We start from the raw sequence: 288,358 nt of genomic DNA, 5'->3' as shown, positions 1-288,358 counted from the left end.
TAGAGTCTTATATCTTGGAGAATTAACCACAGATCTAAGGGTGTAGGCTTACGCAGTTTCTTCTGACTCTTCATGTAGTCGCAGACAGACTCAATATTACGGAGATCAGGGCTCTCTGGTGGTCATAGCATCACTTCCAGGACTCCTTGATCTTCATTATGCTGAAGATATTCTTTACAGCATTAGCTGTATGTTTGGGGTTGTTTTCTAGTTGCAGAATTAATTGGAGCCAATCAGATACATCTCTGGTGGTATTGCATGATAGATAAGTACGTATCTGCCTGTATTTCTCAGCAGTGAGGGCATGATTTATCTTGACCAAATCCTAACTACATTTGCTTAATTGAGCCCCAAATTTGCAAAGGAACCTCCACCATGCTTCACTGTTGCCTGCATACAGATGATTGTACTGCTCTCCAGCCTTTGGGCAAACACATTCCCTTCTGTTACAGTCAAATATTAAAAATATTAACTCATCAATTTAGAGCACCTACAGTGACTTGCAAAGGTATTAGGGTCCCTGGAACTTTTCAACCTTTTCCCACATATCATGCTTCAAACATAAAGATACCAAATGTAAATTTTTGGTGAAGAATCAACAACAAGTGGAACATAATTGTGAAGTTGAACGAAATTTATTGGTTATTTAAAATTTTTGTGGAAACTGAAAAGTGGGGCGTGCAATATTATTCGGCCCCTTAAATTTAATACTTTGTTGTGCCACCTTTTGCTGGTATTACAGCTGCAAGTCGCTTGGGGTATGTCTCTTTCATTTTTGTACATCGAGAGACTGAAATTCTTGCCCATTCTTCCCTGGCAAACAGCTCGAGCTCAGTGAGGTTTGATGGAGATCGTTTGTGAACAGCAGTTTTCAGCGCTTTCCACAGTTTAACGATTGGATTGAGGTCTGGACTTTGACTTGGCCTTTCTAACACCTAGATAAGTTCATTTGTGAACCATTCCATCATAGATTTTGCGTTCTGTTTTGGATCATTGTCTTGTTGGAAGACAAATCTCCGTCCCAGTCTCAGGTCTTTTGCAGACTCAAACAGGTTTTCTTCAAGAATGGTCCTGCATTTGGCTCCATCTATTTTCCCATCAATTTTAACCATCTTCCCTGTCCCTGCTGAAGAAAAGCAGGCCCAAACCATGATGCTGCCACCACCATGTTTGACAGTGGGGATGGTGTGTTCAGGGTGATGAGCTGTGTTGCCTTTACGCCAAACATATCGTTAACACTTTTTATGGATACCTTTGAGAAATGGCTTTCTTCTTGCTACTCTTCCATAAAGGCCAGATTTGTGCAGTGTACAACTGATTGTTGTCCTATGGACAGACTGTCCCACCTCAGCTTTAGATCTCTGCAGTTCATCCAGTGTGATCATGGGCCTCTTGGCTGCATCTCTGAACAGTCTTCTCCTTGTTTGAGATGAAAGTTTAGACAGCCATAGTGTTGGTAGATTTGCAGTGGTATGATACTCCTTCAATTTCAATATGATCACTTTGCACAGTGCTCCTTGGGATGTTTAAAGTTTTGGAAATAATTTTGTATCCAAATCCAGCTTTAAACTTCTCCACAACAGTATCACGGACCTGCGTGGTGTGTTCCTTGGCCTTCACGATGCTCTCTGTGCTTCAAACAGAACCCTGAGACTATCACAGAGCAGGTGCATTTATACGGAGACTTGATTACACACAGGTGGATTATATTTATCATCATTAGGCATTTAGGACAACATTGGATCATTCAGAGACCCACAATGAACTTCTGGAGTGAGTTTGCTGCACTAAAAGTAAAGGGGCAGAATTATATTGCACATCCCACTTTTCAGTTTTTGAATTTCCAATTTTTTTTTTAAATAACCAATAAATTTCGTTCAACTTCAAAATTGTGTTCCACTTGTTGTTGATTCTTCACCAAAAATTTACATTTGGTATCTTTATGTTTGAAGCATGATATGTGGGAAAAGGTTGAAAAGTTCCAGGGGGCCGAATACTTTCGCAAGGCACTGTACTGCCATTTTTCTGTGCCCAGTATCCTTTAGTGTATAGTTGAGATGTTTCATCTTATTTTTATGTTGAAGGCTTTTTGGCTGTAATTCTTCCATAAAGACTAATTTTGCCTGTGAAATGGAAGCTGAAGAACTGTTAGTTGTAATCAGGCACAGCCATACAACAGAGCTGACAGCACTGTGACAGGACAACAGCAGATGTGTTTGTAATGACACCAAGATCATCCCTGCCGAGTATGATTATAACTGTCATTCATTACATGTCTCACACTGGTAACACCCTCTGTAATTTGCAATAAGCTCTGGGGACAGATTCTCAAGGTGACCGGTGTCCAGCCAATAGTTCTTAACAGCTCATTTACATATTAAGGAAAATGTGGATTTCACCAGAATAAGGCCTGAGATAGTAGATATCATGGTATCCTTTTATTCAGCTTTCTATGACCTTCATGCTCATATAGATGGCTTAGGAGGGGTGATCAAACTGAGAGATTCCTTCTAAAGTCTTTCTGTATCAGAGCAATAGATAATTGCCTAACCCCTGTTCCAAAATATTGACCACTCTGCCCAAGTTTACTGTTGCATTTAACACAATTATTTGTTGCCATTAAGTGGCCTACTGTATTCCACAAACTTGTCGAAATACCACAGCTACTCCATAATTACCTTTTACAATTAACAAGGTTGTTTCAGAAACATGAATGAAAGAAAACATGATGCAATTAAAATTAATATTCACCGGCCCTTGGAACTTTTTTCACTCTACATTTGCATTGGTTACTAAAATATAAGCCACTGCAGGACTCAGAGTATAGAGGTATATGAGAAAACCACATATAATGCTTCAACAAATTCAATAATGAAAGAGGAGCATTGATTCTTAATAAAATGTAATAAAGTTTATTAACCACTCAAGAAAATACTGCAGCATCAACATATTCACAAAAGCCACCCTGGGGGGCACGGTAGCTATGGTAACAAAAGGTATATTGATGTAACTAATGACAATTAAAGTGACTGAACCCACCTCTAAGGCAGGAGCAAAGTAACATTTAACCAATTGTCTTGGTATTTGGATGTATCGGTAGACTTGGAACTTTATTTTAAGGTTTATGCCCATATTCTTAAGTTATCACCTAGCCACAAAAATAGATGATAACCAGCTGATCATTTGGGTTCCCACTGCAGAGACCTCCACAGATTCTGTAAACAGGATTCTGAAGTGAATTACAATTGGAATTAGGTATTTGCCATGCAAGGACCATTTATTGTTCTTGGGGCTACTGGGATAGCCGAGTATTGCTCTTGCTTAAGTCTAGAAAAGTTATAGACATTGAATATTAATTCTTAAGTCTCTTACCTTCTTCATGACATTTAGAGGGTTCAGTAGAACCCATTGACCAAAGAAAGATCAGTCCTTCATCACTTGGACCTGTTAAAAAGAAAGGGTCCACCTAGCCAACCAGGCCAGGAAACTAAAATCTTGTAATGAAGAGAACAGAATACTTATGTAATTTATTATAAAGTCTGATAATATGGTTATTTTAAGCACACTTTAGATGGCTATTGGCTAGAAGATGCCTCAGCTGATCATTCGACTAATACCTATATCACCTGTCTTACCCATACACAGGACCTCTTTTAGGGCTGATTATTCTTGTGTTCTCTATAAAAAAGCAGTCAAGAGAATTGTTTTCTGGTGGCTTCTCTCTGAGAGAACAATTTGATCGGGGTCCAAAATAGCACATGCGCAATTGACATCTACACTGACAGTAAATTGGTCGATGCCCCCATTTACATCAGAGTGTTGACCAAAACCATCTATATTGGCTGACATTAATATAATGTGTATGGGGGAATTTAGCATGTAGTCTTCTTAGGTAAAACTGATGGTCCCACCTTTAATTTTACCAATTCAGTAGTCAAAATCACTCTCATAATTTTTTTCATTCTAGTGTTTAGTCTAAGGTGCAACACGTGTAATTCATTAAATGGAGACTATTGGCAGATTGAGGCCAACCATGTGAGATACACATGTGGACAAAATTGTTGGTACTCTTCTGATAAAGTAAGAAAAATCCATATTGGTTACTGAAACAGGAAAAAGTGTCTCCGGAAGAAGCTGGCGGTGAAACGTGCGTCTGGGTGAGGGGCCGCATATTTCCAGTGGTAGCTTCACTTTCAGGTAATAATTATTGTCCACGTTTACCTCTTTCATGTTTGATGTCTGGCTGACAGGATTGCATTAGTGGCCTGTTATAATCTGGTGGCCTAGGAGCAGCATGAGACGTACTCTGGAGAAGGTGGCACCTGTACTGACCGCAGACCCTGAACTTAACACCGCAACTAGAAGTAGCCGTGGAATGTACCTAACACTCCCTAGACATCTCGACACAGCCGGAGGACTAAATACCCCTAGAGATAGAAAAGGGAAAACTATCTTGCCTCAGAGAAAATCCTCAAAGGATAGACAGCCCCCCACAAATATTGACTGTGAGAGGAGAGGGAAATAACATACGCAGACTGAAATCAGGATTGAGCAAAGGAGGCCGCTCTAGCTAAATAGAAAGGATAGGACAGAGTACTATGCGGTCAGTATTAAAACACTAGAAAATATCCACCACAGAAAATACAAAATCTCCACATCTAACTAAAGATATGGAGGGTATATCTGCATCTCCAGAGATACCAGCTTGGCTGAACAAATCCTTATACAGACCAAGCTGGACAAGACAAAACATGTAAAAGAACTGAACAATAAGGCCCACAGCATGTGGACTGCAAAAAAACAAGGCCAGAACTTATCTTTGTTGAAATGAACAGCAAAGCAGGAGAGAACAGGCAGGGATGTGAATCATCCAGGAACAATGGGCAACTGGCCCAGACTAAAGGGTCAAGCAAGACTAAATAGCCCAGTCAGAATAGCAATAAGTGGACACACCTGATGAATGCAGTGATCCAAAGACAGCAGCGCTACCACTTATAACCACCGGAGGGAGCCCAAGAGCAGAATTCACAACAGTACCCCCAACTTGAGGAGGGGTCACCGAACCCTCACCAGAGCCCCCAGGCCGATCAGGATGAGCCAAATGAAAGGCACGAACCAAATCATCAGCATGAACATCGGAGGCAACAACCCAAGAATTATCCTCCTGGCCATAACCCTTCCATTTGACAAGATACTGAAGCTTCCGCCTCGAAAAACGAGAATACAAAATCTTCTCAACCACATACTCCAACTCCCCATCAATCAACACCGGGGCAGGAGGATCAACGGAGGCAACAACGGGCACCACATATTTCCGCAACAAAGATCTATGAAAAACATTATGGAAGGAAAAAGAGGCTGGAAGGGCCAAACGAAAAGACACCGGATTGATAATCTCAGAAATCCTATAAGGACCAATAAACCGAGGCTTGAACTTAGGGGAAGAAACCTTCATAGGAACATGACGGGAAGACAACCAGACCAAATCCCCAACCCGAAGCCGGGAACCAACACACCGACGACAGTTAGCAAAACGCTGAGCCTCCTCCTGAGACAACACCAAATTGTCCACAACATGAGCCCAAATTTGCTGCAACCTGTCAACCACAGAGTCCACCCCAGGACAATCAGAAGGCTCAACCTGCCCTGAAGAAAAACGAGGATGAAAACCAGAATTACGAAAGAAGGGTGAAACCAAAGTAGCAGAACTAGCCCGATTATTAAGGGCAAACTCGGCCAATGGCAAGAAAGCCACCGAATCATCCTGATCAGCAGACACAAAGCATCTCAAATAAGTTTCCAAAGTCTGATTAGTTCGCTCGGTTTGGCCATTTGTCTGAGGATGAAATGCGGAAGAAAAAGACAAATCAATGCCCAGCCTAGCACAAAAGGCCCGCCAAAACCTAGAAACAAACTGGGAACCTCTATCGGACACAATATTCTCCGGAATGCCATGCAAACGAACCACATGTTGAAAAAACAACGGAACCAAATCAGAAGAGGAAGGCAATTTAGGCAAAGGTACCAAATGAACCATTTTAGAAAACCGGTCACAAACCACCCAGATAACCGACATCCTCTGGGAAACCGGAAGATCTGAAATAAAATCCATAGAAATATTCGTCCAAGGCCTCTCAGGGACTGGCAAAGGCAAAAGCAACCCACTAGCACGGGAACAGCAAGGCTTGGCCCGCGCACAAGTCCCACAGGACTGCACAAAAGAACACACATCACGTGACAAAGAAGGCCACCAAAAGGACCTACCAACCAAATCTCTGGTACCAAAAATCCCAGGATGGCCAGCCAACACAGAACAATGAACCTCAGAAATCACTTTACTAGTCCATCTGTCAGGAACAAACAGTTTCCCCACTGGACAGCAGTCAGGTTTATCAGCCTGAAATTCCTGAAGAACCCGTCGTAAATCAGGGGAGATGGCAGAAAGAATCACCCCTTCCTTCAAAATGCTGACCGGCTCAAGGACCCCAGGAGAATCAGGCAAAAAGCTCCTAGAGAGGGCATCAGCCTTGACATTCTTAGAACCCGGAAGATACGAGACCACAAAATCAAAACGGGAGAAAAACAGGGACCATCGGGCCTGTCTAGGATTCAGCCGTTTGGCAGACTCGAGGTAAATCAGATTCTTATGATCGGTCAAGACCACAATACGGTGCTTGGCCCCCTCAAGCCAATGTCGCCACTCCTCAAATGCCCACTTCATAGCCAACAATTCACGATTGCCGACATCATAATTGCGTTCCGCAGGCGAAAACTTTCGAGAAAAGAAGGCACACGGTTTCATCAAGGAACCATCAGAATTCCTCTGAGACAAAACGGCCCCTGCCCCAATCTCAGAAGCGTCAACCTCAACCTGAAATGGAAGAGAAACCTCCGGCTGACGCAACACAGGGGCCGAAGTAAATCGGCGCTTAAGCTCCTGAAAGGCAGAAACAGCCGCAGAGGACCAATTCGTCACATCAGCGCCTTTCTTCGTCAAATCGGTCAGGGGTTTAACCACACTGGAGAAGTTGGCAATGAAACGGCGATAAAAATTAGCAAAGCCCAAAAATTTCTGAAGGCTCTTCACAGATGTGGGCTGGATCCAATCATGAATGGCCTGAACCTTAACCGGATCTATTTCTATAGATGAGGGAGAAAAAATGAAGCCCAAAAAAGAAACCTTCTGAACTCCAAAGAGGCACTTAGACCCCTTCACAAACAAAGCATTATCACGAAGGATCTGAAATACCATCTTGACTTGTTTCACATGAGACTCCCAATCATCTGAAAAAATCAAAATATCATCCAAATATACAATCATGAATTTATCAAGATAATTCCGAAATATATCATGCATGAAGGACTGAAACACAGATGGAGCATTAGAGAGCCCGAATGGCATCACGAGGTATTCAAAATGGCCTTCGGGCGTATTAAACGCAGTTTTCCATTCGTCACCCTGCTTAATACGAACAAGATTATATGCCCCTTGAAGGTCAATCTTAGTAAACCAACTAGCCCCCTTAATCCTAGCAAACAAATCAGAAACCAAAGGCAAAGGGTATTGGAATTTGACCGTGATCTTATTCAAGAGGCGATAATCAATACAGGGTCTCAAGGAGCCATCCTTCTTGGCAACAAAAAAAAAACCTGCTCCCAATGGTGAAGAAGATGGCCGAATATGCCCCTTTTCCAAAGACTCCTTAACATAACTCCGCATGGCGGCATGTTCTGGCACAGACAGGTTGAAAAGTCGGCCCTTAGGGAACTTACAGCCTGGAATCAAGTCAATAGCACAATCACAGTCCCTATGCGGTGGAAGGGAACTGGACTTGGGCTCATCGAATACATCCTGGAAATCTGACAAAAACTCAGGAATTTCAGAAGAGGGGGAGGAGGAAATTGACATCAAAGGAACGTCACCATGAACCCCCTGACAACCCCAACTAGTCACAGACATAGATTTCCAATCTAATACCGGATTATGCACCTGTAACCATGGGAAACCCAGCACAATAGCATCATGCAAATTATGCAACACCAGAAAACGACAATCTTCCTGATGGGCTGGCGCCATGCACATGGTCAGCTGTGTCCAAAACTGAGGTTTGTTTTTAGCCAACGGTGTAGCATCAATGCCCCTCAAAGGAATAGGACTCTGCAAAGGCTGCAAGGGGAAACCACAACGTCTGGCAAATTCTAAGTCCATTAAGTTTAAAGCGGTGCCTGAATCCACAAATGCCATGACAGAAAATGACGATAATGAGCAGATCAGGGTCACAGATAACAGAAATTTAGGTTGTACAGTACTGATGGTAACGGAACTAGCGATTCTCTTGGTACGCTTAGGGCAATCAGAAATAACATGAGCAGAATCGCCGCAGTAAAAACACAACCTAGTCTGACGTCTGAATCCTTGTCGTTCAGCTCTAGACACAATCCTATCACACTGCATAGGCTCAGGACTCCGCTCGGAAGACCACGCCATAGTGTGCACAACTCTGCGCTCGCGCAAGCGCCGATCAATCTGAATGGCCAGAGACATAGAATCACTCAGACCAGCAGGCGTGGGGAACCCCACCATAACATCTTTAACAGATTCAGAAAGACCCTTTCTGAAAATTGCCGCCAAGGCATCCTCATTCCATTTAGTCAGCTGTTGTGAATTTGGATTCTGGGCTCCCCCGGTGGCTACTGGTGGAATTGAACTGGTGTCTTCATCTTCTCTGTTCACCTGTTCCCATCAAGATGTGGGAGTCGCTATATAACCTTGCTGCTCTGTTAGTTGCTTGCCGGTCAACAATGTTATCAGAAGCCTCTCTGTGCTTGTTCCTGCTCCTAGACAACTACTAGATAAGTTGGACTCTTGTCCATGTTTGTTTTTTGCATTTTGTTCCAGTTCACAGCTGTAGTTTCGTTACTGTGTCTGGAAAGCTCTTGTGAACGGGAATTGCCACTCTGGTGTTATGAGTTAATGCCAGAGTTTTAAAGTAATTTCTGGATGGTGTTTTTTGATAGGGTTTTCAGCTGACCATGAAAGTGTCCTTTCTGTCTTCTGCTATGTAGTAAGTGGACCTCAAATTTGCTAAACCTATTTTCATACTACGTTTGTTATTTCATCTCAACTCACCGCCAATACATGTGGGGGGCCTCTGTCTCCTTTCGGGGTATTTCTCTAGAGGTGAGCTAGGACTAATATTTTCCTCTGCTAGCTTTATTTAGTCCTCCGGCTGGGCTGGGCATCTAGAATCTACGTAGGCATGCTACCCGGCCACTGCTAGTTGTGCGTTAGGTTTAGTTCATGGTCAGCTCAGTTCCCATCTTCCAAGAGCTAGTTCCTATATATGCTTATGCTATGTTCTCTTGCCATTGAGATCATGACAGTTTGACCGGCCCGCAAAGTGTTAATTGTTTGGGCTGAAGCAGGAGAAAAAGAAGTGTTGAAGGGAAATTTTTTTTTTTTTTTCCCCTCAGAGTTTTGCTGCCTAGCCCTTAATTGCTGTCTAGCTGCTTCTTACCTCCTCTTAACCCTTGAATGGCTCTGTGTCCACCTGTTTGTAATGGATCTTCAGAGTGTAACTGCAGGTTTGAATAATCTCGCCACGAAGGTACAAAATTTGCAAGATTTTGTTTGTCATGCACCTGTATCTGAGCCGAGAATTCCTTGGCCGGAATTTTTCTCGGGGAATAGATCCGGGTTTCAGAATTTTCGAAATAATTGCAAATTATTTTTGTCTCTGAAATCTCGCTCTGCCGGAGACCCTGCACAGCAGGTCAGGATTGTGATTTCCTTGCTCCGGGGCGACCCTCAAGACTGGGCTTTTTCATTGACACCAGGAGATCCTGCGTTGCTCAATGTGGATGCGTTTTTTCTGGCCTTGGGGTTGCTTTATGACGAACCTCATTTGGAGCTTCAGGCAGAAAAAACTTTGATGTCCCTATCTCAGGGGCAAGATGAAGCGGAAATTTACTGCCAAAGATTCCGTAAATGGTCTGTGCTTACTCAGTGGAATGAGTGCGCCCTGGCGGCGACTTTCAGAGAGGGTCTCTCTGATGCCATTAAGGATGTTATGGTGGGGTTCCCTGTGCCTGCGGGTCTGAATGAGTCCATGACAATGGCTATTCAGATCGATAGGCGTTTGCGGGAGCGCAAACCAGTGCACCATCTGGCGGTGTCCACTGAGAAGTCGCCAGAGAGTATGCAGTGTGATAGAATTCTGTCCCGAAGCGAGCGGCAGAATTTTAGACGGAAAAATGGGTTGTGTTTCTATTGTGGTGATTCTACTCATGTTATATCAGCATGCTCTAAGCGCACTAAAAAGCTTGGTAAATCTGTTTCCATTTGCACCTTACCGTCTAAATTTATTCTATCTGTGACCCTGATTTGCTCTTTGTCATCTATTACCACGGACGCCTATGTCGACTCTGGCGCCGCTTTGAGTCTTATGGATTGGTCCTTTGCCAAACGCTGTGGGTATGATTTTGAGCCTTTGGAGACTCCTATTCCTCTGAAGGGGATTGACTCCACCCCATTGGCTAATAATAAACCACAATACTGGACACAAGTAACTATGCGTATTAATCCGGATCACCAGGAGATTATTCGCTTTCTGGTGCTGTATAGTCTACATGATGATTTGGTGCTAGGATTGCCTTGGCTGCAATCTCACAACCCAGTCCTCGACTGGAGAGCTATGTCTGTGTTGAGCTGGGGATGTAAGGGGGCTCATGGGGATGTACCTGTGGTTTCCATTTCATCATCCATTCCCTCTGAAATTCCTGAGTTCCTGTCTGACTATCGTGACGTCTTTGAAGAATCCAAGCTTGGTTCGTTACCTCCGCACCGAGAGTGCGATTGTGCCATAGATTTAATCCCGGGTAGTAAATACCCAAAGGGTCGTTTATTTAATCTGTCTGTGCCTGAACATGCTGCTATGCGAGAATATATAAAGGAGTCCTTGGAAAAGGGACATATTCGTCCATCGTCATCTCCCTTAGGAGCCGGTTTTTTCTTTGTGTCAAAAAAAGACGGCTCTTTGAGACCATGTATTGATTATCGGCTTTTGAATAAAATCACTGTTAAATATCAATACCCATTGCCGTTGCTGACTGATTTGTTTGCTCGCATAAAGGGGGCCAAGTGGTTCTCTAAGATTGACCTTCGTGGGGCGTATAATTTGGTGCGAATCAGGCAGGGGGATGAGTGGAAAACCGCATTTAATACGCCCGAGGGCCACTTTGAGTATTTAGTGATGCCTTTTGGTCTTTCTAATGCTCCGTCAGTTTTCCAGTCCTTTATGCATGATATTTTTCGCGATTATTTGGATAAATTTATGATTGTGTATCTGGATGATATTCTGATTTTTTCGGATGACTGGGACTCTCATGTCCAGCAAGTCAGGAGGGTTTTTCAGGTTTTGCGGTCTAATTCTTTGTGTGTGAAGGGTTCTAAGTGTGTTTTTGGGGTACAGAGGATTTCCTTTTTGGGATATATTTTTTCCCCCTCTTCCATTGAAATGGATCCTGTCAAGGTTCAAGCTATTTGTGATTGGACGCAGCCCTCTTCTCTTAAGAGTCTTCAGAAATTTTTGGGCTTTGCTAACTTTTATCGTCGATTTATTGCTGGTTTTTCGGATATTGCTAAGCCATTGACCGATTTGACTAAGAAGGGTGCTGATGTTGCTGATTGGTCCCCTGATGCTGTGGAGGCCTTTCGGGAGCTTAAGCGCCGTTTTTCCTCTGCCCCTGTGTTGCGTCAGCCTGATGTTGCTCTACCTTTTCAGGTTGAGGTCGACGCTTCTGAGATCGGAGCTGGGGCAGTGTTGTCGCAGAAAAGTTCTGACTGCTCCGTGATGAGGCCTTGTGCCTTCTTTTCCCGTAAATTTTCGCCCGCTGAGCGGAATTATGATGTTGGGAATCGGGAGCTTTTGGCCATGAAGTGGGCTTTTGAGGAGTGGCGCCATTGGCTTGAGGGGGCCAGACATCAGGTGGTGGTATTGACTGACCACAAAAATTTGATTTATCTTGAGACCGCCAGGCGCCTGAATCCTAGACAGGCGCGCTGGTCATTATTTTTCTCTCGGTTTAATTTTGTGGTGTCATACCTACCGGGTTCTAAGAATGTTAAGGCGGATGCCCTTTCTAGGAGTTTTGAGCCTGACTCGCCTGGTAACTCTGAGCCCACAGGTATCCTTAAGGATGGAGTGGTATTGTCAGCCGTTTCTCCAGACCTGCGGCGGGCCTTGCAGGAGTTTCAGGCGGAGAGACCTGATCGTTGCCCACCTGATAAACTGTTTGTTCCTGATGATTGGACCAGTAGAGTCATCTCTGAGGTTCATTCTTCTGCGTTGGCAGGTCATCCTGGCATTTTTGGTACCAGGGATTTGGTGGCAAGGTCCTTCTGGTGGCCTTCCCTGTCACGAGATGTGCGAGGCTTTGTGCAGTCTTGTGACGTTTGTGCTCGGGCCAAGCCTTGTTGTTCTCGGGCTAGTGGATTATTGTTGCCCTTGCCTATTCCTAAGATGCCTTGGACGCACATCTCGATGGATTTTATTTCAGATCTGCCTGTTTCTCAGAAGATGTCTGTCATCTGGGTGGTGTGTGACCGTTTTTCTAAGATGGTCCATTTGGTTCCTCTGCCCAAGTTACCTTCTTCTTCCGAGTTGGTTCCTCTGTTTTTTCAAAATGTTGTTCGTTTGCATGGTATTCCTGAGAATATCGTTTCTGACAGAGGGACCCAATTCGTGTCTAGATTTTGGCGGGCATTCTGTGCTAGGATGGGCATAGATTTATCTTTTTCGTCCGCTTTCCATCCTCAGACGAATGGCCAGACCGAGCGGATTAATCAGACCCTGGAGACATATCTGAGGTGTTTTGTGTCTGCTGACCAGGATGATTGGGTTGCTTTTTTGCCATTGGCGGAGTTCGCTCTCAATAATCGGGCCAGCTCTGCCACTTTGGTGTCCCCGTTTTTCTGTAATTCGGGGTTTCATCCTCGATTTTCCTCTGGTCAGGTGGAATCTTCGGATTGTCCTGGAGTGGATGCTGTGGTGGAGAGATTGCATCAGATCTGGGGGCAGGTGGTGGACAATTTGAGGTTGTCCCAGGAGAAGACTCAGCTTTTTGCCAACCGCCACCGTCGTGTTGGTCCTCGGCTTTCTGTTGGGGATTTGGTGTGGTTGTCTTCTCGTTTTGTCCCTATGAGGGTCTCTTCTCCTAAGTTTAAGCCTCGGTTTATCGGCCCGTATAAGATATTGGAGATTCTTAACCCTGTTTCCTTCCGTTTGGACCTCCCTGCATCCTTTTCTATTCATAACGTTTTTCATCGGTCATTATTGCGCAGGTATGAGGTACCGGTTGTGCCTTCCGTTGAGCCTCCTGCTCCGGTGTTGGTTGAGGGTGAGTTGGAGTACGTTGTGGAGAAAATCTTGGACTCTCGTGTTTCCAGACGGAGACTCCAGTATCTGGTCAAGTGGAAGGGATACGGCCAGGAGGATAATTCTTGGGTGAATGCATCTGATGTTCATGCCTCCGATCTGGTTCGTGCCTTTCATAGGGCCCATCCTGATCGCCCTGGTGGTTCTGGTGAGGGTTCGGTGCCCCCTCCTTGAGGGGGGGGTACTGTTGTGAATTTGGATTCTGGGCTCCCCCGGTGGCTACTGGTGGAATTGAACTGGTGTCTTCATCTTCTCTGTTCACCTGTTCCCATCAAGATGTGGGAGTCGCTATATAACCTTGCTGCTCTGTTAGTTGCTTGCCGGTCAACAATGTTATCAGAAGCCTCTCTGTGCTTGTTCCTGCTCCTAGACAACTACTAGATAAGTTGGACTCTTGTCCATGTTTGTTTTTTGCATTTTTTTCCAGTTCACAGCTGTAGTTTCGTTACTGTGTCTGGAAAGCTCTTGTGAACGGGAATTGCCACTCTGGTGTTATGAGTTAATGCCAGAGTTTTAAAGTAATTTCTGGATGGTGTTTTTTGATAGGGTTTTCAGCTGACCATGAAAGTGTCCTTTCTGTCTTCTGCTATGTAGTAAGTGGACCTCAAATTTGCTAAACCTATTTTCATACTACGTTTGTTATTTCATCTCAACTCACCGCCAATACATGTGGGGGGCCTCTGTCTCCTTTCGGGGTATTTCTCTAGAGGTGAGCTAGGACTAATATTTTCCTCTGCTAGCTTTATTTAGTCCTCCGGCTGGGCTGGGCATCTAGAATCTACGTAGGCATGCTACCCGGCCACTGCTAGTTGTGCGTTAGGTTTAGTTCATGGTCAGCTCAGTTCCCATCTTCCAAGAGCTAGTTCCTATATATGCTTATGCTATGTTCTCTTGCCATTGAGATCATGACAGTCAGCACAGACCATTTTCTAAATTTCTGGCAATACGATTCTGCCGCTTCTTGACCCTGACACAGGGCCAACAAGGTCTTCTCAGCATGATCCACTGAATTAGGTTCATCATACAATAACCCTAGCGCCTGAAAAAAGGTGTCTACATTAAGCAAAGCCGGATTCCCAGATTCCAGGGAAAATGCCCAATCCTGAGGATCACCACGCAGCAGAGAGATGACAATTTTACCTGCTGGATGGGATCACCAGAGGAATGGGGTTTCAGGGCAAAAAACAGTTTACAGTTATTTTTAAAGCTCAAAAATTTGGACCTGTCCCCAAAAAACAAATCAGGAGTTGGAATTCTAGGCTCTAAAACCGGAGTCTGAACGATATAATCGGAAATACCCTGTACTCTAGCAGCAAGTTGCTCCACATGAGAAGCCAATCCCTGAACATCCATGCCAGCGCTAAACTCCTGAGCCACCCAGAGGTAAAGAGGGAAAAAAAGACACAACAGACTACAGAAAAAAAAATGGCTCAGCACTTTCCTTCCCTTCTTCTGAGATGCGATTAACTCATTGTTGGCCAGTTGTACTGTTATAATCTGGTGGCCTAGGAGCAGCATGAGATGTACTCTGGAGAAGGTGGCACCTGTACTGACCGCAGACCCTGAACTTAACCCTGCTGTTTTGTTCACATTTACTATACACTTGTAGTGTTCCAGGTCACTATGACCCGGCTTATTAAACCTTGATTTTAGACACTCTAACTCCATTTTTTGTATACTTTTTGCTTACTAGACTGTTTGTGAACATGTTTGGTAGTAAAAAAAAAAGAAAAACGAACTAGAAATCTTTTTTTTTTGTTTTTATTCTGAAAAAACAGATCAATGAGCAAAACGAAAATAGAAAACTACACATATTTTGTAAAAAAAACAAAACAAAACAATCAAATCAAACATTTTGTGATAAAAAATTAAAGATAATAAACATTACAATGTGAATATATTTACATGATAAATATAACGGTAACGGTAAATATAACGGTATAAATAATGGTAACATGTCTGGGCTAGCATATGTGTACTGATAAGAGCAGAGAAGATAAGAACCCTTCTGAAAACAAGCAGATAAACCAGGAAGACAGACTTAGGGTACCGTCACACAGTGGCATTTTCATCGCTACGACGGCACGATTCGTGACGTTCTAGCGATATAGTTACGATCTCGCAGTGTCTGACACGCAGCAGCGATCAGGGACCCTGCTGAGAATCGTACGTCGTAGCAGATCGTTTGAAACTTTCTTTCGTCGCTGGATCTCCCGCTGTCATCGCTGGATCGTTGTGTGTGACAGCGATCCAGCGATGCATTCGCTTGTAACCAGGGTAAACATCGGGTTACTAAGTGCAGGGCCGCGCTTAGTAACCCGATGTTTACCGTGGTTACCAGCGTAAAAGTAAAAAAAAAAAAAACGTACATACTCACCATCTGATGTCCGTCAGATCCCTTGCAGTCTGCTTCCCGCTCTGACTGACTGCCGGCCGGAAAGTGAGAGCAGATCACAGCAGTGACGTCACCGTTGCACTCTGCTCTCACTGTACGGCGGCTCAGTCAGAGCGGGAAGCAGACGGCAAGGGACCTGACGGACATCAGATGGTGAGTATGTACTGTTTTTTTTTTTTTACTTTTACGCTGGTAACCACGGTAAACATCGGGTTACTAAGCGCGGCCCTGCGCTTAGTAACCCGATGTTTACCCTGGTTACCAGCGAACCTCGGCATCGTTGGTCGCTGGAGAGCAGTCTGTGTGACAGCTCCCCAGCGACCACACAACGACTTACCAATGATCATGGCCAGGTCGTATCGCAGGTCGTGATCGTTGGTAAATCGTATAGTGAGACGGTACCCTTACTTAGCAAAAAAAAATTATTTGCAAGACTTTACAGCTCAGCTTTACAAAAAAAAACGTCTTAGACAGCGCGTTCTGAGCAGTCCGTTCTGCGCATAATATACACGTGTAGTGCACACCTAGTGATCTCTCCGGATGCACTCTACATTTTAGAATAGACTGCGCACCAAAAATAATCAATATAAAGCCATTTTTATGGTGCGCAGAACTCAAGCGCGTGTACGACCCCATTGAAATAATTTAGGAAATAAATCAATTGATATACAATAGTAGATGCAATAAATAGACCCAACTGAGGTTATAACTCCTTTATTTCACTGAAAATATGGCCTCACAGCTGTAAAAAACGATGTCGGGTCACTATGACCCGAACACAACAAGTGTAACTTTTTATGTGTAGCAAAAAGTAAATGAAAAAAAAAAAAATACTCATAGGTAGGTCCCCCCAAATGAGGAAAAGTCAAGGAGTCTCAAGTTTTATAGACTTACAGAAAAAAATCTACAGGGCCGCAAAAAGTCTGTTCGGGTCACTATGACCCGAACAGAACAGCAGGGCACCGCAACTAGAAGTAGCCGTGGAATGTACCTAACACTCCCTAGACATCTCGACACAGCCGGAGGACTAAATACCCCTAGAGATAGAAAAGGGAAAACTATCTTGCCTCAGAGAAAATCCCCAAAGGATAGACAGCCCCCACAAATATTGACTGTGAGAGGAGAGGGAAATAACATACGCAGACTGAAATCAGGATTTAGCAAAGGAGGCCACTCTAGCTAAATAGAAAGGATAGGACAGAGTACTATGCGGTCAGTATTAAAACACTAGAAAATATCCACCACAGAAAATACAAAATCTCCACATCTAACTAAAGATATGGAGGGTATATCTGCATCTCCAGAGATACCAGCTTGGCTGAACAAATCCTTATACAGACCAAGCTGGACAAGACAAAACATGTAAAAGAACTGAACAATAAGGCCCACAGCATGTGGACTGCAAAAAAACAAGGCCAGAACTTATCTTTGTTGAAATGAACAGCAAAGCAGGAGAGAACAAGCAGGGATGTGAATCCTCCAGGAGCAATGGGCAACTGGCCCTGACTAAAGGGTCAAGCAAGACTAAATAGCCCAGTCAGAATAGCAATAAGTGGACACACCTGATGAATGCAGCGATCCAAAGACAGCAGCGCTACCACTTATAACCACCGGAGGGAGCCCAAGAGCAGAATTCACAACAGTGGCCATTGCTGCATTTACCATTGGATTGTGCCAGCGTGCACTCAGGACATTATTTAGATATACGTAGTGTTTATACCGGGGCTGCATTTTTGCCACGACAGGGAGACTATTTGGGTGGATTCAATTACATATTGGGGTTTGACATTTACGGAAGAGGAGTCACTGTACTGTTACTTATCCACTCTTTAATTTCTGTTTAGTATCCCTCCATAGAACCCCCCATTCTTTATACCCCGTTTTGCTCAGCATACCCTAATGGCATTTCTGCTTTTTTATATTGTGTGTTTTTATTATTAGAATTGAATAAAAATTGACTATTTTAATATGATCCTTGGAACTCTTCTTATTCCACCATATTTATTTATATATGGCATTGTTGTTATACTTTTTATGAAGTGCCTCCCCTATATAGGACATTGTTTTGATTCATTATCATTAGCCTATCCAGTTGTGTCAAAGATGAACTTGTGGGTAGAGATATGCCTTCTTCGCTTGATTTAATTTCCCTCACTACTCATGTGGACTTGCATTTTAAAGAATCTTTTAGGGAAAAACTCTGGATTCTAGTGTCTTTCCTCCATAGGCATCGTCATTACCTCCTCTTTGACCAGCAGTATCGAAACCGATGCAAAATCGACTTTCACAAGGTGTCATGGAGGTGGAGCGCCCCCACACCGCCGCAGGGCCGAGGGGTACCCGGAGCCGGGCCTCTGGGTCTCAGTCCTGGGGTTGTCACGGTGGCTAGACCCAGTCCGTGGCCCTGTCTGTCAGTGGGGGACGTGTTGTGAATTTGGTTTCTGGGCTCCCCCGGTGGTTACTGGTGGTACTGAACTTGTGTGCTTCATCTCCTCTGTTCACCTGTTTCCATCAGGATGTGGGAGTTTCTATTTAGCCTTGCTCCTCAGTCATTTCTATGCCGGCCAACAATGTTACCAGAAGCCTTTCTGTTGCATGTTCCTGCTCCTAGACTACTATCAGCTAAGTTGGACTTGTAGTCCTAAGATTGTTTTGCATTTTTGTTCCAGTTCTCTGTTTTTGAATATTTCTGAGGCTGGAAGCTCTTGTGAGCTGAAATTGCCACTCTGGTGTCATGAGTTGATATTAGAGTCTTAAAGTAATTTCAGGATGGTGTATTGAAAGGGTTTTCAGCTGACTGTGAAGTTCCCTTTTCTGCCTTCCTACTATCTAGTAAGCGGACCTCAATTTGCTAAACCTATCTTCATACTTCGTATGTCATTTTCCTCTAAAATCACCGACAATATATGTGGGGCCTACTGTCTGCCTTTTGGGGAAAATTTCTCTAGAGGTAAGCCAGGTCTGTATTTTCCTCTGCTAGGGTCAGTCAGTTCTCCGGCTGGCGCTGGGCGTCTAGGGATAAAACGTAGGCACGCTACCCGGCCACTGTTAGCTGTGCGGTAGGTTTAGCTCACAGTCAGCTCGAGTTCCCATCTTCCAAGAGCTAGTCCTTTTGTATGCTTACTACGGTCTCTTGCCATTGAGAACCATGACAGTTTGGCCGGCCAAGAGTTAAAATAATTGGCAGAAGAAAGAAGAGAAAAGAAGTCTGCAGAGAATTTTTTTTTTCTGAGTTTGCTCATTAGTTTATTCACTTGCATCTCTGCTTACTGCAGCCTTCGTCTCTCTCTCCTTCTAATCCTTGAATGGTTCTGATTTCACCTGATTAAAATGGATCCTCAGAGTTTAGCTACTGGTTTGGATAATCTCGCTATGAAGGTTCAAAGTTTACAGGATTTTGTAATTCATGCTCCTATATCTGAACCTAGAATTCCTTTACCTGAATTTTTCTCCGGGGATAGATCTCGCTTCCAGAATTTCAAACATAATTGTAAATTATTTTTGTCTCTGAGATCTCGCTCCGCTGGAGATCCTGCACAGCAGGTCAGGATTGTAATTTCCTTGCTCCGGGGCGACCCTCAGGATTGGGCATTTGCTTTGGCACCAGGGGATCCTGCGTTGCTCAATGTGGATGCGTTTTTCCTGGCTTTGGGGTTGCTTTATGAGGAACCTCATTTAGAGATTCAGGCTGAAAAAGCCTTGATGGCCCTGTCTCAAGGGCAAGATGAGGTTGAAATATACTGCCAAAAATTTTGTAAGTGGTCTGTGCTTACTCAGTGGAATGAGTGCGCCCTGGCGGCGAATTTCAGAGAGGGTCTCTCTGATGCCATTAAAGATGTTATGGTGGGGTTCCCTGTGCCTACAGGTCTGAATGAGTCCATGACAATGGCTATTCAGATTGATCGGCGTTTGCGGGAGCGCAAATCTGTGCACCATTTGGCGGTGTCTACTGAGAAGGCGCCAGAGATTATGCAATGTGATAGAATTCTGTCCAGAAGCGAACGACAGAATTTTAGGCGAAAAAATGGGTTATGCTTCTATTGTGGTGATTCAACTCATGTTATATCAGCATGCTCTAAACGTACTAAGAAGGTTGATAAGTCTGTTTCAATTGGCACTTTACAGTCTAAGTTTATTCTATCTGTGACCCTGATTTGTTCTTTATCGTCTATTACCGCGGACGCCTATGTCGACTCTGGCGCCGCTTTGAGTCTTATGGATTGGTCCTTTGCCAAACGCTGTGGGTTTAATTTAGAGCCTCTGGAAGTTCCTATACCTCTGAAGGGTATTGACTCCACGCCATTGGCTAGTAATAAACCACAATACTGGACACAAGTAACTATGCGTATTAATCCGGATCACCAGGAGATTATTCGCTTCCTTGTGTTGTATAATCTACATGATGTGTTGGTGCTTGGATTGCCATGGCTGCAATCTCATAACCCAATCCTCGACTGGAAAGCAATGTCTGTGTTAAGCTGGGGATGTCAGGGGACTCATGGGGACGTACCTTTGGTTTCCATTTCGTCATCTATTCCCTCTGAGATTCCGGAATTTTTATCTGATTATCGTGACGTTTTTGAGGAGCCTAAACTTGGTTCACTAACTCCGCACAGAGATTGCAATTGTACTATAGATCTGATTCCGGGCAGTAAGTTTCCAAAGGGTCGTTTATTTAATCTATCTGTGCCTGAACATGCTGCTATGCGGGAATATATTAAGGAGTCCTTGGAAAAGGGACATATTCGTCCTTCGTCATCTCCCTTAGGAGCCGGTTTTTTCTTTGTATCTAAAAAAGATGGCTCTTTGAGGCCGTGTATTGATTATCGGCTTTTGAATAAAATCACGGTTAAATATCAATATCCTTTGCCACTGCTTACTGATTTGTTTGCTCGAATAAAGGGGGCCAAGTGGTTCTCTAAGATTGATCTTCGTGGGGCGTATAATTTAGTGCGAATTAAGCAGGGGGATGAGTGGAAAACCGCATTTAATACGCCTGAGGGCCATTTTGAGTATTTTGTAATGCCTTTTGGTCTTTCAAATGCCCCTTCAGTCTTTCAGTCTTTTATGCATGACATTTTCCGTGAATATTTGGATAAATTTATGATTGTGTATCTGGATGATATTTTGATTTTTTCGGATGACTGGGACTCTCATGTCCAACAGGTCAGGAGGGTTTTTCAGGTTTTGCGCTCTAATTCCTTGTGTGTAAAGGGTTCTAAGTGTGTTTTTGGGGTTCAAAAGATTTCGTTTTTGGGGTACATTTTTTCCCCCTCTTCCATTGAGATGGATCCTGTCAAGGTTCAGGCTATTTGTGATTGGACGCAACCCTCTTCTCTTAAGAGCCTTCAGAAGTTTTTGGGCTTTGCTAATTTTTATCGTCGATTTATAACTGGTTTTTCTGATGTTGCTAAGCCGTTGACTGATTTGACTAAGAAGGGTGCTGATGTTGCTGATTGGTCCCCTGCTGCTGTGGAGGCCTTTCGGGAGCTTAAGCGCCGCTTTTCTTCCGCCCCTGTATTGCGTCAGCCTGATGTTACTCTTCCTTTTCAGGTTGAGGTCGACGCTTCAGAAATCGGAGCTGGGGCGGTTTTGTCGCAGAAAAGTTCCGACTGCTCCGTGATGAGACCTTGCGCGTTCTTTTCTCGTAAGTTTTCGCCCGCTGAGCGAAATTATGATGTTGGTAATCGGGAGCTCTTGGCTATGAAGTGGGCTTTTGAGGAGTGGCGTCATTGGCTTGAGGGGGCTAGACATCAGGTGGTGGTATTGACCGACCACAAGAATTTGATTTATCTTGAGTCTGCCAGGCGCCTGAATCCTAGACAGGCGCGCTGGTCGTTATTTTTCTCTCGGTTTAATTTTGTGGTTTCTTACCTACCGGGTTCTAAAAATGTGAAGGCGGATGCCCTTTCTAGGAGTTTTGAGCCTGATTCCCCTGGTAATTCTGAACCTACAGGTATCCTTAAGGATGGAGTGATATTGTCTGCTGTTTCCCCAGACTTGCGACGGGTCTTGCAGGAGTTTCAGGCGGATAGACCTGATCGTTGCCCGCCTGGTAGACTGTTTGTTCCGGATGATTGGACCAGTAGAGTCATCTCGGAGGTCCATTCTTCTGCGTTAGCTGGTCATCCTGGAATCTTTGGTACCAGGGATTTGGTGGCTAGGTCCTTCTGGTGGCCTTCCCTGTCGCGAGATGTGCGAGGTTTTGTGCAGTCTTGTGATGTTTGTGCTCGGGCCAAGCCTTGTTGTTCTCGGGCTAGTGGATTGTTGTTATCTTTGCCTATTCCGAAGAGGCCTTGGACTCACATCTCCATGGATTTTATTTCTGATCTCCCTGTTTCTCAGAAGATGTCTGTCATCTGGGTGGTGTGTGACCGTTTCTCTAAGATGGTCCATTTGGTCCCCTTGCCTAAATTGCCTTCCTCATCCGAGCTGGTTCCTCTGTTTTTTCAAAATGTGGTTCGCTTGCATGGTATTCCGGAGAATATCGTTTCTGACAGGGGAACCCAATTCGTGTCTAGATTTTGGCGAGCGTTCTGTGCTAGGATGGGCATTGATTTGTCTTTTTCGTCTGCTTTCCATCCTCAGACTAATGGCCAGACCGAGCGAACTAATCAGACCTTGGAGACTTATTTGAGGTGTTTTGTGTCTGCGGATCAGGATGATTGGGTTGCCTTTTTGCCCTTGGCGGAGTTTGCCCTCAATAACCGGGCTAGTTCTGCCACCTTGGTTTCTCCTTTCTTCTGTAATTCGGGGTTTCATCCTCGTTTCTCTTCCGGTCAGGTGGAGTCTTCGGATTGTCCTGGAGTGGATGCTGTGGTGGAGAGGTTGCATCAGATTTGGGGGCATGTGGTGGACAATTTGAAGTTGTCCCAGGAGAAGACTCAGCAGTTTGCCAACCGCCGTCGTCGTGCTGGTCCTCGTCTTTGTGTTGGGGACTTGGTGTGGTTGTCTTCTCGTTTTGTCCCTATGAAGGTTTCTTCTCCTAAGTTTAAGCCTCGGTTCATCGGCCCGTACAAGATATTGGAGATTCTTAACCCTGTGTCCTTTCGTTTGGACCTCCCTGCATCTTTTTCTATTCATAATGTCTTCCATCGGTCATTGTTGCGCAGGTATGAGGTACCGGTTGTGCCTTCCGTTGAGCCTCCTGCTCCGGTGTTGGTTGAGGGTGAGTTGGAGTACGTTGTCGAGAAGATCTTGGACTCCCGTGTTTCCAGACGGAGACTTCAGTATTTGGTCAAGTGGAAGGCCTACGGTCAGGAGGATAATTCTTGGGTGACAGCCTCTGATGTTCATGCCTCCGATTTGGTCCGTGCCTTTCATAGGGCTCATCCTGATCGCCCTGGTGGTTCTGGTGAGGGTTCGGTGCCCCCTCCTTGAGGGGGGGGTACTGTTGTGAATTTGGTTTCTGGGCTCCCCCGGTGGTTACTGGTGGTACTGAACTTGTGTGCTTCATCTCCTCTGTTCACCTGTTTCCATCAGGATGTGGGAGTTTCTATTTAGCCTTGCTCCTCAGTCATTTCTATGCCGGCCAACAATGTTACCAGAAGCCTTTCTGTTGCATGTTCCTGCTCCTAGACTACTATCAGCTAAGTTGGACTTGTAGTCCTAAGATTGTTTTGCATTTTTGTTCCAGTTCTCTGTTTTTGAATATTTCTGAGGCTGGAAGCTCTTGTGAGCTGAAATTGCCACTCTGGTGTCATGAGTTGATATTAGAGTCTTAAAGTAATTTCAGGATGGTGTATTGAAAGGGTTTTCAGCTGACTGTGAAGTTCCCTTTTCTGTCTTCCTACTATCTAGTAAGCGGACCTCAATTTGCTAAACCTATCTTCATACTTCGTATGTCATTTTCCTCTAAAATCACCGACAATATATGTGGGGGCTACTGTCTGCCTTTTGGGGAAAATTTCTCTAGAGGTAAGCCAGGTCTGTATTTTCCTCTGCTAGGGTCAGTCAGTTCTCCGGCTGGCGCTGGGCGTCTAGGGATAAAACGTAGGCACGCTACCCGGCCACTGTTAGCTGTGCGGTAGGTTTAGCTCACAGTCAGCTCGAGTTCCCATCTTCCAAGAGCTAGTCCTTTTGTATGCTTACTACGGTCTCTTGCCATTGAGAACCATGACAGGGACGTCCGGTGCAATAAGTGGTGTTGTAACGGTGCAGTTGTGAGGTGCAAGTCGCGGTAAATAACAAGGACACCAGGTTGCAGTCTCTTTACCTCTTTACTGAAGGTTTTTGGAGACCTCAGTCCAGAGCGCTGTTAACTGGGTTGTCAGAGACCGGCAGGTCCAAAGGCACATCAGGAGTTCTCTTTACAGGTGGGAATCAGTGTCTACCTTCTAGCGCTGAGTGTTGTAGTTCTTCCCTGCTGAGCTCCCGGGATAGACCTCACAACTGTTTCTGTCTGTCTCTATTGTTCGTTCTCTTCGTCCTCCAGGTGATATGGTAGGATGCACCCGTATGACGGGGTAGGCCTGGAGTTCTTCCGGGACCCTAGAGTCGCCCCTCTCCCACAGCTGCCTCCGTTGTCTGCTTAGGTGTTAAGTGAGACAGCCAACCTGTAATTAGCTGTCCGGCCGTGGTTTGCAGTGTACTTAAAGTCTCTTACTTGCTCGGCGTTCCGGCCACCGACTGTTTGCGCCTCAGAAGGATGTTGCCTCGGTCTAACAGCACGACTCCTTCTGGTCCCAATACTTCTTTACTGTATTCCCGTTGTGCACTGGTTAGTTCTGCTCTGAGGAGTCTGCCAGGATCCCATCCCTGACAGGTCCTCTCACTAGCTCTTCCCAGCTACTTCTCCCTGTCTTCCTGTCCAACCCCCAGTTTTACCAGAGTTGTGAGGAGTGGCCTACTAGATAGGACCACCCCCCCTGGTGGCCGGAGTGTGAAGTGTGGTGTGAGTGTACCTGGTCAGAGAAACTCCTTAGTGCAATCAGACGTACCATAGCTCCCCATAGTGGCGGAGCCACAGTACTGCAACAACCAGGACTCTGGGGTGCTGCACTCCCCCCCGGTTAAATCCAGTACTCCGGGACTGGGAAAACAAGAACAATAATACATGTTAACAGGAAACACACAAATTTTTGAAATAGCATACCAATTGAACATAACTATGCTTCCCTTTACGGGAGGTGAGGATTCTTGAACGTTGCAAAAGTTAGGTCATGCACAGTTTATGACTCTCAGTTCAGTGGTTGAAACAGCGGGGACCCCGGGTAAACAAAGGGGTCCCCCTTATGAAAGTTTTTGAGCAATTCACCGTCCATTGCTCTAGTGTCCATTTAAAAACCTGTAACAAAAAGATATGCATACAAACATTTTCAATTAAATAGCAGCCCTTATCAATACCTCCACGTTTTGTAGCGGAGGGGAGTTTGATTTTGAGTGCTGCGTGTGGACCTTCGCAGCGCAGGGGTTGCTATTGGCCTAACAGGGCCCGCTATGCTTGCTACCGCTGGTGTAGTGCACTGTCTTCTAGCTACACTTCTAGTGAGTCTGGGTAGCACTGGCAGGTTGGGGCTCTCAGAGCTGCTGCTAACAACAGTGGGTACAGCAGATTCACTGACAGCAGAGGGAGGATTTGCTGGTTCAGCGGTCGGCATGGTGTCATCAGTTAAGGCTTGTTGAGGTAGCGGGGCCGGCTGATCTGATACCACCATTGTTTCTGGTGGGTCCGGCTGTTGGAACATTAGAACAGGCACCGCGATGGCTTGGTTTATCTGAGTCCAGGATTGGGGAAAGTCACCAAGGACGGTATGGAACATTTTCTCCTTTTCCACCGGCGGGGAGATTTCTGGGGCCGTGCCCCTCTCTTTCAACTTATCGGGGCAGACCTTAAGGTGATCCCTGGATACCACTGTCGAGGTCTCCCCTCTGTCCTTGCTGATGAGACAGACCTTTGTGTTGTCGAAGTCGGATGGCAGGATGGTATACGGTTCCGCTTCCCATTGGTCATCGAGCTTATGTAATCTCCTCTTTCGTTTAAGTACTTGCTCACCAGGTGACAGGGGAATCGCAGGAGCGTGTTGATTGTAGTCCTTTTCTTGTTTCTGCCTAGCCTGGGCGAGACTTCTCTCTACACACTCCTGTACTTCGCGGTACCTTCGCTGCCTTTCTGTATCCCAATCTGCCTCCGGCGAGGTATCTTCGGGTACTAGGACCCCCATGTCCAGATCAACGGGTAACCGACTAGACCTTCCTCGCATCAGGTACGCTGGAGTACAGTTGGTGGAACTTACTGGGATGTGGTTGTACATATCCACCAGGTCAGGCAACTTTGTCGGCCACAGGTTCCGTTCCTCCACAGGCAAGGTCTTCAATAAATCGATCACTACCTGGTTCATCTTCTTGCACATCCCGTTGGTTTGAGGGTGGTACAGGGTGGTTCTGATCTTCTTACACCCGTACAGCTGGCAGAATTCTTGGAACACTTCTGCTTCAAAGGCAGGTCCCTGGTCGGTCAGTACCTTCTCTGGGTAGCCATGGGGTCTACAAAAGTGCTGCTGGAAGGCCCTGGCGGCAGTCCTGGCCGTTAGATCTTTAACAGGCACAACCACCAAAAACCTGGAGTAGTGGTCCACGATGGTAAGGGCGTAGATATAGCCCGACCGGCTAGGTGTCAGCTTCACATGATCCAGCGCGACCAGTTCAAGCGGCCGTTTGGTGATGATAGGCCGCAGGGGAGCCCGTTGACTGTCACGGTCCTTTCTGCGCAGACTACATGGACCACACTCCCGACACCACTTCTCAATGGTTCTCTTCATGCCAATCCAATAGAACCTCCCTCGGAGTAGCTTCTCCAGCTTCTTCCATCCGAAGTGTCCGGCTCCATCATGGTAGGCTCCCAGAACCATGGGTGCATCTCGCCTTGGCACCACTATCTGCCACACCAATTCATGAGTACGTGGGTCGATGCTCCTCCTGCACAGCTTGCCATCATGGATAAACAGCTTACTTCTCCCCTTCCACAGCTGTTGGGTTTCTTGTGGATCATCTGGGCCAGGGTGCAACCCAGCCTGCGTCAAGAGCTCCTTCACCTGACGGACCGCGGGGTCACTATCCTGGGTTTCTGCCCATCCGTGGTGGGGCAGGGGATTCAGCGTGGCATCCGGTTGGTTCTTGTGCCTGTTCTTCACATGGTGAGAGTTCTGAGTGGCTTTGGGGCGATGGAAGGCAGGCAGCTCCACCTCTTCAAGTGCCTCTGGGTCTTCTCCCACTTCTGGTAAATTGGGCATTCGGGACAGAGCATCGGCATTGGCATTCTGGTGTCCTGCCCGGTATTTGATGGTGAAATCATAGTTGGACAACCGGGCCATCCACCGCTGTTCCAAAGCCCCGAGTTTGGCAGTACCCAGATGCGTTAGCGGATTGTTGTCCGTGAAGACGGTGAATTTCGCGGAGGCCAGGTAGTGCTTAAACCTCTCTGTCACTGCCCAGACAAGGGCAAGGAATTCCAGTTTGAAGGAACTGTAGTTGTCAGGGTTCCTTTCCGTGGGATGGAGTTTCCTGCTGGCGTAAGCGATCACTCTTTCCTTGCCTTTCTGGACTTGAGACAGCACGGCTCCTAGTCCCACATTACTGGCATCTGTGTACAGCACAAACGGTTGGTCGTATTCGGGGTAAGCCAGTACCTCTTCTCCCGTCAGTGCCGACTTCAAACAGGTGAAGGATTCCTCCAGCTCTTCGTTCCAATCAAAGGGGGTGTTCCTCCCCTTGGTCTTCTTTGGTTGGCCCACCAACAGGTTTTGCAAGGGTGCGGCCTTCTTGGTGAAGTCCTTAATGAACCTCCGGTAATAGCCTACCAGCCCGAGGAACTGCCGGACTTCGTGGAGGTCACTGGGCTTTGGCCAGTCCTTAATCACTGTGACCTTGTCGGGGTCTGGGGCCACTCCTTCAGCGCTCACCACATGGCCCAGGTACTGCACTTTAGGTTTCAGCAGATGACACTTGGATGGTTTCACCTTTAAGCCGAAGTTGGATAGGGCTTCAAACACCTCGGCCAGGTGCTTCAGGTGGTCTTCGTAGGTCTTAGAGAAGACAATGACATCATCCAAATATAGCAGCACGGTTTCAAAGTTCAGGTGTCCCAGGCAGCACTCCATCATCCTCTGGAACGTTCCGGGAGCATTGCACAATCCGAAGGGCATGTAGTTGAACTCACAGAGACCCATTGGCGTCGTGAAGGCCGTCTTCTCTTTGTCCGCCTCCGCTACAGGAACCTGCCAGTACCCACTGGTGAGATCTAAGGTAGAGAAGTAATTAGCAGATTTTAAGGCAGCCAGAGACTCCTCTATCCTAGGCAGTGGGTATGCGTCCTTATGTGTAATGCGATTCAACTGCCTGTAATCAACGCACATCCTCATTGTACCATCTTTCTTTTTAACAAGGACTAACGGAGCTGCCCAGGGGCTACAGCTGTCTCTCACCACCCCAGCCTCCTTCATTTCCCGCAACATGTCCTTGGCACACTGGTAATGAGCTGGGGGTACAGGGCGATATCTCTCTTTTATGGGTCGGTGATCTCCCGTGGGGATGTGATGTTGGATCCCTTTCACCTGCCCAAAATCTGAGGGGTGTTTGCTGAATATCTGCTCGTACTCGTGTACCACCCTGTAGGCCCCCTGTTTTTGATGGGATGGGGTAGAGTCAGTGCCCACATGCAATTCCCGACACCAGTCCTTCGAGGGCTCTGCAGAACCTTTGTTCTCCGCCAAGTTTGACGGGACCAAGGGTTCAGGTGTCTGTATCACATTATTATTGACAGTGAACAATTTGGCGAGCGTGGTATACTTGGTGAGGTGAACCTCTTCCTCCCCACAATTGAGGACACATACGGGCACTCTCCCCTGACGGACGTCGACCACCCCCCGGGCTGTCAGAACAGTAGGCCTATGGTCTGAATATACGGGTTCTACCAAGGCCTGGTAGTCCCTACCCCTGAGGCCTATGGCTGCTCGACACCATATTAACATTTCACTCTTGGGGGGTATCGCGATGGGGTTTGAATCACTCACAGTGACACGACCAATCTCACCACCAGTCAGCTCTACCTGCTGTCTCTGCATCAGAGCTCTGATTTCCTTCTGCAGGGCACGTTGCTCACTGTGGCCAGCGGTTTCTGCCACCTGTTGCAACAAAACAATCACTTCTGCAAGACAATTTTCTATAACATTAGTACCAAGAGTCATCATGGGATTACATTCTCGACGATCAATATCAACAATCACAATCCCTTGGGCTTTCAATTCCACCCGCCCCACTTTGATGGTGACCTCCTTATACCCCACTTGTGGCAACGGCTGACCATTACTGGCGATTATGGTGAAATCATCGTCAGGGCCACGAGTAATATCAGCGTCCTCCCAATACCGTTTGTAGAGCACGTAAGGTATAGTCGTCACCTGAGAACCGGTGTCCAGCAAAGCATTCAAGGGGATTCCATCAATCACTACAGGGAGAACTGGTCGTCCTCCAATATACTTGGTTCTCCAATGCTGCGGGCCTGACCGTCCTACTCCTGGGGGTTGGCCCTTTGCCCCAGGGGTTGCTCGTTTAAAGGACAGTACCTTGCAAGATGGCCCACCTGGTGACAGCGGCGGCAGATGGGTCGTCCATCCTGGTGGAAGCGATCGTCGGGCCGGCTCCTGGTCGGCGGAGTCCTCCTCTGTCGCATCCAAGGGACATCCTCCAGGCTGGAAGCCAACTGGATCTTCTCTTTGGGGGCCTCCTGTAGGGACTGCACCGTCCGGGCCAGGGCAGCAACGCTCTTGGTTAGCTCTTGCATCTGGAGACGGAGTCCTGCAGGGGAGTCGTCCTCGAAGCTCTGGGCGTCGGCCTCCGCGGCAACTGGGGTATCCGATGCCACCTCCTGGTGGTATATGAGAGCGGGGCGCCTGGGTGGTACTGCGCGGCTGGGCTGTCGCTCCTGCAATGCCTGGATAGCTTTATCTTTAAACTGTGCAAAAGTCAAGTCTGCATTTTGCATGGCCAGGAAGTGCAATTGGCCCCGCTGGTGACTGCACAGGAGCCCCTCAATGAACCGCTCCTTCAGGATTTTATCCTCATCCTGCATGCTGCCGGGGTCACTCTGCTTAATGGCCCGCATCGCTTCCTGGAGATTAAGGGCATAGTCCCGTAAGCTATCCTGTGGCCTTTGTTTGCATCCATAAAAAGTCAGTTTAATTTCTGTAGCAGTGCGAGTATCAAAGGTGGCTTTAAGCTTGGCAAAAATCTGTTGTGCAGTTTCTTTATCCTCAGCGGGCCAGGATTTCAATTCTCTCAGAGCCGCCCCAAAGAGTTGGCCGGCTATCATATGGACCTTCTGAGGCTCGGTTAGGGGATAGAACTCGAGCAGGCTGCAGAGCCCCTCTTTAAAGTCAGTGAACGTATGCGACTCCCCAGAGTATCGCGGAAGCCAAGCCGCTCCGGGCAGGTACGGCATAGAGAAGGGCATTATGGCTTTTGTGTTAGCGGCAGCGTTCGGCTGGTTGGGAGGAACAGCGGGTTCTGCGGCTACCGGTGGTGGTATTAGGGCCGCGGCTCCGTCCGCTGCGGGGACCGGAGCTGCCCCTGCGTCCGCGGCTGCGACCGCCACCTCCTCTCCTCCCGACTCAGACATGGCTGTCCCTTCCTCCCACGAACCTGCTGGAGGTCGGAGTTCCTCTTCCGGGATTGGCGCCTTACCGCGCTTTCCGTTCCGCGCTTCTTTTGGCTGATTCCGCCCACGTAGCTAAGGCTCCTCCCTCCGTGCGCGGCAATGGCGAATTTTGGCGGTAAATGGCAATACACAGTCTTTTCAATAAAGTACAGTCCAAACACAATAAATCACAGTTCCAAGGCACACATGACCTGATTCTTCAGGCTTAAGTAGATCCTGTTCGTGACGCCAAGTTTGGAGCGCCCCCACACCGCCGCAGGGCCGAGGGGTACCCGGAGCCGGGCCTCTGGGTCTCAGTCCTGGGGTTGTCACGGTGGCTAGACCCGGTCCGTGGCCCTGTCTGTCAGTGGGGGACGTCCGGTGCAATAAGTGGTGTTGTAACGGTGCAGTTGTGAGGTACAAGTCGCGGTAAATAACAAGGACACCAGGTTGCAGTCTCTTTACCTCTTTACTGAAGGTTTTTGGAGACCTCAGTCCAGAGCGCTGTTAACTGGGTTGTCAGAGACCGGCCGGTCCAAAGGCACATCAGGAGTTCTCTTTACAGGTGGGAATCAGTGTCTACCTTCTAGCGCTGAGTGTTGTAGTTCTTCCCTGCTGAGCTCCCGGGATAGACCTCACAACTGTTTCTGTCTGTCTCTATTGTTCGTTCTCTTCATCCTCCAGGTGATATGGTAGGACGCACCCGTATGACGGGGTAGGCCTGGAGTTCTTCCGGGACCCTAGAGTCGCCCCTCTCCCACAGCTGCCTCCGTTGTCTGCTTAGGTGTTAAGTGAGACAGCCAACCTGTAACTAGCTGTCTGGCCGTGGTTTGCAGTGTACTTAAAGTCTCTTACTTGCTCGGCGTTCCGGCCACCGACTGTTTGCGCCTCAGAAGGATGTTGCCTCGGTCTAACAGCACGACTCCTTCTGGTCCCAATACTTCTTTACTGTATTCCCGTTGTGCACTGGTTAGTTCTGCTCTGAGGAGTCTGCCAGGATCCCATCCCTGACAGGTCCTCTCACTAGCTCTTCCCAGCTACTTCTCCCTGTCTTCCTGTCCAACCCCCAGTTTTACCAGAGTTGTGAGGAGTGGCCTACTAGATAGGACCACCCCCCCTGGTGGCCGGAGTGTGAAGTGTGGTGTGAGTGTACCTGGTCAGAGAAACTCCTTAGTGCAATCAGACGTACCATAGCTCCCCATAGTGGCGGAGCCACAGTACTGCAACAACCAGGACTCTGGGGTGCTGCAGAGGTAACTTGCATGCCTCCCCAGTGCTTCTGTACTGATCATGCGGTTTCTCCATTCCGCTTATCTTTAGTTGGAAAGTTATGCATTCCATTCACCCCTACACCCTGATATTTTGACTTTCCAAATAAAGTGAAGGTTTAAAGGGACTTTGTGTGTGATTTTTCCTTTTTCTTCTGGTCTTATACTAACAGTATTGTCATAAACGCAGGGTACTGGCTTTCCTGAGATCCACTATTTACAAGTGAATTGCCACTCGTGGTTGCGCTGTAGGATGCTAGCAGGTGCATAGGATGCAGTGACACACAGGAGGCAGAGCAAGGGTTAACAGGTTCTCTATATATAAACAGTAATGGTACAAGCAGCGGGGTAAATGGTACAAGCAGGGATGTGAACTTGAGGATGGGAGAAAGTCAAATGCAGAAGAAAGTAACAGGCGCAAGATGTCTCCGATCCGGTCCCACAGAAGGGCGATGCAATGTCACCAGGCGATGATGAATCCTCCGGGTCCTTCGGTACGTGATCTCCTGATCTGGGCACACGGTGGGGTAGATATGATGGTCGGCGGCACAGTGGAAGAAGCGGAGAGTTCAGTAGACAAGGCCGCAGCTGAAGCACACAGTTTGTAATTTTCTTTCTAATCTCATGATACAATTATCTTATTAGGTTTCTTTGGTCCATGTTCAGTGTGGTATACACGATGATAATAAACAGCACAGTAACTACTTTTCACACTTTAAAAAGGCAGGCTGATTACTAGCTTGTAGACACCTGTGATGCTAATTGCAGGATACACTTTTGTTTAACATGTCCCTGTGGTCAAATTAGTTTTAATTTTTTCTAAGGGTACCATCCATTATTGATGTCCATGCTATTTTCAATAGTTTATTTTTCAAATTTTTCTTCCACAATTCAAAAGCAATGTCTCATTTCCATAAATTGATATTCAGTAAATTGAAACTGAAATTTACTTATGTTAGTTTAAAATTATTTCTGTGACTAATGTGGGTTTACGTATCAGTGTATTTGAAAGTTATTTTTCAGAGTATGTCAAACTGATTCATGAATCCCATCTGGTTCTCATAGCCTCAAGTGTCCATTGAAATGTTTTGATCTCACATCTGGTATTTGTAGTGTTTACTGTACTCTTTTTTATTAGAAATACTTGACGTTAATTGAGCTAGACATGGCTATTTCCTTCATAACTACATTCATTCTTTGGCTGCTTTTTTCTTATTCTTCCTGAAAAAACTGAGGCATGGACCTATATGTTAATTTAAAGGGAATCTGTCACCTCCTGGCACAATTTTCAGCAATTACTATGGGCATACAGGTAGTAGAAAAGTTAATCTAGTCTGTGAAGTGCAGTTGTGTTCAAGAACGCTGAATACACGGACCATAGACAGAAGGAAAAGATACAGATTGTTGAGCAAGTGCAGGGCGCATGCGTGGGATTCCAGCACCACAACTGCACCTTACAGGTTATTGTGGCGTGCATGGGAGGTGGGTGATAGCATGATGAAGAGAGGAGGCAGGGATTTCTTCCAGGCACCGCACGCCCCAGAGCCTGGAAGAAATCATTAGCATAATTAAATAGAAGAATATTTCTCCACATCTAGACAGCAACTATGAGGCATACAGGTATAAGACTAGATTAACATTTCTATTACCTGTATGCCCATTGTAATAGCTGAAAAGTGTTCCAGGGGTGACAGATTCCCTTTAAGGCCATGTTCACACTTTGCGGTTTTTACCGTGGAACCGCGGCGATTTTGATGTTGCGGGTCCGCAGCAGTTTCCATAGCATTTCCATTTACATGTAAACCCTATGGAAACCGCAAACCGCTGTGCACATGCTGCGGGAAAAACCGCGCAGAAACGCAGCGGTTTAAAACCCGCAGCATGTCACTTCTTTGTGCAGAATCGCTGCGATTCTGCACCCATAGGGAAGCATTGAACCGCTTACTTCCCGCATGGGGCTGTGCCCACGTTGTGGGAAGTAAGAGGTTAATGTGCGGGTGGTACCCGGGGTGGAGGAGAGGAGACTCTCCTCCAGGCCCTGGGAACCATATTTGGGGTAAAAAAAAGAATAAAAATAAAAATCATGTTATACTCACCTCTCAGCGCTGCACGTGGCCGGCCGGTCAGAGTTGCTGTGCGAACAGGACCTGCGGTGACGTCGCGGTCACATGACCGTGATGACGTCCGGGTCACATGACCGTGACGTCACGAAGGTCCTTCTCGGCACAGCATCTTTGGAACCAGAGCGCCGCGTGCAGCGCCGAGGAGATCCGGACGTCAGAGGGTGAGTATGAGTATAACCAATTTTTATTATTTTTAACATTTCTATTGATGCTGCATATTGCTGCATATGCAGCATCAATAGTATAGGAGTAATCCCGCAGCGGAAATCGCAAAACAAACCGCGATAAATCTGCAGGGATAAACGCAGCGGTTTTGCCCTGCAGATTTATCAATTCCGCTGCGGGAGAACCCGCAGAGCACGCCGCAAAGTGTGAACATGGCCTAACAGAGTATTGTTTATCATTAGTTGGTGTATGAATTCAGTTGTTCACATGAAGTTGAAGAAATACATGCAGCTGATTAGAAATAATAGTACAATGTACAACTCCAGCTTACCCAGGTCTTTGCTTTCAGAACTGACTTAAAACACCTGAGATAGAAATGCCAACTCAACCACTGGCCATAGTGGTGCCCTGCCTCATCGCGACATAATGGGAGAAAAACTGAATCAGAGAAGGTTAGTATTAATTCACTTCTTTTTTCTTTAGACCCGTTGTAGCGCTTTTACAAAATATTTAATTGACTTGACAACCCCTTTATAGTTGGCAATAAAAAATGGAAGCAATGGGAGTGTTACACAGTGGTTTGTATTTTCTGCAGATGGGAACTGCTAAATAACAAATTCTATGAAAAATCAGTATATTGTAATATATCAACATTTATTTCTCTGCCGTTCTGCGTCCCTTTAAATGGCTTTAAAAAGGAACTATCACCAAAAATCTAGTTTTATTAAAGGATATAATTATGTGTTATTTATTTTAGATAAACACTAGTGATGAGCGAGTATACTCGTTGCTCGTGTTTTCCCGAGCACGCTCAGGTGGTCTCCGAGTATTTGTGAGTGCTCGGAGATTTAGTTCTTGTTGACACAGCTGTATGATTTGCAGCTGCTAGACAGCTTAAATACATGTGGGGATTCCCTAGCAACCAGGCAACCCCCACATGTGCTCAGGCTGGCTAGCCGCCGTAAATTATGCTTCGACAAAAACTAAATCTCCGAGCACCCACAAATACTCCGAGACCACCAGAGCGTGCTCGGGAAAACTCGAGCAACAAGTATACTCGCTCATCACTAATAAACACTGTTTTGAAAGTCAGCATTTACCTAAAAACTATAGTTTTTTGTACCTATTTTTCATTGGAAAGTTTCTGACTGATCTCTTTGCTCTTCATATGCTTCTAATGTACATGTGCAGGCAGTGAAACCAGAAGCAGGCTGTTCCTGAGTAGAGTTGAGCAAATTTTTCAATATTCAGTTCGGACTATGCTCGCCGGCGAATACTGTATTCGCAAATTTCGCCGAACATAGCCGAACGACATTGGAGACAATGGGAGTAGAAATAAGCGAATATGTTCAGAAACGATCGTCAAACATAAATTTGACACGAATAGTAGTGTACCAATATGGCACGAATATGGCAAATTCGGGTTCGGCAATCATTTCTGTACATATTTGCTCATCTCTACTTCTGAATCCATGCTACAACTTTACCAGGAGACTTTTCCCCGCCTGTGTGCAGCTTCACTATCTATCATTGTCACAATGGTCTATGCTCTGATCAGAGTGAAAATGCTCCGATCCGAGAAAAGACCGATTCGATAGTGATAGACTGAGAAGCTGGTGACAGGCAGGGACAACTGGAACATACTTATCTTTGCTGGAGCAGCGGGAACAGTCTTCTCAGAAAGTGCAATGATGTAATCGGGAGCTGAGCATCTGAGAACACTTCTTGGCTTTGCTTTCACGGATCAATATGACAATAGCACATAGAGAAGCTGCAGACAGGCAGGGGGAAAGTAGTTGTGGAGCAGCGCGTTCTTGCTCCACAACAATGAGGATGGTATCTGATCTGAGCAATGAGACCACTCAGCTCACAGCAGATAAATCACATCCACGTTGTGGAGTGATGTTAGGTTTGTAAATGGGCCGGGTGAAAGGGTTAACTGAAATTTCACCCACCCTGCAGGTACAGGAGGAGTTGTACTTGAGCCAAGGGGGGTGGCTTCGCCCCCCCCGTGACTACGATCACTCTGATTGGCTTTTGAAAGTGACTGTTTTATTTTCACTTTTAATCAGAGCAATCGCAATATTTCACCAATGAAAACTGGTGAAATATTACAATCCAGCCATGGCCGATGCTGCAATATCAGCGGCCATGGCTGGAGACCGCGATCTACCCCAGCCGCCGCCACCAATCTCCTCCCCTCCGTCCTCTGTCCTGTCCTCTGCTGTCCTCCGCTCCCCTCCATCCTCCCGTCTGCTCCAACCACGGTCTGATCTCACCCCCCCGTGGTCCGATCTCACCCCCCTTACCTACTGAGCTCCCGTGTCCCTCCCGGTGTCCATCCGTCTTCTCCACGGGTGCTGCCATCTTCCAAAATGGCGGGCGCATGCGTAGTGCGCCCGCCAAATCTGCCTGCCGATTCATTGCAGGTACATTTTGATCACTGTGATAGAACCTATCACAGTGATCAAAATAAAAAAATAGTAAATAAACCCCCTTTATCACCCCCATAGGTAGGGAAAATAATGAAATAAAGAAAATATATTTACTTTTATTTTTCCACTAGGGTTAGGGTTGCAATTAGGGTTAGGGTTGCAATTAGGGTTAGAATTATGGTTAGGGTTGCAATTAGGGTTAGGGTTAAGGTTGCAATTAGGGTTAGAATTAGGGTTAGGGTTGCAATTAGGGTTAGGGTTGCAATTAGGGTTAGGGTTAGAATTAGGGTTGCAATTAGGGTTAGGGTTGCAATTAGGGTTAGGGTTGCAATTAGGGTTAGGGTTGCAATTAGGGTTAAGGTTAGAATTAGGGTTAGAATTAGGCTATGTGCACACGGTGCGGATTGGCTGCTGCGGATTCGCGGCAGTTTTCCATCACGTTTACAGTACCATGTAAACCTATGGAAAACCAAATCCGCTGTGCCCATGGTGCGGAAAATACCGCGCGGAAATGCTGCATTGTATTTTCTGCAGCATGTCAATTCTTTGAGCAGATTCCGCAGCGTTTTACACCACAATAGGAATCCGCAGGTGAAATCCACACAAAAAACACTGGAAGTCCATGGTAAATCTGCAGGTAAAACGCAGTGCATTTTACCTGCGGATTTTTCAAAAACAGTGAGGAAAAATCCTCTCACGAATCTGCAATGTGGGCACATAGCCTTAGGGTTGGAATTAGGGTTAGGGTTGGAAATAGGGTTGGGATTAGGGTTAGGGGTGTGTTGGGGTTAGGGTTGTGGTTAGGGTTGGGATTAGGGGTGTGTTGGGGTTAAGGTTGTGGTTAGGGGTGTGTTGGGGTTAGGGTTGTGATTAGGGTTATGGCTAGAGTTGGGATTAGGGTTAGGGGTGTGTTGGAGTTAGTGTAGGAGATAGAATTGAGGAGTTTCCACTGTTTAGGCACATCAGGGGTCTCCAAACGCGACATGGCGCCACCATTGATTCCAGCCAATCTTAAGTTCAAAAAGTCAAATGGTGCTCCCTCTCTTCCTAGCCCCGACGTGCGCCCGAACAGTGGTTTACCCAAATATATGGGGCATAAGCGTACTCAGGAAAAATTGCACAACAACTTTGGTGGTCTAATTTCTCCTGTTACCCTTGGGAAAATAAAAAAAATGGGGGCTAAAAAATTATTTTTGAGAGGAAAAAAAATATTTTTTATTTTCACGGCTCTGCGTTATAAAATTCTGTGAAGCACTTGGGGGTTCAAAGTGCTCACCACACATCTAGATTAGTTCCTTGGGGGGGTCTAGTTTCCAAAATGGGTTCACTTGTGAGGGGTTTCTACTGTTTAGGCACATCAGGGGCTCTGGAAATGTAACATGACGCCCGCAGACCATTCCATCAAAGTCTGCATTCCAAAACATCACTATTTCACTTCCGAGCCCCGACGTGTGCCCAAACAGTGGTTTACTCCCACATATGGGGTATCAGCGTACTCAGGACGAACTGTGCAACAACTGTTGGGGTCCAATTTCTCCTGTTGCTCTTGTGAAAATAAAAAATTGCTTGCTTAAAAATAATTTTTGAGGAAAGAAAAATGATTTTTTATTTTCACGGCTCTGCGTTATAAACTTCTGTGAAGCACTTGGGAGTCAAAGTGCTCACCACACATCTAGATAAGTTCCTTGGGGGTCTAGTTTCCAAAATGGGGTCAACTGTCAGGGGGTTTCGACTGCTTAGGCAAATCAGGGCCTCTGCTAACGTAACGTGACGCCCGCAGACCATTCCATCAAAGCCTGCATTTCAAAATGTCACTATTTCCCTTCCGAGCCCCGACGTGTGCCCAAACAGTGGTTTACCCCCACATATGGGGTATCAGCGTACTCAGGACAAACTGGGCAACAACTATTGGGGTCCAATTTCTCCTGTTACCCTTGTGAAAATAAAAAATTGCTTGCTAAAAAATAATTTTTGAGGAAGAAAAATTGTTTTTTATTTTCACGGCTCTGCATTATAAACTTCTGTGAAGCACTTGGGGATTAAAAGTGCTTTCCGCACATCTAGATTAGTTCCTTTGGAGGTCTAGTTTCCAAAATGGGGTCACTTGTGGGGGAGCTCCATTGTTTAGGCACACAGGGGCTCTCCAAACGCGATATTGTTGTTTTATTTAATTCCTCTAAGATCGTGAGATGTCTTAAATACCTCATCTTCTGACTGAATACATTAAACTGAGTTCTCAAAGTCTTTTGAAATTCTGTTGCTTTTCTTTGACACCTTCTTCAGCTTCAGTGCATCCTCATGTGAAATTTTAGTCACATCTGAACTATGTGGCCAAACTAAGGCCTTGATAATTCCCTTTCAAGTCGATATTTCTTGAAGCAATGACCCTTATTACAATAACACATTTTCATGCACTTAAAGAGGACTTGTAACCGGATCAAAATAGACAAATTTTTTTTACTTATTTTATTTCTGCTGTTCCCCTTAGTACTCAGCTTTTTTCTTTTTGTTTTAAATTCCTCTATATGGTTACATACAGTAGATATGGGCCTTTTTCACTAGTGCTAATTGTTTTATGGTATTTACTAAGGTGGTGTGGCTCACAGGACTCTCTAAGGTTGTGGTCTTCAGGCTGCTATGCATTTTTACCCTGTGAGCCACGTCCCCTTTGTAAGGACCATAAAAAATTAGCACTAACTAAAAGCGCACATATCTCTGGAATCATATGTTGGATTTTAACCCCTTAGTGACCGGACAAATTTTTTAAATCTGACCAGTGTCACTTTATGTGGGAATAACTCTGGAACGCTTTAACCAATCCCAGTGATTCGGAGATTGTTTTTTACGTGGCACATTATACGTTATGATAACGATAAAAATTTAGGTCAATATGTTTCGTGTTTATTTACAAAAAAAATATCAGAAATTTGAGAAAAATGTTAAAAAATTAGCACTTTTGAAACTCTGAATAATTATCCCTTTAATACAGATAGTCATACCATAGAAAAACATTAATAAATAACATTTTACTCATGTCTGGTTCAAATCAACACCATTTGTAAAATGTTATTTTGTTAACATTTTAGGAGAATTAAAAATGTAGCAGCAATTTTTAATTTTTTTCAAGGAAATTTCCAAATTTACTTTTTTAGGCACCTATCTAATTTTGAAGCGACTTTAGGGGTTCTATATATTGGGAACAACCCAAAACTGATAACATTTTAAATCAGCACCCCCTGACATATTTAAAGGGAACCTGTCACCCCCAAAATGGCTGGTGAGGTAAGCTCACCGGCATCAGGGGCTTATCTACAGCATTCTGTAATGCTGTAGATAAGCCGCCGATGTTACCTGAAAGAGGAGAAAAAGACGTTAGATTATACTCACCCAGGGGCGGTCCCGCTGCGGTCCGGTCCGATGGGTGGCTCCGGTCCGCTCCGGCGCCTCCCATCTTCGTTCCATGACGTCCTCTTCGGATCTTTACGCCGCGGCTCCGGCACAGGCGTACTTTGCCCTGTTGAGGGCAGAGCAAAGTACTGCAGTGAAAGGTCAGAGAGGCCCGGCGCCTGCGCACTGCAGTACTTTGCTCTGCCCTCAACAGGGCAAAGTACGCCTGTGCCGGAGCCGCGGCGTAAAGATCCGAAGAGGACGTCATGGAACGAAGATGGGAGGCGCCGGAGCGGACCGGAGCCACCCATCGGACCGGACCACAGCGGGACCGCCCCTGGGTGAGTATAATCTAACGTCTTTTTCTCCTCTTTCAGGTAACATCGGGGGCTTATCTACAGCATTACAGAATGCTGTAGATAAGCCCCTGATGCCGGTGAGCTTACCTCACCAGCCATTTTGGGGGTGACAGGTGCCCTTTAACATATTTAAAACTGCTGTCAGGTAGTTTATCCTTCAGGTGATTTTCAGTAATTGATGCAAAGTGACATGACAGGAATAAAGAATTTTATTTTTACCACCTAAATGTCGCTAACTTCTGAACAGGCCGCCGTAGCCAGCAGACTTTAAGGCCGCTATTTGACCGTGAATTGTCATGGCAAATATCAGGAACACACATTTATGATCTCAGGGTGCCGATGGAGATAAAAAGGGCGCACCCACACTCTGTTAACCATTTATATCAATCATTAATAGTCACTATTGACAGCAGCATGTAAGGGGTTAAACAGATTTGGACGGTGCAAACACTGATTATGGCTAATGCAGCAAGTTGTCAGCTATAGTGCACAGCCGACAGCTACTGGATTATCATATAGTAAAGCACGGCACTCTGGGTATCTGGGAGGTGCTCAAGTTAGGTATCCAACCCGTAGTACATCAGCAATAATATACTTGGCACTCAGGAGAACTTTGTAGTGAAGTAAAACATCATTTATTCAGTGCATCCAGTTCAACATGAACGTTTTCGGTCCAAACATAGGACCTTCATCAGACAGGATTTTTGAATACTGTAATATACATATACAAAAAATACAAAAAGATTTTTTTTAGAGACAAAATTCATGATGCACTTTGAGGATACAATTTATTATATTCAGAGATATACAGCACAAAAAACCAAACATCACTAGTAAAGTGACCAAACAACAATAGTGACGGACTTTGGTGAATCCTGACTTGGAGCGTGAGTTGTGAGCTTCATTACGGAGAAACAGAGAGCTGTGAATGTGTCGATAAGAGGATTACGATAAGGTGACCATGCTAGGTCTGGATAAGGGCCTGCCAGAGTGGGGAGATAATGGTGAGATTGCCCCCGAATCGTGCAGGGTGAGCTGCCTAAAATATAAGAATACAGACACGTAAAATGTGTGACAACATATGAAGATACATAAAGGTATATCAAGACATCAGGCTGCCATATATAAGAGTAAGTGCTAGAGTATATAGCGTGTGTGACCACCGGAGCTGCGTCTAAACCCCTATAGATTATGTGGCTATCAAGCTTCATGGTGGCATGCTGAGGGTAGGTGTAAGCTGTCCCCCCACAAGGAGTAATACTAATATATACCTGGAATACACAGTATGTCTGTATGGGCCCACGGATGGTGCCAGAGTCAGACAGAGTCCAGGAGGTGTGGTACCGCCTAAGGAGAGGGACATCATGTGGCAAGTGTAAGTAAATGCCAATAGGCACTATAGAGGACCCATGGTAAGTATTGGACAGGAGGACACATTACCTTGTACAGTATGTAAGAATGCGCTGTAAAAGGGCGAGATGCTCGCTGGTGCAGGGAGCGCTGCAAAGAATGAAGGTAGTGCCAAATAAATGAATAGTCCGGGCATGAGGGGTGAAGACAGGGTATAGGTAAATGCCAATAGGCACTATAGAGGAACCATGGTAAATTTTGAACAGGAGGACACAATACCTTGTGCAATATATAGGAATGCGCTGCAGATAGGCGAGATATTTGCTGATGAGGAGAGCGCTGAAAGGAATAAAGGTGGTGCCAATTAGGTGAATAATCCGGGCATGAGGAGTAAGGATAGGGGGGTGACTGAATAACCTAGCGTCGCTGTACCTGGTGCTGCGGCGGAGAATGGCGCCGAACTGCAGAGAGCCCTCCCGGAGATGCTGGCACACCAGCGGTACTTCCGGGTTTATGTGTTCGCCGTCAGGGGGTCAGCTGACCCGCTGCGTCACCGGCGTCACATGACGGTGCCGGCCGCGCATGCGCAGGATAGATGGCAACTATAGGGGAGCGCTGGGCAGATATACAAGCCAAAGGGCGCCTGTATATTATATCTGTAGTGTGTCAATTTACCTGCGCAGCTAAAGTATGAGTGAAAATGCCACTTGGGGAGATTTTGTGGGCAATAAAGCGTAAAAATGAGGAATGAATACCGCAGGGTGACTTCATGTGGGAGCTATACGTACACACAAGGGGTTAAATCAGTCAAACCCTGGGAGATCCCTATTGGTGGTCACACAACTGTAATATAGAGACAATACTAATACTCTATATTAAACTGGCATGGTGTGGAAATACTATACCATGTGAAGGATAGTCGGTGCTCGGTGCATAGTAGTGCAACTAGCGATTTGGCACTACCTTCATTCTTTGCAGCGCTCCCTGCACCAGCGAGCATCTCGCCCTTTTACAGCGCATTCTTACATACTGTACAAGGTAATGTGTCCTCCTGTCCAATACTTACCATGGGTCCTCTATAGTGCCTATTGGCATTTACTTACACTTGCCACATGATGTCCCTCTCCTTAGGCGGTACCACACCTCCTGGACTCTGTCTGACTCTGGCACCATCCGTGGGCCCATACAGACATACTGTGTATTCCAGGTATATATTAGTATTACTCCTTGTGGGGGGACAGCTTACACCTACCCTCAGCATGCCACCATGAAGCTTGATAGCCACATAATCTATAGGGGTTTAGACGCAGCTCCGGTGGTCACACACGCTATATACTCTAGCACTTACTCTTATATATGGCAGCCTGATGTCTTGATATACCTTTATGTATCTTCATATGTTGTCACTAGTGTTGAGCATTCCGATACCGCAAGTATCGGGTATCGGCCGATACTTGCGGTATCGGAATTCCGATACCGGGATTCCGATACTTGCCGCGTATCGGATACCGGAATCGGAAGTTCTAAGATTCAAAAAGCAGAAATTCAGCCAATGAGATTGATTCCAAGTGTGGGCACATCCTGTTTAGCATGGAGGGCATGAAACTACTGGCAAGGCTGTGATTGGCTGGTGTAATGATGTCATGATGCAGTTTAAAAGTCGCTGGCGCCATTTTGCGATCACTCTGCTGTGAATTCAGTTAGTGACAGGACGCTGTTTGCTGACTGAGGGACAGTTTAGAGATAGCGATTTGCTTCTTTGTGCTTTCCAAAGGCTAATTTAGCAACCGCTGTGTTCACCTACTATTCACCTTGCTTTTGCCTTGTAGCGCTGTTTTCACAGCGATCTGCAGGGTCTGTGTGTGTGTGTGTGTGAGTGCAGCCCAGTCTCCAGTCTGAGTGCAGCCACATAGGCCATCCATAGTTGGTTGTATTCAGTTCAGGGAGGGTGGTTCATTGCCTCATACTGTTCCTTTTTTTTTTTTTTTTTCCCAAGTAGTGTAGTCTGCTGCTAATTTATTCAAAAAAATCCTATTAGTGTCTTTCCACCCGTCTCCAGCTAATTTGTGGAAAAACACTACATAGGATAAAGTAGAGGAGGGTTTTTGGGCCTTGCAGCGCCGTTTACGGCTGTCTGCACGGTCTCCGTGTGACTGCAGCTCGCCCTGTAATCTGTGAGCAGCTATAGCCTGGTTGTCTCCAGCTCAGGGTTTTTCACTGCGTCATACCGCCAAATCAATTTTCTTTTTTTTCAAAGTAGTGTAGTCTGCTGCTAATTTATTTTAAAAAATCCTATTAGTGTCTTTCCACCCGTCTCCAGCTAATTTGTGGAAAAACACTACATAGGATAAAGTAGAGGAGGGTTTTTGGGCCTTGCAGCGCCGTTTACGGCTGTCTGCACGGTCTCCGTGTGACTGCAGCTCGCCCTGTAATCTGTGAGCAGCTATAGCCTGGTTGTCTCCAGCTCAGGGTTTTTCACTGCGTCATACCGCCAAATCAATTTTCTTTTTTTTCAAAGTAGTGTAGTCTGCTGCTAATTTATTTTAAAAAATCCTATTAGTGTCTTTCCACCCGTCTCCAGCTAATTTGTGGAAAAACACTACATAGGATAAAGTAGAGGAGGGTTTTTGGGCCTTGCAGCGCCGTTTACGGCTGTCTGCACGGTCTCCGTGTGACTGCAGCTCGCCCTGTAATCTGTGAGCAGCTGTAGCCTGGTTGTCTCCAGCTCAGGGTTTTTCACTGCGTCATACCGCCAAATCAATTTTCTTTTTTTTCAAAGTAGTGTAGTCTGCTGCTAATTTATTTTAAAAAATCCTATTAGTGTCTTTCCACCCGTCTCCAGCTAATTTGTGGAAAAACACTACATAGGATAAAGTAGAGGAGGGTTTTTGGGCCTTGCAGCGCCGTTTACGGCTGTCTGCACGGTCTCCGTGTGACTGCAGCTCGCCCTGTAATCTGTGAGCAGCTGTAGCCTGGTTGTCTCCAGCTCAGGGTTTTTCACTGCGTCATACCGCCAAATCAATTTTCTTTTTTTTCAAAGTAGTGTAGTCTGCTGCTAATTTATTTTAAAAAATCCTATTAGTGTCTTTCCACCCGTCTCCAGCTAATTTGTGGAAAAACACTACATAGGATAAAGTAGAGGAGGGTTTTTGGGCCTTGCAGCGCCGTTTACGTCTGTCTGCACGGTCTCCGTGTGACTGCAGCTCTATCTGTTGTCAGTTCAGCCCCCAAAAAATAAATAAATAATACAGTTCACCAAACACACCAGTTACACCACTTTACATTTCTGTAGGCCACATTAGCTCATATTAAAGTCTAGTCCACACTTTAGATAATTAGTGCTTCTTATACCTGTTAGGAGGAGTTGCTCAGGAATAAGCACACAAATCCGTTAGTACTTTTCTGCTTATCTTTATCAGTCAACCAAGATGAAGAAGGCAGTGAGTAAGGCACGTGGGCGTGGGCGTGGGCGCGGAGCAGGGAGGGGACGTGGGGATTCTGTGCCTGCTGCGGGCACCGGTGACTCATCAGCACCCACATTCACCAGGCAACAGTCGTTCATGCGAAGCTTTGTGTCAGAGCGCCGTACACCGCTGCTGCGTGAAGAACAAATTGAAGCTGTTGTCGGATGGATGGCAGCTAATGCATCAACTTCCATTAGTGCCACATCCTCTCAGACACAGAGCACTGGAGAGCAGCCATCTGTCTCTTCACCACCTGCCAAATTGCCCAGGCAGACAGAGAGCCCAGGACAGGAGCCGTCTCTACTTCTGTTCTCTGAATCTCTTGGCTTGGAAACAGGGGGCCAGCCAAGCAGCATTGGAGAAATGGAAGAAGAGGCAGGGTGCAGTGATGCCCAACAGCTTTTTCTGTCTTCCTCTGAAGAGGCGGGTGGGCCAGTGGCTCCGGTCACCACATCGCAGGCCGCATCAGCTGATGATGACACTCAGGTGCCACTTACTGGTGCGTGCTCTGCTGCTGAGACTACCCAGGAGGAGCAGTTGGGGGCAGAGGGTAGTGTAGATGATGAGGTCCTCGACCCATCTTGGCGTGAGGGACAGGAAGGTGGTGGGAGCAGCTCTGAGGAAGAGATTCCCCGTACGGCCCAAAGAGGGAGAGGGAGGGGGAAGACTGCGGATCCTGCAGCCTCCGCTTTGGCACCCGTTAGGAGCATGTCTCTTCCAAAAGCCAAAAAGGGCGCTCCCAAGACTTGCAGTGCCTGGTCCTTTTTTGACACAGTTGCAGATGACATTTGCTATGTCAGATGCAACGTGTGTCATCAAAAAGTCAAAAGAGGGAAAAATGTCAGCAACCTCAATACCTCCAACATGTGGAAACATGTGCGCAACAGGCACCCGGCGGAGTTAGAAAAACACACTGAAGAGGTAGGCCAACCAACAGCGGCAGCTACCACCTCTTCAGCTCGTGTTGCCTCTTCCTCTACCTCACACGCAGCTGGTTCGGCGTCCTCCCAGGATCGCAGTGGAAGAACCTCTGCCCCTGTTGTCCAGAGACCCGCTGTAATTCCACCCGCAGCGCCACTTTCCCAGTCATCCACACACTCCCAGCCCAGTCTACAGCCATCGGTAGTACAGGCATGGGAGAAAAGGCGGCCTTTCTCGTCAAACCACCCACGAGCACAGGCTCTGACTGCAGGCATTGCCAAACTTCTGTCACTGGAAATGCTGTCATTCAGGCTGGTGGAGACTGACAGCTTCCGTGACTTCATGTCATTGGCAGTCCCACAGTACAATGTGCCCAGCCGCTTTTACTTCAGCAGGCAAGCCGTCCCTGCCCTGCAGAAGCATGTGGAGGGACACATAAAACACGCGCTACTGAACGCCGTCAGTAGCAAGGTCCACCTCACCACCGATGCGTGGACCAGTCAACATGGACAGGGGCGATACCTTTCCCTCACTGCCCATTGGGTTAATGTCGTTGAGCCGGGTACAGACCGTGCGAGTGGCGCAGGACGTGTCCTGCCCACTCCAAGGATTGCAGGAATCCATTCTGTACGCATTGACTCCTCCTCCTACACCAGTTCCTCAGAATCATCGCTGCAGGAGCCGTCACAGTCCACCTCCACATGGACCCGTGATGAACGTGTACCTGTTACGACCGACATGAGCACAGCCGTGGCCAAACGTCAACAGGCCGTCTTGAAATTAATTTTCTTGGGGAATCGTAGCCACACAGCGCAGGAGCTCTGGAATGCCATCAAGCAGGAGAGCGATGTGTGGTTTGTGCCAGCGAATCTCCAGCCAGGCATGGTAGTGTGTGATAATGGCCGAAATCTGGTGGCAGCTCTGGGCCTCGGCAACCTCACTCACATCCCATGTCTGGCACATGTGCTCAATTTGGTCGTGCAGAGCTTTTTGAGGGACTATCCGGATCTTGATGCACTGCTGCACAAGGTCCGCCTAGAGTGTGCTCACTTGCGGCGTTCCAGCACGGCAAAAGCGCGCATTGCGGCTCTGCAGCGCCGACACCGCCTGCCGGAACATCGCATCATATGTGACCTACCTACCAGGTGGAATTCCACGTTACATATGTTGGAGCGGTTGTGTGAGCAGCAGCAAGCTGTAATGGAGTACCAGCTGCTTCAGGCGCAAAAAAGTCGCAGTCAGCGCCGTACAGACTTCACAACCACAGAGTGGGCCACTATGAATGACGTCTGCCAGGTTTTGCGTCCCTTTGATTATTCCACGCGGATGGCGAGTGCAGATGATGCACTAGTCAGCATGACTGTCCCCCTTATCTGCCTGCTTGAAAAATCACTGCAAGCGCTAAGGGATGATGTTGTGGAAGAGGTGGAGGATGAGGATTCACCATTTCCATCATCTTCTGGACAGTCAGCGCCACGTGGTTCCTCACAAACGCGTAGGCAGGGGACCGTTTGTGAGGAGGATGAGGAGGAGTCAATGGAGGAGGAAGACATCCGTCCAGAGGAGGGAGTTACACAATTGTCCAGTAGTCAGTGTGTACAGCGAGGGTGGGGTGATGACGAGCGGGCAGAGATCACGCCTCCAGCAGGGGACAGCGTTTCTTGGGCAGTTGGCAGTCTGCAGCACATGGTGGATTACATGCTGCAGTGCCTGAGAAACGACCGCCGCATCGCCCACATTCTCAACATGTCTGATTATTGGGTGTTCACCCTCCTCGATCCTCGCTACCGGGACAACGTAGAAAGCCTCATCACACCGTTGAACCGGGAGCGAAAAATGCGGGAGTACCAAGACACACTGGTCAATTCCATCATCTTCTCCATTCCAACTGAGAGAAGTGCTGCTAGTGCATTCCAAAGCAGCTCAGTGCGTCCAGGCCGTGGTGGAGGCTCTGCACAAAGAGGGAGCAGAAGCAGTGCCTCTGCCCAAGGCAAGACCAGTATGGCCGAACTGTGGCACAGTTTTCTGTGCCCGCCACAAAAGTCTACACCATCACAGACGGCTCCAGTCAGCAGGAGGCAACGGTTCCGTCAGATGGTGACAGACTACATGTCTTGCCCTCTTGCTGTACTCCCAGACGGCTCTTCCCCTTTCAAGTTTTGGGTCTCAAAGCTGGATACATGGCCAGAGCTAAGCCAGTATGCATTGGAGGTGCTGTCTTGCCCTGCGGCCAGTGTATTATCGGAACGTGTCTTTAGTGCTGCAGGTGGTGTACTAACTGACCGTCGCATGCGACTATCCTCCGATAACGTTGACCGGCTTACTTTCCTGAAAATGAACAAGGCCTGGATCTCGCCGGAATTTGCCACTCCTCCTCCTGATTGAATAATTAGGTCACTGTATACGTTATCCAGGTCTCCTGTTGTGTTCATCTTTCTACCACCTGAACTTAAATTCCTGGGCTCCAACACCGCCAGTTGAGGCTCAGACGTGCCGTCTGCACAGTCAAAACATACGACCCAGTGTTATTGGGTTTCAGTAACGTCAGCTGATCCCCAGCTGTGTAGCCGGCAATGTGTCATGCGACCGCCACGCTGACACAACAACTGAAATGTAAGGGAATCTGTCCCCCCCCCCCCAAGGCGTTTGTTACTGAAAGAGCCACCTTGTGCAGCAGTAATGCTGCCCAAGGAAAAGGTAGCTATTTTTGTTTAGCTCCTTGCACACGCAGAACTTAACACTTATAAAATGTGTCCACTGATACCGTAAAACCGTCCCGGAGGTGGGACTTTCCTTCGTAATGTGACGCAGCCCAGCCGTCATTCCTACCCCCCCGGCGCCGCGCACCGGCTCCTCAGCGTTGTTTTATTCCGTCCTGGAGCCTGCGCTGTTATGTTATCCCGTGGCCAGGCACACTTAGCGCTGCCCGTCTTCTGGCATCATTTGGTGTCTGGATGGCTGCGCCTGTGCGGCCGCGCTGGCATAGAGCCCGCCTCGCAGTGTCTTCTGATTTAATCCCACTGGGGGCCTGGGATCCATGGACATGCGCAGTGCATATCTGAACCTCCACCTCTCACTCATTTCCCTATGGCTTCTTCAGACTGTTCGGTGTCAGCTGGTCCCTAACAGCATGCCACGGCCGTGACACCGCACAGTCTGAAGAAGCCATAGGGAGATGAGTGAGAGGTGGAGGTTCAGATATGCACTGCGCATGTCCATGGATCCCAGGCCCCCAGTGGGATTAAATCAGAAGACACTGTGAGGCGGGCTCTCTGCCAGCGCGGCCGCACAGGCGCAGCCATCCAGACACCAAATGATGCCAGAAGACGGGCAGCGCTAAGTGTGCCTGGCCACGGGATAACATAACAGCGCAGGCTCCTTGACGGAATAAAACAACGCTGAGGAGCCGGTGCGCGGCGCCGGGGGGGTAGGAATGACGGGTGGGCTGTGTCACATTACGAAGGAAAGTCCCACCTCCGGGACGGTTTTACGGTATCAGTGGACACATTTTATAAGTGTTTAGTTCTGTGTTTGCAAGGAGCATGATGAAAAGAGCCACCTTTTCCTTTTGCATCTTTTGTGCTGCACAAGCTGGCTCTTTCAGCTACAAACGCCTTGGGGGGGGGTTAAAGGTTCCCTTTCGACTTTCTCAGGCTTCGGCCTACATTGTGTTCCTCTGCTTTTCCACCTGTCCCTGGGCTCCAACACCGCCAGTTGCCGTCCAGAAGTGCTGTACGCACAGTCAACAGTCCCTCCTCTGTTATTGGGGTTCAGTAACGTCAGCTGTTCCCCTGCTGTGTGTGTGGCAATCCCTCCTACCTCCTCCAACCTCCTCCTCCTCCACCCGTCCCTGGGCTCCAACACCGCCAGTTGCCGTCCAGAAGTGCTGTACGCACAGTCAACAGTCCCTCCTCTGTTATTGGGGTTCAGTAACGTCAGCTGTTCCCCTGCTGTGTGTGTGGCAATCCCTCCTACCTCCTCCAACCTCCTCCTCCTCCACCTCCTCCACCTGTCCCTGGGCTCCAACACCGCCAGTTGCCGTCCAGAAGTGCTGTACGCACAGTCAACAGTCCCTCCTCTGTTATTGGGGTTCAGTAACGTCAGCTGTTCCCCTGCTGTGTGTGTGGCAATCCCTCCTACCTCCTCCAACCTCCTCCTCCTCCACCTCCTCCACCTGTCCCTGGGCTCCAACACCGCCAGTTGCCGTCCAGAAGTGCTGTACGCACAGTCAACAGTCCCTCCTCTGTTATTGGGGTTCAGTAACGTCAGCTGTTCCCCTGCTGTGTGTGTGGCAATCCCTCCTACCTCCTCCAACCTCCTCCTCCTCCACCTCCTCCACCTGTCCCTGGGCTCCAACACCGCCAGTTGCCGTCCAGAAGTGCTGTACGCACAGTCAACAGTCCCTCCTCTGTTATTGGGGTTCAGTAACGTCAGCTGTTCCCCTGCTGTGTGTGTGGCAATCCCTCCTACCTCCTCCAACCTCCTCCTCCTCCACCCGTCCCTGGGCTCCAACACCGCCAGTTGCCGTCCAGAAGTGCTGTACGCACAGTCAACAGTCCCTCCTCTGTTATTGGGGTTCAGTAACGTCAGCTGTTCCCCTGCTGTGTGTGTGGCAATCCCTCCTACCTCCTCCAACCTCCTCCTCCTCCACCTCCTCCACCTGTCCCTGGGCTCCAACACCGCCAGTTGCCGTCCAGAAGTGCTGTACGCACAGTCAACAGTCCCTCCTCTGTTATTGGGGTTCAGTAACGTCAGCTGTTCCCCTGCTGTGTGTGTGGCAATCCCTCCTACCTCCTCCAACCTCCTCCTCCTCCACCTCCTCCACCTGTCCCTGGGCTCCAACACCGCCAGTTGCCGTCCAGAAGTGCTGTACGCACAGTCAACAGTCCCTCCTCTGTTATTGGGGTTCAGTAACGTCAGCTGTTCCCCTGCTGTGTGTGTGGCAATCCCTCCTACCTCCTCCAACCTCCTCCTCCTCCACCCGTCCCTGGGCTCCAACACCGCCAGTTGCCGTCCAGAAGTGCTGTACGCACAGTCAACAGTCCCTCCTCTGTTATTGGGGTTCAGTAACGTCAGCTGTTCCCCTGCTGTGTGTGTGGCAATCCCTCCTACCTCCTCCAACCTCCTCCTCCTCCACCTCCTCCACCTGTCCCTGGGCTCCAACACCGCCAGTTGCCGTCCAGAAGTGCTGTACGCACAGTCAACAGTCCCTCCTCTGTTATTGGGGTTCAGTAACGTCAGCTGTTCCCCTGCTGTGTGTGTGGCAATCCCTCCTACCTCCTCCAACCTCCTCCTCCTCCACCTCCTCCACCTGTCCCTGGGCTCCAACACCGCCAGTTGCCGTCCAGAAGTGCTGTACGCACAGTCAACAGTCCCTCCTCTGTTATTGGGGTTCAGTAACGTCAGCTGTTCCCCTGCTGTGTGTGTGGCAATCCCTCCTACCTCCTCCAACCTCCTCCTCCTCCACCTCCTCCACCTGTCCCTGGGCTCCAACACCGCCAGTTGCCGTCCAGAAGTGCTGTACGCACAGTCAACAGTCCCTCCTCTGTTATTGGGGTTCAGTAACGTCAGCTGTTCCCCTGCTGTGTGTGTGGCAATCCCTCCTACCTCCTCCAACCTCCTCCTCCTCCACCCGTCCCTGGGCTCCAACACCGCCAGTTGCCGTCCAGAAGTGCTGTACGCACAGTCAACAGTCCCTCCTCTGTTATTGGGGTTCAGTAACGTCAGCTGTTCCCCTGCTGTGTGTGTGGCAATCCCTCCTACCTCCTCCAACCTCCTCCTCCTCCACCTCCTCCACCTGTCCCTGGGCTCCAACACCGCCAGTTGCCGTCCAGAAGTGCTGTACGCACAGTCAACAGTCCCTCCTCTGTTATTGGGGTTCAGTAACGTCAGCTGTTCCCCTGCTGTGTGTGTGGCAATCCCTCCTACCTCCTCCAACCTCCTCCTCCTCCACCCGTCCCTGGGCTCCAACACCGCCAGTTGCCGTCCAGAAGTGCTGTACGCACAGTCAACAGTCCCTCCTCTGTTATTGGGGTTCAGTAACGTCAGCTGTTCCCCTGCTGTGTGTGTGGCAATCCCTCCTATCTCCTCCACCTCCTCCTCCTCCTCCTGTCCCTGGGCTCCAACACCGCTAGTTGCTGTCCAGAAGTGCTGTACGCACAGAGCCAAACACCTCGCCAATGTGTTAGTGGGGTTCAGCACCGCCAGCTGTTCCCCTGCTGTGTATACGGCAACGTGTACTGCGACCGCCACGCAGGCACAACAAGTTAAATGTAAGGGAACCTGACCCCCCCCCCCCCCCCAGGCGTTTGTTACTGAAGGAGCCACCTTGTGCAGCAGTAATGATGCAAAGGGAAAAAGTGCCTCTTTTCGTGATGCTCCTTGCACATGCTGAACCAAACACTTATGAAATGTGTCCCCACACAGCGTTAAACCGTCCGGTAGGTGGAACTTTCCTTTGTCGTGTGACGCAGCACAGCCATCATTTTTACCCCCTTGTCGCCGTTTGCCCCCTCCTCAGCGTTGTTTGAATCTGTCCCGGAGCCTGCGCTGTTAGGTTAGCCCATGGCCATGCACACATGTTGCGCTGCCCGTCTTCTGACCTCATTTGGTGTCAGGCTGGCTGCGCCTGTGCGGGTGCGCTGGCCGAGATCCCGCCTCGCAGTGTCGTCTAATGTAATCCCACCGCGGGCCTGTGATCCGTGCCCGTGCGCAGTGCATATCCTCTCCTCTCACTCCCCTCCCTACGGCTTCTTCAGACTGTGCGATGTCAGCTGGTCCCTAATAGCATGCCACGGCCGTGACACCGCACAGTCTGAAGAAGCCGTAGGGAGGGGAGTGAGAGGAGAGGATATGCACTGCGCACGGGCACGGATCACAGGCCCGCGGTGGGATTACATTAGACGACACTGCGAGGCGTGATCTCGGCCAGCGCACCCGCACAGGCGCAGCCAGCCTGACACCAAATGAGGTCAGAAGACGGGCAGCGCAACATGTGTGCATGGCCATGGGCTAACCTAACAGCGCAGGCTCCGGGACAGATTCAAACAACGCTGAGGAGGGGGCGAACGGCGACAAGGGGGTAAAAATGATGGCTGTGCTGCGTCACACGACAAAGGAAAGTTCCACCTACCGGACGGTTTAACGCTGTGTGGGGACACATTTCATAAATGTTAGGTTCCGCATGTACAAGGACCATAATTAAAAGAGCTAAGTTTACCTTTTCCAGCATTAGTGCTGTACACAATGGCTCTTTCAGCTACAAACGCCTGGGGGGGGGGGGGTTAAAGGTTTCCTTTCAACTTGCTCGAGTGCAGGCTTCGGCCTACACTCCGCTCCCCCTGCTCCTCCTGCTGACCCTGGGCTCTAACACCGCCAGTTTTTGCCCAGATGTGCTAGCTGCACAGAGAAAAACACCAGCCAATGTGTCAGTGGGGTCCAGCACCGCCAGCTGTTCCCCTGCTGTGCAGCCGGCAACGTGTCCTGCAAAAGCCACGCAGACACAAGAACTGAAATTGAAGGGAACCTGTCCCCCCTCCCCCAGGCGTTTTTACGTTATCCAGCCACCTTGTACAGCGGTAATGCTGCATGTGTGCAAGGTGGCTCAGAAACGTATTCTCCTCGCACATGTGGAACTGAAAACACGTCTGCAATGTGTCCTCTGTGTGACCATTTAACCGTCCCGGTGGTGTGACTTTCCTTTGTAATGACACGCTGCAACCCCCTTGGTAGCGCTGCCCGTCTTCTGGCATCATTGTTTGGCTGCCTGCGCCTCTGCGGCCGCCCTGACCCACACAACGCCCCTCGGTGTCTTATTTATTGGGACTGCGAGGGTGTGATTGATGGGCAGGATCAGTGCATCAGTTCGCCTGTCCCTCCTCTCCTTCCGCCTTCTTCGGACTGTGCGGCTTCATGGCCGTGGCATGCGATAAGGGATCAGATGACGCCGCACAGTCTGAAGCGGGTGTAAGGACCCGAGTGTGAGAGGCGAACATATGTGCTGCGCCAGGCCCTGAATCCCAGCCCCGCAGTGTTTTAACAATGTTAAGACACTGCGGGGCTGGGATTCATGGGCATCGCGAACCGCACCGGCCGACATTACATGATGCCAGAAGATGGGCAGCGCTAACGGCGCTAGGCCAGGGGATAACACGACAGCGCAGACTCCTGTACAGCAAATAACAACGCTCGGGAGGCTGCACCCAGCACCAAGGTGGGATTCTTGACACCTGTGCTGCGTCTCATTACAAAGGGAACTCTCGCCTCCATTACACAGTTTGACTGTATAAAGGGCTAAATGTTATACGTGTTTCATTCAGCGTGTGCAAGGAGCGAAATTAAAAGAGCAACCTTTGACTTGTGCAGCACTACTGCTGCATAAGCTGTGGCTCTTCTACTTTCTAACCCCTGAGGGGGGGTTAAAGGTTACCTTTGAAATTGGTTCAAGTAGGCTTCGGCCTACACTCTGCTCCCCCTGCAGAGCCCGGGCTACAACACCGCTCGTTGCTGTCCGGAAGTGCTGGCTGCACAGAGCCAAACACCTCGCCAATGTGTCAGTGGGGTCCAGCACCGCCAGCTGTTCCCCTGCTGTGCAGCCGGCAACGTGTCCTGCAAAAGCCACGCAGACACAACACACCCAAAGCTGCCGCCTGTGCAGGCTTCGGCCTACACTCCCCTCCCCCTGCTCCTCCTCCTCCTGCTCCTCCTCCTGCTGTCCCTGGGCTCTAACACACCGCCAGTTTTTGCCCAGATGTGCTAGCTGCACAGAGAAAAACACCAGCCAATGTGTCAGTGGGGTCCAGCACCGCCAGCTGTTCCCCTGCTGTGCAGCCGGCAACGTGTCCTGCAAAAGCCACGCAGACACAAGAACTGAAATTGAAGGGAACCTGTCCCCCCTCCCCCAGGCGTTTTTACGTTATCCAGCCACCTTGTACAGCGGTAATGCTGCATGTGTGCAAGGTGGCTCAGAAACGTATTCTCCTCGCACATGTGGAACTGAAAACACGTCTGCAATGTGTCCTCTGTGTGACCATTTAACCGTCCCGGTGGTGTGACTTTCCTTTGTAATGACACGCTGCAACCCCCTTGGTAGCGCTGCCCGTCTTCTGGCATCATTGTTTGGCTGCCTGCGCCTCTGCGGCCGCCCTGACCCACACAACGCCCCTCGGTGTCTTATTTATTGGGACTGCGAGGGTGTGATTGATGGGCAGGATCAGTGCATCAGTTCGCCTGTCCCTCCTCTCCTTCCGCCTTCTTCGGACTGTGCGGCTTCATGGCCGTGGCATGCGATAAGGGATCAGATGACGCCGCACAGTCTGAAGCGGGTGTAAGGACCCGAGTGTGAGAGGCGAACATATGTGCTGCGCCAGGCCCTGAATCCCAGCCCCGCAGTGTTTTAACAATGTTAAGACACTGCGGGGCTGGGATTCATGGGCATCGCGAACCGCACCGGCCGACATTACATGATGCCAGAAGATGGGCAGCGCTAACGGCGCTAGGCCAGGGGATAACACGACAGCGCAGACTCCTGTACAGCAAATAACAACGCTCGGGAGGCTGCACCCAGCACCAAGGTGGGATTCTTGACACCTGTGCTGCGTCTCATTACAAAGGGAACTCTCGCCTCCATTACACAGTTTGACTGTCTAAAGGGCTAAATGTTATACGTGTTCCATTCAGCGTGTGCAAGGAGAAAAATTACAAGAGCAACCTTTGACTTGCGCAGCACTGCTGCTGCATAAGCTGTGGCTCTTCTACTTTGTAACCCCTGAGGGGGGGTTAAAGGTGACTTTTGAAATCGGTTCAATTAGGCTTCGGCCTACACTCTGCTCCACCTGCAGAGCCCGGGCTCCAACAACGCTAGTTGCTGTCCGGAAGTGCTGGCTGCACAGAGCCAAACACCTCGCCAATGTGTCAGTGGGGTCCAGCACCGCCAGCTGTTCCCCTGCTGTGTAGCCGGCAACGTGTCCTGCAAAAGCCACGCAGACACAACACACCCAAAGCTGCCGCCTGTGCAGGCTTCGGCCTACACTCCCCTCCCCCTGCTCCTCCTCCTCCTGCTCCTCCTCCTGCTGTCCCTGGGCTCTAACACACCGCCAGTTTTTGCCCAGATGTGCTAGCTGCACAGAGAAAAACACCAGCCAATGTGTCAGTGGGGTCCAGCACCGCCAGCTGTTCCCCTGCTGTGCAGCCGGCAACGTGTCCTGCAAAAGCCACGCAGACACAAGAACTGAAATTGAAGGGAACCTGTCCCCCCTCCCCCAGGCGTTTTTACGTTATCCAGCCACCTTGTACAGCGGTAATGCTGCATGTGTGCAAGGTGGCTCAGAAACGTATTCTCCTCGCACATGTGGAACTGAAAACACGTCTGCAATGTGTCCTCTGTGTGACCATTTAACCGTCCCGGTGGTGTGACTTTCCTTTGTAATGACACGCTGCAACCCCCTTGGTAGCGCTGCCCGTCTTCTGGCATCATTGTTTGGCTGCCTGCGCCTCTGCGGCCGCCCTGACCCACACAACGCCCCTCGGTGTCTTATTTATTGGGACTGCGAGGGTGTGATTGATGGGCAGGATCAGTGCATCAGTTCGCCTGTCCCTCCTCTCCTTCCGCCTTCTTCGGACTGTGCGGCTTCATGGCCGTGGCATGCGATAAGGGATCAGATGACGCCGCACAGTCTGAAGCGGGTGTAAGGACCCGAGTGTGAGAGGCGAACATATGTGCTGCGCCAGGCCCTGAATCCCAGCCCCGCAGTGTTTTAACAATGTTAAGACACTGCGGGGCTGGGATTCATGGGCATCGCGAACCGCACCGGCCGACATTACATGATGCCAGAAGATGGGCAGCGCTAACGGCGCTAGGCCAGGGGATAACACGACAGCGCAGACTCCTGTACAGCAAATAACAACGCTCGGGAGGCTGCACCCAGCACCAAGGTGGGATTCTTGACACCTGTGCTGCGTCTCATTACAAAGGGAACTCTCGCCTCCATTACACAGTTTGACTGTCTAAAGGGCTAAATGTTATACGTGTTCCATTCAGCGTGTGCAAGGAGAAAAATTACAAGAGCAACCTTTGACTTGCGCAGCACTGCTGCTGCATAAGCTGTGGCTCTTCTACTTTGTAACCCCTGAGGGGGGGTTAAAGGTGACTTTTGAAATCGGTTCAATTAGGCTTCGGCCTACACTCTGCTCCACCTGCAGAGCCCGGGCTCCAACAACGCTAGTTGCTGTCCGGAAGTGCTGGCTGCACAGAGCCAAACACCTCGCCAATGTGTCAGTGGGGTCCAGCACCGCCAGCTGTTCCCCTGCTGTGTAGCCGGCAACGTGTCCTGCAAAAGCCACGCAGACACAACACACCCAAAGCTGCCGCCTGTGCAGGCTTCGGCCTACACTCCCCTCCCCCTGCTCCTCCTCCTCCTGCTCCTCCTCCTGCTGTCCCTGGGCTCTAACACACCGCCAGTTTTTGCCCAGATGTGCTAGCTGCACAGAGAAAAACACCAGCCAATGTGTCAGTGGGGTCCAGCACCGCCAGCTGTTCCCCTGCTGTGCAGCCGGCAACGTGTCCTGCAAAAGCCACGCAGACACAAGAACTGAAATTGAAGGGAACCTGTCCCCCCTCCCCCAGGCGTTTTTACGTTATCCAGCCACCTTGTACAGCGGTAATGCTGCATGTGTGCAAGGTGGCTCAGAAACGTATTCTCCTCGCACATGTGGAACTGAAAACACGTCTGCAATGTGTCCTCTGTGTGACCATTTAACCGTCCCGGTGGTGTGACTTTCCTTTGTAATGACACGCTGCAACCCCCTTGGTAGCGCTGCCCGTCTTCTGGCATCATTGTTTGGCTGCCTGCGCCTCTGCGGCCGCCCTGACCCACACAACGCCCCTCGGTGTCTTATTTATTGGGACTGCGAGGGTGTGATTGATGGGCAGGATCAGTGCATCAGTTCGCCTGTCCCTCCTCTCCTTCCGCCTTCTTCGGACTGTGCGGCTTCATGGCCGTGGCATGCGATAAGGGATCAGATGACGCCGCACAGTCTGAAGCGGGTGTAAGGACCCGAGTGTGAGAGGCGAACATATGTGCTGCGCCAGGCCCTGAATCCCAGCCCCGCAGTGTTTTAACAATGTTAAGACACTGCGGGGCTGGGATTCATGGGCATCGCGAACCGCACCGGCCGACATTACATGATGCCAGAAGATGGGCAGCGCTAACGGCGCTAGGCCAGGGGATAACACGACAGCGCAGACTCCTGTACAGCAAATAACAACGCTCGGGAGGCTGCACCCAGCACCAAGGTGGGATTCTTGACACCTGTGCTGCGTCTCATTACAAAGGGAACTCTCGCCTCCATTACACAGTTTGACTGTATAAAGGGCTAAATGTTATACGTGTTTCATTCAGCGTGTGCAAGGAGCGAAATTAAAAGAGCAACCTTTGACTTGTGCAGCACTACTGCTGCATAAGCTGTGGCTCTTCTACTTTCTAACCCCTGAGGGGGGGTTAAAGGTTACCTTTGAAATTGGTTCAAGTAGGCTTCGGCCTACACTCTGCTCCCCCTGCAGAGCCCGGGCTACAACACCGCTCGTTGCTGTCCGGAAGTGCTGGCTGCACAGAGCCAAACACCTCGCCAATGTGTCAGTGGGGTCCAGCACCGCCAGCTGTTCCCCTGCTGTGCAGCCGGCAACGTGTCCTGCAAAAGCCACGCAGACACAACACACCCAAAGCTGCCGCCTGTGCAGGCTTCGGCCTACACTCCCCTCCCCCTGCTCCTCCTCCTCCTGCTCCTCCTCCTGCTGTCCCTGGGCTCTAACACACCGCCAGTTTTTGCCCAGATGTGCTAGCTGCACAGAGAAAAACACCAGCCAATGTGTCAGTGGGGTCCAGCACCGCCAGCTGTTCCCCTGCTGTGCAGCCGGCAACGTGTCCTGCAAAAGCCACGCAGACACAAGAACTGAAATTGAAGGGAACCTGTCCCCCCTCCCCCAGGCGTTTTTACGTTATCCAGCCACCTTGTACAGCGGTAATGCTGCATGTGTGCAAGGTGGCTCAGAAACGTATTCTCCTCGCACATGTGGAACTGAAAACACGTCTGCAATGTGTCCTCTGTGTGACCATTTAACCGTCCCGGTGGTGTGACTTTCCTTTGTAATGACACGCTGCAACCCCCTTGGTAGCGCTGCCCGTCTTCTGGCATCATTGTTTGGCTGCCTGCGCCTCTGCGGCCGCCCTGACCCACACAACGCCCCTCGGTGTCTTATTTATTGGGACTGCGAGGGTGTGATTGATGGGCAGGATCAGTGCATCAGTTCGCCTGTCCCTCCTCTCCTTCCGCCTTCTTCGGACTGTGCGGCTTCATGGCCGTGGCATGCGATAAGGGATCAGATGACGCCGCACAGTCTGAAGCGGGTGTAAGGACCCGAGTGTGAGAGGCGAACATATGTGCTGCGCCAGGCCCTGAATCCCAGCCCCGCAGTGTTTTAACAATGTTAAGACACTGCGGGGCTGGGATTCATGGGCATCGCGAACCGCACCGGCCGACATTACATGATGCCAGAAGATGGGCAGCGCTAACGGCGCTAGGCCAGGGGATAACACGACAGCGCAGACTCCTGTACAGCAAATAACAACGCTCGGGAGGCTGCACCCAGCACCAAGGTGGGATTCTTGACACCTGTGCTGCGTCTCATTACAAAGGGAACTCGCGCCTCCAACACAGTTTGACTGTATAAAGGGCTAAATGTTATACGTGTTTCATTCAGCGTGTGCAAGGAGCGAAATTAAAAGAGCAACCTTTGACTTGTGCAGCACTACTGCTGCATAAGCTGTGGCTCTTCTACTTTCTAACCCCTGAGGGGGGGTTAAAGGTTACCTTTGAAATTGGTTCAAGTAGGCTTCGGCCTACACTCTGCTCCCCCTGCAGAGCCCGGGCTACAACACCGCTCGTTGCTGTCCGGAAGTGCTGGCTGCACAGAGCCAAACACCTCGCCAATGTGTCAGTGGGGTCCAGCACCGCCAGCTGTTCCCCTGCTGTGCAGCCGGCAACGTGTCCTGCAAAAGCCACGCAGACACTTGCTCTTGTACCTTCTGCTCCACATCCTGGTTCCAGTACCGTCAGCTGGTTCCGGGCAGAGCCTTTGGCTTAGGTGCCTCCCTCTGGGTATCCGAGTTCCACCAACGTCAGGTGGTCCTTGGTAGTGCTTTCAGGCACGGGTACCTCCTGCTTAGTAACCGGGTTCCAGTAACGTCAGCTGGTCCTCGGTAGTTCCATTGGCTCTTGGACCTTCGGCTACCCATCCGGGTTCCAGCACCGTCAGCTGGTTCTCGGCAGTGTCTTTTGCTCTTGTACCTTCTGCTCCCCATCCTGGTTCCAGTACCGTCAGCTGGTTCCGGGCAGAGCCTTTGGCTTAGGTGCCTCCCTCTGGGTATCCGAGTTCCACCAACGTCAGGTGGTCCTTGGTAGTGCTTTCAGGCACGGGTACCTCCTGCTTAGTAACCGGGTTCCAGTAACGTCAGCTGGTCCTCGGTAGTTCCATTGGCTCTTGGACCTTCGGGTAGCCATCCGAGTTCCAGTTCCATCAGCTGGTTCTCGGCATTTTCTCAGCCTTCTTGTACCTTCTGCTACATTTCCAAGTTCAAGAGACTAAACACGATGACCCGGAAGAACACCCCTAAGATGACGACGACACCAGAGACGACAACCACCGTGATGACGACGACCCTGGAGACGATGACCCTGAAGACCACCCCGATGACGACGACCCCGGAGACCACCCCGATGACGACGACCCCGGAGACGACGACCCTGGAGACGACGACGACCTGGAAGACCGAGAAGCAGAAGAACAAGAGGCTGCAGAACAAAGAGCAGAAGGACATTAAGCATAACACAAAATATCAGAGCAAAAAAATATTATGTAAATTATAAGCAGAAGAAGACTAAGCAGTGTATGGGGGTGAGTCCGTTCCTCCTCGTGGTGCCCCTGGATAAAGCCTGATGCTGCAGGCCAAACTGAACGCGGACAAATGTAACTGGTTTGTGACAGGCAGAACGGAAGGTGTAATCTTCAAACTTTTATAGATAACAACTACGGGAATGCCTGTCACAAATAAGAATATGATGAAGAAGTTGAATATGATGAAGATAATAGTAAAATAAAAAGAATATGAACAATGTAACCCAAAAAATAATAGGTAGAAGATGAAGAAGAAGATGAATAAGGTGAAGAAGTTGATGTCAAAGAAGCTGATGATGAGGATAATTAAGAAGAAAGCGTGGGAGAAGTAAAAAAGAAGGTGAAGGGCGTGGAAGTAGTGAAACATCAATATCTGACATAAAAAAAAAAAAAAATAACATAGTCAAATTCTTTCTAACGCCGAACTTCATAAAAAAAAATAAAAATCCTGCTATTCTATTACATTGGGCTAAACCTCTGTCCCTTTAATATCTCCGCCACGTCCCCCAATACATCCTACATTATTCTTAGTTGTTTTCCTTCATGTAGAATGAACCTACAAGTTTATAAAGGGTTTATTTTAATTCCGATATTTTCGTCCCATTGACTTGCATTGGGATCGGGTATCGGTATCGGATTGGATCCGATATTTTGACGGTATCGGCCGATACTTTCCGATACCGATACTTTCCGATATCGGAAAGTATCGCTCAACACTAGTTGTCACACATTTTACGTGTCTGTATTCTTATATTTTAGGCAGCTCACCCTGCACGATTCGGGGGCAATCTCACCATTATCTCCCCACTCTGGCAGGCCCTTATCCAGACCTAGCATGGTCACCTTATCGTAATCCTCTTATCAACACATTCACAGCTCTCTGTTTCTCCGTAATGAAGCTCACAACTCACGCTCCAAGTCAGGATTCACCAAAGTCCGTCACTATTGTTGTTTGGTCACTTTACTAGTGATGTTTGGTTTTTTGTGCTGTATATCTCTGAATATAATACATTGTATCCTCAAAGTGCATCATGAATTTTGTCTCTAAAAAAAATCTTTTTGTATTTTTTGTATATGTATATTACAGTATTCAAAAATCCTGTCTGATGAAGGTCCTATGTTTGGACCGAAAACGTTCATGTTGAACTGGATGCACTGAATAAATGATGTTTTACTTCACTACAAAGTTCTCCTGAGTGCCAAGTATATTATTGCTGAGCTACTGGATTATCACCTGTATGGGGAGGCTAGTCTCTTATATCTCAGGTCAGTAAAAAGATGTATTGGTGGTCGCTAAGAGGTTAAAAAAAAAAAGTAGAATGCTCTGAGGAGCAACAAAAGTATAACATGGTCAAAACCTGACCACTTTTGACCTGGTTACAGGTCCACTTTCTATCACTAGTCTGTGGCTGCTGTTTTTAAGAAAACAGCGGGCAGCCGCAGTCTGTTGGGACATTTAACCTGCTTTTTAACGGCGCTGAGAAATAAAGTTTTAGCGTCCCCCAGAGTCAGAAATTCTCTGAGTTTTTGGCTACCGGGGGTTTTTACTGACCCCAGTATTGTGATCACCATTATTCACGGAATAACGGTGATGGCAAAAAAAAGTTTGATTTCCCATTTAATTTCTCTCAACTCTGATATGTTCTAGCACATTAGAGGAGAGGGAAATGGGGATCCCTAAGCCCCCCCTGGTACCTCCGGTGTCCCTGGACTCTTCTGCATCCCCCAGTCCTGTCCCTGGCCATCGGCGTCTTCTTCTGGGGCGAAAATGGTGGGCACATGCGCAGTGGACACGCCGAGATCTGATATAATGCACCCGGCAACAATAGGAAATTTTTCCTATTGGCTCATTTTGATCACTGTGATAGACCCTATCACAGTGATCAAAATAAAAAAAATAGTAAATCAAACCCCCCCTTTACCACCCTGTTAGGTAAAAATAATAAAATAAAATAAATTATTTATTTCTATTTTTTCATTAGGGTAAGGGTTGGGCTAGGGTTAGGGTTGTAGTTAGGTTTATGGTTGGGATTAGGGGTGTGTTGGGGTTAGAATTGGGGTGTTCCACTGTTTAGGTACATCAGGGGACTCCAAACGCCACATGGCACCCACCATTGATTCCAGCCAATTTTTCATTCAAAAAGTCAAACGGTGCTCCCTCCATTCTGAGCCCTGCCATGCTCCCAAACAGTGGCTTTCCCCCACATGCGGGGTATCAGCGTACTCAGGAAAAATTGGACAACAAATTTTGTGGTCCATATTCTCTGGTTACCCTTATGAAAATAAAAAAAAAATTGGTTTCAAAGTAAATTTTTGTGAAAAAAGTAAAATGTTCATTTTTTCCTTCCACATTGCTTTAGTTCTCGTGACGCACCTGAAGGGTTAATAAACTTCTTGAATGTGGTTTTGCGCACCTTGAGGGGTGCAGTTTTTAGAATGGTGTTACTTTTTTTTTTACTTTTTCTGTTATATTGACCCCCAAACTCACTTCAAATGTGAGGTGGTACCTAAAAAAAAATGGTTTGGTAAATTTTGTTGGAAACGTGAGAAATCACTGGTCAACTTTTAACCCTTATAACGTCCTAACCAGAAAAAATTAATGTTTCTAAAATTGTGCTGATGTAAAGTTGACATGTGGGATATGTTATTTATTAACTATTTTGTGTGACACTACTCTTTGATTTAAGGGTACAAAAATTAAAAGTTTGAAAATTGCTAATTTTTCAAAGTTTTTGCCAAATTTACAGTTTTTTCATAAATAAATGCAAATTATATCGAAGAAATTTTACCACTAACATGAACTGCAATATGTCATGAAAAAACATTCTCAGTATCAGTATTATTTGTTGAAGCATTCCAGAGCTATAACTTCATAAAGAGACAGTGGTCAGAACTGTAAAAATTGGCATGGTCATTAAGTATCAAATTGTCTCTCTCACTAAGGGGTTAATGAATCTTCTCAGCATTTTTGATAACTGTTGCCTAGCAAAATCATCTCTGTGGCTGCTCACTGTTTTCTTAAATGAAAGGTGCAGTAACAGACAGATGATAGGTACTCTTATACCCTTTAAAGTCCAATGACGTACATATCTGACATTGAACGCCACCCCCTATTTGGTGCAAGCTTCGGCGATAAGCCCACACCTTTTCCGGCACATGACGGCTGTTCTGATCAGCTGTCATGTGCCCCTAACAGCCGCAGGTGGAATAATATGTTATCCTTTATTGCTGTTTTTATTCTGTGCTATTGTCTGGAAAATGTACAACGATTTGATTTCTCCCAGTTCTACTATTTTCTACTTACGCCTGTCCCCTTACAGATGAGCAGTACAATTACTTCAGATCTATTACCAGTTTAATATTGTGATCCACAAATAAGCCAAGTCTGTGGTTCATTAGTGTTGATTTTCCCATGTAGTCCATCAGTCACTTGGTACAGTATATAGAGTACAGACCAAAAGTTTGGACACACCTTCTCATTTAAAGATTTTTCTGTATTTTCATGACTATGAAAATTGTACATTCACACTGAAGGCATCAAAACTATGAATTAACACATGTGGCGGTCAAATAGCCCTTACACAGCCTGGGTGTGTGTTTGGGGTCATTGTCCTGTTGAAAAATAAATGATGGCCCAACTAAACGTAAACTGGATGGAATAGCATGCCGCTGCAAGATGCTGTGGTAGCCATGCTGGTTCAGTATGCCTTCAATTTTGAATAAATCCCCAACAGTGTCACCAGTAAATCACCCCCACACCATCACACCTCCTCCTCCATGCTTCACGGTGGGAACAAGGCATGTAGAGTCCATCCATTCACCTTTTCTGCGTCGCACAAGACACGGTGGTTGGAACCAAAGATCTCAAATTTGGACTCATCAGACCAAAGCACAGATTTCCACTGGTCTAATGTCCATTCCTTGTGTTCTTTAGCCAAAACAAGTCTCTTGTGCTTGTTGCCAGTCCTTAGCAGTGGTTTCCTAGCAACTATTTTACTATGAAGGCCTGCTGCACAAAGTCTCCTCTTAACAGTTGTTGTCGAGATGTGTCTGCTGCTAGAACTCTGTGTGGCATTGACCTGGTCTCTAATCTGAGCTGCTGTTAACCAGCAATTTCTGAGGCTGGTGACTTGGATAAACTTATCCTCAGAAGCAGAGGTGACTCTTGGTCTTCCGTTCCTGGGGCTGTCCTCATGTGAGTCAATTTCTTTGTAGCGCTTGATGGTTTTTGCAACTGCACTTCGGGACACTTTCAAAGTTTGCTGAATTTACAGCCAAAGAAATAGGGCTGCAGAATACCATAGATAAGTTCCAGTACCATCTAAAAGAAAGGAAACACAGATTTTTCATTAGGGACTTACAAGAATTCCGTGACAACAAGGCATACCTGGTACCAAATTCAAAACCATTTAGGTCTCAGGAGACAGATATATCCTCGTCAGAGGCTGAGTTTTCTGACTGAGAGATAAGATTTAAAATACAAGAGGGAAGAATAGAGGAAGGGGAGAAACACGCGGAGGTAGGGGAGCCGGTAGGGGATCACCAAAGGACGAGCGTTTTTTAGATCCAGGCTACCCTCTCAGGAACAGGTTCAACTCCCGGAACCCCATGTAAAAAGCCAGGTGATTAATCTGTCATCAAAACCTCTGAGCAAGGAACAAATGGCGGTCCTGAGTAAGGGAATGTCATTTGTTCCCACTACTGATTTTGACAGCTTTGAGGCGGTCAAGGATCTTAATCTTTTTGCTCGCCTGTTGAAGTGGAAGAAACATTTCACCAACGAGGATAACAAATGCTGTACCGAGCTAGGCATTGATGAAGATCTGCTTGGCGATGTGAGATTCCTGTTTCATTTAGGGGACCTCAACCCACATAATGTGGGGAAGGGACCATTTACGGATTTAAAAAATAAAAGCAAACGGATGCCACCTATAACTAATGATTTGGGCACAGTGGATGTTTTTGTAAATTGGGTTACCAGAGAGATTATGGAGCTTGGGAAGGGTAAGAGGAGACATTTGTACAATCTGACCAAAGCAGAGATGGTGAGCCTTCAGGAACTCGAAAAAGATCAAGAGAGAATCAAAAAGCCCTCGGATAAAGGAGGGAATGTAGTGGTCATGGATGTCGCTCAATATAAGGAGGTGTGTTACTCTCTCCTGAATGTGGATATGGGCTATGAGAGACTTGAGAGTAATCCTACAGTTATGTATCATAGAGAGCTGAGGGATCTGGTGATGGAGGCCTTTCATAAAAAGGTAATAGATGCTAACGAGAGAGATTTTTTGATACCGTCCCACCCAGTGGTGGCGACCTTCTACTGTCTACCTAAAGTGCACAAGGGTATTAGTCCCTTGAAAGGGAGACCCATTGTCTCCGGGATTGGTAGTTTGACGCAAAATTTAGGCCTGTATGTTGACAGGATTTTGAGACCATTCGTCAATTCTCTTAGTTCATACATACGGGACACGACGGACCTCCTCCTCAGGCTTGATCAGATTGTATTGGATGAGAATATGAGATTATGCTCAATTGATGTTGAAGCACTGTACTCTTCAGTCCCCCACAATAAAGGTATTATGGCTGTGGACTACTACCTGGGCACACGAGGACGCCAATATGGCGAGCATAATAAATTTGTCATCCAGGCACTTGAATTATGTCTGACTAGGAATTACTTTCTCTTTGACAATAAATACTTCCACCAGCTCAGGGGCACAGCTATGGGGAGCCCTTGTGCTCCCTCATATGCTAATTTGCTCCTGGGCTGGTGGGAGGAGAATGTCATCTTTGGAGACACCCCGGATGCAGCCGAGAGCAACATTGTTCTAAGGCTGCGATTTATAGACGACGTGTTTGTCATTTGGAGGGGCGATGAGGAAAGCTTTTGCGTGTTTGTCAAGGGTCTGAATGTGAATGACCTGGGACTGCAATTTACTTTCGAATCAAGTGACCGCAGGCTGCCATTTCTAGATGTACTGATCGAAAAAGGGGAGAATGGTCAATTGGGTACAAGTACATATAGAAAACCAACAGTGTCTAACTCCCTCCTGAGATGGGAGTCAAACCATCCATTCCCTCTCAGGAGAGGTATTCCCAAGGGCCAATACTTCCGGACCCGGAGGAATTGCTCGGATCCCCTTATGTACAAGAATCAAGCGGATGATCTTCGAACGCGGTTTCACGAACGTGGGTATTCTGATAATGTATTAAGAGAAGCTTACACCTCGGCATCATCAAGGGATAGGAATGAATTTCTAATCCCATCTGAGAAACAGGAAGAGGGTAACCTGATTAGATTTATCACAAAATACACCAACGGGGCAAGGGACCTAAGAGAGATTCTGCAGCGGCATTGGTCCATCCTGCAGATGGACAATGATCTAAGGGGCATCGTGTCGACATCACCTCAAATTACTTTCAAGAGAGGACGCTGTTGTGAACTATACTTTTTGGCTCCCTCTTGTGGTCACTAGTGATTTGGCACTTGGATTGTCTTTTACCAGGTTTGTGCTCACCTGCTTCGTTAGGCCTGGGGTGTTGCTATTTAAACTTCCTGGATTCTCAGTCCAGTGCCTGGCTTCGTTGTAATCAGTTCACTTCTGTTTGCTCCTGTCTTCAGGTCCTGGTTCTTTGCAAGATAAGCTAAGTCCTGCTTTCGTACTCTTGATCATTTGCATTGTTCATATTTTTGTCCAGCTTGCACAATATGTGATTCCTGTTATTGCTGGAAGCTCTAGGGGGGCTTATATTCTCCCCCCACACCGTCAGTCGGTTTGGGGGTTCTTGGATATTCAGCGTGGATATTTTGCAGGGTTTTTTGCTGACCATATAAGTCTTCTTACTATATTCTGCTATTAGTCAGTGGGCCTCTCTTTGCTAAATCTAGTTCATTCTTACGTTTGTCTTTTCTTCTTACCTCACCGTTATTATTTGTTGGGGGCTTGTATTACTTTGGGGTCTTTTCTCTGGAGGCAAGAGAGGTCTTATTTTCCCTGATAGGGGTAGTTAGTTCTCCGGCTGGCGCGAGACGTCTAGAATCAACGTAGGCACGTTCCCCGGCTGCTGTTAGTGTTTGCGCTAGGATCAGGTATATGGTCAGCCTAGTTACCACTTCCCTATGAGCTGGTATTTATGTTTTGCAGACTTTGCTGTAATCTTTGAGGTCCCCTGCCATTGGGATCATAACAGTAAGCCAGGCCGATAAATAGTTAATGCATTGCTGAAGTGGGATTAAAAGAAAAGAAGTTCTGAGTTTTTTTTTTTTATTTTTTTTCTTCCTCCCCTTTATCTCTGAGTGGCTTGAAGCTTTGCTGCAGACATGAATGTTCAGACCTTGATTACTAGTGTGGATCAGCTTGCTGCACGTGGCAGGGCATCCGGGAATTTTTGGTACCCGAGATTTGGTGGCTAGGTCCTTTTGGTGGCCTTCCTTGTCACGGGATGTGCGGTCATTTGTGCAGTCCTGTGGGACTTGTGCTCGGGCTAAGCCTTGTTGTTCTCGTGCTAGCGGGTTGCTTTTGCCCTTGCCCGTCCCGAAGAGGCCTTGGACGCACATTTCCATGGATTTCATTTCTGATCTTCCGGTGTCTCGGGGAATGTCTGTCATCTGGGTGGTGTGTGATCGTTTTTCCAAGATGGTCCATTTGGTACCCTTGCCTAAGTTGCCTTCCTCTTCCGATCTGGTTCCTTTGTTTTTTCAGAATGTGGTTCGTTTGCACGGCATTCCGGAGAATATCGTGTCCGACAGAGGATCCCAGTTTGTGTCCAGATTCTGGCGATCTTTTTGTGCTAAGATGGGCATTGATTTGTCGTTTTCATCTGCCTTCCATCCTCAGACTAATGGTCAAACGGAGCGAACTAATCAGACACTGGAGGCTTATTTGAGATGTTTTGTTTCTGCGGACCAGGATGATTGGGTGACCTTCTTGCCATTGGCGGAGTTTGCCCTTAATAATCGGGCTAGTTCCGCTACTTTGGTTTCGCCATTCTTCTGCAACTCTGGTTTTCATCCTCGTTTCTCCTCGGGTCATGTTGAGTCTTCTGACTGTCCTGGGGTGGATTCCGTGGTGGATAGGTTGCAGCGGATTTGGAATCATGTGGTGGACAACTTGAAGTTGTCACAGGAGAAGGCTCAGCGCTTTGCCAACTGCCGCCGCGGTGTGGGCCCCCGACTTTGTGTTGGGGATTTGGTTTGGTTGTCTTCTCGGTATGTCCCTCTGAAGGTTTCCTCTCCTAAGTTTAAGCCTCGCTTTATTGGTCCTTATAAAATTTTGGAAGTTCTTAACCCGGTTTCTTTTCGTTTGGATCTTCCGGTGTCGTTTGCCATTCACAACATGTTCCATAGGTCTTTGTTACGGCGGTACGTTGTGCCTGTGGTTCCTGCTGTTGAGCCTCCTGCTCCGGTGTTGGTTGAGGGCGAGTTGGAGTACGTGGTGGAGAAGATCTTGGATTCTTGTCTCTCTAGACGGAGGCTCCAGTATTTGGTCAAATGGAAGGGCTATGGTCAGGAGGATAATTCCTGGGTGGCCGCCTCTGATGTTCATGCGGCCGATTTGGTTCGTGCCTTCCACGCTGCTCATCCTGGTCGCCCTGGTGGTCTTGGTGAGGGTTCGGTGACCCCTCCTTAAAGGGGGGGTACTGTTGTGAACTATACTTTTTGGCTCCCTCTTGTGGTCACTAGTGATTTGGCACTTGGATTGTCTTTTACCAGGTTTGTGCTCACCTGCTTCTTTAGGCCTGGGGTGTTGCTATTTAAACTTCCTGGATTCTCAGTCCAGTGCCTGGCTTCGTTGTAATCAGTTCACTTCTGTTTGCTCCTGTCTTCAGGTCCTGGTTCTTTGCAAGATAAGCTAAGTCCTGCTTTCGTACTCTTGATCATTTGCATTGTTCATATTTTTGTCCAGCTTGCACAATATGTGATTCCTGTTATTGCTGGAAGCTCTAGGGGGGCTGATATTCTCCCCCCACACCGTCAGTCGGTTTGGGGGTTCTTGGATATTCAGCGTGGATATTTTGCAGGGTTTTTTGCTGACCATATAAGTCTTCTTACTATATTCTGCTATTAGTCAGTGGGCCTCTCTTTGCTAAATCTAGTTCATTTTTACGTTTGTCTTTTCTTCTTACCTCACCGTTATTATTTGTTGGGGGCTTGTATTACTTTGGGGTCTTTTCTCTGGAGGCAAGAGAGGTCTTATTTTCCCTGATAGGGGTAGTTAGTTCTCCGGCTGGCGCGAGACGTCTAGAATCAACGTAGGCACGTTCCCCGGCTGCTGTTAGTGTTTGCGCTAAGATCAGGTATATGGTCAGCCTAGTTACCACTTCCCTATGAGCTGGTATTTATGTTTTGCAGACTTTGCTGTAATCTTTGAGGTCCCCTGCCATTGGGATCATAACAGGACGCTCGATAAAAGACAGGGTGGTCCACAGCCATTTTACCCCCCCCCTTCACAGCCCTATAACCCCACCTGGCTAGGTGGTCAAATTAAGGGCTGTAACAGATGTGGAAATTGTAAATACTGTAACTCCATCAGTCGAGGGAAAGAGTTCACAAGCAATGTCACAGGAAAGAACTATGTAATACGCCAGTTCATTAACTGTAAGACTAAAGGAGTAGTCTATAAGATGACTTATACCTGCGGTGCTGAATATGTAGGCAAGACTAGCCGAGAATTGAGAAGGGTGGGAGAGCACCACAGAGATACTATCAACAAGAGGGACACTCCTGTAGCGAACCATATAAATAGACAACATAACGGTGACTTGAGAGGAGTGAGGTTCATGGGGATTGATAAGATTGCCCTACCACAGAGAGGAGGCGACTGGGACAGGCGTATCCTGCAGCAAGAATGTATGTGGATCTTTCGGTTGCAAACTCAGAGCTCAATGGGCCTTAACGAGCAACTTAACTTTTCTTCCTTCTTGTAAGCCTAGGTGCCTAATAGGGACTCTATAACCAGGGAGAGCCGCCGTTGAGTGGGGGCGCCGCTGTGCAGGTCTTAGGGTGCCAACCTCCGTGACAGGCAGGGTTTTAACAGCTAGGGGATGATAGGGTAGGTGTGTAGTATCACCCTTTTCTATACCTTCATGGTCGGGAGGTGGTCCGTCGTGTGCCGTTTGGTCTCCTTTGCCTGATTCCCTTATTTCTCATAGCTCATCATTTTCCTCATGCTAATAGCCATGTCCTGTGAATGGTGTATATTTAGCTTCACAAAAAGATATGTTGCTTTTCATCATGCGTGAGTACACTAAGCTGTAATGAATAACACGTAAAAGGCCGGTAATCCTTGAGGTATGGAAAAAGCAGGGACTGTAAAAACATGCACATCTATTCCTTTGAAAGGACAGCATCTATGGTGATTTACAAATGGTACCCATCTAGATGTTTCTGTATTTTGGGGCAGATCGGATTGATCGCACAATCAGTTTGAATATGCAATACGTCGGTCCCGATCATGTGATCTCGGAACTTTATATGGCGGCTGCGGGTCAGGGCATCCCGGCGTGTGTATCAGCAACTGGAAATGGAGTATGCGCCTTTCAACACTCACCGCCTGTGGCCCGATAACCGGATGCTGTGTGACGTAGGTAAACACATCACACAGCGCGTATTCTGGGAGCCAGAAGTGACTCGCCGGCATCCGGAAGCACGCGGTATGAAGACACATATGGAGTATATTTAAGGCAGGTAAAGAAACTAGTGATTTAGCAATGCTCGTATATGCTGCTGAATGTATGTCGATATCCCCCTGATGAATGTAACAATGAAACGCGTCGGAAGACATAAGCACTAGAAAGGATCAGAGGACGGAATGCTATGATTCATTACCGAATATGAGATCCTGAATACTCTGAGAAGGCACCGCTGAAAGATTCGGTTCCATAGATGAGTATAAAATTTGATTTTGAAAAAGAAATGCCCATTTGAAACATTGATTGAACATATGCCTGTGTACATTAGCCCTGTTCGGTGGGCATATTTGTATTCTGATGGATCCTATGGGTAGGGTATAATGAGATTGGGATTTGCCCTCTCTATGTTATGATGAGCTTGCTGCCGAGTTGTAACACCATATGCGTATAAGTTGATAAGAGTATCGGTCCGCTGATTACACCTATACCAACTGATTGAATGGGACGTATCCCTGTTGGTTTAGTCAGACGCACTTTATTGTGACTGCTGAATATTTATGGAGTATAGTTAATGAGGGATGTTGCCATGTTAATGGAGAGGCACCAAGAAATACCCCATTACAGATATAGGCAGAAATAAGAAGGACCAATATACAATTTTGAGTGGTCTCTATAAGCTGCCATATCCATATACTTTCTCTTCTGGGGGTGGCTTTACTGACTACCTCCAGTTTGAGGCATATGTGTGGTTTATTAAATACTGGCTTTTATCTGCATATTTTTGTTTGCGTTATAAGCACTGGCTCTGTTTGGCACTTGTGGTCACTTTTTCTAGATTTTAGTAAGTAGTATTAAAAGTTAAGTTTTATCAATATATTCTTTAACCAGCTGTGAACACTTTCAAAGTTTTCCCAATTTTTTGGACTGACTGACCTTCATTTCTTAAAGTAATGATGGCCACTCGTTTTTCTTTACTTAGCTGCTTTTTTCTTGCCATAATACAAATTCTAACTGTCTATTCAGTAGCACTATCAGCTGTGTATCCACCAGACTTCTGCTTAACACAACTGATGGTCCCAACCCCATTTATAAGGCAAGAAATCCCACTTATTAAACCTGACAGGGCACACCTGTGAAGTGAAATCCATTCCCGGTGACTACCTCTTGAAGCTCATCAAGAGAATGCCAAGAGTGTGCAAAGCAGTCATCAAAGCAAAAGGTGGCTACTTTGAAGAACTTAGAATATAAGACATATTTTCAGTAGTTTCACACTTTTTTGTTAAGTATAGAATTCCACATGTGTTAATTCATAGTTTTGATGCCTTCAGTGTGAATGTACAATTTTCATAGTCATGAAAATGCAGAAAAATCTTTAAATGAGAAGGTGTGTCCAAACTTTTGGTCTGTACTGTACATGAAATCATTTATACACTACATCCCTGTTTACAGCAATGTTTTTAAAAACTTTTCTACCTGTACTGCTCTATCAAATCCTTACAGATGCCGGGGCCTCGTCAGCGAAGAAATACTACCATGTAGTACTAAACAAACATCAATGTGGAGTGCCATACTATGCTTACCAGCTAAACTAGCATAAATGCCAGTATGCATCACACCTACTAACAAAATACCATAGTACAACACAACTTATCTCCGCAGCAATGCGAAATACCTCAGTACACTACTACAAATACCACTATACGGCACAAAATAATTAGCAAAGAGCACAACACAAATGCCACAGTGAAGCATATAATACTTCCCCAGAGATGGCAAAACCACAGTAAGAAACAAAATATCTCCTTGGCACCACTAAGCAAAAACCACAATGCCACACGAAAAACCTCCCCATTAAACACCTGATATAGCGCCTGAACAGATGCCTTGTATTTTCAGAGAAGAAGGAAACTTAGTATGGATGAAATCACACGTGCGGCTGGTAACATGGCCAAAACTCCACTTAATTGATTGGCTACTGGCAGCACAATTTTGTTTAATAATTGAACGATCTTTGGCCTTCATGGATGGGACCAGTTTTGGCATTGCAGCCAGCCACACTATGTGGCCTCACTGTATTTAGTATGTACTGTATGCACTGTATGTAGTATGTACTGTATGCACTGTATGTAGTATGTACTGCATGTAGTATGTACGGTATGTACTGTATGCACTGTATGTAGTATGCACTGTATGTAGTATGCACTGTATGTAGTATGTACTGTATGCACTGTATGTAGTATGTACTGTATGTAGTATGTACTGTATGCACTGTATGTAGTATGTACTGTATGTAGTATGTACTGTATGCACTGTATGTAGTATGTACTGCATGTAGTATGTACGGTATGTACTGTATGCACTGTATGTAGTATGTACTGTATGTAGTATGTACTGTATGTAGTATGTACTGTATGTAGTATGTGCTGTATGCAGTATGTACTGTATGCACTGTATATAGTATATACTCTATGTAGTATGTACTGTATGTAGTATGTACTGTATGTAGTATGTACTGTTTGTAGTATGTACTGTATGTACTGTATATGCGTGTATGTTTTTTTTTCTTTACATTCAACACATTAGCCGCATGATGGGTCTACTACTGTCCCATCATTGGCTAATATGTGAATCACTGTCACTGTAGCAGGCATAGCCGGATGGGACTTGTAGTCCCATCAGAAGATGCCTGCACACACACCCAAAGACCCCCCCAGACAGCCCGCAGACCCCCCTGGACAGCCCGCAGACCCCCCGCCCCTGGCGCTCAGCCAATGAGTGGTGCCACACGGCTCGGCACGGAATTCAAATCCCCCGCCCCGCCGGCTGAGCCAATGAGCGGTGCCACGCGGGATTTGAATCCCCCGCCAAAGATTTGCGGCACCGCTCATTGGCTGAGCTGTTCGCCGGCTGAGCCAATGATTGGTGCCGCGCGGGATTTGAATCCCCCGCCAAGCCTCAGCCAGCGGGCGGCCCAGCCAATGAGCGGGATTCAAATTCCCTGCCGCTCATTGGCTGAGGCCAGGGGCGCTCAGCCAATGAGCGGTGCCACGCGGCTTGACGGGGATATGAATCCCAGCCATCATATCGGAATACCCATAACTTGGGTGTTCCAATATGGCAGTCGGCGTAGTTTCGATGCGAGCAGGCGCTCATCTCCCAGCTGCATCGCCACTGACCTCCCTGCGGTGGGAGATGAGCAGCAGCTAAGGGCGCTCAGCTGTTTTTGTCACAGCTTCCGTCCGCGGTGGATTGTGGGATAGCAACACAATCGCCGGAAGATGTGACAGAGCTGATTGGCAATTATATATTAGATAAAAACACAGTTATACTCACCTTATGCCCATTCAATTGAAGCCCTTGTCCCTTGTACATTTTGAATAAATGTTAAAAGCGATTTGATAGATCAATATGGATGGAATAAGAAGAAGAATTAGAGGTCCCTAAACAGGGCAACAACAATCTAAACACAATCCCATATATGTCTAAGAGGAGAAAAAAATACACATTCACAGGCGCACAACTATGCGTACTGAATAAAACACTTCTGAATCTCACACCTTTGATTGCAAAATAAAGCAGACTCCCTTCATCTCTGCAGCTGTATATATATCCTCTCATAAAGAAAGATGGTGAAAGAAGTGGAACAGACTTCGAACAAGGCTGTCAAGATCAAAAGCAAAGACATGATTGCAGTAGTATCAAATACATGAGCCAGCAAGGTGCTTCATCATCACAAAAGTGAATGTGCCCCTTTGTACACAAAAATCTCTTGTGTTACTGTGGAATATCAAAAGATGACATCCAAGGGGGCCAGGCAGTGAGACCACCACTGACTGACAGAACCATGGGACAATATCAGAGTACCTAGTATATGTAATTCTTCTAAGAAGTAGAAGTTTGTAGTCTGTTGCTAAGTAAAAGAGAATCAACACTTATCATCTATCAATACAAAAGGTTGCAAGTGTCTACTTGCTGTATGTCCATCTGGATGAAGGGCAGTTAAACATGTCTATTATTTCCATTCAAAGCCTAAGGGATGAAAGTGATTTAGGGTATGTGCACCCAACTGAAAATGGCTTAAAAATGCTAAAAAGAAAGAACATAAGCACAACAATGTAAAATCAACTTGCTGTGCATATGGTCATTCTTTCTGTGCTTCTCTTAACTGCTTTAGCGTTGAACAGCTGTGAAACGACTAACTAAAGTGAACTGATTATTCTTCAGGAGGATTCCATTTGGAAGATACACAAGAGTTAAAATAATTCCTTGACATAAAAAACCTTCATTAAAATGCCCCAAAATACACTTTAGGTCAAATCACACCTGTCACGCTGGTGTACTGTGAACCCATTGAGCTACAGGCCAGGCTTATCCTGGAGGGGCGCAACTAAGCGGCTACCTGGTCTCCACTAGAGCCTCTGATGGTGAGGTTAGGTTTGAGCTGTAGGTAGTCACCATGTACCATTCCAGGTACAGGATTAGGTTCTTACATAGTTACATAGGTTAAAAAAGACCTAGGTCTATGAAGTTCAACCAATTGTACATTTTGTTACTAAATTAACTATAACCTACAATGGTATGTGAACTGAGGAAATCATCCAGGCCTTTTTTCTAAAAACTGTTATTGTGTCTGCTATTACTACCTCTTGTGATAGGGCATTCTGTATTCTAACTGTTCTAACTGTAAAGAACCCTTTTCTATTTAGCTGCCAGAATAGCTTTATTTCCACCCATAATGAGTGCACTTTGGTGCTAAGAAATCGTAAATAGGTTCTAGCAGAGCGGGTTCAGGATAACAAGACAAATTCTGGCACAAGGTAGCAGAACATGTTCAGAAACAGGGTCCTGAAACCAAACTAGTGAATATAAGACTAAATAGGTACTGAAGTTGCTCAGGCACCACCCTACCTAATGCCTCCTAGCTATAGGTGTTACAGTACCCTTCTTCACATGCCCCCTCCTCTCCAAACCCGAAAGGAATCTCTTCGGGAGAAGTGGGACATGAATATTCTCCTTGGGCTCCCATTATCACTCTTCGGGACCAAATCCTTTCCAATTCACCAGGAAAAAAGTTTTACCCTTCACCTTCTTCATGGCCAAGATGTTCTTCACCTTAAAGACATCCTCAGAGCAGGCTGATGCAGTCATGGAATCAGTATCACAGAAGAAATAGCTCAAGACTGGCTTGAGGAGAGATATGTGGAATTAGGCACGCGCAACGAGGCAGGAAGCTTCAATTTGTAGGACACGGTGCTGATTTGAATGACAACCTTGAAACTATCGATAAGCAAGGACGCCGCTTGTAAGAAGGGACCTTGAGATGGATGTATCTCCAGGGGAGCATAACTTTATCCCCTGGACGAAAACATGTTGGATCCATTAATCTTTTTTCAGCAAGCCTTTCCATTTGTTTGGATGACTTCTCAAGAGTGGTTTTGGTGCCCTCCCAGATCTTGGAGAAATGTTTAGTGAGAATATCGGCTACAGGGATGCCAGAAGCTACTGACACTGGGAGAAGAATACTAGGTTGTTGACCACAGACAATGAAGAATTGTGACTTCGCAGAGGCCTCTCATACATGATTATTATAGGAGAATTCCTCCCAAGGCAAAAGGTTGACCAAGTCATTGTGGTGCACATTCGTGAAATGCTGCTGAAAATTAGACAGGATTTGACTGTTCGATTGAGGATGGTTTGAAGAGAAGTCCAAAGCCACATTCAAACGTTTAAAATTGGCCCTTCAGAATTTGGATGTGAACTGGACGACACTATTGGACACAATGTGAAGAGGAAACTCGTGAAGGTGGAAGATGTGCTGAATAAACTTCTCAGCGAGCCCGGAAGCGGACGGAAGACCAGTCAATGGGGTAAAGTGATCCATCTTCGACAAGCGGTCTACCACCACTCACATGACAAAGAATCCAGAGGACATAAGGAGATCCAGAATAAAGTTCATGGTAATGTAATGCCAGGGAGCAGAAGGCACAGTGAGTGGTAAAAGTCATCTGGACAAAGGATGCTTAAGAGTCTTGTTACAAGCACAGGAAGGACAGGCTGAAACAAATTCCACAAAATCTTTATGCATAGTTTGCAACTTATCTTTCGTCTTTATTGGTGGCTAAGTCTTTCTCTGCCTGGCATGACCAGCCAACTTTGAAGAGTGCCCCCACAGCACAACTTGCTTCCTATTCGATTCTGATACTAAAGTATTCCCGGGCGGAATCTGAGATAAGTTTACCGGAGCCACAGTAACCGTTTTGGTACACTCAATGATAAGTTTGGGTTCCTCCTCTTGGTTGGTGGGTAGAAAGGACCTAGAAAGTGCATCCGCCTTGACGTTATTTTTGGCTGACCGAAAATGTAGGACAAAGTCAAAGCGGGCAAAGAACAGCAACCACCTAGCATGGAGCGAATTCAGTCTTTGTGCGCAGGTAAGCCAAGTTCTTATAGACTAAAATGGAAAAACAAATGGGTTATTTAGTACTGCTGTAGATGAAGGGATAAAAGATACCAATATATGCAGGTCCGATGTAGTCCAGGGAATCCGATGTAGTCCAGGGAATACGTAGTTCACAAATTCATTTTTTCATTCAAAAATGAATGAAAAAGATAAACATATGCAGCATTGCCGCATCTGTAAAAGTCTGAATTTTCAAAGTATAAAATTATTTAACTCATAAGGAAAACATCATATTGAGAGAAAAGCAATATGCCAAAATAGCAGTGTTTTAGACACAACTTTCTCAAACAAGGCAATAAAAGATCAAAAGGTCGTATGTACCCCAAAATAGTAACACTAAAATGACAGCTTACCCCACAGAAAAATAAAAAATATATGGGTCTTGGATAAAAATGGACAGAAACCACATTATTAAAATTTGTGAGTGTGTGTGTGTGTATATACACTGCTCAAAACAATAAAGGGAACACTTGAACAACAGAATATAACTCCGAGTAAATCAAACTTCTGTGAAATCAAACTGTATACTTAGGAAGCAACACTGTTTGACCATCAATTTCACATGCTGTTGTGCAAATGGAATAGACAACAGATGGAAATTATTGGCAATTATCAAGACACACTCAATAAAGGATGAAACCATGAAAAAAATGCGGCAGCACTCACCAGGAAGTGTGGTCCAATCTTTTATTGAAGCATATTCATAGCCGCGTCTTCACGGCTCGGGGGAGTGCAGGAGAGAGGTGAGCAGGAGTGACGACGATCGTTTCGCACTGAAGCAGCGCTTCAAGCGCTGCTTCAGCGCGAAACGATCGTCGTCACTCCTGCTCACCTCCTCTCTCCTGCACTCCCCCGAGCCGTGAAGACGCGGCTATGAATATGCTTCAATAAAAGATTGGACCACACTTCCCGGTGAGTGGTGCCGCATTTTTTTCTTGGTTTCATTCATTGTTCCACTGTTTCCATGCGAGCACCTCCAGTTCTGACGTCGGACTCTCCGTTCACATTACATGTGAACCACGGTTCACTCCAGGGAAGCTAGGCTGTGCAGCACCATTTTTTTCTTTTTTCTTGATATTGATCACACTCAATAAAGGAGTGGTTCTGCAGGTGGGGACCACAGACCACATCTCAATACCAATGCTTTCTTTGATGTTTTGGTCACTTTTGAATGTTGGTTGTGCTTTCACACTCGTGGTAGCATGAGACAGACTCTACAACCCACACAAGTGGCTCAGGTAGTGCAGCTCATCCAGGATGGTACATCAATGTGAGCTGTGGCAAGCAGATTTGCTGTGTCTGTTAGCGTAGTGTCCAGAGGCTGGAGGCGCAAATAGGAGACAGGCCAGTACATCAGGAGACGTAGAAGGGCCGTAGGAGGGCAACAACCCAGCAGCAGGACTGCTACCTCAGCCTTTGTGCAAGGAGGAACAGGAGGAGCACTGCCAGAGCCCTGCAAAATAACCTCCAGCAGGCCACAAATGTGCATGTTTCTGCACAAACGGTTATAAACCGACTCCATGAGGATGGTCTGAGTGCCCGACATCCACAGATGGGGGTTGTGCTCAGAGTCCAACACCGTGCAGGACGCTTGGCATTTGCCACAGAACACCAGGATTGGCAAATTCGCCACTGGTGCCCTGTGCTCTTCACAGATGAAAGCAGGTTCACACTGAGCACATGTGACAGATGTGACAGAGTCTGGAGACGCCGTGGAGAGCGATCTGCTGCCTGCAACATCCTTCAGCATGACCGGTTTGGCAGTGGCTCAGTAATGGTGTGGGGTGGCATTCCTTTGGAGGGCCGTACAGCCCTCCATGTGCTCGCCAGAGGTAGCCTGACTGCCATTAGGTACCGAGATGAGATCCTCAGACCCCTTGTGAGACCATATGCTGGTGCGGTTGGCCCTGGGTTCCTCCTAATGCAGGACAACGCCAGACCTCATGTGGCTGGAGTGTGTCAGCAGTTCCTGCAAGATGAAGGCATTGAAGATATCGACTGGCCCGCCTGTTCCCCAGACCTGAATCTGAGTGTACACATCTGGGACATCATGTCTCGCACCATCCACCAATGTAACATTGCACCAGACTGTCCAGGAGTTGGCGGATGCTTTAGTCCAGATCTGGGAGATCCCTCAGGAGCATGCCCAGGCGTTGTAGGGAGGTCATACAGGCACGTGGAGGCCACACACTACTGAGCATCATTGCCTTGTCTTGAGGCATTTCCACTGAAGTTGGATCAGCCTGTAACTTAATTTTCCACTTTGATTTTGAGCATCATTCCAACTCCAGACCTCCGTGGGATATTAGTTGTGATTTACGTTGATCATTTTTAGGTTTTATTGTTCTCAACACATTCCACTATGTAATGAATAAATATTTACAACTGGAATATTTCATTCAGTGATATCTAGGATGTGGTATTTTAGTGTTCCCTTTATTTTTTTGAGCAGTGTAGATATATCAGACATACATAATAGAACATATAGCATTTACCAAGCATATGAGGAGTACCAGCACTTTCGGGGCATAGAAGCAGGTGTAAGGCTAGCAGGGTATACACCGTCCTTTGTACCCCCTTACATAATTGCAGACTTAAAATGTATTGGAGAGTGGGAGAGGCGGTGATAAGGTGCATAGGACCCTTTATAATGAATTGAAAGGTGGGAGAAGACTCTGTCAGGGACTTTTAATGAATTGGGAGGTGGCGGATGATGCTCAATACCTGGTTATGTATTCTCCCACCCCCAATTCATTATGATGCTATCAAGTACTTATAATGAAAGGGGGGGAAACAGGACAGGGACTACGGCTATGTGCACGTGTTCAGGATTTGCAGGAGAAAATTTTGCTGCATGTCCTAATGTGTTGGCAGGAAGGACGCTGCGTAAAACACATTTATTTTTTTGGCAACAGTTTTTACATGCTTTTGTTACATATTTTCCCCCATTAGTATGGGTGAAATAAGTTGCAAGAATTGACATTATGAAGATTGAATTTTCTGCAAATCTGCAAAGAAAAAATAAGCAATGTGTGCATGAGACTTCAGGGATCTCATTCACTTTGCTCGTACTGTAAAACCTTGCACATTTTCCCTGTGCACATAGCCTTACAGTTAATTGCGGAGAGTCAGAGACTGAATAATTTATAATATTGGGCAACAGAGAATGTAGTTAATGAGGGGAACAGTGCTGCTAATCACTTTATATTTGTAATGGTGTTGTACATATCTGTATTCAGGGGGTGACACAAGTATGTATATAATGTATGTGACCTTGTTATTTTCGGGGCTGTGACTATCTTTGTGACAAGACGAGTCGTGGCTGGGAGATTTTTGACATAAAGGCCTGACTGTTATGGACCTGGTGGTTAGGAGCACCCGGAATGACCTGATGATTAAACTACGAATAGGGACAAGCTCTGGGGAAGTGGGAACTCTGCTGACCGCAAACCCTACTCCTATCAAACACACTAGAAATAGCCGTGGAGCGTACCTATCTCTCCCTAGACGCCTCTTCACAGCCTAAGAGCTAACTACCCCTAGCACAAAAAACTACAAAAACCACGCAGAGTATGCAAAAAGACCTCCACACCGAAGGTGCAACTCTGCGCCCCCAGAGCTTCCAGCTAGCAAGGAAATATCATGATAGCAAGCTGGACTAGAATTTAGCAGTACTAAGAAATATATTCAGGCAGCAGTAACAACAAATGAACTCGCAGGGACTTAGCTTCTGCTGGAGTAGACAGGTCATCAGAGAAGTCCAAGAGAGATCTGAACCAATACTGAGACATTGACAGCTGGCATGAAGTAACGATCTGAGTGGAGTTAAATAGGGAAGCCAGCATAGCAATAAACGAGGGCAGCTGAACAAGCCAACCTCAAGGACCAGCAGTTCCACTCAAGGCCACCAGAGGGAGTCCAAGGACAGAACTCACCAAAGTACCATTCATGACCACAGGAGGGAGTCCGAGAACGGACACAACACCTGACCATATGAAGAAACAACAGAAAACGACTCTAATCAGATGAGACGTCAGCGGTAAGTTCCTGGATGTACCGTATATACTCAAGTATAAGCCGAGGCACCTACTTTTGCCACGGAAAACTGGGTAAGCTTATTGACTCGTGTATAAGCCTGGTATGCATTGTCCCGTCATCCCTGTCCAGCTATGCATGTTTCCCCCCCGTCCTGTCCTGCTATGCGTGGCTCCCCGTCCTGATATGTGGCTCCCCCTGTCCTGGTATGCGTAGCTCCCCCTGTCCTGTGGCTTCCCGACCTGTCCTGCTATGCGTGGCTCCCCCTGTCCTGTACTGCTATGCGTGGCTCCCCCCATCCTGGTATGTGGCTCCCCCTGTCCTTTCCTGATATGTGGCTCCCCCTGTCTTGTCCTGTGGCTCCCCCTGTCCTTTCCTGGTGTGGCTCCCCCTGTTATGACCCCAATGGCAGAGGGTCTCAGGAATTTCTACCAAGTCTGCAAACACAAAAAACCAGCTCATAGGGCAGTGGTAACTGGGCTGACCATATATCTAATCCTAGCACCACAAATAGAAGTAGCCGGGGAACGTGCCTACGTTGGTTCTAGACGTCTCGCGCCAGCCGGAGAACTAACTAACCCTAGAAGGGAAAAGAAAGACCTTTCTTGCCTCCAGAGAAAAGACCCCAAAAGTTGGATACAAGCCCCCAACAAATAATAACGGTGAGGTAAGAGGAAAAGACAAACATAAGAATGAGCTAGGTATTTAGCAAAGAGAGGCCCACTAGCTAATAGCAGAATATAGTAAGATGACTTATATGGTCAACAAAAAACCCTATTAAAATATCCACGCTGGATATTCAAGAACCCCCGAACCGTCTAACGGCCCGGGGGGAGAACACCAGCCCCCTAGAGCTTCCAGCAAGGTCAGAAATCACATTTAGTACAAGCTGGACAAAAATAGTAGCAAAGCAAGTAACTCAAAAAACAAAGAAGCAAGACTTAGCTTAATTTTGCAAGAGCCAGGACCAGCAGACAGGAGCAACAGAAGGATCTGATTACAACGATGCCAGGCACTGGACTAAGGATCCAGGAAGTTAATATAGCGACACCCCTGGACTAACGACCCAGGTGAGTGCCAAACAAAAAAAAGACAATCCCAGAGTCATACCACTAGTGACCACAAGAGGGAGCCAAAAACTCTAATTCACAACATCCCCCGTCCTGTACTGCTATGCGTGGCTCCCCCTGTCCTGGTATGTGGCTCCCCCTGTGCTGTACTGCTATGCGTGGCTCCCCCCGTCCTGGTATGTGGCTCCCACTGTCCTGGTATGTGGCTCCCCCTGTCCTTTCCTGATATGTGGCTCCCCCTGTCTTGTCCAGTGGCTCCCCATGTCCTTTCCTGGTGTGGCTCCCCCTGTCCTGGTATGTGTGGCTCCCCCTGTCCTGGTATATGGCTCTCCCTGTCTTGTCCTGTGGCTCCCCCTGTCCTTTCCTGGTGTGGCTCTCCCTGTCCTGGTATGTGGCTCCCCCTGTCCTGGTATATGGCTCCCCCTGTCTTGTCCTGTGGCTCTCCCTGTCCTTTCCTGGTGTGGCTCCCCCTGTCCTTTCCTGGTGTGGCTCCCCCTGTCCTGTCATGTGGCTCCCCCTGTCCTTTCCTGGTATGTGGCTCCGTCTCCGCAAGAGAAATATCACAGTCCAATGTATAGGATGCAGTGATTCCGCACGGTTCAATGAACACAAGCAGAATCACCGCTCGTACAACGGGGGGCGGCGCTTTGGATGGAGCTGCGTTCAAAGCACTGCCAATACTGAAGGTGGAAACATTCCCTTATTCTACATTTTCACATTTGTGTGATATGCCTCTGTGCTTCCAGATTTTATCGTGTGGTACAGAGACTCCTAGAGTTATATTGGTCCAGTCACACATACATGACAATCCCGGATCTGAGAATGCTTTGTTCTGATCCGATTTTGAGGATCAGCATAGGACATGCTCAATGTGTCTGAAAAGGCGGGCAGCACACTGACACTGCACTTGTATACAGGAATGTAGCCTTATTATGTATAGCACAGCCCCTTAGTATGTAATGTACTCTTATTATGTATAGCACAGTCCTTTAGTATATAGTGTACTCACTTATTATGTATAACAGTCTCTCAGTATATAGTATACTCACTTATTATGTATAACAGTCCCTCAGTATATAGTATAGTCACTTATTATGTATAGCACAGCCTCTTAGTATATAGTGTACTCACTTATTATGTACAACACAGTCTCTTAGGCTGGTTTCACACTTGCGTTAGGCAGAGCTGAGGAGGGCTGCGTAGTTCCTCCGTTAAGCCCCGCCCACTGCCGCACCTCTTCCATTTAGCTCCGTCTACGTCGGTATGCGTCCTGCGTACCTATCTTTAACATTGGGTATGCAGGCCATGTGAATGTATGAGGATGCCTCCGCATTTGTCGTTTTGACGTTGCGCTGAACGCAACATGTTGCATTTTGTTGCGGTTGGCGCAGTGTCAAAACGATGCATGCAGAAGCATTCGCATACATTCGCATGGCCTGCATACCCAATGTTAAAGATAGGTACGCAGGACGCATACCGACGTAGGTGGAGCTGAATGGAAGAGGTGTGGCAGTGGGCGGGGCTTAACGGAGGAACTACGCAGCCCTGCCCAACACAAGTGTGAAACCAGCCTAAGTATATAGTGTACTGAATTATGTATACCACAGTCCCTTAGTATATAGTGTAGTCACTTATTATGTATAGCGCCATCCTTACATAGTTTCCTCTTTTATTATGTATAACACTGTCCCTTATTATGTACCATCCTCTCTAGTTATATATGGTGCCGTGCCTTAATATATAGCTTCCCCTGCTGTTATCTACAGCACTGTCTCTTACAAAGATTATTCTGGTTGTTTTTGTTATTCACAGCGCCCTCTATTATTACATAGTCCTCTCCCTTGTTAGAATATGAAATGACTGCTGATGAAGCAGTCTGTGATCTGACGACCAGTCCATCAGCTCCTTAGAAAAGAAGCTTTCCCATGCTCCATCATCTGTCTTTACATTATATATCTAACAAGAGAGGACGGTATGTAATAAAGACAGGGCCAGGGGCGTAACTACCGCGGTCGCAGCGGTCGCCATTGCGACCGGGCCCCGCAGGTCAGGGGCCCCGGGTTGGCAGGTCAGTGCAGGGCCGGACTGGGTATCGGGCACTTCTGGCAAATGCCAGAAGAGCCGGTGCCAGTAGTGGGCCGCTGCACTGTTCCCCCCCGCCCCCCGCCAGTGCCGCCGCATTTAGCTATACCGGTGTCTATGACACCGGTATAGTTCAATGCAATGATGGAGGAGAGAGCGTCTGCTGACGCCCCCTCTCCCATCATTTCCCGCTCTGCCTCTGACAGTACACTGCGGGTGCGCGATGACGTCATATCATCGCGCACCTGCAGTGTCCTGGGCAGACTGCAGCCGCCGGGAGCAGCGCGGGCAAAAGGAAAGGTGAGGAGAGTTTTTTTTCTTCTTTTTAACTGGACTGTGGGGCCATTATCGGGGGGGGGGGGGGGGGAGATGAGATGTGCGGGCTCTGCTGTATATATCCCTGTGCGGGCTGTGCTCTATATACCCCTGTGCAGGCTGTGCTCTATATACCCCTGTGCGGGCTGTGCTCTATATACCCCTGTGCGGGCTCTGCTGTATATACCCCTGTGCGGGCTGTGCTCTATATACCCCTGTGCGGGCTCTGCTGTATATATCCCTGTGCGGGCTCTGCTGTATATATCCCTGTGCGGGCTGTCATGGTTCCCAATGGCAAGGGAACGTCAGAGAACTTAAATAAGAGACTAGCTCTTGGGTGATGGAATCTCGAGCTGACCGTGAGCTAAACCTACCACACAACTAACAGTGGCCGGGTGACGTACCTACGTTTTATCCCTAGACGCCCAGCGCCAGCCGGAGAACTAACTAACCCTAATAGAGGAAAAAACAGACCTGGCTTACCTCTAGGGAAATTCCCCCAAAAAGGAGACAGAAGCCCCCCACATATATTGACGGTGAGTTCAGAGGAAAAGACATACGCAGTATGAAGGTAGGTTCAGCAAAGCGAGGTCCGCTTACTAGATAGTAAGAAGATACAATAGGGAACTTCACGGTCAGCTGAAAACCCTATCAAAATACCATCCAGAAATTACTTTAAGACTCATGTGTCAACTCATGACACCGGAGTGGTAATTTCGGCCCACAAGAGCTTCCAGCTACAGAAACATAACATAACTGTGAACTGGAACAAAAATGCAAACAAACTTAGGACTAAGAGTCCAACTTAGCTGATAGTAGTTTAGAAGCAGGAACATGCAACAGAAAGGCTCTGGTTACATTGATGGCCGGCACTAGAATAACTGAGCAGCAAGGCTAAATAGGATACTCCCAAATCCTGATGGAAACAGGTGAACAGAGAAAGTGAAGCACACAAGTCCAGTACCACCAGCGACCACCGGGGGAGCCCAAAAACCAAATTCACAACAGCGGGCTCTGCTGTATATATCCCTGTGCGGGCTGTGCTCTATATATCCCTGTGCGGGCTGTGCTGTATATATCCCTGTGCGGGCTGTGCTCTATATACCCCTGTGCGGGCTCTGCTGTATATATCCCTGTGCGGGCTGTGCTGTATATATCCCTGTGCGGGCTGTGCTGTATATACCCCTGTGCGGGCTGTGCTGTATATACCACTGTGCGGGCTCTGCTGTATATACCCCTGTGCGGGCTGTGCTCTATATACCACTGTGCGGGCTGTGCTCTATATACCCCTGTGCGGGCTCTGCTGTATATATCCCTGTGCGGGCTCTGCTGTATATATCCCTGTGCTGGATATACCACTGTGCAGGCTGTGCTGGATATACCACTGTGCGGGCTGTGCTGGATATACCACTGTGCGGGCTGTGCTGGATATACCACTGTGCTGGCTGTGCTGGATATACTGCTGTGCTTGATATACCACTGTGCGGGCTGTGCTGGATATACCACTGTGCGGGCTGTGCTGTATATACCACTGTGCGGGCTGTGCTGGATATACCACTGTGCGGGCTGTGCTGGATATACCACTGTGCTGGATATACCACTGTGCAGGCTGTGCTGGATATACCACTGTGCGGGCTGTGCTGGATATACCACTGTGCGGGCTGTGCTGGATATACCACTGTGCGGGCTGTGCTGTATATACCACTGTGCGGGCTGTGCTGTATATACCACTGTGCTGTATATACCCCTGTGCGGGCTGTGCTGTATATACCACTGTGCGGGCTCTGCTGTATATACCCCTGTGCGGGCTGTGCTGTATATACCCCTGTGCGGGCTGTGCTCTATATACCACTGTGCGGGCTGTGCTCTATATACCCCTGTGCGGGCTCTGCTGTATATATCACTGTGCGGGCTCTGCTGTATATATCCCTGTGCTGGATATACCACTGTGCAGGCTGTGCTGGATATACCACTGTGCAGGCTGTGCTGGATATACCACTGTGCGGGCTGTGCTGTATATACCACTGTGCTGGATATACCACTGTGCGGGCTGTGCTGTATATACCCCTGTGCGGGCTGTGCTGTATATACCACTGTGCGGGCTGTGCTGGATATACCACTGTGCGGGCTGTGCTGTATATATCCCTGTGCGGGCTGTGCTGGATATACCACTGTGCGGGCTGTGCTGGATATACCACTGTGCGGGCTGTGCTGGATATACCCCTGTGCGGGCTGTGCTGGATATACCACTGTGCGGGCTGTGCTGGATATACCACTGTGCGGGCTGTGCTGTATATACCACTGTGCTGGATATACCACTGTGCGGGCTGTGCTGTATATACCCCTGTGCGGGCTGTGCTGGATATACCACTGTGCGGGCTGTGCTGGATATACCACTGTGCGGGCTGTGCTGTATATACCACTGTGCTGGATATACCACTGTGCGGGCTGTGCTGTATATACCCCTGTGCGGGCTGTGCTGGATATACCACTGTGCGGGCTGTGCTGTATATACCACTGTGCTGGATATACCACTGTGCGGGCTGTGCTGGATATACCACTGTGCGGGCTGTGGTGTATATACCACTGTGCTGGATATACCACTGTGCGGGCTGTGCTGGATATACCACTGTGCGGGCTGTGCTGGATATACTACTGTGCGGGCTGTGCTGGATATACCACTGTGCGGGCTGTGCTGTATATACCACTGTGCTGGATATACCACTGTGCGGGCTGTGCTGTATATACCACTGTGCGGGCTGTGCTGGATATACCACTGTGCGGGCTGTGCTGTATATACCACTGTGCGGGCTGTGCTGTATATACCACTGTGCGGGCTGTGCTGTATATACCACTGTGCGGGCTGTGCTGGATATACCACTGTGCGGGCTGTGGTGTATATACCACTGTGCTGGATATACCACTGTGCGGGCTGTGCTGGATATACCACTGTGCGGGCTGTGCTGGATATACCACTGTGCGGGCTGTGCTGGATATACCACTGTGCGGGCTGTGCTGTATATACCACTGTGCTGGATATACCACTGTGCGGGCTGTGCTGTATATACCCCTGTGCGGGCTGTGCTGGATATACCACTGTGCGGGCTGTGCTGTATATACCACTGTGCGGGCTGTGCTGGATATACCACTGTGCGGGCTGTGCTGTATATACCACTGTGTGGGCTGTGCTGTATATACCACTGTGCGGGCTGTGCTGTATATACCCCTGTGCGGGCTGTGCTGGCACCCAACACCATGTTGCAGTGCAGGAGATTCCTGCGACAGTCCAAGGCGTATCTAGGGGAAGGTGGGGGGGGCGGGGGGACCCGGGGTGGTGGTGGGGGGGGACCCGGGGTGGGGGTGGGGGACCCGGGATGGGGGGCCCATTTGGAAGTTCGCACCGGGGCCCATAACTTTGTAGTTACGCCACTGGACAGGGCTCTATATAATCCGATATGTAAGGAACGGAGCTGTACTTAACAAGGGAGGGCACTGTGTAATACAGGATGGCAATATACAGAACAAAGGAGACTGTGTGTAGATTTGTCGCCATAAAAGGAGGGGGGGCTGGACACACATGTATATATAGACACATATACAGTATATACACAGACATACTCATTACATATATACAGAATGTATGTATATATATCTACAGATATGCATATATACACACGTATACATATATACACATTCACAGTATATGCAGATATACACACACTATATACGCAGATACACACAGCAGCCCCGCCCGTCGTGTCTGCGCCAGAGCATCACGTGACCGGCATCTCACTCGGGCACTACCTGTTTCCGGAGAAGTCACCTGACCCAGCTGCCGCCGTCACATGACCACTTGTCAGCTGTGTTAGCGCTGCGGAGAGGTCACGGATCGGTGTGAGGATCGTGCTGTCTGTCCGCTGCTGGCGCCGGTACGAGCCTGTGCGGGAGGTGAGTGATGAGGACGTTTGTGCTGAGCGCTGTGTTCCCCACTGTGGGATGGAGCGTGTATGGCGGCGGCGCGGCCTCCGGTGTCAGTGCTGCCCCGGCCTCGGGGATGCTGTTCGCTCTCGCTGCTCTGTCGGTGCCTCCCGGTGTGTTGTGTATTGTGTGCGCGGTCACAGTGTATCAGTGCAGCAGAGCTGGGTTGTCACTCTTTTGCCTGCAGTGCGGGGTAGAGCTCCTGCTGTAAGGGGCCGCACCCCCTGCTCCTAATCCAAGGATATGGGGACACAGCTGTGAAGGGTTAACATTCCCCCCAACTAGCAGAGTGGACGGATGTGTTATACTGGGTGACCGTGGGGGATGGTAACACCTCAGCTTCACCCTCTGTGCGGCCATATGTTATTGTTCCCAGGGGTCTCCTCAGTCGTGCGGTCCTGTTGGACTTTCTGCCACTAGTCCCATTCTGCTGGATTTAGCCTTCGGTAAGAGCTGCAGTGTCCTGTGACCTTGAGATCCTGGAGTCACATCGTGACCTCCGACCTGCCGGGATGGCGACAGGGTCACACGTTTCCAGATGTGCTGGATTATCATCTGCTGCTCGCACGCTGCACGGGAATCACTTTGCCATAGACCTTAATGCAAGTTGCACATAACTGCGTCTTTCTTGCGATTGGTCTGTGGGGTTTTTTTTTTCCAGGAAAATATTTAGTTCTAAAATGAGACCAAATTACACTTGTGTGTAACTATTTTCATGTTATATGTGTGAACTAGTTTTACACACACGTTTGCGTTCTCTGCGCTCGTGATGCTGTTTCCATACACTGCTTGGTCCAATCCAAAGTATTTTTATAGAAGTTAATGGATTGAAATAAAAAAATCCAAAAAAATGTGACGGGTTCAGAGTCTGACTCTGGTGTATTATTTTATCTTCTGTATATGAAAAGATTGCAAAAATGGCAAAGTAAAAATGCTTGTTCCAAGTTGGTAAATCCATAGTATGGATCATAAGCTGCTGACCGCAGGGAATCCCAGGGATCCAGAGAATGGTCTTATCTCTGAATGCAGCTATGGTCCTAGACGTGCTCCACCTCTCTGGTCATTGTCTATAAGACGGCTGAGTGCAGGGCTCCCCTTCTCCATCAGTCCCATAGTCAATGAATGGAGCAGTGGGGGTCTCAGTGGTGGATCACTAGCAGTCCAGAATTTATTCCATGTTCTGTCCCAACCCTTTTAAGGAAACCCCGAGGTTTGTGCAGGAAAACAAACCCCGCAGTTTATTCTCCATGACGTGGGCTCCGTATTCTGCTCCTGGACAGGGCATAAAGACTTGTGTGTGATCTTTAGTAATGATTGTACAAATCCACGTCAGTGTCTACGGACATGTCCGCGTAATCCGCCAGCAGATCTGCTGTGAATGGGGAGAAGTGTAAGAAGCCTTCTCATCCCAGGCCGGGCTTTGTCTTCTGCCGCACTCCACTTCCAGTACTATCCGGGAAAGCTGGGTGACAGTCAGTAGGACCTCACCCCTAAATGGCTGCCACCCAGCTGTACAGCAGCAGACCTGACCTGTCGTGTGTGTGGCCATAGCCTGCTGTGTTCGGAGGATATAGGGGACTGGGGAATGACTGATTTAGGGTCCCACTCCCCTCTCTGAAGTAGCCGCAGTGTAGCCCCCTCTGGCTGACGGAGACTGTGGAGAGTAATAAAGCATGTGAGCTCCTCCATGGCACAATGCCGCCTTTCACTATAACCTTTCCTTTTTTTTCTTAGGACCTGATTTTCCCTGCAAGTTCTCCCAGGCCGGCATTGCGCTGCCACAATCCGGAGTGTCCTGCTCACTACTGGTTCCAGGTGAGGCTGTGGGCCGGAGAGATCCTGCGGTGCGGACGGCGAGGAGCGCCCTCAGTGTATACAGACAACAGACGTCTTGTTGTGCCATCACAGGAAGCTGCTCGCAGTGAAGGAGGGAGTGTGATGTTAACTCTGCCTTCAGCACAGCAATCCCCCAATACGGGTGGGATACTAGCCCCCTACATGACTATATACTACATCAGGCTGCAGGGGGCATCTAATGTCCTCAGCGTCTGTTCACACACTGGGGTCTTACACTGAAACAAATTCCAATGTGTGTGCAACAGAATCCCTGTACAAATCTGAGGTTAACCCCTTGGTTTCTGCCGTGGATTTACAGTCGTAACTTCTGCTGGTGCAAGTGCGAATTCGTCTGAGGCTGATGTACGATGGCTACCTGCCACAGCCTCTGGGTGGTCCATGTGGAGCCACTTTAATAAGTCCAGAAAAGAATGTATGACCCGGCGATGAAGAATCGCTGCACCTTCATAGGTATTATTTGTATAAAACTTCCATTTTGTTGACAAATAGTTAAAAAATGTAAAACAAAGCACAGATACATGCAGTCAGATGGATATGTAGAACAACATGATTCCGCCTGTAACAAGGCCTACAGCAGACAGCCGGTCTCTGCCAGCCCGTGGTCTATAATGGCTGATATTACTGGGAAGTGATGGAGCAGAAATGTTACCAGTGACTCTAGTGGAACTGTTGCTGGGACTTACTAGTCCTGTAAGGAGGGGGAAGTTGCAGGCATATGATACTGTTAGCAATGTGTGACGTGCTGAGATCTCCACCCTTCTGCTTCCTGCACTGAATGTGAAGTAGCAGCACTCCACAGAATGAGGGGACGGTGCGGATGACAAGTGGGTGTACTGTAATCCCAAGAAGGGTTTCTGCAGTGACTTTCTTCTTGGGCTAATAGGGGACACCCCTTTCAGGGATCTCCATCTTCCTATGGTCTAATAGGACACATAGACAAGGTTTCCAGTCTCTTAGCCAGACATTCTGGTTATGTGGTTATTTCTGTGTTTATAGGAACAGAGACGTGAAGATGGACATCCGAGGCGCCGTCGATGCTGCTGTTCCAACAAACATCATTGCAGCCAAGGCTGCCGAGGTCCGGGCTAACAAAGTGAACTGGCAGTCCTATCTCCAGTAAGTGACGGCTGCCGCTTTCCTAATTCTGGCAAATGTGACTTTCTGTTACGTGTAGGGACAAGCTTTTGTCAGTTGGGGTGCACCTAGGGTTTTGATTTTGCCTCTTATTTGTAGACTAATTTCCATAGACTTCTTCATTCACATCCACCACACTATTGAGCACGCAAGCTCCGTTCAGCCGGCCGTATGCTTGGACTGAATTAACCTCAGAAGAAAAACTGTTTATTTATTAAACCCAAACAGGTTTTTACTTTTTTTTTTTTTTTTGCTGCAACTGTGACATTATTCCATGATTTATCAGTAATTGTGTCTTCACAAAACCTTCTCTAAATACTACATTTTTTAATATTTGGATACATGTAGTGGAGATACAGCATTGTTCTGCTACAAAGTAGGAAATCTACTACAGTATATCAGCGTGTACATGAAGCACAAAGGCTTTACACCGTCAGAGCAGAAAACTTGTGAAAACACCTTAATAAGTCAAAACCTAAGTGTTGTCCCAACCTGCACCAGTCCCCGGCCCTCAGCCCCTGCTGGAGAGGCAGAGCAGCCTAGTAGACAGCAGAGGTCGGACGAGTGGTGAGACCATTGGCTGATCCGAACTGTCCGAAGAGCGCGCTGTCCCCAGCATAGCTGGGAGAATTGGACTCCATAAAGATTCTGTCACAGGGTTACCGCAACAGAGAGGAGCCAGAACTCTGCATTGCTCCTACTCCTGCGCTGAGAAGAAGCACTTCTCTTTCATTTTAATGGTGTTTATTTTTTTGTCAGAACAGGGGTTAATCTGCCATGTTGGAAACTTTGAGCTCTCTGCTCAGTTTGGTTCGCCACTCCCATCCCCTTTTATAATCTGGGTCCTGATTCAAACCCATGTCAGAGCTAGCATTTGCTGCATGTCTTGGAGGAGAGGTGTTTATATGACAAGGAGTTTTGGAGGAGTTATCTGTCTGTAACTGTTAATTGGTTTGTAAGTGTGATAATTCCCTTCACTCCTCTACGTTGGGTTTTTCCCCCATCATGTGAGAGAATATTTGTATGCTTGGTATTTTCAGTTTACCCTTGTTTGTTGGGGTACTGCGGTGCACAGTTGCGCCTCTCTTCCCTGGGTGGGGGAAGACAACAAACGGACGGCTAACTCAGGAGATAAAGTAAGAGTGGCAGCCTCGGCATCTTCACCTTCAGAAGTATCCCGGGAAATAGGACGAGCTAGGGCGCCTCCTAGTGTAAGGGACAGGGAAGGAGCCCCGGGTCACTCGATAGCTGAGCTATGACAGATTCATGTACAGCTCCCCCTTTTGAGGGAAAATTTACAAAGATGTTTTTTCTATGTAATCTGTTGTTGTTTGGTGATTCTTTTGCAGCACAGTGTAAAGCAAGTTCTTGTTTTTTTTTATCTTTGTCAGAAAATAACTTATCTGGATGTTGCAAAATATAAGAATATCTAATATTGTTGAGGGTGATGGGCTTTATGACTTATGATAATTCCACTACAAGATTGGATGTGTCTGCTAATACAGGGGCCTGGATGTGGGTATTCTGGTTTGAGGTTACAGTTATGTGTATACACAGTCTGTGTACATAACACACATTGCTGGACCTGAGGTTGTATATGTGTCAACATTACATCTCCTCCAGACCAGGGCTTCTCCATAATGATGTGTCAATGTAGAAACTCTAAGGGACCTCTCTCTCTCTCTCTCTCTCTCTCTCTCTCTCTCTCTCTCTCTCTCTCTCTCTCTCCCCTATTTGAGTGCTGTCGTCGTCTTTATACCCTCGTCTTTATACAGATATTATATATAAAACCTTGTGTGGTTTTGTTTTTTACTGATATAAAACCAACAGTTGCCCAGAAAAAGTATTCATACCCCATGGACTTTTTTATTTTTTTTTTCACGTTACACCCACGAACAAATGTATTTTATGTAATATACCGACACAAAGAAGCAAGTATTTGTGAAGCATAAAGGAAATGACAATGGTTTTCTAATTATTTAAAAAAATATAAATCTGAAAATTGTGAATTGCTTTCGTATTCAGACCCCCGAGTCAATACTTTTGTAGGACCACCTTTCGCTGCAATTACTGATAAGGTTTTACACATCTAAAGGCTTAAGTTTTTGCACATTCTTCTTTGCAAACTAGCTCTAGCTCAGCGAGATTAGATGGAGATGTCTGTGAACAGCAATTTTCAAGTCTTCCCACAGATTCTCAATGGAATTTAGGTCTGGACTGTGCCTGGGCGATTCACACATATGAATATGCTTTGATCAAAACCAGGGGTCTCAAAGTCGTCTGAGGATATGGACCAACCATAATTTTTTCTTTTTTCAGTTTGATGGGCATTTTACATTTTTACAATTCTTATATTTTTTTTTTTATCCCCAATTGGCCCCATACAATAATATTATCTTACAATTAGCACCATATAGTAATTATGGCCAACATCTTGTAGTTATGTCTCCCATCTTGTAGTTATGCCCCTATCCTGTTGTAATATCCTCCATCCTGGTCCTTATCCTGTAGTAATGTCCCTCATCCCAGGCCCATATAGCAGCCGTGTCCCCAGCCTGGTCCCCATATCGCAGACATGTCCTCCATCTTGGTCCCCATATAGCTGTCCTGATATATGTTGTGCAGCTCTTCACATTACACATTTAAAAAGATCCTTCTCATATGTCCAGTGCTCACCGAGCGAACAGCTTCCTCTTCTTCTTGCACAGCTGAGACAGCGTATGGCAGTGAAGTGATACGCTGCCCATGCTGATGTCAGCTGCTGGCCTCTGATTGGCCAGTGGCTGCTATTGGTATTGAATCGTAGAGAGCTTGTCTCTGCTCCGCTATACATTTCAAATCAATATGCGTCCCGAGCTCCATCTATCTTCCCATCAATTCTGACCAGTTACCCTGTCTCTGCTGAAAAAAAGCATCCCCTCAGCATGATGCTGCCACCACCATGTGTGTTGGTGGGGATGGTGTTTTCAGAGTGATGTTCAGTGTTAATTTTCTGCCACACGTAGCGTATTGCATTTAGCCAAAAAAGTTCGACTTTATTCTCATCTGACCAGAGCATTTTTTTTCCACATGCTAGCTGGCTTTTTGCAAATGGGACTTCTTATGGCTTGTTTTAAAAAATGGCTTTCTTCTTGCTACTCTTTCATAGAGGCCAGATTGGTGGCGTATATGACTAAGGCCAAGTTCACCCATTCAGTATTTAGTCAGTTCTTCACATCCGTATTTGTAAGCCAAAACCAGGAGTGGGGCAATCATAAGAAAAGTATAATAGAAACACGTGCACCACTTTGGCATTTTTCACCCAATCCTAGTTTTGGCTTACAGATCCTGAGTTAAAATACTGACCAAATACTGAATGTGTGAACGTAGACTAATAGTTGTCCTGTGGATAGGTTCTCCTACCTGAGCTGTGGAGCTTTGGATCTCTGCAGCTCATCCAGAGTGGCCATGGGCCTCTTCACTGCTTCTGTAATTAGTGGTCTCCTTGTTTGGATGTCAGTTTAGGTGGGCGGCCATGTCTTGATAGGTTTGCAGTTGTACCATACACCGTCCATTTTTGGATGATAGATTGAACAGTGCCCCATGAGATGTTCAGAGCCTGGGCTATTGTTCTATAACCAAACCATGCTTTCTTATTCTCCACATTTATCCCTGACCTGTCTGGTGTGTTCCTTGATTTTCATGATGCTGTTTGATCCCTAATGATCCCATACAAACCTCTGAGGCCTTCCCAGAAGAGCTGTAGTTATACTGAGAATCAATTAAACTCAGGTTGACTCCATTTACTAATTATGGGACTTCTGGAGGCAATTAGTTGCTTAGGATTTTATTTAAGGGGAACAGACTACAGGGGGTTGACTTCAAATGCACATTACTTTTCAGAATTATATTTTTAAAATAATTAGAAAACCATGTATCATTCTTTCTCTAGTCACCTTCCACGACAGCAGTATCGGAGGATGTCTCCCCGCCCTAATAGGGGACAGGAACAGAAAGAGGTTAAATACCCCTCCCCTTCCTGCAACCACCAGTGTTTTTCCTGTCCCCTATGGGGCATGAAGAGGTTCTCCGATAGTGCTGCCGTGGCCGGCGAACGGGAGTACTGGTTACCTGACAGCCGGGCAGTCGCGGTTGGGAGCTCCGCTCTCCTCCTCCTCCAGACTGCTCCCATCTCCGCGGTCCCCGCGTGACTTGGGACCTCCGCCCGCTCTCCCTGCGCCACTTTCGGGTGGTAATGCAGAGCGGTGTAGTGCTCCGGGGTCCTCCTGCAGCTCCCCGGCTTCCTCCTCTCTCCACGCTGCTGCTGGGTTGGCGCGCGCGCGCGCACCGGAAGTGACGCGCTCCGGGACTTCCGGTTTTTCGAACCGGAGCTTTGGCGCGCACCGGCCGGCGTCCTGAGCCTGGGAACATCAGCGGCGGCTAGGGCGGGCGTCTCGGACCCCCCCCCCCCCCAGGGACACTATCGAGGGAGGAGCACCAAACTCGCTGGAATCTCGGTAAGACTACTTATTCCTTACTGGGGAGCCCTCCTAGTGAGACGTCTGTCTGTGACTGTACCTCTGACGTTATGGACGGCGACAAACCCTCTCACTCTGCCACTGCAGAGCCCAGCACGCACCCCTCTACTGTAAGTAGTGGGATGATGTCCCTTGCTGTCCATTTTTTTTTTTTAAATTTAAGCGGCTCAGTCCACCTCTCTCTCTCGTTCCAGGGAGACAAGGTCACTGGCACTAGGAAGCCCAGCCGCAAGTGTGGTGCTTGTGCAGCCAAGCTCCCCTCAGCATACACAAAGAAGCTCTGCCAACCATGCACAGATGAAGTGCTGCGTAGCGAACAGCCTTCTTTAATGGATAGCATCAGAACCCTCATCAGGTAGGAGGTTCAGTCCTCTATGGCAACCTTCTCTCGAGCCCCGACTCCGCAGCCTCCCCCTCCTAAGAAAAGGAAATTGGGCCGGGTAGCCTCAGACTCTGACTCAGGCGAGATACATACCTCGGGTTCAGAGTACAGCTGGGAAAAAGAGGGTTCTACTTCTACTTCTGCTCCCAAATCCGATAGTAGAAAATACCTCTTCTCCTCTGAGGATTTGGAAGAGTTAATTTCCATGGTGAGAGGCACCATGGGGGTAGAGGAGGAGATAGAGGGCCATTCCATGCAGGATGATATGTTCGGGGGTCTGAAACCTAAGTCGGTAAAGGGATTCCCCATACATGAAAACATCGAGAACCTTATCCTCCAGGAGTGGAGCCTGCCAGAAAAGGGGCTGAACGTCCCATCTGAGTTTAAAAATCGCTTACCCCTGGAGGGAGATTGTTCTTTATTTGATATGCCCAAAGTGGATGTTCAGGTGTCAAGGGTAACTAAGAAAACGGCCCTACCCTTCGAAGATTCCTCCCAGCTGAAAGATCCTATGGATCGTAAAACTGAGAGTTTACTGAGGAAATCTTGGGACACCTCAACTAACTTATTGAAATCCAACGTGGCCTCAACATGTGTGGCCAGATCGTTGTTTCTTTGGCTTCGTACCTTAGAGAACCACCTCGTACAAGGTACATCCAGGGAGGACATCCTTAATTCTCTCCCCTTCCTCCAAAAAGCAACCGGATTCCTCGCGGACGCTTCCGCGGAATCAGTTCGAGTAGCCGCTAGATCCGCTGTCCTTACAAACTCAGCTAGGAGGGCCCTGTGGCTTAAATCTTGGGGAGGAGACATTACCTCAAAGTCCAAACTTTGTGGTATTCCTTTCCAGGGCCATCATGTCTTTGGACCAGCCTTGGACGACATCCTGGACAAGGCTTCAGACAAAAAGAAGGTCCTTCCAGAACAAAGGAACCCGAGGAAGCGTTTTTTTCGTCCCCCTCGTGAACAACCACCCCAACAGAACTATAGGGGAAAAGGCAAAACGGGGCGATGGGGGTACCCCAAAGGTGGGAAAGCCAGAAACATCATGGTCCCCCAGCCCCAGCAGTCCTCTGAAAAGCAATGACTACTCCCAGGTCGGGGGTCGACTCTCGGATTTTCTCTCCAGGTGGCAGGAGATCACCAGGGATCAGTGGGTCCTGCGTACCATACAGGATGGCCTAAAATTGGAATTCGAGAGTCCTCCTCCTCACCATCTAACGATCACTTCTCCACAATCTCCAAAACTTCAGGAGGCTCTGAGGTCAGATATTCTAAACCTGCTCCGGGAAAAAGTAATTTCCCATGTACCACATCGGGAAAGAGGAGAAGGCCATTACTCCCATCTCTTTCTGGTGAAGAAACCCTCAGGGAAACACCGTATCATCGTAAACCTGAAACCCCTAAATCAGGTGATAAGATATCGAAGATTCGAGATGGAATCTATCAGATCAGCAATCCCGCTGATTGGACAGAACTGGGTAATGGCCACATTGGACCTGAGGGACGCATTTTACCATGTGCCAATACATCCAGACCACAGGAGGTTCCTCAGGTTCGCCATTTCCCAAAACAAACGGATCAGCCATTACCAGTTCAATATCCTTCCTTTCGGAGTATCATCAGCTCCACGGGTCTTCACCAAGATCATGTTGGAAGTGATAATCTTTATCCGACAACAGGGGGTCTGCGTCATTCCATACTTGGACGACTTCCTCCTCATTGCCCCATCAGCTTCTCGCCTCAATCAGGACGTGACGAAGGTTCTCAATATTTTAACGTCTCTCGGGTGGATTCCGAATCTGGCAAAATCAGATCTCCGGCCATGTCCACAGAAGAAATTTCTAGGAATTCTTCTGGACTCAGAGAAGAGAATGTCCTTCTTACCCAGGGACCGTTGGATCGATCTTGTCCACAAGATCTCCAGATTCAGAGACCAGAAATTCCCAACTCTAAGGGACTCTATGTCAATCCTGGGTTCTCTAACATCATGCATCCAGGCAGTCCCCTGGGCCCAGGCCCATACAAGGATTCTTCAATCTCACATCCTGTCGTATTCAAGAGGACACCAGATGGCTCTATCCAGGAAAATCCCTCTTCCCACTCATGTAAGATCCTCCCTCTCATGGTGGTGGAACCCCCGAAACCTACAGCGGGGAATCAGCTGGGATCAGACCCCTCTCCGAGTACTTACAACAGACGCAAGTCAGAGAGGTTGGGGTGCTGTGATCGAGAAATCCCACTTTCAGGGTTTGTGGTCCCCAGATATGAGACGCAGCTCCTCAAATCTGAGAGAGTTAAAAGCAGTGGAGGAAGCGCTAAAAGCCTCATCGGCCCTCGTCCAGGGTCACCATGTACGGGTGATGTCCGACGATATGACCACTGTCGCCTACCTCCGACACCAAGGGGGCACGAGATACTCAAGCCTAAAGTTAACTGCTGGAAGGATTTTTTCCTGGGCAGAGAAACACCTCCTGTCCATCTCTGCAGTACATATAAAGGGGCTGGACAATTCCCAGGCGGATTACCTCAGCAGGAGGGATTTTCATCCTGGGGAATGGTCCCTAAACCAGGAGGTATTCCTATCCTTGGTCCAGAGGTGGGGAACCCCCGAGGTGGACCTGTTCGCCAGCAGACAGAATACAAAGTCAGACAACTTTTTCTCCCTAAGCACCTCAAACGAGACTCAAGGACTGGACGCATTCTCACATCCTTGGGAATTTACCCTAGCATATGCCTTCCCGCCAATCCCATTGCTATCCAGAACATTGCAGAAAATCCGGATAGATCAAGTCTCAACGATCCTGATAGCCCCATTGTGGCCAGGAAGAAGCTGGTTCAACGCGTTAAAAGACATGTGCCTGGAAGGTCCAATCCTACTTCCCCAGAGACGCGACCTGCTTCAACAGGGTCCTCTATTTCATCCAGACCTGTACAAGCTGAAGTTAGCAGCCTGGTTTCTGAAGCCGAGATCCTGAAAGCCAGAGGGCTCTCTCAAGACGTGATTGAAACCCTACAAAAAAGTAGGAAGCCGATAACCAATGCCATTTATGGGAAAATATGGAAGAAATTTTCTTCATGGTGTTTTCCGAACAAACCAGATCCATTTAACCCAGAGATTGCTCAAATCCTTCAATTCCTTCAGAAGGGCTTGGATATGGGACTCTCACCAAGTACCCTAAAGGTCCAAGTGTCGGCACTCGGGTCTTTCTTTGACCAAGATCTGGCAAATCACCAATGGATCAAACGGTTTATAGCTTCAGCAACAAGAATCTGTCCAAGACGTCTCATCCACACCCCTCCGTGGGACTTGAATCTGGTCCTAAAGAGTCTGACCGGTGACCCTTTTGAACCCCTTTCAGCCTCCAACTTAAAAATTTTGACCCTAAAAACAGTCTTTCTGGTGGCTATCACTACCGCCAGGCGTATAGGGGAGATACAGGCTTTATCAATCCGGGAGCCATTCCTGACCGTAACTATGGACAGCATAATCCTGAAATTAGATCCTTCCTTTATGCCTAAAATGGTCTCTGAATTCCATAGAAATCAAGAAATCATCTTGCCCTCTTTCTGTCCGAATCCATCTAACCCAAAAGAGGAAGTCTTTCATACCCTGGACGTCCGCAGAGTGGTCCTATTCTACCTTCAACAGACAGAAAGTTGGAGGGTGGATCAGAATCTATTCGTCCAGTGGTCAGGACGAAATAAAGGCAAGAAGGCAGCCAAAAGTACAATAGCAAATTGGATTAAACAGGCCATTAGCCTTGCCTACTCATCCCAGAATCTGACTCCTCCAGCTTCTCTAAAAGCACACTCCACCCGTGCAGTCTCAACTTCCTGGGCAGAGAGGGGTAACGCATCTTCAGAGCAGATTTGCAGAGCCGCCACCTGGTCGTCAGTCCATACATTCACCAGGCACTACAGGCTCACTTCAACAGGGACCTATCGTTTGGCAGACGAGTTCTCCAGGCTGTTGTCCCTCCCTAAAGAAATTAGCGGTTGGTATTGCTCCGATACTGCTGTCGTGGAAGGTGACTAGAGAAAATAGAATTAGAACTTACCAGTAATTCTCTTTCTAGGAACCTTCCACGACAGCACTAATTTCCCTCCCTATCTGATTTATGTATTAAATGTTTCCTGCACTTAAGTGGTAACTAAACATGCTACTGTGTCCAGAAAAAACACTGGTGGTTGCAGGAAGGGGAGGGGTATTTAACCTCTTTCTGTTCCTGTCCCCTATTAAGGCGGGGAGACATCCTCCGATACTGCTGTCGTGGAAGGTTCCTAGAAAGAGAATTACCGGTAAGTTCTAATTCTATTTTTACAATTCACAAATACCGTATATACTCGAGTATAAGCCGACCCGAGTATAAGCCGAGGTACCTAATTTTGCCACAAAAAACTGGGAAAACTTATAAAAAAAACTTATTGACTCGAGTATAAGCCTAGGTTGGGAAATGCAGCAGCTACTGATAAATTACAAAAATAAAAATAGATACCAATAAAATTAATTGAGACATCAGTAGTTTAAATGTTTTTTTAATATCTACATTGAATCAGGAGCCTCATAAGATGCTCCATACAAAATATGCCCCATATAGAACTCCATAAAGTTCATGATGGCCCCATAAGATGCTCCATATTATTAAAATATTCCCCATAAAATGCTCCATAAAGGTTGATTATGGCCCCATAAGATGCTCCATAGATAAATTGCCCCATATAATGCTCATCATATCAGCGCAGTTTATGCTGATATGATTACTGTATATCTGCTGCAATAAAAATAAAAATGACAGTCACCTCTCGTCACTGCCCTCTGCTCCTCAGTGTTGCGGCTCTCTGCAGTGACTGTTATGGCAGAGGGTGCGCACTAACCACATCATCGCGCCCTCTGAACTGAACGTCACAGCCAGAGGATACGGAACACACAGCGTGGCGGTGGAACTGGGACAGGTGAATATCGCAAGAGCCGGTGTCCTGGGCACCTGGCCCCCATAGCACGTCAGTGTCCGCGCCTGCTCAGGACACCGTCCCGGTGCCAACGCCGACCCTATCAGCAGCCACTGGAACACTTACCGAGGCTGCAGGGGAGCGCAGACATGTTTCGGGGGCACTGGGAACATCAGCACTGGGACCGTGACTCGTGTATAAGCCGAGGGGGGTCTTTTCAGCCAGAAAAGGGGGCTGAAAAACTCTGCTTATACATGAGTATATACGGTACTTTCTACGTTGTATTGGTGTATTACATAAAATTCCAATAAAATACATTTAAGTTTTTGGGTGTAACGTGAAAAAAATGTGGAAGATTTCATGGGGTATGAATACTTTTTCAAAGCATTGTATCTGAGTTGTTATGCTCAGAAATTTTACGTCTCTGGTGGTGTCCAGAAGATATTACAATTGATCTTTGCTTTTGTATTCAGTTTTTTTTTGTAAATATATATAGAACAGTAGAGCTGAGACCCAGTCTAAAGCCTTCAAATGCTAGAGTTACTATATGATCCCGTGCTGTAATGTCTCTATACTCTTTTGCTTCCTCCCCTGGCCAGGAGATGTATGATCGGACCATGTTGCTGTATGGTCAGACGGCCATTACACAGTACACAGCAGGGGGCTTATTTATAAGATTATCTCAGCACAGGAACATTTTATTTAATCGCATCCAATTGTGGAACTTATTATTATTCCAAGATCTGTTGATTAAAATGAAGTTTGCTTGTGGGAAAACCCATTTAAAGTGAGCGAAACATCCTGTACATTTAAAGAGGGTTGTCCTCATTGATTGGGACCATTAAAAGATGCAGAAGACAGTGGTCAGCATATGTTCTCATGATGGTCGCCAGGATTGTGCGGGTCCAGCATGTTGGACTCTATCACTAGTTTAAATTATGTCCCAGACAACCCGTTTAAGGTAAATGTTGTTCTTTTGTGACATCTACATGTGCATTGCACCTCAGCCGTCTTATGCCGTCCCTTTGAAATGATGGAGCCCGGTGATTAAAATGAATGAATCGTGGTCCTGATGTTTGATTTCCTACTTCGGCCCTGGCTTCATTTGTCAGATGAGCTGTTATAAGCGGCCACAGATCTCCTTCCCTTCCCCCATTCTGCATTCCCATCCAGTTCTGATAATAAATTGATGCTGACAGTTAAATTCTGAAATGATCTCTGGATTGCTGGTGAACTGCTGTCCGGTCCTTGATGTGTGATCCATAGCTAGTATATTCTGATTATCGATGTACAGGTGGTTTCAGCCAATGCTTTGCTCCTCATTTCTGCTCTCGCTGCTTTATTTGGAAGCCTGAAATCCCGTTCCCGGAAGTCTTCTTTGATTGGCACTTTATCACCAGGTTCTCCCTGCGTGGGCGAGGCAGTAAGACCACCGCAGATTGCTCTGTGCTTTGTGATTTGGCCAAATCAATGTTCTTCTCTACCATTTGTAACAAATACAATGACTATAATTGTTTGCTGCAATAAGAAAAGGGAATAGAAATGGAGTCTTCCTTCATTATGACATAACCGCAACATTAGTTACAGTAGAAAATGGTGGAAATGAGGAGTTGTGCTGCTAACAGCTGTTACTGTGTAGGGGACCCGATTAATGATGGCAAAAACACAGGTGCAAAAAAATACAGATGAAACAACCACTTTCAATCCAGTGTTGGTTGTTTGGCATTAGTGCACAAAAAGATAAGAGTCTGTATGTGGCATTGTTCACACAGGCAATGCAGAGCATCTGGTTTACAGCCTATTACTAACGCTAATTTTGCACTTTATCTTGCAGGGCGCAGTCGGACCAAGATGGCTCTGTAAACTGTAGGCCTCTATTCACACAGCATGCATTTTGTAGCACTGGGCAGCCCGCCTGTATGTGCGTTAGTAATAGGCTGTAAACCAGATGCTCTGCATTGCCTGTGTGAACAATGCCACATACAGACTATTATCACTTATCTTTTTGTGCACTAATGCCAAACAGCCAACACTGGATTGAAAGTGGTTGTTTCATCGGTATTTTTTGCACCTGTGTTGTTGCCATCATTAATCGGGTCCGATGCGCCCTGCTGGTGCATTTGTTTGGAGGCTTCAGCAGGTAATCATCTCTGCTTTTTTCTCTGTGACTTTTTTCAATTTTTTGGAGGATTTTTAAGTCCTCTTTTTGTGTCTGTGAGCTTTTAACAGCTATTACCTGCCCATCCTGTTACCTGTAATAGGCTTCCTGTAGGCGCCCTGCTGCAGTTCTCCTCAGACGTTGGAGTGTGGTAGTTTTAGCCCTTGTGACATTGGGATGTGGTAGTTTTAGCCCTTGTGACGTTGGGGTGCAGTTATTTTTAGCCCTTGTCATGTTGGGGTGCGGTAGTTTTAGCTCTTGTGACGTTGGGGTGCAGTAGTTTTAGCCCTTGTCACGATGGGGTGTGGTAGTTTTAGCCCTTGTCACGTTGGGGTGCGGTAGTTTTAGCCCTTGTCACGATGGGGTGTGGTAGTTTTAGCCCTTGTCACGATGGGGTGCGTTAGTTTTAGCCCTTGTGGTTTTGGGGTGCAGTAGTTTTAGCCCTTGTCACATTGGAGTGCGGTAGTTTTAGCTCTTGTGACATTGGGGTGCGGTAGTTTTAGCCCTTGTCACGTTGGGGTGCGGTAGTTTTAGCTCTTGTGACGTTGGGGTGCAGTAGTTTTAGCCCTTGTCACGATGGGGTGTGGTAGTTTTAGCCCTTGTCACGTTGGGGTGCGGTAGTTTTAGCCCTTGTCACGATGGGGTGTGGTAGTTTTAGCCCTTGTCACGATGGGGTGCGTTAGTTTTAGCCCTTGTGGTTTTGGGGTGCAGTAGTTTTAGCCCTTGTCACATTGGAGTGCGGTAGTTTTAGCTCTTGTGACATTGGGGTGCGGTAGTTTTAGCCCTTGTCACGTTGGGGTGCGGTAGTTTTAGCTCGTGACATTGGGGTGCCGTAGTTTTAGCCCTTGTCACATTGGGGTGCGGTAGTTTTAGCCCTTCTGATGTTGGAGTGCAGTAGTTTTAGTCATTGTGACGTTGGGGTGTGGTAGTTTTAGCCCTTGGTACTTTCCATACGTATTATAAAGTATGCAAGAATGAAGGGGTTGCAGCCCCCAGCTGTCAGTTTTGCTTAGCTGGTTATCAAAAATTCAGGAGAACCCACTCTGTGGGTTGATGAATACTCCCATCAGCCGCTCCTCCTGTCGCTATTATTAAAGGCACCAGGAAGCAGTAGTCCCATCAGCCCATGCCAGTGAGCGGAGGTAAACTTTATACCTCCGATCTAAGCTGCGGGCTCACTCTGTCATTAAACATCTTGGGAACTGTTTGGCCGAGCCCACCAGGTCCAATCATCCGCCTATCTCTAGTGATGTTTTTCTATTACCCTTTTCCTCTGATTCCTCTTCTGGTTTTGGCTTACACATACTGAGGTAAAAAACTCACCAAATACTGAACGTGTTCATGTGGCCTCAATGTGTGCTTGGCACAACAGAGACGGAAGTAAGACATGTCTAGCTCTTTGCTTTACTTCCAGGAAAGAAATGATTGGCTTATTTCCTCTATACACCTGTTTTCCTAAATGCAGACATTGAGGCACTGTCGGGAGACCCCTATATACATAGGACTGTTGGCTGAGGGTAGTGAATTATTGCTTCATGTTGATGGCATGTTTCCTATATATAGTAACTCCTTCATTGTTTATATGCTTTAGCCCATTACCTAAGGATGCGCAAGGAAAGGGTCAGTGTCTTATTATAAGGTTGTCAGATTTCCAATAACATAACAGGCACCATATGTTTCAATATAACACTTTTATTCTGAAAATCTATGGTGGCCTAAGATGGATGTCCGCAATGTGACAATTATCTGTAAAGTAATAGAGAAATAGATGTCTGCCAAAAAAGGGTCACCTACAAATAATGATTTACTATCATTTCCAGCTTAAATTACACTTCATGGAGCTTTATTGGGAAGCGATTGTGAAAATTGTGTGTTGTTTTCTGAGACCTCCATGGGACAGATTTGATACCAGACCAGACTCCGAAAAATGCCAGACTGAATAAGATTAGATAGCAGTATTGTAATAGAGTAAGGGTGCTTTCACATTGTGTTCTGGGACCCGTTTGGTGGCCCCATCGAGACTTGCGTCTGAACCCCCCGCAATATGGGATTGTGATGTATGCACCGATGGGGTCTATATGCCTGAAAATTATGCAGATCAGAGTGCACATTCGCTCTGCCGGCACCATTATGGCTCGTTGGCGCATACGTTGGAATCCCGTTTTGCGGGGGGTTCAGACATAAGTCTCAACTGGGCCACTAAATGGATGCAGGAACACAATGTGAAAGCATCCTTAGTGGTGCTTGAGGCATGTTACCCAATGATGGAGTGAAACTGTGTGTAAAATATTCTTTGTATGAACACAACCATATCCTAGTACAGGGGTGGGGAAAACTTTCTACCAAGAGCCATTTGGATATTTATACCATCTTTTGGGGGCTGTAAAAAATCATGCGCTAAGTGCACCCACAAGGTACATCCTGACACTGGCAGTGGTGCAGGATGTAATCTTTGATTGCCCGCGCCTCCGCGTTCAGTAGTGAACACTGCATGCTCACAGAGCAAGAAGAAACTAAAGGTCAAAACACAACTGTCGGCCTAGGCACTGCGGTCCCCGGGAATTTGCCCGGGGGCCCCAGAAAAGGTCACGATGGGCCTGAAGTTCCCCACCCCTGTCCTAGAACATCCTAGGGATAAGCCATCCACGTTAGATCATGGTATGGTATGTTTCCTCCGGTCAGCTGTGAGAAGAGGTTGTGGCGCTCTTCCACTGCGACCTCTTCGATGGTTTTACCACAGCTTACAGGCGGGTGTGTACTTGCCTGCGCTGTATTTTTGTTTTTTTAGCGGTCATTTCATAAGTTACACATATATGATTCCATTAAATTCTTCTTTTTTATTTTTTTTAACAGAGCTATTCACTGCTATTATTAGAATTAAACCAGTATTTGTGCGTTGGTATAAATAACCAATATATTAAATCTAATTGCCTTCATTAATGCTCCTTATAAAATTCTCAGGCGCTTTTGGATTTACCTGCTTGGCGCTTGCTATGTGTTGTAGTCTTGCTTCAGGTCTTCAAGATGTGGTTTTGTTCCAACATGTTTGACCGTGTCCATAGAATTCTGTGGGCTCCGTTGACTTCAATGGAGCCTATGGAAAGTAATGGGAGCCTGATTATGAGCAGCATGAGACCGATGACTGTTGGCATCAAATCATGGAGCATATTGTAGCTATGGGCCCAACTCTGTCAGTGGGATAATCCGTTTAATTACTGTAATTTTCTGTATTAACAGGTTGTAATGTCACCTACAACTTGGCCACTTTCTCTTTTAAGAAATGCGATTTCCTTTAGTTGCAAGGTGATAAATTTGGGTTCTTCGGTGCCTCTTCCACTAGATTGTATTCATTCACAAATCCCTGCGTCTTTTTTATAGAATAAAATAAGATCTTTGTGAAATAACTGTGATGCCTGTGAGTTTATTATATACTTTGTATTTTAGAGGTCAGATGATTTCAGGAGAAGACTGTGAATTTATCCTGAGGTTTGAAAAGTCCAATTCCGAGGAGAAGAAAACCATATTAACCAATGAAGGCAATCAGGTAAGGAGACATGGTGCCTCTTCTCTGTCCTATGGTATTTGTCCATCACCGGAGGATAAAGAGGCAGGAAATAGGAGAAAGCTGCTGTCAGTCATTTACTTGTATTTTTGTCCCAATCTGAAAGTGAACCCCATCATCGGCGCCCCCTGAAGGATAGATTACGGAATGTTCTGTGTAGGACTTTTCTACAGTAAAGCTATGAGATCTATTATATTTCTGTATAGAAATAATTGCGTTGTTTGGGAGTTTTCCAATGCCAGGCCGACCTCACGTATGATGGCCTGTACTCTGTGAATAGGCTGCAGTCTGTAAATATTACTGGACAGTAATCCACGGGGCTAGGGGAATGATATCATACTCCCCTATGCCAAGCCCTTCACTGGCTTCCTATCGCCCAGAGACTCCAGTTCAAAACCCTTACAACGACATACAAAGCCATCCACAACCTGTCTCCTCCATACATCTGTGACATGGTCTCCCGGTACTTACCTACATGCAACCTTCGATCCTCACAAGATCTCCTTCTTTACTACCCTCTCATCTCTTCTTCCCACTACCGCATCCAAGACTTCTCCCATGTTTCTCCATACTCTGCAACTCTCTACCCCAACACATCAGACTCTCGCCTACCATAGAAACCTTCAAAAAGAACCTGAAGACTCACCTCTTCCGACAAGCCTACAGTAATCCTCAACCTACTGAACCGCCACACAACCAGCTCTACCCTCTCCTGGTGTATCCTCACCCACCCCCTGCAGACTGTGAGCCCTCGCGGGCAGGGTCCTCCCTCCTTATGTACCTGTGTGCCTTGTTTTGTTGCTCATGTTTAATTGTATTTGTCTATATTTGCCCCTTTTTTCAACTGTAAAGCTCCATGGAATAAATGGCGCTACAAAAATGTATAATAATAATAATTTGGATATTGCTGTGATCTAGAACTTTGATTTAATACACTATACATCAAATTTTCACCCCTCCAAAAAATATCAATTTAGAAATGTTTTTTGTTGATCACTTTTTCTCTGATCCCATTTAATTTCATGTTACACTTAAAACTGGTAAAAGATTTTGTCTGTGCGTCTTAGAAACTCCGCCATGCCTCTCCCCTTCCTCACTGTCCTAGGTGCGGCTGTAATACATGTGGCCGGAGCAGCGCCTTCCCCATATTAAAGGCGCCAATGCACTAGACTAACTGCAGCCTGACCTAAGCCGCTGAGATCAGCGGGATCGGCTCCACATCATCTGACTCTTCCCCGACAGATGGTTGGAAGCGTTGATGATCCTTTTGTTCTCGGCAAGATTCTCCAACTTCAGAAGAGCCTGGCCATGGCTTTCACGTAGAGCGAGCCCTCCTGGGGAGGAGTTGTAGGGATGGCTATGGGCTAACCATCGTTTGGCCAACAGCTATCTGCAGTGTATGGGGCCACTAAGTATTTTACTAGCCAAAAGTGTAGCAGACTGACAGTGTGTGCATGTTTCATGACTATGTGGGTGGTTTTATCATGAGTTTTTAGGTTTGATGTTCTTTTAATGCCACTGATAAATAGTAAAATTAACTAAACTTGTCCATCAAGGGCAATACTTAGGAATATTTTTCCAATTGCATACAGTGATGACTTCAAGGAGAAAGGAATGGGAGCAGCACTGCAACCCGGTAAAACATACAAAAAACTTTATTCGAGGCATGTAGTCATGTTTAAAACCGAGCTAGACACCTGACGCGTTTCAGGCGCGTTAACTGTGCCCTTGGTCATAGGAACTGTTGGCTTCAGTCTAGGATATTCTCTTTATTTACTGTGGGGGGTGTCCAACATCTGGGACCCTCATCAGTCCTGAGATGAAATGGTTGCAGTACTAATTTCACACTGCAGCCTCAAACATTTTTTTCTCTTATTGCTGCCATTAATGGATTCCCGATGGGTTTTTCCTTATTTCATGCATTTATATAGATCATCATAAAGAAGAGCAAGTCCTTACTGCAGTTAAAGGGAATCTGTCACCAGGTTTTTGCCACATAAACTGGGAGAAGACATAATGTAAAGTCAGAGACCCTGATTCCAGGCGATGTGTGACTTCTTGGTCTGCTTGCTGTAGTTTTGAAAAAATCATCGTCATCAATCATCATCCATCAGTCATCAGTCATCATCATCATCATCATCATCATCATGAGATTATCACTGGAAGACTAGTAGACCTGCTGCCAGGTAGTCCTCCATATTCATTAGCTATATATAACCCGCCCCATACCTTATTGGCAGCTTTCTGCCTATGCACAGTGTACACTGAAAGCTGCCCAATCAGTGGTGTGGGCGGAGTTATACAAAGCTCAGAATTCAGAGAACTGCTAAATCTGCAGCAGATAAGACAGGGATTTTATCAAAACTGTAGCAAGCAGCCCAGTAAGGAAGATATTTCAAGAATTGGGGTCTCTGTCCCTACATCATGCTGCTCTCAGATTAGTTAGCGAAAACCTGGTGACAGATTCCCAGTAAGTGGCAGGCGCTTTTCTTTTTTGTTGATCGTGCTTGTTGCGGCCCTACACATCACACGATAATAGCTTCGGTCTGCAGAATTGTATGCAGTGCCGTTACTTTGTCTTTTCGTGTGCAGAGTAGAGATGTCTATTATGAATATTTTCAGTATTATTATTATTTCTCCTAGATCATTCATATTTTTGTTCCTTTACTTTGCGTTTGAGTTCTTGACTTGTAAAAGGATAATATTGTTATTTCTCTTTCAGTGTGCTAAAACCTTCATCAACCTGATGACCCACATCTCCAAGGAGCAAACGGTCCAGTACATCTTAACTATGGTCGATGACATGCTTCAGGTAAATTATTGAGAGTGTATAGTCACACTGAGATCCTGCCCCTAAAAAGATCTAATCACGCTAAATGTCCTAAATTTATGTAGTGTATGTTCTTGTGACTTACTACCCATACTTTGATCTCAGAACTGACAGTTTAAAGGAAGCACATAGCCCTGTAGGGAACCTAGTCCCTATAAAAATCATACTGTTAGTGTTGTAATTGCTGCGCAATAAAATATACTAATTTAGGCGCTTGGTGCACCCATGGTGTGACCAACAGGCTCTGTGCACCCACTGGTTTTGCATGTCCCCGCCTCCCTCACGAGTGATTGACCGTGCTGGCTTGCTTTGAATGAGTATTATCTGCAGAGAAATCTTCGGTGAGCCAGCTCTTCCAATCCCCAGTGAGGGAGGCGGGGACATGCAAATCAAGTGGGCGGTGCAATGAGCCTCTTGGTCACACCAAGGGTGCACTGAGCAGCACAATTAATATATTTGTTTAATGTTCCGTTTCTGCAGAATGGGCACAGGGATCTCAACACTAAAGATGAAAGTTGTATAAGGGCTCTACCCCCCACAGGGCTGTGTAGTTAGTTTACACAGGGATTCTGTGCCGACAAGCTCCCTTTAATATCTGATACATGGTCGTTCCTTGTGTACATGCAGTTTATTTTTCAGGTAGTTTTCATCCTGTTCGTCTAATGATTATGGTGTCTGGCAAGTGCTCCTCACTCCTGCCTGCTTAGATAAAAAATGCCTTATCGTCTTGCCCAAATATACTGTAGCTGGGGTAATAGTCATGTTTCATCTGTCAGCTATCTTATGTGTCTCACAGCTCTAGGCAGAGGAATCGCTGTAAATGGCTAACGTGTCTGCATTCATTAGATCGTGGCCTGACTGCGCTCAGGAAAGTTGTATCCTCACTTGAGGTCTTCAGACTTACAAGTCGTAGATTTCTGGTGCTAGATCTATACCTATCTATACCTTTCTGTCTTGTACACATTTTCCCAGCATACGACGTGTGTGCCACCCCAAGGAGTCCCTCCAACCACTGCCTTTTCTCAACTTCCACTCACATTGAGCAAAAAATTGAGCATAAATCACCTGCACGCAGTCCATACACCTAAGGTGAACTAACTTACAGCACCTATTGAATCTTCGGAGGGATAAGTACCCCCACATATACATCCTGCGGATAAAAGCACGTTTCTCCTTGAGGGCACCCCTCCAGACATGAGTATGGAGACTTATAGGCCATGCAGGGCTTCCTGGGAAAAAGCTATGCAATAGCCTCTTTAGAGTGGAAAAAGATCAGGTCTTTAGTGCAACCCATTGGAGGAAGCAATCCTTGACTTCATTATTGACCTTTTGAAAGAACCCCCCACCACCACAACAGAGGAAAAGACCTCTCTTTGACATCTGTTGTGGGGTTCTCGCCCCAGGTCTCGCAGACGTCTACATGTCACTGATGAAGAGCCAGAACCCCAGAACAACTGTAGGTAAATGGGGTTCTTTTTCTCGCATAGTTACAGAAAATGGAGAAAATAACAGACCTTTCCATAGCTGTCACCAGACGTTCGTTTTGGTGATTATTCGGTCGGCAGAAATTTTGGCCATCTCTTCATGCGCGCTGTCGATCGTTTCTTTCTAGAGAGCCACTGCTAGACATCTCTGGTGATGTCTCTTGGAGAATAAAAGGATTGCTACTCTGAGATTGGACCTCCTGGATCCCTTATTCCCCGGCACCATTTGCAGGGGGTCCACATACACAATGAACTGTTGGCCGATCCTGTGAATATCCTGTATGGAGGGGGGGGGGGTCTTAACAATCTATACAGTGTCTTCTTCTTTCTTGGGGGTTTGATGAGCACTTGGACAAGATCCAAGTCTGGGACCCTAATCTTCTCTCCTCCTCCCTCTATAGAGATTGGGGTACTCGGTTGGGTCATGGACTTGTCTGTCTCCTTTAGCTTGTGCAAACAGAAGTCACGTCCAAGTCTCTAGTTGCCATGATCCGATACCCCCAATCCTGCCAAATAATCCGTGGTCAGAGCAAATCAGATGTCTCGTTACAAAGTTAACCATGTTGTTGCCAGCCGCCCACCATTACATGTTTCCATTCTCATTACTGTCAATGTGCAGTATTGGGCAGAACCCTCCCCTAATGATAGGATACATATGCAGGGTGTACAGCTTTATGTTGCTGTCACTATAGGTCATAGGACGTGATTAATATTGATTACAGTGTTATATGATTGTGAATACATAAATCCATATTCATCCTGGCCGCTTTGATTTTGAAGACCCCCTTGGTCATAATGTCCTCTGGCTCGGGACTGCATTGTATAAAGTGAATATTCAATCCCGTTATTGCTGGGACGATGCATTCACTTTCTTGCCCTTATCTATTTGACTAATGATGACACCTTAATTAATCTGTAAACAAATGATCAGCGCTGAGCTTCTCATTTAGGTGATTGATGCTCGGTAATAACGAGCGCCATTCACACTCATTGTAAACAGTGTTTAGTTCTCTTTCCTCTTCTACCAGCTTTAGCATTTTCACTCTTTATCAATCTCCAAAGGAATAAATGAGCGAAAGGGCTGCAGAATGAATGATCGAAGGGAGAAATGCTAATGCTGGAAATCGGTGTCAATCGGATAATTAGATGATTTTGTGTTTACGGTTAATAAATAACGTCTCCTGACGGGAGAGTCAGTGCCACCGTGACTGAGCGTGTTCTCATGGAAGTCATTATTTAAGGAACGTTCTTTATAAACTAGTTATCCTCCTTAGTGTATGATTCTGGAATATGCAATTAAGGTTCAGAAGAAGTTTCTTATCACTTATTAAATTATGATGAGCGAACGTGCTCGGATAAGGTGTTATCTGAGTGTCTTCGGCATGCTCGAAAAATGTCCGAGCTGCATGTCTCTGGGCTATTAGACAGCCACAAAACCGGCAGGGAGATGGCCTGTTTGTTAAGCAATCCCTGTATTTGTTGCGCCTGTCGAACAGCCAGTCATGTAACCGCGGGGGCTCTGACATATTTTGAGCATGCCGAAGTCACTCGGTTAGCACCTGAGCATGCTGAGATAACACCTTATCCAAGCACGTGCGCTCATCACTATTATTTAAGCGTCCGACATCACTGGGTGATGGGGTTCAGATAAATACATACCAGACCGGAAAACATTAATAAAACACTCCTACACATACCCCACACCAAGTGAGCAGAAGATAAACCAAAGGACACTCCAAATAGAATTTGCAAAGCAGAGAAAAAAGTGTAGCTCAAGTCCAGAAAGTGGTAAAAATCTATACATTTATTACATAATTCTCATTAATTTCATGCAACAATTAGTAGAGCACCAGTAACCATACATGTTCAGCAAGGAAATCAGGTAGAAAACAGCATGTCAGCCAGATAACACCACATCTATCATATAGTAAAGTGCTTAGTGCATGGTGATAGTGTTCATGGGAGAAGAATCAGGCAATAGGGTGGTAAATGGAATAAATAGCAGAGTAATGAATGCTTAGAGCAAAGAGCCCTGTGTATCTACACTGTGTTCCAAATTATTATGCAAATAATATTTCCTCATATTTTCTCTAAATTACCTATCTGCATTGCAGTCATTGTTATTTTCCAGTCATCTACTATTCTAGTATAATTGCAATGTTTTGGAACAAACTGCCTATGAAAACAGTATCTTTTTAAAAAAAATAAACACTCGAAATGCATGTTCCAAATTATTATGCACAGCAGAGTTTTCAACCTTTTTTTTTATTTTGAACAAAATAAATGGTCAATTGTGAAGTTATAAGCATTATCAGCTTATTACAAAATGAAATCAAACAGTTTTTAAGTGAAAACTTTATTCTAGGTGATGTTACATTTGCACATAGGACTCCTTGTTCGAAAGAAGCTTCTGAACTCTCTCGTCCATTGAATTTGTCAGTTTTTGGATGGTTTCTGCTTCAATTGTTTTGCATGTGGACAGAATTCCCTCCCAGAGCTGTTGCTTAGATGTGAACTGCCTCCCACCATCATAGACACTCCTTTTGATGATGCTCCAGAGGTTCTCAATGGGGTTGAGGTCAGGGGAAGATGGTGGCCACACCATAAGTTTGTCCTCTTTTATGCCCATAGCAGCCAGAGATGCAGATGTGTTTTTTGCAGCATGAGACGGTGCATTATCATGCATGAAAATGATCTTGCTGCGGAAAGCACGGTTCTTCCTCTTGAGCCATGGCAGGAAGTGTTGTTTTAGAAACTCCACATAGATTATGGAGTTCATATTTACCCCTTCAGGGATCATAAAGGGGCCGACAATCTCTCCCCATGATTCCAGCCCAAAACATTACTCCACCTCCTCCTTGTTGGCGCCTTAGCCGTGTTTTCATGGGGTGTCCATCAACCAGCCATCCTCCACTCCATCCATCTGGACCATCGAGCGTTGCACGGCACTCATCGGTGAACAAAACAGTTTGGAAGTCAGTCTTCATGTATCGTTTGGCCCACTGGAGCCGTTTCTGCTTGTGTGCAGTGGATAGAGGTGGTCGACAGGATGGCTTACGCACAGCTGAAAACCTCTGAAGGACCCTGCATCTTGTTGTTCTGTGGACGTTGGAGGCACCAGCAGCTTCAACAACTTGTCTGCTGCTATGACAAGGCATTTTTGCAGCTGCTCTTTTAACCTTACGCAATTGCCTGTTGGAAAGAGTCCTCAATTTTTCCTTATCAGCACGCACACGTGTGTGCTGGGAATCAGCTGCATACTTCTTGATTGTGCGATGATCACGATGAAGTGTCCTGGCAATGTTGATTGTAGTCATGCCTTGACCTAAATACTCCACGATTTGTTGCTTCTCAGCAGCCGACACATCCTTTTTCTTTCCCATTTTGGCAAAAAATGTAGGCTGCTTAATAATGTGGAACAGCCTTCTTAAGTAGTCTTGCCTTTATGTGGACACACCTGCCAAACTAATTTGCACAGGTATCTGCAATTGTTTTCAGTGATATAAAGAGCCCTGACACACATCACCATCAATGAGTTTAAATGACAAACAAAATTCTAACCTTATCACTCCTAAACTTTGTGCATAATAATTTGGAACACAGTGTAAAGCCCACCCATAGCCTAGGATTCTTTACCCCTCCTGTGGTGTATCAGGACCCACGCCGTGCAGCCCCAACGCGTGTGTCGTCACCTGACGAAGCCACCGCGAAACAGGTGGCGCTATAGATTTTAAGTCCCCTTTTTCTTTGAAGAGGCAATTTGCATATTATATTTCCCAGAGGAGCATTGCACGGCGAATAAGCCTCCTTACCTTGACAAGCCAGAGCTGGTAGGTCACTCTCCACAAGGAGAAACGTTACCCCTCAGACCTCATTGCGGACATGGAAATTCATGGGAGCTGTGGACATTAGAAAATGAAAATAGTTCAGATAATAAGGTAATCTAATGCAGGCGCATCATTTAAGAAAAATAAAAAAATCAGTATGACTTGGTACTATTATTATATTATCTTATATTTATTATTATATTGCTCGATTGTTGCTGGTCCAAGTCTGAGACCCTAATCTCTTAGGAAAGCAGAGGGGGATCCTGTGCCCATGTCCTCTGTTCACATAGTACGTTCAGTATCTGCCATGGGCTGTGCTTAGGATATTCCCATCTCGGAGATCTATGGCGTAGTCACAGGATATGCCATAAATGCACTAGACATCAATAGGATCCGCATTACGAATAGGGGCTCATAGTGCACCGCTGTCTGGCCGCGTGATCAGCCCCCACTTTATTCATCCCCGAGGGTCTTCTCTCAGGGTCGGTGCCAAGTTATCCCCTATTTTGTGGCTAGAAGATGGCTTTTAAGTTGAACACTGTCTTAATTCGCTTTGGGAAGCAGCAGGGTCGGGGGCTCCTGCCGCAGCCAGATGCTTACTGCCAATTAGAGAGGTGTACAAAGGAGGGCTAGGCCCTATTGTTTCCTGAAATTATTATGGAGGACTACATAGCACTAGGTTTACTAGTTCTCTAGTGATAATTTCTTGCTGGTAATACCGTGATTTAATCAAAACTACAGTAAGCAGCCTGGTAATTGACAAATCTCTGAAATCAGGGTCTCTGCCTCTTTGAGACTTTAGGATAGTAGTATGTCTAGTGTTGGTCCAGGGCAGCCTGTGCTTAGAGGCTATGCTAGTGCTTTGGAATTGGGCCCTGTGGACAGCAGCAGTAGGTCACCAGGATTCTCAGCTAAAAAGTGGGTACCCTGATGCTTTGTAATCTTGCTGACCGCACCGTGGTCCGTGCTTGGTACGGTAAGTTAATTATAATCTTTATGTACAATGGGTACGGAAAGTATTCAGACCCCTTTACATTTTTCACTCTTTGTTTCATTGCAGCCATTTGGTAAATTCTAAAAAGTTCATTTTTTTTCTTATTATTGTACGCTCTGCTCCCCATCTTGACTGAAAACAACAGAAATGTAGACATTTTTGCAAATTTATTAAAAAAAGAAAAACGGAAATATCACATGGTCATAAGTATCAGACCCTTTGCTCAGTATCTACTATATAATTGTCTAAGGGTCACTTCCGTCTTTTACTCTTCGCCACGACAGCACCCCACATGAGAGAGAGGGATCCGCCCCATAGGAACAGGAAACCTACAGAATAAAAGGAGGCGGTCCCCTCTCCTCCTCAGTTTAGGTTTCCTGTTCCTACAGGGACCCGGCTTACCTACAGATGAAGAGGATCCCTGGGCCATGCACCCGCCTGCGTCGGTATCTGAGGGAACGGCAGGGGCTGCGGTTCCAGAAGCAGCGGCGGGGGAGCCCCTGCTTGCAGCCTCCCCCCTCGTCTGGCCAAGCATCCACGGTCCGGGTCCGGTCACCGTGGGTCCGCCCGGCACCGTGAGGACGCGCGCGCTGCTGCGGCCGGCTTAATATCCCTAGCCGCCGCATGGTGAGTGAGAGCGGCGCGTCTAACCCGGAAGTCGCGGGAGCACTTCCGGGTTGGTCCGGGGAGGCAGGAGAATGGGCGGCAGATTTAAAAATGCAGCGCTAGCGTCGGGCCGGTGTGTGTAAGATGGCTTCACCGGCCGACGATGCGCACTTGCCCGCAGTGCAACAGCGTTCTCCTAGCAAGGAGAGAAGCGCTAGGAGCAGCACAAAGAGTGGTGGTCGACCTCCAGAGAAGGGTTCTACCACCAAACGAAATCCGCCTCCAGAACCGGTACCTGTCAGCTTCACTGGGTGAGTTTTTGAAAGAGTCTCTTCCTATATGCTGATATATGTTCCTCCTGTATCTTTCCTAGACTAAGAAAAGGACACACAAATCCAAGCACAAGGAATGTGCTTTATGTACGCAGCCCCTCCCGGATGATTATGTTAAAAAACTGTGTTCGGAGTGTATCATGCAAACCTTACAGCAGGAAAACATAATGACTCCATCAGATGTCAGAGCTATGATCCGGGAAGAAATGCAGGGGTTGGCGCAGACTAGTACCACCAGTACCCGTCAGCTTAGTAGGTCCAAATCTCCGGTCAGTTCACAGTCAGAGGACGTATGTATATCCTCAGGCGAAGCGGAATCCCAGGCGAGCTCATCCGAGACTGAAGGGGGACTTTGTCTTCCCAACAGCAGTGTGGACAATTTAATAAAATCTGTCAGAAGCACGATGGGGTGCTCAGATGAGAAAGAAAGTAAATCGGCTCAGGACATCATGTTCGCGGGGTTAGGACAGAGGAAACGTAGGTTCTTCCCCGTCATAAAAACTATTAAAGAAATAGTAAAAAAAGAGTGGGATAAGCAAAATAGAGGTTTTCTACCATCATCCTCTAAAAGACGCTATCCCTTCAGCGACGAGGAGCTAAATACCTGGTCGAAGGTGCCGAAGGTGGATGCCGCTGTAGCCTCCACAACCAAACAGTCGGTCTTACCGGTGGAGGATTCAGGAGTCCTGACAGACCCGCTGGACTGTAAAGCGGAAGCTTTACTAAAAAGGTCGTGGGAAGCCAACACGGGGGCGTTCAGGCCCGCCATATCTAGCACCTGCACTGCGAGGTCACTACTAGTGTGGATGGAGGAACAGATTAGAGGTAGAACTTCGAGAGAGTCAATCCTGCCGAAATTCCCTCTAATCAAAGAAGCAGTAGCATTCCTGGCTGATGCCTCTGTGGATTCGCTACGCCTAGCAGCCAGGTCAGCCGGCCTAGTGAACACAGCCCGGCGAGCACTCTGGCTAAAGAACTGGAAAGGGGACGCACAGGCCAAAGCAAAACTTTGTGCGATCCCCTGCCAGGGTGAGTTTCTTTTCGGAAAAGCGCTGGATGAACTCCTGAGTAAAGCAGGAGAAAGGAAAAAAGGCTTCCCTAACCAGTATCTTCCATCCTACAGGAGAGCCTTCAAAAGACGTCCCTTTACCAGGAACAAGCCGTTCGAACAAAGGGAGCGATGGGAGTCGAAGGACCCGAAGCAAAAAGGTGCCTTTTTTAGCGGGTCCCATAACCCGAAACGCAAATACCGCTAACCAGGAGGTAGGTGGCAGATTAAAATTCTTCCTCCCCAGATGGGAACAAATAACATCCAGCCAGTGGATTCTGGACATTGTACAATACGGCCTAAAATTGGATTTTGACCGAATCCCTTGGGATTCCTTTATAGTAACATCTCCAAAAGGTCAAGACCAACAAAGGGCTCTGGAATCAGAGATCCTATCTCTTCTGTCTAAAAAAGTCCTGATAGAAGTTCCCCAGGATCAAGAAGGGAAGGGGTTCTATTCCCCTTTATTCTTGATCAATAAGCCTGATGGTTCATTTAGAACCATCATAAACCTCAAGAGATTAAACGCCTTCCTGCGTAATCATACCTTCAAAATGGAATCCATTAGTTCAACCATAAAACTCTTGTTTCCTAGGTGTGTCATGGCCGGAATAGACTTAAAGGATGCCTATTATCATCTTCCCATACATGCCGAACATCAAAAGTATCTAAGGGTAGCAGTCACCCTGGAAGGACAGGTTCGACACTTTCAGTATGTTGCAATGCCATTTGGGCTTTCTATGGCTCCCCGCATCTTCACTAAGGTGATATTAGAAGTGATGGCTCATCTACGTCAACGAGATACCTTGATAATACCCTACCTAGATGACTTTCTAGTGGTGGGAAACTCTATGCTCCAGTGTAAAACCCGTCTATCTAATACGATCTCGTCCCTACAGGAGTTAGGTTGGATCGTCAACTTCGAAAAATCCCGGCTGAATCCAGAAACCGTCCAGACATTTCTAGGAATCCAGCTAGACTCCGTAAGTCAGAGATGCTTCCTCCCCCAGGCAAAGAAACTGACAATACAATCAAGGGTATCAGACGCAATATGCAACCCCTACATGACACTAAGGAAGGGCATGTCTTTGCTGGGGTCATTATCATCATGTATCCCTGCTGTACCATGGGCACAATTTCATACTCGTCAATTACAGTATGAGGTATTGTCGGCTCAGGGAAAAGACGGACATCTAGAAAGCAGAATAACTCTTTCCAAAGATGTCTTAGAATCACTATCCTGGTGGCTAGACATGGACCACCTCTCAGAGGGTGTGCCATGGATAATAGACCCGTCTAAAATAATTACCACCGACGCCAGCCCTATTGGGTGGGGAGCACATATGAAAGACAGTCTGGCCCAAGATACTTGGGACCAGGCAGAATTGTCATGTTCCTCCAATTGGAAGGAGTTAAAAGCAGTAGAATATGCCTTAAATCACTTTCTTCCGCAGATTCAAGGAGCAAATGTAAGAATTTACTCGGACAATTCCACCACAGTGGCATATGTGAACCGTCAGGGTGGTACAAGGTCAGGAAGTCTAATGACCATAGCTGCAGACATCTTCCAGCTGGCAGAGACTCATCTAACATCCCTAACAGCCCTGCACATCAGAGGTGTAGAGAACATCAGGGCAGACTACCTCAGCCGAAACGAGTTACGTCAAGGGGAATGGACCTTAAACAGATCCATATTCAGTATGATAACAGAATCATGGGGGATACCACAAATCGACCTATTTGCCACAAGAGACAACCGGCAAGTAAGAAGGTTCGCTTCCCTGAACGCCATGGATCACCCAGATATGTTGGACTCTCTCCACCATCCTTGGAGGTTCCAGCTGGCATACGCCTTTCCTCCGATGTCTCTGATTCCACTAGTGATCAGAAAAATCAGGAGGGAACAAGCAAGAGTGATCCTCATTGCACCATTCTGGCCGAAAAGACCATGGTTCTCTTGTCTCCAGACCATGTGCCTATGCGATCCATGGATTCTCCCATCAGACAAGAAACTGCTGTCCCAAGGCCCCTTTTTCCACCCGCAAGTGAAAGGTCTTCACTTGACGGCGTGGAATTTGAGAGGCAACTACTAAGATCAAGAGGGTTCTCAGCAGAACTAGTAAACACCCTCTTATTGAGCAGGAAAAGATCTACCACCCTGATATATAGTAGGGTATGGAATAAATTCTTAGACTTTTACACGGTACCGTTCACTAAGCAAGTTCCAGTCACACCTATTCTAGAGTTCTTGCAAAAAGGCCGAGAGTTGGGGTTATCTGTAAATACCTTAAGAGTTCAGGTCTCGGCATTAGGAGCCCTATATGGATGCAATATAGCAGCTAATAGGTGGATCTCCAGATTCATAAAATCTTGTGAACGTAGTAAACCGGTCCATATTCCCCATCTACCTCCGTGGGATTTAAATCTAGTACTAGAGGCCTTAACCAGCTCCCCATTTGAGCCACTAGATTCAATACCTTTAAAAGTCCTGACATATAAAGTAGCCCTCTTGGTAGCCCTAACCTCAGCTAGACGGGTTAGCGACATCCAGGCCCTATCAGTAGACCCACCCTTCTTACTGATATTCCATGATCGGATAATCCTAAAACCAGACCCCTCATACCTCCCTAAGGTAGCGTCCACCTACCACAGGTCCCAAGAGATATTTCTCCCTTCCTTTTTTGATTCACCTGTAACTCCAGAACAGCATAAATTCCACACCTTAGATGTCAGAAGAGCCATCCTGACCTATATAGAAAGGTGTCAGACATGGAGGGAGAGTAGGGCTCTGTTTATCTCCTTTCAGGGCCACAAGAAAGGACATGGGGTCACGAGAGCTACCATATCTCGATGGATCAGAGATGCTATCTGCTTGGCCTATACGTCAAAAGGCGAGATTCCTCCAGCGGGTATTAAAGCGCACTCAACACGAGCCATGGCTTCCTCCTGGGCGGAACAAGCGGATGTACCGATCCATTTAATATGTAAGGCCGCAACTTGGTCTACACCTTCTACCTTTTACAACCATTATAGACTTGATCTATCTACATCTTCTGATCTGATCTTTGGTAGAGCTGTTCTTAATACAGTAATCCCACCCAAATAATGAATCTCTGAAAATCTCTCATGTGGGGTGCTGTCGTGGCGAAGGGTAAAAAGCCGGATTACTCACCGGTAATGCTCTTTTAATGAGTCCACGACAGCACCCATTTACTACCCTCCCTAAGTTATGCACAGCTCTTCCTTTTAAATTCACAAATAATGGTTGTATAGAGTTTAAGTTATTTTGCTGAATAAGAATTAATACTAAAGCTTTTGCGGTTCCCTTTTTGTACTCTGTAAACTAAACTGAGGAGGAGAGGGGACCGCCTCCTTTTATTCTGTAGGTTTCCTGTTCCTATGGGGCGGATCCCTCTCTCTCATGTGGGGTGCTGTCGTGGACTCATTAAAAGAGCATTACCGGTGAGTAATCCGGCTTTTCTGTCTGTCCTTCTGTCTGTCACGGATATTCATTGGTCGTGGCCTCTGTCTGTCATGGAATCCAAGTCGCTGATTGGTCTCGCCAGCTGCCTGTCATGGCTGCCGCGACCAATCAGCGACGGCCACAGTCCAATTAGTCCATCCCTACTCCCCTGCAGTCAGTGCCCGGCGCCCGCTCCATACGCCCTGCAGTCACCGCTCACACAGGGTTAATGCCAGTGGTAACGGACCGCGTTATGTCGCGGGTAACTCACTCCGTTACCGCCGCTATTAACCCTGTGTGACCAAGTTTTTACTATTGATGCTGCCTATGCAGCGTCAATAGTATAAAGATCTAATGTTAAAAATAATAATAATAATAAAAAATCATTATATACTCACCTTCCGCCGCCTTTCCCGCTACTCGCCACGCTCCGGTGACCGCTCCATGCAAGCGGCAGGTTCCGGTGCCAAGGTGGTATGCGACAAGGCCCTGCCGTGCCGTCACGGTCATGTGACCGCGACGTCATCGCAGGTCCTGCGCGCCTGCAATATACTACGTGGGCTGTGCAATATACTACGTGGGCTGTGCAATATACTACGTGGGCTGTGCAATATACTACGTGGGCTGTGCAATATACTACGTGGGCTGTGCAATATACTACATGGCTGGGCAATATACTACATCGCTGGGCAATATACTACGTGGCTGTGCAATATACTACGTTACTGGGAAATATACTACGTGGCTGGGCAATATACTACATGGGCTGTGCAATATACTACGTGGACATGCATATTCTAGAATACCCGATGCGCTAGAATCGGGCCACCATCTAGTTGAGTCTAAGCACCCTTTTGAGCTAGTTCAGCCATGAATCTTCTTGGGAATGATGCAACAAGTTTTTCACCCAGAGTTGTTCTGAAGCCACTCCTTTGTTATTTTAGCTGTGTGCTTAGGGTCATTGTCTTGTAGGAAGGTGAACCTTCGGCCAAGTCTGAGGTCCAGAGCACTCTGGAAGAGATTACAGATTTTTCTGTACTTGGCCGCTTTCATGTTTCCTTCAATGAGAACCAGTCGTCCTGTCCCTGTAGCTGAAAAACACCCCCATAGCATGATGCTGCCACCACCATGTTTCACTGTTGGGATTGTATTGGGCAGGTGTTGAGCAGTGCCTGGTTTTCTCCACACATACCGCTTGGAATTATCACCAAAAAGGTCTATCTTCGTCTCATCAGACCAGAGAATCTTATTTCTTATAGTCCGGGAGTCCATCATGTGTTTTTTAGAAAACTCTATGCGGGCTTTCATATGTCTTGCACTGAAGAGAGGCTTCCATCGGCCACTGTGCCATAGAGGTTCGATTGGTGGAGGGCTGCAGTGATAGTTGACTTTGTAGAACTTTCTCCCATCTCCCTACTGCATCTGTGGAGCTCATCCACAGTGATCTTGGTGTTATTCTTTACCTCTCTCACCAAGGCTCTTCTCCCACAATTTCTCAGTTTGGCTGGACGGCCAGGTCTAGGAACACTTCTGGTGGTCCCAAACTTCTTCCATTTAAGGATTATGGAGGCCACTGTGCTCTTAGGAACATTGAGTACTGCAGAAATTCTGTTGTAACCTTGGCCAGATCTGTGCCTTGCCACAATTCTGTCTCTGAGCTCCTTGGCCAGTTCCTTTGACCTCATGATTCTCATTTGGTCTGACATGCACTGTGAGCTGTGAGGTCTTATATAGACAGGTGTGTGCCTTTCCAGATCAAGTCCTATCAGTTTAATTAAACACTGATGGACTCCAATGAAGGAGTAGAACCATCTCAAGGAAGATCACAAGGAAATGGACAGCATGTGACTTAAATATGAGTGTCTGAGCAAAGGGTCTGAATACTTATGACCATGTGATATTTCAGTTTTTCCTTTTTAATAAATTTGCAAAAATTACTACATTTCTGTTTTTTTTTCCCAATCAAGATGGAGTGCAGTCCCAATCAAGATGGAGTGCAGAGTGTAGATTAATGTGAAAAAAATAAACTTTTTTGAATTTACCAAATGGCTGCAATGAAACCAAGAGTGAAAAATTTAAAAGGGTCTGAATACTTTCCGCACCCGCTGTATATAGCTACAACATATTCCACAGTGTGTTACAATTCATCTGATTAGTAATGGGATAGGCCTTGTATTCTGTGCCAGATACGTAGAGGTCATACATAAGTATCTCTGATATGTTGGACAGCGAACCCTTTGTTCTTCCCGAGATTATTTCTCGTCTTCAGTGTATAGCGTGCGTTGTGTGAATACTATAATTTTCCTTTCAAGTGAATGTTCTGGAGTTAAGTTGTGTTCTCTTGTCTGCGCCTAAGCCCAGATGTCAGATCTGACAGCCGTTCTGTTCTCCTTATTCATGAGATCAGATGTCAGCCCTCACTTCATTATACTGCACGGCTTAGCCGTTTACGAATACTCTGTGCTTTTCCGAAGTTTTCCTTAACCTCTTAATTTACTTTTATGAAGTCCTTTGAATGTCTACCATTCAGTTATAGCAGATCCGGGTTTCTTCCTTCCCCACATGCCCCACAATATCCCACAGCCCAATAAGGTAGAATTTCAAAGTTCCCAGTGATGCTGGAAATAGGCCAGTACAAGCAGGATTTACCCCTTGGACATGTTAGGAGCACCTTTTCAGCCTCTTGATACCATTTTTAACGATCCCTGTGTTATATCTAAACTCTAAATGTGTTTGTTTAAAAACAATGTTACATCCTTCCTCCCGGTGCGTAGCGGATTAGTCAGGGACCACTGTCGGTCATTGAAAGAGCTCCCTGGGATCACACCCATAACATTATTACTGACATCCCAATGTGTGCGGGAAGGGGGAGGAAAGGAACCTCTCCTCCTCCCTCTCCTGTTGGAATGTAAGTCATGCTTCTGAGGGCAGGGGGTGATCCTGTTGCAGTGGTTGGCAGGAGCCCAGGACTAGACCTCTACCCATGGAGGATTTTCCATAGTTTTTAAACAATCACAAATAGTTTCCGGGTATAACACAGGGATCATTAGCAATGGTATTAAGAGTCTGATAAAGAGCTAAGGGTAAATCCTGATGTCGGGTTCCCTTTGAGACCCTAAACTGCACCACAATCATTCTCCCCAATCTCTAGTCCTGAGGCTGTGACCGTATTTAGGCCTCCGTGATGGAAGCTGTAGAAAAGTTGTCTATTCAGAGATTTCACCAAGCAGGAACTCATGTACATTTGGGCAGGATCTTGGTTCTAACTGTGAGTACAAACGACTGTAATCCATGAACCACTGGGAAGATGTAAGGGGAACGTGCCCTACATCAGTTGTGAATAGGTGACGTGGTTTATGTGGCACAGTGCCTATTGAATTCTGGAGTGAAATTGACTTTTCTGTGGCAGCACCTTTGAGTTTTGGCTCCTTATAGACTACGGCTATACATAAATCCCTGATAACGGGATACAAGATCTGCTGCAACTGTGTCCATAAATCTTACCTGGCAGACAGGTGAGGAGTACTAATACTGTTTCTGAGAACAGTGAAATTGTTACAAAAACACTAGTTAAAGGCCTGTCTGGCCTTCTACTGATGAGGATCCATATCCGTCCTGGATTCATCCAGCCTTGCCCTAACCAGTATCATCTACATCTTTATGTTATGATGTGTTTGAGGAGCCGGCCACGAGCTAAAGATTATTGGACCAATGTATGTAGAGCGGAGTCCACGGCGCAAATGGATGTGGACTTTTTCCAGCACGGAGCACTGGTTACGTCGATCTTGAGGTGTTTTATTAGAGATTTGCTTGCTCATCAGCATAAGGAGCACAAATCTCTACCTGGAAAGTGTTCACCCTCAGGAATCAATGTTTCCAGTCAGTGACAGTAAGCAGAGGAAGACGTGCCGGCTGGATCTTATGTATATGTAAGGCCAGACGGACACGAGATTGGTAAAGGTAAAACAATCCTTCCATTACTCTCATCAGTGTCTCAGGGACCTCAGTTAAGCCATTGTACTCCCAGTCACTGGTCCCATTGTGTGGATGGGGGTAGTAGACCCAGTGGAGCAGCTACCACGTGGGGTTTCACATGCAGTCCCAGGTGATGAGCTCAGCAGCAGTAAAATACATCCACCTGGGCTCAATTCTGGGGTGGGGGGTGGCTTGAGGTATTTAGGACACTGACGAGGAAATGGAGGGGTTGTCGCTGGCTGAAGCTGGATACATGTGCTACGGTTGTGGTATCCGTTGTCTGGAGGAGCATGGACCGTGACTACAGACTATACTGGCAGGAGATGCAAAGTTGGTGGACCAACTAAAAGTTGGGAGGCAGTGGGTATGACCTGCTATGGGGGCAGTGGAACTACCTGCACCGGGTTGGAATCTTGTGAACTGTGGGCATTGCATTGTGGCCATCTACCTAGAATTGCTGTAAGGCCGTGGACGTAAGGCATAAAAATAGTTGCATTGCTAAGCTGCCTAGGTGATTATTACCACCCACAATCTCGGATCTTCACAATGTGTACACTCGGGGTCCAGTTAGAACCATGCATAATTATGGGGTAGTGCTACATTTATCCACTTCATTTATTTTAAACCGGATGCCACCTCTGTATTTTTCCAGGAAGTTTTAAAGCAGGAAATTCTATATTTGTTACTTCTTGGAATAATGGCTCCTTAGATAAATGCTGGTGTTACTGTCGTCCATGTGACAGGCACAGGGAGTAGATGCATGGTCATAAATAAAGGACTGTATACTTGATCGTACCTTTATGTGATGTCACATAGGAGCTATGTCCATCCTGAGGATCGAGCCCCGACTGTCAGAAGTCATTCTCCTATTAGCATTTCTAGATGGAAAAGTGCATGTTTATTCCAATAAAGAGAACATTTATTGTCCCCTATTGTAAAACTGCTCTTTAGGTATAGGTAATGTTTGTTTTATGTCTTCTAGGAAAATCATCAGCGCGTCAGCATATTTTTTGATTATGCTCGCCGTGGGAAGAACACGGCCTGGTCCTACTTTCTACCAATGTTAAATCGTCAGGATCTGTTCACTGTCCACATGGTAAGATAGTGTTCGCACCTTTATATGCTTTTTTCTTAAAGGGATTATTCTGCCCACCATTATTGATACCTGTCTAATTGCCAAATTTTTAAGATGTACACACCTGTTAGCAATTCTGGTGCATTAGGAACTGTCTAAAAGTCAAAAGGACAGATGTAATAATATAAAAAAACCATCTTAATAAACTTGACCAAAACAAAATCATGTTGGAGACCACGTGTAATTTTGTTGAACAAAGGATAAATAAGTAAATTTTAATGCAAACTTGACAATTGACACTTTTTTATATAGTCAAATGGATTTGTGAATGTCGACCTATATCCCTATATGCATTCTTATCCATCTGAACAAATATAACCCCAATTCCAAAAAAGTTGTGACTTTGAAATGTAAAAAAAAACAAAAAAACTTTTGTAGCCATATTTTATTCACAACATTAATATAGAATACAAATCAGAAGCTGGAAGTTCGACATTTGTCCATTTCAGTCGAAGAAAATAAATAATTTAGAAATTGATATATGAAAAGTTGGCACACGGTTGACAAAGGACTGTAAAAGTAAGTGTTTTTAATGAAAAATAACTGGGGGTCAATTTTTAACTAAGTCACATGATTCAGTGTGAAAAGAGCATGTTAGAGAGGCAGAGTCTCTCAGAAGCAAAGATGGTCGAAAGTTACAACCTGTGAATTGCTGTATCTAAAAATTGTGGAACAATTTCAGAAAAAATGTTCCTTAATGTAAAGTTGCAAAGATGTTGAATATCCCACCATCTGCAGAGCATAATATCATCAAAAGATTCACAGATTTTGGAGAAATCCATGTCTTATCTTCTTATCACCTTATCACTTAATCTTCTTAGATTTTTTTTTTTTTTTGCATCTTACAGTTGGTATACTCTAGGGCAGAGGTGTCAAACTGCATTCCTCGAGGGCCGCCAACAGGTCATGTTTTCAGGATTTCCTTGTATTGCACAGGTGATAATTTAATCACCTGCACAGAATGATTCCAGCACCTTGTGGAATGCTAAGGAAATCCTGAAAACATGACCTGTTGGCGGCCCTCGAGGAATGCAGTTTGACACCTCTGCTCTAGGGTACTAGGGACATTCAATTTGTGGAGAACAACTTGTCTGCAAATAGAATTTTTCATGGAAATCCATTCAAACTTTGCATGATCCGCTCATTTCTAATCAATATTGAGCATTTTAAGGGGTTTTAGAACAACATCTGCTCCCATCCAGACATCTATTTCAGGGAAGGTCTTGAATATTTCAGCAAGGACATACTAAACCACATACTGCATCCATCACAATCACATGGCTTCAAAGAAGATGATGAATCTGACGCCTCACCAATAGAAAACATTTGAGTTGAAAAATCAGGCAAAGAAGACCCCGGACTATTGAGCATCAAGAATCCTACATCAGACAAGAATGGGAAATGATTCCTGTCCCATAACTCCATCAATTTGTCTCTTCCCTTCCCAAACTTTTACAGACTGTTGTAAAAAGAAGAGAGGATGCTACACAATAGTAGACCTGGCCGTGTCCCAATGTTTTGGAGAAGTGTTACTACCATCGATTTCTAAATGAGTTAATGTTTAAATGAATTAAAAAATGTCTAACATAAATTCTGATCTGTGTCTTATGTTCTGTTGTGAAAATAATCAAAAAAACATTGCATTTTTGTTTTCTTTACACTCTACACAGCTTGACAAGTCTTTTGGGATTGGGGTTGTACGTTTTACGCTTTGTTCATCCATAAGTTCTTTTGCAGTGTGATTTGGCGACAGATGGGCATTTGTGATTATTTGGCATGGCACAAAATGCTCCTTTATTATGTGACACTACTGCAGTGAAAGTCTTTTACAGTCAATGGTAGTAGATCATTGTCAGTAGTGTTATATTCTGCTGTACTTTGCACTACTTCTATACCCCCTGTGTAGTGCATAAGAACCAAGAGAAAAAAGGACTATAAATTGACTAAAATCAAAAACATTTATTACAACATATATACTTAAATATAACAAACCTAATAGAAAACACAACACATTAAAGGACAAACACCAGTACCCTGACGACCTAAAAGCGTATTGTAAAAATTAGAAAAGATACATTAGATGTCTGTATTCATAAAAATGTATAATGTGAATATGTACTTAGTTATCTAATATAAACACAATAGCTGCTAAAAACTATTTGTCATAATAAACAATCTACGTAAAACCCGTGCCCCTAACGCCCACCCCCACTCCCTCTCTCTGGGACTCCCCTCTGTCTGCAATAAGCTCCATGTGATTCACAACCCCTTTACCTCTTCGCTATCTTTCTTTCCTGGGCCTCATCGAAACTTGGCTGACACCTTCTGACATGACCTCCCCTGCTGCGCTGTGTTACGATGGCCCCCACTTCACCCACACTTCCCGCCCTGGCAACAGGCATGGTGGAGGAGTGGGTCTTCTCCTTTCTAACAGCTGCACCTTGAACCTCATCGCACCTCTACCCTCCCTTATCCTCCCCTCTTTTGAAGTCCACTGTCCACATCTACTCTCCCTCGAATCTCCAAAGTGGCATCATATACCGAACTCCAGGCCTGGTCACTGCCTTTATTGACCATTTCCCACCTGGCTTCTTCACTTTCTCTCTGCTGTCATTCCCACCATCAACATGGGTGACTTCAACATCCTCATTGGCCCCTGCCAGTCAGCAGTCTCCAAATTCCTGTCTTACTTCATCTTTTGGACTTACTCAATGGTCCCTCCTCTACCACTTACACTGGTGGGACATACATTAGATCTTGTTTTCACCCGCCTCTGCTCCCAACCTAACCTCACAACCTCCCCTCTTCCCTTATCTGACCACCATCTACTCACATTCCCATGCCTGTCCTTCTCACCTGTCACCCATGTCCAGCAACCAGCGCACCCCCGCAGAAACCTCACACATCTAGACACTTGCACACTCTCGGACTCTATTCTTCCACTAGCATCTATATCTTCACACCACAACACAGAGAGGGCCACTGCTTTCTACAATTCCAACAGCTATTGACTCGGTCGCCTCTCTCAATCAATACACGACCCTGGCACAATAACTTCACTAAACATCTTCGGCTAGTGTCCAGGATTGCGAAGCGGCGTTGGAAGAAAACACATTTCTTCACTGCTTTCAAACAAGCAACACTTGCATTCAAATCAGGGAAGTCTTTATTGTTCAACCACCACAACCCCTTAGTATACCTGACCAATGCCTTTACACCATAACCTCCCTCTCCAACATCACTGAAGGAGAGCTTACTCGTCTCCTCTCCAAATCGCACCTCACCACTTGTGCACTTGCTCCCATTCCATCACATCCCTCCTCCCCCCCAACTTCACCACCACACTTATCCCATCCCTAACCCATCTCTTCAACTTATCATTAACTTCTGGCACCTTCCGCTCTGCTTTTAAACATGCCACAATCATACCTATCCTTAAAAAGCCATCCCTCGACCCAACCGCTGTGTCCAGCTATCGCCCCATGTCGCTGCTCCCATTCACTTCCAAACTCCTTGAGCAGCATGCTCATGCTGAACATTTCCGGCACTTCACATCTAATTCATTCTTCAACAACCTACAATCTGGCTACCATCCCCACCATTCCACTGAAACTGCCCTGACCAAAATTACTAACAATGTATTTACTACCAAAGCTAACAGACTATTCTCTATTCTCCTTCTTGACCTATACTCTGCCTTGAACACAGTAGACCACTGCCTCCTACTACCCTCTCCTGCTTTGGTGTCATAGAACTTGTCCTGTCCTGGATCTCCTCATACCTTACCAACCACACATTTAGCGTCTCCTACTCCCAAACTTCCTCCCCATCCCACCCTTTCTCTGTTGGAGCCCCTCAAGGCTCTTTTCTAGGAACCCTACTCTTCTTGATCTATACCCTCGGCCTGAGACAGCTCATAAAGTCCTCTGGCTTCTAGTACCATCTGTGCACTGATGACACTCAGATCTACCTCTCTGGCTCAGATGTCACCTCTCTGCTGTCCAGAATCCCGGAATGTCTATCAGCCATATCCTCCTTCTTCTCCTCTCGTTTCCTCAAGCTCAATGTGGACAAACCGGACTCATTGTCTTTCCTCCATCTCACGCATTTTCCCTACCTGATCTATCCATCATAATAAATGACATCACACTTTCCCCTGTAATGGAAATCTGCTGCCTTGGAGTAACCCTTGACTCTGCCCTGTCCTTCAAGCCATACATCCAAGCTCTCGCCACGTCTTGTCTCCTCCAGCTCAAAAATATTTTCAGAATTCGTTCTTTCCTTACCCAATCACGCCCAATACTTCTCCCGAATATTCTTTGGAATTCTGTGCCCCGAAAAGTCCAATTAGCCACCACATTTGGATCCTTCAGACGGAACCTGAAAACCCATCTCGTCAAGAAAGATAACGACCTGCAATGTTCACGCTGCCACCTCAACACCACCGAAGCCATTGAAACCTCCAACCTACTGTCTCCTTCGCCATTATTTTGTATAATGTAAGCCTGCAAGGTTAAGGTCCTCTTCTCTCTGTACCAATCAATCATTGTTAGTTTGTTTTCTGTAAGTGATATTTGTATTTTGTATGTAACCCCTCATGCAGCACCATGGAATTAATGGTGCTATGTAAATTAATAATTAAACAGTCAACTGTGTAGGTAAACTATGTGTGATGCTAGTCACTACTCACAGATGAGTGATGAGGCTGGGTATTTAAGAGGTCCGAAGGCGTAGTCAGGAAACAGTCCGAGGTCAATATTCCAAGAAGGGATAATGACAAAAGGGCTAGACAAACAGATGGTCAAGACAAATCCAAGGTCAAGCATCAAAGATCAGAATACCAAAGAGCAAAAAAGCAAGTGCACATCTCATGAGCTTTAGATAATTTGGCATTAGGGATAAGATTAATAGCACAATCATAAGGAGGATGGAATGTAATATCACTGCCTCTTTTTCCAAATACACCTCTCCAAAGTCTTTCAGGTACCCTGGTAGACCCTCTAGAGTTGTGGAGTAAATTTGTACAGAACTAAGACATTTCTTATGACAATCTACTTAACAAGAAAGGGAAATATCGGACAATATAGATAGAGGACACAGTGGTCAAACTGCATTATACATCCCAAATAGACCAATATGCATGTCTGAAAGATTTCTAAGCTAAATATGTACGTGTTGGATTTCTTGTATCTCGCCACTGCGTACCTCAGCAGTGTCCATGAGCTAAGTGGTGACATGAGCCCGTGTACCTGTTCTAATGTCTGTCAGTACTAACACTGGCTGACATCAATGCCTTCAGGTCTTGCATTGCCTGGATCTTAATACTTGGAGAATAGACTAGTAATTAGTACTTAATGTGCTGAATTCAGTCTTGAATTATATTCTGATTTTTAAGTCTTGGGGTGTTTAAGTGATATATATTTTTTTTTATTATGCATTTTTCTCTCCTCTCTTTTAGGCAGCTCGTATAATTGCTAAATTGGCAGCGTGGGGGAGAGAATTGATGGAGGGCAGCGATTTAAATTACTACTTCAACTGGATTAAAACTCAGCTGAGCTCCCAGGTATTCCTTTCCACTTGCTGGATTCATTGGTAGATTATGTCGTTTTGTAACAAGTGGCATAAAATTGTAATTACTGGCATTACAGAATCTTAACGACTCCCTATACATTAGCTGTATCTACATTTCCACAGTATGTGTCGGCTCAGAATGAGAGCGTACGGCTGGACCGGTAATATTGCGCTGTGTGGCTTCATTCTGCACAGACAAGAACTTGCTCTTCTGAAGGATTATGGATACAGGGACAATCTGCACCCACTGTTTTCAATCCTTACAGAATGTTATAGATGCTTTTTTTCTTTTTAATTAAAAGGTAACCTCCCTAGCTATAAATGCAGTCTTTTCTAGACCAGGAAGATCTGAGACAAGTGACATATAGTTTTGTGAGACATTATTCCGTGTATACTGTCGTTTAGTTGGGTCCTGTGGGTGGTCTGACTCGCTATCTAATGTGAACTTAACAGGAATAAGACATTCTACTGACTCCTAAATGCTCCAGAATGAGCATAGATTCAGATTAATAAACATTATATGCTAATAATTTATCAATCATCTCTAAAACATGCACCTGCATTTTCAATGTGACTAGTAGCAAAGTGGTAAAGCTGTAACAGCTGCCTTGGTGCCTCATCATATCAACATGTATCCTACCATCAGGACTTTATTGTCCTACTAAACATATAGGAAGTAGAAAGGCAGCACTCACCGTTTCCTTAGTGGTTAACAGTCCTTTATTTGAACTCCTATGGACAGCCATTAAGCGATGCAGCAGTGTGGGGAGGGAGACATGCGGGGAGACAGGTGGCAACGGCCGTTTCGCGCTTCTACGTGATTGGACCCGTTGAAGCGCTATCCAAGCGCGAAACGGCCGTCGTGCACCTGTCTCCCACATGTCTCCCTCCACATACTGCCGCACTGCTTAATGGAGGAGTTAAAACAATAGGACTTTTAACCACAAATGAAACGGTGAGTGCACTGGTGCCTGTCCATTCCTTATCTCCATATTCTCTTTATTTTCCTACCATTTGCGGTGCTACTGCTTTATGTTCAGGGACGGTTATCTATCATTACCACTGTTCTAACATATGCAAAAAGACGCAATCTAGCTCACTCGCCTATGATCTGCGGTGCCCGGAATCTAGCAAAATAAAATCTTCAGGCTTCATTTAGATTTTCACTCTTAACTCCAGTAAAGGCAGGCCAACAAGACCCCCTATACATGAGCTGCCATGTTTTAGGCCTCATGGGGCCTGTAAACCTGTGAGATGCACAGGTGGCTGGTAATAAAGCCTAATGCTGTGATAATCGAAAAACGCTATGTGAGCAGATTTATGGAGCAGCTGTGAATGTCTCATGATAAGCTATGAATGAAGAGCAGAGGATTATAAGCGTCAATGTAAATGGATAAACATCTAGAACAAAAATCTGTGAAAAATGCAACTGCACAAGAGTAGAAATAAATAGTCGCTGTTATTCAAACAAGTGTTGCATTAGTCAGTAGTGTATAAAACTTTGTAATATATTGTATCAAAGTAAGCTGCTTCTTTTATCCACTTATGAGCCACGTCTTCCCTTCTTCCTGAACTCGTCATTCACTCATGAAAGGAAACAACTCTAAGTCTTGGTCAAAGTAAGAGGGACTTCCATCTCAGTGAGGTGTCAGGTTACACCTCCTATTATACCTAATGCATGTATAGTGTAGGGGGAACAAACTGCAGCTTCAAGCTGCTGTTTACCCCCACTTCAATGCTGGATTCACAGCCACATGGCTCAGTGCTACTCTTAAACGTCTTCCATTCTGCTGCTGCCTCTGTTGGTGTGCAAGAGAGAAAGAAGAGGGGATGTCCATCTCTGTGTGCTGTGTTTGGAAGACCTATCTCAACCCACTAGTTCCAGGAGAACTGAAAATTAGCGAGAGAGCATGCAGAGGGGAACAAAGCATACAATGGTCAGAAATAGGCCCTGATTAGTTATTTGAGGCTTTTTAAACCTTTTGGCCACTTTTTTGTTTGTGGTTTATTCTTTGATACACCATCAGTACCTGATCGTAACCAGCCTTGGCCACCATGGTTTTGACAGTTGCTATGTACTCTCAGAATTTGAGAACCTTTTTTTCTTGTAGATAAGCAAATCAATGTACATGACCCTTGTCCAGCAGTACGTCAGTAGTCCGTGGCCACTAGAAAGGAGTCCTGTGAGCTGCGTCTTATATGCGGGCATCCCTAGTGCTCCTTCTGATTAGTAGGCCTGGCGCGACATTATACATGCATCGCACCACAACAATCGCGTTGCGCAAGGCCTACAAATCAGAGAAAATGCTATAGATTCCAGCAAGTAGTATGCTGTTCGCAGGGCTTCCCGTCTGCGGCCACAGTATATTGATGCTGACTTTGGACCATGGTCCTGAAAGTGTACTCTTTCTAGTTTTTTTTTTTTTTAATTTTTTTACTTATGCACCATCTAAACGGAAAACTCAACAAATGTAAAAAATATAAAGCAGAAAAAAAAACACCAAAGCACTAAGTAAAATAACAAAGAGAAGCAAATAAATTGTATAGTACTCTTAAATAACTTTTTAACATTTCTTTCTTTCAGAAATCACGAAGTGGAGGCGCTATGGAAACAGGAACAGTTTCTCCGAGTGATGTAAGTGTTTAGAACTAAAATCAGATGATCGTAGATCTGGAACAATGGTGAATCATAGTCTAGGGTACAGACACTTGACATTAGGTTGCCCGCATGTTACTTACTGCTAGTTGTCTTCAGTTTAGTTTCCCTGTAACTTCTCTCGTTACATTAATATCTTAAAGTCCCCGCTCTGTCTTTCATCTGTGCCACCCACATTTCTTTTCACACTTCTCATTACGTGACACCAAGCTATGGATGGACGGAGGCTGACCCAAAGACCTATTGAAAATCAAAGTCACAAGGTTTGGATAGAAAACGTGAGACAAGTCGACTGAGTCGAAGGTGATTGTGGAGGCGGCAGAAGATGTAATGAGACTCTTCGTAAGGGCTTGATGAAAATAAGCAGCAAGACACAATGTTATCAGTAGTGTCTGGTTGTAATTTAACTCACGTTTTACCGTTCCTTTAGATTTTTGTTTCCAGTTATTCACCTTTATATGATGCTGCACAGAGATGTGACCGTGAATCTCTGTAGTTTTGGTCATCCGTAGTATTCATTCATCATTATGTCTACAAACGTGATTTTCTGTAATGTTAAATTCTCCACCCAAGTGAGGCGGCCTTATTTCATGGTCTATATACAGACCGCTCTTCCTAGACCTCTCACAGGTCTCCCAATTGGAACTAAGAATCTCATAAGTATATATGAAGCTGATAACCGAAAAGATACTTCCTTGACACTTGCGGTTTATTTGAAATTACATATGGACTGCAGTGTGCAGTCGTGGGGCCTTGAGGAAGCCTGTGTTCATGCGAAACGGTGTCGGCTGATACAGTCCATATGGCGTTTAAAATAAAGCGCAAGTTTCATGAGGCCTTTAGCATGTGTTCACTTCCAATGGTTTGTGTTCCAGATCTGCTCTTCCCACTCTAATTTGAGACATAAAGTAGGACCTATTGTCATCTCTTGGTAGTATTCCACTCTCTATTCTTGCAGTCCCATACCATTTTAAAAGTATACACATAGTGTGATTCTCCGCTGTCTCCTCCCTTTTTGATTGTGAGACCCATATAAACTCTTACCATCATCTCAATGGCAACTCCCAATTTAAAGGCCCCCATACATATTAGATAAAAGTTGGCCAAAATCGTCTGACTATCTTTTGTGTAAGAAGGCTCCCCGACATCATCTGTTGGAGGAGAGAAGGATCCAGTCTGTGGAATTTCAGCAGCCAATCCCTGCTTTGCGCTTTATATGGAGGAGTTGGGAGAGCTAGCTGTCGGCTGAATGATTTCTCAGTCGATAACTATTTAATTTGTCTGGCCAGCTTTTTGAGTGTTGTGTGCGATAAGGCAAACTCTCTAAAGCTGGTCATGCACATTAGATGGCTGATGGCCATCTCTCCCATACACTGGCGCACTCGTTCAGTTGAGCGCTCCTATGTTCTCTATGAGAAAGTTGCCGATAGACATCACTGCCGGCAGTTCATTATCAGAAAACTTTGCGATTAGTATCTCGAAATCAGGCGTGCCTAACCAAATCAACATCTTCTCTATCAATTGGCTTTTCCTCCTATATTAGTGTGTTGTCTGAGCACATCAATATCGGTGGGTTCCGCCAACATTAGTCTAATGCCTTTGGGGCCCTTAAGACTAGCAATGCACATTAGATGGCTGTTAGCCAATTGCTTGTTCACTTTTTTGGACCCCCAAAACTTATGTACAATCAGCCCTGGTAAGAGGAGGGGATCCCAAGGCTCTGGCGGCAGCTTACCCTTCAGAGGACAGAAGAATTGGTAGTGCTAACCCAATTCCGCTAATCTCATCTCCCCCCGACATCTGCCATTAGGATAGGTTAGATGGCTGACTAGTGTGGCCTATTTTTGTTAATTATCATATGGCTTTCATTTTTCTAATTGCTTTCAAGTTGTTCTCTTCCGTAGGTCTGATTGAGCTCTTTAGACGACCTGTACATTGCTTTTAGAGGGTAATCGTTTGGGAATGCGGATTTGTAAATTTTTTTTTCCCAGATGCGTGTCCATGTAAATGTGCTTCTTATAGAAAGTCATATTACTTATCAACTTTCCGTGCACTGGAATCTACTAATGTAAAAGATTGCTTAGATAAAATCTCAGAAAATTGTTCATTAATGGACATTTGTCAATGCAAATGAAAGCCTTGAATTTAACCCTGCAAATTGTGCTCATAATGGCACCAACCACCACTCATTTCTTTTATACGTTAAGAGCTGTGTGACTTATTTTTTTTTGTGCAGGATTTTTTTTATCCTTTCATGTAGCTTTTGTCTGATAAGTGTGGGAAAGGAACATTCTGCGTGTAGCGGCAGAGAACTGACCTTGCGAGCTTCCGCTTAATGCTCCTCTGGCGATACACAGTTTACATTCATTTTGAGTTCTCCGCTATGCAGCGTCATATAGGAATCGTGTCACATTTGTATTAAAGGTATTAAATGTTGAAAACCAAATCCGAATCCTCATTACGGCATACAGTAGTGTGATAACCTTTGTCATTTTTCATTGTTTTTTGTAGTTCATAAAATGTATTCTAGCATTTGGTGCACGCGTCATTTATGCTTTGTACCTGGCCATTAATAATTTTTTAGCTATTAATGTAAATCTCATTTTGGGAAGATACTCTCTATTCATTGTTGTTAGCAAAGTCTACCTTTTTTGTGTTTCCCACCCTCCACCCCTGTGATGTTTGCTGCCTTACACCTCTTCTTGCTGCCTTTCTTCTGGAAATGTTTGATCTTCTGTTCTAGTGGCATCTGATGTGAGCATTATTGAGCAAGCCTCACACAACAGATCCACGCAGTACATAAATTTAGGTTAGATTTTTGAAAGGTTCTTCAAGCCAAAATTGGCTGTCCAAACATATCCTATTTGAGGAGAGATAATCCGCAAACTGAAGGATCAGATTATAGTTGGTGTATGTAGAAGCCTGTAAAGGAGGAGAAAGGAGCAGACTAAGGGTATGTGCACGCGTAGTTTTGAGCTCTGCGTTTTTTTCCTCAGTGGATTTGATAAATCTGCAGGTAAAAAGCACTGCGTTTTACCTGTAGATTTACTGTGGATTAACCGCGGATTTTATGCGGATTCCGCAGCGGTTTACACCTGCTCCATAATAGGAATCCACAGGTGTAAAACCGCAGGTGGAATTGACATGCTGCGGAATGTAAACCGCTGCGTTTCCGCCTGTTTTTTTCCGCAGCATGGGCACAGCACAGCGGTTTCTGTTTTCCATAGGTTTACATGGTACTGTAAACTCATGGAAAACTGCTGCTGACCCACAGCTGCGGATCCGCAGCAAAATCCGCAACGTGTGCACATAGCCTTAGGGTTGTATAGTATACTTGCCGGCTTCTGGCATTAAATGGCCATCAATTGGCTAAATGTTTGTTTATTGGCAGTCGTTTAATAGCCTGTTTAGACCAGCCAACCACACTTCTCATGCATACGGAATGATAGCTAATTAAAAAAAAAAAAAAAGGTAAATAAAATTGGTCATGTTGAATTTCCAAAGCTGTGATACCTTTGTTCTGGCAGGAGTCAAGCCAGGATATCTATCAAGGGTTTACTTTGTTTTTCCCATTCAAAATCCCGTACGTTACCTGGTGTCTGAATGCCATAAAGTTTATTATCACTACATAAATGTATGATTGGTACAGGACCACCACTCATGGATCCTGTTTCCATCTCAAAAATGGTGTCCGGATGTGAATTGCTGGTGGAGAGGTGGTTGGAATCTTGACAGCAGCGTAACAAGGCCTTGTTCTCGAGATAGATGCAGATTCCACGTGCCATAAATGTACCAGACGGGAACATCCCTTTTAGTTTGCAATTTAACAGCACAGTTATTCAAAGGTTAGAGATCCTTCATGGTAATGGTCTTTCTAGAACTATTACTAAATGATAGGTTGACTTCCCTAAAGTATGACACATTCCTTGGCAATGGTGGTGATCCAAGCCAAGGAGCGGCTATGCAATCCATTTCCTAAACTGTATACAGTGCACGCACGAGCCAATAAATTCCAGTAATTGAGGTTACAAAACATAAACTCTGTGGATGCATAAATGAGCCCTTATCTATCACTCTCGCAATGGGCACTTTCCCCATCACAGCATCATACCGCCACAAATCCAATAATGTGTTATATGTTATGCAGCGGAAAAAGCCACACTGAGCTGCTGAAACCTGTCCAGAATAGCAAACAAGAGCAGACTTGTTTAGTAGGTTGCGGAGGGGATGCTGCACTTCGGAGATGGCAATATGCAGCAATCTGCTCCTCTAATAGAGCCTACCATTGTTAAGCTTAGTAAGGACTGCCAGACTACAATGTTAGGCTATTAGTGGGCAGTGTTTTCTGTACTTAGCCGTGAAGATCTTTGTAATAGAGAGTGCTCTACCGTATTTCCAGGGCGGTCAAACTCTTGCCCTATTGTAATGGCATCCTCCAACTTTTTTTTTTTTTCAGCCAGTAAACGGCTGAAAATTTTCTGGTACTGGAATTGTTTTTTTTTGCCTGTACTGTAGTCAAAATAATTTCTCTTGTGTTTTCTTTGCCTGCGGTGCTAATGTCTGCCGTTCCCCCTCCTCTAGAGCTCCCAGTACGTGCAGTGTGTTGCTGGATGCCTTCAGCTGATGCTGAGGGTTAATGAGTATCGCTTCGCGTGGGTAGAAGCAGATGGTGTCACCTGGTAAGGCTCCTCACAAACCATAATCATAAATGCTGAGAAGCTTTGATAAGACAATTGATGTCGCCATGGATTTGACTGCAGCTTGGGAAACCAGTAATATGATTATTGAAATATATGAAGCTCAAAAAGTGCAGGATGCATGTGTGGCTTAGACTGAGAGAAACTTCTGAAGTGTGGGATGGTAGACGAGGTAGGTGCACATCACAGGAAATTGGATGTTTATGTGAACAGATAGAAAGGAGTCGGAAATGTACTTGTATCATACAATGTGATAAGGTTTGTACATCTTATAGAAGTTCTATCAATATGATAGGGGATAACTTCCTAGGGGTCAGACCACTGGGACCACCATCCATCCTGAGAGCGGGTCTCGGCAGAGCTCTGTCTGAATGGAGCTGGGATTGAGCATGAGCTCAGTAAATAGGAAGCCTATCCCCATCCCATCTCTTAATGAATAATGAATAAGGATAGCTTCCTAGGGGTCAGACCACTGGGACCACCACCCATCCTGAGAGAGGAGCTCTACAGAGCTGTCTGAATGGAACTGGGGTTGAGCATGAGCTCAGTATATAGGAAGTTATCCCTTATCTCTTCTCTAATGAATAGGGGATAACTTCTATGCTTGCCACAAGCCCTTTAACTGGAAAACCATTACAGGATCATTCTATTTGTGTGTGCCTCTGCCTGTGTGTGTATCGGTCCTAACACTAAAACCACCCTCCTAATTTTGTGTAGGTCCTTAAACCACTACAAAAGCATGGTCCCGTTGAGGCGTTACTTCTAGAAGAGTCTTCTGGTATCTGGCACCAAGATGTTAACAGCAGATCCTTTCAGTCTTCTAAGACTTAGTTCTCTCTGAAAAAACACTCCTTTTATGCATTCTGTCACAGGGTTACTGCCTTATATCCAAACACAGTATTCAGATCTGATCTTTGACATATCCATTCATTGTAATGAGGAAAGAGGAGTTCAAGGAGTCACCTTTTTTTCTGGTAGTCTTTTTTTTTTTTTTTTTACAGGACACAATAGTGTGATAGACTAGAGGTGGGAGAATGGATTTGCCGGCTCATCGGCCCGGTCTGTGACAACCTGCGGACTGCGGATCTCCTCTTATCGTATGGCATTCCCGACTCTTCTTTTGTTTATGGTGCAGCATCACATTTCGGCAGCACAGCTAATCAAGAGAAGAGCCTGGAGTGCTGGGAGATGAGGAGCAATCTCAAATTACTGACCTGGCCGATGGGCTAGAGGTCTGCAAATCGATTCTCCCATCTCTACTAAAGTCCTTAATTATTTGGGTCTTTACTTACAGTCATACTGAATGTATCTCACTTTTTTATCTTTCAGCATAATGTCCGTCCTGAGCAACAAATGTGGATTCCAGCTTCAGTATCAAATGATCTTCTCAATCTGGCTACTTGCCTTCAGTCCACAAATGTGTGAATATCTCCGAAGGTATAACATTGTGCCAGTATTGTCTGATATCCTCCAAGAGTCGGTCAAAGAGAAAGTGACAAGGATCATCCTTGCAGCTTTCAAGGTAAGTCACTCAATCTAAGGAGTACACCTCTGAGGGCCTGTCACTACTCCAGACATGGCCATTTCAGTACATACTTGTATTCTCTATAACACAACAATTCTGGGTAATTTTGTCCTAGAATTCTGTAAGATTTTTTTCCACAACTATTTCTTCTATAAATGTACAGATGGATGAACAGCTGAGTTTTACTGTTTGGGGATGTGTCCCTACTCACTCTGAGGCTGGTTTCACACGTCCCGTTTTTTATTTATTTATGGCTCAGGCGGCAGCTGATGAATACTCCCATCTCTAATTACTCTCACTGTAATTAGCGGCAGCAGATGTAGGCTGATAGGAGTAAGGCCGGCGTCACACTGGCGAGTTTTACGGACGTAAGAGCGCAGAAATTACGTCCGTAAAACTCGCAAAATAAACGGCACAATTATTCTCAATGGGGCTGCTCCTATCAGCCGTATATTACGGTTCATTATTATACGGCTTTCTACGGCCGTACAAAATCGCAGCATGCTGCGTTTGTCAGCGTATTGCGCAAAAAATTTGCCAATGAAAGTCTATGGGGGCGAGAAAAATACGGATTCCACACGGACCAGCAGTGTGACTTGCGAGAAATACGCAGCGGTGTTAGTGAAAAGTCGGTAATTCAATTGCCGGCTTTTCATTTCTCCTGCACAAACCCGACAGGATATGAGACATGGTTTACATACAGTAAACCATCTCATATCCCCATTTTTTTTGCATATTCCACACTACTAATGTTAGTAGTGTGTATGTGCAAAATTTCAGCGCTGTAGCTGCTAAAATAAAGGGTTAAATGGCGGAAAAAATTGGCGTGGGCTCCCGCGCAATTTTCTCCGCCAGAGTGGTAAAGCCAGTGACTGAGGGCAGATATTAATAGCCTAGAGAGGGTCCATGGTTATTGCCCCCCCCCCCCCCTGGCTACAAACATCTGCCCCCAGCCACCCCAGAAAAGGCACATCTGGAAAATGCGCCTATTCTGGCACTTGGCCACTCTCTTCCCACTCCCGTGTAGCGGTGGGATATGGGGTAATGAAGGGTTAATGCCACCTTGCTATTGTAAGGTGACATTAAGCCAGATTAATAATGGAGAGGCGTCAATTATGACACCTATCCATTATTAATCCAATTGTTTGAAAGGGTTAAAAAACACACACACATGATTTAAAAGTATTTTAATGAAATAAACACACAGGTTGTTGTAATAATTTATTGCTCTCTCAATCCATTTGCAGGCCCTCGCTTGGCAAAATAATAAACGCACAAAATACATACCCTCTGATGTCCGATCACGTCCCACGAGATAATCCATCTGAAGGGGTTAACTAATATTACAGGCACGAGCTGCGATAAACCACTCGCTCGTGCCTGTAATCCCCGGGTGCTGAAAGGAAAGCTGGATCTGTACTTACATTGAGTCGCGGTGATGCGCCCCTGCTGGATGTTCTCATGAACTGCAGCCTGGGAACTTTTTCCCACGCTCCAGGTCATATGAGGACATCCACCAGGGGGCGCATCACCGCGACTGAAGGAAATGTAGGTCAATGACCTACATTTCATTCATTCGCCGGGGATTACAGGCACGAGCACAGCTGCATTTGCAGGGCTCCTGCTTGTAAATTATTTTAACCCCTTCAGATGGATTACATCGTGGGACGTGACGGTTCAGCTGAGGGTATGTATCTTGTGCGTTTATTATTTTGCCAAGTGAGGGCCTGCAAATGGATTGAGAGAGCAATAAATTATTAAAACAACTGCTGTGTTTATTTCATTAAAATACTTTTAAATCATGTGTGTGTTTTTTAACCCTTTCATACAATTGGATTAATAATGGATAGGTGTCATCATTGACGCCTCTCCATTATTAATCTTGCTTAATGTCACCTTACAATAGCAAGGTGGCATTAACCCTTTATTACCCCATATCCCACTGCTACAGGGAGTGGGAAGAGAGTGGCCAAGTGCCAGAATAGGCGCATCTTCCAGATGTGCCTTTTCTGGGGTGGCTGGGGGCAGATGTTTTTAGCCACGGGGGGGCCAATAACCATGGACTCTCTCCTGGCTATTAATATCTGCCGTCAGTCACTGGCTTTACCATTCTGGCGGAGAAAATTGCGCGGGAGCCCATGCCAATTTTTTCCGCCATTTAACCCTTTATTTTAGCAGCTACAGCGCTGAAATTTTGCACATACACACTACTAACATTAGTAGTGTGGAATATGCAAAAAAAAAGGGGATATGAGATGGTTTACTGTATGTAAACCATGTCTCATATCCTGTTGGGTTTGTGCAGGAGAAATGAAAAGCCGGCAATTGAATTACCGGCTTATCACAGATATCGCGCTGAAGTAAATATAAATACAGAATATATATATATATGTGTCTCAATTATATATATATATATATATATATATATATATATATATATATATATATATATATATATATATATATATATATATATATATATATATATATATATATATATATATATATATATTGTATATATGTTTTCCCGAACATTTGAGCACATAAATCCATTAGATGTCGGTTTTGCAAGCCTGCGAGAAAATCTCGCAGTACGGATGCCATACGGAGGATGCCATGCGCAAAATACGCTGACACACCCTGACTATGGATCAATATTTTGGGAACATTTCTCCGTATTACGGCCGTAGTACGGACGTATAATACGTGGCGTATTGTCTTACGCCAAGTGTGACGCCGGCCTAATAGTGTCATCAGCTGCCGCCTGCTCTCGCTGTTATCAGTTAAATACTACACTCAACATTCTCCTCTGCTCACGCTGATTGCGGCAGAGCAGGGCGGAACGATGAGAGTGGTCTTCAGCACCCGGCGCTGGGTAACAGCACTAACTGTACCGCTGCTTCTCTGGTGCGGTATGTGTAGTACTAATGACACACGGATGTCATCAAGTTGGACGTGTGTGGGATGTTTTATAGCCCATGCTGTTGTTAAAAACTGGACTTGTCAGCGTATCTTGCCCACGGACACGCGGTCCGTTGAAACACACTTACGTTTGTAAGTGTCTCCGGTAGAGATGAGTGAATTTTCTTGGGTTCCTTTTTATTCGGAAAGCTAAAGCACTTGCCGAATAAGCTGCAGAGGGAACCCAGCATCCTGGATTGCATCGGCCGATCAGCTGATCAGTGCCGCAGCTGCATGTGTCAGTCACAACATATGCATGGAGAGCCTGTTTGTTGGGCTCTCCAGCTGATCGGGAAAGTTTGCTGCCCAGCATGTAAAACACAATCCCTCCAGAAAGGAAGAGATGAAAGTCAGGGAAAGATGGAGATAATAATGAGATGAGGGGCATGTTATCTCTGATATTCAGTATGTCAAAGTGGGAGCGATTACCAGGTTTTTCAAATACTGAATGTGGTGGTAAACTTTATTTTACATTGGCCTTGATCCCAATGAATGATGTACATATTTGCACTTCTGTTATGGCGCTATATATGTGTATTCTTGGAATAAAACCTAGCTTTTAATGCTGAAGCAGATATGTTTTCGCCGGTAATGTAAAACTCTAGTATTGAAATTCATAATAGTCCCGCCAAATGATGCTGTCATACCGCGGTCAATGCTCCTGATGCAGGATGCTTTAAAGGATTTGTTGTCACTATGGCAACAGCACTTTATTCAGAAAAAAAAAACATAAAATTGTAAAGAGTCAAGATTTAAGGCACAATGGCAAATATTACAGTTATCCTCTCACTACTATGCACACATAGACACGCACTGGATTATGATGGCTGTACTAGCAAACCAAGGCTGCTTTCTGAATGCGGGAGTCGTTTTTTCAATGTATGTGCGATGGGTAATGTAATATAAAGCATAGATGAAAGGGGCCAGACCACAATGGCACTAAAATCAGGTTATACATGCACCTTGTTTTACCCATTAGCTCTTGAAAAGAAGCATGTAAGAGCCATTTCAAAGACAAAATAGTTCAGGTTGTATTGGAGCAAAAAATCTGAAAAAAAAAAAAAGAAATTAATAACCCTTTAGTGACCGGGCTAATTTTTTTAAAAAAAATCTGACATATTTCACTTTATGTAGTAATAACTCTGGAATGCTTCCACATATCCCATTGATTTTGAGATTGTTTTTTTGTGACACATTATCATAAGGTATAATGTGTTGATATGCTTTGCTTTAATTTATGAAAATATTAGAAATTTTATAGAAATTAATAAAAAAAAAAAAAAATTAGCAGTTTTCAAACTTTGAATCCAGATAGTCATACCAGACAAAAACATGAATAAATAACCTTTCCGACATGTCAGCCTTACATCAGCGCCATTTGTAAAATGTTGTTTTATTTTGTTCGCATTTTAAAAGGTTTGAAAATGTAGCAGTCATTTTTTTTGGACATTTGCAAAACATATTTTTATAGGGACCTGTTCAGTTTTGAAGTGAGTTTGGGGGTCCTACATATTGTTTTCACTAAGGGGTTTAGAAGTTGGGGGTACTTTAGATCATTATCAAAATGTAGGAATGAATGGTAAAAGCCAGGTTTTATTAGGTACATCACCCTTTTCCCATCATTTAGACCCTGTTGACAGTCCAGTCTTATGACCATGAAGAAAAACTAAGAAAAAGGATATGCATAACACTGGGATCGACCATGAAAAGATAACAACTTTATTCAAAAAGGCACATCAAAACGAGACATACATTTAAAAGCATTTAAAAACAGAAAAAACAGCACATAGCTAGTAGGCTACATGCAACCCCCCAGACAGTTGGAGACAAATGTCATTTTAGCACTGAACAATGTGACAAATATTTAGAGAAGGTGCGTGCATATGAATTGAAACACGTACACTAATAAATACTCATACCACCAAATTATACCATACAGACATCAAACAGTATTGTGGACAAAGGTATAATATATACAAAATTTAGGCTCAGAGTATGCCCCTCATGCACCATAATAATTCCAATGAAAGCAAAACAACCTATAGGATGTTAACCAAAGAACTGGGGGTAAGATAACCACATATCAGATAAAGATATTCCACCCAGAAACAATAGCCAAGTTGTAAAGGAATATATCACCTAAAGACCAGGAGCGAGGCAGATAGTAAACTCCAAAGGAGCCCAAAGTGCAAGGATGCCGAGTAGAAATGAGGTAGTTCAAATACAAAGTGCTAATGCTGGGGAGAACTGGAGCCCCACGCGTATCGATGCTACAAGGGCATCTTCCTCAGGGGAAATGTGAGGTAAACAGCCTAGACTCGTTCTAATATAGCCAAATAATGAAACAAAATAAATATCACCTGTGAGCATTGCTATGACGTGCAGAGATCTGGAGGCATACACTTCCGGGTTACCAGGTTAATCCCCCTGCACATGTGCAGTGGGCAGCTCCTGCTGTATTGCCGAGGCTGCAGAGTAATACACACAATCCCGGCTAAGAGGTTGCTATGGGGGAAGTGACACCCAAGCACCTGCGCAGTGGAAGCAGGAAGGGAGAGGAGACCATAAAATGACTCACGCTATCCCAGCTAAGTGGTTGCCATAGAAACATTGACGCTGAAGTGCCTGCATTATTGAAGCAGGCTAGAAAAAAGAGCACAGAGTAATACAACAGTCCAGGCTAGATGATTGCCGAAATGACTTTAACACTTAAAACGCCTGCACAAATAAGGCCGGCAAGGAGAGGAGACTGAGATAATGCACACAATCCCAGCAGAGTAATTTACATGGAGACAAAAGGCGCTAAGTTGATTAAAGGAAGGTGCTTGCACACATACCATACATATATATATATATATATATATATATATATATATATATATATATATATATATATATATATATATATATATATATATATATATACATACACATACACATACACACACACATAACTCAGTATAGTATAACGATGAGGAATCATAACCACATAAGACGAAAGATAGAAGTCTAAATGGCGCTTTCTGCTGGTTTGAAGGGCACACACTCTGCATAAAATCTGGAATAGAGTAAAGAAAGATTATTTCCGTTCTACTAAATGTGCAAATAGGAGACGCAGTCCCAATTTACAAGTTACTAAGTTCACACATAAGAGACGCAGACCAAATTCCCAAATAAGAGAAATAGTCCCAACTTACAGGTAACTAAATTCTCAAATAAGAGACGTAGTCCCAGCTTGCAATTTGCTGAGTTTGCGGACAAAAGACGCAGTCCCAACTTAATGTGTATGGCAACTCCAAATAAATCAGGAATTGTGCATGTGTTGGTGCACCAAATCGTAATGAATAGGCTCACATCAAATATGGAGCCCAAGAGAATATAAATAAGCGCCTGCACAATATGGCAGACTCACTCAGCTAGTGCACACATGGAAACAATATGCTCAAAGAACTGAGTAAGTATATGCGTAAATTAATAGAAGAACGTGCATATGGTCAAACTCGATTGATATGTCCATTAAAGGTGAAGACGCGCATACCATATGCTGTAATAGAGGAGAATATGCCCAAGAGGACCTACAACAATCAACTAGCCCAGTGCCGGTGTATGCACATGCCATAGTTTAGTTAGGACAATGTGTCCAAAGGAAGCCCAAGAGAAAATATAGATCAAACCCACCAGACTAAGTTGATACGCCGAGTATAACAACTAAGAAGAAGAACATAGCAAATAGGAGCTGCCCACTGCACATGTGCAGGGGGATTAACCTGGTAACCCGGAAGTGTATGCCTCCAGATCTCTGCACGTCATAGCAATGCTCACAGGTGATATTTATTTTGTTTCATTATTTGGCTATATTAGAACGAGTCTAGGCTGTTTACCTCACATTTCCCCTGAGGAAGATGCCCTTGTAGCATCGATACGCGTGGGGCTCCAGTTCTCCCCAGCATTAGCACTTTGTATTTGAACTACCTCATTTCTACTCGGCATCCTTGCACTTTGGGCTCCTTTGGAGTTTACTATCTGCCTCGCTCCTGGTCTTTAGGTGATATATTCCTTTACAACTTGGCTATTGTTTCTGGGTGGAATATCTTTATCTGATATGTGGTTATCTTACCCCCAGTTCTTTGGTTAACATCCTATAGGTTGTTTTGCTTTCATTGGAATTATTATGGTGCATGAGGGGGCATACTCTGAGCCTAAATTTTGTATATATTATACCTTTGTCCACAATACTGTTTGATGTCTGTATGGTATAATTTGGTGGTATGAGTATTTATTAGTGTACGTGTTTCAATTCATATGCACGCACCTTCTCTAAATATTTGTCACATTGTTCAGTGCTAAAATGACATTTGTCTCCAACTGTCTGGGGGGTTGCATGTAGCCTACTAGCTATGTGCTGTTTTTTCTGTTTTTAAATGCTTTTAAATGTATGTCTCGTTTTGATGTGCCTTTTTGAATAAAGTTGTTATCTTTTCATGGTCGATCCCAGTGTTATGCATATCCTTTTTCTTAGTTTTTCTTCATAGCCTTTCTCATATGCATATGGTTGATCCCTGACTCACTTATGCTTTGTGGTGCCCGCTACCTTTTTTGTATACTTGTCCAGTCTTATGACCAATACGTCAAGTGCTCAGGGACAACAAACACAAGGCGCACCCAGCAAATGTATAGAAAAGTGTAGTCTGCTGCCCACAGCACAAGAGCTGGAAATGCTCCTAGCGGCTCATCAGTATAACATTTAAATGTTAGATTTCTTTAATGGCAAAATGATGCACTACAACCAAGGTAAGGATTTACCCAGCACGTACCTGTCAGTAGTGAGAGGTATAACATCCCGATGACAGCTTCTCTTTATCGTTAACAGTTTATTCTATACTTTGTTTTTGTTTTTCAATTGAAAATTATAGTTTTTATGACCATTTGATCTTTCAGAACTTCTGATGTGTTCCTATATAAAGGTGTCTTAATGTTGGGTTAGAAACATTTAAAGGGAGCCTGTCAGCAGGACTGTGCACAGTAACCTACAGACAGTGTCAGGTCGGCGCCGTTATACTGATTAAAATGATACCTGGTGATGAAATCAGTCTTGTGGTTGCTGTTTAATCTTTATTTCCAGTTTTGAGTTAATGATATCCTCATGCCCCGGGACAGCCTGTGGGGGGTTTGCTTGTGGTGCTCTGATTAGGTATTCATAATCCCTCACTGACCTGCCCCCTAGTTTACATACTGAATATTATATGTATTAAAAAAAAAAAAAATCACATTCAGCAGGTCGGCGCCTGTGCTGCAGCATGATCAAATCTATAATATGCATTAAATTGTTTTATGAAGTCATATACATTTATTCTGAAAAAAAAAAATTTGTTCTCAAAATGGCTCCGTCCGAACCTGCGTGGTAGCATCAATCAGCGATCCAATAGATGCTACTGCGCAAGCACCGCCGCTGCCATCATGGTGGAGACAAATTTTTATTTCCTCTAGCAAAATGGCGCCGGTGGTGCCTGTGCAGTAGGCGCCATTTTGAGAAAGACTTTTTTTTTCAGAATAAATGCATATGACTAAACAAAACCATTTGATGCATATTATAGATGCTATCATGCTGCAGCACAAGCGCCGGCACCTGCCTGCTGAATGTGATCTAATATTCAGTATGTAAAATAGGGGGCAGATCAGAGACCTGTCATAAGCCATCAGTATGAATACCTAATCAGAGCACCACATGAAGCCCCCACAGGCCGCCCCGGAGCACGAGAATCTCATTAACTGAAAACTGAAAATAAAGATTACACAACAACCACAAGACGGATTTTATCAACCAAGGTATCATTTTAATCAGTATAACGGCACCGACCTGACACTGTCTGTAGGTTACTGAGTACAATCCTGCTGACAGGTTCCCTTTTAAATATTTATTTTGGTTGCAGAATCTGCTAGAAAAATCCACTGAACGAGAGACCCGCCAGGAGTATGCCCTTGCCATGATCCAGTGTAAAGTTCTGAAGCAGCTGGAAAACCTGGAGCAGCAGAAATATGATGATGAAGATATCGTTGAAGATATCAAATTCCTCCTGGACAAACTGGGAGAAAGTGTGCAAGATTTAAGGTATGCAGCACTCACTGTTGTCCCTGCAGTTTAACTCTTTTGATACCCTGGGGCCGAATTATCAAGACTCGCTTAGCACATGCTTTCGCTGCAAGGCCCCATATTCACTAAGAGGCACATAACACTTTATGAATTTGGTGAGACTTGTGAGTGGTGTGCACCTCTGCACGCCTTGCCAGAAATGCTACTCCAGTCAGAGACTGGAGTAGCATTTCTGGCATACAAGGTGCTAGTACTTTTGATGAGTCAGACAGGCAGACGGCCATACACCATCTTCGCCCATTCAGCAGAGCTGATTCAGTCTAGTGTGAAAACGCCAAAAGACGTGGCAGAAACACTAGTGATAAAACACGCAGGGAAATGTTTACTTTACTCGCTTTTTTTTCTGTTTTTGTGTTTCTTTCACTGCCCAGGAGCTGTGGTATGATCAGACCATGTTCCTGTACGGTCAGACACGGCCATTACACAGTACACAGCAGGGGCACATTTGTAAGATTATCTCAGCACAGGAACATTTTTTTTAACACATCCAGTTGTGGAAATTATTATTATTCCAAGATCTATTAATTAAAATGTACTTTCATGTTTCAATAACTTTCTGTTTTCAAGAACCTAGATTCTTATTAGTCAGTGGACACATTTTATATTGTCCGTTTTCATAAATGCAGCTCTATGCCACAAACAGTTCATAGGAAAACTACGATATTCTTGAGAATTGCATTCAGGCTTTTATTAGTTCAACGTTAGTCCCGAATCCAGCAGTCTTTGATCTGTGTTGTGTGTAGAGGGCAGATTTCAGGGGAGACGAAGAATTTACATATTTGAGTACAACATGCCCAATCCTTAGTTCCCAAGGGAAATAAGCTGCTGCCTGAGGAGTCTGAGTATGCCACAGTCTCCTATAGGGTATATGGGCACTCCTGGGGCAGCCAAGGTGTATTACCACCATTAAGCATTTTGTAACAGCAGGAAAATAGCTACTAGTGATAAATGAGTATACTCGTTACTGTAGATTTCCCGAGTAAGGTCGGGTGTTCTGCGAGTATCTTGTAGATTATGTTTGTGTCCCCGCAGCTGCATGATTTGTGGCTGTTAGGCAATCCCTGCATGTGTTCAGGTTGTCTGTTTGTTAGGGAAATCCCACATGTATTCAGCCTGTCTAACGGCTGCAAATCATGGCGCTGCGGTGACGAAAACTAAATCTCTGAGCATGCCAAAATACTCTGAGACCACCCGAGCATGCTCGGGAAATCTCGAGTAACGAGTACACTCGCTGATCACTAATAGCTACTAATGAAGGATATGATTAAAATAAGGCAGTATGTCTTCTGAGCAGTGGTTCTACAGTCGTACAATGCACATTTCTAAGTCATTAATTCCTATCATAACGTACTGCATGGTCATTCATACAGATTGATCCTGGCAACCAAATATTTCCTTTAATTAGTGAAAATTGCCAAGTCTAAGACTAATTATGAGATTCCTGATGGAACTTTTCTTTGCCAGTTTAGGTATGTAGTTTCAAAATAACCAGAAGAATTGTGCCTGATATCCATTGTGATGATATTGTCTTCTTCTATGAGTATAATGAATATTCGGTAATAAATGTAAACCTTTCCTTTGTTCTTGTGGTAGATAAGCCACTGAGCCACCAGTAATAGGGGTCTAGCAGGGACAGACTTAAAATCTGGCCCTTGTTCTTTTTGGTCCAAATGTAAACCAGCCTTAACTCTTCTATTCTTCTCCACAACTGTGCGCAAGCTCCCTAATGTACGATCAGGCATTGGTCCTCTGGGTTATCATTTTCTGTCGTTCTGCTCTCTTGGCAATACTTTTGTGTCACCTAATAATCCAGAGGATTTGGTAATTCTCCATTTGCCAGGTAGGAGAACGCCCCATTCGTCCATCCCGCATGGCCTGCTATCAGTGACCATGTGTCTGTAGTACTGGCCGCCAATAGATTTGGGAATTTATAGCTGAACGCTGCTTTTAATGGTGGCATGATGTGAAAGGGAAAGCAGAGTTTCCTTTTTTTATGTAGATATAAATATCATTTGTAGTCTGAGACAGAGCAAAAAAACACTTTAACCCCTTAAAGATCAGGGATTTTTTTTGTTTTTGCACTTTTGTTTATTACTCCCCGTTTTCTAAGTCCCGTAAAAAATTTTTATTTTTGCTTAGTTCTCCTTCAACATCGCCATATTAGGGCTTTTTTTTTTAAATCCAGTCACCTTTCACAACAGCAGCATCGAAGGATATTTCCCCGCCCTAATGGGGGACAGGAAACAGAGGTCAAATACCCCTCCCCTTCCTGCAACCACCAGTGTTTTTCCTGTCCCCTATGGGGCATGAAAAGGTTCTAGATGGTGCTGCCGTGGCTGGCAATCGGGAACACCTTAAGGATTTTCCTACCATATGCCGGGCAGCTGAGGTCGGGGGCTCCACTCTCCTCCTCTAAGGGCTGCTCCCATCTCCATGGCTCACATGTGACTCGGGACTTTCCCACCCCTCCTGCGCCTCCTCGGTGGGGTAAAGCAGAGCAGTGATGTGCGGCTGGGGTTCTCCTGCAACTCCCTGGTGTCCTCCTCCTCCGTGCAGCTGATTCCAGGAGTTTGCGCACACTGGAAGTGACGTCGTCCCGAACTTCCGGTTTGCTTCCTTGTGCATTCCATGCTGGAACGCACATGTGGCTGACAGGTGTCAGCATGCTCTGGGACTGTGGACATATTTGGGGCATTCTTTTCTGGGGTCCCCCTTGTGGACCAGGAGGAGGAGGAGCACAGAATCACGCTGGGACCTCAGTTTTCTTTAAATCCTGGTCGAGGGAGCCTCCAGGTAGGACACACTGTCTGTCTCTCTGTTACTAGGTGACAGACGACTGACCATATGGACGGCGACAAACCTTCCCTGTCTGAATCTGCAGAGCCTAGCTCCACCCTCCTACTGTAAGTAGTGGTGTAGATCCCTTGCTGTCCCGGTTCGCATGGTTTTATGGGTGGCTTAGTATACCTCTTCTCTCTCTCTTGTTAGGGAGACAAGGTCCCTGCCCCAAAGAAGTATAAGGTGCCCAGCCGCAAGTGCGGGGTGTATGTTTCCAGGCTTCCCTCTTCATATAAAAAGAAGCTCTGTCAGCCTTTCACGGATGATGTAGTGCACGTCGAACAGCTCTCTCTTCTGGACAGCATCAAAACCCTCATCAAGCAGGAGGTTCAGACCTCTATGGAAGCCTTTTCCCGGGCCCCAGTACCACAACCCCCTACTCCTAAGAAGAGGAAGTTGGCACCCGTGGAATCTGACTCTGACTCGGGCGAAGGCCGTACCTCAGGTTCAGAAGATATTTGGGAGAATGAAATGAGGGTTCCACTTCCACCCTCAAGTCCGAGTATGGTGAGAGGTACCATGGGGGTTGAGGAAGAAGTAGTGAGATACTCTGTACAAGATGAGATGTTCGGAGGGCTGAAACCTAAAGATCAGAATGGGTTTTCCATCCATAAGAATATTAGAAACCTTGTCCTTCATGAGTGGGGCTTCCCTGAGAAAGGGCTTAGAGTCCCTTCAGAGCTGAGGAATTGCATCCCTTTACAGTAGATGGAGATTGTTCTCTATGGGAAATCCCGAAAGTGGTTGTGCTGGTGTCCAGGGTAGCCAAAAAGACAGCCCTTCTCTTCGAAGATGCATCCCAATTCAAGGATCCCATGGATCGGAAAATCGAGAGCTTTCTTTGAAAATCCTGGGACACCTCCACCAATTTGCTCAAAACAAACATTGCCTCGACGTGTGTCGCAAGATCACTATTCTACTGGCTTCGTACGTTGGAGGATCACCTTACTCAGGGGACTTCTAGGGAGGAGATACTTGACTCCCTCCCCCTCCTTCAGAAAGCAACGGGGTTCCTTGCTTTTTTTTTTCCAGGGATCGTGGCCCCCAGACATCAGTTCCAGTTCCTCAAAGTTGAGGGAACTGAAAGCAGTGGAGGAGGCGTTGAAAGCTTCATCAGCCCTAATCCAAGGTCACCATGTGTGGGTTTATTCCGACAACATGACCACAGTGGCCTACCTCCGTCACCAAGGAGGTACGAGATACGCCACTTTAAAATCCATCACTGCAAGGATTTTTCCTGGGCAGAAAATCTTTTGTCCATCAGAGCGGTACATCTAAAGGGATCAGACAATGTCCAGGTGGACTTTCTCAGCAGGAAGGATGTCCATCTGGGAGAATGCTGCCTGGACCAAGCTGTCTTTTTGTCCCTAACCTCAAGGTGGGGGAGTCCCGAAGTAGACCTGTTCGCCTATGGTCAGAACGCAAAGGTGGGGACATTCTTTTCCCCTCAGTCCTGTGAATGGAGCACGAGGTGTAGACTCCTCCTCCCATCCTTGGAGGTTCTGCCTGGCATCTGCCTTCCCACCGATCCTAATGCTAACAGGGACCCTGCAGAAGATACGCTAGGTCGAGCCACTGTGATCCTGATTTCTCCCATGTGGCCAGGAAGATGCTGGTAGAGCGCTCTGATGAACAAAGCGCAGGAAGTTCCTCTGCCTCAACCCCAGAAGATCGCCCTCCTTCAACAGGGTCCCCTACTATATCCGGACCTGAGCAGATTGAACCTTGCGGCCTGGCTACTGAAGCCAAAATCTTAAAAGCTAAAGGGCTCTCGGATGGAGTAATGCAAGTCCTAAAGAAGAGTAAGAAGCCAGTGACCAACACCATCTATGGCAAAGTTTGGAAGAGATTTTCATCCTGGTGCCTCCCGGATATTCCTGACCCTCTCCATCCCAACATCGCACAAATTTTAGACTTTCTCCAAAAGGGGCTGGAGCTAGGGCTTTCACCTAGTACACTTAAAGTGCAGGTTTCAGCTCAGTTCTGAGGTGTTTTTTTTTTTATCAAGATTTAGCTGGACCGCGCTGGGTGAAACGTTTTATGACCTCTGCAGCTAGGATCCGTCCTAGGCTTCGTAGTCAGGTTTCCCCCTGGGATTTGAATACAGTCCTAAATAGTCTAACCCAAGATCCATTTGAACCCCTATGATGCATGGGTTTAAAGATCCTGACCCTAAAAACCATTTTCCTATTAGCAATTACTACCGCCAGATGCAAAGGGGAGTTACAGGCCTTATGAGTTGAGAAGCCCTACTTAACTATCACTAGAGACAGCATTATCCTTCGATTAGATCCCTCCTTTATGCCTAAAGTAGTGTCGGACTTCCATAGAGGTCAGGATATTGTGTTACCCTCATTCTGCCCAAATCCGTCTAATGCGAAGGATGAAATTTTTCACACCCTTGTTGTTCGCAGGGTGGTTCTGTATTACCTCCAACAGACCTATTTATTTCGTCCTGAGAATTGAATAAAGGCGACAATGCGGCTAAAAATATGATTGCTAATTGGATTAAGCAAGCTATGTGTCTGGCATATTCATTGCAGAATCTTTCTCCTCCTGCATCTCTGAAGGCCCATTCTACTCGTGCAGAGTCAACATTGTGTGCAGAGAGAGGGAACGCATCTTCTCAGCAGATATGCAGAGCCACCACCTGGTCGTCCGTCCATACGTTCACCAGACACTATAGACTGATTTTCAATGGGGATTTAACTTTTGGCAGACGAGTTCTGCAGGCTGTTGTCCCTCCCTAAGAAATTAGTTGTTGGTATTATCCGATGCTGCTGTTGTGGAAGATGACTGGAGAAAATAGAATTAGACTTGCCGGTAATTCGGTTTCTAGGAACCTTCCACGACAGCACTAATTTCCCTCCCTATCTGATTTTCTTATTGGATGATTCCTGCATTTTGGTGGTAACTATTCATACTACTGTGTTCAGAAAAAACACTGGTGGTTGCAGGAAGGGGAGGGGTATTTAACCTCTTTGTGTTTCCTGTCCCCCATTAGGGCGGAGAGACATCCTCCGATGCTGCTGTCATGGAGGGTTCCTAGAAACCGAATTACCGGTAAGTCTAGTTCTTTTTTTCGGGGAAAATTGAATCCTTGAATGAGACCACTTGTTTTAACGTTCATCTTACTGGAAGTTGAAAAATTCCAAGTCTGTGAAACTGAAAAAAATGCAATTCCTCCATGCTTTTTTGTTTTTATTGCATTCATTCCGACTCCCATAAAATGTTTATTTTTCCACTGAATGATCTGCGTGAAAGCTTGTTTTTGGAATGGTGAGCGGATTGCTTATTTAATACCAATTTGGAGTGTACCGTATTTTTCGGACTATAGGACGCACCGGACTATAAGGCGCACCCAGGTTTTAGAGGTGGAAAATAGGGAAAAAAATATTTGAAGCAAAAAAAAGTGGTAAAATATTTAATAACATAAATAACATACTATTATATGTGGTGTTATTATATATAATAGTATGTTATTATGTTGGAAGCTGCGGGACCAGTGTGGTGTCTGTGAAGTACGATATGAAGACGCTGGAGGGTGAGTATAAGGGCTCATTTCAACATGCGAGGCACACGTCCGTATCTCGCATGTGGAAACCAAGCTCTGGCGCCGGCACTTTGGAGCGGAGCTGTGCAGCTCCATGTGTTCCTATGCGGCCGCACGCTCCGCTCTGGAGTGCCGGCTCCACAGCTTGGTTTCCACATGCGAGATACGGACGTGTGCCTCGCATGTGGAAATGAGCCCTAAGAATGGGTGCACAGGGCTTATAGTGAAAGCACCACTCCAGCACTGCAAAATAACACTGGAGTGCTGCTTTAAAATCCCATGGGAGAACTATAACTCCCAGCATGTCCTGCAGATCCTATGACATGCTGGGAGTTATAGTTCACCAAAGGAGTGGCAGAGTGCTTTATTGTGTTTTGTAAAGACTGACCTCTTAATTGTGGCAGCCAGCCACACTGTGGTGAGGTAAAAGCTGGAGCATCCCATGGCTGCACACACAGAGCCCTCCCTGTTGTTGGTGCCTTTCCACAGCGCAGGACGTTAGAGGAAGCTGCAGATTCTAGGTGGGAGTCTGAAGGACCTATGATGATGTCAGAAGAGGGAGGGCTCTGAGCTGTCATGTGATGCTCCAGCCCGCCCACTCCTGACATCACACCACAGACAGCTCAGCGTCCAGCACAGGCAGGTAGGCAGCGATCTCCTGGCCCCTGCTGCTGCCTCCTCCTCCCCCGGACACACAGATTCTCCCCAGAATCAGTGCTGGGGAAACTGTGTGTCGCTGCTTAAGTGCAGTATTCATTTGCTGCTCCCGGCTCACCGCTCAGCTGATCGGTGGGCGGGGAGCAGCTAATAAATATTCACTGCACTTAATCAGCGGGGCCATGTGGTTTCCCAGCACTGATTCCGGGCAGCGGGGACAATCCTGAAGTGGGATAACAGTGCGATCCCACTCGCTGCTGCCCCCCTCCCCACATGCTATATCCGTACTATAAGACGCACCCACACTTTCCTCCCAAATTTGGAGGAAAAAAAGTGCGTCTTATAGTCCGAAAAATACGGTATATGTTTTGATCTATTTTTATTGCATTTTTAGGTAGGTGAGGTGACACAAATACGCAATCCGGACATTATGTTTTTGTGCGTACTCCATTTAAAACACCTGTCAGAAATTGACAACCGCAAATAAATGGTTAACAGCAGCAGCAGGGGCTTAATTCCTGAGACCTCTTCACACATGGAAGCCCCAAGTGTACATGAGGGTTAAAGACATTAACTCACAAATTGAAGAAAACTAAAATGACCTCTAAAACAATGACTATAATTATTTTAAATGGGTTGTCCACTACCTGTGGTATAAGTCATCAAAATAATGTTGGTGGCGGCCTGACACCTAACACCTCTACTGATCAGCTAATATGGAGACTGAGGTATCATATTGAGTAAAATGAACCGTTTATGAACACAGGCAACGTTTCAGCTCCAGCGGGCTTTTCTCAAGCATAAAACTGTCTTCTTGTTTCGGCTTTTACCGGAATAGCTCTTTGCCCCTGATTTTTTTTTTCCACTGTTTTTCTGCACAATCATGCAATCTTGCAGGAAAAAAAAGAGTTTCTCTGTAAAATAAATAAGTAAGCGACTCTCTGCACTCAACTTTTGCAGTAAAGTGAGCAAAAGTTTTTTAATGGCAATCCTAAATAATATAATGTTTCGGTCCCAATCCAGACCTTCATCAGAACCCATTGCCGCAGTGCAGAGTATCATATGCAAATGGAGCAGCGCTGTGGAAGTGCGTCCTAGGTCGATGTGATGAAGCACTTTATCAAGCAATCCGACTCTGCCCCTTCTTGTGATAAGCAGCTCACTGCCAATAGACAGTGTACATACAGAGTCCAGTGTGGGCGGGGGCAGCTTTCTCAGCTCTGCTAAATTTAAATCTAAGAACTTTGTGTCCCCAAGTGCTGCACCCAGTAATCTAAGTGATACCTCTCTGGATTCAGTGTCTCCTTTCCTACATCATGCTGCTTTCAGATGAGGTAGCAATAACGATTCCCTTTAATACCTAATTTGCAGCATGTGTAGATAGATACATACTCACATTGATATTGTTTTCTTAATACCAGGTCTGCAGCAATTTTAACTAGTAAGAAAGGACTTCAGGTATACTATATGTATGGTGAACCTTGTCTGAACCTGACTTCCATACAGTATTTACCGAGTAAAGTCTTTATAGAGTCATGTGCTTGTTTATAATCGGAGTTGATTGATCCATCCCTAGCAGCCAAGAGCTACTTGATGAACGCTGCAGCACTCATTAATATTCCCTCTGCATCCAGATTCCATTACTGTTACTGGTCTCAGACGTCTGGACAAGTTTAGGTAGCAGAAGATTTAAGGATAATTGGTTGCTTAGCTCCAGACTGGATTAAAAGTTATAAATATCGTTGGACCTCCGGCAAGTGTCATTAAGGTGCGACACACTGATCTTACAAATTGGCGTGTTTACTGAACCGGTTTAGTTCACAAGATTTTTCATTGTTAGGGTTGTGTTTTCTTTATAGATGTTATAATTTGTTAACTTGTTGCTCGGCTGTCTCTTGCTCGCGCTTTGGTATAAAGCAATGAATTATTAATTGTGCTCTAAGACAATAGACAATAAAAGTTTAATTGTCAATTTCAAGTTAACTAAAGCCATAATTTGTAGTGTTTTTCTTTACCAAAATGGTAGGACCGCCACCAGTTCATTGTTAGATATAAGCCCAGTCCATTAACTGGATTATATCGGGCCAGAAACCAGCCCCGGTACATTGGAAAGTTAAAACTGAGAACACGGATGTGTGGATCAAGATAATAGAGCAGTCCAAGGTTAAATTATATATTTAATCGCCTTAAGCGCACACTAGACAATACACTATATAGACAATGGTTATACATATAGAATGGTCAGATATACAAATACAGGTGATAGTACAAAAGTATAAGGGTACGTTCACACAGGACTTTTTTGCTGCTTTTTTTGCTGCTTTTTTTTATGCTAATTTAGGTGCGTTTTTTTGGTGCGTTTTTGGTGCGTTTTTTGGGTACGTTCACACAGGACTTTTTTGCTGCAGATTTTTGCTGCTTTTTTTATGCCAATTTTCAGCTGCTAGGACACCTCGCAATGGCTCTTCACACCTTACTACCAGGAACTCCCTCACAATAGATCACAATCAGGACACCTCACAATGGCTCTTCACACCTCACAATGGCTGACAATGGCTCTTCACACCTCACTACCAGGAACTCTCTCACAATAGATCACAATCAGGACACCTCACAATGGCTCTTCACACCTCACAATGGCTCACAATGGCTCTTCACACCTCACTACCAGGAACTCCCTCACAATAGATCACAAACAGTACACCTCACAATGGCTCTTCACACCTCACAATGGCTCACAATGGCTCTTCACACCTCACTAACCACACCCCTAAGGCTACGTTCACATTTGCGGTCAGCGCCGCAGCGTCGGGCGCCGCAGCGGCGCCGCATGCGTCATGCGCCCCTATACTTAACATGGGGGCGCATGGACATGCGTTGTGCTGCGTTTTGCGCCGCATGGCCGCAAGCGTTGGACGCAAGAAACGCTTCAAGTTGCATTTTTTTTTGCGTCCAACTTGCGGGCAAAAACGACGCATGCGGCGCAAAACGCAGCGTTTTAGCGTGCGTTTTGCCGCGTTTTTGTTTGCGTTGTGCGCTGCGGCGCCGACGCTGCGGCGCACAACGCAAATGTGAACGTAGCCTAAGCTCTTGGCTGTGAGATCCCTTCCTGCTGGCCATGATTTTCTGCACAAAAAACGCAGCAAATAATGCTACATGCGTTTTTTCAGCGTTTTTGCAGCATTTTTTTCATCACCCATTCAAGTCAATGGGTGAAAAAACGCTGCAAAAACGCTGCAAAAACGCTGAAAGAAGTGACATGCCCTATGTCCAAAAAAAGCAGCAAAGCAGAAAAAACTGATCAAACAAAAAACCAACGTGTGTGCATGAGATTTCTGAAATCTCATAGGCTTTACTGGTACTGTAAAAAGCAGCTGAAAATTAGCATAAAAAAAAGCAGCAAAAAAAAGCAGCAAAAAAGTCCTGTGTGAACGTACCCTAAGCCGGTGATACAAAAGTCAGTTACTGGCTTGATGTTCAGCCGTTGGATCCTGGCAACCGTTTGGGAGGTGTGGGGGCCAGCTACTTCCGGTTTCTTCCAACACGCTGCATGGCGTGACCTCCATTGGTAGAGAACGAAGGCCCACTTGCTCTGGCAGCCGAAATTTCAAAACCTATGATGGATCATGACTTCTCTATGAAAGGTCATAGGGCAGCGGTTTTGGTGCCATCGGATCTGGCCAGGCCCCGTTACACTTGGAGCCCAAACACGGCTTCGCTACCTGGCTTCTAGCTGTTCTACGAATATTCCTAGCACTGGGTACTAGAATGGATTGAGACCCCGCCAGACGTTCGGCCCATTCCCAAGATCTCAAAAATGTAACCGGTATACAGCTAGCAAGTATGATAAATCCATAACTCTTTATGAAATTACGGCTTCTGTTCGGATGGAGATATTTTCATCTGTTAATTAGCTTCACACTCTCAATAGGGATCCATCCTGCCAGGAATAGCTTGGTCACATCTATCTGATGGAGGCATGAATTTAGCTCGGCCACCTACTGAGAATGGTTTCCTGTCTCAACTTCACACTTTGTAAGAGGACTATAATCTTGAACCGGACATGATAGTCTATTGGCAAGAAATTATAGCCCCATTATTCTTCATAGATATGCCAGCCTAAAGCATTTATCATCTATCCATTGCTGTCCGCTGTTATCAGTGCCTTGGACTTTATACTCCTAAGACTCCTCCTAACATGACTGTAAATGTGTCAAAAAGGACATCACACATGCAGATTCTTTACTGTAAGAGCAGTGAGACTGTGGAACGGTCTGCAAAGTAATGTTCTAATGGTTGATTCACAACTAAAATTGAAGAACGGTCTGCAGGCCTTTCTTGGTCAATTTAATATTACATGTTATGGGCATTAGATTCTGTGATCCAGGAAGCTAGTTTGATTGCCGTACGGAGCTGGGAAGGAATTTTCCCCCTAAAATGAAGCTAATAATCTTTGCCCCATGGGGTTTTTGCCTTCCTCTAGATCATTTTCATTTAGGGCCATATCAGCGTTGCGGTTACCCTGAAAGGGCCAATTGAAATTGTAAGGGCTCATGCAGATGTCAATGCAACGGAGTAAGAACATGGACTGCAATGCATGGGCTGGCCATGGGCTATTAAAAAGCCGTCACTGGTTAGTAGGGCGAAGAACGCTGTCCCTGGACAGTGAGTCTAGGAGAGCTGTTCCTAGGTAGTAGGTCTAAGAGAGCTGTCCCAGACCTCAGAATCCAAGTTGGCTGCTGCCTATGCCAAGTACTGGCTGCATCTGCTCAGATTGATAGATGGAACCACAATAACTTTTGGGCTGACTACATTGACCCTCTGGGCTGGCTGACTACATTGACCCTGTGGGCTGGCTGACTACATTGACCCTGTGGGCTGGCTGACTACATTGACCCTCTGGGCTGGCTGACTACATTGACCCTCTGGGCTGGCTGACTACATTGACCCTCTGGGCTGGCTGACTACATTGACCCTCTGGGCTGGCTGACTACATTGACCCTCTGGGCTGGCTGACTACATTGACCCTCTGGGCTGGCTGACTACATTGACCCTCTGGGCTGGCTGACTACATTGACCCTCTGGGCTGGCTGACTACATTGACCCTCTGGGCTGGCTGACTACATTGACCCTCTGGGCTGGCTGACTACATTGACCCTCTGGGCTGGCTGACTGCAATCACTGAGTTCACCATCTGTGCAGGCTGACTGCGATCACTGCTCACTCTGACAAAGATGGTACCTGTTTCTTGTGCTGACACCAGCCCCTCTTTTTACTGCTCTTTGCATCTGCTCAGATTCAAAGATTGCATCAGCTCCGAGTGCCATCTTTGTCCCCTCTGTCAAGTACTGGCTGTGTCAACATAGCACACAGCCATTACTTAGTAGAGGGGATGGCGACTGCACAGGGAGTGGCTGCCATTTAATATTTTGAGCTCTAGGGCACACTTCAACACTTCTCCGACAGGCTCACCTTTTTCCCCATATGGAGAGCTGGTTGGAGCAGTGTTGAAGTGAGTCCTGACCTTGCAGACCTCATAGTATGACATGGCGGGCCCGATTTGGCCCTTGGCCTTGAGTTTGACACCTATGCTCTAGATCAATGTTCCCCAACTCTGGTCCTCAAGAGCCACTAACAGGTCATGTTTTCAGGATTTCCATAGTATTGCCCAGGTGATCATTGCATTACCTGTATGGCAGGAATTCCATCACCTGTGCAATACTAAGGAAATCCTGAAAACATGACCTGTTGGTGGTTCTTGAGGACTGGCGTTGGGGAGCACTGCTCTAGATCAACATTTTAGGCTATAGGTTGAATTTGACAGACTTAAAGGGGAATTGCCATCTCGAAGATCTTATCTCAATATATAGTAGGTGTGAAAATAATTACCGTACACACTCGTGTATAAGCCGAGTTTTCAGAACTTTTTTTTGTGCTGAAAACGCCCACGTCCCCCCCCCCCTCCCCCGCTGCTTATGCACGAGTCAATTGTCTCAGAAAGACGGTGGGGGAGAAGAAGCAGCGGGTCACAGAGGCAGGAGCCAATGGCTGTGGCTAAAGCCTGTGCCGCTGCTGAAGAGAAATGAATATTCACTGCTCTGGCAGTGAATATTCATTTCTCTGTAAAAACGCACAGTGACAGCCTCCGGCTTCCAGCACACATCCTACATACCCTCCCTGCGTGCCTTCGCCTGCATCTCATTTGTTCTGGCGCCAGCAGCTCTTCCGGCCGACCGATCGCGTGGTCCCGCTCATTAAGGTAATGAATATTCATGCCTCTCCACTCCCATAGGTGTGGAGTGAATATTCATTACCTTAATTTGCTGGGACACTTGATTGCTCGGCCAGAAGAGATGCAGTGAGGGCGCGCAGGCAAGGTAAGTGTGTGTGTTTTTGTTTTTTTATAGGAGCCTTGCATTCAAGGATAGGGGAAAAGGAGCCATGCATACAAGGACGGAATGAGGGAGCCATGCATACAGGGACAGCGACGGGGGAGCCATGCATACAAGGACAGGGACCGGGGAGCTATGCATGCAAGGATGGGATGAGGGAGCCATGCATACCAAGATAGGGATGAGGGGACAAGGCATACTCGGCTTATATTCGAGTCAATAAGTTTACCCAGTTTTTCGTGGCAAAATTAGGTGCCTCGGCTTATACTCGGGTCAGCTTATACTCGAGTATATACGGTATTAGCAAATACTTCCAATTATAAATGTAGTATAGTTCTTCTCATTGGCTATGTCTCTTACCTCATGTGCAGGGCATTGAAGTAACTTAGGGAACCATGGTTATGACCACTCATATAGTGAGTTAGTTAGCAATTAGTGGTTCAGCTCGTTCTGGCTGCCTTTTGGCCTCGCTCCAACACTTTTATCTACATCCATTGCTGTTCACTTCAGCGAGGACTCTACAAACCCCACTTTCCCCATGGATCACAGATTTTTGACCATTACTGATTCTTGTGGAGGGGAATTCTTAAGATTGTGGTTTTGTTTGGTGCCTGTCAGTGGGTCTCTGAGATTTAATAGCAGGAATACTTCTGCAGTCAGTGACTTTCTTTCTGTATTGGAACCATGATGGAACCACAATGGGCGGTATTGTAAAGTGTTCTCTATTAGGCGTGATTGGGAACTGCCATTAGACATTTCTAGCGCTGAGTCATAGCTTTCATTATAATCAAGCTACGTTCACCTATAATTTGTAGGTTTTTTATATTTCTTTATATTATTTTTTCACAATCCACACTATAAAGGAACATGATGGACAATAAAGAGAAAATTGTCAAAACAAAAAGCATGTTAATGAATTAGAAACACGCGTCGTTGTTGCCCTTTGCTTAAATTGGTTTGCACTTAACTGCATTACAAAAGAGTGAAAGAGACTTTTATATTCAGACTTCTGATAAAGAAGCTATAAAAACTAATTTTATCAGTTTGTTTCAATAAGTCTAATGGTCGTAGATGGCAATGGGCACTTAAAAATTTTTTGGAGTATCCTTCTGCCCAGGGTAGTACAGATTTTTTTTCCTTATCTTTTCAGAAATAAGATTCAAAATTAGTAGAAATTACAATAATTTATTGATAGTGCTCTGGGTCAAGAACCAGTAGAATACATTTCAATGGGTTTTCTTGTAATGATAGTATTTCTGAAAATAAAGCTGTCCCAGTATTCAGATTATTTTAACCCCTTACTGCCATTGGACGGGATAGTACATCCAATAGCAGTACCCCTGCTTTGATGTGGGCTCCGGCGGTGAGCCTGCATCAAAGGTGGGACATGTCAGCTGTTTTGAACAGCTGACATGTGCCCACAATAGGTGCGGGCAGAATCGCGATCCACCCGCACCTATTAACTAGTTAAATGCTGCTGTCAAAGTCTGACAGCGGCATTTAACGGGCGCTTATTGCCATTGGGCCGGAAATACGTGCACCGCTGACCCCTGTCACGTGATTGGGGGTCATCGGTGCGTCAGCATGACAACCAGAGGTCTCCTTGAGACCTCTTTGGTTGTTGATGCCGGATTGCTATGAGCGCCACACTGTGGTCGGTGCTCTTAGCAATGCAGTAATTCTGCTACATAGAAGCGATCTGAGCATCGTCTCTATGCAATCAAGTCGTGGCAGCTTCTAGCCTCCCATGGAGACTATTGAAGCATGCCAAAACGTAAAGAAAAATAGTTTTAAAACTATAATATATACAAATTTAAATCACCCCCCATTCAAAATAAAACAATAAAAAAAATCAAACCTACACATATTTGGTATCGCCGGGTTCAGAATCACCCAATCTGTCAATAAAAAAAAAAAAAGGAGTAACCTGATAGCTATCGTTATTTTTTTTGGTCGCCGCGACAATGCATTAAAATTCAATAACGAGCGGTCAAAAGAACATATCTGCACAAAAAGGGTATCATTAAAAACATCTGCTCGGCGCGCAAAAAATAAGCCCTCACCCAAGCAGAGATCACGAAAAATGGAGACGCTACGGGTATCGGAAAATGGCGCTTTTCTTTTTTTTGGCAAAGTTTGGAATTTGTTTTTACCACTTAGATAAACAGAGCCTAGACATGTTTGGTGTCTATGAACTCGTAATGACCTGGAGAATCATAATGGCAGGTTAGTTTTAGCATTTAGTGAACCTAGCAAAAAAGCTAAACAAAAAACAAGTGTGGGACTGCACTTTTGTTTTGCAATTTCAGCGCACTTGGAATTTTTTTCCGGCTCTCGAATACACTACATGGTAAAACCAATGATGTCATTCAAAAGTACAACTCGTCCCGCTAAAAATAAGCCCTCACACACATGGCCATATTGACAGAAAAACAAAAATGCAAAACAAAAAAAAAAAGCTCCGGTCATGAAGGGGTTAATTTAAGGGGTGTTCGACAGCCACACAAAACATAAAAGAAAGATCTGATTATCCCTGTATTACTTTTATTTTTTTAACTCCCCTTCAGCCCTCTGCAGCCATCCTTGTCTCAAGATAACATATCCCAAGAGGCAGACCTGTATGTTTAGCAGCTCACACACTTCCCACTCTTTCCCTGCTTTAAAGCACCATTCTGAGACTCATACACAGTCTCAAGATGGGTATATCACTACCCAGTTTCTCTTTTCCAGTATACCTTTTTCTTCACCTAGTTTGTGCTATCCCAACACTATCCAGCAGTCAGTGTGCTGTTGGGGAGCAGAGAGTTATTTAATGCATTCATGTATTAGAATGTCATTTTGCAGTTTGGAACCCAAGCTCCATTCTGTTTGGATAAAGTCACAAGCTGAAAAGATTACTTGTTCTGTGTGGAGCCTGTAGTATTGTAGAATGATCTATCATCATCTTCCTGTGCACATTCTGTGTTTCTCTAAACTTGTGGAGGATTACTGGCCGCATCCCCATGACATCACTGCTTCAAAGCACAGACAGGAAATCTCTGTACTCTGTGCTTTGAATAGACAGTAGAAGGAAGTAAGGAGCTGGAGGTCATATCACCATGTGTGACCGCTTAGGAACAGAGTAGAATATTAACAGCAGGTAAATTATGACGTTTCTTCATTTCTGCTAGTATTTTCAGTGCATTAATAATTGGTGTGCCTGGAAATCCCGTTTAAGCTCCTGTTAATGGATTACAGCTGTCATTGCCAAGTGGAAGTAGCGCTTGTTCTCTGATACATTTCCCTGGCAGCCGTCATGGCTATAATACTTAGTGGCTCTCCTTTGGCTCACAGATATGCCCTAGAGCTGAACCCCCTTCTATATTAAAGAAGGAATAATGAACCTAAAAATAAAAGGTGGTTGATGCAGCTATAGAATACAATGGTTCATGATTCCAAGTGTATTCCATCTCTGCACACCCAGCCTGACTGACAACTGCAGCTTGTTCTGAGCGGTGTGAGATCTCCGCAGCAGGAGGGTCACTGTGGAGCTGTAAATCAGGCTAATGAGTTATAACTCTTCAAAATTATGCAGCCATTGCAACATGGATTATAAGCACAGCAGTGTCATCTGATCTATGAGCTATATAATTTTTGAAGTTTGCATTGTGAAATCTGGTGACAGATTCACTTTATGATTTATTTGTGTTTTTTAAATTTCGATTACTCTATGTAAAATAAGAAGCTGAATTCGCGAGTAAGTGGTTTGGTTACAGTAGGTCATATCATAGAAACCAGAGACAGAATAGACTGCAAAGGGCCCACGAGCATGAAAAGTCCACCCTCCTCTCGCAGGAAAAACTTGTTAGAATATATTGCTCATTTCTGGATAAGGAGGCACTTCTTCTACAGCAGAGTCTTGTTTCCGAAAGCCATCTTTAAACTATAGTAAGCAGCCATTATACTCCTTGGCATTTTTAGACTCCCTTTCCGAGAATTAAATGCCCACTGTATCCTTTATTTTTTACTTATTGATTTGTTTTCTTACAGCTGTACTTACTGACTGGGATAATATGAGCTATGCTGTTATCATGCCTTTTTGCACCACTGTTTAATTTCTGGGTACACAATGCCAATTGTTATGTATATGAATAAACCTGCTACAATATTGGCAATAGTCTCCTTTCTCTCCCTACTTTACAGCTCGTTTGATGAGTATAGTTCTGAGCTGAAGTCTGGAAGATTGGAATGGAGCCCAGTCCACAAATCCGAGAAGTTCTGGAGAGAGAACGCTCCGCGACTGAATGAGAAGAACTATGAGCTCCTGAAGTAAGAAAATAACTTCTTCTCAACAGTTTATAGATTGTGAGATATATATGTACCACATATTATATATAGTCATGTATGTGTATATCTGTAGATGACAGGCTAAGGGCAAGCTTTGTCAGTGCCGATATTGACCTACAAGGCTCACAACCTGGTCTAGCGGCTTACGCAACACAGGCGCTGATTTGCGCCTGTGGCGGTTTTAATTGCAGCAAGTTCCTACCTACCCATAAATTCAGTCTTTAGCCTAAGAGAGGTATTCACACTAGATACATAGGTTCCCAGGAAACCGGAGATCGCCTTGTTGTTGGCTACTGGGCACGCATGAATTGGCCAAATTATTTGCTAAGTATCTCCATTATTTTTTTTTATTATCTAGAGCAGTAATGCTATTCATATTTCATATTTACATGCTTTACTACTACAGAGTGCAACCTTATTTGTTTGTTATATAAACAGATGGCTACTCCTAGTTCTCACCTGTACACACCAGCTTTCTGATTTGGAAGTGCCAGTCAGTTTTTTGTTATTTATAATATACACCATGTTCCAAGTTGTTATGCAAATGATATTTTTCTCGGATTTTCCTAAATGTTCGGTGCAAATGACAGTCAGTCTAATAAGCGTCATCACCCGTTAGATTATACATCGAATTTTATTGAAGAAACCTCCCAATGATAACAGTATAATCTCCAAAATGAAGAACTCAAAATGCACTGTTCCAAATTATTAGGCACAGTAGAATTCCTAAACATTTGATATGTTTTAAAGAACTGAAAATGCTCATTTGTGGAATTTGCAGCATTAGGAGGTCACAGTCACTGAACAAAAAAGCTATTTAACTCCAAAACATCCTAACAGGCCAAGTTACATGTTAACATAGGACCCTTCTTTGATATCACCTTCACAATTATTGAATCCATTGAACTTGTGAGTTTTTGGAGAGTTTCTGCTTGTATTTCTTCCCTCCCTAAGCTGCAGGTTTGATGTGAACTGCCTCCCACCCTCATAGATCTTTTGCTTGATGATACTCCAAAGGTTCTTTATAGGGTTAAGGTCAGGGGAAGATGGTGGCCACACCATGAGTTTATCTCCTTTTATTCCCATAGCAGCCAATGACTCAGGTATTCTTTGCAGCATGAGATGGTGCATTGTCATGCATGAAGATGATTTTACTCCTCAAGGCACGTTTCTGCTTTTTATACCATGGAAGAATGTTGTCAATCAGAAACTCTATATACTTTGCAGAGGTCATTTTCACACCTTCAGGAACCTTAAAGGGCCCTACCAGCTGTTTCCCCATGATTCCAGCCCAAAACATGACTCCTCCACCTCCTTACTGACGTCCCAGCCTTGTTGGGGCATGGTGGCCATCCATCAACTATCCACTACTCCATCCATCTGGACCATCCAGGGTTGCTCAGCACTCATCATTAAGCAAGACTGTTTGAAAATTTGTCTTCATGTATGTCTGGGCCCACTGCAACCATTTCTGCTTGTGAACACTGTTTAGGGGTGGCTGAATAGTAGGTTTATGAACCAAAGCAAGCCTTTGAAGGATCCTACACCTTGAAGTTCGAGGGACTCCAGAGGCACCAGAAGCTTCAAATATCTGTTTGCTGGTTTGTAATGACTTTTTAGCAGCTGCTCTCTTAATCCCGTGAACTTGCCTGGCAGAAACCTTCCTCATTATGCCTTTATCAGCACAAACATGTCTGTGCTCAGATACAGCCACAAATCTCTTAACAGTACGATGATCTTGCTTAAGTTTTCGGGAAATATCTAATGTTTTCATCCCTTGACCAAGGCATTGCACTATTTGATGCTTTTCGGCAGCAGAGAGATCCTTTTTCTTTCCCATGTTACTTGAAATCTGTGGCCTGCTTAATAGTGTGGAATAGGGTTGAGCGACCTTTAGTTTTTTAGGGTCGAGTCGGGTTTTGTGAAACCCGACTGTCTTAAAAGTCGAGTCGAGTGAAATCGGCCGACCACCGTGAAAAGTCGGGTTTCGGCCGAAACACGAAACCCAATGAAGGAATTAAATTTTTTTTTTTTTTTTTTTTTCTCTCTCTCTCTCACTCACTCACTCACTCACTCACTCACTCACTCACTCACTCACTCACACTCACACACTCTCTCTCTCACACTCTCTCTCTCTCTCTCTCACACTCTCTCTCTCTCTCACACTCTCTCTCTCACTCTCTCTCTCTCTCACACTCTCTCTCTCCCTCCTTCCCTCCCCTCCGTCCCAGCACAGAAAATTTCGTATTGCACATTCCAAATCCCTACTGCGCACAAGCGATAACATGACGATAGGCGTTCACTTCCCTAAGACCTATGTCATCACTCTGCCCACGCTCATTCATTGGCTGAAAAAATGGCGCTAAACTTAAATCCAATTTGCATAATAATTTGGAACACGGTGTATATACAGTTAGATCCAGAAATATTTGGACCGTGACATAAGTTTTGGCATGTTTAGTAAAACATATTCAAGGTAAATGTAAAACAATCAATGTGGGGTTGAAGTGCAGACTCTCCGCTTTAATTTGAGGTTATGCACATCCTAATTGGAGTAAGGTTTTTGTAATTCTGTTCTTCAGTTTAGCAGGTAAAAGGTCTGGAGCTGATTCCAGCTGTGGCATATGTATTTGGTAGCTGTTCTTGTGAACCTACAATATGTGATCAAATGAGCTTTCAATGGAAGATAAACATACTATCTTTAGGCTGGAAAAAAAAGGAATCCATAAAAGAGCAGAAATGTTAGGAGAGGGCAAATCAACAGTTTGGCACATTTTTTTTTTTTTTTTTAAAAAAGCACACTGATGAGCTTGGGAGCTTAAAAAGGCTTGGACGTCCACAGAAGACAACAGAGGTGGATGATCGCAGAATCCTTTCCATGGCGAAGAGAATCCCCTTCACCACATCCATCCAAGTGAAGAGAACTCTGCAGGAAGTAGATGTTTCAGTATCTAAGTCTACCATAAAGAGAAGACTTCATGAGAGCAAGTACAGGAGGTTCACTACAATGTGGAAACCATTAATTGGCTTTAAAAATAAAAAGGCCAGATTAGAACTTGCCAAAAACATCTAAAGAAGCCAGCCAAGTTTTCAAAAAGCATTCTTTGAACAGATGAAGCTAAGATTAACCTGTAGCAGAATGATGGGAAGAAGAAAGTATGGAGAAGGCTTTGAGCTGCTCATGATCCAAAGCACACCACATCTTCTGTACAACATGGTGGAGGCAGTTTGATGGCATGGCTTCCTATGGCAATGGGTCACTAGTGTTTATTGATGATGTGACTGAAGGCAAAAGTATCCAGATGAATTCTCAAGTGTATGAAGCTTGAGAATTGGTTCCAGGAAGAACTGAAACATTGCTATTAGATTTGCACTAATAAAGGCACCTTAGGCCATGTGCACACGTTCAGGATTTTTCGCGTTTTTTTCGCTATAAAAACGTGATAAAAACGCGAAAAAAACGGTAACATATGCCTCCCATTATTTACAGTGTATTCCGTATTTTTTGTGCAAATGTTGCGATTTTTTCCGCGAAAAAATCGCATCGCGGAAAAAAAAGCAACATGTTCATTAAAAATGCGGAATTGCGGGGATTCCGCACACCTAGGAGTCCATTGATCTGCTTACTTCCCGCACGGGGCTGTGCACACCATGCGGGAAGTAAGCAGATTATGTGCGGTTGGTACCCAGGGTGGAAGAGAGGAGACTCTCCTCCACGGGCTGGGCACCATATAATTGGTCAAAAATAAAAGAATTAAAATAAAAAATAGTCCTATACTCACCTTCGATGTCTTCCCGCCTCACCGCTGCATGCTGCCGCTTCGGTTCCTATAGCTGCTGTGCGGTGAAGGACCTGTGATGACGTCACTGTCTTGTGATTGGTCGTGAGCGGTCACGTGACCGCTCACATGACCGCGACGTCATGGAAGGTCCTGCGCGCACAGCAGCTATAGGAAGAGGAACGGACGCCGCTGAGGAGATGTCTGGGTGAGTATAAGCATTTTTTTTATTTTTTTTATTATTTTTAAACATTCTATCTTTTACTATAGATGCTGCATAAGCTGCATCTATAGTAAAAAGTTGGTCACACTTGTCAAACAGTATGCTTGACAAGTGTGACCAACCTGTCAGTCAGTTTTCCAAGCGATGCTACAGATCGCTTGGAAAACTTTAGCATTCTGCAAGCTAATTACGCTTGCAGAATGCTAAAAAAAAACGCAAAAAAAACGCAAAAAAAAAATGCGGATTTCTTGCAGAAAATTTCCGGTTTTCAGGAAATTTCTGCAAGAAATCCTGAACGTGTGCACATGGCCTTAATGTTTTTCACTTATTGGTGAAGTGCTGACGCTTTTTGGATATCTTTTGTAGACCTGGTTTAAGTCTAGGTCTGACTCGGATTTTGCACCCTCAGACTTGTGTTGGGGATGCTTCTACTTTTAGGGTACCGTCACACATTGAAATTTCCATCGCTACGACGGTACGATTCGTGACGTTCTAGCGATATCGTTACGATATCGCTGTGTCTGACACGCTACTGCGATCAGACACCCTGCTGAGAATCGTACGTCGTAGCAGATCGTTTGGAACTTTCTTTCGTCGCTTGATCACCCGCTGACATCGCTGGATCGTTGTGTGTGACAGCGATCCAGCGATGTCTTCGCTTGTAACCAGGGTAAACATCGGGTAACTAAGCGCAGGGCCGCGCTTAGTAACCCGATGTTTACCCTGGTTACCAGCGTAAACGTAAAAAAACAAACCGTACATACTCACCCGTCGGTGTCCTTCAGGTCCCTTGCCGTCTGCTTCCTGCTCTGAGTGCCGGCCGGAAAGTGAGAGCAGAGCGCAGCGGTGCTGCGCTCTGCTCTCACTGTACGGCTGCACTCAGAGCAGGAAGCAGACGGCAAGGGACCTGAAGGACACCGACGGGTGAGTATGTACGGTTTGTTTTTTTACGTTTACGCTGGTAACCAGGGTAAACATCGGGTTACTAAGCGCGGCCCTGCGCTTAGTTACCCGATGTTTACCCTGGTTACCCGGGGACTTCGGCATCGCTCCAGCGCCGTGATTGCAACGTGTGACCGCAGTCTACGACGCTGGAGCGATGATCATACGACGCTGCGACGTCACGAATCGTGCCGTCGCAGCGATGAAAATTTCAATGTGTGACGGTACCCTAAGATAGATATAATCAGATAGGCTGGTTGTTATCTTGACCTACAAGGCTCAGCATGGCATTGTCATAGCCAACCCTAGCAGTGGGGGCTCCTTTACTGTGTTTTCATGGTGCAGAGACTGTACTTTTAAGATTACTACTGCTGTAAATTAAGTATATTTTATATTATACACCTTTATTTTTTTATGTTATTTAATTTTAAATGCATTGACATTGGTGGTAATCTTTAGTTATTAACTTTGTGCGGGTACATTACAGTCTGTTCTACCTTGATGTGCAGGAGGCTTGTAGTCTCAGTGAAATACGTACACTTCTAGGAAGATTCCCGTATCTACTGGCCACTCTTGATGGTCAGTAGATGGCTAGCAGTTTATATATTGGCAATGGTCAAGCTGCCGATGACAGGGAAATAACATAAACTTTTCTTTATTTGTGCCTGGTAGCATATATAATCGGTGTCATCCTTGTAGAAAAAGAAAAATGTTTTTTTGTCCTAACATAGTCAGTAGTAGTATTTATTTCAACAATTAAAGTGAAAATTTCTGATGTGTACAGAAGGTGATGTGTTTACTGTATTGCATGTTGGCGGATTGCTGCAGGCAAGACAAAGACAGAAAATGCGAGTTTCTTGTTTGTGCAGCTATTTTCTTTCCGAAGTATTAAATTGACTGGGATCCGTTTAGAGCAGAGTTGAGGTATTTGTAAAGTTTCCTTTGATTTATTCTATTTCCCATAGGCCTTTAACAAATGTAATATATCCTGTGCCTCAGTATAATGGACACATACTAATGCTGATTTGTTGTGTAGCAGAGTCAGCTAGACAGGCTTAACGCTTACCACTGCAGGATTTTGTTAGGTGCACCTGCCTAGCTTTTTACGAAAATCAGGACCTGTTTTCACTAGGTATGTCAGTCTACTGGATAGGGGAGAGTCGAGGGTGCTGCTGGTGAATGACCGATTTAAAAAAAAAAGTGAGCTGTAGCTGGGAGAGATTATGTGCCAAGGTCTCTCTCTGAATGGAGACTGCATTGGTCAGCTAGGAAAGCTGAGCAGTTTGTGTGTTGGAACTGCGGAGAACTATGTGGAAGCTGTGCTCGAAGTTGAACACTTCTGTTTGGTGCTGGAAGCTTCTAGAACTCAAGCTGAAAGGGATACAGAGACTGTTGGGATTGGGCCTCTTCTGTGTATGAAGTTTTTCCCTTCCCCATGACAGCACCGGTACATGAGAGATGGTCCCGCCCCCAAGAACAGGAAACCTGCATAGGAGATAAAAGATGGGGGCGGCACCTCTCTCCTCAGTTTGGTTTCCTGTTCTTGCGGGGAACCTGCAGTGCTGCATGGGGAGAGGTCTCCCTTGCTAAGGCCGGTCTCTGACCGAGGTCCGCGGTGGGAGCGGCGGCGTGCGCGCGTCGCCTCCATACCTGGCTGCATGTGCGTCCTCCCCACTGCGGACTCCCCGGCGTCCGCTCCTGGCCGGAGGCTGGGCTGGGGGAGAAACTGAAAGCGTGTCCATCACGACGCTGGCGCCGAGTGAATGGAGGAACTTCCGGGTGAGAACCGGAAGTGACGCTGTAAGCTGAAGGAGCGGTGTGCTGACACTCCCCGGGGGGGAGGAAGTTCAGGGGCGCACACACCGCTTCCTGGCCGGCCATATTTAAACTACAAGGCGGCAAGCAGGCACCGGTAACGGTCTCCTGCAAGATGGCAGATCCAAAGGAATCAGCGATCCCAGCAGAGAACCCACAGCCTGTCGTGGTACTAAGGGTCCGGTGGGTGAGTGCCTTTGTAAGGCAAAAAACATGTTAGTAACTCTGTGTTTTCTGTATATATATATGCAGGGAAAGAAAGTTACCTCTAAACAAAAGCATAAAGTGTGTGCACTCTGTGATAGAAGCCTTCCCAAAGCATATGAGAAGCGTATGTGCCGCTCATGCATAGAAAAAACTGTATCTGAAGAGTCATCATCTTTACTTCAGAGTATAAAGGACATTGTGAGAAACGAGGTGCAGAGCACTGTAAAGGAGCAGTTAAAGCATCATGGATTGCAGAGCTCCGTAAACCCACCCTCTACGCCTGCCCAAATATCTGATGTAGAATCCGAGGGTGAACTGGGGGAACTTCCGCCCGAGGAGGGTTCGGACCTGGACTCTTCGGATGAAGAGTGTGGCCGGCCATATATGTTATCAGAAGACATGGGGAAGTTGCTAAAACTGGTCAGGTCCACCCTGGGGGTTGAGACGCCAAAAGAAAAGCAAACGATTCAGGACTCCATGTTCAGTAATTTAGAAGATAAAAAACGGAAAGTTTTCCCTTTTCACAATAACATATTAAATCTTATCAAAAAAGAATGGAAAAAACCGAATAAGAGGATTTCAGTTCCCCAGGCCTTAAAACGTAAATATCCCTTTGATGAGGAAATTTGCGAGTAATGGGAAAAAGCGCCTAGGTTGGACGCGGCTATCGCAAGTACCTCCAGGGGCATAAGCACTTCCCTTCGAGGATATGGGGGCCCTAAAAGACCCCCTAGATAAAAAGGCGGATGCCTTTCTAAAATCAGCCTGGGAAGCCTCAACTTGGGTGTTCAAGCCTGGAGTAGCGGCTACCTGCACTGCCCGTGCCATGGTTAAATGGCTGGAGGAACTAAGCGACCAAATAAAAAACAAGTGTCCAAGAGACAGACTTCTAGAAGTCATCCCTCCACTTCAAAATGCCGCGGGATTCCTGGAGGACGCTGCCATTGATTCGGTACGGTTTGCTGCCCGGGCTAGTGCCCTCTCTAATTCAGGAAGAAGAGCGTTATGGTTAAAAAACTGGAATGCTGATTTTCAATCAAAAGTGAAGCTCTGTGCTGTACCCTGTGAGGGGCAATATTTATTCGGCAGGGCTTTAGATGAAATTTTAGAAAAAGCGGCGGACAAGAAGAAACTCTTTCCTCCACCTCCCTTCTTTAAACGACGTTGGTATGACAATCGTCGGTCCTTTCGAGGATCGGGTAGAGGCCGGGGCCGCCCAACGGATAGAACCACACGGGGGAAACCCTGGGGTGAAAAAAGAGAAAGAGGGTTTCTTTTCAATAAACCTCCAAAACCAGATCCCAAACAATGACGCCATATTCCAGGTGGGAGGAAGGTTACGGTTTTTTGTCCATCAGTGGGTAGCCTTACAGCCGTCTCCATGGATAATCAACTTGTTATCAGACGGCCTACGATTAAACTTCATCTCCCTGCCTCCTCACCGAATAAAAGTTACTCGGGTGGCCAAAAAGAACCAGTTAGTTCTCGAGAAAGAAGTTCATCTTCTTTTAGACAAAAAAGTCCTGGTAAGAGTACCTCCACAGGAAATAGGGAGGGGGTTTTACAGCACCCTTTTCCTCACTCCAAAACCAGCCTACAATACCAATGTCTCCCCTTTGGGGTATCAGTGGCTCCTCGTATCTTTACAAAAATAATTTCGGAAGTAGCATCCTTCGTAAGGAGAGAAAACATTCTACTAGTGCCCTATTTGGACGATTTCCTCCTTATAGCCGACAATCAAGAAGATTGCATAAAAGCAGTTACGACAGTACGAGAGCTGCTTACCAAACTAGGGTGGATAATAAACTTAAAAAAATCAAGATTGATTCCGGTCCAGATACAAGAGTTCCTGGGGATACAATTAAATTCAATCAGACAAGTCTGTATCCTTCCAGACAGAAAAGTCGAGGCCATAAAACAACGAGTAAGACAAATACAGGTGGCCCAATATGTCTCGGTGAGGGAAGCCATGTCCCTCCTAGGTATGCTAACTGCAACAATTCCAGCAGTCCAATGGGCACAACTTCATTCAAGGGACCTACAGTGGCAGATCCTGTCAGAACAAACAAAAATACCTTACAACTTAAATCGAAGAATCGTATTGTCACAACATGTACGGGACTCTCTAAGCTGGTGGCTAGATTCCGAAAATCTAAAAAAAGGGGTCCCATGGTCAATCCAGAATCCGGTGGTACTAACCACGGATGCGAACCCGTTAGGTTGGGGGGCACACCTATCAGATCGGATCCTACAGGGTCTATGGGATCCACAAATGCAATTAGCCTCCTCAAACTTGAAGGAATTAACAGCGGTAAGGCAAGCGATTCTTCAAACGGAAGAGGATGTCAAAGGAAAACATCTGGTAGTGTTGTCCGACAACAGCACAACGGTGTCGTATATAAATCGACAGGGGGGAACCAGATCAAGTCCCCTAATGGAAGAAGCAGGAAGACTATTTATTTGGGCCGAAAACCACCTTTTATCTCTTACAAGTACACACTTAAAGGGGTCGGACAACTTTGTCGCAGATTTTCTGAGTCGTCACGTCCTGCACCAAGGCGAGTGGTCGCTAAATCAAAAAATATTTGGAGAAATCTGTGCCATCTGGGGGCTTCCTCAAGTGGATCTTTTTTCCACAAGGCAGAATCGAAAAGTAGAAAGATTCTACTCTCTAAACCCGAAAGAAAACCCGGAAGGAGTAGATGCGTTACTGCACCAATGGAGATTCCAACTAGCCTATGCGTTTCCCCCAATCCCATTAATCCCCACAGTCCTGAAGAAGATCCGAGAAGAGAAATCACGCATAATCTTAATCGCACCCTTCTGGCCAAAGAGAGCTTGGTTCACTTGGCTCAGACGTATGTCCATCTCGGACCCATGGATACTTCCAGAGGTTCCAAACCTTCTGCACCAGGGTCCAGTGACACATCCTCAGGTTCACAGCCTTCACAGCCTACACCTTACTGCTTGGAACTTGAGAGGGGACTTCTGCTAGCAAAGGGGTTCTCGGATCCGTTGGTTACTACTCTACTGTCCAGTAGAAAGAAGATCACGGCTGATAAATACCAAAGGGTATGGGGAAAATTTTTAGAATTCTCAGGCCGACGGATAACAGATACCGTTCAGAAAGTCCCTATATCAGAAATCCTCGAATTTCTCCAAAAGGGGCTGGAGAGAGGATTATCTACCAGCACCCTAAAAGTGCAAGTCTCGGCGCTTAGCGCCCTGTTTGACCAAAAATTGGCTGATCACCCCTGGGTGTATAGGTTCATTCGGGCCTCCTTTACAGCCAGACCATTTAAACCTCGTCCAAAGGTCACTCCCTGGGATTTAAATTTAGTTTTAAATGCCTTGACCTCCTCTCCTTTTGAGCCTCTTTCCTCCATATCGGAAAAAGCGCTAACTTTAAAAACGGTCCTTCTCATTGCCCTTACCTCAGCCAGACGCATTAGTGAGCTTCAGGCTATATCTATAGACCCTCCTTACACTACATTTCTAGAGGACAGGGTAATTATAAAATCTGATCCTGCCTTCTTACCAAAGGTCAACTCGAAATTTCACAGGGACCAGGAGATAGTCTTGCCTTCATTTTGTGCCAATCCAAAATCCCAGGGAGAAGAAACCTTTCATTGCTTGGACGTCAGACGTTGCCTACTTCAATATATAGAAGTGACAAAACCATGGCGACAGTCTTCAGCCCTTTTTGTCTCCTTTCAGGGGGCAAACGGGAAAAAAGGCCACAAAATCAACCATTGCACGATGGCTCCGTATGGCTATATCACTTTCCTATTCCTCTTCGGGGCAGGTCCCTCCACCTGGTGTTACGGCCCACTCTACTAGGGCTATTTCCACATCTTGGGCAGAGAGGGTAAATGCATCGATAGAGCAAATCTGTAATGCAGCAGTATGGTCTTCACCCTCTACTTTCTTCCGCCATTATAGATTAAATCTAGGGCTATCAGATCTTGCCTTTGGTAGAAAAGTACTATCTGCCGTTGTCCCACCCTAGAGGTTCTTTCTATTTCTTCCTCTCATGTACCGGTGCTGTCATGGGGAAGGGAAAAAATGATAATTACTTACAGGTAATTTGATTTTCCAGATCCATGACAGCACCGCTCTAGTTCCCGCCCTATCTTGGTGATGGTGTGTGATTCACAAAAAAAAAAATAAAATCTTAATAAAAAAAAAAAAAAAAAAATCTCTTAAAAAAAAAAAAAAAAAAAAAAAAAGCGGTTACCTTACATTCTCTGTAAACAAACTGAGGAGAGAGGTGCCGCCCCCATCTTTTATCTCCTATGCAGGTTTCCTGTTCTTGGGGGCGGGACCATCTCTCATGTACCGGTGCTGTCATGGATCTGGAAAATCAAATTACCCGTAAGTAATTATCATTTTTCTCCAGGAGAAAGGGCTGTAATCTGTTCGGGTGAGCCAGCACTGACATACTGTATATGTGCATGCTGATTGAACCCTTTATTTGCTTTCATACCTTTGTGCCCAGAATAGGTTGGTTTTGGTTTTGAATCCTTTGGAATTTTATGAAGGCAATACAAACTGCATTGCCTGTGTTTACACAACCTAATGCCTACCTGGCATCCCTACAATTGGTATAAAACGTTTGATGCAAACAAGGTTCCAGTTGTGTGTCGGTATCTATTTTATATTTTATCTGATTTAGTTTTTATAAGTCTATTATTGCTATCAACCTCTCTTTCTTCAGTGCATTATCTATAGCTACAATTTTATGTATTAAATCTACATCTCACTGTAACTATAGCTGTATAATGTGTGTATTATGTATAAAATGTGAATATTCATTTCTCTGTAAGGGTATGTGCACACGTAGATGGAACCTCTGCTGATTTTTCCGCACCTGTTTTGAGAAATCCGCAGGTAAAAAGCACTGCGTTTTACCTGCGGATTTACCGCGGATTTTATGCGGTTTTTGTGCGGATTCCACCTGCGGTTTTACACCTGCGGATTCCTATAATGGAGCAGGTGTAAACCGCTGCGGAATCCGCACAAAGAATGAACATGATGCGGAATAAACAACGCAGCGTTTCCGTGCGTTTTTTCCGCAGCATGTGCACTGCGGATTTTGTTTTTTTCATAGGTTTACATGGTACTGTAAACTCATGGAAAGAAGCTGCGAATCAGCAGCGTCAAAACCGCTTGGATCCGCAGAAAAATTCGCAACATGTGCACATACCCTAACAGCGCACAGTGACAGCTGCCGGCTTCCAGCACACATCCTATGTACCTTCCCTGCGTGCCCTCGCTGCATCTTGTTCGTTCTGGTGCCAGCAGCTCTTCCGGCCGAGCGATCACATGGTCCCGCTCATTAAGGTAATGAATAGTGATGAGCGAGTATACTCGTTACTCAGGTTTCCCCGAGCATGCTCGGGTGGTCTCCGACTATTTGGATGTGCTCGGTGATTTAGTTTTCGGCGCCGCAGCTGCATGATTTGCAACTGCTAGACAGGCTGAATACATGTGGGAATTCCCAAACAAACAGGCAACCCCGACATGTATTCAAGCTGTCTAGCAGTGACATATCGTGCAGCTGCAGCAACGAAAACTAAATCTCTGAGCACATCCAAATACTTGGAGACCACCCGAGCATGCTCGGGGAAACCGGAGTAACGAGTATACTCACTCATCACTAGTAATGAATATTCACGCCTCTCCACTCCCATAGGCGTGGAGTGAATATTCATTACCTTAATGAGCGGGGCCTTGTGATTTTTTTTCGGCAGGAAGAGCTGCTGGCGCCAGAACGAGATGCAGCAAGGGGACGCAGGCAAGGTAAGTCAGATTTTTTTTTTTTTTTTTTTAATAGGAGCCATGCATACAAGGATAGGGGATAAGGAGCCATGCATATGGCTCGCCCCCAGAGTAGGGCAATGGGGTACTCGGCACCGGGTCCTACGGTTCGGGGGATGTCACGGTGGTTGACCCGGTCCGTGGCCCTCAGGGGTGTCCAGTAAAAGAGTTTATATATGGGCAAGGTGCAGTAAAGAACGAGGAGACAGGTTTGCAGACTTTTACCTTGTTTACTGAAGACTTCAGATGGTATCCTCAGCCCGGAGTGCCAGATGACAGGGCAGGCAGAGTCCGGCCGGTCTGAAGGCAAATCCAGAGTCCCCTTATCCAGGTGGAAGTCAGTAGCCTTCCTACTAGCGCCTGTGTGTTGTAGTACCTCCCTGCTGAGCTTCCCAGTAAGGTCCTCACAACTCTTGTAGATGTTCTAGATGTTATTTCTTCCTCTCTGTCCCCCAGATAGTATGGATAGGACAAACCCGTATGACTGATGGCCTGAGGCTTTTTATAGGGACCCTAGAGATGCCCCGGCCCCCGCAAGTTGCCACTGTGTCATCTTAGGTATTAAGGTCGGGCAGCCAACTTGGAATTGACTGTCCTGCCAGTCTCTGGAGCAAGGCTTGGAGACAGTTACTCCCTTGGTGTTTCTGGCTACCGGCTTCTGCGCCTCAGAAAGGAGAAGCTTGTTCCTGACTGATCTCCCTCTGGTATTCCTTTCCTGTGCTCTGCTTTCCTGCACACTCTCTGCAGTATGTTCACCTTTTAGTGTCTTTTCCCAGGAGTTGCAGCACTTCATGCCAGCAGAGCTCCTCTCCTTCTCTCTGCCTGACAGGAACTGAACCCTGAACCCCTTTTCCCTCCAGATCAGGATGTTAAATAGGGGAGTTCACCCTAAACAGGCTTAGAGCTCCCCCTTCTGGTCTGGAGTGTGAACATGTTGTATGTGTGTGATACCTGAATGTAGTTGTCTTTCATTGCCTTCAGACATGACATCACTTCTCCCCTGAAAGGATAATGACATCACTGCGACGACCAGGACACTGGGGCGCCGCACATACAAGGATGGGATGGGGGAGCCATGCATACAAGGACAGCGACGGGGCAGCTGCGCATACAAGGACAGGGACCGGGGAGCCATGCATAACAGGATAGGGATGAGGGGACAATGCATACCCGGCTTATAATTGAGTCAATAAGTTTACCCAGTTTTTCGCAGGAAAATTAGGTGTCTCGGCTTATACTCTGGTCAGCTTATACTCGAGTATATACGGTATGTTGTAATTTTTTTACATTTTAAAAATGTTAAAATTACAAAAGGGAAATGGGCCAATGCAAAGGTTTGGACACCCTTGGAGACTTGTGTGCTCTGATAACTTTGACCAAGGCTTCATACCATAAATAGTCTTTTAGGGTTATGACTTGTTCACTATCATTGTTAGGAAAGACCAAGTGATGCAAATTTCCCAACGTTATAAAAACCCAACCTCCATTAGCCTTATGCCAAAAACAGCATCCATGGGTTTTTCTAAGCAGCTGCCTAACACTCTGAAGATGAAAATCTTAGAGGCCCACAAAGCTGGAGAAGGCTATAAGAAGATAGCAAAGTGTTTTCATGTTGCCCTTTCCTCAGTTCGAAGTGTAATTAAGAAATGGCAATAGCAGAAACCGTGGCGGTCTGAAAGACCAAGCAATATTTCAGTGAGAGCTGATAATAAGATTGCTAGAGAGGCAAATCAGAACCCTCGCTTGACTGCAAAAGACCTTCAGGAAGATTTAGCAAACTCTGGAGTTGTGGTACATTGTTCTACTGTTCAGAGGCACCTGCACAAAGATGGTCTTCATGGAAGAGTCATCAGAAAAAAAAACCTCTCCTGCATCCTAACAATAAAATTCAGCATCAGAATTATGCAAAAACATCTAAACATGCCTGATGCATTTTGGAAACAAGTGCTGTGGACCGATGAGGTTAAAATAGAACACATTGGCCAAAATGATCAAAGATATGTGTGGAGTAAAAAGGGCACAGAATTTCAGGAAAAGAATATCTTGCCAATCATTAAGCATGGGGAGTGAATCAATCATGCTTTGTGGTTGTGTTGCAGCAAATGGCACGGGGAACATTTCATGGGTAGAGACATGAATGGATTCAATGAAATTTCAAGAAATTCTTAATGCAAACATAACACCAGCTGTAAAAAAAAAAAAAAAAAAAAAAAGCTAAAGTGAAAAGAGCATAGCTTCTACAAATGGATAATGATCCTAAAGATGTCAAAATCCACAATAGGCTACCTCAAAAGGCACAAGCTGAAGGTTGTACAATGGCCCTCACAGTCCCCTAATCTGAACATCATTGAAAATCTGTGACTAGATCTCAAAATAGCAGCGCATGCAAGACGACCCAGGAATTTCACATAACTGAAAGAATTTCCCAAGGAAGAAAATGGATTAAAATCCCTCAAACAACAATTGAAAAACTCTTGTCTGGCAACAAAAAGTGTTTACAAACTGTGATACTTTCAAAAGGGGTGCTACTGGGTGTAAAAGATAAAAATATATATAGATATATTTTTTCCTAAAATTAAAGGAAATGTCATTTTTAACTTCAGATCTTTTAGAGATGACTTCATCTTCAACTTGCTTACCTGTTCACAATTACAGTAATTTTGACCAAGAGTGACCAAACTTTTACATGCCACTGTGTGTGTATATGAGAGCCAGCATCTTCATATTATACACCTAAAGCACAACAAAATTCTGGGAAGTTCTAACTTTAGGTAAATAAAAATGGGCTCAAATAGTGTGTGACAATATACCTAATATGAGAGTACAATACCCTGTCATACCATATGCACTCAGCCTTAAGCTAGCCATATACATTAGATGGCAGATGTTTAAACAATTCTTTGTCCGATAGTTCAGCTGACCGCGATCTCGTCCATCTCTCCCATACTCAGGAGCACTCGTTCAGCCAAGTGCTCCTGTGTTCTCCATGAGTAAGCCACTGACAGACATCTCTGCCGGGGGCTTATCTGTGGGAGAACAATGCGATTAGAAGTCTTAAATCGGTCATGCCTGATCAACCGCTTCCTCAATTATAAGGTGGTCGGCACCTCTGTACACGTTAGAGTGTTGTCCAAACTTGTGCGTTGACATTAGTTTAATGTGTATGAGAACCTTTACATGTCATCATTCCCATAATCCCCAATTTACCTATCATAGGCTAAATGTGATTTCCTTTGGTTTCTGCCTAGCCAATATGCAGTTGCATGCCATTTTTTAAATGTATGGAAAAGCACCGCAGCCTGCACTTTCCTACGAATACCACGCCTCATACACTTTCCTGTGAATACCACGTGAAGTTTTGTTGAAAAATCTACTGCAAAGAAATAACAAAAAACCTATAAACCAATTTCTGACCAGCCAAGTACAAATAAATATCTTTATAGTAAGTTGGCAAAGAAAACCTGTTTCTCAGTGTTTTTTCCAGTGTGACCCAGTCAGCAAAAACTGCTGCTCCGGCACCTGGAACGCCTGGAGATCACAATCGGGACAGAGCTGATAACCCATCCACTTTATTTAAAGTACAGGCATATCTATAGGAGTCATCAAAATGGAGTTTTAATCTGGTTGTCATATGAGCGTTTCATAGTTTATATTTTATATATATCATGAACCAAAACTTCCTCCTTTCCCACTCCCCAAAAAATATGGTGTATTAGTAGCACAGTAAACATTGACCTGATGAATGTCTGCCTCTAATATAAAGTGCATAAAATGTTACTTATTGTGAAATCTTTAATTGTCCTCTCAATTTACTAATCATTTTGTAGGATCCTAACAAAACTTCTGGAAGTCTCCGATGACCCACAAGTCCTTGCCGTGGCTGCTCATGATATCGGAGAGTATGTACGGCATTACCCAAGAGGAAAGAGGCAAGTGTTTTTATAGTGTCTGATGTTTTTTTAATTCCCTGCCTCGACTTTATACGATCGCATAAATACTTTCCGAATCTGTGTGATTTTTCATGTTGGGAATAATGCCTCCGGCCGGCTCCAGGTCTTCGTGGTCCCCGGGTGAAAGAATCTCAGTGGGCTTCTTTAACACACACCACAATTCATGATGTACAGATATGGCAGAGAAATAATCTAGGTATAGTACAATGCCAAATATTTCACTTCTTACATTGCATGATATCAATAGCTCAGAAACCGGACAGTATAGTCCTCCATACAGTATTATGGGCACCACATAGCACTCCATACAGAATAATGAGCCCCATATAATGCTCCATACAGAATAATGATGCCCATATATTGCTCCATACAGAATCCCATATAATGCTCCATACAGAATAATGAGCCCCATATAATGCTCCATACAGAATAATGAGGCCCATGTAATGCTTCATACAGTATGAACCCCATATAATGCTCCATACAGTATATGATTGGCCCCATATATTTCTACATACAGTATATGATGGGCACCATATAATACTCCAGTATATGATGGGCTCCATATATTGCTCCAAAAAGAATGGGCCTATATACCTCTCCGTATGTAATTGGCCCCATAAGATGCTCCATATATAATGGGCCCCATATACTAATCCATATCTAATTGGCAGCAAAAAATGCTCCACCTGTAATTGGCCACATAAGATGATGCTACATATATAATTGGCCCCATATACTGCTCCATATGTAATTGGCTCTATAAGATGCTCCATATGTAGTTGGCCCCATAAGATGCTAAATGTATAATTGGCCCCATATACTGCTTCATATGTAATTGGCCCCATAAGATGCTCTAAACATTTTTTAAAAATGTAAATACTCCCCTCTCCTCGCTGGCTGCTGCTCTGCTCTGGACTCCTCACAGTCGCCATCTTCCGGCTCTCTGCGCTGTGAGTGTTCAGGCAGGATGCGCACACTAATGATGTCCTCGCGCCCTCTGACCTGAAACGTCACAGTCAGAAGATGCTGCAGCGGTGGAGTGGGGAGAGGTAAGTAGAGGTAGAGGTAAGGGGCCTGGAGCAAGTGGGTCACTAACGGGCGCTGGCACAGGCACCAGGCCCCCATAGCGCTATGGTGTTCCTGACGGCAAGTGGACCTCCCCGCCTTCTCAGGGCCTCGCCACTTGTCCGGGTGCTGACGCCGGCCCTGCTCCACCTTTATTCCCTTCACCACAAAAAAAGTTTGTGATCCTTTGCTAGCAGTTGTCCACAATAAGTAGCGTTAGACTCTACTTATGATTTTTAGATATTGCCTTCCAGAAAACAGTCAGGAGAGGACGCAGCTACTATTGGGTGAAATGTGATATTACATGGCGCTCATTGGAATGAATGATCTGTCTTGTAATAGAAACACTCCACAAGACATCCCAAAATGAAAGCCACTTACTAAGGTTTTCCCTGTTCTGGATCACAATGAGGTGTCCTAAGTGGGGAATAATCCTCTTTGATGTCCATAGGCCTTCCTTTATTCTTCTTCTTTTCTTTTAACCTATGTTATAATGTCATCTACATGGTCACATTTAGATTTCCAAGTGCTGTACCGCCTCCATTATTGGGGAGAGTGGGGTGATGGGCACCCAAAAGGCATATGCTCCTGAGCGTGTACACACACACACACACACACACACACACACACACACACACACACACACACACACACACACGTACCAGCAATCCGCTGGGAAAAAAATTGTACAGACACAATTTTCTTGCCCATTTTTAAATGCCTGATCTCTGCTGGGTCTGTTTTTTTTTTTTTAGCATTATGCTAGGTTCACACAGGGCGTTTTTGCTGTGTTTTTTATGCTAATTTTCAGCTGCTTTTTACAGTACCAGCAAAGCCTATGAGATTTCAGAAATCTGATGCACACACATTGGGTTTTTGTGTGATCAGTATTTTGTGCGTTACAGCGTTTTTTTGACATAGGGCATTTCACTTCTTTCAGCGTTTTTCCAGCGTTTTCCACCCATTGACTTGAATGGTTGGTGAAAAAATGCTGCAAATACGCAACGTTGACTTTTCTTGCAGCGTATTTGCTGCAGAAAAGTCAAGGACAGCCGGAGGCGACGTCACACTCAGCTCTGCTACATCTAGATGGCAGGCTGCATGATGCGTCCATGCAGCCTGTCATCCAGCAGAGCGGATCCGATCCCCATTCCCTTGAATGGGGGGTCCGACAATACAGTGTTTGACACGCTGTGATGTGCATGACAGCACGGCAAACACCGCTTTTGATCGGCGAGGAAATCATCCCCGCCGGTCAGAGAGCCGCAGCTCCCCGCTGTCAGAGGACAGCGGGAGTGCTCAGCTGTGATCAGAGGTGTAAACTTCACCTCCGATCACTGGTGTCAGCTGATGGGACTACTGCTCCCATCATCTGACACCTACAGCTGCTAATTACAGTGAGAGCAGGAGTAGCGGATGGGAGTTTTCATCTGCCGCTCCTGCGCTATAAATAAATAATAAAAAAAGGCATGTGTTCCCCCCTGATTTTGATAATCGACCAGACAAAACTCACAGCTGGGGGCTGCAACCCCCAGCTGTCAGCTTCAACAAGGCTAGTTATCAAGAATAGAGGGGTCCTCACGCTTTTTTAAAAAAAAATTATTTAAATAAATCATTTAAAAAAACTGCGTGTGGTCCTCCCCATTTTTGACAACCAGCCTTGCTAAAGCAGACAGCTGGGGGCTGGTATTCTCAGGCTGGTAAGGGGCCATTGATATAGGCCCCCCCAGCCTAAAAATAGCAGCCCCCAGCTGCCCAGAAAAGGCGCATCTATTATTCTGGCGCTTTGCCCGACTCTTCCCACTTGCCCTGTAGCGGTGGCAAGTGGGGTAATGAGGGGTTAATGTCACCTTGCTATTGTAAGGTGACATAAAGCTGGCTTAGTAATGAAGAGGCGTCAATAAGACACCATCCATTACTAATTCTATAGTAATTAAAGGGTTAAATAAATATACGCACACATGCAGAAAAGTCTTTTAATGAAATAAAACAATACACACAGTTTTACCATTTTATTGTCCTGCCATTCCAAAGCGAAGCCCTCGATCTTCTGTGATAAAAAGGAAATAAAAAAGCAAAAGTATACTCCCTGATCCGTCGTAGTCCGATATACAAGTGTAACACGCAGTATATGGGGGAGATAAAGCTTACAACCAGGAGCACTGCTAATGCGACTGCTCCTGGCTGTAAGCGACTGGGGAATGAATGAGACGGAGCGGGCGCAGGCTCAGTAACTAGCGGTGACGTCACTGAGCCTGCGCTCCCTCACTGCCTGACCTGAGGTAACCTCTACCCGTGGGAAAATGCCGGGGAAGAGGATACCGCAGGTAATGGATCTATTCTACTGTATTCTATTCTATCTATTCTATCTATTCTTTCTATCTATTCTAGCAATCAATCTATTCTATCAATCTATCTATTCATTCTATCAATCTATCTATCTATTCATTCTATCGGTCTATCTATTCTATCTATTCTATTCTATCTATTCTATTCTATCTATCTATTCTATCTATCTATTCTATCTATCTATTCTATCTATCTATTCTATCTATTCTATCTATCTATTCTATCTATCTATTCTATCTATCTATTCTATCTATCTATTCTATCTATCTATTCTATCTATCTATTCTATCTATCTATTCTATCTATCTATTCTATCTATCTATTCTATCTATTCTATCTATCTATTCTATCTATCTATTCTATCTATCTATTCTATCTATCTATCTATCTATCTATTCTATCTATTCTATCTATCTATTCTATCTATCTATTCTATCTATCTATTCTATCCTAATTTTTTTTTCTTTGTGTGCACTCTACTTTATTGGCATGCACAAAGAGAAAAGAAAACGACCTAAACCTGCGTTTTGGCACAGCTTGTTTCCTGCCACGATGATCAGGTTTTGCTGCAGAAAAGAACTGCAGAAAAAAAACGCAGCAAAAACGCCCTGTGTGAACTTACCCTTAAAGTCTGTGGAATTAACCATCTGCTTTTCTATTTTTGTAACGGATCTGGTTTTTGCTTACTGGATCAAGCTACAAATAAAAGAAAAATGGATTTCTAATTACTGATTAATTTTTTTACACAGTCTTCACTGTTTAAAAAAAACAAACAAACAAAAAAAAAAAAACGGATCCGGCAAAGATCAGTTATTTAAAAATGGACAATTCTGTCTGCACAACTTTTTTTTTTTGCCAAAAGATTGCTGCTGGATCCTTTCAAACTGGTCATTACTGGACATGTGAACATAGCCTTAAGGTACGATCCGTGACGTTCCAGCGATATCCATACGATATCGCTGTGTCTGACACGCAGCAGCGATCAGGGACCCCGCTGAGAATCGTACGTCGTAGCAGATCGTTTGAAACTTTATTTCGTCGCTGGATCTCCCGCTGTCATCGCTGCATCGGTGTGTGTGACACCGATCCAGCGATGCGTTTGCTTGTAACCAGGGTAAACATCGGGTTACTAAGCGCAGGGCCGCGCTTAGTAACCCGATGTTTACTACCCTGGTTACCATCGTAAATGTAAAAAAATCCAAACAGTACATACTGACTGTCAGCGCCGGCCGTAAAGTGAAAGCACAGCACAGCGGTGACGTCACCTCTCTGCTTTGGCCGGCGCTTACACAGGATGCAGGAGGAGTGCAGGGAAGCGGACGCAGGCACCGGAATGTGAGTATGTGTTTTTTTTTATTTTACGTTTACGCTGGTAACCAGGGTAAACATCGGGTTACTAAGCGCGGCCCTGCGCTTAGTAACCCGATGTTTACCCTGGTTACCCGGAGACTTCGGCATCGTTGGTCGCTGGAGAGCTGTGTGACAGCTCCCCAGCGACCACACAACGACTTACCAACGATCACGGCCAGGTCGTATCGCTGGTTGTGATCGTTGGTAAATCGTTTTGTGTAAAGGTACCGTCACACTTAGCGACGCTGCAGCGATACAGACAACGATGCCGATCGCTGCAGCGTCGCTGTTTGGTCGCTGGAGAGCTGTCACACAGGCCGCTCTCCAGCGACCAACGATGCCGAGGTCCCCGGGGAACCAGGGTAAACATCGGGTTGCTAAGCGCAGGGCTGCGCTTAGTAACCCGATGTTTACCCTGGTTACCAGCGTAAAATGTAAAAAAACAAACACTACATACTTACATTCGCGTCCCCCGGCGTCCGCTTCCTGCACTGACTGAGCCCGGCCCTAACAGCAGAGCGGTGACGTCACCGCTGTGCTGTACTTTCACTTTGCGGCCTGCGCTCAGTCAGTGTGGGAAGCGGACGCCGGGGGATGCGAAGGTGAGTATGTACTGTTTCTTTTTTTACATTTTACACTGGTAACCAGGGTAAACATCGGGTTACTAAGCGCGGCCCTGCGCTTATTAACCCGATATTTACCCTGGTTACCAGTGTAAAACATCGCTGGTATCGTTGCTTTTGGTGTCAAACACGACGATACACGCCGGTCTGACGACCAAATAAAGTTCTGAACTTTCTTCAACGACCAGCGATATCACAGCAGGATCCTGATCGCTGCTGCGTGTCACACTCAACGATATCGCTATCCAGGACGCTGCAACGTCACGGATCGCTAGCGATATCGTTTAGTGTGACGGTACCTTAACGGTACCCTTATTGTTCTCCTATTTGTAGTCACTGACTACTGTCTTGATTTGCAATCAGTAGTGGGCCTGCCCTGTAAACCCTATTGTGGCATGTTCTTAAGATAACCCCTTCATGACCCAGCCTATTTTGGCCTTAATGACCTTGCCGTTTTTTGCAATTCTGACCAGTGTCCCTTTATGAGGTAATAACTCAGGAACGCTTCAACGGATCCTAGCGATTCTGAGATTGTTTTTTCGTGACATATTGGGCTTCATGTTAGTGGTAAATTTAGGTCGATAATTTCTGAGTTTATTTGTGAAAAAAACGGAAATTTGGCGAAAATTTTGAAAATTTCGCAATTTTCACATTTTGAATTTTTATTCTGTTAAACCAGAGAGTTATGTGACACAAAATAGTTAATAAATAACATTTCCCACATGTCTACTTTACATCAGCACAATTTTGGAAACAAATTTTTTTTTTTGCTAGGAAGTTATAAGGGTTAAAATTTGACCAGTGATTTCTCATTTTTACAACAAAATTTACAAAACCATTTTTTTTAGGGACCACCTCACATTTGAAGTCAGTTTGAGGGTTCTATATGGCTGAAAATACCCAAAAGTGACACCATTCTAAAAACTGCACCCCTCAAGGTGCTCAAAACCACATTCAAGAAGTTTATTAACCCTTCAGGTGTTTCACAGCAGCAGAAGCAACATGGAAGGAAAAAATAAACATTTAACTTTTTAGTCACAAAAATGATCTTTTAGCAACAATTTTTTTATTTTCCCAAGGGTAAAAGGAGAAACTGGACCATGGACGTTGTTGTCCAATTTGTCCTGAGTACGCTGATACCTCATATGTGGGGGTAAACCACTGTTTGGGCGCACGGCAGGGCTCGGAAGGGAAGGAGCGCCATTTGACTTTTTCAATGAAAAATTGGCTCCAATCTTTAGCAGACACCATGTCGCGTTTGGAGAGCCCCCGTGTGCCTAAACATTGGAGCTCCCCCACAAGTGACCCCATTTTGGAAACTAGACCCCCCAAGGAACTTATCTAGAGGCATAGTGAGCACTTTAAACCCCCAGGTACTTCACAAATTGATCCGCAAAAATGAAAAAGTACTTTTTTTTCACACAAAATTTCTTTTAGCCTCAATTCTTTCATTTTCACATGGGCAACAGGATAAAATGGATCCTAAAATTTGTTGGGCAACTTCTCCTGAGTACGCCGATACCTCATATGTGGGGGTAAACCACTGTTTGGGTGCACGGCAAGGCTCGGAAGGGGAGGCGTGCCATTTGACTTTTTGAATGGAAAATTAGCTCCAATCGTTAGCGGACACCATGTCGCGTTTGGAGAGCCCCTGTGTGCCTAAACATTGGAGCTCCCGCACAAGTGACCCCATTTTGGAAACTAGACCCCCCAAGGAACTTATCTAGATGCATAGTGAGCACTTATAACCCCCAGGTGCTTCACAGAAGTTTATAACGCAGAGCCGTGAAAATAAAAAATAATTTTTCTTTCCTCAAAAATGATTTTTAGCCCAGAATTTTTTATTTTCCCAAGGGTAATAGGAGAAATTGGACCCCAAATGTTGTTGTCCAGTTTCTCCTGAGTACGCTGATACCCCATATGTGGGGGTAAACCACTGTTTGGGCGCATGTCAGGGCTCGGAAGGGAAGTAGTGACATTTGAAATGCAGACTTTGATGGAATGGTCTGCGGGCATCACGTTGCATTTGCAGAGCCCCTGATGTGCCTAAACAGTAGAAACACCCCACAAGTGACCCCATTTTGGAAACTAGACTCCCGATGGAACTTATCTAGATGTGTGGTGAGCACTTTCAACCCCCTAGTGCTTCACAGAAGTTTATAACGCAGAGCCCTGAAAATAAAAAATAATTGTTCTTTCCTCAAAAATTATGTTTTAGCAAGTAATTTTTTATTTTTGCAAGGGTAGCAGGAGAAATTGGACCCCAACAGTTGTTGCCCAGTTTGTCCTGAGTACGCTGGTACCCCAAATGTGGGGGTAAACCACTGTTTGGGCGCACGTTGGGGCTTGGAAGGGAGGGAGCACCATTTGACTTTTTGAACGCAAGATTGGCTGGAATCAATGGTGGCGCCATGTTGCGTTTGGAGACCCCTGATGTGCCTAAACAGTGGAAACCCCTCAATTCTAACTTCAACACTAACCCCAACACACCCCTAATCCTAATCCCAACCGTAGCCATAACCCTAATCACAACCCTAACCCCAACACACCCCTAACCACAACCCTAACCGCAACACACCCGTAACCCTAATTCCAACCCTAATCCTAACCCTAATCCCAACCCTAACCCTAATCCCAACCCTAACCACAACTGTAACCCCAACACACCCCTAACCCTATCCGTAACCCTAACCACAAGCCTAATCTTAACCCTATTTCCAACCCTAGCCCTATTTCCAACCCTAACTCTAATTCCAACCCTAACCCTAAGGGTATGTGCCCACGTTGCGGATTCGTGTAAGATTTTTCCGCACGATTTTTGAAAAATCTGCAGGTAAAAGGCACTGCGTTTTACCTGCGGATTTACAGCAGATTTCCAGTGTTTTTTTGTGCGGATTTCACCTGCGGATTCCTATTGAGGAACAGGTGTAAAACGCTGCGGAATCCGCACAAAGAATTGACATGCTGCGGAAAATACAACGCAGCGTTTCTGCACGGAATTTTCCGCACCATGGGCACAGCGGATTTGGTTTTCCATAGGTGTACATGGTACTGTAAACCTGATGGAAAACTGCAACGAATTCGCAGCGGCCAATCCGCTGCGGATCCGCAGCCAAATCCGCTGCGGATCCGCGGCCAATCCGCTGCGGATCCGCAGCCAATCCGCTGCGGATCCGCAGCCAAATCCGCACATGCCATAACCCTAACCCTACCCCTAACCCTACCCGTAACCCTACCCCTAACCCCACCCCTAGTTCTAACCCCCTAACCCTAGTGGAAAACGAAAAAAAAAAAATATATATATATTTTCTTTATTTTATTATTGTCCCTACCTATGGGGGTGATAAAGGGGGGGGGGGGGGTTATTTATTATTTTTTTTATTTTGATCGCTGTGATAGGTTCTATCACAGCGATCAAAATGTACTTGTAAGGAATCTGCCGGCTGGCAGATTCGGCGGGCGCACTGAGCATGCGCCCGCCATATTGGAAGATGGCGGCGCCCAGCGAGGAGACGTACGGACACCGGGAGGATCGGTAAGTATGAAGGGGTGGTGGGGGGGTGGATTGGAGCACAGGGGGGGTGATCGGACCACAGGGGGGGGGAATACAAACAAGGAGGGAGCGGACAGGAGGACGGGGGAGCCGGCAGGCGGACGGAGGGGACCGGACCCCATAACGGAGGACTGGGGGGGCGATCGGTGGGTGTGGGGGGGGTCACTTAAGTATTTCCAGCCATGGCCGATGATATTGCAGCATCGGCCATGGCTGGATTGTAATATTTCACCAGTTTTTTAGGTGAAATATTACAAATCGCTCTGATTGGCAGTTTCACTTTCAACAGCCAATCAGAGCGATCGTAGCCACGGGGGGGTGAAGCCACCCCCCCTGGGCTGAAGCACCACTCCCCCTGTTCCTGCAGATCGGGTAAAATGGGAGTTAACCCCTTCACCCGATCTGCAGGGACGCGATCATTCTATGACGCATACGCTGCGTCATAGGTCGGATTGGCACAGACTTTCATGATGCAGCGTATGCGTCAAAGGTCGGGAAGGGGATAAGGCGCATTACCCCTTTAAGATGATGATTTCTGCTCTGTGCATGAAACAAGGCAAACTTTCATTCTCTCGATGCCATTTATATTATGATCTAAATCCTAAATTTCCATTCTGTTGAGCACCACGTCTCCTGTTCTAAGTGCATAGAATAAAAAGAGGCTGTTTGTCAAGGTTAAAACAGTCTTTAAAATAAAAGTCAGTGTCTTTTCCCCACTTCTGCACCATTCAGCTGCTTTCAGCTCCTGATGAATTCCCCCTTTGTTCACGTCCCTATTGTAAAAGTATTGACAATAAAGTATAATCTTCATTTTCTGTCACTCTATTTCTGTGTGTAAAAGAAACCATTGCTGCGGAGCTCTCCAAGATGTCCTTCTATTGTTAACCCTTTACATGTGTTACACATCTGCTCATCTTCCGTCACTCGCAAGTTAAAGTACAATATCCCAATTATCACAAAATAAAATGAGTTTCCCAAAGTTACTGCACTATGTTGTTTTACAGGAGTGTTCTGATAGTGGCCTATATGCACAAAATATAGGGGAATTGCAAGTCCATAATGGAAAAATGATGCTTACATCAGGGAGGGGGTCTTCTGAAACTGGTGGATTTTTTTTGGAGAGGTTTAGCTGTACTTTAAATGTTTGTTTTTGTGTGATTCGGTCAGTCCGTTTAGAGTCCGACTATAGGTGTATTGTCAACTGTCTTGGCTACTTCAGTCATATATACCGTATACTTTGTTTTCTGCTTAGAATGCAAAAACAGTTATGTGCAAGAAAAACCATTGTCTGTGAATGAAGACAAAGGAGAGCCGTGACCTGTACTGTACCCACGTTCTGGGTCGTCTATTCGCTTGCACGTTGTGGTGTAGCAACGTGTGCTGTGACATTGCAATACACGCACTAGGCCGGACATATGCAGAGATGTCCTGGCCCTAGTCTCATCCGGATGTCCCTGCCTGTCGTCAAGAGACCCAGTTTTTCAGCAGATGGCGGCAGTAGGAAAAGGCACTGAGGACCGTAAAGTGAAAAGGATTTCAATATTTCCAGGAAAACTACAAAGCCAGACTACTGGAATGTAAAGGAAATTGGCTCTGCAGCCAATACCTAGTTGGTGAAACATAAGTTAAAGGGGTTGACTCATGTATTACTGTATGTTCGGGAGCGCACCACTCCACTGCTTCCTGTTTGTTGCGGTACATTGCACTTCTGTAGATTGATGGTTCAAACTCTCCTATGCTGCATGTGGTGGGTGAGGAGAAAGCATTCTGCTATGGTCTCAGCCCTCCATATGTAAGACTACGCGTGGTGTGTGAGGAGAAGGCATACTGCTACAGTCTCAGCCTTCCATATGTAAGACTGCACGTGGTGGGTGAGGAGAAGGCATTCTGCTACGGTCTCAGCCCTCCATATGTAAGACTGCGTGCAGTGTGTGTGAGGAGAAGGCAAACAGCTACAGTCTCAGCCCTCCATATGTAAGATTGCACACGGTGTGTGAGGAGAAGGTATACTGCTACAGTCTCAGCCTTCCATATGTAAGACTGCACGTGGTGGGTGAGGAGAAGGCATTCTGCTACAGTCTCAGCCCTCCATATGTAAGATTGCACACGGTGTGTGAGGAGAAGGTATACTGCTACAGTCTCAGCCCTATATATGTAAGATTGCACGTGGTGTGTGAGGAGAAGGCATACTGCTACAATCTCAGCCCTCCATATGTAAGACTACGCGTGGTGTGTGAGGAGAAGGCATACTGCTACAGTCTCAGCCCTCTATATGTAAGACTGCACGTGGTAGGTGAGGAGAAGGCATACTGCTACAGTCTCAGCCCTCTATATGTAAGACTACGCGTGGTGTGTGAGGAGAAGGCATACTGCTACGGTCTCAGCCCTCCATATGTAAGACTGCACGTGGTGTGTGAGGAGAAGGCATACTGCTACAATCTCAGCCCTCCATATGTAAGACTACGCGTGGTGTGTGAGGAGAAGGCATACTGCTACAGTCTCAGCCTTCCATATGTAAGACTGCACGTGGTGGGTGAGGAGAAGGCATTCTGCTACAGTCTCAGCCCTCCATATGTAAGATTGCACACGGTGTGTGAGGAGAAGGTATACTGCTACAGTCTCAGCCCTATATATGTAAGATTGCACGTGGTGTGTGAGGAGAAGGCATACTGCTACAATCTCAGCCCTCCATATGTAAGACTACGCGTGGTGTGTGAGGAGAAGGTATACTGCTACAGTCTCAGCCCTCTATATGTAAGACTGCACGTGGTGGGTGAGGAGAAGGCATACTGCTACAGTCTCAGCCCTCTATATGTAAGACTACGCGTGGTGTGTGAGGAGAAGGCATACTGCTACGGTCTCAGCCCTCCATATGTAAGACTGCACGTGGTGTGTGAGGAGAAGGCATACTGCTACGGTCTCAGCCCTCCATATGTAAGACTACGCGTGGTGTGTGAGGAGAAGGCATACTGCTACAGTCTCAGCCCTCTATATGTAAGACTGCACGTGGTGGGTGAGGAGAAGGCATACTGCTACGGTCTCAGCCCTCCATATGTAAGACTACGCGTGGTGTGTGAGGAGAAGGCATACTGCTACAGTCTCAGCCCTCCATATGTAAGACTGCACGTGGTGGGTGAGGAGAAGGCATTCTGCTACAATCTCAGCCCTCCATATGTAAGACTGCACGTGGTGTGTGAGGAGAAGGTATACTGCTACAGTCTCAGCCCTATATATGTAAGATTGCACGTGGTGTGTGAGGAGAAGGCATTCTACTACAGTCTCAGCCCTCCATATGTAAGACTGCACATGGTGGATGAGGAGAAGGCATACTGCTACAGTCTCAGCCCTATATATGTAAGATTGCACGTGGTGTGTGAGGAGAAGGCATACTGCTACAGTCTCAGCCCTCCATATGTAAGACTGCACGTGGTGTGTGAGGAGAAGGCATACTGCTACAGTCTCAGCCTTCCATATGTAAGACTGCACGTGGTGGGTGAGGAGAAGGCATTCTGCTACAGTCTCAGCCCTCCATATGTAAGATTGCACACCGTGTGTGAGGAGAAGGTATACTGCTACAGTCTCAGCCCTATATACAGTTAGGTCCATATATATTTGGACAGAGACAACACTATTCTAATTTTGGTTCTAGACATTACCACAATAAATTTTAAACAAAACGATTCAGATGCAGTTGAAGTTCAGACTTTCAGCTTTCATTTGAGGGTATCCACATTAAAATTGGATGAAGGGTTTAGGAGTTTCAGCTCCTTAATATGTGCCACCCTGTTTTTAAAGGGACCAAAAGTAATTGGACAGATTAAATAATTGTAAATAAAATGTTCATTTCTAGTACTTGGTTGAAAATCCTTTGTTGGCAATGACTGCCTGAAGTCTTGAACTCATGGACATCACCAGACGCTGTGTTTCCTCCTTTTTGATGCTCTGCCAGGCCTTCACTGCAGTGGTTTTCAGTTGCTGTTTGTTTATGGGCCTTTCTGTCTGAAGTTTAGTCTATAACAAGTGAAATGCATGCTCAATTGGGTTCAGATCAGGTGACTGACTTGGCCATTCAAGAATATTCCACTTCTTTGCTTTAATAAACTCCTGAGTTGCTTTGGCTTTATGTTTTGGGTCATTGTCCATCTGTAGTATGAAACGACAACCAACCAGTTTGGCTGCATTTGGCTGGATCTGAGCACACAGTATGGCTCTGAATACCTCAGAATTCATTCGGCTGCTTCTGTCCTGTGTCACATCATCAATAAACACTAGTGACCCAGTGCCACTGGCAGCCATGCATGCCCAAGCCATCACATTGCCTCTGCAGTGTTTTACAGATGATGTGGTATGCTTTGGATCATGAGCTGTACCACGCCTTCGCCATACTTTTCTCTTTCCATCATTCTGGTAGAGGTTGATCTTGGTTTCATCTGTCCAAAGAATGTTCTTCCAGAACTGTGCTGGCTTTTTTAGATGTTTTTTAGCAAAGTCCAGTCTAGCCTTTTTATTCTTGATGCTTATGAGTGGCTTGCACCGTGCAGTGAACCCTCTGTATTGACTTTCATGCAGTCTTCTCTTTATGGTAGATTTGGATATTGATACGCCTACCTCCTGGAGAGTGCTGTTCACTTGGTTGGCTGTTGTGAAGAGGTTTCTCTTCACCATGGAGATTATTCTGCGATCATCCACCGCTGTTGTCTTCCGTGGGCACCCAGGTCTTTTTGCATTGATGAGTTCACCAGTGCTTTCTTTCTTTCTCAGGATGTACCAAACTGTAGATTTTGCCACTCCTAATATTGTAGCAATTTTTCAGATGGTTTTTTTTCTGTTTTCGCAGCTTAAGGATGGCTTGTTTCACCTGCATGGAGAGCTCCTTTGACCGCATGTTTACTTCACAGCAAAACCTTCCAAATGCAAGCACCACACCTCAAATCAACTCCAGGCCTTTTATCTGCTTAATTCAGAATGACATAATGAAGGGATTGCCCACAACTGTCCATGAAATAGCCTTGGAGTCAATTGTCCAATTACTTTTGGTCCCTTTAAAAACAGGGTGGCACATGTTAAGTTGCGGAAGCTCCTAAACCCTTCATCCAATTTTAATGTGGATACCCTCAAATGAAAGCTGAAAGTCTGAACTTCAACTGCATCTGAATTGTTTTGTTTAAAATTCATTGTGGTAATGTCTATAACCAAAATTAGAAAAAGGTTGTCTCTGTCCAAATATATATGGACCTAACTGTATGTAAGATTGCACGTGGTGTGTGAGGAGAAGGCATACTGCTACAATCTCAGCCCTCCATATGTAAGACTACGCGTGGTGTGTGAGGAGAAGGCATACTGCTACAGTCTCAGCCCTCTATATGTAAGACTGCACGTGGTAGGTGAGGAGAAGGCATACTGCTACAGTCTCAGCCCTCTATATGTAAGACTACGCGTGGTGTGTGAGGAGAAGGCATACTGCTACGGTCTCAGCCCTCCATATGTAAGACTGCACGTGGTGTGTGAGGAGAAGGCATACTGCTACAATCTCAGCCCTCCATATGTAAGACTACGCGTGGTGTGTGAGGAGAAGGCATACTGCTACAGTCTCAGCCTTCCATATGTAAGACTGCACGTGGTGGGTGAGGAGAAGGCATTCTGCTACAGTCTCAGCCCTCCATATGTAAGATTGCACACGGTGTGTGAGGAGAAGGTATACTGCTACAGTCTCAGCCCTATATATGTAAGATTGCACGTGGTGTGTGAGGAGAAGGCATACTGCTACAATCTCAGCCCTCCATATGTAAGACTACGCGTGGTCTGTGAGGAGAAGGTATACTGCTACAGTCTCAGCCCTCTATATGTAAGACTGCACATGGTGGGTGAGGAGAAGGCATACTGCTACAGTCTCAGCCCTCTATATGTAAGACTACGCGTGGTGTGTGAGGAGAAGGCATACTGCTACGGTCTCAGCCCTCCATATGTAAGACTGCACGTGGTGTGTGAGGAGAAGGCATACTGCTACGGTCTCAGCCCTCCATATGTAAGACTACGCGTGGTGTGTGAGGAGAAGGCATACTGCTACAGTCTCAGCCCTCTATATGTAAGACTGCACGTGGTGGGTGAGGAGAAGGCATACTGCTACGGTCTCAGCCCTCCATATGTAAGACTACGCGTGGTGTGTGAGGAGAAGGCATACTGCTACAGTCTCAGCCCTCCATATGTAAGACTGCACGTGGTGGGTGAGGAGAAGGCATTCTGCTACAATCTCAGCCCTCCATATGTAAGACTGCACGTGGTGTGTGAGGAGAAGGTATACTGCTACAGTCTCAGCCCTATATATGTAAGATTGCACGTGGTGTGTGAGGAGAAGGCATTCTACTACAGTCTCAGCCCTCCATATGTAAGACTGCACATGGTGGATGAGGAGAAGGCATACTGCTACAGTCTCAGCCCTATATATGTAAGATTGCACGTGGTGTGTGAGGAGAAGGCATACTGCTACAATCTCAGCCCTCCATATGTAAGACTACGCGTGGTGTGTGAGGAGAAGGCATACTGCTACAGTCTCAGCCCTCCATATGTAAGACTGCACGTGGTGGGTGAGGAGAAGGCATACTGCTACAGTCTCAGCCCTTTATATGTAAGACTGCACGTGGTGTGTGAGGAGAAAGTATACTGCTACAGTCTCAGCCCTCCATATGTAAGACTGCACGTGGTGGGTGAGGAGAAGGCATACTGCTACGGTCTCAGCCCTCCATATGTAAGACTGCACGTGGTGGGTGAGGAGAAGGCATACTGCTACAGTCTCAGCCCTTTATATGTAAGACTGCACGTGGTGTGTGAGGAGAAGGCATACTGCTACAGTCTCAGCCTTATATATGTAAGACTGCACGTGGTGTGTGAGGAGAAGGCATACTGCTACAGTCTCAGCCCTCCATATGTAAGACTGCACGTGGTGTGTGAGGAGAAGGCATACTGCTACAGTCTCAGCCCTCCATATGTAAGACTGCACGTGGTGTGTGAGGAGAAGGCATACTGCTACAGTCTCAGCCCTCCATATGTAAGACTGCACGTGGTGTGTGAGGAGAAGGCATACTGCTACAGTCTCAGCCCTCCATATGTAAGACTGCACGTGGTTTGTGAGGAGAAGGCATACTGCTACAGTCTCAGCCCTCCATATGTAAGACTGCACGTGGTGTGTGAGGAGAAGGCATACTGCTACAGTCTCAGCCCTCCATATGTAAGACTGCACGTGGTGTATGAAGAGAAGGCATACTGCTACGGTCTCAGCCCTATATATGTAAGACTGCACGTGGTGGGTGAGGAGAAGGCATACTGCTATAGTTTCAGCTGTCCATATGCAAGACTGCGTGTGGTGGGTGGAGAGAAGGAATTCTGTTTCAGTCTCAGCCCTCCATGTGTCTTTAAGGGTATGTGCAAACTGTCCGGACTTGGCAGTGCTTTGGATGTAGCGCATGTTCGCTGTGTACAAAGTGCTGCAGTCTATGGAACGTAGGTGAATCCACATGTGTTAACTGAACCGTGTGGATTCACCTCTTCCAATACATTGCACGGGTGAAATTTGTGCGGAGACTAGCGTCTTCGCAAGAGAAATTGGCATACTGCGGTCTGGAAAGATGCGCTACATCTCCGTCTCCGCGGGTGTCTCTGGACGCATTGTGGGCATGAGATTTCTTAAAATCCCATCCACTATGCTGTGACATTTGGAGGCTGTACAAGTACGCAGCATCCAACCCGCAGTGTTTACTGATCGTGTGCACACACCCTAAGACTACTCTGGTAGGTAGGGAGAAGGAACAGCAGTGGAGAAAGTCTGACTTTATACTAGACAAAACATCTAATATTCCACAATATATATATTTTTAGCTATTTAGTCATATCCTTGATTTCTTAACTATTGCTACCTTCACATATGTTCCTGAACAATATCTCCAAGGTCTCCAATCTATCCACCTTTTCATACCATTCTGTCTCTATGGTTACCTAAGGACTGTTTGTAACAGCGCTCCTGTTTTGTATACAGAATTCGGAGCAGTATTCTAACTTAATTTGCCATCAATGTATGGCAGTAATTTTATGGTTTTTTTTTTTTTTTTGCATAAGAACAAACAAAAAGAAGAAAATAAAATGAATCTCAACCACTTGGTTATAACAACTATGGTATATTGGAGTTTCAGGGGAAAAAGCTAAGGAAAGTTGCACAGTTTTCCAAATTGTGTCCATTTATTCACTTGCATAAAACCGACAAACCACAGGATAGTGGATCCATTTTGATGCTGTAATATGGCCTTAAAGAAGCACTCCTCCCATCAAAGTTTTTATCCTGTTAGTATATCGCAATCATCATGTTATATAGCACTGTGTAACAATTGCTCATTTTGCTTCTCTACCCAGCTAATTCTTCTCATTTCTATTAGGTCTATGACATCACGTGATTTAATACAAACAAGCTGAATTGATCTAAGCTCTATGTAGCAAAAGGAAGTATGGTAGCTTTTCCCTGCATAAGTCATCATTAGAACTACTGTTCTACTCCTTGCAAAGTCCCTGGCGGCCTGGCTCCACCCCTTCTTCAACTCTGACCCGGCTGCTCTGCTTGTTCTCCCTGCCAGGGACTTTGCAGTAATGTAGAATTGTATTTTGCCTACTCATGCAGTTTTGTTCCCTTTTACCTGTGAATATTCTTAACTGAAGTTTGTATATACACTGCTAAAAAAATTAAGGGAACACTTAAACAACAGAATATAAGTCCAAGTAAATCAAACTTCTGTGAAATCAAGCTGTCACTTAGGAAGCAACACTGTTTGACATTCAATTTCACATCCTGTTGTGCAAATGGAATAGACAACAGATGGAAATTATTGGCAATTATCAATACACACTAAATAAAGGAGTGGTTCTGCAGGTGGGGACCACAGACCACATCTCAGTACCAATGCTTTCTGGCTGATGTTTTGGTCACTTTTGTACATTGGTTGTGCTTTCACACTTGTGGTAGCATGAGATGGACTCTACAACCCACACAAGTGGCTCAGGTAGTGCAGCTCATCCCGGATGACACATCAATGCGAGCTGTGGCAAGAAGGTTTGCTGTGTCTGTCAGCGTAGTGTCCAGAGGCTGGAGGCGCTACCAGGAGACAGGCCAGTACACCACGAGATGTGGAGGGGGCCATAGGAGGGCAATAACCCAGCAGCAGGACCGCTACCTCAGCCTTTGTGCAAGGAGGAACAGGAGGAGCACTGCCAGAGCCCTGCAAAATGACCTCCAGCAGGCCACAAATGTGCATGTGTCTGCACAAACGGTTAGAAATCGACTCTGAGGATGGTCTGAGTGCCCGACGTCCACAGATGGGGGTTGTGCTCACAGCCCAACGCCGTGCGGGACGCTTGGCATTTGCCAGCACCAGGATTGGCAAATTTGCCACTGGCGCCCTCTGCTCTTCACAGATGAAAGCAGGTTCACACTGAGCACATGTGACAGAGTCTTGAGACGCCATGGAGAGCGATCTGCTGCCTGCAACATCCTTCAGCATGACTTGTTTGGCAGTGGGTCAGTAATGGTGTGGGGTGGCATTTCTTTGGAGGGCCGCTCAGCCCTCTATGTGCTCACCAGAGGTAGCCTGACTGCCATTAGGTACCGAGATTAAATCCTCAGACCCCTTGTGAGACCATATGCTGGTGCGGTTGTCCCTGGGTTCCTCCTAATCCAGGACAATGCCAGACCTCATGTGGCTGGAGTGTGTCACCAGTTCCTGCAAGATGAAGGCATTGAAGCTATGGACTGGCCCGCCCGTTCCCGAGACCTGAATCCGATTGATCACATATGGGACTTCATGTCTTGCACCATCCACCAACGTCACGTTGCACCACAGACTGTCCAGGAGTTGGCGGATGATTTAGTCCAGGTCTGGGAGGAGATCCCTCAGGAGACCATCCGCCGCCTCATCAGGAGCATGCTCAAACGTTGTAGGGAGGTCATACAGGCACGTGGAGGCCACACACACTACTGAGCATCATTTCCTTGTCTTGTGTTATGATCTGGTGGCCTAAGAGCAGCATGAGACGAACTCTGGAGAAGGTGGTACCTGTACTGACCGCAGACCCTGAACTTAACACCGCAACTAGAAGTAGCCGTGGAATGTACCTAGCGCTCCCTAGACATTTCGACACAGCCGGAGGACTAATTACTCCTAGAGATAGTTTTCCCTTTTCTATCTTGCCTCAGAGAAAATCCCCAAAGGATAGACAGCCCCCCACAAATATTGGCTGTGAGAGGAGAGGGAAAAAACATACACAGACTAAAATCAGAATTTAGCAAAGGAGGCCACTTCACAGAGTACTATGTGGTCAGTATTAAAACACTAGAAAATATCCACCACAGAAAATACAAAATCTCCACAGCTAACTAAAGATATGGAGGGTATATCTGCATCTCCAGAGATACCAGCTTGGCTAAACAAATCCTTATACAGACCAAGCTGGACAAGACAAAAACATGGAAAAGAACTGAACAATAAGGCCACAGCATGTGGACAGCAAAAATCAAGGCCAGAACTTATCTTTGTTGAAATGAACAGCAAAGCAGGAGAGACCAGGCAGGGATGTGAATCCTCCAGGAACAATGGACAACTGGCACTGACTAAAGGGTCAAGCAAGACTAAATAGCCCAGTCAGAATTGCAAAAAGTGATCACACCTGGTAAATGCTGTGATTCAGAAACAGCAGTGCTACCACTTATAACCACCGGAGGGAGCCCAAGAGCAGAATTCACAACAGTCTTGAGGCATTTCCACTGAAGTTGGATCAGCCTGTAACTTCATTTTCCACTTTGATTTTGAGCATCATTCCAACTCCAGACCTCCTTGGGATATTAGTTGTGATTTACGTCGATAATTTTTAGGTTTTATTGTTCTCAACACATTCCACTATGTAATGAATAAAGATTTACAACTGGAATATTTCATTCGGCGATATCTAGGATGTGGGATTTTAGTGTTCCCTTTATTTTCTTAAGCAGTGTATTTACACGCAAGGACAAAATGTTGTTCCCCTAGCAAGGAAAACTTACAATGGTTGCTGAAATAAGTTCAAACTGACAAAGTAATATTTCATTTAAATTTACTGAATATCAACTACCGTATATACTCGAGTATAAGCCAAGGCACCTAATTTTGCCACGAAAAACTGGGAAACAACTTATTGACTCAAGTATAAGCCGGGTTTTCATTGTCCCCTCATCCCCGTCCTGGTATGCACGGCCCTTCATCCCCGTTCTGGTATGCATGGTTCCTCATCCCCATCTTGGTATACATGGCCTCCTAATCCCCATCCTGGTATGCATGGTCCCTTTATTCCTATCCTGGTATGCATGGCCTCCTCATCCCCATCCTAGTATGCATGTCCCCTCATTCCTATCCTGGTATGCATGGCCTCCTCATCCCCATCCTGGTATGCATGGTCCCCTCATCCCTATCCTGAAATGCATGGTTCCCTCATCCCCATCCTGGTATGCATGGCCTCCTCATCCCCATCCTGGTATGCATGGTCCCCTCATCCCTATCCTGGTATGCATGGCCTCCTCATCCCCATCCTGGTATGCATGGTCCCCTCATCCCTACCCTGGTATGCATGGCCTCCTCATCCCCATCCTGGTATGCATGGTTCCCTCATCCCCATCCTGGTATGCATGGTCTCCTCATCCCCATCCTGGTATGCATGGTCCCCTCATCCCTATCCTGGTATGCATGGCCTCCTCATCCCCATCCTGGTATGCATGGTCCCCTCATCCCTACCCTGGTATGCATGGCCTCCTCATCCCCATCCTGGTATGCATGGTCCCCTCTTCCCTATCCTGGTATGCATGGTTCCCTCATTCTTATCCTGGTATGCATGGCCTCCTCATCCCCATCCTGGTATGCATGGCTCCTCATCCCTATCGTGGTATGCATGGTCCCCTCATCCCTATCCTGGTATGCATGGTCCCCTCATCCCTATCCTGGTATGCATGGCTGCTCATCCCTATCCTGGTATGCATAGCCTCCTCATCCCCATCCTGGTATGCATGGTCCCCTCATCCCTACCCTGGTATGCATGGCCTCCTCATCCCCATCCTGGTATGCATGGTCCCCTCATCCCTATCCTGGTATGCATGGTCCCCTCATCCCTATCCTGGTATGCATGGCCTCCTCATCCCCATCCTGGTATGCATGGTTCCCTCATCCCCATCCTGGTATGCATGGCCTCCTCATTCCTATCCTGGTATGCATGGCTCCTCATCACTATCCTGGTATGCATGGCCTCCTCATCCCCATCCTGGTATGCATAGGCCCCTCATCCCCATCCTGGTATGCATGGTCCCCTCATCCCTATCCTTGTATGAATGGCTCATCTCTATCCTTGTATGCATAGCACCCTTGAAAAAAAGCTTCCAAACAAACCATTACACTTGCCTTCCTGTTCTCCCTCGCGGCGTCTTGTTCTGGTGCCAGCGCAGTGAATATTCATTTCTCTTTAGCAGCGGGCACATGAGTTAACCGAAGCAGCTGGGTCCTGCCTCCTGTGACCTGCTGCTCCACCGCTGCTGCTACCCCTCCATCTTCTGGGACAATGACTCGAGTATAATCAGAGTAGGGGGCGTTTTCAGCACAAAACATATGCTGAAAAATTCAGCTTATACTTGAGTGTATATATGGTAATCACAATCAGACAGTGCTTCTGAATTGTGGTTTAATAGAAAAAAAGAAAACCTAATGAAATTGGCCTGGCCAAAAATGATGGTGCCTTTAGCTTAATATTTTGTTACACATCCTTTTGAGGCAATCACTGCAAACAAACAATTTCTGTAAGTCTCAATGAGACTTCTGCATATCTCCATGGGTATTTTGGTCCTTTCCTCATGAGCAAACGGATCCATCTGTTTCTGGTGTGACGGTGTCGTCTGCATACTGCATGTTTCATCTCCTTCCACAGATGTTTAGTAGATTTAGATCAAGCCTCTTAGAAGCCACTTCAGAATAGTAGTATAGTTTGCTCTTAACCATTCTTGGATGTTTTGGGCTGTGTGTGTTTTGGATCAATATCCTGTAGCAGGACCCAGGATTTCTGACCCTGGGCAGCATACTTTGCTCCAGAATGCCTCGATAGTCTTGAGATTCAATTGCACCCTGCACAAATGTAAGACACCTCTGTGCCAAATGCAGCAAAATAGCCCCAAAACATAACCAATCTTTCTCTGTTTCACAGTAGGTACAATGTCCTGCTCTTTTTATGCTTCATGTTTGTGTATGTGAACATGGAGCTGATGTGATTTTGCCAAAAAGTTTTTTCTCAACTGTCCAAAGAACGTTATCCCTGAATCTTTGTGGCTTGTCAATATGCAATTTGGCCAATTCCAGTCTCGCTTTTTTATAATTGTACCTTGACCTTAGAGTTCACCTCTCATCTTTTTTGAAGTTGTCCTGTGCTCTTTGGTTACCATTCGTATCCAGGGATGTTGGCTACAGTCCCATAAGTCCCAGGTTAATAGCATTCTGACACCGTGCGGTGACCGCACTGAAAGTCCTGCTGAGGGGGGTGAAATTAACTTTATTCCTCCTGGCAGGCTCGCTTTTTGACATGTGGGTGCATGGTTTCAGTCACCGCTTTTTGCTCTCCTGCACGGACTTATAGCTGGTCCTATTGCTGGGCCGGCTGTCAGTCGGTGCCGGTGGTGTGGTTACAGCCATCACTCTCTATACACAGGGCGGTGCCTGAACCTGTGCTGGCACCACCACTTTAGTTTAATTTTCCTGTTGATCCACAATTCAAATGCAATGTCTGATAATCATTAGTTGATATTCAGTACCGGTAAATTTAAATTGAAAATTATTTGTCAGTTTCAAATTAGTAGTTACCATTGTGCGTCATTACTACCACCCCCAGGTTGAGTACCTTTTCACAGGCTTTAAAGTGAATCTGTCTGCAGGATTTCTTCTCCCTCCCCACTAAGCTATTGTTATGTGAATATAGCACTTCAAAGACAAATCCAGCAATACCTATATACCTATACATGACCAGTTAATTTCGCCCTTTAGTGAGAAGTCAGTGGTTGAAGGACTATTTGTAGATATGAAGCCTCTGTTGCTCCAGCTCTATTCCCTGTTCAGCGCCGCCGCCTCCTGCTTGATTGACTCTATTCTATGTGACTTCAGACAGAGCCATCAGTCAAGCAGGAAAAGGTGGTGCTGGGCAGGGAATAGAGTTGGAGTGACGGAGGCTTCACATCTACATTTAGCCTCATTCACATATCAGTTGAAACTGATTTCTCAGTAATGGAGGAACAGACTGGCCATGTACAGGTATGGTTGGAATTGTCTTTGAAGAGTCACGTGCACATAGAAACATTTTTGGGGAGAATTCTGCTGAAAGATTCACTTGAAAAATTACTAGTAGTTGTCTCCACAGCTGACAAAGTAATGGTAGTTCAGACTTCTCTACTCGAAAATTATCCTTTCCCTTTGCTAAAATTCTATAAGTAAGCCTAAAGAAAACATACATTTTATTACTGATTTTTCATTTTAGCAGGCACTTTAATTGCTTGCTGATCAGTGGGGGGGGGGGATGCAAGTCCTAAGACCCCCACTGATCATACAATACACCTTTGAGAAGTTTGCAGCCCAGGAGACAGTGCTCACACCCAGCAAGGGTGCATGGATTCAAAAGAAGCGGAGGCTTTGTAGCTTATGATTTCTACTGAATCCGTACTGGTGTCTGTGCGCTCGCTCAAGCAGAGTCTGTGCGCTCCTGTCTCCTGAGCTGTGCACTTCCCAAGGATCTATTGTGCAAATAGTGGAGGGTCTGAGGACCTGGAGCCCACCGATCTGCAGCAAATGAAAGTGCCTGCTAAATATGAAAGATTAGTTGAAATCTTAAATAGTGAAGCCCCAGGGGGTCAACATTTTCCTCTAACAATATAATTAAAAATGTGATATTAGCAGCTCTTGGTCTTGCTGCACCTTTTCTTCTACCTGCTTGGATAAGGACTCTCTGGACATGATGATCCTTCTAAAATAAAAATACTAAAATGAATGATACAAAGCTTACTGTGCTTTTTCAAGTCTCTGTACACCCCTGGCCGAATCCTCTAACCCTTGTAACGCTTGGCACACTATAGGTGTAGTATGTGTGTATATGTCTGTTCTGTAGTGATTGGTGAGATGTATTCTTGTGTATTTTTTATATTTATTGTTCCTGCTTATCGGCATTGTAGTAACATATGGATCGGGGTATGAGCGTACGTTAAATGTCACTGATCCTCCTGACCTATTTACATATGTTCAACCTGTGTCGGGGAGAAAAAACGAACATCAGAAAGAACACAAATCCAATCTGTCTGATTTTTCTTTCATAATTTGTTAAACGAAATCATGATCCTTAACAAGTGAAAAAAAATCAAAAATAACCTGGATATAATTTGAACCTATAAATGATGGTAAACGCGCTTGGATCAATTTTGCTATATCATTGATCAGTGCGCGCTGAGGCAATTTATTTGCTCATCTTAGAGAACCTTGATCTTCTTCCGCTGAAATCCAAATATCGAAAAACAAGAGCGAGCCTTCGATCAATGCGATGTGTAATACAGAATGAAATCCAGGCCGATAGAGAGTTGAATGCTCATCAGACAATAAATGTGAAGTGACTATCTTCTTTACATAGGCTGTATGTGAATTTGCTCTGCAAGGGGTCGCGTCACCATCATATTTATTTGTGAGGAAAATAGATTTTTTTTAAACTTTTTTTCAATGTGACCCTATTAATAATAATAATAATAATAATAATAATAATACATGGTTTTTAAATATATTTATGTTTTATTATAAGGATGTTACCTATAAATTTAATATTACTGTGCCTGCCTTGTGGATCTTTTATTTTTTAACTGATATTAGGTAGTCAGTAGTGATGAGCGAACGTGCTGGGATAGGGTGTTTTCCGAGCATCCTCCTGTGCTAACTGAGGGTTTTTGACGTGCTCAAATACTATGATGTAGTCCCCGCGACTGCATGTCGACAGTCACAACACCTGTAGGGATTGGCTAACAAAGAGGCAGTCCCTACATTTGTTGCAGCTGTCGAACAGCCAATAGACATGCAGCCGCGGGGACACGAACATATTATTTGAGCACACCGTAGACACTGTTAGCACCCGAGCATGCTCGGATAACACCTTATCCCAGCACGTTCGATCATCACTAGTGCTTTCTTTTTTTAACTGCATGACGAAACCACTAACAATTTTTAAAGCAAAAACCCTCAAAAAGACTTGTGGAATCTTTTAGTTTTTTATCCTTCATATTGACTTGTAAAGTAATGAGCGTCTTCAGAGCGTAGAACGCCCAGAGGATGGTCAGCTCGATTCTTTTAAGGGCTTGCTGTCTTAGGAAACCTGAAGCGAGTAAGAGAGTGATCATATGAACAATAAGTCTTTTTTACATAGCAATGTATCTGTTCATTTTGGGGCATTTAGCGCGTTTTCTGGCAGGTTTTGGAGCAGATGTTGTGTGCACATACCCCTCCGATGACTGAAGAATGAAGATTGACTGCGCAAACTCAACCACTTAATATTGAGCCCATACAAAGATCCACGCGGCAGGCAGTATTACCAATTCTATATGCTACGTCCTTATGATACAAGAGAAATATCTTTACAACATGCCTTATTTATAATAACAGTAATTTGAAATAATGGTCAGAAATACCATTTTCTTCAGAAATAAATATAAACCACTTTTAAAGGGAATATAAAGGCGAGACTCTTTCAACCTTGTGTTTCTGTGTGTGCACACAATTCTTAGTAATGAATGCAATGTACAGTCACAAATAAAAGCCCTCTGACCTACATACAGAATATGAAAACAAGAAAATTCCTAGAAGGCTACAATATTTTTGTCCTTTCATTCAATCATCAATGTCTCGCCATCTCATTCAACGAATGAGACGCTGAGAGAACAAAATAAATAGTTTTTATACTTTGTTTTACCTTTTGTTTGATCTTATATTGATATAACAGAGCATTCTGTACCCAGGCAGATTGTTTCTTGTCCATTATTGCCCCTGCTAAGTAGTTATTTTGGTTTGGTGGAATGTTATGGTTCTCAATGGCAAGAGAACATAGCCCAGCATACATAGGAACTAGCTCTTGGAAGGATGGAAACTTAAACTGAACATGAACTAAACCTGCCGCACAACTAACAGTAGCCGGGTAGCGTAGCCTGCGTTTTATCCCTAGACGCCCAGCGCCGGCCGGAGGACTAACTAATCCTGGCAGAGGAAAATATAGTCCTGGCTCACCTCTAGAGAAATTTCCCCGAAAGGCAGACAGAGGCCCCCACATATATTGGCGGTGATTTAAGATGAAAATGACAAACTTAGTATGAAAATAGGTTTAGCAAAATCGAGGTCCGCTTACTAGATAGCAGGAAGACAGAAAGGGTACTTTCATGGTCAGCTGAAAACCCTATCAATACACCATCCTGAAATTACTTTAAGACTCTAGTATTAACTCATAACATCAGAGTGGCAATTTCAGATCACAAGAGCTTTCCAGACACAGAAACGAAACTGCAGCTGTGAACTGGAACAAAATGCAAAAAACAAACAAGGACAAAAGTCCGACTTAGCTGGAAGTTGTCTGGTAGCAGGAACATGCACAGAAAGGCTTCTGATTACAATGTTGACCGGCATGGAAGTGACAGAGGAGCAAGGTTAAATAGCGACTCCCACATCCTGATGGGAACAGGTGAACAGAGGGGATGATGCACACAAGTTCAATTCCACCAGTGGCCACCGGGGGAGCCCAAAATCCAATTTCACAACAGTACCCCCCCCTCAAGGAGGGGGCACCGAACCCTCACCAGAACCACCAGGGCGATCAGGATGAGCCCTATGAAAGGCACGGACCAGATCGGAGGCATGAACATCAGAGGCAGTCACCCAAGAATTATCCTCCTGACCGTATCCCTTCCATTTGACCAGATACTGGAGTTTCCATCTGGAAACACGGGAGTCCAAGATTTTTTCCACAACGTACTCCAACTCGCCCTCAACCAACACCGGAGCAGGAGGCTCAACGGAAGGCACAACCGGTACCTCATACCTGCGCAACAATGACCGATGAAAAACATTATGAATAGAAAAAGATGCAGGGAGGTCCAAACGGAAGGACACAGGGTTAAGAATCTCCAATATCTTGTACGGGCCGATGAACCGAGGCTTAAACTTAGGAGAAGAAACCCTCATAGGGACAAAACGAGAAGACAACCACACCAAGTCCCCGACACAAAGCCGAGGACCAACCCGACGCCGGCGGTTGGCAAAAAGCTGAGTCTTCTCCTGGGACAACTTCAAATTGTCCACCACCTGCCCCCAAATCTGATGCAACCTCTCCACCACAGCATCCACTCCAGGACAATCCGAAGATTCCACCTGACCGGAGGAAAATCGAGGATGAAACCCCGAATTACAGAAAAAAGGAGACACCAAGGTGGCAGAGCTGGCCCGATTATTGAGGGCAAACTCCGCTAAAGGCAAAAAAGCAACCCAATCATCCTGATCTGCAGACACAAAACACCTCAAATATGTCTCCAAAGTCTGATTCGTCCGCTCGGTCTGGCCATTAGTCTGAGGATGGAAAGCAGACGAGAAAGACAAATCTATGCCCATCCTAGCACAGAATGCCCGCCAAAATCTAGACACGAATTGGGTTCCTCTGTCAGAAACGATATTCTCCGGAATACCATGCAAACGAACCACATTTTGAAAAAACAGAGGAACCAACTCGGAAGAAGAAGGCAACTTAGGCAGGGGAACCAAATGGACCATCTTAGAGAAACGGTCACACACCACCCAGATGACAGACATCTTCTGAGAAACAGGAAGATCCGAAATAAAATCCATCGAGATGTGCGTCCAAGGCCTCTTCGGGATAGGCAAGGGCAACAACAATCCACTAGCCCGAGAACAACAAGGCTTGGCCCGAGCACAAACGTCACAAGACTGCACAAAGCCTCGTACATCTCGTGACAGGGAAGGCCACCAGAAGGACCTTGCCACCAAATCCCTGGTACCAAAGATTCCAGGATGACCTGCCAACGCAGAAGAATGAACCTCAGAAATGACTTTACTGGTCCAATCATCAGGAACAAACAGTCTACCAGGTGGGCAACGATCAGGTCTATCCGCCTGAAAATCCTGCAAGGCCCGCCGCAGGTCTGGAGAAACGGCAGACAATATCACTCCATCCTTAAGGATACCTGTAGGTTCAGAATTACCAGGGGAGTCAGGCTCAAAACTCCTAGAAAGGGCATCCGCCTTAACATTCTTAGAACCCGGTAGGTATGACACCACAAAATTAAACCGAGAGAAAAACAACGACCAGCGCGCCTGTCTAGGATTCAGGCGTCTGGCGGACTCAAGATAAATTAAATTTTTGTGGTCGGTCAATACCACCACCTGATGTCTAGCCCCCTCAAGCCAATGACGCCACTCCTCAAAAGCCCACTTCATGGCCAAAAGCTCCCGATTCCCAATATCATAATTCCGCTCGGCGGGCGAAAATTTACGAGAAAAAAAAGCACAAGGTTTCATCACGGAGCAGTCAGAACTTCTTTGCGACAAAACCGCCCCAGCTCCGATTTCAGAAGCGTCGACCTCAACCTGAAAAGGAAGAGCAACATCAGGCTGACGCAACACAGGGGCGGAAGAAAAGCGGCGCTTAAGCTCCCGAAAGGCCTCCACAGCAGCAGGGGACCAATCAGCAACATCAGCACCCTTCTTAGTCAAATCAGTCAATGGTTTAACAACATCAGAAAAACCAGCAATAAATCGACGATAAAAATTAGCAAAGCCCAAAAATTTCTGAAGACTCTTAAGAGAAGAGGGTTGCGTCCAATCACAAATAGCCCGAACCTTGACAGGATCCATCTCGATGGAAGAGGGGGAAAAAATGTATCCCAAGAAGGAAATCTTTTGAACCCCAAAAACGCACTTAGAACCCTTCACACACAAGGAATTAGACCGCAAAACCTGAAAAACCCTCCTGACCTGCTGGACATGAGAGTCCCAGTCATCCGAAAAAATCAGAATATCATCCAGATAAACGATCATAAATTTATCCAAATAATCACGGAAAATGTCATGCATAAAGGACTGAAAGACTGAAGGGGCATTTGAAAGGCCAAAAGGCATCACCAAATACTCAAAGTGGCCCTCGGGCGTATTAAATGCGGTTTTCCACTCATCCCCCTGCTTAATTCGCACCAAATTATACGCCCCACGGAGATCTATCTTAGAGAACCACTTGGCCCCCTTTATGCGAGCAAACAAATCAGTCAGCAGTGGCAACGGATATTGATATTTAACCGTGATTTTATTCAAAAGCCGATAATCAATACACGGCCTCAAAGAGCCATCTTTCTTAGACACAAAGAAAAAACCGGCTCCTAAGGGAGATGACGAAGGACGAATATGTCCCTTTTCCAAGGACTCCTTTATATATTCTCGCATAGCAGCATGTTCAGGCACAGACAGATTAAATAAACGACCCTTAGGGTATTTACTACCCGGAATCAAATCTATGGCACAATCGCACTCCCGGTGCGGAGGTAATGAACCAAGCTTAGGTTCTTCAAAAACGTCACGATAGTCAGACAAGAATTCAGGAATCTCAGAGGGAATAGATGACGAAATGGAAACCAAAGGTACGTCCCCATGCATCCCCTTACATCCCCAGCTTAACACAGACATAGCGTTCCAGTCGAGGACTGGGTTATGAGATTGCAGCCATGGCAATCCAAGCACCAACACATCATGTAGATTATACAGCACAAGAAAGCGAACAATCTCCTGATGATCCGGATTAATTCGCATAGTTACTTGTGTCCAGTATTGTGGTTTATTACTAGCCAATGGGGTGGAGTCAATCCCCTTCAGAGGTATAGGAGTTTCAAGAGGCTCTAAATCATACCCACAGCGTTTGGCAAAGGACCAATCCATAAGACTCAAAGCGGCGCCAGAGTCGACATAGGCATCCGCGGTAATAGATGATAAAGAACAAATCAGGGTCACAGATAGAATAAACTTAGACTGAAAAGTGCCAATTGAAACTGACTTATCAAGCTTCTTAGTACGCTTAGAGCATGCTGATATAACATGAGTTGAATCACCACAATAAAAGCACAACCCATTTTTTCGTCTAAAATTCTGCCGTTCGCTTCTGGACAGAATTCTATCACATTGCATATTCTCTGGCGTCTTCTCAGTAGACACCGCCAAATGGTGCACAGGTTTGCGCTCCCGCAGACGTCTATCGATCTGGATAGCCATTGTCATGGACTCATTCAGACCCGCAGGCACAGGGAACCCCACCATAACATCCTTAACGGCATCAGAGAGACCCTCTCTGAAATTCGCCGCCAGGGCGCACTCATTCCACTGAGTAAGCACAGACCATTTACGGAATTTTTGGCAGTATATTTCAACTTCATCTTGCCCCTGAGATAGGGACATCAAGGCTTTTTCCGCCTGAAGCTCTAAATGAGGTTCCTCATAAAGCAACCCCAAGGCCAGAAAAAACGCATCCACATTGAGCAACGCAGGATCCCCTGGAGCCAATGCAAAAGCCCAATCTTGAGGGTCGCCCCGGAGCAAGGAAATCACAATCCTGACCTGCTGAGCAGGATCTCCAGCAGAGCGAGATTTCAGGGACAAAAACAACTTGCAATTATTTTTGAAATTTTGAAAGCAAGATCTATTCCCCGAGAAAAATTCAGGCAAAGGAATTCTAGGTTCAGATATAGGAACATGAACAACAAAATCTTGTAAATTTTGAACTTTCGTGGTGAGATTATTCAAACCTGCAGCTAAACTCTGAATATCCATTTTAAACAGGTGAACACAGAGCCATTCCAGGATTAGAAGGAGAGAGAGAGAGGAAGGCTGCAATATAGGCAGACTTGCAAGTGATTCAATTGAAAGCACACTCAGAACTGAAGGAAGGAAAAAAAAAAATTTTTTTAGCAGACTTCTTTTTTCTCTCCTTTCTCTGCCAATTAATTTAACCCTTTGTGGGCCGGTCAAACTGTTATGGTTCTCAATGGCAAGAGAACATAGCCCAGCATACATAGGAACTAGCTCTTGGAAGGATGGAAACTTAAACTGAACATGAACTAAACCTGCCGCACAACTAACAGTAGCCGGGTAGCGTAGCCTGCGTTTTATCCCTAGACGCCCAGCGCCGGCCGGAGGACTAACTAATCCTGGCAGAGGAAAATATAGTCCTGGCTCACCTCTAGAGAAATTTCCCCGAAAGGCAGACAGAGGCCCCCACATATATTGGCGGTGATTTAAGATGAAAATGACAAACGTAGTATGAAAATAGGTTTAGCAAAATCGAGGTCCGCTTACTAGATAGCAGGAAGACAGAAAGGGTACTTTCATGGTCAGCTGAAAACCCTATCAATACACCATCCTGAAATTACTTTAAGACTCTAGTATTAACTCATAACATCAGAGTGGCAATTTCAGATCACAAGAGCTTTCCAGACACAGAAACGAAACTGCAGCTGTGAACTGGAACAAAATGCAAAAAACAAACAAGGACAAAAGTCCGACTTAGCTGGAAGTTGTCTGGTAGCAGGAACATGCACAGAAAGGCTTCTGATTACAATGTTGACCGGCATGGAAGTGACAGAGGAGCAAGGTTAAATAGCGACTCCCACATCCTGATGGGAACAGGTGAACAGAGGGGATGATGCACACAAGTTCAATTCCACCAGTGGCCACCGGGGGAGCCCAAAATCCAATTTCACAACAGTGGAAGTGGTAACATATGCAATAAATTTGGTATATGTTTCAAAAGTGGCACCTGCCTTCAACCCAAGTTTCATGGCTAGGTTGTAAACTTTTAATATCTCTATACTAGTCAGATCTATGCTTTCTAAATCACACTGTCAATTTCCCTTTAAAGTCATAAAGTTATAATATACATTTCTGGCTGCACGTAGCCACTACAAGGGGGAGCGGAGCAGTTGTCCGCATACAGTTTTTAAATTTAACTAAAACAAATCTATCAGTAAAGCAGCTAGAATTACATATTATACCTCTCGGCTACCTGCTCATAATTCCTGGTGGCCTTGGTAAATGCAATAATTTTTGTGGTTTTCCTTTGTGTCTATGTAGTTAAAGCACTCCCAGCAAACTTTTTTTGGCCTAAACCATTGTAAATGTATGTGTTGCATAAGTGCGGTAATATACGCATCAGTCACCATCTTCCATTGCTTCCTGTGGCGTTCCAGTCCTCTTCTTGTTCAAGGAACTGAAGTTTCAACTTTTTGGATCATGCTGGGCTCTGTGTATGAGCTAGACATGGCTTCTACAATGCTAGGAAAACCAAAACCCAATTTGATAAAGGGTACAATATTGCTAAACCAAAAAAGAAAAACCCTTAAAATACTTTTATTAAATATACATTAAAAAGATGTAGTCATCACTATTAATAGTGATGACTACATCTTTTTAATGTATATTTAATAAAAGTATTTTAAGGGTTTTTCTTTTTTGGTTTAGCTTCTACAATGCTAGTCTATGGAGTGTCAGAACAAGACTCCATTGCCTTACATTGTGATAAAGACAGCTGTGAGATGGCATCTCGGAATAGCAGTCACGTGACCCAAGAGAGGACTGGACCAGCACTGTATACTGAGAACCATGGCAGTCAATGAGCATTATTACTGCTCCTGCACTACACTACATATACATTTACACTGGCAATAAAATATTTGGTGGGAGTGTCACTTTATGGGCTACATAAGACAAGAGTTTTCTGCTCACTGCTTGTTACCTATGCAGCCTATCTTCAGTGGCTGGCCTTCTAGGTAAGGAGAGGGCACAATTCGGAACTGTCCCTCATCAATTCAGTCATCTAAGTTCCCTGCCCCTAGTATTATATTACCAGCCACCGTCTTCGTCTTTTATCAGCACCGCTCCTGTAGTCTCCAGGAATTTGTGACCTGCCAGATCCCTCCATTCTTTGCTAGGCAATCCGGAAGTCACAACTCAACCTAGAACAAAGTCGTTCATAGACTGACATTGAGATCGTGTGACCGTTACCGCTGACCGCAGAACAAGGCGCTCATAGACTGATATTGAGAGCGTATGACCGTTACTGCTGACCCCAGAACAAGGCGCTCATAGACTGACATTGAGAGCGTGTGACCGTTACCTCTGACCCCAGAACAAGGTGCTCATAGACTGACATTGAGAGCGTATGACCGTTACCTTTGACCCCAGAACCAGGCTCTGGTAGACTGACATTGAGAGCATGTGACCGTTACCTCTGACCCCAGAACAAGGCGCTTATAGACTGACATTTAGAGCGTGTGACCGTTACCTCTGACCCCAGAACAAGGCGCTCATAGACTGACATTGAGAGCGTGTGACCGTTACCTCTGACCCCAGAACAAGGCGCTCATAGTCTGACATTGAGAGCGTGTGACCGTTACCTCTGACCCCAGAACAAGGCGCTCATAGACTGACATTGAGAGCGTGTGACCGTTACCTCTGACCCCAGAACAAGGCGCTCATAGACTGACATTGAGAGCGTGTGACCGTTACCTCTGACCCCAGAACAAGGCGCTCATAGACTGACATTGAGAGCGTGTGACCGTTACCTCTGACCCCAGAACAAGGCGCTCATAGACTGACATTGAGAGCGTGTGACTGTTAGCTCTGACTTCCGGTCAGTCAGAAGATTTGGTCACAGTGGGTGAGTTTAATACTAGAGGCAGGGAACTTAGATTAGTTACGCAACTCCAGTGCTGAAATAGAAAAAAATGCGGGAGTGTTTTTCAAATGTGCAAATTGTGACATTTTATTGTTTTAGCATAAAATGTTGTGATTTAGTGACCTTTTTCTTTGCTAGTAGTCATTTATAAACTGTTCCTCTGTAGTCAGTGTATGAGACTCTTGGCGATAATGCAGATTATGTGCTTTTTCACTGAAGGTGAAATAAACATAAGCCGCATTTGTGCTTGTACATGAGCAGCTTGCCATTTGCATTAAGAATCGCCCATAACAGATGACGTGCAGTGATTGTCACGGGAAGAGCTGCTGGGCACAAATGGAAGTTGTTTTTTTCCTTTTTAATAGAAATGCTATCTAAATTATCAGGTGAGAGAGAATGGCCATCTTTGTGTATTTTGTGTTTACCAAAAGATGCTCATTTTGTTTGTTTCTTTCCTTGTCCAAACTGTTTAGGCATGTCATTCTGAAATGTAACTTGTATATGTGCAACAGGATATCTAAGGGCCTGTGTAATCGTGACTGAGCGTTCAGACCTCTCCGCTATCTAAGCAGGCAGTCAGTTGGCCCACAAATGAGCAAAATGCTTGTGTGACTGGTGAAATAATTTTTAAGCTTGCTTAAAAATTACCCTTCTTGGCAGCCCACAATCTTGCATAATCAGGACATGTGCTGCTGAGGACAATATCAGTCTGTGTGCACAGTATGATCATATTAACCATTATTCTGTGCACATAGAAGTGCGGTCATCCCTCGAAGACGCATGCACAACAGGTGCATATAGCCTCAACGGGTCCGTCACAAAAACGGGCCCAGTGCACCCATTTTTTACAATCGTCTTTTCAACATTTTGACGGATCCTGTGCAGAGTGTGAAAACGGAAGTGTGAAAGAAGCCTTACAGAGCTTGGTCTGCCTGTGTGAACAGGCCATGAAACCAACACAAACCGGCACTCGTGTTGCTGGTCAGAGATCGTTTCATGCTAAGGGCTTAAGTAATTAAACTGCTACATAATGAAATGAGGAGTGTGCAACTAATGAATTAAACTGGTAAACTGCAGATAGAATTAGTTTCTATATTAGAAACTTGACTGCGCTCAGTGATGTGCATATCTTAGGTGGAGCTCTGCAGGTGCAGATTTCAAGTGTCTACACTATGTTCCAAATTATTATGCAAATGACATTTTTTTCTGATTTTCCTAAATGGTCGGTGCAAATGACAGTCAGTCTAATAAACGTCATCACCCGTTAGAGTATACATCAAATTTTATTGAAGAAACCTCCCAATGATAACAGTATAATCTCCAAAATGAATAAAAACTCAAAATGCACTGTTCCAAATTATTAGGCACAGTAGTATTTCTAAACATTTGATATGTTTTAAAGAACTGAAAATGCTCATTTGTGGAATTTGCAGCATTAGCAGGTCACATTCACTGAACAAAACAGCTATTTAACTCCAAAACATCCTAACAGGCCAAGTTACATGTTAACATAGGAGCCCTTCATTGATATCACCTTCACAATTCTTGCATCCATTGAACTTGTGAGTTTTTGGAGAGTTTCTGCTTGTATTTCTTTGCATGAAGTCAGAATAGCCTCCCAGAGCTGCTGTTTTGATGTGAACTGCCTCCCACCCTCATAGAGCTTTTGTTTGATGATACTCCAAAGGTTCTCTATAGGGTTGAGGTCAGGGGAAGATGGTGGCCACACCATGAGTTTATCTCCTTTTATGCCCATAGCAGCCAATTACTCAGAGGTATTCATTGTCATGCATGAAGATGATTTTGTTCCTGAAGGCACGTTTCTGCTTTTTAGACCATGGAAGAAAGTTGTCAGTCAGAAACTCTATTTACTTTGCTGAGGTCATTTTCACACCTTCAGGAACCTTAAAGGGCCCTCCCAGCTGGTTCCCCATGATTCCAGCCCAAAACATGACTCCACCTCCCTGCTGATGTCGCAGCCTTGTTGGGACATGGTGGCCATCCACCAACCATCCACTACTCCATCCATCTGGACCGTCCAGGGTTGCTCGACACTCATCAGTAAACAAGACTGTTTGAAAGTTAGTCTTCATGTATGTCTGGACCCACTGCAACCGTTTCTGTTGTGAACACTGTTTAGGAGTGGCCGAATAGTAGGTTTATGCACCACAGCAAGCCTTTGAAGGATCCTACACCTTGAGGTTCGAGGGACTCCAGACGCACCAGCAGCTTCAAATAACTGTTTGCTGCTTTGTAATGGTATTTTGGCAGCTGCTCTCTTAATCCAATGAATTTGTCTGGCACTGGCAGAAAACTTCCTCATTATGCCTTTATTTGCATGAACTCTGTCTGTGCTCTGTTTCAGTCACAAATCTCATCAGAGTATGATGATCACTCTTACGTTTTTGTGAAATATCTAATTTTTTCATACCTTGTCCAAGGCATTGCACTATTTAACGCTTTTCAGCAGCAGAGAGATCCTTTTTATTTCCCATATTGCTTGAAACCTGTGACCTGCATAATAATGTGGAACATCATTTTTGAGTAGTTTTCCTTTAATTAGAATCACCTGGAAAACTAATTATCACATGTGTTTTAAGATTGATTTCAGTGATTCATTGAGCCCTGAGACACAATACCATCCACGAGTTTATTTGAAAAACAAAACAATTAAATCTTTATGACACTTAAATCCAATTTGCATAATAATTTGGAACACAGTGTAATATTGTAGCCTATTGTTCTACCGTAATGTAATTGTAATGTGCATCACTTGTTCCCACCATGCCCTGTGCTGATTAGATTTCCAAGTAGGTGTCTGATGTGCAAACAGCATCATGTAGCACAAAGTGGTCAGGATTCTGCTGATTGACCACTAGTGGCCGGCTGGCCGCTGTTGTACACTTTGAGATATTCTGCAGCATTTTGCTCCTCATAACTGCAGGCTGTTATTTTGCCCCTAACCAAAGATGTCCGATTTATTGTACCAAAAAAAAAAAAAGCCATCTTATTTCCTGTTTGGACCTGCTGCCAAACACATAGAACTCTAAGGCATTGTCTGAGTTTTGTGACTAGCACTCTATCTTGCTGTATGTCATTTCACATGCAGAAAAAACTGGGAAATTGATTTCATAAAGGGGGCGCAAAGCGTCCCCAGGGTGTTGATGATATCAGGAAGAATCAGACGATCCATTTTCTGGCACCTTTACTCCAGGTTCAAATGACATTTCTCTGGCTGCTGACTGGCGATGTCATACAGTGGTTGGAGAATGAATTGCCTGACTCTTCATGAACTTGTTAACACCCAGATGACTCTTCTCTGGTAAGTGACATGCAGCACAGGAGTGTTCGCATACATTATCAGATAATTAAAGGGAATCTTGTCACCTGGTTGTTGCTATGATTACAGGGATGTGTCAATTACTGGGTTGTAAAAAAGATATAGAGTGCTCAGTGGGAGAAACAAAGTAGGAACCTTTTAATGGCTAACAAAAATATAGTGAATGATGTTATAAAGCAAGCTTTCGAGGCTGCTTCCGTCTCTTCATCTGGCTGATATGACAAGATATTTGAGGAAGCCCAATTATATACAGTAAGGAGCACAGGCATAGTGTGATACATGAACATTTAAATAAACAAACACTGGGCTTAAAGAGAGAATCCTTAATTAGGTAAGATAAAGGTACCTTCACACTGAACGATATCGCTAGCGATCTGTGACGTTGCAGCGTCTTGGCTAGCGATATCGTTGAGTTTGACACGCAGCAGCGATCAGGATCCTGCTGTGCCATCGTTGGTCAGAGCAGAAAGTCCAGAACTTTATTTCGTCGCTGGACTCCCGCAGACATCGCTGAATCGGTGTGTGTGACTCCGATTCAGCGATGTCTTCACTGGTAACCAGGGTAAACATCGGGTTACTAAGCACAGGGCCACGCTTAGTAACCCGATGTTTACCCTGGTTACCAGTGTAAATGTAAAAAAACCCAAACACTACATACTTACATTCCGGTGTCTGTCCCCCGGCGCTGTGCTTTCCTGCACTGTCAGCGCCGGCCAGCCGTAAAGCAGAGCACAGCGGTGACGTCACCGCTCTGCTTTCCGGCCGGCGCTTACACAGTGCAGGAAAGCACAGCGCCGGGGGACAGACACCGGATTGTAAGTATGTAGTGTTTGTTTTTTTTTACATTAGCACTGGTAACCAGGGTAAACATCGAGTTACTAAGCGCGGCCCTGCGCTTAGTAACCTGATGTTTACCCGGGGACCGGCATCGTTGGTCGCTGGAGAGCTGTCTGTGTGACAGCCCTCCAGCGACCACACAACGATGAAACCGCGACGCTGCAGCGATCGGCATCGTTGTCTAGATCGCTGCAGCGTCGCTGAATGTGACGGTACCTTTAGACAAGAGGTGTGGAAGTTTTGTGGACCCCATATGCATGTGAGATCAAAGGGCTGGTGGTGCCTTCATTGTTTTTGGAGGAAATTGCTCAGATTTGGTAGTGGGCCATAAATCCTCCTGACAAATTGAGTTTGACATTTTAAGCTGGGTTAGGTGTTCATCTTTGTCCTTAGGACTGGAACAGATACGGTTATATCTGAGGGCCTGGCCGTAGACAGTGGGCTTTTTGATGTGTTTAGGATGGAAGCTGTCCCATTTGAGGTATGTGGGATGGTCAATAGGTTTCCGATACACTAATGTTTGGAACAAACCATTTTGGACTTTTATGGTGGTGTCTAGAAAGTTGATTTTTGTTTTTGAGTGGTCCAATGTCAAGTTTATGGCAGGATGAAATTTGTTGAATTTGTCATGGAAATTTAGAAGTTCTTGTTCGGACTCGGTGCAGATTATTAAGATGTCATCGATGTAACGGAAATAGGCCAAGGGTTTGATGGAGCGGGATGTTAAAAAGTCATTTTCCAGTTTAGCCATGAAGAGGTTGGCATACTGGGGAGCCATTTTACTTCCCATACAGTGCCGGTGTGTTGTAGATATAGCTCCTCACCAAAAGAGAAAAAGTTGTGTGTGAGGATGAATCTGGTAAGTGTTATTAAAGACTTGAAAGGCATCCCATTGTCCTCAAGAAACATTCGGCAGGCGGTTAGTCCATCGTCGTGTGGGATGTTAGAATATAAGGTTCGACATCCATGGTGGCGAGGATGGTGCTGTCGGGGAGGGGACCTATCGTGAATGGCTTATTCAGCAGGTCTGTAGTGTCCTGTATATAGCTGGTGGGCTGCGCTGTGATCTGCTGTATCAGTACAATTTACATTTTATCAGCAGGAGATCACCATTTACAGGACAACTTGGCACGTGCAGGGTAGTCCAACCGCATCCCCCAGCACTAATTAATCAATCTGTCACTATGCAATGTACATAGCAGCTGTGGTGTGGAGAGCTCTGCTAGATCTGCAGCAGAGAAACAATCACCACTGCTGCACCCAGTAAACTGAGTGATGTATTGCTGGAATCAGGGTCTCTGTCCCCATCTCATGTCACATAGCAAAAACCTGGTGACTGATTCCCTTTAAGGCATGGTTGTGGATTTTGGCTTGGAAACTGATGTGACAGAGTTCCTTTATTTTGCCTATTCTGTATATTGAGCCTAGTGAACCTTTTTTATTGCAATACTTATTGTTTCCACCAACTGGAGGTCTTGGATTATGTAGAAATCAGATATTAAATCCTGTCTACATTGGAGATTCTTCTATTATTACTTACCAAACAGGAGAATCTACTTGAGTTACCAGCAAGTCTGTGGGACTAGTGATGAGGAGGAGGTGGAAGGATTAGGATGATACGTGTCAGCTGCTTATCACAAGCTGCAGAATTGTGTTCCCAGTGGTGAAGTTCTAACTGTGGAGTTATACATGTCAGTTTGTTATTACAAAATAATTCCCGTAAACTCATGATCTGTTATTGGATAATTAATAGTTGTGTGATATGAAAATGAGCTGAACCTGCTTTTCTACTCATGAGTCATGACGTTCTGCAGAGCTACTGCCATCCCAGGTAAATCGATCAGACTGTGATTGTGATCTATATGACAAGTCTTTCTTCATCTTTCAGGGTGATTGAGCAGTTGGGTGGGAAGCAGCTGGTAATGAACCACATGCATCATGAAGACCAACAGGTCCGCTACAATGCTTTGCTGGCAGTACAGAAATTGATGGTCCATAACTGGTAAGTGGCTGCTTGTGAATAAATGACTGTGAAAGTAATTTTGCTACATTAGATTTTTTTAAATGTTTTTATGGGGTTCAAAAATGGAGAAAAAGTAAAAAGAGTTGTGATGCATAGATGTAAAAGTAATGGAGGTAAAGATGTACCCAATTTTTTACTTTCTTTTAAATAAAATATTTCTGTTTCTGTTTTAAGGTGCGGTATTTAAATCTGATGGCATTTTCAGTTATTTTTTTTTAAATATGCAGCACCCGATGACACTCGGGTTAGATAAAATGTTCCTGTGCTGAGCTAATCTTATAAATGTGCGCTGTGTAATGCCTGTGTCTGACCGTACAGGAACATGGTCTGATCATACCGCAGCTCCTGGGAAGGGGAGCAAAAGAGTATAGAGACAGGACAGCAGGAGATCACTAATTTTATGTAAGCACATCCAATTGGGGACATTATTAATCTCCCCGAGGTCATTCATCCTTATGTTCATTATTTATGTTCCAAGACCTATTGATTAAAATGAATTTTTATTCATAGAAAAGCCGCTTTAAACATTGTAACCCACGTACGTGGGTCCATGAGGGAAGAGTTGTGGGTTCTCTGTTTTATGACTGCATAATGTAGCCATATATATCTGCCTGATCCAATTAGACTAGTGGTGCTACTTAGAGTAACATCTACTGTAGACCAGTGGATGGAAAATCTCGACCCTCACCACTTTTCATTTTCTTAGCTCACCTCGTGGTGTAGTGTAGAGAAGGCAACACGTATAGAAGTCTCCAGTAACTATGAAGCTGCTGCTCGCACCCTTCTCACGGCTGCGGTACTGGACCACAGTAGGCATAGAACACAGGCTCGTCAAAACCAGGGTTCAGCTTGCCGCGCTGCTTTCATCAAACATGCAACACTGAGAATATCTTCATGATGACAAATCAAAAAGAAGAAATTCTCGACAATGTATGTTTGATGAAGGCAGTATGGCCTAATAAACCCTGGTTTTGATACGCCTGTGTTTCCATGTCTGTCTGATGACATTCACTTTTATTCATTTTTCATTGTTACTAAATGTATCCCTTTGCTTTAGTAATTACTAGTTGATGGCAGCTACGTTCGTGATGTGTTTACCTCCCTTTATGTTTCCAAATGACATTGTTGTGTATTGTTGCTTGGAGAAAAGAGAAATCAAATATAAATGAAAGGCAAACACAAGTCATTCGTTTTAATTACACATCCTTTCGAGCTCTTATTTAAGCTTTGTGGCCATTAGGGAACTGCTAATGCAATTTAGCTTTGTTACAGTTGTGCTCAAAAGTTTACATACCCCGGCAGAATTTTTGCTTTCTTGGCCTTTTTCAGAGAATATGAATGATAACACCAAAACTTTTTTCCCACTCATGGTTAGTGGTTGGGTGAAGCCAATTATGGTCAAACTACTGTGTTTACTGTTTGTAAATCATAATGACAACCCAAAACATCCAAATGATCACAATTCACATACTCTAATATCAATGACAGCTTGAAGTCTTTTGTGGTAGTTGTGGATGAGGTTCTTTATTTTCTCAGATGGTAAAGCTGCCCACTCTTCTTGGCAAAAAGCCTCTAGTTCCTATAAATTCCTGGGCTGTCTAGCATGAACTGCGTGCTTGAGATCTCCCCAGAGTGGCTCAATGATATTGAGGTCAGGAGACTGAGATGGTCACTCCAGAACCTTCACTTTGTTCTGCTGTAGCCAATGACAGGTTGACTTGGCCTTGTGTTTTGGATCGTTGTCATGTTGGAACATCCAAATACATACCATGCGCAGCTTCCAGGCTGATGAGTGCAAATTTGCCTCCAGTATTTGCTGATCACGTGCAGCATTCATCTTTCCTTCAACTTTGACCAAGTTTACTGTGCCTTTGTAGCTCACACATCCCCAAAACTTCAGCAGTCCACCTCCGTGCTTTACAGTAGAAATGGTGATCCTTTCATCATAGATCTTGTTGACCTCTTTCCAAATGTAACGTTTATGGTTGTGGCCAAAAACTTAAATTTTGGTCTCATCACTCCAAATTACCTTGTTCCAGAAGTTTTGAGGCTTGTCTCTGTCCTGTTTTGCGCATTTTAAGCAAGATACTTTGTGGCATTTGCAATTATCAGCCCGGAAACTGCGCGTGGGTCATACTTGGACGTTCCAACATGACAGCGATCCAAAACACAAGGCCAAGTCGACCTGTCATTGGCTACAGCAGAACAAACTGAATTTTCTGAAGTGGCCATTTCAGTCTCCTGACCTCAATATCATTGAGCCACTCTGGGGAGATCTCAAGCATTCAGTTCATGCTAGACAGCCCAGGAATTTACAGGAACTGGAGGCTTTTTGCCAAGAAGAGTGGGCAGCTTTACAGCTTTTGTCTGAGAAAATAAAGAACCTCATCCACAACTACCACAACAGACTTCAAGCTGCCATTGATGTTAGAGGGGGCAATACACGGTATTAAGAAATGGGGTATGTAAACTTTTGATCAGGGTCATTTGGATGTTTGGGTTGTCGTTATGATTTAAATAGAGAAAACACAGTAGGTTGACAACAAATGGTGTTATCATTCATATTCTCTGAAAAAAGGCCAAGAAAGCAAAAATTCTGTCGGGGTATGTAAACGTTTGAGCACAACTGTATGTCTTGAAAATAAGTTTGGCAAGTTGATATTCAATGTGGAAGCCATGCCTCCATGTCATTTGTGAGCCTGCTTATATACAGTGTCTCGTGAAAGTATTCACCCCTTATTGGCATTTTTTGTGTTATGCTACCTTACAACCTGGAATTTCACTGTATTTTTGAGGGTTTGCTCAGTTCATGTATAGAACATGCCTACAACCGTGAACATTTGTTTTCTTTTTATTGTGAAGCAAACAACAAATGGGACAAAATAACAGAAACTGTCAGTGTGCATAACTATTCACTCCCCTAAAGTCACAACTTTTTAGTCAATTTGGATAAGTCTCTATGAGCTTTCCACATCTTGCCACTGGGATTTTTCCCATTCATCAAGATAAAACTGTTTCAGCTCCTTCAAGTTAGATCTTTCTTCTGGTCAACAGCATTCTTCAGTTCTGACCTCAGATTCTCAATTGAATTAAGGTCTGGACTTGACTAGACCGCTCCAAAACATTTACATGTTTCCCCTTAATCCGTTCGTGTGTTACTTTAGCAATATGCATTGGGCCATTGTCTTGTTGGAAGGTGAACCTCCCTCCCAGTCTCAAATTCCTGACAGACTGAAACAGGTTTTGCAAGAATATTCCTGTATTTTGCACCATCCATCTTCCCCTGGACTGGGACTACTCTCCCTGTCCTTGCTGCTGAAAAACATCCCCACAGCATGATGCTGCCACCACCATGTTTCACTGTGGGGATGGTGTTCTAGGGGTGATGAAGTGTGTGTTGATTTGGCACCAGACATAGCATTTACCTTTGTGGACAAAAAGTTACATTTTGTTCTCCTCTGACCACAGCACCTTCCTCCATACATATTGGGAGTCTGCCACATGTCTTTTGGCATACTCAAAACTAGTCTTACATTTTTTTGTGTAAGTAAAGGCTTTTTTTCCTGCCCACTCTCCCATAAAGGTCACCTCTATGGAGTGTATGACTTATTGTGGTCTTATGGACAGACACTCAGGTGCTTCGTAACTCTGCAGCTCCTTTAGGGTTACCTTTGGTCTCTGTGCTGCCTCTCTTATTAATGTCATCCTTGCCTGGGCCGAGAGTTTTGGTGGGCGGCCCTCTCTTGGCAAGTTTGTTGTGATACCATATTCTTTACATTTGATGATAATGGATTTGGTGGTGCTCCAGGGGATCATCAGAGATTTTTTTATAACCCAACTGTGACTTGTCCTTCTCCACAACTTTGTTCCTGACTTATTTGATCTCCATGGTGTTTGGTTAGTGGTGCCTTCTGCTTAATGATGATGCAGCCTCTGTGACCTTTCAGAAAAGGTGTGTATATACTGACAGACCATGTGACACTTACGGTAGATTGCAGACAGGTGGACTTCTTTTCACTAAGCATGTCACTTATGAAGGTAATGATTTGCATGAGAAATTTTTAGGGGTATCATAACAAAAGGGGTGAATACATATGCACATGCCAATGCAAAAATATTTAAACAGGCTGTAATGTAAGAAAATAGGTGAAAAGCCAAGGGGGGTGAGTCTAGGTTGTCAGCATAAATCTGCGTTACTTGAACTCAGTTGAATATCACAACCTCTTCAGCCACAAGGGTTCTCAGGTCACTGGGGAAGTCCTAGGTGGACATCGTCTACCCCAGGAAGTGTACATTTTAAGGAGTTAGCTGATTTTCATAGTGTTTTTTTTTCTGCCTGACTATTGTGAAATCTGTCATTTTTACGAAGAAAAAATCAAAAAGAAAAAATAAGAGAATGTGTTCCAATATAAATGAGCTGGAAAGTATATATTTGTGCTCTAGACATAAGAAATGTGTAATAGTAAGAAACGTTTTATTTACTTGGTATTGAAGTGACTTTGAAATGAGGGATAGGAAGAGTATACCCTCTTTATCTGCCTATTTTAATGCATAGTGAATAAATCCATAAATGCTTTATCCTTTAGGATGTAGTTGAATGTATTATCATTTCAAAAATAAATCCTGATTTTCTATTATGGACTTGAAATAAATTGAATTGATGCAAACTTCAGGCGATACCTGTGATACTATCGCAATCAGTAATAGAAATGAGATTTTCTGTAAACTGCATACTGACACGGCCGTTTATGCCCTCTCCATGGAAATGCATTTACTCCTATCCTTGATAAACTATAAAATGCCTTTACATAATTGATGCACTTTTCTTTCAAATAGGTTTGGCCATTCTGTCGAATTTAATGGTTTGACAATGTACCCATCGGAGGTCGTATTCATCATATTTTCTCTGTTGATGTATTTCTGAGAGATGGAGATCATGCAGCTGGAGCACACTGCCCTCTTAAGTAGAGATGAGCGAATTTGATCGGGTCCCTTCTTATTCGGCAAGCTATAGCTCTTACTGAATAAGCTGCAGAGGGAACCTGGCTACCTGGAGCGCGCCGGCTGATCAGCTCTCCGGCTCCACAGCTTCATGTGTTGGCTTTTTCACTGTTACAGCACATACATGGAGAGCCTGTTTGTTGGGTTCTCCATGCATGTGTTGTGAGTGTCACACAGCCGTGACACATGCAACTGCAGCGCCGAACAGCTGATCAGCTGGTGTGATCCAGGTATCCAGGTTCCCTCTGCAGGCTTATCCGGTAAGCGCTATACTTGCCGAATAAGCAGGGACCCGATCAAATTTGCTCATCTCTACTCTTAAGGTCCATTTACACAGACCGGCCGACATCACTAAAAGATTGCCGATCAGTATCTTTACCAATCGGCTATTATTTAATGGCCTGTTTACGCAGGCAGACTGCGGTATACAATGTGCATTGAATATGCATAGGCTGCCATAGTTCACAGCAGAGCAAGTTCTATTAATGCAAGACCATGTGCTGCCGAGAACGAGGATCTTTGAAAAATATAATTTTACTTAATAAACGAGCCTTTTTACTCTTCATCGGGTGATCGGCAGCCTATTTACACTGAAAGATTATTGTGAAATGAGCCTTTTTAGGAATTATTCATTGCAAACTGACCTTTTAGAGATCCGAACTTTCCATTTCTTTTTAATGGTGTCTAGAGTTTTAAGATATAGCACAACATTTCCAAGCATCAGGATTCTTCACATATATTGCCACCTGGACAGACCCCATGGATCTAGATTTTGGCCCCATTAGGCACTCCCTGTACATCTGAGCTCCAGTGCTCTACCGTGATATCAATGCTTCTGGAGAGAAAAGCTCTGTAAGGCTACGTTCACACTAGCGTTGTGCGCCGTTGCGTCGGCGACGCAACGCACAACGCACGCAAAAACGCGTCAAAACGCACGCAAAAACGCTGCGTTTTTGCCGAAAATCGGACGCAAGAAAAATGCAACTTGTTGCGTTTTCTTGGTCCGACGCTTGCGGCAAAAAAGACGCATGTGTCGCACAACGCAACAAAAAAAAACGCATGCGTCCCCCATGTTAAGTATAGGGGCGCATGACGCATGCGTCGCCGCTGCGTCGCCGACGCAAACCCGACGCACATTAGCTTAACGCTAATGTGAACGTAGCCTAACACTGCATGTGTTGACATATGCCTTTTATTTTTTTTGGCTTTGACCAGAATATAAACCCAGGAGAAAAGATAGACCTAACTAGTAAGGATTTAAGAAAGGGGCATCATGCTGAGATGGAAATGGGTATTATATAGTGATGGGCAGTCCGGCTCTTTTTGGTGATCTGGCTCTCATGGCTCAGCTCACCAAAAAGAGCTGTCTTTTTTTGGATCCTAAATGGATCCATAGTAAATATGTGTTAACAATATGTGAACACATATTTATGCTGATGTAAGGCGTCCGAAATCCCGCCCACCTACATCAGAAACTCTGCCCATTTGCTAGTAGCCAATTAAATTGAGTGGGTGGAGTTTTGTTCGGGTGGGCGGAGTTACGTCTGCCGAACACCGGGTTTTAACGCCCAGTGAGAGCCATTCAGGGATTTTAGTGGCTCACTGGGGTGCCGGCTCCCGTCGTTCACAGCAGGGAGACGGCTCTTTGACTCGGATCGTTCGCGAACGACACAGCACTATTATGAGTATAGATAGCAAAAGAATGATCGGCCACAGACTATCTGCTTATTTATCAAGGAAAATGGTTGATGTCACATTATGTCAAGTGGGCAATGTTCTTTTCTTGCTCGTCGCTGAACCTTTAACAGAAGTTGTCCAATTTATATCTAAATGAAACTAAGCCAGCATATAGGGCTTGATCATAAAAGCCGCCCTTGTATATGTAATTTACTGTCATCTGCCTCCGAAAGCCTTTTATAATTGACCTTTTTAAGGCCTAATGTTACTGAGGTTTTCAAGTGTTTTCTCTTATGATCACCAGCAAGCACATGATGGAAAGCCATCTCGCATCCATTCTCATTAAAATGAGGTCTTAAGGATTCAAATCCGGGTTTCCTTGATTGAGGCACTTATGTATAGAAGCTCGTTTTACATTTCTCTTTGTCAAGTATTTTAGGGAATGTCTACTGCCATGTTCCCATTCATGTAGCAGTGTGTGCCTGACATTGCTGTTGGCAGGGTCAAGGGCTTTATTTTCAGTGATCGCATACATTCCCATTCCACACTCGGTTTAGACTTAACATAACATTTGGCCATTTTGTTCAATCAGTGTTAACTAGCATATTCCTATTTAAGGGATCATGCGAACTTCGAAAAAAATGCAATAAATGAGACAAAAATTCTTCTAAATCCATGTGTATCAGTATAGACTAGAGGGAAAAAATATGGCTTTACCTGTTCATGGATATGATGTAGTGTCAGGAAAAGCTGTCTAGTGTCACCTGCGGCGGTAAAACTTCAAACCTTTATTAAAGCATAATTATAACCCCATTAATAAGGACAGGTTCACTGTCAGAAACGCATAGGTACTAGTATGGAGTAGAATGAAGCATGTGCGCTAGACTTCCTTGCGTCTTACATTAGTGCCCGAACGCCGCCTTGGTGTTTTCCTACCACATGTCCCATGCCAACACAAGTCCTTCAGTATGTGTATGTTCACACTTCGGGTTTTTCCCGCGTTTTTGCAGATTTAAAGACACTTTAAAGCCTCAGCATTTCAATTCTTTCTGCAGTTTTAAAGCATTTTTCAACCATTCTTATAAATGGGGAAAAATGTATAAAAGCATAAGCAAAAAGACTGGTTGTGTTTTTTTCCTGCCAAGAGACATGTTTTTAATGCAGAAACTTCTGCAGCAAATACATAGGTTAGGGTATGTGCCCATGTTATGTTCTTTTCTTATCTTCTGCATGTCGGTTTTTGAGAGATAAGTGATCATATGCTATTCAAACCTTTCCCAAAATAATCAGCCAATGTAAATTCATGGGCCAGAGTCCTCCCTACCTTGACATTATCTGTTGGAGGGTAGGGAGGCCCCGTATACATTATACATTTTACTACGAGGCGAACATATAAATCCTTTAAAAATATAATTTTATTAGAAAAATAAAAATAAAATTCTATATATATGTGTGTGTGTGAGAGCCGCCGGTGAACGGGAGCGCCATTCTCGCTGCTCACCTGTGCTGCATCCAAACCGCTTCATTCTATGGTACATGCACAGTGGATGAGATTTCTAGAAATCCCATGCCCACAGTGCTTCTATGTGATGCTTCGTGAACTCACCCGTGGTGCTGGTTTACAAGCCGCAGCATGTCAGTTTCCACAATAGAATGTATTGGATGCGGTGAATCCACATGGTTCAATGACCACATGCGGATTTAACTGCGTGAATGAATGTAGCGTTTTGGACGAAGCGAAAACATTCTATTTCTTGATTGTGGGCACATACCCTTGGTGTTTGGTTGCTTCCACAAAGGCCGGTGACAACGTGGGATATCGCTTTCTTCTCTGTGTGTGTGTTTATTTAACTCTTTACTTACAGGGTTAGTAATGAAGTTGTCTGGCTGACACCTCTTCATTACTAAACCTAGGGCTTGTTGTCAGCGACAGCTGCTGATACCAACCCCTAATCCCATTACCTAGGAAATTACATCACAAAACATAATTTTTTTTTTCTTTATTTAAATATATTTATTTAGCTTCAAAAAGCATTCATTGCTGTACAAAAACACATAAATGTGGTCAAAAACGCACCACAAACATGCATATTTTCCTTTGCGTTTTTACTTCCAACAAATTCCTAGAGATGCAGAAATCTTGGAAAAATTACTGCAATCAAATCCTCAACATGTGCACGTAGCCTTAGTAATGTTTTGGAAATTGGTGAAGAAATTAATTATTTAGATAAGTGCAATGCTACATGTGTAACTGTGGATCTCCGAAGTCGCCTAATAATTTGTGGAACAACGGATATGCAGGAACCCCGTTTTATTATGGAATATTTAATTTTATGCATGCAGGTCACTTTTGAGTTCAATTTGCAGGATTACTGTAACATCAATATTTCCCTGTGGGACAAAATGTGAACACTGCAGCCGATCGGCGGCACTGCTGGCCTTAATTGCAGCTCAGTGGCCGGCTGAGTGCTTTCCAGTGGCTTCATCTTCATTTCTAAATTACTAACAATTAAAAAGGAACTTGTCAATATTAAGCATGACGCTCCTATAAAATGTTTTAGGGAAAAGTTGAAGAAAATTAACTTTATTTTACTGTCAATGCACTTTGTGGACGGAGGAACTGATTTAGAATCGTAGCTTGAATATACAATGTAGCATTTTGCCTCCCATCCAGGATAAGCTAGATTCACACTACCCTTAGGAGGTCTATGTTTCTTTTCTGTTACAGCAAAAGAAAAAAATGGAACTACTAAAGAAACAGATCCATCCTATGACAAACACCAGATAGACCTGTTTTACAGGAGTTTTTTTTAGGCTGAAGAGAGATCTAACATAACATAGTTAGCAAGGCCGAAAAAAGACATTTGTCCATCCAGTTGAGCCTATATTCTGTCAGAATAAATCCCCAGATCTACGTCCTTCTAAAGAACATAATAACTGTAAGATACAATATTGTTACGCTCCAGGAGAACATCCATGCCTCTCTTGAACCCCTCGACTGAGTAAGCCATCACCACCTCCACAGGCAAGGAATTCCAGATTCTCACTGCCCTAACTGTAAAGAATCCTCTTATGTACATGCTCAGTAGTGAGGCAGGGTTGTGGAGTCGTAGATGAGATTAATCTGCTGCACTTTATATACATGCTCAGTAGTGAGGCAGGGTTGTGGAGTCGTAGATGAGATTAATCTGCTGCACTTTATATACATGCTCAGTAGTGAGGCAGGGCTGTGGAGTTGGTGAGATTATTCTGTGCTGCACTTTATATACATGCTCAGTAGTGGGGCAGGGCTGTGGGGTCATAGGCGAGATTAATCTGTGCTGCACTTCATGTACATGCTCGGTAGTGGGGCAGGGCTGTGGAGTTGGTGAGATTAATCTGTGCTGCACTTTATATACATGCTCAATAGTGAGGCAGGGCTGTGGAGTCGTAGGTGAGATGAATCTGTGCTGCACTTTATGTACATGCTCAGTAGTGAGGCAGGGCTGTGGAGTCATAGGTGATATTAATCTGCTGCACTTTATATACATGCTCAGTAGTGAAGCAGGGCTGTGGAGTCGTAGGTGAGATGAATCTGTGCTGCACTTTATGTACATGCTCAGTAGTGAGACAGGGCTCTGGGGTCGTAGGTGAGATGAATCTGTGCTGCACTTTATATACATGCTCAGTAGTGAAGCTGGGCTGTGGAGTCGTAGGTGAGATGAATCTCTGCTGCACTTCATGTACATGCTCAGTAGTGAAGCAGGGCTGTGGAGTCATAGGTGAGATGAATCTGTGCTGCACTTTATATACATGCTCAGTAGTGAGGCAGGGCTGTGGGGTCGTAGGTGAGATGAATCTGTGCTGCACTTTATATACATGCTCAGTAGTGAAGCAGGGCTGTGGAGTCATAGGTGAGATGAATCTGTGCTGCACTTTTTGTACATGCTCAGTAGTGAGGCAGGGCTGTGGAGTCGTAGGTGAGATGAATCTGTGCTGCATTTCATGTACATGCTCAGTAGTGAGGCAGGGCTGTGGGGTAATAGGTGAGATGAATCTGTTCTGCACTTCATGTACATGCTCAGTAGTGAGGCAGGGCTGTGGAGTCTGGAGGCAGGGAAATTGAAGAGTCAAAGGTTTGGTTTACTGATCACAGCTCTGGACATTGAACCTCATAGCTAGACAAGATCTGTCAATAAATGCGGTGTGGGGTCGTAATGTCATCAGCACCGATCACTTCTGATGCAGAAGTGTATTGTGCCAGATAATCCCTTAAATGGAACAGGTCAACTGGAAATTTCTAACCCTGGTTTTACTGTACTGTAACTTACAGCAGTATACACGGCTACTTGTCATGTCAGGATGCTTAATCTATCCTATCAATTTGTGTTTCCCTGATCCAACTTTCCATGTTGTTCCCTAAAGAGTAATGTGGTCTTAGAATTCCTCCTGGGTAATAAGCCATGGCTCAGTCTTCAAGTTTACGGAGACAAAGAAAGTCTGGCTTATAAATTCTATACAATAAATTGCTACAAAGTACAGACTGACTGATCAAGAGTATTAGTAATAATAGCACAGTGTTCAGAGTAAATGAAATGCAATGTTCTAGTACGAATGTATCTTTGTTCATTAATTAAACCTATATTCAAAGCCAAAGGTGAAATGAAAATGTATTCAGGTCTTCTAACCAACATCCCATGGTCCAGTAATATAAATCACCCTCTTACTCCAGCTTATTTAATTAATCCCTTCGCATGGCGTCCCATGGAGTATTAATGCATTGTGGGGAGCAGGTAGTTCTTAACCATGCTGTACTATTATGGCGAAACCTTTTGTGGATGTCAGCTGTAATGTAGAGCTGACTACGTGCTGTCATGGCCAGGAGTGTAAATAATAATAATACTAGCCATTTAACTCTTTAGAAGACATGGTTAATAGCAATTGTGGCCCTTAGTGGTTTTGTTCAGAGAGATGGGCCCCATTGACCCTTTCTTTCCTGGAGCTGTAACTTATAAAATACCAATTCTCACTGCCTTTGGTTGACACTTTACATGAGACGCGTGTTACATCCCAAGGTCACCTGCCTTTGCCCGCCAGAAAGAAAGAGGACGACTTTTTGATATGCCGTACAAGAGAATATTGGGATACTGTGTGTAAATAAGAGGCAGTATTATAGTAATTATTCTTATACATAGAAACATTATTATAGAAGTCATATTCTTGTCCATAGAGGCCGTAATATATCAGTCATATTATTATACACAGGGAGCAGTATTGTAGTAGTTATATTATTGTATATCAATTGCAGCATTCTAGTAGTTATTAGTAGTTATTCTTGTACATAAGAGCAATGTTCTTGCAATTATATGCTTGTACATGGGGTCTGTATTATAGTAGTTATATTTTTGTACATGAGGGCAGTATTATAGTACTTATTTTCTTCTGCATAGGGGGCTGTATTATAGCAGGTATAATCCTGTACATGGGACAGTATTATAAAAAAGACTGGCTGTTAATTCTTCCAGTTGTAAATTTACAGTATTGAGATCTGGCATAGGAAGAAATAGAAAATGTCCGATGTTTCGGCCGATAAAGAGTGTTTGTTGGGCAAAATATAAGATGTTATTAGTTCCTCACTATACCAGATCTCGACAAACTTTTAGCTTGAAACAAGAATATATAGCCTTTGCATTCTTTGGTGCTGAGGTCTTTTCTGTATTCTGATCAAGCACATAAATTTCTGGAGCACTTCTTATATTCAAAGATTTGGTAGTAATATTGTAGTTATATTCTTATATATAGGGGAAAGTATTATAGTAGTTATACTGTTATATATGGGGCAGTATTATAGTAATTATATTCTTTTTTATAGGGGGCAGCATTATGGTAGTTATATTATTATATATAGGGGCAGTATTATAGTAATTATATAGCAGTATTATAGTAGTTATATTCTTATACAGTGGGGGAAATAAGTATTTGATCCCTTGCTGATTTTGTAAGTTTGCCCACTGACAAAGACATGAACAGTCTATAATTTTAAGGGTATGTTAACAGGTTAATTTTAACATTGAGAGATAGAATATTAAAAATAAAATCCAGAAAATCACATTGTATAAATTATATAAATTTATTCGCATTTTGCAGTGAGAAATAAGTATTTGATCCCTCTGGCAGGCAAGACTTAATACTTGGTGGCAAAACCCTTGTTGGCAAACACAGCAGTCAGACGTTTTTTGTAGTTGATGAGGTTTGCACACATCAAGAGGAATTTTGGTCCACTCCTCTCTGCAGATCATCTCTAAATCATTAAGATTTTGAGGATGTCACTTGGCAACTCAGGTCTGGAGACTGGCTAGGCCACTCCATGACCTTAATGTGCTTCTTTTTGAGCCCCTCCTTTGTTGCCTTGGCTGTATATCTTAGGTCATTGTCTTGCTGGAAGACCCAGCCACGACCCATTTTAATGTCCTGGCGGAGGGAAGGAGGTTGTCACTCATGATTTTACGGTACATGGCTCCATCCATTCTCCCACTGATGCGTAACGTAGTCATGTGCCCTTAGCAGAGAAACACCCCCAAAACATAATGTTTCTACCTCCGTGCTTGACAGTGGGGATGGTGTTCTTTGGATCATAAGCAGCATTTCTCTTCCTCCAAACACTGCGAGTTGAGTTAATGCCAAAGACCTCAATTTCTGTCTCATCTGACCACAGCACCTTCTCCCAATCACTCACAGAATCATCCAAAGGTTCATTGTCAAACTTGTGAACGCGCATGTCTCCGGGTGGTGGACTGCTCCTCTGTTAGGTAATAGACCCTTTTTTAAAAATATCACTACAAAGCTGCTATATGTTGATTTTGTGTATCTATATATTGTATGAGGTCTGTACCTATCCTTGGATAGTTATTTAATATAATAAAACAGATAAGGCAGCACTCTAGCGCTATAGCATGCAAACATAAAATATGAAACTTGAATTGCATTACTGCACTAGAAATATGAAAAATTGAGAATGCTTAGCGCATAAATTGGCCAATTAATGTGTACCTGGCAGCCAAGTTAAGGCGTTTCTCGTTACCAGGACCTAATGCCAATCCTCTCTCAGACAGTCTACACCTCTTTGGGAACCTAACGTGAATCATCTCTTGGACTGAAGTCTATATCTCTGTGGAGGGGTAGAATCCCTCTGCAATTAAAAACACCTAAGGCTAAGGGGCGGTGTGCTCAGTCAGAAGGCTACATACAAATGTCAAAAAATAGACTGCTCTAGAGGAGATCTGCATGGAGGAATGGGCCAACATATCACCAACACTGTGTGCCAACCTTGTGAAGACTTACAAAAAACGTTTGACCTCTGTCATTGCCAACAAAGGATATATAACAAAATATTGAGATTAACTTTTATTAATGACCAAATACTTATTTTCCACCATAATTTCCAAAAAAAATCTTGCCAAATCAGACAAGGTGATTTTCTGGATTTGTTTTTTCATTTTGACTCTCACAGTTGTGGTCTACCTATGATGTCAATTACAGGCCTCTCCCATCTTTTTAAGTGGGAGAACTTGTACAATTGGTGGCTGACTAAATACTTTTTTTCCCACTGTATAGATATTCCATTGCCATGTACCCCGGGGTGATGCGCTTCCATTCCTTTCAGCACATCATGTGACTGCGGTGGTACATTTTGTTTCCCCCTCACCTGTTTTCTTTTTATATATTGAAATAATAAAGTTTATATAGATATTAAAATCCGGACTGACAATCATCGTTTGTCCCCGTTTGTCTTTGCTATGTAGTATGATGATAGGTCTTCACCAATCCTATTAATATTATTAACACATGGTTTTTCTATTTGGTTTAGGTATTCCACTGCGAGTACCTGCACCATGTGTGTTTGTCGTATAAGTTTATTTTTTTATGAAAGGATTATAGTAGATCTAGTTTTACAGAGGGGCATTATTACAGTAATCATACTCCTGTACATGGTGGCAGTACTTTTGTAGTTATTCATGTCCTTAGGGCAGTATAATCGTAGTTATGTTTGTGCACATAGGGAGTTTTAAAGTTCAAAGTTGACTAGCTGTAAGTAAAAGAAAGAGGAGCAGTCAGAAGGAGGAGGGAGATTCGGAGCATTGCACACAGTAAGTCTTTCTTTATATCTTTTTATAATAGTGATGTGTATTGAAAATTTGCAAATAACATTTTTGGAGCTCTACATTTTTTAGTTTAGGAGGAAGAGATGCATAGTGCTTTTTTCTTTTTTTGTCTAGAGCATTGCTAGTACATCACACAAAGTAACACAAATGTATTTATTAGACTGCAATCAAGTATTCCCTTGACTAGAAATGATTTCTCAATCGATCATTCAGAGCAGCCGTGTGGCATTTTCAGGACGGTGCCATGAATCAAGCACTGCTTCGCTGAATCCTAAACATTTATCAGAGCTGTAAAGTCAGGAGTCGTCCCAGAGAGGCAGCAAACGGCATGGCTCAAGGGCCACCGTGTGCCCAACTTTATAAACGAATGAGCAAAATATTGACTTTACTATAGTTATTCGATTCTTCGCTGCACCCCACCTGTGGAAGGCTATTTCAGAATCACTGCTATTTTACATCCTTACTTAGAACCATTAGCACAGTGCTTTTATCACCCTGCTGTCAGGAACATTATATATATTAGTCTTTACAATTGGATAATTCACTATTCCATGCTCACTGCTTCATGTGGGACCCATCTGCTAGATACAGTAATGTGGATTTGCTTCTGACCTTATTTTTATGTGTGGTCAAGGGAAACTGGCATGCCGAGCTATGATTTCAGACAGAATGCTGGCTCCTCTCAGAAGGTTCATTGCACGATCTGGAGAGATCTCCTTAGAGACAGGAAGGCTTTTATGATTGTGGAAATATATAGTCTACAAGAAATATAGAGTGACAGGAAAAAGCACCCCAAGTGCTCTTCTTGTCTGCACAGTTTGCATTAGTACTTGGTCCAGTGTGGTATTGAGCCTCTGATCAGTTTCCTACCAGTGCTCCAAATCTTCTCCGAGACCGAAGTGGAAACCTTGTCATTTTTCATCTCACTCAGGAGCCTTTGAATAAAATTAGGGACCATTTTAACAATTATGGAAACATGGCAAGTTCAGATCAGCAGAAGTCTCCATCAAATCACCCCTAAATTGTTTCTTTGAAATTTTAGAACATCTTTTATGTATGTTCTACTTTGGGTAGAATGTATAGACTTTCTTTGTTTTCTCATTCCCTATTAAGAGACTCTGCTAGAACAGAAGGAGTGTTCAAACCAAGTACAGGTGCTCTGTGCACCCTTGGCATGGCCAAGCATTTACGTTCAGCCCCACTGACTTGTTTTCCATCTATCTCCACCCTTCCCTAGCTCAATAAAGCCAGAGCTGTCAAACAAAGAAGAGGGAAGTGAAGATAGAGGGACAACAAGTAGGTGGGACAGTGCACTTACCGGTAAATAATTGGCCCTGCCCTGGTTTACTGAGCTCCTGTACTTGGTTTGACAGTCATTCTGTGCTGGTAGTTTAAGAAGAGTTGTTTGCTACAAACTCATGGTGCCTCACTTATTTATTGGCATGAGGAGCTAGTAATGCCTTTATCTTCTTGCCCTGTGTCTGAACATCAACATTCGGGAGTCTTTTCTTTTAAAATGCGTTATTCAGGATGCAACCTATGGATAGATTTGATTTTTTTTGGAAGAAATCTATATATTTCTAATCCTGAATATCCGTTTTAGGGTGAACCTATCAGCTAATACCTTTTGCCCAATCTGTGTGCATCATGTGTCAGGCACTGGCTGTATTATCTCAGCAAAGTATATTTTATTGAAATTATTATTATTATTATTATTATTATTATTAGACACTAGATGGTGGCCCGATTCTAACGCATCGGGTATTCTAGAATATGCATGTCGGCGTAGTATATTGCCCAGCCACATAGTATATTGCCCAGCCACGTAGTATATTGCCCAGCCACGTAGTATATTGCCAAGTCACGTAGTATATTGCCCAGTCACGTAGTATATTGCCCAGTCACGTAGTATATTGCCCAGTCACGTAGTATATTGCCCAGCCGCGTAGTATATTGCCCAGCCGCGTAGTATATTGCCCAGCCGCGTAGTATATTGCCCAGTCGCGTAGTATATTGCCCAGTCACGTAGTATATTGCCCAGCCATGTACGTAGTATATTGCACAGCGACGGAGTATACAGACTTAAAATAAAAAATAAACATATACTCACCTTCCGAAGGCCCGTTGAAGTCCTGGCCCTGTGTGCTGTGCTCGCAGCAGCTTCCGGTCCCAGGGTTGATATGAGCGCAGGACCTGTGATGACGTCGCGGTCACATGACCGTGATGACGTCGCGGTCACATGACCGTGATGACGTCGCGGTCACATGACCGTGATGACGTCGCGGTCACATGACCGTGATGACGTCGCGGTCACATGACCGTGATGACGTCGCGGTCACATGACCGTGATGACGTCGCGGTCACATGACCGTGATGACGTCGCGGTCACATGACCGTGATGACGTCGCGGTCACATGACCGTGATGACGTCGCGGTCACATGACCATAGTAGTGAGTATATAATGATTTTTTTATTTTTTTAATTATTTTTAACATTAGATCTTTTTACTATTGATGCAGCATAGCAGCATCAATAGTAAAAACTTGGTCACACAGGGTTAATAGCGGCAGTAATGGAGTGAGTTACCCGCTGCATAACGCGGTCCGTTATTGCTGGCATTAACGCATTAACCCTGTGTGAGCGGTGACTGGAGGGGAGTATGGAGCGGGCATTGACTGCAGGGAGTAGGGAGGGACTAATCAGACTGTGGCCATCGCTGATTGGTCGCGGCAGCCATGACAGGCAGCTGGCGAGACCAATCAGCGACTTGGATTCCATGACAGACAGAGGCCGCGACCAATGAATATCCGTGACAGACAGAAAGACAGACAGATAGAAGGACAGACAGAAAGACGTAAGTGACCCTTAGACAATTATATAGTAGATTTTTATAGCGCCATTTATTCCTTGGCGCTTTACATGTTAAAAGGGGGGAAATATAGACAAATTCAATACACATGAGAAAAAACATGGCACTAACAGATACAGAAGGAGAGAGGACCCTGCCCGCGAGGGCTCACAGTCTACAGGACTGTGGTAGTATTTAAAAGAAAAAACATTCTTTAAGGCGAGTTGGACCAAGCCGCACGGTTTACTAGACAGACTGGCGAGTTTCTGACTGCTTCTTCCTGCTGCTGCCCTGGAGTGACCGATATCTCCCTATACGCTCATATGTTATAAGGAAAAACTGGAAAAAAACAGCGCAATATGGTCCTATCTGGGTAAAAAGAGGATAACATTTCACAAATTGTGCTCACCTCGTAGGGTTGTGTGCACACAACCACTAATGAAGCTTCGGCTGATGCAGACCCATGAGGAGAGGTCAAGAGACGAAACTGGAAAAGAATGAGTTAACCTGTGCTGCCGTCAATAATGATGAGAAGATCAAATTCCCAAGACGTGCTGTTTAATAGTCAATGCGTTTCGAAGTATGCAAGTTTTTCATCAGAATCACCGTAGTTTGTCCTGATGAAGAATTTGTATACTTCGGAACGCGTTGACTATTAAACTGCACTTCTTTGGATTTCAATCTTCTCATTATTGACGGCAGCTCAGATTAACCCATTCTTTTCCACGTTCTTCTCTATAGAGACCTGTCAGTTCAGGGCAGTGAGCAGGGAGAAGCTGCCGGAGACCCACCTGTCCCACTAGTCTATATCGTGGTCTCGGTACCCAGCGCCTTTAGCACTTTAGAGTCAAACATATCCTGCTGAGATCACATAGCCAGTGGGTGATACGTGCTGCCCACGGATTGGGAAGCATGTATCAGCTGACAGGTTCACATTTAGGTAGATTCTTTATGAAGCAAACTTTTAGAATATATCTGGGCTGAAGCTGCACACCGCATAGAATTACATTTCCTTAAATTTGGATGCATAATATAAGATGACCCCATAGAGATCATAGTGGAGGCCCCTGCTGCATGGCATTCAACTGTAGCTCTGTTGATAGATCCAATGCTATTTTTGAGCAATCTGATCCATGCATATGATCTGATCCCAATTAATGTAGAATAAACCTAATCACCCAAGAATTATTTAATAGTAAAATTTGTCTGAGCAGTATGTGGAATTTAAAGGGAATCTGTCACCTCATTTTGCCGCTATAAACTGCGGCCACCGCCATTAGGGGCTTATCTACAGCATTGTGCAATGCTGTAGATAAGCCTCAGATGTAAAGGTACCGTCACACTAAGACAACGATGCCGATCGCTGCAGCGTCGCTGTGTGGTCGCTGGAGAGCTGTCACACAGACCGCTCTCCAGCGACCAACGATGCCGAGGTCCCCGGGTAACCAGGGTAAACATCGGGTTGCTAAGCGCAGGGCCGCGCTTAGTAACCCGATGTTTACCCTGGTTACCAGCGTAAAAGTAAAAAAAACAAACCGTACATACTCACCTGCGCGTCCCCCGGTGTCCGCTTCCTGCCACTGACTGAGCGCCGGCCCTAACAGCAGAGGGGTGACGTCACCGCTGTGCTGTACTTTCACTTTACGGCGCTCAGTCAGTGCGGGAAGCGGACGCCGGGGGACGCGCAGGTGAGTATGTACTGTTTGTTTTTTTTACTTTTACGCTGGTAACCAGGGTAAACATCGGGTTACTAAGCGCGGCCCTGCGCTTAGCAACCCGATGTTTACCCTGGTTACCAGCGTAAAACATCGCTGGTATCGTTGCTTTTGGTGTCAAACCTGACGATAAACGCTGGTCTGACGACCAAATAAAGTTCTGAACTTTCTTCAACGACCAGCGACAACACAGCAGGATCCTGATCGCTGCTGCGTGTCAAACTAAACGATATCGCTAGCCAGGACGCTGCAACGTCACGGATCGCTAGCGATATCGTCTAGTGTGACGGTACCTTAACCTGAAAGATAAGAAAAACAAGTTAGATTATATTCACCCAGGGGCTGTCCGGGTCCGGCGCCTCCCATCTTCATGCGATGACGTCCTCTTCCTTGCTTCTGTTGCGGCTCCTGCGCAGGCGTACTGATTTACCCTGTTGAGGGCAGAGCACAGTACAGCAGTGTGCAGGCGCAGAGAAAGGTCAGAGAATCCCGGCACCTGCGCACTGCAGTACTTTAGGAGCCGCAACAGAAGCAAGGAAGAGGACATTATCACATGAAGATGGGAGGCGCCGGACCTGCGACTCTCATCGGACCAGAACCGCACCGGGACCGCCCCTGGGTGAGTATAACCTAACTTGTTTTTCTTATCTTTCAGATTACATCGGGGGCTTATCTACAGCATTACATAATGCTGTAGATAAGCCCCTAATGGCGGTGGCCGCAGCTTATTGCGGCAAAATGAGGTGACAGATTCCCTTTAATGAATCCGATACGAAAGGTAAAGTTCTGTTCTTTAATGTAAAATTTCATCACCCCACAACTGGGTGGAGACAATCCATCCCAAATTTTAGGATCCATCCAGCCTATGAGATGTTGTAATGGATGGCTTCTTCATGTTACTACCTCCTTTTGGAAGCAGTTTGCATTGCACTCTTTGCTATTTTCCTATTTCACATTTCAAGAAAAGAGTTAATAAATAATTCAGCAAAAATAATTCCACATTTCCTGAATCATAAAAGCAAAGCTACTTAGAAGCATTAAAGTAAATACGCCAAACTAGATGTCGTGCAGAAATAACTCTAATGGACAGTCATTCTCTATAATGTCTGCAGCACAGCATTACTCCACTAGTTCCGTGATAACATATCATATGTGTAAATTACAAAGCAAATACAATAATGTTTTATGCCTCATAATTTTGTTTTAGATCCCCCCCCTAAAAAAAAAAAGTATTGATTATAGCTATTTATACGACCTCTCATTTTGACAGACAGCCCTAATTCTACTTGTCACTTAATAGCCTATTAAGTGGATGGTTGTCAAAGGTGCCGTTCATCTGCCATTACAAAAGGTAGACTACAAGGCATTTTTCCTATTTCTGGTATACCTTAATGTGTGGATGGCTTTTCAAATCCTCAGGGATCCTACATAAGCCATTAAGCATTATCAGAAGAAAATTCTTTCGGAACTTCACATCCTATGTCACTCAGATCTGGGATGTTACTTTGATTATGCTGTCAATCATGCTGCTCAGGAAAAAGTGAAAAATTTGTAATATATTTTCTATGTATTTGCTGCTACCTATTAATTTAACCTTTTGACAACCCTTGCTATAATATTTTGGAGCAGCAGTAGTACATCAAAGGACTTGCTACCACTATGTACTTTGATGGTCTGGGCATGGTCAGTGTACCCCAATGATCAACCGGACCGTTAATGAAATGCACAGCCATGTTCCTGTGGCAACTGGCAAAATCAAAATGAACTCTGATCCCAGTTAAATCCTTCTGTCATCCCATCTGACCCACTGCAACAGGATCAGCGGCCACCGATTAATTGTCATGGTACCCGGGAACCTAACGAAGGACAACAGACTACATATGGACCATTGCATGGCAGTGACGCAATTAGATGAGAGCTCTTTTACTGAGACACACCGTGAGAAATAAAATCGGTCTTCTCCGGAAAAAGGGCCAAACTCATAAATTAGCAACAGGAACAGAATAGCCGGTCTCAGGAGCGCAGAAGGAGAACACAGACACCAGTTTAGGGTAAAACCACAACGCGTTTCAACAGCGTGCGCCGTCTTCTTCAGTTGAAACTCGTTGTGATTTTACCCTAAACTGGCGTTTGTGTTCTCCTTCTGCGCTCCTGAGACCGGCTATTCTGTTCCTGTTGCAAGTCTTTCTCCCCCATCGTGGGGTATCCGTCTGGAGCTGCGGGGACCTGCGCACTTATTTCCTCCTCATTGGGACAGCCGCTAGCGCTCCTTCCACAAACCGCCATTTGTTGTTCTACAAACTCATAAATTAAACTCAATGGTTGTGTCCTTCACCTCCCACCCCAAAACCTTCACCCGCCACCCAAAAAAAAAAATAACTATATTGGCACAGCTCGGTAATGGATGCATTTTTTTTTCCAAGAATTGCTTTTAAGAATTATGCAGAAAACTACTGTCAATTTTTTTCAGAAGGTGAAACAGATGAGGCTTCATAGGCTTGTCTCAATTCTGCCTAATTTAAAATAGAAAGTAGAATTGTTATAAAAAAATAAATAAAATCTCCATGAATCAATGTGGAAGGGGACTGTAAAAGGATCACTTTGAGATTTGTTTGTAGCATTTCAAAAAGTGAGTTGTCGTAATGATTGCAAAAGTTTAAAACTTTTCTGTCAAGAACGTTCTAGGAATCATAAGCATTTGACATGCTATTCAACCCGAGACCCCATTATTTGTATGTCACAGTCCATTATTTGCTCTTTTTGAGAATCTGTGAGACAACTGGCTGTTTAGTCCTTGTGGACCATGGGCCTACATCCTTGTCGTCACTTGCCACTTTTTTTTCCATTTGCACATAGTGCATTCTGTTGCTCATAGGGAGCAATGAATCGAGTTTTTTCGCACATGATAAATGCATATAACGCACATACACATAACAAAATAAAGGGATGGTTTTATCAACTAGTGGTCTTTAAATACATGTAAATGAGCGGAAAGAATAGCTCAAATCATTCTGCTCTAATTTAGTTTGCCGATACGAGCCCATCATGAGAGTCCTCCTAAGATTAGATATAGAGCACATTTTGGAGCAGCAATTACCAAGTGCCGTAACCGAGTGAAAAGCAAATCTATTGTGATAATCACATTCAGCAGGAGGGAATGGATTTTTCGAATACATGGCAGATTTATCATTTCTTTTCTGCTCATTTTTTACTTTGCTAGCTGTCTGCTAGATCTTTGCATACATTGTGCAGGTCCTATTGTTCTAATTCAGTGCTGGACATCAGAAGTATAGTTAGATTAATTTACTTCTAAATCTGCTAAAATGTTCAGATTTAATTGCCTGAAATATCACTACTTTTGGGTAAGGTAAAGGTAAACTTGACAGATCAAGCTTTAGAACAGTGAATGTGATGGGTTTTTCATTACACCAATATTAATGACCTATTCATAATATACGGTAGGTCATCAACATCAGATCTTGGGAGCCGACTCCCAGACCACCGTGAGTTGGCTGCTAACTGCTCCTGTGGTGTCCAGATCTAACCACCCGTAGGGCAGGTTTACACTACTCGACATGCGGCATTAAACGACCAGGAACCTGTTTGCTGTAGACAGGCAGGCTACATTATGTAGTGCACTGAGAGATCAGTGATGGGTCGTTCTGCATAGGCTGCCATTGTTATAAGCAGTCTGATTGGCAGTCTGTTTACACTGTCGAATTATTCGAATTATCGAGAAATGAGCGTTCTTAGAAGCATTGGTTCACGATAATCTACTGGTGTAAATGCCGCTTTAATTACTGTTTTTCCCACATGTTACTGGGGGTAACGGCAGGGGGACACTTTTCTTGGTAAACATATTATCGAGAGACTTTACTAACAAGAAGGACTTGTGCAAAGCAAACAATCTCCTCTTCTTCTCTATGGGACTAAATCCTTTGTTTCTCGAGCTCCCATAGAGTATAATGTAAAGATCCTAGAGGTAGGACGCCCACTTCTTCAATCAACACTTTACTTTAAGCAAGAATGAGATTTCACCCGTGAAGCCGATGTATACGCAGCTTTGCATTTCTATTTACTGTTTGATCAAAATCACTTTTTCTATTACAAGAAACCCCAAGCCGCAAACTAGATCTGTCAGTGTGAAATGGTTTACGTCTCGCAGACTGGATTATGTGTGCGCTGTATTTCCCGGAAATGTTGATGGACAAGATTATAGCAGCGCTCTTATTAATAGCATGTCATTGTTGTTTGATGGACCGTGCCCCATAGCTGATAACAAGATGAACCTAGGGAAAAGATTCTCCTAAATACAGATAACTGCGTCTTGTCTCCGTATCACCGGCATATCAAGCTGACCCCAGGGATTGTGTGATGTAAATTTTGGTGCTTGTCACAGAGGCGGCTCGTGTTTCATTATTGTAATTGAGGAGACTGTTCTGATGGTGCATCATAGAAACGAAACGCTGCATTATTCTCAGCACAAATAATAACTATATCAAACTTAAAGGGAAATTCTCGTCTACAGGATCCTATCCCAATATGTAGTAGGTGTAATAATAATAATATTAGCAAATACCTACAATTAGAAATTTAGCATAGTTTTTCTGATTTGCTGTCTCTTTCCTCATGTACAGGCATTGTAGGACCTTAGGAATCCATGGTTACGACCACTAGCATCTAGCTGTCGCTATATCAGTGGTCGTAACCATGAATACCTAAGGTCCTGCAATGCCTGTACATGAGGAAAGAGGCATAGCGAATCAGAAGAACCATGCTACATTTCTAATTGGAGGTATTTGCTAATATTATTATTATTACACCTACATATTGGAACAGGATCTTGGAGCTGAGAATACTCCCTAAAGGTATCTGTTGGGTGAGGGGCACAAGCAAATATTGTATATAAATACTGAAGTGCATGTATTTAATACATTTTTCTAAATAAATTAGATAAACTGTTAAAGATGCTGTAAAATTAAATTTTTTAAAGGGGTACTCCAAGTAGATAAAAAATAATTTAAATCTACATTCTTTAAAAAAAAATTAAATCCACAGTCTTTAAAAAAAATCCTTTGCTCGTGGCGTTATTCTTGCTTCTAATGCATGACAACCCTCTGACTAATCCTTATCTGTGTGTTTTTATTATTCCACCTTCCCCTCACTCTCTGCTCTTCTTTACTGAGATGTCACATAAGAGCTGTGAAGGAGTACGGAGCACATACACATACCTTGCATTGCATAGATTGTATGTGACATGTCAAGGAGCATGGAGGGTGCATAGGGTAAGCAAGGAGGTAGGCACGAGGTGTCATAAATAATCTGTAAAGAAGTGACTTCTGCAGTGTAGGACTTGGCATGACTATATATTACTTGATCATCTATTTACTTGAGCACAGTGTAATGCCACATTTCTCCTGTAGTGGCTGGCTACCGCTAAGAAAATGTGTAACCTACTGCAGCTTCCCTTAGTAATAGATTATCATTGGTAGTTTTTTCATGTTCAGGGTGTCTGCATTTTGAAAGTAGCTTGTCTTGCTGATAACTTAAGCCCTCCATACATGGGTTTGACCGGGACTCTAATGTGTATGGACTCCCGGACAACTCATTATCTGGGGAGTTAAGGATCCAACGTGTCTGGTTTTGGCCTGCTGATTATTTTGTTCTCTCTGAGATGAGCTGAGATAAGGCTTCTCTGGCGGTGACTCTCTCATAGAAAACACAAGAGCACTTGGCCAACCTGGTGTTTCTGTGTATAGGAGAGTCGCCTGAGATGGCTCCCGCTAGAATGATAGGCTTAAGCACTGTTTGTCCAGCAGACATCTCATTCATGTGTGTGGTGGGCTTTATAGCTTGAAACGAATATGGAAATTATAAAAAAGGGAATAAATGCAAAATACATTTAGTAAATTAATCTGTTTAGCCGTCGCGTATTTAAGTTTGCTTATTACTATACTAATATTTTTATTTAATGTCTTTCAGGGAATATCTGGGGAAACAACTGCAGTCAGAACAACCCCCAGCAGTGACTGCCAGAAGTTAAATCTATCATTGATGTGCTGAAGCATCCATGCTTTGCATCTGTATCTCCAAACCATGTTTTCCTATTTTTTTCAATTAACGACCCTTTGTGTTGTTTGCTCTCCTCACCCGTTAAAATCCATGTTGTAGTGAAATATTCATGTGAAGCTGTTTATTGTGGGTTACAATTCACTATGACATGGTGTTCGGAGGGACTACTAGCATCAGTTGTGCAGATTTAAGGTGCAGAATTGAAGAGGAGAAATCTGTTAGTAGTCTCGCTAATTTATTACATGAAATATACAAATAAAACATTCCAGAAACAATCCCTCGTTGCTTTATTCTTCTATTGTGCTTTCGACTTCAATTTTATATAGTGCTGACATATTTGAAGTGCTGTACCCAGGACTGTCTCTATTCCTGTGTCCTTCAGCCATCACTTAGACACTGACGCTCTGTTCCTGGTGGCGAGGCCAACAGTAAACGGAGAGTAGATTTCCGTCCCACTAATGCTGTTGGCTATGCCTCTGGAGCGCGAGTTCGCTTCCCTTCTTGTGGTCCTCCTCATCAGTAAGTAATAAATGTTTTCACTCATGGTCCTGCTGGTCAGCCAATCACAGGGTCTAGCCAGCTATCTGATAGACAGGTTCGTCAAACCAGGAGTGCACTAGACGCTATTTAAATACCTACCTTTTAGTTGTCTATCATTGCCAGTTATTGTATACTAGTCTGTGGCCCGATTCTAACGCATCGGGTATTCTAGAATATGCATGTCCCCGTAGTATAAGCCAATATGGCTAAATAGAGCTATAAGGGGCGCAATAAGGGACAAAAAGAAAGCATTTAGAGAATTAAAGGAAGTAGGTAGTGAGGAGGCATTAAATAAATACAGAAAATTAAATAAATTCTGTAAAAAGCAAATCAAGGCAGCAAAGATTGAGACAGAGAGACTCATTGCCAGAGAGAGTAAAAATAATCCCAAAATATTCTTTAACTATATAAATAGTAAGAAACTAAAAAATGACAGTGTTGGCCCCCTTAAAAATAATCTGTGGGAAATGGTGGATGAGGATGAGGAAAAAGCCAATATGCTAAATGACTTTTTTTCATCAGTATTTACAAAAGAAAATCCCATGGCAGACAAAATGACTAGTGATAAAAATTCCCCATTAAATGTCACCTGCTTAACCTAGCAGGAAGTACAGCGGCGTCTAAAAATAACTAAAATTGACAAATCTCCGGGCCCGGATGGGATACACCCCCGAGTACTGCAGGAACTAAGTACAGTCATTGATAGACCATTATTTTTAATCTTTAAAGACTCCATAATAACAGGGTCTGTACCACAGGACTGGCGTATAGCAAATGTGGTGCCAATATTAAAAAAAGGGGCAAAAACTGAACTCGGTAATTATAGGCCAGTAAGCTTAACCTCTACTGTGGGTAAAATCCTGGAGGGCTTTCTAAGGGATGCTATACTGGAGTATCTGAAGAGGAATAACCTTATGACCCAGTATCAGCACGGGTTTACTAGGGACCGTTCATGTCAGACTAATTTGATCAGCTTCTATGAAGAGGTAAGTTCCGGACTGTACCAAGGGAACCCAGTGGACGTAGTGTATATGGACTTTTCCAAAGCTTTTGATACGGTGCCACACAAAAGGTTGTTACATAAAATGAGAGTAATGGGGATAGGGGAAAATATGTGTAAGTGGGTTGAGAGCTGGCTCAGGGATAGGAAACAAAGGGTGGTTATTAATGGAGCACACTCGGACTGGGTTGCGGTTAGCAGTGGGGTATGTTGTGAATTTACCTTTTGGCTCCCTCTAGTGGCTACTAGTGATTTGACTCTGGGTATGTCATTCATCCCTTGTATGCTCACCTGGGTCGTTAGGTCAGGGGTGTTGCTATATAAGCTCCCTGGACCTTCAGTTCAATGCCTGGCAACGTTGTAATCAGAGCTAATCTGTTGTGCTCTTGTCTACTGATCCTGGTTCCTGCTGAATTAAGCTAAGTCTGCTTTCTTGCTTTTTGCTATTTGTTTTTGTTTGCATTTTTGTCCAGCTTGTACATTATCTGTATCCTAACCTTGCTGGAAGCTCTAGGGAGGCTGGAGTTCTCCCCCCGGGCCGTTAGACGGTTCGGGGGTTCTTGAATCTCCAGTGTGGATTTTTGTTAGGGTTTTCGTTGACCATATAAGTTATCTTACTACATTCTGCTATTAGTAAGTGGGCCTCTCTTTGCTAAACCTAGTTCATCTCTGTGTTTGTCATTTCCTCTTACCTCACCGTTATTATTTGTGGGGGCTTGTATCATACTTTTGGGGTCTATTCTCTGGAGGCAAGAGAGGTCTTTGTTTTCCTCTTCTAGGGGTAGTTAGTCCTCCGGCTGGCGCGAGACATCTAGCGACCAACGTAGGCATGTTCCCCGGCTACTTCTAGTGTTGGCGTTAGGAGTAGATATATGGTCAACCCAGTTACCACTGCCCTATGAGCTGGATTTTTGTACGTCGCAGACTTACTGGTTCCTCTGACACCCTCGCCATTGGGGTCATAACAGTTTGCCAGGCCAGTATTAAATGTTAAATGCATTGCAGAAGCGGGATTATAAGAAAGAAAGTTCTGAGTTTTTTTTTTCTCTCTCTCATTTTTTTTTCTTTTCCCCTTTACCTCTGAGTGGCTTGTGTTTGCTGCAGACATGAATGTCCAGACCTTGATTACAAGTGTGGACCAGCTTGCTGCTCGTGTGCAGGGCATACAAGATTATGTTTTCAGAAATCCTATGTCAGAACCTAAGATACCGATTCCGGAACCGTTTTCCGGAGACCGATTTAAATTTAGAAATTTCAGGAATAATTGTAAATTGTTTTTGTCCCTGAGACCCTGTTCATCTGGAGACTCCGCTCAGCAAGTAAAAATTGTTATTTCTTTTTTACGGGGCGACCCTCAGGATTGGGCCTTCTCGCTGGCGCCAGGAGATCCGGCATTGGCTGACATTGATGCGTTTTTTCTGGCGCTCGGTTTGCTTTATGAGGAACCCAATCTTGAGATTCAGGCAGAAAAAGCCTTGCTGGCGATGTCTCAGGGCCAGGACGAGGCTGAAGTGTATGGCCAAAAATTTCGGAAATGGTCCGTGCTGACCCAGTGGAACGAGTGTGCATTGGCTGCAAATTTTAGAAATGGCCTTTCTGAAGCCATTAAGAATGTGATGGTGGGTTTTCCCATTCCCACAGGTCTGAATGATTCTATGGCCCTGGCTATTCAAATCGACCGGCGGTTGCGGGAGCGCAAAACCGCAAATTCCCTCATGGTGTTGTCTGAATAGGCACCTGATTTAATGCAATGTGATAGAATCCTGACTAGAAATGAGCGGAAAATTCATAGACGCCAGAATGGCTTGTGTTACTACTGTGGTGATTCTACACATGTTATCTCAGCATGCTCTAAACGTCTTACTAAGGTTGTTAGTCCGGTCGCCATTGGTAATTTGCAACCTAAATTTATTCTATCTGTAACTTTGATTTGCTCACTGTCATCGTATCCTGTCATGGCGTTTGTGGACTCAGGTGCTGCCCTGAGCCTTATGGATGTGTCATTTGCCAAGCGCTGCGGATTTGTTCTTGAGCCATTGGAAAATCCTATCCCTCTTAGGGGTATTGATTCTACGCCATTGGCAAAAAATAAACCGCAGTTTTGGACACAGGTTACCATGTGCATGACTCCCGAACATCGGGAGGTAATACGTTTTCTTGTTCTGCATAAAATGCATGATTTGGTTGTTTTGGGTTTGCCATGGTTACAGACCCATAATCCAGTCTTGGACTGGAAGGCTATGTCAGTGTCAAGTTGGGGCTGCCATGGAATTCATGGAGATTCCCTGCCCTTGTCTATTGCTTCTTCTACGCCTTCGGAAGTTCCGGCGTATTTGTCTGATTATCAGGATGTCTTCAGCGAGTCTAAGTCCAGTGCACTGCCTCCTCATAGGGAATGTGACTGTGCAATAGATTTGATTCCTGGCAGTAAGTTTCCTAAGGGGAGACTGTTTAATCTGTTGGTACCTGAACATACCGCGATGCGTTCATATATCAAGGAGTCTCTTGAGAAGGGGCATATCCGTCCTTCTTCTTCCCCTCTTGGTGCGGGATTCTTTTTTGTGGCCAAAAAGGACGGATCTTTGAGGCCTTGTATTGACTATCTGCTTTTAAATAAGATCACTGTCAAATTTCAGTATCCTTTGCCGCTGTTGTCAGATTTGTTTGCCCGGATTAAAGGTGCCAAGTGGTTCACCAAGATAGACCTTCGTGGTGCGTACAACCTTGTGCGCATTAGGCAGGGCGATGAATGGAAAACCGCATTCAATACGCCCGAAGGTCATTTTGAGTACTTGGTGATGCCATTTGGGCTCTCTAATGCACCTTCAGTTTTTCAGTCCTTCATGCATGACATTTTCCGGTGTTTGTGGTGGACAACTTGAAGTTGTCACAGGAGAAGGCTCAGCGTTTTGCCAACCGCCGCCGCGGTGTGGGTCCCCGACTTCGCGTTGGGGATTTGGTATGGCTGTCTTCTCGATTTGTTCCTATGAAGGTCTCTCCCAAATTTAAGCCTTGCTTCATTGGTCCTTACAAGATATTGGAAATCATTAATCCTGTATCCTTTCGCCTGGATCTTCCGTTGTCGTTTGCCATTCACAACGTATTTCATAGGTCCTTGTTGCGGCGGTACGTTGTGCCTGTGGTTCCTTCTGCTGAGCCTCCTGCTCCGGTGTTGGTTGAGGGCGAGTTGGAGTACGTGGTGGAGAAGATCTTAGATTCTCGTCTCTCCAGGCGGAGGCTTCAGTACCTGGTCAAGTGGAAGGGCTATGGTCAGGAGGATAATTCCTGGGTGGTCGCCTCTGATGTGCATGCGGCCGATTTAGTTCATGCCTTTCACGCCGCTCATCCTGATCGCCCTGGTGGTCTTGGTGAGGGTTCGGTGACCCCTCACTAAGGGGGGGGGTACTGTTGTGAATTTACCTTTTGGCTCCCTCTAGTGGCTACTAGTGATTTGACTCTGGGTATGTCATTCATCCCTTGTATGCTCACCTGGGTCGTTAGGTCAGGGGTGTTGCTATATAAGCTCCCTGGACCTTCAGTTCAATGCCTGGCAACGTTGTAATCAGAGCTAATCTGTTGTGCTCTTGTCTACTGATCCTGGTTCCTGCTGAATTAAGCTAAGTCTGCTTTCTTGCTTTTTGCTATTTGTTTTTGTTTGCATTTTTGTCCAGCTTGTACATTATCTGTATCCTAACCTTGCTGGAAGCTCTAGGGAGGCTGGAGTTCTCCCCCCGGGCCGTTAGACGGTTCGGGGGTTCTTGAATCTCCAGTGTGGATTTTTGTTAGGGTTTTCGTTGACCATATAAGTTATCTTACTACATTCTGCTATTAGTAAGTGGGCCTCTCTTTGCTAAACCTAGTTCATCTCTGTGTTTGTCATTTTCTCTTACCTCACCGTTATTATTTGTGGGGGGCTTGTATCCTACTTTTGGGGTCTTTTCTCTGGAGGCAAGAGAGGTCTTTGTTTTCCTCTTCTAGGGGTAGTTAGCTCTCCGGCTGGCGCGAGACATCTAGCGACCAACGTAGGCATGTTCCCCGGCTACTTCTAGTGTTGGCGTTAGGAGTAGATATATGGTCAACCCAGTTACCACTGCCCTATGAGCTGGATTTTTGTACGTCGCAGACTTACTGGTTCCTCTGAGACCCTCGCCATTGGGGTCATAACAGGGGTACCACAGGGGTCAGTATTGGGCCCTCTTCTTTTTAACATATTTATTAATGACCTTGTAGGGGGCATTCAGAGTAGAATTTCAATATTTGCAGATGACACTAAACTCTGCAGGGTAATCAATACAGGGGAGGACAATTTTATATTACTGGATGATTTATGTAAACTAGAAGCTTGGGCTGATAAATGGCAAATGAGCTTTAATGGGGATAATTGTAAGGTCATGCACTTGGGTAGAAGTAATAAGATGTATAACTATGTGCTTAATTCTAAAACTCTGGGCAAAACCGTCAATGAAAAAGACCTGGGTATATGGGTGGATGACAAACTCATATTCAGTGGCCAGTGTCAGGCAGCTGCTACAAAGGCAAATAAAATAATGGGATGTATTAAAAGAGGCATAGATGCTCATGAGGAGAACATAATTTTACCTCTATACAAGTCACTAGTTCGACCACACTTAGAATACTGTGCACAGTTCTGGTCTCCGGTGTATAAGAAAGACATAGCTGAACTGGAGCGGGTGCAGAGAAGAGCGACCAAGGTTATTAGAGGACTGGGGGGTCTGCAATACCAAGATAGGTTATTACACTTGGGGCTATTTAGTTTGGAAAAACGAAGACTAAGGGGTGATCTTATTTTAATGTATAAATATATGAGGGGACAGTACAAAGACCTTTCTGATGATCTTTTTAATCATAGACCTGAGACAGGGACAAGGGGGCAGCCTCTACGTCTGGAGGAAAGAAGGTTTAAGCATAATAACAGACGCGGATTCTTTACTGTAAGAGCAGTGAGACTATGGAACTCTCTGCCGTATGATGTTGTAATGAGTGATTCATTAATTAAATTTAAGAGGGGACTGGATACCTTTCTGGAAAAGTATAATGTTACAGGGTATATACACTAGATTCCTTGATAAGGCGTTGATCCAGGGAACTAGTCTGATTGCCGTATGTGGAGTCGGGAAGGAATTTTTTTCCCCATGGTGGAGTTACTCTTTGCCACATGGGTTTTTTTTGCCTTCCTCTGGATCAACATGTTAGGGCATGTTAGGTTAGGCTATGGGTTGAACTAGATGGACTTACAGTCTTCCTTCAACCTTAATAACTATGTAACTATGTATATGTACAATGATGATTCCAGAATTCGCGGCAGACTGTGCCCGTCGCTGATTGGTCGAGGCAACCTTTATGACATCATCGTCGCCATGGCAACCATTATGACATCTACGTCGATACTGTGCCCGTCGCTGATTGGTCGAGGCCTGGCGGCCTCGACCAATCAGAGACGCGGGATTTCCATTATGACATCATCGTCGCCATGCTGTGCCCGTTGCTGATTGGTCGAGGCCCGGCGGCCTCGACCAATCAGAGACGCGGGATTTCCAGGACAGACAGACAGACAGAAAAACCCTTAGACAATTATATATATAGATTCTATTTTCTCATTTATTGTGGATTGACCCTTGGACTGTATGGTAGACTCTCTGCACAATGTACTGTTTGACGTGCTGGACTTGAGCCCTGGTATCTCTTGACTACATGATTCTGGTTTTGCTATTGTTCCCATCTTCTTGATTTTGACTCTGCATGCATACAATTTTTCCTCACCTCACTCTACTGGGCAGCAAAGACCAGACCCTACATCAAAGACCAGTTCCTTATACAGGGTATCAACCACTGAGGACTCTCAATTCTAAATATTTTTTTATACAGGGGTGTAAGGTAGCATCTGTGAGCATCTGAATGTAGTGTCTTGTATAAAATTTGCCCACTGACATCTAATTAATCCCTTTCTGTAACAATTAACAAGCTCCTTACACCTCACAACTGGAATTTTGGGCCACTCTCCTTTTGAAAACTGCTCCAGGTGTCTCATATTACAAGGTGGCCTTCTCCCAACAACAATTTTAAGATCTCTCCACAGATGTTCAATGGGAAGCAAATATGAGAGACCTGGAGCAGTTTGTAAGTGGTTCAGAATTCCAGTTGAGGTGTAAGAAGCTTCTTGATGGTTATAGGAAACTATTGATTGCTGTTATTTATTCCAAAGAGTGTGCAACCAGGTATTAAGTTTTGTGTTGTCACAATACACACAAAGGAAATAAACGTGTATGACAAAACATGTGTAATTGCAATAATTTTTTGAGAGAAATACTTCATTTTCTAGAACAATTTCAAGTGTGCCAACACTTTTGGCCATGACTGTAGAACCTTTTAATTTTGTTACTATTGCCACAAAACTGATGAGGGACATGGAGGATCTTGGCTATGAGGAGAGATTTAAATTAAATGTATTTAGTTCTGAGAAGAGATTTCTAATGGGAGGCATGATTAACTTATACAAGTACATAAATGACCCATACAAAAATATGGTCAAAAGCTGATTCCTGTAAAACCCATTCAGAAGAGAAGGTGGCACAAGAAAGGTTCAATCTCGATTATTTACCATAATCTCAGGAGCTGGTGACAATGGAAACTGTTGGCTTAAAATAGAGCTTGGATGTTTTTTCATTTTTTTTAGAAGACCATAAAATCAATAATTGTGTACACGTGTAAAATTGTTTTCTGAATGTTTGGTTCAGTGGATTGACAACTGAGATTAGGAAGGAAAGATTAACTCTTTTGTAATAGACTGGATCATTCATCGTCGTTGAACATATACCCCATTATCTTTATCATTTCCCACCCCTGAGATGAAATGGATGGACGTGTCAATTTTTTAACCGTAATAACTCTTTAAAATCTTGCTTTTTGGCTTTTAATTTGTCCTTGTATGACTAAAAAGTAATATTAAGACAGGCTAGATGAATGCAGCAGAGAATTATTAGCAGTCTAAATCATTCTGGATTCCTTTTCATGTACCCGATAGATGAATTGCCATTCTTGGATGCAAAGTGACAGGAGACCTGTGAAATTACTCTGGCTCAGAACTACATGTCATACAAATTTTTAAATCTTTTATGAAAAAATTACACTTTTTATTGCAAGTTTCTTGCGAACATTCAGTACACAGAAGCTATAGCTGTTTGCATTCATGAAGCATGAGAATGTAATTATGGCATATAACCTAATCCTTCCACGGCATACATAATATACATTAGTGTGTAAACTCTTAATACCTCAAGAGGCTATGTGCTTTATAGAGGATTATTGCAATTTTGTGGCAAGCAAACACCGTTCATAATGTACGACTTGGCGGATCTGAAAATGTGCAATAAATCTATATTAATGATCTCCTATCTAGTGACGTGTTCTGCTTTGATTATAATATATTACAAAAAAAAAATTTAGGCCGCTATATAATACTTTGTGCATGCATAGTAAATGTTCTACAGATATAATAGTGTAATAAGAATAGATGCCCCTGATCCAAATGGATATAAACAAATGGCTACACTATATGCAAAACTGAAAAAAGTGAGCTTTCATTAATAATAATAAATATTTTATTTTTATATAGCGCTAACATATTCCGCAGCGCTTTACAGTTTGCACACATTATCATCGCTGTCCCAGATGGGGCTCACAATCTAAATTCCCTATCAGTATGTCTTTGTAATGTGGGAGAAAACTGGAGTACCTGGAGGAAACCCACGCAGACACGGGGAGAACATACAGACTCCTTGCAGATGTTGTCCTTGGTGGGATTTGAACCCAGGACTCCAGCGCTGCAGTGCTATACACTGAGCCATTTAGTTTTTGAAATCTAAGTCTAAGGAAGAACTACTTGTTACGCAAATACATATATGATCCAGAAACATGATGTTCAATAGTGGTGGTCAACTGTGGGCTCTGACTTTGCAAGTAATCCATATATAAAAAAAAAATCAACATTTGTAGATCTGGATTGCACCTCTTGTACGACACCGCAATCCTTCTGTAGCACGTGTGATCTGAACATATCTTCAGCCTTAATTAAGACTTGTGTGCACTTGAGAATTTCCTCTTCAACCTCATATTTATGGATAACTCCAATGATTATTGCATTATTTTGTAAATCATCACAGTGTGAAAATACTTGCAAAAACCTAATCTTCATAACTAGAGATGAGTGGACCTTTGGCATTTTGGGTTCGTCTGGACTGACCAAACTTTAGTCTTTCTTTCTCCGGACTCCCAAACTGTACAATGAACTTCCAGGAGAAGTCAGTGTTCGGAGTTCAGCACCTGACAGTTTTGGGCTTTCCCATCTCTTTTCATCACCACAAATGATTGCTTCTGCTTTAGAGCAGTATCTCGTTAATAGAGGAGTGAAATTAAATTCTACTTGAATTTTACGTTTTCGCATTAACCAAAATGCAGGATTTTTTTTGTAGTTCACTTCCACATGGATTCAGCAAAATGGCGGCTGATGCCCATCATTTTGCTAAACTGTAAGGAGCCATCAAAAGGTTACAAAACAAAGTTATTGTTTACTTACAGCTCGCTTCTCATGCCCCTCCGCTCCTCAGTCTCTTGTCTTATCCTAATTGCATCATCTTGTCATCGACGTGAACCCTAGGTCCCCAAGTCTCATCACGCTAGTCCAGGACTTCTGGTTGTGATGAGGTCAAGGATAGGGTTCTGTACATACGCACTCAAGGTCACGGTGCATGTGATGAGATTGTGACCTTATGCACATTTGCAAACCATCCAAGGCCTCATCAGAACCAGAAGTCCCAGCCTAGCGTGAGGAGACTCAGGGACCCAGTGCTAGCAGCGATAAGATGATCCAATGAGGACAGTACAGGTTACGGGGAAGAGCAGAGGGGCCACAGAGGTGTGCGGTGAGGTGAGTATAACCAATCGGCATAAACAGGCAAATTCGCTGACAAGTCAGAACAGTCCACATGAGTAAAATCCATTTGTGATTTCATTAATTTGCCTGAATAAAATTCTCTTGGTATGACATAGTAGTTCACTTAATGGTAACCACTTTTGACATTGCAATGATTATATGACTAAATCCCACTGATGAACTTACAGCAGCTTACCTATAGTCCATTTGTGATGTTACAAAAGCTTTCCTAACTGCCTTATCAAGGGGTGGGCACTGACCACAGAGGGCCCCTCTGTAAAAACAGTAAATGAGCTCTTTTATTAACAACTCCCAATTTGATGGCAGTGGCCTGTTAGCCATAGACCATCTTTTCCATAGATCCCTAGAGGGCCATTCGAGGCTGTATCAATACTTCACTAATTCGAACACCTGTATGGGTGGGAGAACCGTCTATATGTCTAATTTAATACATAGAAAGAGCAGCTGTAAAGTTTTGTAAGAGAGAACAGGCCCATTTTTTTCACAGGGTTTTAATATTTCCATCCCTATTGCCTCATTCAGACATCTGTGAATCCCGGATGTGTTTGCCATAGATAGAACACATACCTATTAGTATATGGTGCTGTTCAACACATCTGTGGTTTTTGGTGCTGTTCAACACATCTGTGGTTTTTGTGTACCGTGTGTCTGCAAAAAAAATCAAAGAGATGTTCATTATTAATAGCAGCCACAGATCAAAATTACCCATATAAGTCTATGAAAATTACTGGCTACACAAGGATGGCAGCAGTGTGCAGTCCACCTGCTGTCTGTGATTAACATTGTAATATATAGGAGAAGCTTTGTAATTTTATGTTTTTTCATCAGTGAAACATCACTAATGAAACTCCAATAGGAAAAACTGACCCAGTGTTAAAAATCTGTTCCAAAACATTGATGAAAATCAGATCGGTTTTTGCAAATGTGAAAAATCCTGAATGAAACTTTGTCTGCCGTTCTAATGAAGGAAAGAATATCCACTGCACTCTATATCAATATATTCAATATACTTTATTGATTGGTACACAGGAAAAAGGCATGAACTAGATGAAACAGACCCATACATTACAATGTCACAGTACTGTATATCAAATACATAATACAAAATGTACATAAATGTAATACAAGGTATTCATAATGGTATCTCCTTATATGAAGATTGATAAAGTAATTAAGACCACTATGGTTAACTGTAAGTGATTGTTATTTCGCATATAAACTGCCCCAGTGCGTTGTTAGCAATATAATGTAAGCCCCCCCGCTCAGACAACAGAAATATAGCGGGGGTCCCATGTCCACATAGGCCTGGCACATGCATTTTATCCCATGGATATTAGGGGTCAAATTGAGGTCAAGGTTTTTACTGTTATTCTATGTAAAAGCAGCCAGATCTGGTTCTGACTGGCTTTTTGCCCGCCTAAATTTTTGATGATTGATTGGTTGTCAATCAGTTGCTGGGCAGATTTGGTTATTATATATACCTGAGCGCCGACGTTGGATACTCAGTTCGCCGGCGCTTGAAGAAAAGAAGAGACCTTACCGAACAATGGAGAAGCTCCTGCAGGAACTCCTATCAAGAGCCAGCGGGGAGGACGGGGAAGATTGGCTGAGGAGCTGCTTGGCTATAAAACCTCCATTAGCAGCCTCCGAAGCCGTCGCTCCTCCTCCTGTTCCGGAACCTGTGGTGCCAGCTGCGGGGCAAGAAATGGGAGCTCCGGCTGCTGTGAACCCTCCGGCGAGGACCAGAAGGCGGCTTCTCCCCCTGCTCCGTCTCCTGCGGTGTCCAGGCCCGGTCTGTCGGAAGCAAGCAGGAAGTCACGCCACCGCTGCGCGTCAAGGTCTCGCAGCCCGTCACGAGATTTCGGCAACCATCAGCTGGGTGAGCCGTCCACGTCATCGGGAGCGGCCGGAAGAGCCAAAAGGGGCACCGGCCGTAAAAGCGCTGCAGTGCCTCTCTCTTCTGGCGACCGGTCGGCTCCGGCAGCTGCTGCTCGGGGCTCGAGGGCTGCTCCGCTCCCCCTGTCATCTGATGAAGAGGAGGATCGTGACCCAAGACCTGCCAGGCAGTTGCGCTCGCCCCAGTCTGCGGGCTGGAGCGCAGGCTGTGAAGGAGGAAGAAGACCGGACGATCGACCTGCGAGGGGTGAGACATTTAATATCCCCTTGTCTGTCCCTCAGAACCAGTTAAAAGACTTAATTAAATCCGTAGTAGCCGAAGCATTAAGCGAGGCTAATATCTCATCTAGGGCAACAGCTTCTCCTGCTTCTTTCCGCTCAGAAGCTCCTGCCCTTAGTACGCCTCCTTTGAATCCTTTCAAGGAGGCTTTAACTTGTGAGCTTTCCCCACTGGGATTCCATTTGAGCCCCTCAGTTAAGGAGCTCATTTGGAATAATCAATTTGTCGATCTGTTTTCATTGTTACCAAGTAGGGATCACCCCCCTAAATCAGAGAAGAAAGATGACAAATCTGACCATGATGACCCTAAGCGTAGTATTAGGTCCTTTAATAACTGGGTCCAAGCGTTTGCCATCTATGCTGCCGTCTTGGGAGAGAAGTCACCTAACCTTTGTAGTAGTCTCTTCCAACACGTTGACATTATCTTAGAGGCTTATAAAAATTTTGGTGGCTCCGCATGGCTCAGTTATGATGAGGCATTTCGTCATAAGCTGTCAGTTCATCCCGAAGTAAAATGGGGCTCTAAAGACATTGGTTTTTGGATCAATCTCATGCTTCCTATGAGGAATGCTGTTTCTAGGCAGCCTTATGTTTCTGTCAACAAGAAAGGTGTTTGTTTTGCTTACAATGATTCTTCCTGTAAGTGGAATAATAGCTGCCATTTTCGGCACGAATGTTCTTTCTGTGGGAATCCCCACCCTATGTCCAAATGCTTTAAGAAGCAGGCTGCCCAGCAATCCTCTAAGGAATCAATTTCAAAGGGCTCAATCGCCAGTGAGGCTGGAAAAAATGGTCCACTGGCTAAGCAAATACCCAGACAGGGAGATCAGTAGTTTACTATATGACGGTTTTTCTCTAGGTTTTCGTGTTCCCCAATTCAAAGGTTCTGGTTGTGTTTTAGTTAAAAATCTCCCCTCCATTGCCGAATTCCCTGATGTCGCTAGGGAAAAAATTTTATCTGAAATTGAGCTAGGCAGAGTCGCCGGCCCCTTTTTGTCCCCCCCATATTCAAATTTTCGCTTATCCCCACTGGGTATTGTTCCCAAAAAGGAGCCGGGTTCTTTCCGGATGATTCACCATTTATCTTATCCAGTCGGCCAATCTTTGAATGATGAGGTAGACAAGACAATGTGTTCTGTTACCTACTCCTCCTTTGATGGCGCTCTGGATATGCTTAGAAAATTCGGTCCTAATGCCCTTTTATCCAAATCAGACATTAAATCTGCCTTCAGACTTCTCCCAGTTCATCCGGAGGGGTTTAATTCATTGGGTTTTCATTTTGATAATTGCTTCTTTTTTGACAAATGCCTTCCTATGGGTTTTTCCTTGTCCTGTTTTTATTTTGAGAATTTTTCCCATTTTTTGCATTGGGTTTTGGAATCTAGCGGTTGTGAAGCAGGTATTCTGCATTATTTAGATGACTTCCTTTTTGTTGGCCCATCCCAATCTATGTCTTGTGAAAATACTCTTTCTAGGTTTCTTGATTTGTGCGCATTTTTTTGAGTCCCAATTGCCCACGAGAAAACAGTAGGCCCTTCTTGTCGCATTGAATTTTTGGGCATCTTGATCGATTCGGTCAAAATGGAAACCGTCCTGCCCCAAGAAAAAATTGACAAACTTCGTAGTTCTCTTGAAAACTTGCTAGCAAAAGACAAAATCACTCTTAAGGAGCTTCAATCCCTGCTTGGGCTATTGAATTTTTCCTTAAGGGTCATTCCAATTGGCAGGGTCTTTTCCAGGTCACTTTACGAAGCTACTAAAGGGCATTCTTCCCCCAATTCTCATATCAGATTGTGTTCTGAAGTGAAAGAGGACGCCAGAATCTGGCTAGCATTTTTAGCGGGTTTTAATGGCAGATCAATAATCCAATCCCCTTTTGTATCTTCGGATTCTATTCCCCTTGTTTTTTCTGCAGACGCCTCTCTAGGAGTGGCCTGCTTGTTTCAATCTCACTGGGTATCCCTGAACTGGCCTGTCAATTGGGTTGCTAGAGAGTTAAACAAGAGCCCTTTTATTACTGAGCTTTTGTCAATCCTTCTGTGTATTTGCTTATGGGGCCATGGATTACAAAATTCCAAGGTTTTATTACATTCCAGGAATCAGGCAGTTATTTTTTCAATCAATACCCTATCATCCAAGAATGTGAATGCAGCAAAAATTCTGAGAAAATTGGTGTTGGAATGTTTGAACTGCAATATTTGGTTAAAAGCAGTCTGAGGAGGTGGTAAAGTTAGTCATTTAACTGATCTTATATTGCATCGTCAGTGGTTTGATTTTTATCTGCAGGTCCCATTGGCAGACAAAGAGGCGTACGATTGCCCCCTTTCAATTCAGGACATGATTCCGATATAATTCCTTATTTTATTCGGAATTCTTTATCAAACAGATCATGGGCTGATTACTCAGCCGCATGGAAAAAATGGGTTGATTTTTCTGTTCTTTTCGGTTTTGACGCCTCTGCTCCTGACCCGGATTCAGCTTTGAAATTCGCTGAGTCTCTGGTCAAACAGGGCTTATCTTACTCCGCAGTAGCCAAATGCTTTGCGGGAGTCTCTTTCTTTTTAAAATTACATGGCGGTACTGCGTTAACGGAATTTTTCTCAGTGAAGCAATTTTTGAAAGGCCTGAAAAGGGAAAGTTTTTTTCCGGATTCAAGGTGCCCTATTTCTATTTCTTTGTTAATTGACATTTGTTCTGCCCTTGTGCACGTTTGTAAGAACTTTGAGGAAGCATATTTTCTATCTCCTTTTTTGGGGCACTGAGGGTTGGTGAGGTAGTGTCAGCCAAGAAATCTGTTTCATCCGGGCTCATGCTTTCGGATGTCAGAATTTTTGAATCATTTCTTCTCTTGTTTATCAGGAAGTCTAAAACAGATCAGCTGGGGAGAGGATCTGAGCTAAGATTGAATTCGTTCCCTGAATCTAAGATTTGTCCTGTGGCTAATCTGTCTAAATGGTTTACGTTTAGGCCTCCAGCTGAAGGCTCCCTATTTATTCCTAGAGATTCTTCCCCGGTGACGGTTTTCCAATTTACTTTTATTTTAAAGAAGTGTTTGGCATTTTTGGGTAAAAGTCATCTCAAAATTACTTCCCATTCTTTCAGAATAGGTGCGGCTACAGAAGCCTCAAAAGCTGGCCTATCTGACGATAAAATCAAAAGAATAGGAAGATGGGAATCGAAAAGATTCAAAATTTATGTTCGGCCTGATTTATATCCCGATTAATTTTATTTCTCTTATACCCTGCAGTTATTTGGATCGTTGGGCCTTCATTTGTCTTCTGGGCCCAGAAGAGGGCCGGCCTTCGATCATATTCTGAGAATCTATCGTTCCATTCTTCTAAAGTTCAAGTTTTTTGGCACGGCATTCGCGGCCTAAAATGGCTTTCTTTGGTCTCTGAGGTAAAGGGTTGTCTGGAGAGGTTCCCTTACCCGGATTTAATTGTAGTGCATCTCGCTGGGAATGATTTAGGAAGAATCAACACGTTGAATCTACTGGCCACTATGCGGTCAGATCTTACTTATTTAAGACAGAATTTTCCATTCTCTGGTGTTGTTTTTTCAGAAATCATTCCCAGGCGTGCTTGGCAGTGTAATTAACTTTCATTTTTGGATAAGATCCGGAAGAGGGTTAATTTCTCCATGAAGAAGTTCTTACCTCTTATTTCTGGGTTTTCTTTTAGACATACTGACTTAGAAGGCTTTTTACCGGGGATGTTCAGAAATGATTTGGTTCATTTGTCCGATATCGGACTTGATATATTTAATCTTAACATGGGCAATATAATTGAAAAATGGCTGTGTGGTTTGGGGGGGGCCTCGGCTCTTTGAACCTTGGCCTCTTGGGGTAAAAATCACCCAACCTTGGGTGGATTTGGTTTATGGAAGTTTATGGAAATTTGGACTTATGAACTTATGGATATTATTTATTGGTTATTTAGTTAATTATTTGGAATTTGTAACTCAAAATAAAACCTCACGGCCATTTATTCCAACCCTTAAAGGTGTCTTGTGATTATTATAATTATAGTTATAGGCCTTATGGGGACATGTAAGCCCCCCCGCTCAGACAACAGAAATATAGCGGGGGTCCCATGTCCACATAGGCCTGGCACATGCATTTTATCCCATGGATATTAGGGGTCAAATTGAGGTCAAGGTTTTTACTGTTATTCTATGTAAAAGCAGCCAGATCTGGTTCTGACTGGCTTTTTGCCCGCCTAAATTTTTGATGATTGATTGGTTGTCAATCAGTTGCTGGGCAGATTTGGTTATTATATATACCTGAGCGCCGACGTTGGATACTCAGTTCGCCGGCGCTTGAAGAAAAGAAGAGCCCACCCTCCCTCCCTTTATGTTGTCATTTCTCCTGTCGTTTGGTTTTATTTGTGGGTAAAAATCACCCAACCTTGGGTGGATTTGGTTTATGGAAGTTTATGGAAATTTGGACTTATGAACTTATGGATATTATTTATTGGTTATTTAGTTAATTATTTGGAATTTGTAACTCAAAATAAAACCTCACGGCCATTTATTCCAACCCTTAAAGGTGTCTTGTGATTATTATAATTATAGTTATAGGCCTTATGGGGACATGTGCATCACTACACTTTTTTCATGAAAAACGGCGCTGTAATCATGTGCAAAAAGCACTTTATAAACTTAGATCGTACCTGCTCATTTAGTCATAGGGGTGTGCTTCATTTCGTTCAATCATGGTTGTCGCTGCTCACGCTATTTTAACGTTGTTCCCGTGGTCAATGGAATCCGCTCTGAAATCCCACGCTTGTGCAGTGTGTATCGTGGAGCTGCGCTTGCGTAGTATCGAGCCTGGTGCCATTCATCACGGAGCATGTACGGCTCCCCGATACACAGTGCGCAAGTGCGAGATTTATAGGTGGATTTTAGTGAGGTCGGCACAACCCCAGGAACACCATTCAAATTGCATGGGTGGCGACAGCCATGATTGAACGAAATAAAGCGCACCCCTATGACTCTAGAGCAGGTATGAAAGTGCTTTTTGCACATGATTACAGCGCCGTTTTTCATGGAAAAAAGTGTCAGTGATGCACATTACATTACTAACAACGCACTGGGGACAGTTTAGATGCTAAAAAGGACATGACAGGTTCCCTTTAATGTAAGGACCAATAGGAATAATAAGATGATCACGTAAGCAATCTATAAAGTACAATGTAACAGAGTCATTGAATGTACAGTGTGTATATATGTGTGTGTGTGTATGTGTATATATATATATATATATATATATATATATATATATATATATATATATATACAGTACAGACCAAAAGTTTGGACACACCTTCTCATTTAAAGATGTTTCTGTATTTTCATGACTATGAAAATTGTACATTCACACTGAAGGCATCAAAACTATGAATTAACACATGTGGAATTATATACTTAACAAAATAGTGTGAAACAACTGAAAATGTCTTATATTCTAGGTTCTTCAAAGTAGCCACCTTTTGCTTTGATGACTGCTTTGCACACTCTTGGCATTCTCTTGATGAGCTTCAAGAGGTAGTCACCGGAAATGGTTTTCACTTCACAGGTGTGCCCTGTCAGGTTTAATAAGTGGGATTTCTTGCCTTATAAATGGGGTTGGGACCATCAGTTGTGTTGAGCAGAAGTCTGGTGGATACACAGCTGATAGTCCTACTGAACAGACTGTTAGCTGATTTTTTCTTGCCATAATACAAATTCTAAGTAAAGAAAAACGAGTGGCCATCCTTACTTTAGGAAATGAAGGTCAGTCAGTCTGAAAAATTAGGAAAACTTTGAAAGTGTCCCCAAGTGCAGTGGCAAAAACCATCAAGCGCTACAAAGAAACTGGCTCACATGAGGACCGCCCTAGGAAAGGAAGACCAAGAGACACCTCTGCTTCTGAGGATAAGTTTATCCGAGTCACCAGCCTCAGAATTCACAGGTTAACAGCAGCTCAGATTAGAGACCAGGTCAATGCCACACAGAGTTCTAGCAGCAGACACAGCTCTACAACAACTGTTAAGAGGAGACTTTGTGCAGCAGCCTTCATAGTAAAATAGCTGCTAGGAAACCACTGCTAAGGACAGGCAACAAGCAGAAGAGACTTGTTTGGGCTAAACAACACAAGGAATGGACATTAGACCAGTGGAAATCTGTGCTTTGGTCTGATGAGCCCAAATTTGAGATCTTTGATTCCAATCACCGTGTCTTTGTGCGACGCAGAAAAGGTGAACGGATGGACTCTACACGCCTGGTTCCCACCGTGAAGCATGGAGGAGGAGGTGTGATAGTGTGGGGGTGCTTTGCTGGTGACACTGTTGGGGATTTATTCAAAATTGAAGGCATACTAAACCAGCATGGCTACCACAGCATCTTGCAGCGGCATGCTATTCCATCCGGTTTGCGTTTAGTTGGACCATCATTTGTTTTTCAACAGGACAATGACCCCAAACACACCTCCAGGCTGTGTAAGGGCTATTTGACCAAGAAGGAGAGTGATGGGGTGCTATGCCAGATGACCTGGCCTCCACAGTCACCAGACCTGAACCCAATTGAGATGGTTTGGGGTGAGCTGGACCGCAGAGTGAAGGCAAAAGGGCCAACAAGTGCTAAGCATCTCTGGGAACTCCTTCAAGATTGTTGGAAAACCATTCCCGGAGACTGCCTCTTGAAGCTCATCAAGAGAATGCCAAGAGTGTGCAAAGCAGTCATCAAAGCAAAAGGTGGCTACTTTAAAGAACCTAGAATATAAGACATAATTTCAGTTGTTTCACACTTTTTTGTTAAGTATATAATTCCACATGTGTTAGTTCATAGTTTTGATGCCTTCAGTGTGAATGTACAATTTTCATAGTCATGAAAATACAGAAAAATCTTTAAATGAGAAGGTGTGTCCAAACTTTTGGTCTGTACTGTGTATGTATATATATATATATATATATATATATATATATATATATATATATATATATATATAATATATATATATATATACACTGCTCCAAAAAATAATGGGAACACTTACATTGTAATTCCAAGCCAATTATGCTTGAAATCAACCTGTCCAGTTATGAAGCAACGCTGATTGCAAATCAATTTCTCCTGCTGTTGTGCAAATGGAACAAACAGGTAGAAATGATAGGCATCTAGCAAGACAGCTCCTGTAATGGTTCTGCAGGTGCTGACCACAGACCATTTCTCTGTTTTCATCCTTTTTGGCTGTTGTTTTTGTCATTTTTATATTTTGTCTTTGCTCTCATCTCTAGAGGTACAGTAGCATGAGGCGGTGTTTACAACCCACAGAAGTTGCTCAGGTAATGCAGCTCATCCAGGATGGCGCATTATTGTGAGCTGTGGCAAGAAGAGTAGCTGTGTCTGTTAGCAAAGTGGCCAGAGCATGGAGCGGATACGGTACCAGGAAAAAGACCAGTACACCAGGAGAAGTGGAGAGGGCCGTAGGAGGGCAACAACACATCAGCAGGACCACTACCTCCTCCTTTGCGTAAGGAGGAACAGAAGGAGCAGTGCCAGAGCCCTGCAAAATGAGGTCATAAACATCCATGTGTGAGCTCAAACTGTCAGAAACTGACTCCATGAGGGTGGTATGAAGGGCTCACCATCCACAAGTGAGTGTTGTAGTTAAAGCCCAACACCGTGCAGGGCAATTGACATTTGCCAGAAAACACCAAGATTGGCAGATTCGACATTAGACATTCACGGATGAAAAAAGGTTCACTCTGAGCATGTGACAGACATGACAGAGTCTGGAGACGCCGTGGAGAACATTCTGCTGCCTGCAACATCCTCCAGCATGACTGGTTTGGCAGTGGGTCAGTAATGGTGTGGGTGGTCAGTAATGGTGTGGGGAGGCATTTCTTTGGAGGGCCGCAAAGCCCTCCATGTGCTATCCTCAGCCCATTTGTAATACCATAAGCAGGTTCAGTGGGCTTTGGGTTTCTTCTTATGCATGACAATGCTAGCCTCATGTGGCTGAAGCGTGTCAGCAGTTTCGGCATGATGAAGGCATTGATGCTATGGACTGGCCTGCCTGTTCCCCAGACCCGAATCCAAACTATCACATCTGGGACATCATGGCTAGTTCCATCCATCAATGCCATGTTGCACCACAGACTGTCCAGGAGTTGACTGATGCTTTAATCCAAGTCTGGGAGGAGATTTCTTAGGGCTCATTTCCACTTGCGAGAAACACGTCCGTATATCGCATGTGAAAACCAAGCTGTGGCGCCGGCACTCCAGAGCGGAGCGTGCGGCCGCATAGGAACACATGGAGCTGCATGCTCCGCTCCAAAGTGCCGGCGCCACAGCTTGGTTTCCACATGCGAGACACGGATGTGTTTCTCGCAAGTGGAAATGAGCCCTAAGAAGAACATCGGCTGTCTCATCAGGAACATGCCCAGGCATTGTTGGGAGGTCGTGAAGGCCACACACTACTGAGCATCATTTTCTTGTCTTGGGGCATTTCCACTGAAGTTGGGTAAGCCTGTAATTTTATTTTCCACTTTGATTTTGAATATCATTCCAAATCCAGTCCTCCATGTGACGCTAAAGATTTGCAACTGGGATATTTCATTCAGTAATATCTAGAATGTGGTATTTTAGTATTCCCTTTATTTTTTTGAGCAGTGTCAGCCGTGTAACAACTGCTGCGACCGGGCCCGGTGGATCAGAGGCCCAGCAGGTAAGGGGCCCGCCGACGCCAGCAACAGCTGCAACTAAATGTGCATATATACATTGCTCAGTGGCATATCTAGAGTCTGATGGGCCCTGGTGCAAGATTTGGACTGCCCCCCCATCCTGAATTAATTTTATGTCTATACTTTATCTATCTATCTATCTATCTATCTATCTATCTATCTATATAATGTATACACTGCTCAAAAAAATAAAGGGAACACTAAAATACCACATTCTAGAAATCACTGAATGAAATATTCCAGTTGTAAATCTTTGTTCATTACATAGTGGAATGTGCTGAGACCAGCAAAACCTAAAAATTGACGTAAATCACAACTAATATCCCACAGAGGTCTGAAGTTGGAATGATGCTCAAAATCAAAGTGGAAAATTAAGTTACAGGCTGATCCAACTTCAGTGGAAATGCCTCAAGACAAGGAAATGATGCTCAGTAGTGTGTGTGGCCTCCACATGCCTGTATGATGTCCCTACAATGCCTGGGCATGCTCCTGATGAGGCGGCAGATGGTTTCCTGAGAGATCTCCTCCCAGACCTGGACTAAAGCATCCGCCAACTCCTGGACAGTCTGTGGTGCAATGTGAGAGTTGATGGTGCATGATGTCTCAGATGTGTTCAATCGGATTCAGGTCTGGGGAACAGGCGGGCCAGTCCATAGCTTCAATGCCTTAATCTTGCAGGAACTGCTGACACACTCCAGCCACATAAGGTCTGCCATTGTCCTGCATTAGGAGGAACCCAGGGACAACCGCACCAGCATATGGTCTCACAAGGGGTCTGAGGATCTCATCTCGGTACCTAATGGCAGTCAGGCTACCTCTGGCGAGCACATGGAGGGCTGTGCGGCCCTCCAAAGAAATGCCACCCCACACCATTACTGACCCACTGCCAAACCGGTCATGCTGAAGAACGTTGCAGGCAGCAGATTGCTCTCCACGACGTCTCCAGACTCACGTGTGTCGCATGTGCTCAGTGTGAACCTGCTCCCATCTGTGAAGAGCACAGGGTGCCAGTGGCGAATTTGCCAATCCTGGTGTTCTGTGGCAAATGACAAGCGTCCTGCACGGTGTTGGGCTGTGAGAACAACCCCATCTGTGGACTTCGGGCACTCAGACCATCCTCATGGAGTCGGTTTCTAACCGTTTGTGCAGATACATGCCCATTTGTGGCCTGCTGGAGGTCATTTTGCAGGGCTCTGGCAGTGCTCATCCTGTTCCTCCTAGCGCAAAGGCTGAGATAGCGGTCCTGCTGCTGGGATGTTGCTCTCCTACGGCCTACTCCACGTCTCCTGGTGTACTGGCCTGTCTCCTGGTAGCGCCTCCAGCCTCTGGACACTACACTGACAGACACAGCAAACCTTCTTGCCACAGCTCGCATTGATGTGCTATCCTGGATGAGCTGCACTGCCTGAGCCACATGTGGGTTGTAGAATCCGTCTCATGCTACCACGAGTGTGAAATCACAACCAACATTCAAAAGTGACATCAGCCAGATAGCATTGGTACTGAGATGTGGTCTGTGGTCCCCACCTGCAGAACCACTCCTTTATTGAGTGTGTCTTGATAATTGCCAATAATTTCCATCTGTAGTCTATTCCATTTGCACAACAGCATGTGAAATCGATTGTCAAATAGTGTTGCTTCTTAAGTGGACAGTTTGATTTCACTGAAATTTGATTTACATGGATTTATATTCTGTTGTTTAAGTGTTCCCTTTATTTTTTTGAGCAGTGTATATACACACACACAGGATGGGGGGGCCCAGTCCAAATTTTGCAGCGGGGCTCATGAGACTCTAGTTACGTCACTGAGCAGTGTACATATACATATATCTAATGGGCCAGGCAAAATGTTGGGCACCTTTCCAAAATTGTGGGTAAACAACTTTGTTTCAAGTATATGATGCTCGTTTTAATTCACCTGTGGCAGGTAACAGATGTGGGCAATATGTAAATAACACATGAAAGACAGATAAAAAGGGGAGAGGTCTGACTTTGCATTGTGTGTTTGTGTGTGCCATACTTAACATGGAGAGCAGAAAGAGAAGAGATTTGTCTGAGGACTTGATAACCAAAATTGTAAAAAAAAAACTATAATCCCAAGGTTACAAGTCCATCTTTAGAGATCTTAATGTTGCTTTGTTCACATTGCACAACATAATCAAGACATTTACAACCCATGGCACTCTAGCTAATTTCCTTGGATGTGGACGGCATAGAAAAATTGATGAAAGGTTGCCACTCAGGATAGTTGGAATGATGGATAAGCAGCCCCAATCAAGTTCCAAATAAATTCAAGCTATTCTGCAGGCTCAGGGTGCATACGAGTCAGCACAAACTGTACGTCAACATTTGAATAAACAAAAACGCCAAAGCAGGAGATCAAGGAGAATCCCACTGCTGATACAGAGACGTAAAAAAGCTAGACTGCATTTTGACAAAATATACATGAGAAAGCAAAAAATCCTTCTGGAAAAGTGTTTTGTGAGCAGATGAGAACCAGATAGAGTTGTTATGGTAAAGCACATCATTCTGCTGTTTACCGATAACAGAATGAGGCCTTCAAAGAAAAGAACACAGTACCTACAGTCAAATATGGTGGAGGTTCAAAGATGTTTTGGTGTTTTGCTGCCTCGGGCACTAGGTGCCTGGATAGTGTGCAAGGTATCATGGAATTTGAAGATTAGCAAAGCATTATGGGTTGCAATGTAGGACCCAATGTTAGAAATCTGGGTTTGCGTTCTAGGTCATGGGTCTTTTAGCAGGACAATGATGTCAAACATACTTCAAGAAGCACCCAAAAATGTATGTAAACAAAGCGCTGTAGACTTCTGAAGTGGCTAGCAATGAGTCCAGATCTAAATCCCATTGAACACCTGTGGAGAGATCCTAAAATTGCTGTTGGCAGAAGGCACCCTTCAAATATGAGAGACTTGGTAACCCTGAACTTGTTCTAGAAGTTGAAGTATTTCCCAACACTTTAAGCAGCCAGTACGGTATATATGCATAATGTGCATATATACAGTTGTACTCAAAAGTTTACATTCCCCTGCAGAATTTTTTCTTTCTTGTCCTTTTTTCAGAGAATATGAGTGATAACACCAAAACATTTTCTCCACTCATGGTTAGTGGTTGGATGAAGCCATTTATTGTCAAACTACTGTGTTTTCTCTTTTTATGTCATAATGACAACCCAAAACATCCAAATGACCGTGATCAAAAGATTACATACTTTGGTGATTTTGGCCTGATAAAATGCACAGAAGTTGATACAAGTGGGTTTGAATGGCTACTAAATGTAACATCCTCACCTGTGGCCTGTTTGCTTGTAATCAGTGTGTGCGCATAAAAGCTGAGTGAGTTTCTGGGATACAGACAGACTCTTGCATCTTTCATCCAGCCACTGAGGTTTCTGGATTGTGAGTCATGGGGAAAGCAAAAGAATTGTCAGCAAATATAAGGAAAAAGTTAGTTGAACTGTATAAAACAGGAAAGGGATACAAAAAGATATCCAAGGAATTAATAATGCCAGTCAGCAGCATTCAAACTGTGATTAACAAATGGAAAATCAGGGGCTCTGTAAAAACAAATCCACGGACAGGTAGACCAACAAAAATTTCGTCCACAAGTGCCAGGAAAATTATTTGGAATGCAAAGAAAAACCCACAAATAACATTAGCTGAAATACAGGACTCTCTGAAAACTAGCGGTGAGGCTGTTTCAAGATGCACAATAAGGAGGCCCTTTAAGAAAATGGCTGCATGGTTGAGTCGCCAGAAGAAAGCCATTACTGCACAAATGCCACAAAGTATCTTGCCTACAATACGCAAAACAGCACAGAGACAAGCCTCTAAACCTCTGGAACAAGGTAATTTAGTGTGATGAGACCAAAATTGAACTTTTTGGCCACAACCATAAACTTTACATTTGGAGAGAGGTCAACAAGGCCTATGATGAAAGGAACACCATTCGTACGGTAAAGCATGGAGGTGGCTCGCTGATGTTTTGGGGGATCTGTTAGCTACAAAGGCACAGCAAACTTGGTCAAAGTTGAAGGAAAGATGAATGCAGCACGTTATCCGCAAATACTGCTGCGCATGGGACGTACTTGGACGCTCCAACATGAGAATGATCCAAAACGCAATGCCAAGTCGACCTGTCATTGGCTACAACAGAAGAAAGTGAAGGTTCTGGAGTGGCCATCTCAGCCTCCTGACCTCAATATCATTGAGCCACTCTGGGGAGATTTCAAGCACGCAGTTCATGCTAACAGCCCAGGAATTTACAGGAACTGGAGGCCTTTTGCCAAGAAGAGTGGGCAGCTTTACCATCTTAGAAAATAAAAAACCTCATCCACATCTACCACAAAAGACTTCAAGCTGTCATTGATGTTAGAGGGGGCAATACACGGTATTAACAAATGGGGTATGTGAACTTTTGATCAGGGTCATTTGGATGTTTTGGGTTGTCATTATGATTTAAAAAGAGAAAACACTGTAGTTTGACAATAAATGGCTTCACCCAACCACTAACCATGAGTGGAGAAAAACTTTTGAGCACAACTGTACAGATGAATCGCCCCGCCAGGGCCGTGGGGTACTCGGTACCGGGTCCTGAGTTCACAGGGGGGTGTCACGGTGGCTGCGACCCGGTCCGTGGCCCTGGGCGCCCATGTAAAAGGGGAAAGGTCTTTAAAGGGATTTGGTGAATAAAGTTTATGTTCGTGACGCCACCTGTGGTATTCAATCAGTGGGGACCGACGCTGCTTTAAGGGGTCCTCTGGGGTGATGTTATGTCAGCTAGATGGTATATCTTCCCACAGGTGAAGTATATCCCCAGGGCTCCCAGTGTGTGGATGGTAGATGGTGAATGGCACAGTAAGGGTATGTGCACATGTCAGGATTTCTTGCAGAAATTTTCCTGACAATAACCGGACATTTCTGCCAGAAATCCGCATGCGTTTTTTTTCACGATTTTGATGCGTTTTTTGTGCGGTTTTTTTTTTTAGCGGTTTTTCCCAATGCATAGAATTGTGGGAAAAACGCAGAAAATCCGCAAAATTAATGAACATGCTGCTTTTTTTACCGCGATGCGTTTTTTTCGCGGTAAAAAAAAACGCACCATGTGCACAAAACATGCAGAATGCATTCTAAATGATAGGATGCATAACGTATGCGTTTTTAATGAGTTTATATAGCGTTTTATCACGGAAAAAACGCGAAAAAACCTGAACGTGTGCACATAGCTTGAGTGGAGAAAAAGTTTTGGTGTTATCATTCATGGAAAGCAAAAATTCTGCCGGGGTATGTAAACTTTTGAGCACAACTGTATGTATTTACATACATATACATTTTCTACCTAAATGTATGTGTTTTGGACTAAACATATTGCATATAGCTCAATAGTCCTGAGACTTGGACAACCCCTCCAAATGTTTTCAAAGAGTTTTGTGTATACCACCATTTCTCCAGGAGTTCTGAGTCTGCAAGGGAAAAAGTAGACACTCAACCCATTATGATGTTTAATTTAAGATGACATAGAAACATCAATTGATTACATATGTATTAGTTTTTAAAATGGTAATTCAACATTCAGAGTCTAATAGATGGTTTGTGGCTCTTGACTTTGAACTCACACTTCTGATTTGTTTAGAAAATCATCATGTTGTTTAGAAAATCATCATGTTTTCCAACCCCTAAAATATATATGGATATCCTCTAGTAACTGATGTGCTTTTCTGTAGAGTGTCTTTCCTTATTAGATTCAGCAGAAAATAGATGCAATTACAATTGATAACACATTACTACCAACAGGTGTTGGATATCTGTCATCAAAGTGGTAATTCAGTTCCGGCACTCGCTGTGTTGCATGATGAGCTGTTAGCTCAGTTTACATCTTATTTTACATTACTATCTAATGAAATCGAGGTCTGCCATTGACTTCTATTTTGTTTTCCTGGAGTTTTGATATTCTAATAATAATATATCATCAGCTTCTTTATTGGAAAAGGGACGTTTGCTGATGAGACAACTTCTTCCAATGTACATATCATTTTATTTTTGTTCCAAAATAAACCAACAGTTTTTATTATATTTATTAGGAAAAATGTTTTTAAAACACTACCCCTAGTGATTGTGATCTGCTCCAGTACAGACACTTTTGTTCCCAATTTCTATTATACACGTTCAACATTGCTGCTACTGAAGTAATTTGCTCCATTTTCATAGCTTTAATATTTGCACCTTATTCATTATATGTTGTGCACCACTTTTTCAGTTTTTTTAAGTCTTTTTTTGATTTTTCCTTTAACTTTGCTTATCCAGATGTTTTGGACAGATTCATGAAATGTAACTTTTAACAAATGTCACATGTTTGGCTCATTTCACTCCAGACTTTTCTTAGAGTAAGGTTTCTGGCAGAACTTTAAATTTGCCGCATTTTTGGACAAACAAGCAGCATTTTAAAGAATCTGTGACTTCTGGCTCTAAAAGGCTCTTAGGCTAATTAAGTAAATTCATGATCCACATTTTCAAGAATTTACAGCAAATACAATGAGCTAAAAAAGAAAGAAAGATGGCTTCAACAAATCGTAAATGATGAATTGGGGTGACAGTTTTAAAAACCCGAGTAGCCTTTATTAACCACTCGGAATACATTGTGGAGGTATAGATATCATTGCTGTAGAACTGATATCTAACATTACACACTCCTCCAAATTAAAATTGCAATATCAAGAAGGAAAATTATGGAAATTGCAGGATCAATAGACTTGTTAATGATAGCAAATGGTAAAAAAAATACAACATTTTCAAAACATTTCGATTTATTCAGTATTGAGTATACAAATATGCAGAAATACACACAATTACACATCTTGGTATGCTATCAATTGAGTTCGTAATGCTTGTCTGAGGAAGGTTCTTCCATACTGAATGCACTTGGGCACGACAATCATCAAGATTCACTGTTGGCAGCTCCTTTTGCAATTGCAATGACATCCTAGATTTGTTTGATGGGATACAAGGGAGATGCTGCAGGCCATGTTAGCACGCTAAGGCCATGCAGGCTGCTCACCATAGCATTATCAAGATGCTGCCTGGAATTGTCTTGTTGAATGACTTCTAGGTCACTTTGGGGAAATGGTCCTATTCCTTTGGTGTTGCTTTGCTGTCTGAAGAGGTTATGGTCTTACTTTGTCTTCTTTCCTCTGGAGTGCATGATCTCTTCTTTTCGTGTTGCATTCTACCACCTGTTGTCCATACATGTGGCCGGAACAATGAAATGCAAATAGTTAATCTTTCATTTAAACCAAGGCTATCTGCACTGAGCAAAATCTTTTTTTTTCCTGAGTTAATGCTCTAAATTTTTTCATCTCGACTAACGATATTTTTTTTAATTCAAATTCACTAGCTTTGCCAAATTTTCCTAGTAATATGCTACAAAGATAATGATTCCCTGGAACTAGAATGACATGGCCTAGGACAGGGGTCTCAAACTCGGCTGGGTATATGGGCCGCACACAGAAAAACATTTAATTTCAGGGGCCGCATTTTTTGCATGACAAAATTATATTTTTAGTGATACCATTTTTTTCTCTATACACCTTTTGAACTGGTCCCTATCTTGTAGTAATGTGCCCCATGCTGGTCCCTATGTTGTAGCAATGTGCCCCATGCTGGCCCCTATGTTGTAGTAATGCCCCATGCTGGTCCCCATCTTGTATTAATGCCCCATGCTTGTCCCTTATAGTAATGTGCCCCATGCTGGTCCCTATCTTGAAGTAATGCACCATGCTGGTCCTAATCTTATAGAAATGTGCCAAATGCTGGTCTCTATCTTGTAGTAATGTGCCCCATGCTGGTCTCTATCTTGTTTTAATGCCCCATGCTGGTCCCTATCTTGTAGTAATGCCCCATGCTAGTCCTCATCTTGAAGTAATGCCCCAGGCTGGTCCCTATCTTGTAGATAGTGCCCAATCCTGGTCCCATTCTTGTCGTTATGTCCCCCATCCATGTCCCCATATTGCAGACATGTGCCCCATCCAGGTTCCCCCATATATTGCAGACATGTCCCCCATCCAGGTCCCCCCATATATTAGACAAGCTCCCATCCAGGTCCCCCATATATTGCAGACATGTCCACTATCCAGGTCCCCCCATATATTAGACAATTCCCCCATTCAGGTCCCCCCCATATATTGCAGACATGTCCCCCATCCAGGTCCCCCCATATATTAGACAAGTCCCCCATCCAGGTCCCCCCATATATTACAGGCAGGTCCCGAATCCAGGCCCCCCATATTGCAGACAGATCCCCTATCGAGGTCCCCCCATTTTCACATAGACATAACAAAGAAGAAAAAAAAGATTCTTCTCACCTGTCCTCGGTTCCCTTGGTGTCCTTTCTGCTCCTGTTGCCCGCCGGCACATAGACCCCGTAACGATCGCGCTCACTCCAGCAGCTGCCGACATCCGCGCTGTAGTGCAGTGTATTGCCGCGCACGCGCGCAGAGACCATCTCTCTGCACAGCAATACTAGTGTCAACCACCGGCCTGTCAGAGGCCAGCAGCTGACATCTGCATGCCGGCGCAGCGGCGTATGACGTCACTGCCATGCGCAGATAGCTTCTGGCCTCTGATAGGCCGGCGGCTGACACTAGTATTGCTGTGCAGAGAGACGGTCTCTGCGCGAGTGCGCGGCAATACACTGCACTACAGCGCGGATGTTGGCGGCTGCTGGAGTGAGCGCGATCGTTACGGGGTCTATGTGCCGGCGGGCCGCATGTTTGAGACCCTTGGTCTGGGAATATACCCATCTGTTTTCAATATGCCTAACACAAACACAGCCTTGATTAATGTCCAAGATACCTCCATCATATATGACTGAGTAAACACATGGTAACTGACTGTAACTAATAACCGGTTTATTAGCACACTAAATGTTTAACTTTTCATGGTTCTTAAAATGGATCATCTTTTTTGGGCAGATGCTGGCTGTATCTCATGTATACATTATAGCTCATAGCTTTTTTACAAACAGTGACAATTATCCCTTTTTGGGGGCTGCAACAGATTTGGTGTATGTAAATTGAAGACGCAATGGCTTTGCTTCATTTAACTGTCAAAAAATTATCTATTTTATGTGTAGCAGTAACAGGTTTGATATTTGTTTATAAATAGGCAACAGGAAAGCACCAAGGTTTATCCCAGCAGCTTATGACCACCTTTAAAACATTTTACATAGCACAGCAGTAAATATTGTAATGCTGCTGCAGTGCAGTATAGCGCAACCTCCACCAGGGGATGCTGGTGAGGGAAGAGAGATTGCAAACACAGCGTAACACCACTGAGCAGCAGCACAAGCGCCACCAAGTGGCGAAAGAGTGGTCAGACGAGCTGAGTCAGAAACTGTCAGGACAAGAAGTACCAGAAGTCACAGCAATACACGTGGTCAAATACAAGCCAGTAGTCAGAGTCAGAAGGGAGAAGATATAACCGAGACAAGAGACAGTAAAACAGGTCAGAAGCCAAGCCGGGTCACATACCAAGGGGTCCATGAACAGGGAGCGAACACTAAGACAAAGCGGGAAGGCAGGAAAGGGAAGTCACCGGAACAGAGTACACGGGCAGAGGACAAACACGGTATCAAGGGGTCAGCTGCTCTAGCCTGGAAGCATGAACTATCACAGACATTGGTCTGCATGCCACTGCAGACTAAAATAGCCACACAGCACCCACAACGAGGCAGCGGTTAACCCCCGTATGACCAGATCTGGGAGAAAATAACAAGAAACAAACCGGGGACATTATAGACTGCTGACAAGCAATAGTATTTTAGCTAGCCCATGACCATTTAAAAAAAAAAAAAAAAAAAGTTTTTTTTGCACCGTATAAAAATATTGAAAGAAAACTTGTATTTTGGTTAGTGAAACGAAAGGAAGAAGACTTGAATTATTTAAGCTTTGATGACAAGATAGATTTTTTTTTTGTAGCAATAACTGCCTAAAGACAATATGGCCAGTGAAAAAGCAATGGCATTTAACAAAACATCGAAAAATATTCACTTGTTTTAGGACGAGCATTAGACTTGTTGTTTGGAAAATGGAGAAGCAATAGCTTTCTAACAAGCTTTCCAAAAATAATCTCTTATTTGGCATCAGCTATAGATTTGTTTCTTGGAATTTTAAGAAGCAATGACTTAACTTTACTGTTTTCAGTGGCAGAGGAAGAAGCAGCACAGTGTAGTACATAAATGAAGGCAAGAGATGTGTAGTTGTGTTGGACCAACACTGGAAGCTCCAGCAGCAACAATACAGTATAGTTAAAGATCACAATGGAGAGGCAGGAAATGTGCAGCTATCTCGTGGCAGTGGTATCGTCAACACAATGTATAACACAATTGACAAGCAGGATATGTTCAGAAAAATAGGGTAAATACTGGCAGCCACAGTATCAGCATAGTATAGATAGTACATGAAGGACAGGCAAGAGATACCCAAATGCATAGAGGCATCAGCCTTGGCGACAGCAGAACCATATAGAATGTATAGAACATAATGGACAGGCAGGCAGAAGCTACTTCCTATCTAAAAATTTGGCTTTAGTTATGCGTCATTGTTCCAATCTCCTATCCCAGAAACTCGTGAGTTCATGGCTCAGGGTATCTGCCAGAGAAAAGACAAAGTCCAGCTATGAATGAACCTGGTTGTTCAGGCATGGCTCTAATGATTTAACTCAGATTGGCCCACCATTTCACGTGTACTTTAAAAGCTGGATCAACTACCGTACTTGTAATGATAGTGCTGGCAAATGAGGGGCAGTGTTGATTATGTGGGAGGTTTACAGGGGTCTCTTGGTGTGTTTTTGATGAAAGCTTTACAATGAATTTAACACAGCTTATCCTAGTAATACACCAATTTTGACTCTTTTGGAAGCCAGAAAAAAATTCTCTTATTTTGCTTCCATAGCAAAAGTCTATCAGCACAGCTATCCAATATTCATCCCGTTTCCTGATGCCAATAATATGCCTCTCAGCCCATAAGTAATTGAGCATGCAGCTTACCATTCTCACCAACATGAACTAGGTCCCCATTGGTTCACTTTATAACCCGAGCTATGATGGTTAGTCGTTCTTGCCAGTGTCTTTGTCATCTATTTTACACTGCTCTAGAAAAAGCAAAAGTGTAAAAAAATTGCACAGTAGACAGAGAAGATCAAGAAAGGAGAAAAGGGGATGATATCCAAATTAGAAAGATCAGGAAGGAGTTGTTTTGTGACCTGATAGCTAGTGGAGTTCCATTCCAGGAGATAGATGGGATCTCGACTAGTGACCTGTTCAGAAGATGGCAAGATCTGAGGAGAAAAGGCAAATTACATATCGTCAAGCCCAGGAGGGTGGTGACAAATGAGATAGGGGGTTGGAAAGATAGAGGTGGGACACATGATGACAAAGACCCTACTGTAACCGCCCCTTTCACTCCTCCAATACCATGTCCTTATTCCCCCATGGACTAATCTAATTGCAGATTTTTAGATAAAAGTTGTGGAACATTCCATGAGAATTGTGTTTGAACAGTTTTGCCATTTTTTGATGTCTAATGATGTTTGCTTTTGTTTTAGAGTTTAGACGAAGAGAAATATTCCGTGAGCATACTATGACATATGTGCTGGCTGAGATATAAGAGAAATATTCCTGTGAGCATACTATGACATATATGATAAATTGGGTTTGGTCTTGGTGATGCATAAATGTGCATTTCTCATTTGAGGGTTTGTAATACCTCCCAACTGACAGACCGCTGTCACTTGGTGCTAGACTTTGATGTTTTTAAATGGCAAAAGACCACAACAGATGCAAGATGACTCTGTATGTGGAAGCCATGTGAAAGAGACACACATGGAAGAGACATAGGAGATACAGAGAGCCTGATGACCTGTACTATAATAATGTAATGTATGAATAATGTTATTTTACTGTTTTTTTAGTGACTGTTTATTTTCTTATTATTTATTTATTTTATTAAGTAAATTCATTTTTTGTTTATTCAATTCTCGCGTGAGCATTTATTTATTCATCACAATTCCTTGAATCCTTAACAAAACATTAGGTGAGTACTGAAGACTGGAGAGAGAGACTGGAGGAGGTGTGAGGGAATGGGGTCGAGAAATGGGGTAGAAATCGAGTTTGCAATGTGAGCCAGGGCTGTTTTTGGAGGTTCTGAAGGGTGAGGGGCGCTACTTGGTCAAGGGAGAGTGTCATTGTAGTGGTGTACAGCCAGATCAGGACAGGAAAAAGAGGAGATTGGGGACAGTGATGAGTGTTAGGAGTCTGTAAGTGAATGAGTGTTAATGGCTTGTAAATTTCTGCAAGTGTGGTAAGTAAAAGTGTGCTGGGGTGGGCGAGGATTTGTGAGCATGAAGGAGAAGATATTGTAGTTGGAGAGGGGAAGAGGTGAGTTATCTAGGTAGGAGATTAAACAAAGTTTGACAAAGACCAGGTCAAGGGTGTTACCCTCTTTGTGTGTTTCTGAAATTGAGAGCTGTGAGAGGCCAAGAGAAATGGTTAGAGTTAAGAGCTGGGATGCAGATGAGGAAGTGAGATTGTTAATGGGGATGTTGAAGTCTCCCAGGTTAAAGATTGGTAGTTCTGAGTACATGAAGTGTGGCAGCTAGGCAGAGAAATGTGGGCGGGTGATGTTATGATTTGGTGGCCTAGGAGCAGCATGAGACGTACTCTGGAGAAGGTGGTACCTGTACTGACCGCAGACCCTGAACCTAACACCGCAACTAGAAGTAGCCGTGGAATGTACCTAGCGCTCCCTAGACATCTCGACACAGCCGGAGGACTAATTACCCCTAGAGATAGAAAAGGGAAAACTATCTTGCCTCAGAGAAAATCCCCAAAGGATAGGCAGCCCGCCACAAATATTGACTGTGAGAGGAGAGGGAAAAAACATACACAGACTGAAATCAGTATTTAGCAAAGGAGGCCACATCTAGCTAAATAGAAAGGATAGGACAGAGTACTATGCGGTCAGTATTAAAACACTAGAAAATATCCACCACAGAAAATACAAAAACTCCACAGCTAACTAAAGATATGGAGGGTATATCTGCATCTCCAGAGATACCAGCTTGGCTAAACAAATCCTTATACAGACCAAGCTGGACAAGACAAAAACATGGAAAAGAACTGAACAATAAGGCCACAGCATGTGGACAGCAAAAAATCAAGGCCAGAACTTATCTTTGTTGAAAAGAACTGCAAAGCAGGAGAGACCAGGCAGAGATGTGAATCCTCCAGGAACAATGGACAACTGGCACTGACTAAAGGGTGAAGCAAGACTAAATAGCCCAGTCAAAATTGCACAAAGTGAACACACCTGATAAATGCTGCGATTCAGAGACAGCAGCGCTACCACTTACAACCACCGGAGGGAGCCCAAGAGCAGAATTCACAACAGGGTGACCCTGGGGGACACTATATGACTGCAACGCTGAGGGAGAGGGGATAGAAGAACCTGATGGTGTGGCCCTCAAAAGAAGGGAATGGAACTAGGGAGATAACCTGGAAAGTGCATTGTGGGGACAGGAGTATGCTGACTCCACCACCAAGTCTGTTTGTGGGACTCGGGGACTGGGAAAAGTGTAAGCCGCCATGGGAAATGGCAGCAGGGGACACCATGTCAGAATCCTGAATTCAGGTTTCAGTGAGGACCAATAGATTAAGAGAGTTGTTTATAAAGTAGCTGTGCAGGAAAGGAAGCTTATTGCATACAGACTGTGGATTCCAGAGTGCACAAATAAAAGAGGGAGATGGAGTACAGCTACTGTTATCAGGTTATTAAGGTTTTGATGTGAGGTGGGGAGGGGTCGAGGTTGGTGGATGATGGACCAGGGTTGGGGGAGTGTCAGACAGTGACTGGTGTTACACGTGAGAGTCGCTGTATGTTCCCCCAAGGATGTGCATGGAGGTGTATTGAGGCCATGAGAGTGCAGGCGTAGTTTTGGTTGCAATGTATAGGTCTTGGACATTCTGGTTGTCCAAGGCAGGTTTAGGGAAAACTTGCTCTGGGCTTTTCTGTTGAAACAGACTACAGGACGGTAGTGGTGCAGTCCGTTTGATTCCGGGCCAGGTTTTCCATGTGGCTGAAGGCCACAGATTCAATTTAAAAACCCTGCAGTATAGGGTTTGGGTGTGTCAGGTTTGGTGGCAGGTTCAGAGTCAGTGTCAATCTGGTGTTTGGAGGAGTACAGAGCAGAAGGCTTTGCAGCGCTCCAACTGTGTGAGGCAACACAGGCCAGCAGAGCCAAACAGCCATAACAACAACCCACAACCCCATAGCATACACAGCGGTGCAGTCGCCCACGGTAACTGGTCTCGGGAGGTGGACTGGCATGTTTAGGGACTATAAACTGGAGGATATGGTTCCCAGCTGCGATCTGGAGGATATTGTGTACTGTATATTGCTGTGAGTAAAGAGACATTAACCCGGCAGTGCCATTGCCCACGGCAATTGGTCAGAGGTGGACTGGTGTATTTAGTGACTGTAATCCAGAGGATATGGTTCCCGGCTGCGATACGGAGGATATCATATGCTGTGTTGTTTTGAGTTGAACATTAAAGAGACGTTTTGCTTTGAACTTTGCTGGGTCACTGCCTCATCATTGCATGAGTGTTCTACCTCTGCACTACATATTGCTCACAAGTTCACAAACTACTGTTGGGGCTAACCAGGATCGTGCCTGTGATGAGAGGGTAACCTGAGGTGAGGTTGATAAAAGTTCTGTTTCCCCTAAAGTGGCTCCAAGGTATAGTCGGGCCGCAGCTATTAAGTGTTGGTGGTGCAGAGGGCCCGGACATGTGGCTGTCAACTGCCCCCCTGATATCTGAACCCATGGAATGTGGGTATATCTGCTGTGTTTATATGTATGCCGAGCCAATCTTTTCCACTGACAGCGAGCTCCAGCTGTACCAGGTTCTCGTGAACGGGTACCAAACAGAGGCTCTCTGTCACGATCCAATTTTGGATTTGTGGCCGATCTGGTTTCCCTCAGTTTAAGACCTTTTTTCCTTTCTTATCATCGTGGGTTAATGCAGTTTTCCCCACCCAGTGGTGTCATGGCATTGCGTTGCATTGCTGCTGGGTCAGTTGATGTTGGTGGTGACCACTCCCTCCATCCTTTAAGAGGTCACCTGGTTCATCAGCTGACTGTCAGTGTTAGTTAATTCTTCAGCGACCAAGCTGGGAGTAGGAGCTTGCTGGGAACAGTTGTTCTACTGCTGTGTCCAGTGAATCTGGTGTTTCTTCCCACTGTGCAGAATCCGAATATCCCGAGTCAGGGATACCTGCCATAGGGGTCACCAACCTAAAGACAGAGAGTAACCCCGATAGTTTCCCCCTAGAAGTTGTGGCAGAAAAGTTCATGGAGACCCCACTGAACCTCGAGCTGGAAATGACCCCTGGTTAGTTTGGGACAGCTCAGTTCCAGGGTCCCACGCAGAGACATAGGTATAAAAAACACATGTATAAAAAGAAAGCTGGGAGGAAATGAAAGTGTGTTTGCGGAGGCGACTAGGGACATACACACAAGGAACCCTCTGGCACCGGCCAAGTATGTGGCTGGGGGTCAGGGTAAAATGGATAGAGCTCTCGCTAGACAGCAACGATGTGAGTCTCGGGTTAGGGTGCAACATGGTATAGATGTATGCCCAGAGTTTCCGGGGCAGACCTCGGCATTTCGGCGGGACAT

The 288,358-nt window shown here is 44.9% G+C and overlaps 2 protein-coding genes across 5 annotated transcripts; both read left to right on the top strand.

Moving 5' to 3' along the window:
- The first annotated feature begins 89,180 nt into the window (after positions 1–89,180).
- ATP6V1H (ATPase H+ transporting V1 subunit H) lies at positions 89,181–251,475 on the top strand. 2 transcript variants are annotated; one of them, XM_077270495.1, is made up of 15 exons: positions 89,181–89,408; positions 91,192–91,272; positions 92,311–92,430; positions 107,903–108,002; positions 110,743–110,832; positions 127,562–127,675; positions 133,173–133,277; positions 135,870–135,920; positions 140,523–140,620; positions 141,968–142,160; positions 151,055–151,233; positions 168,898–169,023; positions 185,655–185,756; positions 225,611–225,724; positions 251,111–251,475. In XM_077270495.1, exons 3-15 carry the CDS (start codon positions 92,327–92,329, stop codon positions 251,169–251,171), a joined length of 1,437 nt encoding a protein of 478 aa, XP_077126610.1. In that variant the 5' UTR covers positions 89,181–89,408; positions 91,192–91,272; positions 92,311–92,326; the 3' UTR covers positions 251,172–251,475. The 2 variants fall into 2 exon arrangements, with proteins under 2 accessions (XP_077126610.1, XP_077126609.1); XM_077270494.1 differs by having other exon boundaries at positions 89,236–89,427.
- Positions 117,457–122,603, top strand: LOC143782714 (uncharacterized). Of its 3 annotated transcripts, none has more exons than XR_013217030.1 (3): positions 117,457–119,122; positions 119,217–122,125; positions 122,498–122,603. XR_013217030.1 is itself a non-coding variant. In XM_077270492.1 (2 exons), the coding sequence occupies exons 1-2, from the start codon at positions 118,234–118,236 to the stop codon at positions 121,232–121,234; spliced, it is 2,907 nt and encodes a 968-aa protein (XP_077126607.1). In that variant the 5' UTR covers positions 117,457–118,233; the 3' UTR covers positions 121,235–122,196. The 3 variants fall into 3 exon arrangements, 1 of the variants encoding a protein (XP_077126607.1); XR_013217031.1 differs by having other exon boundaries at positions 122,528–122,546; XM_077270492.1 differs by lacking the exon at positions 122,498–122,603 and having other exon boundaries at positions 119,217–122,196.
- Positions 251,476–288,358: the final 36,883 nt, after the last annotated feature.

The sequence above is a fragment of the Ranitomeya variabilis genome, chromosome 6 (assembly GCF_051348905.1).
Source record: "Ranitomeya variabilis isolate aRanVar5 chromosome 6, aRanVar5.hap1, whole genome shotgun sequence".
In the NCBI taxonomy this organism is placed as follows: domain Eukaryota; kingdom Metazoa; phylum Chordata; class Amphibia; order Anura; family Dendrobatidae; genus Ranitomeya; species Ranitomeya variabilis.
The sequence above is the reverse complement of the archived record's forward strand: the minus strand, read 5'-3'. Positions and strand labels throughout refer to the sequence as shown.

Bases quoted from the DNA above. Each gene is read 5' to 3' on its own strand.
- ATP6V1H (XM_077270495.1), top strand. From the start codon at position 92,327: ATGGACATCCGAGGCGCCGTCGATGCTGCTGTTCCAACAAACATCATT. The intron at 108,003-110,742 runs GTAAGGAGACAT...TTTCTCTTTCAG, and splicing joins TAACCAATGAAGGCAATCAG to TGTGCTAAAACCTTCATCAA. The intron at 135,921-140,522 runs GTAAGTGTTTAG...CCCCTCCTCTAG, and splicing joins GAACAGTTTCTCCGAGTGAT to AGCTCCCAGTACGTGCAGTG.
- LOC143782714 (XM_077270492.1), top strand. From the start codon at position 118,234: ATGCAAACCTTACAGCAGGAAAACATAATGACTCCATCAGATGTCAGA. The intron at 119,123-119,216 runs GTGAGTTTCTTT...TCCATCCTACAG, and splicing joins TTGTGCGATCCCCTGCCAGG to GAGAGCCTTCAAAAGACGTC.